General features: G+C 38.3%; 31 protein-coding genes and 2 long non-coding RNA genes across 57 annotated transcripts; 15 read left to right on the forward strand and 18 right to left on the reverse strand.

Annotated features, from left to right (window-relative positions):
* Positions 1–985: 985 nt before the first annotated feature.
* Positions 986–10,076, reverse strand: LOC112194985 (derlin-1.1). Its single transcript, XM_024335291.2, has 7 exons — positions 9,805–10,076; positions 9,312–9,447; positions 3,347–3,420; positions 3,052–3,145; positions 2,839–2,967; positions 2,540–2,700; positions 986–2,345 (listed from the first exon to the last, which is right to left on the reverse strand). Exons 1-7 carry the CDS (start codon positions 9,819–9,821, stop codon positions 2,123–2,125), a joined length of 834 nt encoding a protein of 277 aa, XP_024191059.1. The 5' UTR covers positions 9,822–10,076; the 3' UTR covers positions 986–2,122.
* A 124-nt stretch (positions 10,077–10,200) lies between these two features.
* LOC112194739 (ceramide kinase) lies at positions 10,201–14,751 on the reverse strand. 3 transcript variants are annotated; one of them, XM_024335065.2, is made up of 12 exons: positions 14,389–14,751; positions 13,777–13,938; positions 13,525–13,692; positions 13,302–13,394; positions 13,062–13,154; positions 12,738–12,963; positions 12,403–12,487; positions 12,076–12,225; positions 11,742–11,843; positions 11,093–11,473; positions 10,659–10,725; positions 10,201–10,576 (listed from the first exon to the last, which is right to left on the reverse strand). In XM_024335065.2, exons 1-12 carry the CDS (start codon positions 14,563–14,565, stop codon positions 10,439–10,441), a joined length of 1,842 nt encoding a protein of 613 aa, XP_024190833.1. In that variant the 5' UTR covers positions 14,566–14,751; the 3' UTR covers positions 10,201–10,438. The 3 variants fall into 3 exon arrangements, with proteins under 3 accessions (XP_024190833.1, XP_024190761.1, XP_024190901.1); XM_024334993.2 differs by having other exon boundaries at positions 12,403–12,490; XM_024335133.2 differs by having other exon boundaries at positions 12,403–12,490; positions 13,777–13,899; positions 14,389–14,750.
* A 724-nt stretch (positions 14,752–15,475) lies between these two features.
* Positions 15,476–18,662, reverse strand: LOC112195808 (probable isoaspartyl peptidase/L-asparaginase 3). 4 transcript variants are annotated; one of them, XM_024336037.2, is made up of 7 exons: positions 18,505–18,662; positions 18,173–18,344; positions 17,597–17,661; positions 17,097–17,486; positions 16,965–17,023; positions 16,530–16,634; positions 15,476–15,890 (listed from the first exon to the last, which is right to left on the reverse strand). In XM_024336037.2, the coding sequence occupies exons 1-7, from the start codon at positions 18,565–18,567 to the stop codon at positions 15,671–15,673; spliced, it is 1,074 nt and encodes a 357-aa protein (XP_024191805.1). In that variant the 5' UTR covers positions 18,568–18,662; the 3' UTR covers positions 15,476–15,670. The 4 variants fall into 4 exon arrangements, with proteins under 4 accessions (XP_024191805.1, XP_040367426.1, XP_024191942.1 ...); XM_040511492.1 differs by having other exon boundaries at positions 18,173–18,339; positions 18,500–18,652; XM_024336103.2 differs by having other exon boundaries at positions 15,829–15,965.
* Positions 18,663–19,934: 1,272 nt separating this feature from the next.
* On the reverse strand, positions 19,935–27,263 carry LOC112195040 (putative disease resistance RPP13-like protein 1). Of its 8 annotated transcripts, XM_024335730.2 has the most exons (11): positions 27,248–27,263; positions 26,981–27,141; positions 26,698–26,824; positions 22,322–26,556; positions 22,104–22,188; positions 21,921–21,982; positions 21,609–21,842; positions 21,324–21,391; positions 20,674–20,719; positions 20,400–20,529; positions 19,935–20,328 (listed from the first exon to the last, which is right to left on the reverse strand). In XM_024335730.2, the coding sequence occupies exon 4, from the start codon at positions 26,514–26,516 to the stop codon at positions 22,332–22,334; it is 4,185 nt and encodes a 1,394-aa protein (XP_024191498.2). In that variant the 5' UTR covers positions 26,517–26,556; positions 26,698–26,824; positions 26,981–27,141; positions 27,248–27,263; the 3' UTR covers positions 19,935–20,328; positions 20,400–20,529; positions 20,674–20,719; positions 21,324–21,391; positions 21,609–21,842; positions 21,921–21,982; positions 22,104–22,188; positions 22,322–22,331. The 8 variants fall into 8 exon arrangements, with proteins under 8 accessions (XP_024191498.2, XP_040367403.1, XP_040367406.1 ...); XM_040511469.1 differs by lacking the exon at positions 27,248–27,263 and having other exon boundaries at positions 21,609–21,719; positions 26,981–27,176; XM_040511472.1 differs by lacking the exon at positions 27,248–27,263 and having other exon boundaries at positions 21,609–21,719; positions 21,921–22,002; positions 26,981–27,176.
* A 658-nt stretch (positions 27,264–27,921) lies between these two features.
* On the reverse strand, positions 27,922–32,273 carry LOC112195425 (uncharacterized Rho GTPase-activating protein At5g61530). Of its 3 annotated transcripts, none has more exons than XM_040511483.1 (10): positions 32,119–32,273; positions 31,599–31,713; positions 31,250–31,512; positions 30,577–30,639; positions 30,466–30,484; positions 29,775–29,873; positions 29,530–29,607; positions 29,163–29,434; positions 28,917–29,079; positions 27,922–28,405 (listed from the first exon to the last, which is right to left on the reverse strand). In XM_040511483.1, the coding sequence occupies exons 2-10, from the start codon at positions 31,657–31,659 to the stop codon at positions 28,266–28,268; spliced, it is 1,158 nt and encodes a 385-aa protein (XP_040367417.1). In that variant the 5' UTR covers positions 31,660–31,713; positions 32,119–32,273; the 3' UTR covers positions 27,922–28,265. The 3 variants fall into 3 exon arrangements, with proteins under 3 accessions (XP_040367417.1, XP_024191661.1, XP_040367421.1); XM_024335893.2 differs by having other exon boundaries at positions 29,190–29,434; positions 32,119–32,272; XM_040511487.1 differs by having other exon boundaries at positions 31,599–31,708; positions 32,119–32,264.
* Positions 32,274–33,050: 777 nt separating this feature from the next.
* LOC112195988 (hexose carrier protein HEX6) lies at positions 33,051–35,308 on the reverse strand. Its single transcript, XM_024336275.2, has 3 exons — positions 35,021–35,308; positions 34,613–34,935; positions 33,051–34,329 (listed from the first exon to the last, which is right to left on the reverse strand). The coding sequence occupies exons 1-3, from the start codon at positions 35,148–35,150 to the stop codon at positions 33,259–33,261; spliced, it is 1,524 nt and encodes a 507-aa protein (XP_024192043.1). The 5' UTR covers positions 35,151–35,308; the 3' UTR covers positions 33,051–33,258.
* Positions 35,309–38,619: 3,311 nt separating this feature from the next.
* Positions 38,620–40,389, forward strand: LOC112186381 (expansin-B15). Its single transcript, XM_024324780.2, has 4 exons — positions 38,620–38,835; positions 38,950–39,062; positions 39,495–39,688; positions 39,819–40,389. Exons 1-4 carry the CDS (start codon positions 38,670–38,672, stop codon positions 40,162–40,164), a joined length of 819 nt encoding a protein of 272 aa, XP_024180548.1. The 5' UTR covers positions 38,620–38,669; the 3' UTR covers positions 40,165–40,389.
* Positions 40,390–40,494: 105 nt separating this feature from the next.
* LOC112186390 (2-haloacrylate reductase) lies at positions 40,495–43,266 on the reverse strand. Of its 3 annotated transcripts, none has more exons than XM_040512291.1 (5): positions 43,156–43,266; positions 42,533–42,677; positions 42,167–42,345; positions 41,323–41,580; positions 40,495–41,065 (listed from the first exon to the last, which is right to left on the reverse strand). In XM_040512291.1, exons 1-5 carry the CDS (start codon positions 43,195–43,197, stop codon positions 40,760–40,762), a joined length of 930 nt encoding a protein of 309 aa, XP_040368225.1. In that variant the 5' UTR covers positions 43,198–43,266; the 3' UTR covers positions 40,495–40,759. The 3 variants fall into 3 exon arrangements, with proteins under 3 accessions (XP_040368225.1, XP_024180558.1, XP_040368241.1); XM_024324790.2 differs by having other exon boundaries at positions 42,167–42,393; XM_040512307.1 differs by lacking the exon at positions 43,156–43,266 and having other exon boundaries at positions 42,167–42,434; positions 42,533–42,673.
* Positions 43,267–45,202: 1,936 nt separating this feature from the next.
* LOC112186751 (2-haloacrylate reductase) lies at positions 45,203–48,430 on the reverse strand. Its single transcript, XM_024325256.2, has 5 exons — positions 48,287–48,430; positions 47,553–47,694; positions 46,968–47,194; positions 45,941–46,198; positions 45,203–45,632 (listed from the first exon to the last, which is right to left on the reverse strand). Exons 1-5 carry the CDS (start codon positions 48,326–48,328, stop codon positions 45,327–45,329), a joined length of 975 nt encoding a protein of 324 aa, XP_024181024.1. The 5' UTR covers positions 48,329–48,430; the 3' UTR covers positions 45,203–45,326.
* A 28,041-nt stretch (positions 48,431–76,471) lies between these two features.
* On the forward strand, positions 76,472–77,087 carry LOC112187531. Its single transcript, XR_002931110.2, has 2 exons — positions 76,472–76,540; positions 76,623–77,087. It is a non-coding gene; the product is annotated as an uncharacterized LOC112187531 (long non-coding RNA).
* Positions 77,088–77,390: 303 nt separating this feature from the next.
* On the reverse strand, positions 77,391–78,852 carry LOC112189855. The gene is made up of 5 exons (XR_002932111.2): positions 78,718–78,852; positions 78,596–78,625; positions 78,339–78,497; positions 77,843–78,087; positions 77,391–77,746 (listed from the first exon to the last, which is right to left on the reverse strand). It is a non-coding gene; the product is annotated as an uncharacterized LOC112189855 (long non-coding RNA).
* A 7,175-nt stretch (positions 78,853–86,027) lies between these two features.
* LOC112171441 (F-box/kelch-repeat protein SKIP11) lies at positions 86,028–88,984 on the forward strand. The gene is made up of 2 exons (XM_024308625.2): positions 86,028–87,279; positions 88,969–88,984. Exon 1 carries the CDS (start codon positions 86,045–86,047, stop codon positions 87,239–87,241), a length of 1,197 nt encoding a protein of 398 aa, XP_024164393.2. The 5' UTR covers positions 86,028–86,044; the 3' UTR covers positions 87,242–87,279; positions 88,969–88,984.
* Positions 88,985–105,486: 16,502 nt separating this feature from the next.
* Positions 105,487–106,674, reverse strand: LOC121049836. The gene is made up of 5 exons (XM_040508057.1): positions 106,580–106,674; positions 106,330–106,455; positions 105,965–106,028; positions 105,726–105,766; positions 105,487–105,610 (listed from the first exon to the last, which is right to left on the reverse strand). Exons 1-5 carry the CDS (start codon positions 106,672–106,674, stop codon positions 105,580–105,582), a joined length of 357 nt encoding a protein of 118 aa, XP_040363991.1. The 3' UTR covers positions 105,487–105,579.
* Positions 106,675–111,587: 4,913 nt separating this feature from the next.
* LOC112187998 (F-box/kelch-repeat protein At1g74510) lies at positions 111,588–114,949 on the forward strand. 3 transcript variants are annotated; one of them, XM_040513080.1, is made up of 2 exons: positions 111,588–112,853; positions 112,953–114,949. In XM_040513080.1, exons 1-2 carry the CDS (start codon positions 112,233–112,235, stop codon positions 114,726–114,728), a joined length of 2,397 nt encoding a protein of 798 aa, XP_040369014.1. In that variant the 5' UTR covers positions 111,588–112,232; the 3' UTR covers positions 114,729–114,949. The 3 variants fall into 3 exon arrangements, with proteins under 3 accessions (XP_040369014.1, XP_040369013.1, XP_024182760.2); XM_040513079.1 differs by having other exon boundaries at positions 111,588–111,950; positions 112,214–114,949; XM_024326992.2 differs by having other exon boundaries at positions 111,588–111,950; positions 112,378–114,949.
* Positions 114,950–118,585: 3,636 nt separating this feature from the next.
* LOC112187976 (protein DYAD) lies at positions 118,586–121,959 on the forward strand. 3 transcript variants are annotated; one of them, XM_024326972.2, is made up of 8 exons: positions 118,586–118,758; positions 118,854–118,954; positions 119,061–119,614; positions 119,714–120,097; positions 120,251–120,359; positions 120,500–120,583; positions 120,836–121,423; positions 121,506–121,959. In XM_024326972.2, the coding sequence occupies exons 1-8, from the start codon at positions 118,677–118,679 to the stop codon at positions 121,644–121,646; spliced, it is 2,043 nt and encodes a 680-aa protein (XP_024182740.1). In that variant the 5' UTR covers positions 118,586–118,676; the 3' UTR covers positions 121,647–121,959. The 3 variants fall into 3 exon arrangements, with proteins under 3 accessions (XP_024182740.1, XP_024182747.1, XP_024182732.1); XM_024326964.2 differs by having other exon boundaries at positions 118,587–118,758; positions 120,491–120,583; XM_024326979.2 differs by lacking the exon at positions 120,500–120,583.
* A 402-nt stretch (positions 121,960–122,361) lies between these two features.
* On the reverse strand, positions 122,362–123,694 carry LOC112182002. Its single transcript, XM_024320428.2, has 4 exons — positions 123,574–123,694; positions 123,425–123,457; positions 123,011–123,174; positions 122,362–122,672 (listed from the first exon to the last, which is right to left on the reverse strand). Exons 1-4 carry the CDS (start codon positions 123,689–123,691, stop codon positions 122,568–122,570), a joined length of 420 nt encoding a protein of 139 aa, XP_024176196.2. The 5' UTR covers positions 123,692–123,694; the 3' UTR covers positions 122,362–122,567.
* A 1,585-nt stretch (positions 123,695–125,279) lies between these two features.
* On the forward strand, positions 125,280–129,180 carry LOC112196318 (splicing factor-like protein 1). 2 transcript variants are annotated; one of them, XM_024336664.2, is made up of 2 exons: positions 125,280–127,714; positions 128,790–129,180. In XM_024336664.2, exon 1 carries the CDS (start codon positions 125,373–125,375, stop codon positions 127,680–127,682), a length of 2,310 nt encoding a protein of 769 aa, XP_024192432.1. In that variant the 5' UTR covers positions 125,280–125,372; the 3' UTR covers positions 127,683–127,714; positions 128,790–129,180. The 2 variants fall into 2 exon arrangements, with proteins under 2 accessions (XP_024192432.1, XP_024192497.1); XM_024336729.2 differs by having other exon boundaries at positions 128,903–129,180.
* A 1,355-nt stretch (positions 129,181–130,535) lies between these two features.
* Positions 130,536–133,359, forward strand: LOC112178957 (DNA-directed RNA polymerase III subunit rpc4). Its single transcript, XM_024317241.2, has 9 exons — positions 130,536–130,665; positions 130,785–130,840; positions 130,950–131,010; positions 131,586–131,625; positions 131,811–132,052; positions 132,147–132,210; positions 132,367–132,455; positions 132,568–132,804; positions 132,922–133,359. The coding sequence occupies exons 1-9, from the start codon at positions 130,630–130,632 to the stop codon at positions 133,072–133,074; spliced, it is 978 nt and encodes a 325-aa protein (XP_024173009.1). The 5' UTR covers positions 130,536–130,629; the 3' UTR covers positions 133,075–133,359.
* Positions 133,360–139,434: 6,075 nt separating this feature from the next.
* Positions 139,435–141,036, forward strand: LOC121050951. Its single transcript, XM_040512547.1, has 2 exons — positions 139,435–139,565; positions 140,325–141,036. The coding sequence occupies exons 1-2, from the start codon at positions 139,471–139,473 to the stop codon at positions 140,788–140,790; spliced, it is 561 nt and encodes a 186-aa protein (XP_040368481.1). The 5' UTR covers positions 139,435–139,470; the 3' UTR covers positions 140,791–141,036.
* A 2,780-nt stretch (positions 141,037–143,816) lies between these two features.
* LOC112189078 lies at positions 143,817–145,054 on the forward strand. Its single transcript, XM_024328352.2, has 3 exons — positions 143,817–143,977; positions 144,274–144,443; positions 144,717–145,054. The coding sequence occupies exons 1-3, from the start codon at positions 143,953–143,955 to the stop codon at positions 144,852–144,854; spliced, it is 333 nt and encodes a 110-aa protein (XP_024184120.1). The 5' UTR covers positions 143,817–143,952; the 3' UTR covers positions 144,855–145,054.
* A 1,020-nt stretch (positions 145,055–146,074) lies between these two features.
* On the forward strand, positions 146,075–151,138 carry LOC112189416 (hornerin). Of its 2 annotated transcripts, XR_005806313.1 has the most exons (9): positions 146,075–146,277; positions 146,367–146,396; positions 146,492–146,670; positions 146,900–147,866; positions 147,997–148,071; positions 149,456–149,531; positions 149,620–149,685; positions 150,282–150,452; positions 150,743–151,138. XR_005806313.1 is itself a non-coding variant. In XM_024328755.2 (4 exons), the coding sequence occupies exons 1-4, from the start codon at positions 146,196–146,198 to the stop codon at positions 147,014–147,016; spliced, it is 408 nt and encodes a 135-aa protein (XP_024184523.1). In that variant the 5' UTR covers positions 146,105–146,195; the 3' UTR covers positions 147,017–147,198. The 2 variants fall into 2 exon arrangements, 1 of the variants encoding a protein (XP_024184523.1); XM_024328755.2 differs by lacking the exons at positions 147,997–148,071; positions 149,456–149,531; positions 149,620–149,685; positions 150,282–150,452; positions 150,743–151,138 and having other exon boundaries at positions 146,105–146,277; positions 146,900–147,198.
* Positions 151,139–158,147: 7,009 nt separating this feature from the next.
* Positions 158,148–160,625, reverse strand: LOC112196971. Its single transcript, XM_024337478.2, has 4 exons — positions 159,930–160,625; positions 159,399–159,636; positions 159,135–159,228; positions 158,148–158,676 (listed from the first exon to the last, which is right to left on the reverse strand). Exons 1-4 carry the CDS (start codon positions 160,343–160,345, stop codon positions 158,402–158,404), a joined length of 1,023 nt encoding a protein of 340 aa, XP_024193246.1. The 5' UTR covers positions 160,346–160,625; the 3' UTR covers positions 158,148–158,401.
* Positions 160,626–161,414: 789 nt separating this feature from the next.
* On the forward strand, positions 161,415–163,040 carry LOC112171449 (60S ribosomal protein L15). Its single transcript, XM_040512803.1, has 4 exons — positions 161,415–161,451; positions 161,544–161,710; positions 162,167–162,364; positions 162,692–163,040. The coding sequence occupies exons 1-4, from the start codon at positions 161,448–161,450 to the stop codon at positions 162,935–162,937; spliced, it is 615 nt and encodes a 204-aa protein (XP_040368737.1). The 5' UTR covers positions 161,415–161,447; the 3' UTR covers positions 162,938–163,040.
* A 7,344-nt stretch (positions 163,041–170,384) lies between these two features.
* Positions 170,385–174,724, forward strand: LOC112197249 (leucine-rich repeat receptor-like protein kinase TDR). 2 transcript variants are annotated; one of them, XM_040511555.1, is made up of 2 exons: positions 170,385–173,398; positions 173,551–174,067. In XM_040511555.1, the coding sequence occupies exons 1-2, from the start codon at positions 170,746–170,748 to the stop codon at positions 173,577–173,579; spliced, it is 2,682 nt and encodes an 893-aa protein (XP_040367489.1). In that variant the 5' UTR covers positions 170,385–170,745; the 3' UTR covers positions 173,580–174,067. The 2 variants fall into 2 exon arrangements, with proteins under 2 accessions (XP_040367489.1, XP_024193664.1); XM_024337896.2 differs by lacking the exon at positions 173,551–174,067 and adding an exon at positions 174,101–174,724 and having other exon boundaries at positions 170,412–173,398.
* Positions 174,725–180,823: 6,099 nt separating this feature from the next.
* Positions 180,824–185,641, reverse strand: LOC112171459 (QWRF motif-containing protein 7). Its single transcript, XM_024308643.2, has 5 exons — positions 184,979–185,641; positions 184,657–184,893; positions 184,455–184,544; positions 184,248–184,343; positions 180,824–181,000 (listed from the first exon to the last, which is right to left on the reverse strand). The coding sequence occupies exons 1-5, from the start codon at positions 185,639–185,641 to the stop codon at positions 180,824–180,826; spliced, it is 1,263 nt and encodes a 420-aa protein (XP_024164411.2).
* Positions 185,642–192,583: 6,942 nt separating this feature from the next.
* Positions 192,584–194,167, reverse strand: LOC112171468 (zinc finger protein ZAT1). Its single transcript, XM_040508381.1, has one exon. It carries the CDS (start codon positions 194,042–194,044, stop codon positions 192,716–192,718), a length of 1,329 nt encoding a protein of 442 aa, XP_040364315.1. The 5' UTR covers positions 194,045–194,167; the 3' UTR covers positions 192,584–192,715.
* Positions 194,168–196,698: 2,531 nt separating this feature from the next.
* Positions 196,699–208,686, forward strand: LOC112197340 (structural maintenance of chromosomes protein 6A). The gene is made up of 28 exons (XM_024337996.2): positions 196,699–197,051; positions 197,203–197,308; positions 197,428–197,561; positions 197,996–198,051; positions 198,315–198,401; positions 198,474–198,794; positions 199,441–199,560; positions 200,326–200,460; positions 201,279–201,355; positions 201,454–201,529; positions 202,381–202,455; positions 202,643–202,747; positions 203,121–203,290; positions 203,369–203,471; positions 203,569–203,681; positions 203,932–204,136; positions 204,714–204,839; positions 204,914–205,028; positions 205,118–205,203; positions 205,308–205,403; positions 205,927–206,063; positions 206,151–206,253; positions 206,853–206,932; positions 207,054–207,132; positions 207,310–207,367; positions 207,759–207,856; positions 207,983–208,077; positions 208,391–208,686. Exons 1-28 carry the CDS (start codon positions 196,910–196,912, stop codon positions 208,446–208,448), a joined length of 3,156 nt encoding a protein of 1,051 aa, XP_024193764.1. The 5' UTR covers positions 196,699–196,909; the 3' UTR covers positions 208,449–208,686.
* A 1,110-nt stretch (positions 208,687–209,796) lies between these two features.
* Positions 209,797–212,296, forward strand: LOC112196738 (F-box protein At5g51380). The gene is made up of 2 exons (XM_024337157.2): positions 209,797–211,287; positions 211,759–212,296. The coding sequence occupies exons 1-2, from the start codon at positions 209,996–209,998 to the stop codon at positions 212,054–212,056; spliced, it is 1,590 nt and encodes a 529-aa protein (XP_024192925.1). The 5' UTR covers positions 209,797–209,995; the 3' UTR covers positions 212,057–212,296.
* Positions 212,297–212,642: 346 nt separating this feature from the next.
* LOC112171475 lies at positions 212,643–215,632 on the forward strand. Its single transcript, XM_040513065.1, has 15 exons — positions 212,643–212,790; positions 212,888–212,971; positions 213,052–213,125; positions 213,222–213,255; positions 213,365–213,423; positions 213,530–213,644; positions 213,736–213,773; positions 213,925–214,022; positions 214,110–214,165; positions 214,239–214,362; positions 214,446–214,573; positions 214,692–214,757; positions 214,873–214,947; positions 215,202–215,316; positions 215,427–215,632. Exons 1-14 carry the CDS (start codon positions 212,743–212,745, stop codon positions 215,253–215,255), a joined length of 1,053 nt encoding a protein of 350 aa, XP_040368999.1. The 5' UTR covers positions 212,643–212,742; the 3' UTR covers positions 215,256–215,316; positions 215,427–215,632.
* A 75-nt stretch (positions 215,633–215,707) lies between these two features.
* Positions 215,708–217,883, reverse strand: LOC112187110 (non-functional NADPH-dependent codeinone reductase 2). The gene is made up of 5 exons (XM_024325765.2): positions 217,702–217,883; positions 217,170–217,345; positions 216,548–216,791; positions 216,169–216,348; positions 215,708–216,088 (listed from the first exon to the last, which is right to left on the reverse strand). The coding sequence occupies exons 1-5, from the start codon at positions 217,819–217,821 to the stop codon at positions 215,861–215,863; spliced, it is 948 nt and encodes a 315-aa protein (XP_024181533.1). The 5' UTR covers positions 217,822–217,883; the 3' UTR covers positions 215,708–215,860.
* A 10,087-nt stretch (positions 217,884–227,970) lies between these two features.
* LOC112197647 (structural maintenance of chromosomes protein 2-1) lies at positions 227,971–235,494 on the reverse strand. Its single transcript, XM_024338438.2, has 21 exons — positions 235,177–235,494; positions 234,120–234,800; positions 233,832–233,975; positions 233,417–233,707; positions 233,146–233,331; positions 232,901–233,065; positions 232,725–232,784; positions 232,580–232,642; positions 232,370–232,461; positions 232,088–232,184; positions 231,651–231,767; positions 231,321–231,539; positions 230,665–230,805; positions 230,425–230,592; positions 230,166–230,350; positions 229,923–230,016; positions 229,763–229,851; positions 229,428–229,653; positions 228,895–228,969; positions 228,393–228,514; positions 227,971–228,245 (listed from the first exon to the last, which is right to left on the reverse strand). Exons 1-20 carry the CDS (start codon positions 235,492–235,494, stop codon positions 228,398–228,400), a joined length of 3,528 nt encoding a protein of 1,175 aa, XP_024194206.1. The 3' UTR covers positions 227,971–228,245; positions 228,393–228,397.
* Positions 235,495–236,311: 817 nt separating this feature from the next.
* On the reverse strand, positions 236,312–240,292 carry LOC112194641 (NO-associated protein 1, chloroplastic/mitochondrial). 2 transcript variants are annotated; one of them, XM_040519160.1, is made up of 13 exons: positions 239,790–240,292; positions 239,482–239,667; positions 239,307–239,393; positions 239,150–239,229; positions 238,987–239,068; positions 238,732–238,779; positions 237,983–238,028; positions 237,712–237,830; positions 237,528–237,641; positions 237,341–237,448; positions 237,159–237,248; positions 236,830–236,939; positions 236,312–236,734 (listed from the first exon to the last, which is right to left on the reverse strand). In XM_040519160.1, exons 1-13 carry the CDS (start codon positions 240,177–240,179, stop codon positions 236,485–236,487), a joined length of 1,710 nt encoding a protein of 569 aa, XP_040375094.1. In that variant the 5' UTR covers positions 240,180–240,292; the 3' UTR covers positions 236,312–236,484. The 2 variants fall into 2 exon arrangements, with proteins under 2 accessions (XP_040375094.1, XP_024190627.1); XM_024334859.2 differs by having other exon boundaries at positions 238,759–238,779; positions 239,790–240,289.
* A 1,537-nt stretch (positions 240,293–241,829) lies between these two features.
* Positions 241,830–243,238, reverse strand: LOC112171482 (probable aquaporin TIP5-1). Its single transcript, XM_024308664.2, has 3 exons — positions 242,987–243,238; positions 242,492–242,742; positions 241,830–242,340 (listed from the first exon to the last, which is right to left on the reverse strand). Exons 1-3 carry the CDS (start codon positions 243,114–243,116, stop codon positions 241,963–241,965), a joined length of 759 nt encoding a protein of 252 aa, XP_024164432.1. The 5' UTR covers positions 243,117–243,238; the 3' UTR covers positions 241,830–241,962.
* Positions 243,239–243,793: the final 555 nt, after the last annotated feature.

A 243,793-nucleotide genomic window follows, 5' to 3' on the forward strand; every position in this document is an offset into this window, starting at 1 on the left:
GGCTCAAGTTGGGGAATGAAAGAATGTTGACTTCAAGGTTGTTGGAGGTGAAAAATTCCATAGAGGAGTTTGACCCAACAATTAATGCGGACTGGAGCGGGAGCTGACCGGGAACAATCGAGAAGCTTCCCTCGAGCGTTGACCCCGGAGTTTGACAGTCGGCTTGAGGAGAAGGGGGGGTACCTGCAGAAAACCCTCCGATGCCTAAGTCAGTACGTTTCTTAGTAGTGGAGTACAACAAGTTGGAATTCGATGGATTACCTGGACGTTGAGCCTCCTTTATATAGGCGATGACTTACTTCAGGAACAAGCCGCCATTATTTCTGTTTTGATGGCTGCATTTATTTACACACTTATAATGACAATTATTGCTGCACTAATAACAGTTAATCATTGCGTACTTACTATCGTCATTCATTGCGTATTATTTATGATAGTAATTCATTGCGCACTTATAATCATAATCATTGTGCGTAGTTATTGTCGTAATAATCGCCGCATCCATGACTGAAATTTAACGTCATACTAACTAAGGAGTTAATCGCCTTAATTGCAGGCCCAGCATAATTTGACCACTCCTACAAAGGTCTAGATCAGGTCTCATATATCAACTCAAACGCTTTCTTTGAACTTTCACACAATTTTCAATTCAACCCTTTCTTGGTAGCTCGAGCTGTTAAATGCGCATAATAGTCGAAACATATTTCTAATTCAACGTGTTCTATCACTTCTATGTTGTGATGTAATGCAAGTTAGGGAAAGAGACAAGCACCATGTCCAGACTCATGCTTTTTCTTTCCAATTTTCCCTATCAATCTTGTACTGGTTCGATTAAGAGAGACATTACATACTTTAATTGGGTTTGTGAAAGTTTATAGTATTCCAGAGTAATGATATTCAGAAGATAGGAACCGTTAGATTAGACACTATTATTGTAAAAGTTTTATAGTATTTTAGAGTATTGAAATTCCAAACCTGATAACTATTTGATTAATATACACTGTTATTGTGAAATTTTTATAATATTTTACAATATTAAAATTTCAAAACTGTGAACCGTTAGATTCTGCAGTACTATTTATAGTGTATCACACATAATAAATTAATCCCCCCACTTTCAGCTTAAGAGCAGAGCATTAAGCAGTCTTTAAGTTTGTTGGACTGCTCAAGTTAGTGAATGGAAGAATGGTGACTTCATGGTCTAAACAGTAGGGTGACCTGGTCTCATATACCAACTCAGACACTTTCTTTGAAGTTTCCACGCACCAACTTTCAATTCAACCCTTTCTCTCATTCGCATATAATTTTGATTCTGTGCTTTTGCTTGTTGTTTCTACTGCTCTTAGTTCTTGATCTTGACATCTTGCATCTTGCCACATGGGAAAGGCATTAACTAAACGACGACCTTCCTTCCTCTCTAGTTAGTCTTCTCCAATAGTCCATGCCTCCATGGACCTTAACTGCTTGAATTGGTTCTATGAAGCCTTACAGCTCCCAAACTCGACAAATGTATATAAAGATAGAAGAACCCATGAGTATTTCAAATGCTTTTTGACGAGTCATACCCGATTGGGATTGCTTCGCTTTTAAAAAAAAATCAGCTTTTGTTCAAAAGTTTAGATTTTAATGTGTTTGGTAAATAAATAAAAAGCAGCTTTAATTTAAAGTTGCAGGTCATTGGCAGTAGATTTTAGAAGCAGACCAGAGGTTGCTTTTAGAAGCTACTGTGGATAAAAACACGCTTAGTAGTTGTTTTTTGTACTGACAACACTTTTAAAAAATATTATTTACCAAACACAAAACTGTTTTAATTCACAGCTGATTATTCTCACGACACAGCAGCATCATTTTTATTTAAAAGTCACAGCAATCCCAAAATAAACCCTATGAGCTCACCTTTCAATAAAATTAGAATTTTGCTAGGGGTCGGAATATGATATGGCTTTGTGCGAAATTGCCCACATTTTTTTTGGTAATTTTAACTAATGCATGTGGTTATATAACATGCCTTTAACCACGGATGGTAATTCCACTAACGCATGTCTGTTAGTATGAAGGCCATCATTCAATAGACCTGATACGTAGTGATTAGGAATCGTACATAAGCTAGCTACAAGGCTAACTAACTACGATCGAGTCGGTGGCTTCTTCCCCGAAAAGCAACTCCATCACCCTGATTAGGCTGCTGGCCGGTGTTTGTTTGTGGCTGCTCCGGAGTGGGTGTTCTTCGAGTATTTCCGTTGAGACGGAAGCTTCTACCTTGGAATGCAACTCCGGCGTATGGACTGCTCTGCACTGGAGCATTCACTTGGGTTCCCTCACCCCAGTAGGCTACTACTCTGTGCCTGGAAGCATTCATCAATTAAGGAAAATGTCTCATAATATTCTTCAATACTAGCTCATGCATTGAGGTCCATTACTAATTAAATGTCACCAAATTTGCTTGTCAAAAGTGCTATTTAAGTTCGATCAATGTCATAGAGTCCAGTGAATGAAATTTGATAGATAAATAAAAATGACTTTATTAAGAAAAGGATACACCCATAGAGGAGTCTTGAGCGTGAATTTTCCACCAGCAAGAGGATGAAGCACTGTTAGAAAGTAGTAGAGATGTCCTGCAACTATCCCTAACATGTCTGGCTTCAAAGGGTTTCCCACCAACACATCAAAAGCCAACATTACGTACGGAAGATAGAACCCCTATGACATCCACAAGATCAAGACTCGCAAAATGAGAGCACAAAATGACTCTCCAAAAGTTGGATTAAGAAATATTGCTGCAATTCCGTAGCTCTTACATGGTAATGTAGGTAAAGAGATTAGATGACATAGGTGTACCTTCAAGGAAACAAGCCCATATACGCTAATACGTGCATTTGGGAACTCACGAGACCAAACATACACGATCATGAAAACCACAGAAGTCCCCATAAACGGAGACCACAAAACTGGAACAACAGACATCACCTAAAATCAGATAGAGTACCATATAATGTTAATATCCATATTGATATGAAATAGATATATATTTAGCTGAATTTCTGTAATTACCAAAAGCGACATTGCTCCAAAGATGAGCATCCACACATAGTCTGCAGTTCTCTTGTCAAAGGGTCCTCTCTCCAGTGACACACCATATTTTGCTCTATGGAAATTACGAAGACAAAAAGAAGATCAAATAGCTTAATGTGAAGCACTACCATCATTAAGTTGTCATTTAGCTTATTTATTATATCAAATTGTTAATTAACCAAGTAACTTTTGCCTTTTGGTTTACTAGATGAGGCACTGTTAGTGTTAATACAACTATAACTTTCTAATGTTTATAGAGGCATTTTTTTCTCACATTATGTAAATCTCCATAGCAAACGGGAGTGAAAACGGTCCGAGGAAGAAGAAATTGGTAAACAGCCTCCAAACCTTCAGTGAATCATGTTGGAAAGAAGAGCAAAATTAGCATTTTGTATAACTGGTAACATTTAACACATTTACTCTATATCATCACATTGATTCTATATTATTAGACATTAATAGGGCTAGAATAACTGTCTTGTTTTGTATCCTAGAATCAAGCTGTATTATTGTATATATGTGCTAGAAATCAATAGAGCAATCATCTCTCCAGCAAATCTGTCTTTGTTGTTTTTCATGGTATCAGAGCAGGACTCACAATCCTGACTCTTCTCTAGCCTTCCTAGCAACAAATTCACAAAAGCCATAATCACCATGGCTGGTGATAACGTCCCATTACCACCACCTAATTCCAGCAAGTCAAATAATCCAACATCTGATATCTCAAATCCATTCTTCACTCACCATTCGGATCATCCTGGATTGGTCTTAGTCTCCAAACCATTGAATGGAGACAATTTCACAGGTTGGAAGAGGGCTATGACAATGGCTCTCAATTCTAAAAACAAGCTCGGTTTTGTGAATGGTTTAGTCTGTTAACGTTAGTGACCGAGGGGCCTCTAGTTAGCTTTAGAGAGAGAGAGAGAGTGACACGAGATGTATAGTGGTTCGTTTCCCGCCTTAACAACTCCCCAACCAAGATTGCCCTCCTTGACTGGGGACTTGGGGGACTTGTACATACATGTACATTTGTAAGCATAATTAGCTATAATGGGCCACGCTCATTGTACCGCCAAAGGTACTAATTCCAACCAAAGGAATGACATGCAGGCACACCGCCAGACGGGCTACAGCCTCAGCGTCGGACCACCTCCAGATCGTCGCCGACGCGCCGCCACGCGCCTCGCCAAGATGGCATCAGAAGCTTCTGAAACTGGGAACTAAAGCATATCAGTCCCACATCGAAAACTAAGAAAAGATCAACCTCTTCCTCACCTATAAAAGGTTCTCTCCTCTCTCCTCATTAATGACGCATTCAATACTTACCTACTGTTACTTTGTCAACATAAATACATTGACTAACTTAGGCATCGGAGAGTTGAAGACCGCCCTGCGCGGTCTCCCTCTGACGCCCATTGTATTTTACTTGACAGGTAGCGGGAGCTTCGAGAACAACACAAGTACCGATCCGCCCACCGGATCAGCGTTAACTAAGGTCCAGCTACCACCGGACTTTTAGACATTAACACAGTCAAAGTTCCGTCACCCGAAGCCGACCCAGAAGGATATGCAACCTGGTCAAGATGCAATGACATGGTCCATTCATGGATCGTTAACACAGTCAGTTCTGAAATTGCTGACAGTATCATCTACTATCCTACAGCTCATGAGGTATGGGAAGATCTAAGTGAGCGTTTTTCACAAGGCAATGCACCTCGCATATTTGAAATTTAGCGAGACATCGCTTCACTCAGGCAAGAACAACAATCAGTTTCTGCATACTACACGAAACTGAAAAGTTTGTGGGATGAATTGGCATCCTATTCAGAAGCATCACAAGGAGCACAGGCAGATCAACAAAAGCTCATGCAATTCTTGATGGGATTAAATGAGACTTATAGTGCAACCCACGGTCAAATCCTCTTGATGAATCCCCTTCCAAGTGTCAGACAAGCATATGCTGCATTTGCACAAGAAGAAAAACAACGTTTCGTTGCAGCGGCGGAGTCCAGTTCAAGCACCGCCGCCATGGCTGTCCGGAGTGGTGGCCGGCCGAATCAGTTCGGCAGCAGAGGAGGTCGTGGTGACCGACCGAATCTTCAGACCAGTTGAGATGCCGAACGCGGCTTCACCGCGCGTTTTGGTTCAGGTCGAGGAAGGGGAAGGCCGCACTGTACCTATTGTGGTGATCCAGGACATTGGGTCCAAACATGTTTTCACCTAATTGGTTTTCCTCCAGGTCATCCCAAAGCAAAACAAGGATCGGAAAATTTCCCCAAGAAGCACACTGCCACACCAGTCGTGCCCTCTCCTTCTGCTAACCAGGTTCATGCGATAGGCATCGTAGAAGAGGAGAATGGATCAGCAGTTACTTTATCTGAGGCCCAATTCAAACAGTTTTTAGCTGCTCTCCAACAAGCCCAAAAGCCCAATCCAAATACTGGCTCGAGTTCTAAGGCAAATGCAGTAACGCAGCCAGGTTTGTCTAGAGTAGCTTCCTGCAATTGGATACTTGATAGCGGGGCGACAGATCATATTACTTCGTGCTCTAAATTATTGAATAAAAATAAAAATTGTGCATTACCACCTGTTTTGCTACCTAGTGGACAAAAAGTGCATATTGAAGCCACAGGTTCTTTGCCTTTGAGTACCGTATTTTATCTACATGGTGTGCTGTTTGTGCCGAAGTTCAAAGTTGATTTAATGTCGGTTAGCCGCTTGACAAGAGGTCTGAATTGTTCAGTAACATTCTATCCTTATTGGTGTGTTTTGCAGGATCTGGCTACGAAGAGGACGATTGGTTTGGGTAAAGAACGTAATGGGCTATACTATTTGGTGGCACTAGCGAGGGAACGAACCAAGCCTTCCATTACCACTCCTTCCAGATCATCTTGCAACCTTGTCCTTTCCTCCACCAATCTTTGGCATAATCGCTTGGGTCATGTCTCCTCTCCATGTTTAAGTCACATAGCAAAAAATTTCTTGCATTTTTCCATTCAGCCAAATAATAATTGCCCTGTGTGTCCTTTGGCTAAGCAGAGTCGATTACCATTCAGTTCTAGTTCTATTTCTTCTACAAGACCATTTGAAATAATTCATTGTGATATTTGGGGTCGTTATCGACACCCTTCTCTTTCTGGTGCTTTTTATTTCCTTACCATTGTGGATGATTTCACCCGATTTACTTGGGTTTTCTTAATGCGGCACAAAGATGAAACACAACCACTTTTGAAGCGTTTTTTTGCTCACATTCTCACTCAATTCGACTCTCGCATTAAAACTTCTCCGAAGTGACAATGGTAGTGAATTTATTTCACTTAGCTCTTTTTTTCAAGATAATGGCGTTATTTTCCAACATTCTTGTGTTTACACGCCTCAACAAAATGGGGTTGTGGAGCGCAAGCATCGCCATATTATCCAGGTGGCTCGTGCTTTGAAATTTCAGGCTCATCTTCCTCCACAATTTTGGGGGGAGTGTGTTCTCACAGCCGTCCACATAATCAATCGCTTGCCCTCTCCCATCCTTTCTTACAAAACTCCTTTCGAGCTTCTTTACTCCAAACCACCTTCTTTTTCTCATCTTCGGGTTTTTGGATGCTTAGCTTACGCCACAAATGTGCGCCCTACTCATAAATTTGATACCCGAGCAATTTCTTCAATTTTCATTGGTTACCCGATGGGCCAAAAAGCCTTCAAACTGTTTAACTTAACGACTAAAAAAGTTTTTACCAGTCGAGATGTTAGATTTCATGAAGATGTGTTTCCTTATGCCTCCACTCAGCCCACTCTTCCTTTTGCTCCGTTGGCCCATGACCCAGGCCCAATTCCACTTCTCCCTCATTCCTTAGACACCGATCTTGACTCCTAGGTCCCTCCCACGTGTCCTTCTTCTTCTCGTCCTTCCCGTCCTGCCATAGACGCCGATCTTGGCGCTTCCTCTTTACCGCCTCCGCCTCCCATCTGTCAGTATTCCCGGCGACCTAAGCCGCCTGCTCCACCGCCCCTTGTCCCACCTCCTTCGTCCTTCTCCACCCCTGTCGTCCCCGGTGCCAGGATGGTCCCCATTCCCACCATCTTCTCCGTCTCCTCCTCCCCCACCTCCACCCGCAGCTATTTCTGGCCCACCACCGCTCCTCTGCGCCACCTGCTCGGTTCGCCGATATCGACTTCTCCAAGCCTCAATCCAATGCTTGCTCTTTCCAATCGCTCTCCTTCCCGCCAGGTCCTTCCAAAGGTACGCGGTATCCATTGGCAAATTATGTCTCTTATCATCGTTACATTCCTGCCTACTCCTCTTTTGTGGCTCAGCTCAGTGCTGTCTGTGAACCGTCCTCTTATTCTGAGGCGGCTACTGTTTCGAAATGGAGGGATGTCATGCGTTCTGAATTGGAGGCCTTGCAGGCCAACGGTACCTGGACCCTTACCTCGTTGCCCCCTGGGAAGATCCCTATTGGTTGTAGGTGGGTTTACAAGGTCAAGCTCAAGTCTGATGGTTCGATTGAACGATACAAGGCCAGGTTGGTGGCCAAGGGCTTCACGTAATTAGCAGGTATTGACTATCAGGACACCTTCTCTCCTACTGCTAAAATTGTTACGGTCCGTTGTCTCCTTGCTTTCGCTGCGTCTCGTGGTTGGTCCCTTTATCAACTCGATGTCAACAATGCCTTTCTCCATGGCAACCTGGATGAAGAAATTTATATGTCTCCACCGCCTGGGCTCCGGAGACAGGGGGAGGAGCATTTGGTTTGTCGGTTGCATAAATCCTTGTACGGTCTGAAACAGGCTTCAAGGCAGTGGTTTTCTAGATTTTCAGAAGTTATTCGGTCTGCTGGCTTTGTGCAATCTAGAGCAGACTACTCTCTTTTTACCAGGAGGCAAGGCAAGTCTTTTACAGTCTTATTGATATATGTTGACGATATATTAATTACTGGCAATGATCCTGTGAGTATAGCTGATGTCAAGAAATTTTTGCATAAAACATTCCATTTGAAAGATCTTGGCAATTTAAAGTATTTTCTTGGCATTGAAGTGTCAGCATCTAAGAAAGGGATATTTATTTGTCTGCGCAAGTATGCGTTAGAAATTATAAAAGATGCAGGGTTATTGGGTGCTGCTCCTGTTGACACACCCATGGAACGTGGATTAAAGTTGTCAGATAAGACTGAGTTACTCAAAGATCCAGAGAAGTATAGGCGTTTGGTTGGAAGATTGATTTATCTCACAGTGTCAAGGCCGGATATTACATATCCTGTTCATATATTAAGCAGGTTTATGCATCAGCCTCGAAAAGCTCATTGGGAAACAGCTTTGCGAGTGGTACGCTATCTCAAGTCAGCTCCTGGTCAAGGCTTGTTCTTTTCCTCAAATAGTGATCTTCGGCTACGAGCCTTTTGTGACTCAGATTGGGCAGGATGTCCACTTACAAGAAGGTCTACTACATGGTATTGTGTGTTCCTAGGGCCTTCTTTAATTTCATGGAAGTCAAAATGTCAGAAAACAGTCTCTCTTTCTTCAGCTGAAGCAGAGTATCGTGCTATGACAGGAGCTTGTTGTGAATTAACTTGGCTACGTTATTTGCTTCAAGACTTGGAGATTTTACACCAGGAAACGACATTGCTCTATTGTGACAACAAGGCTGCTTTACATATAGCAGCAAATCCAGTGTTTCATGAACGTACAAGACATATAGAAATGGATTGTCACTATATCAGGGATAACATTCAAGATGGTTCAGTGGAGACACGATTTGTGAGTTCTGGAAATCAACTGGCTGATGTTCTAACTAAAGCTCTTGGCAAGGAGGATTTCGAACTTATGATTCGCAAGTTGGGTGTGCAGGATATCCACTCTCCAACTTGAGGGGGAGTGTTGGAAAGAAGAGCAAAATTAGCATCTTGTATAACTATTAACATTTAACACATTTACTCTATATCATCACATTGATTCTATATTATTAGACATTAATAGGGCTAGAATAACTGTCTTGTTTTGTATCCTAGAATCAAGCTGTATTATTGTATATATGTGCTACAGATCAATAGAGCAATCATCTCTCCAGCAAATCTGTCTTTGTTGTTTTTCAAATCATCATTAGTACAAGTTAAACATGATGAGGTGATCAACAATAACAAGTTCGATTTTCTCGGACCGTTTCTCATATTTTATTTGGCAAGAAAGGTGAGCAACACGAAATTTGAGCAGCCTTGGATTACTAGAGTTTATAGTAGATTTTGATTTACCTGGAATTGTTTAAAGACAAGGCCATAATCCAGATAAATGCTCTGAGCACTAACAAATTGCAGGGTAAAGGCAGTTGTAGTCATCAAACAGGCCACTCCAAAAGTCTTGCTCACCGGAGGTAGAGATCGGTAGTATCTGCACTCATAAGAAGAATGAGATTAATTCTGTCAATGGACAAATGAAAGATTACAGACTTCGATCCATTTGAAAATACTCAATTTCATAATTTTTACTAAATGGTGTAGTCCTTCTTCCCTAAGATACTACTCATACTAGTAGTCTAAAAGACTAAAACCCAACATGGTTATAACAAAGTACCAGTGCCCTATCCCATATGCTTTAGTACCCAATTCACATATAAAAAGGCTGGACCAAAACCTTCTCTAGTCAATCAAATGAAAAATTAAGCTACTCAAATCACATGATCATCCAAACGTGATTGATCGAAAGTTCGAAACCATCACACAGAGAAAAAAAAGAGAGGTTGCTTACTCCGCTGGTGTAGACATGGCAAAAGAAGCAGAGGATACCAGGGGGTTGAATTGGAGTGCTGCTACATGAAGCAGAGTGAATAAATAAGTAATGGAACATATACAACTGTGATATGAATGTATTTGTCATGTATTGAAAATTCCAAGGGAGTGACTTTGGAGTCGTCTCAATAACTTAACGGAAGGGTCAGGAAAAACTTTGGTTTGGCCAAGTCTTCCATTACTTGACCATTGACCACTGACCAACTTCATGGAAACACAATGCTGTCCTAACTTTGAAATTTTCTTCTTGTCTAGAGTAACTCAGACAACTGGAATGTTTCCTATGAGCGCCACGTGCCACCTTCTTACTAGATTAATGAAAACCATTTCCCACGGCAGAACTTTAAGACAATGGTTTATCTCAATCAGAAGCTCTTTATTTCATCATTTAGAGTTGTTATACAAAAATGTCTATGATACATGACACTAATCTGAGTTTAGGTTACAAAGCTTGAACAAGGAAAGCGCTGAGGAAGCCCCATATCTTCCTTCCAACGTTCCATGTAAAGAGCCAAAAAAATAAATTTAAAAACTCGACGTACATTATATGCATCAATGGAGATATTCTCGAATAACCAACCCTTGGTTCTCTATCAAACTTCAGGACCAGTGGCGAACAAGCTGACAAGACCCCGGAATACTTGTGCTGATAGTTGATGTGCTTGAAATGCTTCACCATCCAAATTCCAAACACTCTCATTGCCAGAAGAAGTAAATGTAAAAGCAGGGGTCTGCAACCAAGAAATTTAGTATTTACGAGTGAGACAATTTGGATAACAAAAGAGAAATGAAGTATGTTTTGAGAAATCGTACCTTGTGGTGTTCCACAAACTTAAAATCAAAAGGATTTCCACCTTTCCTTGCAAGCTGTGTAAGATGCCTGTATCATGCATAAAAGGCTTTAATACGAAGTCACATAGAAGTGAAAAAATTTCAGTACTCTGCATCAAAACCTCAATATATATTTCTCCAAAATGGTCATGACTCATTACCACGATTAGCAAGCATGACTAGCATGCTACTTGTCACAGTGCAAATTAACACACAACAAAGCCTCCCAAACTCATCATAAAAAGTTGTTTGGTAATCAAGATCTTGGATAGGCCATCAAAAGATTATGAACTGTAAAACCCCAACTTATTATTATTACTACTTTTAGTTTTAATGGGGACACTATATCAGCCATTCTCCAATTATTGGAGGAGAGGGCAGAAAAAAGGAGCATTGAGAGGGGAACTACATATTACCACAGATAGAGAGCATGAGGACAGTCTTTGATCAATATGAGATGGAGGAAACCATCTGAAAGATGCGCATCAGCCACCAAACCATCAGGTGCTTTTTCATTTCTACAAGAAATTACTGCAGCACCGACACTGAGAAACTTTCCCTTGGAACTGGACCATTTTGTCTCTCCTGCATGTGAGTTAGGGGTCGTATGGGAATCATCTGTGGACCCGTGAATAGGCTTGGTGCAACAAACGTTGCAGTTGGCACGGCATATCACCTTTTCAGATTTATTTGAGTTCCAAAATGGTCGCTTGCGACCACCAAGATTATTTTTCTCAGAAGTTGAATCTCGTTCTTCTGATTTGACATCTAAATATGCTATTTCTGCCTGATAGGACCTGAACAATAAAGGAATATCATAAAGTTAGACAAGCTGATGATGAGCAAAACTAAAAGTAACAAAAAAGAAAAATCTTATTGATCATAATATAAAGGTTGTCAATGAAAAGAATCTATGTGGTGTATGTATGCCAAAAAAAGAAACCAAGAGATGCATAGCTACCAAAATATTGATCCATACACAGAGACCATATTCATGACTTGAGCCCTAGCAGTCATGATTTTGGGACTCTCACAGTAAAATTTGATGACCAATTAGTGACTTACCTGTGCCTCATAAACACCCTTGTTCCTGCATAATCATATCGTTTAGGTCCCATCCAACGGTACTTTTCACTCTCTGTAATGACATCCCCATAAAATCCATACCTAAAAATATCAAGCATATAGCTTTTAGAGAACAGCTTTTCATGTGAATATACATGGAGAGAGATATTAGTTAATTTTGCATAATTAAGTCACTGCCCGTCATTTATTTAGAATTTTGGACGAATTAACACAAAGGAATAAGAGAAAGTACTGATTATTAGAGTCGGTAAATGGTAATCGCAGTTATTTGGGTGGATAATATGCAACGACACCAGTTAGAATGAGAAATTACCCAGCAAAAGAAGCTGCATAGCGCACATGAGGTTCAACCTCCGATGTAGATTCTGTTTTCCACCTCACAACTTGGGCTACATCAAGCCACACTCTTTTACCGAGGACAATGTGAAATGCAGATGTTATAGGATCTCGAGCCCCAGTTGTACTGAAAAAAAGAAAGGCAAACACCTTTTGTTAGACCAAATAAAAGAATATCAGCTGAAATATAGGGAAATAGTATCATATCAATATGCTCTGGAAATCAATAATCTCATATATGGCGTAATGGGAAAACAATAAGGCAGAAAAATCTTAATGCTGATCCAAAAATGCAAAGGAGTACCACATCACAATGGCATCAGTTGAGCCAGCAGGAATGAGTCCAAATCTTAAATGTTCATTGGGGAGGGAAATCCCAGGCTCTTGATCTACTGGGTTTTCAAAACAAGAAAAAGCGATAATCAGGTATTATGCACTTAGTAAATACATATAAAATATAATGAAATTAAATGTAAATTTTAATCATCATGGTTTTAAAATACACAATAAACTACCAACACTGCAAGAACCATAACCCAGTCCCTTTAACTCCAGTGATATGTCAGCTAACCACCTTTTACAGCTAGGAATCAAATTCAAAGTCTGACTTGTATGGAAACATCTGATTATTGTACTTACTGATATTTAAGACTCCTGAGCCATTAATACTTGAACTTGAGAGGAGGGGAGACTGCTCATTATTCTGAGAAGAAGCTTCAATAACGGTTTCACTTGGATCATTTACAATGAGACTCTCATTACAACTAGCAGAATCATGGAAATCTGAAGGAGTTGGTGGATACGGAGCTTTATGCCTTGAAGAAAGAAATCCATTAAGAATTTCGTTGAAAAAACCATCACCACCCTGGAAGCAAATCAATTGTCAACAATCACTAATTTGGAATAAGATGGATAATCATAAGCTACACTTAAGAATAGACGAAAAGATCATAAGTTACTTACAACAGCTATCACTCCATCATATGAAATAAGCTCCTTGTTCCCTATAGTTGCCATCACATCATATGCATGCCCTGCCCTTTCGGTCACAATCACCTGATGATGGAAGTGACATCTCTACTTGTTATAACAGTATGCGATTTAGCAGTATTACTTTCTTTAGTAGACTTCTTAAATGCAGGATTCGAGTAATCTTGGTTCCCACCAAAAAATCAAAAGCAAATAAAGAAGCTAAAAGTTTACCTTTGTTTTCACTTTAGCACGGGAGAATATAGGAGCCACACTGTCCCAAGTTTTGCAGCCATTTCCCTTCCCACTCCTTGGATGAACAAAAACCTAGCCAAGCAGAAAACGTTTCTGGAAAAGAATTATATTACCACTTTATGTCCATTTAGATCAACCAACTAACCAACTTATGATTGAAACAAGAAAAATAATGTAGTGTTTAGCCAAGTATGATACATACCAGAAGATTCTTTGGCCTCCCCTGCTCTAAGTCCAGAGAAGCCTTGATTTGATTGACCCAAATCTGACATATATGGAGATCCTTATGACCAAATGTATATGTAGCAAGGACCCGAACAGACGGAAGAGTCCTTGAGCTCTGGAAACCATGCACTGTAAAGCGGTACGTCTGCATCAATGTAAACACAAAACACATTACTACCGGATGAAGGACTTAAAGCACACATAACTAACGAAAAGGAATTGAACAAACCTCAGAGACACGCTGACCCTTAAGGCATTTTCGAGCATTTGAGACATTTGATCCATGAATCACGCCATAGTTGATCAGCTCAACAGCATACACATCCGCAAACTTGATCTCGGTTGTTGCAACCTTTGAAGCAAATTTGATGCACAAACAAGTTGAGTCATCCTGATATGTTAGACATTAAAGCAAGACATAAATGTTCAAAGTTAAACAAAAGCTACCTACCTATGATACATTACAACATCCCAAATACAAAGGGAAACATTAGTGTTCAACTAGAATAAAAGAACTGATCTTTTCCACAAAACTCAGATAAAAATGATGAAACCAGAAGAACACCACTTGCCTTTCAGGCCTAATAACCAGAACACAACCAAAACCAATACAAAACAACAATAATCAACTAGAGTTAAAGGACTGATCTTTTTCACAAAACTCATACAACCATGATGAAATACAACAACCCAATTGCCCTTCAGGCCTAATAAGCAGAGAATATACCAGAACCAACACAACCAATGCAAAAAGAGCATTACTTTCAATCCTGAAGGAGCAAAAGAACCATTTTTTTAACGCAAAACCATGAAAACAAAGAACGGGAGAGTAGAAGTTTACATTGTCCAATGGCTCGAGCAATCTCCAAGACAACCCATCAGAGTTGAAGGAGAGGCTAACTTGGCCAACGTGGTCCAATGAAAGCGTGCAGCTCAGAAGGGAGGCTTGGCCGTCAAACCGTGCATGTGGGGGAGATTGGTGTTGTTGAATAGAGCCATCTACATCGTCTCGTTCCATTCAAAAGGGCATTAGGGGCTTAAGGTGAAGAGGTTTCTGAGACAAATCGGAAAAAGAAGGTGCAAAAGTCAGAAAGCGGTGATGGGTTTTGGCAGATTCCGGGAGGGAAAGGCGTTGTTGGTATGGCGAGCTGGAAATTCTGCGTTGGTTCGGCTAAGAGATCTATATTCAATATTAAATTCTCTTCTTCTTTTTTTCTTCTTATTGGGTTGTATTTCACTATTTTGTTAGATATCTACTAATTTTCAACGAAAAATTTTCAGTGCAAATTGGACCTCATAATTTTCATAAAAAATACTTTTCTAAAAGGATGATTTCTATTTTCTACGTAGTAGCAAAAAATCAATGTTTAGTAAAAATCGTATATTACATTTTCTCATCAAAATTTTCCCATACTCAAATAATAATTTTTGAACACCTTCAATTGACAGTACTCAAAAATCACGATGTCATTTTTTTGTTACAATATGTTTGAAAACTATAAAATTTATTGAAAAAAAAAAATTAGTTTGAGGCTTTAGTGTTATGTAAAATAGAAGTTTAAAACACATCATAAAATTTCTACTCTACAAATGGTGAGCTTATGGTATAGGAAAATTCCAAGAAAATAGTGTCAACGAGGTTTAACATGTTTCGGCATTTCATTATATTCCACAGGTGGAGAATGACACCTCCGAACCAGCCAAACCATGCAAAAGCACATTTCTATTCAAATTGTCATTTTCTTTAATCTCACCGTTGATAAAACATGATTTTAAAATGTGTTCTTGTTGAGTATTGACGGCATATCAAAATTTGTAACGGATTATTTTACTCTTCTAATCCATCAAGGATGGTTCTTGCCATACATAACCAACTTCACTATCATGAAAAACACTGTGAGTTAAGAAGATGTAAAATCTGGCCAAAATAAATCAATAAGTTCATCCATTGAAAAATAAAGTTTTTAAAACTCATTCTTCAGGGAAGTAAATGCCTTTTGGATTCGTATAGTCGTGTCCATCAAAGTATTATTCTCTACAGAGCTGGAAAATTAAGAATATATTGCATGCAGTAAGGTTGATCTTCAGGAACAATAGAGACTTGATGTATACCCCCTAACTAGTTAGGGCAATACCGTGTAAACCTTCACATCATCCATGTCTGGGTTTCTCACCGAGTACTGAAATGTCCAGCCATGGCAAGCACCAGCATGCACGCCGTTCTTATTAATTGCAAAAACAGCTCCCACAAAATCAGGGAATTTTCGTGCAATGCGTGATATTGCATCCTTGGCAGCAAGCTTAGGCTCCATCCCTAATCTCATACTCTCCACAACTTGATAACTGTTTGGTAATCAAACAAAGTACATCCTCAGGTTCATAGAATGAAAGTGAATAAACTCAGTGCAGGAGGAGCAGCTGAAGTTTGCCAAGGGATATAGTTAATCATGACAGCAAAATCAAAAACACATTTAGGACTGAAGACACAAAGTGAAAGTACAAAACCAAGCATCATATAGACTAGCAAAAAATAGATAACATAACGATGTTATACTAGTTGATGAACCTACATAAGAAGCATTGAGAAGTAGCTTACACATTAAAGTAACCAGTGCTGCATGCAGGAAGGGTAAGATTGGTTTTGCTATTTGGAACACAAGGCTCGAGGCCAGCTGCTTATAAAACTTCTTTCTTTTTATAATTACTAGCTTCAAGCCACTATTTTGCAGAGTAAATAATGATTAAAGCTTTTGAAAATATGCACACAATGAGTCGTAACACCCAAGAGGAAATTTCATGGTGGATTTCATTTAGTAAGATTTAGTATTGTTGACCACATTGACATTCCACAGCAATATCCCAATGCTTCAGCCATCAAAGGAATATTTTCTTTAAATGAAGAACCCAACTAGGACCAGGAACATAAGTGACCAGTAACTCAGGTAAAAGAAAAAAAAAAAAAGGTTTTCTTTTTTTCATTACCATGGAAGGAAACGCATCATGATGTCACCATCTCCAGTTGCACCACAACCACCCACTTCATCATCAGCATATGAAGAAGATCCTGCAATAGGTCCATCACCCACCCTGCAGGAAATAAAGCAATTCCTTAGTACTTCAAACTGCGAGTGCGGAGATAAATTTGACAATTCATCATTATTGATTAGCTTTTATGACACCAATCCAGTTACATCTAATAGCAACAAACAGATAGGCAGATAGGAAGCCAACCAATTGTATCTTGTCTAAAAGCCTTGTGATATTTGTATAGCATTTTACAGAAGCAGAACCAAATTTCACAAAGTGATACTTATGATAACAACAATTGAAAAGTCAAAAGGACAAGCAAGTGTTGTAACATCTACAAATAAGACTATAGTATAATATGAACCAGTAAAATATCCAGGTATAACTTACCTCCCTGGGATCTTGAATGTCGCTCCATTAGTCGAGGTACCAACAGCAATGTGACCCATCTGGACAAGAAGAATATGGTAAATTAGTGAAATCAAAGTTTACAACGAAATCTAGCTAAGATTATTAACTTACTGTATCAATAACTGCCATTGATATGGTGTCATGGTTGTGAAGACCAATATGAGAACTGGATCTAATATTGCCTACTGGAGTGGTATTTGAACATGTCTCATCATAAAGGCCTACAAAGTCCTTTGCATGATAAGGGCCACATCCACCTTTAGGTACAACGTCTTTCCAAAAGTTAGGTTGGCAGTGATTTTCTTTCCATTTAATCCACTTCTCCATCGACTCTGATGAACTAAGGTTTGTTGGTCCTGGAAGACCCATGGAAATAGCAAACACTGAGGCTTGCTCTCCAACTAGCAGAGTGTGTTCGGTATGTTGCATAACTAACCTAGCAGCTTTGATTCCATCTTTGACATACCTCATGGCAGCAACAGCTCCAACCTCCATTGTCACCTATGGATGTCCTTAGCAAGACATATAACAGATAATCACTTTCAGAGCAATCAACATAAAAGGCAGTAATAACAAGAACAATAACAATGACAGAAGTGAATACTGCTTACCCCATCCATGACCAGAGCATCAATTGTTGTCTCTCCATTCTCATCCGGACTCCCACCAGGCCCAACTGTCCCAATAATATTATTAGTAAAAAAACTGCCGATCCTAGCTATGAATTCCATCAACATGCTTAGCAAAATTTCATTTGACAAATTCCAATATTAATATACACTTCATGTTCGAGCTAGGATTTCACCATTAGAAATTCACTTGTTAGTTATACAAATGTAATAGCATTTGAAGTTCCATTGCCTAGAAGAAGAAGCAACACTGAAATATTACTAACCCTAGTTTTCCAAGCACATTCAAGATACTAACAATTAAACTAATGTTGGTAGCTAATTGAATCATGAATCTCACTACCAATTAGAGAAGCAACACTTGCTCTTCTTCTATATCATCAAAAAACACTTGCTATTCTAAAGCACACAAAAACTGACTACCCAAATACCCAATTCAGCAGATAAAAAACTAAACTAAACATTTACCATTGAATACTAATCAAATCATGGGCATGAGTACAGAAAAACTAATGACATTTTTCTCAACTCAAGTGAATCAAAGATTGAAGCTTTCACCTGTACCATCACATCTGAGTTCCTCACAAGCCGAACAGCCCTCAACAACTGCATCAACTGCAGAAAGCCCATTATCAACAGCCCTCCAAGCAGCTCTGACAGCCTCTACGAAAGGCCAAGTGCTCACCACCACAGGGTATGGCGCAGAATTCAAAGCTTGGTGCCCTGTAACCTGATATCCCATGAAAAAGCAACCATCTTTAATCAAGCATACTTGTAATGAAGAAGCAGGATAGAACTGTTTGAAATCGAATTGGGTCTTTCTGAAAAAGCAAAAACAGTAAAGCAGATAGCTTTATCTGTGAAACTAAATTCTGTGATGTTGTATTTACCAGGAAGAGAAGTAAAAATGTAAGGGTCAAGAAACAGGTGGAGCTCAGAGTTTTGGTAGCCATGGAGTTTGGTGTCGATTGTTTTCATTTCAGAAGTTAAAAAGGTACTGCTATGTTATCCGGACTGGGCTTTTAGGACTGGGTTTGACTTGCTGGTGAAGAAACTTATGTATGAAAGTCAAAGCACCGACTCGTTTTAAAATGTGTACGAGTCTTAAACATGTAGCCACTAGTGTGGTAAGACATAAGTGACAATGTGACATGGAGCACCTATGTGCCCATAGGATCTAAGACTCAAATTAACATATTCTGAGTATAAATCGAGTAATTGTTCACAAACGGAGAAATTTAAATCTTTATAAGTTGTTAAGAAAAGTCTGAGAAAACAGTTTATATTTTCATAAGTCATACATTGGGGCATATGATCATATCGACAATGGCAGTTGATCACCGCACGTGTTTTGACGGACAACAATTTGGGATCATGGAATAATGAAAAGTTGGGTTAGAGAGAAATGGAGTTGATGTAGCACAGATGGACTCCTCTAATATTCTTTATTACTGAAAAGAAAATTAACAGGTATGATTGATTGGGGAAAAACAAAGGCAAATCGAAACATTCAAACAGTAGTTTCCATTCTCAATCTAAAAGACTAAAACCCTTCGTTCGTACTCACTACTCAGAATCGGGTGCTGCATCATTGCCATGACCTCCATCTATGAAGCTCATAGTGTGTATTTGGAAAACGTGTCATGACTGTTGATACTTATTCATGTAATGTTCTTGTTAATCTGTAATAAGGCAGCCTATAAACTCGCCCAAGTTGCATTGACTAAGTTGTGAAGGATCTTTGCACAATGTAATGTTCGGAACACCTGTTGTAACTTGAGCAGCAGTATGTTTTGAATGTAAAAACTTCTTCCTATCATCTTAGAGACCACAAAAAGGATTCGAAAATCTCAGCAGCATGAACAAGAACAAATTTGGCATACAAATTCAAAACTTTAGAATAACAGCTGTGCGCAGGGCAACAGGCACAACATTGGAATGCGACCACCATGGAACTTCTCGAAATAGTTTTGTATGTTCACTTTTACTTACATGATAGCCGGAGATCGTTTACACAATCAATCTAACACATGCAGACAAACAAGAAGTTTCTCATACATACTTCACAATCAATCTAACACATGCAGACAACACAAGAAGTTTCTCATACATACTTTGAAGATGAATAAGGTTCACTGGAAAGGATCATTCACCATGGTAAAGTAAAACATCTGAACCAAAAGAGGAACATTCCACGAATCAGAACAAGTTATACTCGACATGATGGCAAATAAACTGGACTTTGCAAATAAATGGAGGAATTCATTTCAATTTGTTCGTCTCTGATTTAATTCCAAACGTACACTATTGTTTAGAAATATAAAGGTAAAACAACGTAAATAGATAAATCAAAAAATCAAATACAGGATCGAGGATGTGAAACGCTCTGAAAGTCAAAACATTGCGATTGTAATGGCAACATACAAATCTAACAAATTGGATTGTATTTTGAGAGCTAAGTTTCTTTGACATGCCTCAATAGAGCTGATATTTTTTCCATAGATACAAAACTATGAATCAGTGTATCACAAACCTCCTGGAAAGGCTGGAATTGAGAATCCAAATATCATATTCTTGGTACTATATACGAAGCAAATGTATTGATAAGATTGAGCCCTAAGCCAACTTTGTGGAGCAAGGGAAGGTCGGTCTTCTGAATGAACCACTGCTGCTTGCCTATGGTGGAGATGAACTCCAGATGTGTCATATAATTTCTGCAAATAATAAAAGGTTACTCTACTAAATTCTGAAAGGCCATTGGTAAAATACAGATACTATGGCATACCCCTCCTCCTAAGAAAGCGTTGATTTGAATTGGACCCAAGGTAGTTCCAGGAACAGAAGATTGTATTGGCTTGTACTTTTGCGCTGATGCAGCAACTGGATCCTTTTCCGCCATCAGTTCTCGTGTCACACTATAACAAGAAGTCAGTTTAAAAAGAAGAATGACTCATTCAGCAAATTAAAACCTGGCATTTATATTTTTGAACAGAATTGCTATAAACTTCATGTAAACCAAAGGCAACAAAACATGAATGGATGTCAACTTATGAACTTACTCAGTAAAGCACTGATAAACGCTGATTTCCCAACATTTGCGGAGCCCTACAGAAAAAGGTAATATAAACTATCAGAGATGCAAAAGAGTTTTAATAGGTCAAACCAAGTAAGCACCAACTAGAGAATTAGCGATTCAGAAGTCAAAACAAGACAATGACAACTCTTTTGTTTCCCCCCTTTTCCAAGCATATCTCCATGGCTGAGCAAGACACCAGGGGTATCTCATCAGGAGTTGAGACAACTCCTTACATCTTGGCCATTGGCACACACAGATCTCTTAGACAAGTAGCAATCCATCATAGAGAATTTGAAGAACTGAATTTGGAAATGGCAATGAACAAAAAGAACTCTATGACTGAAATGATGATTATTATTCTTTTTCTGCTGAGATTTCAAATGAAAATCAGCAACATCACTTGACTGGGCGTGAAGCTTTTCATGCATAAAATACCCTTGGAGAAGTATGTGCTGATTCAAAAGCTTTTAACCATACAATCAACAGGTTAAATCTAAAATGTGAAGTCATATTTTGAGAATCAATAAAATTCATAGCATTTCACGAAAACCACACACTCCAAATGCAGGGGCATTAAGTAAAAAATTCCTCAGGTTCTGAAAAATGTTAAATTCACTTGACAAAACCACATACTCGGTACTAAGTAAGTAAACTTCCAGAATTCCCACCAAGAAGCTCAACATAACATACACTTCCCGCCCCTGCACCAAAAACCAGCCAAAGAACTCAGTTTGAAGTTCATGTAAATGATAGAAACACGACAGAAATTCATATTCCATTTCATTCAACAGAAAGTACAAAATGACAATGTGTAATCCTATTTATTCTGCTGGCTGTATTAACTAACTGATATCAATGGCTTTAGTCAGGTTAATGAATTTCACACATGCACACATGCATAAACTGAGTAGTAAATACCTTCTTCTCCTTTTGAATCTCTGAAGCAACTCCAGCTACTCCAACCAGAGACTTTGAGCCCGTCAGATTAACACTCATAACACTGCCAAGAAGCACCCAGGGAGATTGATACTGTATGCATAAGTAAAAGCATGGCCAAGGAAACAAACATTACTTAAGCTTCTTCTTTACGGTGGCCTCCACAACTCAATCACCAATACAATTAAAATCAGTCCCCTTGGCAAGTAAATCAACCTAACATGAGAAAGTCCAATTAGAAATTGGCATGCATCAATGCCACGTTGCATAAGTATTAATGAGCTGCATAAGTACCTTAGTAATGACTAATATTATGGGATTTGCACGAGCCAACCATTGAAGTCCACAATATCAACCTACATTCCACAATACAAAACTAACAAACTGAATTGCATTTTGAAAGCTAAGTTAGTTTGACAAACCTCGACAGAGGTGATATTGTTTCCATAGATACAAAACAAGGAATCACAAACTTACTGGAAAGGCTGGAATTGAGAATCCAAATATCATATTCTGTGGAGGAGGAAAAGGATGTGCTCTACAGTTTTGAGCATAAGCAGACCTGCAGATGGAACAAATATTAAGTTATAATAGAGAGGTAAGTTTGACAAGCTTCTTCAACATGTTCCCTCGCTTTTCTACGTTTCATAACATTATCATCAGTGCGGATGTTGTCTCAAATTACAAGTTCCTACCTGGAAACCACTAGATCACGTAGCCATCAATTTCGACGCAAGGGATGTGTGCTATCTTGGGCCGGTATCGTCCTTTGCATCTCTCTTCAAGTAGAGGTGAACACCCATCAATCCTAAGTGTCGTAAGTGAAAGAGGCAGGCCCTCCTCTGGAATGGTTGTAAGCTTCGGACAGTACCAGATTTGGAGACGCTCAAGAGAGGTGAGGAATTGAAAGCCCTTGCTCAGTTTCTTTAGATTTGGGAAGCTTGCAATTCTCAATTCAACAAGAGATCTGGGGAGCAGTATCTCCTTCTCCTTCGAATTCTCACCAGGTGGAAAGGACACCAGACCTCGATCATCTCCTTCGATCCGCAATTTTTTCAAAGAGGCAAGTCTGTGCAACCCTTGAGATTCCATCAGCGCCTTACAATTCTTGATGTTGTCAATTGAAAGTGATGTTAGGTTGGGGGGAAAGGAAGTAGTAGTCAAACCTTCACAGTAATCAATCGTCAATTCCTCAGTGTGCATCATATCTCTCAGCAAGTGTGCCACCTCCAATTTCTTACAATCTCCGATCTCAATGTCTCTTGGCCACACACTCATTCTCGGCAACGAAACCAGACTTTGACAACGCCAAATATCTAATGACTGAAGATTGGTGAGGTGGCACAGTCCCTCAGGTACGGATTTAAGGTTTGGGCACTTCCAGATGTCAATTCGTTCGAGTTGACAGGTGTCATCGAGGAACCTCTCAGTTATTAACTCCAGCTGTCTACAATTTTGTATCCGAAGCTGTTTAAGAGCCCTGGGTAATTGGGCTTTGCATAATAAAAACAACAGAGATGGACATTTACTTATCCCTAAATACTTGAGACAATAAGACGAACAAGAACCATCCACCACCACCTCCTCTTTCTCTATCAATGATTTCAATTTCACACATTCGCAAATCCCTATTCTTCTTAGGCTTGGAGCAATCTGGTATTTTGCAAAGTGCAACAGAGAATCGCACTTCTGAATCTTTAAAACTTTAAGACAAGGTGGCAGACCAACATCCGGAAAAGAAACTAGACTTGAACATCCATTTATGTGAAGCTCTTGAAGAGATGTAAGGTGATGCAATCCTTCTGGTACCTTCAGAAGGCTTCCACACTTGCTCAATTCCAGACGTTCAATCTTGCAATCCAGTACTTGCAATTGCACCAACTGCTCTGCTTCTTTCCCTAGCTTTTCAACAAGGGCAGAGTTGTCTTCAATACACAAACGACCAAGAGAAATCAAATGTTGCAGTAATCTATCCTCATTCTGAAAGGAACATGTCAGCTCCTCACAACCAGTAATCTTCAACTCTTTAACATTTTTCAAGCTTTTCATGAACGCCTGTCTTTCGAATCTCAGCTTTGAAACATTTGAAAATGTCAACCTCTCTAGTAAGTCCAAGAGAGCTGGACTTGTGTCGTAAACCACCATCTTGCAATTTTTGATGTATGATTCATGAAGCTGTTTATAATTGGATATTGAAACCACCAATTCCTCACATCCAGATATCTGAAGCTGTGCTAATGAATCAAGCTTCTCTGGTAAACTACCCTCCAATTTGGGGCAGTCGCTGATGGAAAGCTTTTTCAGGCAAGAGAAAACCACAACCCCCTCATTTTGTTGGCAAGCAGACCACTTCTTCCAATTTTTCAGTTTCTGAAACTCAAGGGTCTCTAAAGCTTGAAACGGCAAGTTACCTTCTCCACAAAACTCAATACCAACACTTTCCACTGCATCCATTCTTTCTATATAAAGTTCTTTGAGAGAAGCCAATTGTCCGAATGGCGGCAAGAGTTGACAATGATGACAACCTTCTAACCTTACACGCACCACATTAGAGAATGAAGGGTCTCCAATCCATGTTGAAAATTTCAATCCGGCATAACCTTGGATGGTGAGCTCTTTGAGTTTGGTATGAGGTTGTAACATGTCAAGCACATGGTTTGCAATTTCTGTTGAGTCACTTGAAGAAGACCACGAAAGAAACAGAGCTTCAAGCCCCTCCTTGCTCTTTAAGCTGGCACTTCTAGCATCCTCGACACAATCTACATTCTCTAGTCTTGATAGGTGCAATGTCCCTTGCAGATGCAACAATGACCCAATCTCTCTTACTCCTGATCCACTACCAGCTTTGCCAATAACAAAATTAGGCAATGTTTGGAGATTAGTCAATCGACCAAGCTGAGGAGCCATTTCTTCCAATGAAGATGTATTCGAATTCATTAGGTGACGCAAATTTACTAGATTCCTCATGCTTGTGGGTAGTGCCTTCAATCGAGAACATCCGTCCAATATCAATGTTTGTAAGTTGTAAAGAGTGGTTGTTGAGTCTGGCAAACTTCTTATTTCTCGATTGTGGGAAAGATCAAGATACCGTAGATGCTTCAATTTACCAATTGTATTTGGCAGCTCGGTCATTTGATATCCACTCAAAGAGAGCAGTCGCAAGTATTGGAGTTTGGGCAATAAATCAGAAGTAACCTTTTGAGCCAGATACAGATTAAAGTGGTAATCTGATAGTGATAGTGGTAAGAATGTCCGCAGACATATAGCTTCAGAATAAACCTCAAACTTTTTAACCCCGTCATACTGACCACGAATGTAAGACGAATGACGAACCTTGGGCAAACATCTATGTTGTGAGTCATAATTCTGCATATCCTCCAATCTAGAACATGAATCTCCTGCAGCCCAACGTGCCAAATCAGTAATGAGGTCATGCATTATGTATCGCGAGTTTCCTTTGCTTGATTTTTGAAATAATGACCTAGACACCAACTCTCGAAAATAGTGACGGCCCAAATCTTCCATTTGTTTATTTTGTTGCTTCAGAATCAAACCCTCTGCCATCCACAAAAGGATCAATTGCATCTCCCCAAATTCAAAATCATTTGGAAGTAATGCACAGTAGGAGAAACACTGTTTCAAATTCGAAGGGAGATAATGATAGCTCAATTTTAATGCTGGAAGGATGTCTGTCTGGCGGTCTGATAGAGTCCACATCTTGTGGTCTAATATTTCTTCCCATTCTTCTACTCTTTTACAACGTAAAAGACCACCAAGTGTCCTTGCAGCCAACGGCAATCCATTGCATTTTACTACAATTTTTTCCTGAAGTAACTCAACATCTTGGGGTCTGTTGTTTAAGAGTGCATGGTGCTCAAAGATTTTCCAACAATCATCTTTTGACATCGACTCCAAGTTATAAGGGCTAGTGTCTCCCATCATTTTTGCAACATTGGTATCGCGTGTTGTCACAATGATCTTACTTCCAGCTGCTCCAAGACGAAAGGAGGACTGCAGTGTTGTCCATTGACCATACTTACATGTGTCCCAGACATCATCTAGAACAATTAAAAACTTCTTGCCAGCCAATTCCTTACTTAACTTCTCCTGAATTGAATTAAGCTCCTTGAATTCCTGAACATGAGCTGACGTGACTGATTCAAGAATTGCTGCTGTCACCCTTACAATGTCAAAGTCATCGGACACAGACACCCATCCCTTTGGGTAAAACTGTTGCGTTACAGCATCGTTAAATACATGTTTAGCAAGTGTTGTCTTTCCTAGTCCAGCCGTACCAACAATGGAAACCACATGAAAATTCTGAAAATCGGTGGTACGATGCTTGTCTTTTGAGAGCAAATCCTTAAGAATCTGCTCTTTTGCTTCATCCCTTCCGATCACAGGTGCATCTAGTTGAGAAGTAGTGGGTGGCATTTTCCATGGCTTTTTAGACCCTCCAAGTTTCTTCAAACCAAACTGCTTTTCTCGAGTAGTTATCCCTTCTAGTCGATCAGTAATCTTCTTGATTTCTGAGTTCAGACTAAAATTGAATTTAAGTTTAGAAAGTGAGCTGATGCATAACTTGCTTTTGCTTCCTTCTTGTCTTTCTATCCTTCGCTTCAGCATTTTGGTATCAAATATGTCCAATATGTCTTGAACATCGTAAGCCAAATCTCTGAGATCATCTAGCCACAGTTTCACATTGGTTTGTGTTAGTTGCTTCTCCTCCGCATCACTCAGCACCGCTTCAATTGCAGTCAACATTCCAGTCCATTTCTCCAGCACCTTTTTGTCGACCCCCTTAAGGCGTCCGAAGTACTCAATGACCTCTCGATTCGCCAACTTCTCAAGCAGCACCGGAAGGAATGCCCCAAGAACAGCCTCTCCCATCGCTTTTTTCTTTCTTTTTTTTGTACGATAGTATTCAAAACTGCAGAAAGTGATCGAAACTAGTAGTTAATTAAGGTGCAAGTCTAATTGATGCATGTATGCAGAAATTAATTTAAAAGAATGAAATGGATGTTATTTTTTTATTTGTTTCTCTTAATCTGCAAGATCGGAAAACACTTACATGAAAGTTGATTCTTCTGTGAAATCACACCGAAAGCACTTGCAAAGTAAATTCTTCCACAAGGTGAGCCAAGTCTCTTAGATCATGATCGTGACAGACTTCCTTGTTGCAAATCTGATTCCAGCCGCTGCACAAATTAGTAAGTGGAAGCGATTTAGTTAGTTCATAATCGAATGCAAACTATTGTGCAAATCTGAATATATATTGGTGCATGCAAATATATATATATACATACAAAAAAATTCAAACAGAGAGAAAAATAATGGATTCGAGAAGAGCTTACATGGAAGTAAGTTCTAATGATCAAAGATTATCTGAATCCAAATTCAAGAGCGCTCTCTGTAGATGAATAATGCACACACAGCACTGTGTATAGATCAAGTATGAATGGACAGCAGCTCCTCTGGCGAAAAGTATAGAGATATGAAAACCACTTGCACTTTCCTAGAAGTCAGTGAAACAAAAGCTGAGCCACACAACACAAATGATGAGGAAATGTAATTAAAAACTGTTGCACACAAAGGTTTCACCCGGCCGACACCAAAGTTACCATTTTAACTGGCTTCATCTATGAAAAAGTGCAACAGTATGAGTTGACTGGTTCCAAGTATAGGCTACACAATATTTGGCTTCATTTTATTGACTGGTTCTTGACTTCCTTGTGGGTGCTTCAACAGTATGTGTAAGTTGAAGAAGTTTGTGAATTGTGAGTATCAATGCCCTTCTACGACTTTAGGCAATTGTTTCAATTCTTACTGTAACACCCTTCGTCCACTTGGGACGAGTGCTGCACCATTGCCAGACCTGTAGATTGGTCTCTGCAATCGATCATAATTGGAGGACAGTAAGATGGATTGTATCAGATCCTTGTAGTTAACTCGGAATCTTATCATTTCTATTACCAAATCCAGATGAAAGTTGCAATTCCCATAGCTTATTTCTGTTTTGTTGTGCCAACTCTATTTTTATTTCATGATTAAATCAACTGCGGATTTGGGACACTAAACAAAGGAATAGGTGTTTGATATTCAGGAATCAGTATGATCAGGTCCCTCGAACTTCGTTCTGTATAATCCTAATAACCTCGATCATGTGGCTAGCTTTACTTTACTAACAGTATACTTCCATATGGGTCACAAAATTTACTTCTTTGTACAATGTGTTGGTCCAATGTAGACCTAGTCTACTGCCAGCTGAATCCACCGAGCTCAATATGAACTGATGTCATTAAGAAATTTAAATACTGTAAAGATGCTGCAGTAAGTTAGAAACTAACTTCCCATAGTAAAATAATATAGACAAAACTCATCACACAACCAATTCTGTATTATTTGCAAGATTTTCAGTGCTGCAGACCAAGCACTCAAACAAAGAAGTGTAACGACACAGTCAATTTCCTTCCCCACGCAAGTAATTCACGCTTTGCCATACCCCAAAATCCAAATAGAGATGAAACTGAACCCTTTTTGGGATTGGCAAAGAACATAACCTCTACCGTCCAGCAGCCATCTCAACCAAAGCTTTCTGTCTCGATACATTTCAGTTGAATTAGATGCTGTCAGATGATGTCACCTCCAGACTGTTTCATTTGCATCAGTGAAAATCGCATTGTGATGTTCCATGAGACACTGAACAACCTCGATAGCTCCCAAGTCAATAGCCACTCCATCATCCAAGGGAATGGAATCATCTACAGTATCACCTTCATCTAATTCCACAACAGCAAAAAATTAAGTTAAGGGAAAAGGAAAGAAACATGAATGTCACACAAATCTAGTAGAATTTGTAATTATAAACATCAAATTCTCAATTATCATTTCTACATTTCTGATTTTCATCATAGAGTTGACCCAGTTTTTTACACTAACATTCATCTGATTACAAAGAAAGGGGAAATGTAATTGAACACTATAACTTTATAAATTAGTTGGAAGAAAAGGCAATCAACATCAACTAGTTACAACAGTAAAATACAGAAATGACAAGGCACTAATGGCCGAGTAATTTCATAATGAGTACATTTAGATTCATTTCATATCTATGTTGTTGTCTAATGGATCCTTGATGTACTACATACATATATTGCTCCCCTGAAGAATTTACATATATGGATTTTTCTATTATCCCTCTATTTCAAGGAAACCTAATTCATCCTTTGAATTTTTCTTTTAAAACAATGAAAGTATTTGTATATAAATTTTACGGAATGAACCGCTCACCAGAAAGCATGTCCCATGCACTATAAGTAGGCTCTGGATCTGAGTTTTTCTTGGAAAGACCTTTAGATGGTTGATTCCAATACTTTTTATATAGGTCTGGTGCCCGACCCTTCTGCCAAATTATAACCGGGGCCATCTCCATTGCAAGACTTTGGGTGTCCATCTGTACATAAATTTAAATAAACTGAGTACTTGAATCGAATATGTGCCTATAAATAGCAAGCCCATGTGTACGACAACACGCACAGAGAAAGAGAGGGGGGCATATCCTGCCTTGTTAAGAACTGACTTCTGGCTAACACGCAGCAGTAGTGCAGTAATAAATTCCAGTGTTGTATAGTTTACAGTAGGAAGCTTCTTCAGCGTGTTTCTCATTGCATTTATGCTAGAACGAGCACCTCTGATCTCGTTATGAAGCTCAAGTGTGGTTAGTGGCTCAGGAAGGGTAGCTAGGTAACATTTGACAAGAGCCGCTACATCAATTGAACTTACACCCTCTGGTATTGATGCATTTGAATCTGATATAGGTGATATTACAACATTAGACTCCCTCCAAATTGAACAACTCAGAGACTTTATCAAAAGAAAGAAAAAAGACGCACACTTTGCATACCTTGGTTATACATCGAAATCAATTGTTGGATAACTTTTTTATCTCCCTCACCTTTAAACAGGTATGGTGTGTTTAGCCCTAGTAAACAAAAACAATTACGAACAAATTAATCATCTAGAAATGGAAACTCAGTACATGTATATAAATTTTGCCAGCATGAATGCATGTGGTTAAATATCTGCAAAATATCCTTGCAGACACATATATGCATGCCTATACATCAGAGTAGTCCTATGGTGCAGCACCTGATAATATGAGATAATCTGCACAGTTCACCAAAATATGAGGAATAGGCCTGCTAGATTGTTGCCGTTGCACAGTAACTTCAATCGGAACTCCAAAAACTGCAAACAGAAAGTACAGTGACCATCAGCATCCATGCCAGCATTAAAAGGAACTAATGCTGTACTATACAATTTTAATCATAAGCACACAAACCTCCAGACCATCCTATAATTTCTTACACATTGCCAACTAATAAAACCCCGAGTCATTTTCAATAAAAACTCAGCGACAATATCAACCTTATAGCTAAGCATGCAAATAAAGTCAGGGCCATGTGCCAAAAGCTATGCTATCATATCCTTAGATGTCAAAGAAACAAATATACTTAATCTTCCTCAATCCCAAACTTCATGCACAAGTATTATCTTCTATCCAACATCCAGCTCCATTCAATCACATTGTATATTGCCTTGCTTGTTTAGAAAGTTGATCCAAGAGGAAGCCACAGAGAGGCCATTGGAAACTAGCGGACCACCTAAACCAGTCATAAAATCTTTCACAGTCCGCATCCACACCTAAACTAGTCAGTATTTCAGTTTCATCAAATTTAAGACTGGAAATCTCACAGCTAAAATACTCTCAGAATATTTAGTTAATTTTATTCCAACAAACAGGGTACTATGAAAGCAGTATAAAGTTATCGATACTTACCATCTGTGCTTGCAACACCCTGAAACGAAAGGAGGAGATATCATAATACTTCCAAAATGTGTATAATAAAGAGAAGAAAAGAACGGAAGAAATTTTCTCAAAATTCTATACCTTCTGCCATCTTTCAATGTCAGTCAGAATGGTTTTGCTTTTTTGGGCAGTCTTCTTTGCCACCTGAAATGTTACCACCTCAAATGTGTAAGCTATCATCCCCACTTCAAATATATGACTATTTCATGGATGATGCAAGCTTAAATATGTTATGGGAAAAACGGAAAGTCAGTATTTACCAAAGTGATGATTTATTGTAAATGCTGACCACTGTTAGGATGAAAGAAACAGCAAAGATATCATGATATTTTCGTTTTTTGACTCTTGTATACAATTTTGCACCCTAGTGTGTTTTTTAATAACCTTAATACACATAAAAATGAGTCACTCATTGGAAATAAAGCCAACAGTAATATTCCCAAGATACTGCATCAATGCTGTGTTGAAGTAGCTGATGGAGTAGAAACTCACCAACATTGCCAAATCCAGTTATGCTTTTGGGCCATAGGCTCTTAGCTACCTAAGATGAAGTTGGCTAGATAATATAGCTCAGAATTCTACTAGGTTAACACAATCCAGCAAGGCAAGATTTTATATTCTGAACTAAACACCTTTATGTTCCTTACACTTTAGACAAAAAACATGAGACCCCTTAATAAAGTAAATGAGCCTTGTAGCCATCTAGTATAATTATGTGAACTTTCACCACATAATAAAGTACTAGCAAATCTACCTCTTCAACTTTTATCTTCCCAACCGAAACCTTGTCCTTTGTCTCCGACAATCCCTTCCTGAACAATGTGCCAGTCGTAGCAGCAGCAGTTATAAGGCGCTCCTGCACAGCTTGTCTAGTCGATGGCTGCTGAAGAATCGCCCATCGACTCTTGAACATTGACCCAACTCGCCCTGCCATATCAGACACATTAACTTTAGCATCCTTCGTAACCTCCTCAACAAATGTCCCAGCCGTTTGTCCAGCTTCCTTAATCTTCACCCCTGCATTCAAACTCACCTATAACAATCAACAACTTCTCTTCACTAACCACAAGGACTAAAACGAAAACATTGTAATCAAAACTTACCTGAGGTAGAAAAGAAACCAGTAGCCTTCTCTTGCCACCGCGGCGAGACAGCCGAAGGCATTGAATCAGTAACAGTCTCAAGAATCAAACTTTAAATGGAAGAACCTGGTCTGAACTAAACCCCAAAAATCAGCTTTCTACTTCTCATATAGCATATCAATCATATCTAGTATTGAAAATTGAAAAAGAAAAAAAAATCAAGCTCTCTTCTTGAAAATTAAGATTCTAAACTCTTAACTAAGCCAATAAAGTACAGTTAATTCTATCTGTCGCCTTCAAAAAGCTCTCATCTTTATTGATCAACAGTATCAAATTCAAAACCTAAACAACAGTATCAGATTCCCAAAACCTTCATCGTTTTCAAAACAAATAATTCTGGAGCAAAAATAAACATCAATCGCAAGCTGATCAAACCCAGTACTACTAACACAGAGATAAAAATTCAATCTTTGGATAATTAAACACAAACCCAAACCCTAGTTTGCAAAGAAAAAAGGGATTCAAAGGAAAAAGAAGCTACCTTTGATCAGGAAAGAAGAAGATGATCGAAGCTGGAAAATTCAAATGAAATTTAGAAAAAAGAAAAAAAAAAATCGCTGCTTTTTAGAGAGAGAAAAAGTCATTCAAAGATTGGGGAATTTTCAAAAGGAGGCGCTTCTCTGCGATTGGTTTGTTTGTGACTTGAGTCGGCTCGCTAATGGAGTAGTGACACGTGGAATAGTGGCCGCGAGTGATTGGTTTGTTCTGGAGTGTTCTTTTAACTGAATGCTGATTATAACCGCCATGTGCGAGGAGTCGTAGACTGAGATTATCTACTTTTTATTTATTTATCAGTGGAGATTTTTAGTTTTATATTTTAATCCGACGGCAGTGACAGGGCCTACGTTGAAGGTCCCACGTTGTTACGTTTTCTGTTACATATGGTCGCCTATATTGAATATTGATTTATTTTGTGACGATTTATTTGGATTTTTTTGTAATGGATGTGACAGATATTTAACAAAAGCAACTTCCCAAAAGATAAACAAACAAATACAAATGGGTCTAGTTTGACCAAATAAATTTACATTGGTCAACTGTGTTTTGGATGAAATGGTTGTTTACATTGGTCAACTATGTGGTACTTTTTAAAATTATTTACTTGGAGACTATTCTACTTTTGACAAATTAGGGTGAAAATGTAGGGAAATTTCGTATGGAAGCAAGTGTATATGGAGAAAATTCTCCATTACATTTTTTCTTGATGGTTCTCTCAAATTTTCAACTTAGATCGTTTTCTTCTAACAAAAAAAATAAAGTAAAACTAGAAAGTTTACATTCAGTCACTATATATATGGTGGCATACTGAGTCTCTTCAGCAGTGATCTGAATTCAAGTTGTGCCATGGTTTTGGAAGTATCAAGTTAGCATGGCTTTGGAAGTTCATGTACTAATTCATTTATACCTTTCAAGTGTTGGATATGATCATAACTGGTTCAAGTTTTAACTAAAAAATATATCAAAATGAAAAGAACATTGAATTTTAGAATCAGGCCATGCCCACAAAAATGTATTGGCCCCATTCAAATTCTGAATTAGTGTAATGTGAATTTAGAATCATATTTTGGACCATTGATATATAGGCCCATTCAAATTCTGCATCCCTAGTGTTTCTTCATCGTCAAGCTTCATTCTTGGTGTCCTCGCCAAACTCCCCAACAATTCTCCTCCAAAACCAGTGCTCCACCCACACTGTCTCCATCTTCTCAATCGGCACATTCTTCGTCTCCGGCAAAAAGAAGTACACAAACAGTGTCATCACCATCACCCAACCTCCGAAAAAGAAGAAAATCCCAGCCTTGAAGTGGCAAAGCATAGCTAGAAACGTTTGAGCAACAATAAAAGTGAACAAAAAGTTCACCACCACATTGATACTTTGCCCAGCTGACCTAATCTCCAGTGGGAAAATTTCACTAGGAACCAACCATCCTAGAGGTCCCCAAGACCACCCAAACCCGGCTACGTATATGCCAATCAAAACCAGTACCAAATATGCATACCCTTTGCTCACTCCACCATGATCACCTAGTTGAGTCGCCATGACTCCCCCAATCATCATTTGTGACACCAACATTTGAAGGCCCCCAACTATGAACAAGACCCTTCTGCCAAACTTGTCCACTACAAGCATGGATATGAAGGTTGAGATTGTACCGACTACACCGGTCATGACAGCAGACAAAAGTGATGCACTTTCACCTAAGCCAATTGTTCTAAAGAGTATAGGGGCATAGAAAGCTATGACATTGATTCCAGTCACTTGCTGGAAAAATGGGATGGCTATTGCCATTACAAGTTGAGGCCTATACCTTCTCTCTAGGATCTTCCTAAAAGGGTGTTGGATGGTTTTGGAAATGTTGTTTGCTTTGATGAGATCTTCAAGTTCTAATTGGACATCTTCGACGCCTCTGATGCGCCGCAACATTAGCATAGCTGTTTGGTGGTCTACACTGCGCTGAATTAGACTGTTGGGTGTTTCCGGAAGGAAAATTGCGCCGAGTGTTAAGATTGAGGCTGGGACTGCAGCCAGGGCTAGGGAGATTCGCCACCCCCAACCTCCTTCGATCTTTTCAGTGCCGTAATTGATGAGGTTAGCTGATAATGCACCAATGCCAACACTAAATTGGAAGCCATTACTAATTGCCCCTCTATATTTTGATGGTGCCATCTCTGAAAGATATAAAGGAACAGACTGCGAAACACATTAACAGATTGACATTTTTTAAGGTTAGAATATCTCTGTCAAGGTAGATGTTACTCAATTTGGAGAACTCGTGAATCTTTTCTTAACATATGGAACATTTTTGCATTGTACTAACGTAACATGTCAAATATTTACGAGATTCAATTCTTTTGTCAGATTGAAATTAATTGGAGAAAAATGTGATGTGGGATTATATTCTAATTCTTATGATTAGACTTCACTTTCTAGTTATTTTGCCTCTTATGTCCACATAAGCAAAATCATGTGGTACCTGATTTGCAAAACCAACCCCAACACCAAGCAAGATGCGTCCTAGGATCAGCATGTAAATGTTCACAGCCGCACCGTTTAGAGCTGAACCGGCGAGGAATGCAGCACCGCCGGCAAGGATCGAAGGCTTGCGGCCATAAGCTCTAGTGACGGAACTGGCAAAAATAGAAGCTGCAAGACCAGCTATATATAGTGATGATGTGAAGGAGGTCAACAGCTCGCTATCAAATGTACAGTAGTTGCTGATTTTAGTGTCCGATTTCATCCGCCTGTATACCTCCGGGAAGAACTTTTCGAGAAATGGCTCCATTGATGTCACTCCACCTTAGTTCACATATCAATCCAGAGTTAAATTTCTTGCACAAGTCTAGTGACTAACAAAAATAATGCAAGTGAAAAGAATCCGGACCTGAAATTCCAATATCGTAGCCGAAAATAACACCTCCTGTGGCGGCCATCATACAAGAGAGGATGACAAATGGTGTCACCTTGCCATTGTATTGTCCACCTTCACCTGTTAGTGCTACTCCGACCGCCATAGCTAAGTTTCTTCCAAGCTCAGACAAGCACAAAGAGAGAAGAAGACTGGAAGGGAGTTTAAGTTGAAGTACGTGTTTAACTTGTACATGGAGAAAAGTAAGAGCAGTCTTTCCTTGACTGGTTGAGATCAGCACGTGAGAGCAAACTTGATCTTGTGGGATATTCAAAGCTAGAATATCAAATCGTTTTGGACACATAGGAACATGTACACTAGTTTCAATCAGTATCACTCTCAAGCTGGACCATTCAACACATGCTACAGTTGCCAGTTGTGTGTGCAGAGAGCTAACCAGAGAACTACTTGTTGGGATAAGGCTACAAATTCTCAAAGAAAGCTTAACCATGGTCATAGTTCTACAAATTCTTAAAGAATGAATGGACAAAAGAAACTTAACCATGGTCATAGTTCTACAAACCCCAATTATTGGAACAGAATCTGTATAAAATATCAGAGAAAGTATTATATATTCCCCTTTAAGAAATGATTATGCCTTAATCAAGGTCTTAGTTTCTATATTCTGTTGCATAAGTCTTGGTCATGTTTTGTCATGGCAGAAGTTTAGGTTTAGGTGTCCAGTAGCAACGTGACACCAAGTGCCGGCCGGATTAATGTGACACTTCGTGATCGGGCTGCTCTATATCTAGTCAACATGGTGATTTCTTTAGAAACATAAATCTTAAAACCGTTTCGCGTAAACTACTTCAAAGTTCATATCAAAAGAAAATGTTAGATATCCGGATTATAGATTAATGGGCCACTTAAAGAACATATCCTAGCTCATTATGTTCAAAAACTTCAGTTCTAACATGCTTAATAACTAATATGTTGTTCACGAAAAAAACCATGCCTCCGACGCCGGAGACTTGTTAAGAATTTGCAGAACAGGTGGAGATGGCGAGAGAGGGGCTAAAAGTAGAAGGAAAGCAACAGAAACAAAACCAGACCATTAAAGTAGAACTCCCAACAAGTATTGGGACCCGTTTGCTATATTTCCTCTTGGTTTGTGCCTTTGTGGAATGCCTTGAGTGTATCTTATTGGGCCTGAACTCTTTCTTGATTTGCAAGACTATGAGGAAACGTATTTAGCCTAACCGAAAACTTGTGGAAGTCTGTTAAACTTTCATCTATTATGTAAGGACATCAACTGGGTTGGGCTTCAACTCATCAACTGACCCAAAAACATAGGTTGATAATTGATCAAACCAACCATTTCTGGCCCACCTTACTCATTAACCAATCCACTAATCTGCTAGTTGGGTTGGTTGGTTTGAACGGTTGACCCGTCCATCCTTACAATAATTGACGGAAGTACCAAAAGGTTAACGGAGAGATAATACAGGTACCACTAGACTCTCTAAAAATTTGTAGGTACTAAAAAATGCATTTCATGTTAGTTCATGTACCATATAAAGACTTTACCCTATTTAAAGTCCATAACGTTCATGACTCTGTTTAACACTACCCTAAGTAGCATGTAGTACCTATGGAAATATTAAGCTTGATCATTCTCATTAATCATATGAAGGTATATAGGTGTACATACGTGCCGATAGTACCCAACCCAAGATTCAAGGATTGGTTATCCACTTTCAATATTTGTATAATTTTCAAGATCGAACTATATAAGTTTACGAATTACCGTCTTCTTTCTCATTTTTGTCTTAGTTACTTTTAATTTTTAATATTTATTTATGTTTAAGTAATTCAATTTAAATAACTGAATAGTAATATGCATGTCGCAAACAGTGTGCATGCAACGAACTATTCACAGGCTTGCGAAGGTTTTAAGAACTATATACAAGTAAAGGTTATAAGTATCAGTAATGTACTCTAATACACTTCTCGGTCTTGATGATCGACCTTTCTCAGTGATTAAACCCATCTTTATTCTTGGAAAATATTCCCTCCCTCGCCTGGCAAGGAATGTTATCTTCCATGCAGATTATCTAAAGCTCATATGCATGGAGTCTCCAAGAATCATTACAAAATCCCTAACTAACTTCTTAACGTACGTAACTGAAAACTTGATTCACCCAACTAACTAGTTGAACATTTTGTTTTAAAATTTCTCCCCACTTTCTCCTATTATATTTTGATCTTATTCTAAAAGTCTTTTTAGTCGGACTAAAATCCACACAACAATTTACATAGAAACAAATGGGATAGATCCGGTGGGTGAGATTTCTTTCTCAATGGGATTTTTAAACACTTCCGTGGATCATATATAAATCTATCGACGTATCTCCCTCATTAATTTCAGTTGAAAAATACTAATGCATGTCCAACCAAATCAAACGACGGCAATATATAATTATATATCTTCAATTAGTTTAAAAACCTAAAAATAATATATTTTTTTTTTTTGAGATTATAGTGGTCGTTGGATTTATATATGATTAAACATTTTGAAATGGCATGCATGGAAAAATGGATAATTAACGACCAGTAACCGCCATTAACGGCTGAATCCATGGAGAACCTTTTGTCAGAATCAAAGATCGTCATCCAGAACCTCACAACTCCACCGACAGTCCCTTCTTTTCGTTTAGAAAATGAATTCAGATTATTGCCCTAGCTAGCTGATATTATTGTTACCAATGCAAGCCATGCAAATTAGTCAAAAACCAACTGCTTGATTTGTATTGATAGTCCTCTAGGTTAATTATCATTCTTGGCCTCGAGCTTCTTTCACGTTTGAATTTGGCATTTGGACAAGAAGAAAAAGTGATTCGTTTGGCTTAGTCTGTGGTTAAGTCAATAAAGAATCCTTAATTATCTCTAGACTGGACCTGCATATTTTTCTTTATCAGAAAGACTTAACCCATACTGGCTTATATTTAATATTCTCTCTAGAAAGAAAAACCATTCTTGATGCTTCTTTTCTTCACTTTCAGCAGACCAAAAAATAGTGTATAATGTGGAGAATGCATTTTCTGACCTATTCGATTCAATATTAGTCACGAAAAGTCGAAAAGAGAAAAAATGTGTACCGTAATGTTATATTATATATATATATATATATATATATATATTATGTTAAGTAGAACAGTACACAACTAATGACATAATATATCAGAGATACAATAATGTGATGAAAACTGCAAAATGGATCATATACCATATGGATTCAAAACTTCACATAAAATTAAACCTAATTGACAAATGGGTAGCGATGTCACCCTACAATTTAACATGGCTGAAATCACAATGTTCTCAGTAAATTAATGCGATATACGTGTGGGTCGCAATCCTTGATTTAAGCTCCAATATGCTTCACCTCTTATATATAAGATACCCAAAAAGAAGAATGTCATGTAGCCTTGTGTCAAATATTAAGGCCAATTTAGAAGAAAATTAAGCCATGCATGTTACCTCAATCTATCACACCGGTCTTTAAAAATTAGAATGGACGTGGATAGATAGCAACAGCGCACATGCTTTTCCTCTATAAATACCACTTAAGCTTTTAACACTACACCAACACAGAATCTTAACTAGCTTAATTAAGAGTGCAGCCATGGCTAGTTTAAGAAGCATTTTGTACTTAGCAACTGTGTTTTGCTGCTTGTTTGAGCAGAGCTTTTCTTTTAATCCGAAGCAGTTGAACTTGTCACTCAGCGCCACCCAATGGGACACTGCCGGAGCTACTTGGTACGGCAGCCCTGATGGTTTTGGAAGTGACGGTATGCAATACCTATAATAAGTGTGTAGTTATCTAGGGAGAGTTCTGATAATATGTATAGTGCAAATCATATACACAAGCATATATACTTACATTTGCTAATCAATGCATGCAGGTGGATCTTGTGGGTATGGAGATGTAGTTTCACAAGCGCCATTCTCTTCCATGGTTACGGCAGTAGGTCCTTCTCTTTACAAATCCGGCAGGGAATGTGGAGCTTGCTATCAGGTATTACAATGGTTTTTCAGTGCTACTTAAATATGTCCTGAATTTGGTGATAGTGTACGTCGTGTAATTAAGTAAGTTTTCGATGTCCATCACTTTCACAACTTTTCAAACACGCATGCACATTTCATGCTTATATTAATCAATATTTTTTAATCCTAATGAGAACGAAATTGGAAGTTGAATGGAAATGATGATATTAATTTTATAAGTGAAAAATGCAACCATCGTTTTAACTTCAAAACATGAATTACAAAATTTGTTAAACAAATTGACAATTATAGTTTATCCATTTTTGTAAAGACTATATTCTATTTAAAATCAATTGATACAACTTCCAATTCGTTATGATAACCGACATTTGTGATGGAACTTTTGTGTCTGATGTTTGGACCAATATTCTTCTTGAGAACTAATACATTAAACTAACGTCAGATCAAATGTACCAAACATAAATCTTGTTCCGGCAAACCAGTAAGGGTGGTCATCACAGATTCTTGCCCTGGAGGGCCTTGTGCGTCCGATGCTGCACATTTTGACCTTAGTGGAACTTCATTTGGTGCCATGGCACTTCCTGGTCAAGGGGAGGAACTCCGCAATGCAGGAGTATTGGAAATCCAATTTGCACGGTAACTCAACTTTACAATTTCCAAAGCTTGAATAAACGAAACTCTGTCACCTTATTTGACGCACAAAATTTAGAGAATTAGTGGCATACATCGTGACCACCTAACAAGCCTAATTCGTGTTTCTCTACAGCGTGGCATGTGATTATTCAGGAAAAACTATTGCATTCCACGTGGACCAGGGATCGAACTCGAACTACTTTGCTGCTGTGATCGAGTACGAAGAGGGAGATGGTGATCTTGGTAGTGTTGAGTTGAAGGACGCTTCCTCAACTGACAGTGAAGGTGGCGAGGAGTGGCGTGCCATGCAACAATCTTGGGGTGCAGTGTGGAAACTTGATGCAGGGTCAGCACTACATCCTCCACTGTCAATAAAGTTGACTTCTGGGTACTCAGGCCAGACATTGTTGGCTAAAAATGTGATTCCAAATGGGTGGCAACCTGGTGCTACCTACAGATCCGTGGTCAATTATCTATGAGTCTAGCTATGACCACGTCTGAAGCAATAGGATCTGAATTACTAGTATATATAATGAGCTAAGAAATATATGTAGTAACCTAAAAGCAGGAAAATGGAAGGATTTAAGCAGTGCGATCCTCAATTTCTGCAAAGTCTATATATGAAGTAATGTAATCATAACTGCGTAGAAATCAGCAGTTTATGATATGATCTTAAGAACTATCTTTCTATCTTTTGGTTTAAATCATGTTGCTCCTTTAAACATATTTCACCGAAATCCATGGTCATGATCAGAAGGAAAAGTTTGGTACTTGAAAAATGAAAGTGGATTCCAATTTGCTACATAACCTTTCAAGAAAGGCTGCCACTCACAAGCTTATCGATCAGTCTTCATATATGTCAAAAAAAGAAAAGAATATCCAAGAGATTGAAAAAGTACAATTACTTCTGCTTTCATAACATGTCTCTCTAGTCTCTATGACTGCAGTTGGGGAGAACCAGACCACATTTCTTTCTATACATACCAAATGCATGGGGACTAAAGTGAGCATCGATATCCCAACTCATGTTATTTTTCAGAAAGAACGGTACTTGAAAGTGTTGAGACGAAAGATTTAAGGAATAAAAACAGCTGAACCAGATGTTTTCCTATTCTCCAAGTCTGCATGTGCTTGTGCTGCATGAGACAATGAGTACTTGTGATTTACTCGAACCCGCAACACACCTGATGCAACATTAGCAAATACCTCTCCTGCAACCTCTAGCAATTTGTCTCGAGTTGCAGTGTACTGGAAAAGGGCAGGCCTTGTCAAGAAGAGTGACTTTGCGGCAAGAGCTGACAATGGAACAGGGTCAGGTCTACCTGATGCCTGCCCGAAACTGACCATGTATCCTCGAGTCTTCAAGCAAGCCAATGATCCCTATATCATTGCTCCAATTAGATAACAAAATCAAACTCGATCTAACTATAATTAAAAAAAAAAAACTTTATACAACATAACTTTTCATCAGGCCTAACATTGAGAAGCTTCACTGCCAATCAGGAAAAAGCACATTGTAAAGAGCAGGCAACAAATTGGGTTGGTGACTTAGAAATTTACAATAAACTTTCTCACTAACTCTATGGTTGTGTTTATGTCATTTTGTAGAAAATGAAAAGAAAATATGTAGAGACTACCTTAAAGGTATCCTTGCCTACAGAGTCATAGACAACATCAACTCCATTATCAGATGTTATTTCAGTCACACGAGCAACAAAGTCCTCTTCCTTATAGACTATGACATGGTGACAGCCATCTTCCTTGGCTTGAGCTGCCTTCTCTTTAGTCGATACAGTTCCAATGACAGTGGCACCAAGGGCATTAGCCCACTGGCATAAAAGGGATCCGACTCCACCAGCTGCTGCATGAACAAGGACTGTGTGTCCAGGTTCAACCTGTATAAAGTTATAACAACAATTAATATTGGTACTGTAAAGCAACGAAAGTTTTGAATCAATCATCAAAAACCTTATAATTAGGAAAAATGATAGCCGGTCTCAGTGTGCAGTCACAACTCACAAAATGATGCCACATGTAAGGACCAGTCAGTTAGCAAGAGCAAGGCTTTTGGGTAATTAAGATCCATATGTTTCACCAAAAACTAAAAACAAGCAACACATACACATACCTCAGCATGCCTTGCAAAATTTACAAAATGGAAAAAGAATAATAGCTGAAATTACCCCAACCAAGTAGTATTATAATTACAGCAAGAAATTACAATATATGGAAAACTCTTTTCATTAAAGATTTTTTTTTTTTTTTTTTTTGGGGACTAGTCCAATTGGTAAGGAAAATTCTCCTTTACAGATGTATGCATCTAATACTTTTATAAGAATGATCTGCAATGCCACTTGCATATTGAAGGAAGATCGAAACCAGAGTTCCAAAATCTCAAGCATGCTGATAATTCAAACCATCTTCAGAGGTGACTGATGACTACTTTCTAAAATTGAAAATAATGCTGGATAGATAAACAACCTTGAAACATTGGCGTAGTAGAACCTGAGCTGTCATACCCTTAAGCATGACGGATGCTGCAACAATAGGATCAATGGAAGGAGGAACAGGCACAACTTTGTTTGCAGGAAGGATCTGCTCTTCTGCATATGAGCCCATCGGTGTACCAATATACGCGACAAGATCTCCAACTTGCCTCCCTGTTAGTCCAGGTCCAACAGCTGTCACAACTCCACAAGCCTCCATACCTTAAATAAGAACAGATTTGCAAATAAAGGGCTTTCCATTTCTTGTACCCAATGTATGCAGTAAAAACTTGGGGTATAAGTCAAGCATGGTTGAAATATAACTTCTTGGATTACAGAACTTCAAGAAATGAAGCAAAACCTGGGATGAAGGGCATTGTATCAGCCTTGTAATAAAGCCCCTTGCGGAAGTACACATCAATGAAATTAATCCCAATAGCCTTGTTCTTCACACGAATCTCACCCTCCTTCGGCTCTCCTATTTTGACATCTTCCCATTTCAATACCTAACAGCATTACATGACAGAGTAAATGATGGTGAAAAAATGGCCTAATGACTAGTGAGTAATGACAGGTAGCTGATAGTCTGATACAGAGGGAGATCAAAGAGAACTCTTTTAAACTAGATTTCAACTGATAGTGCCTTGTAGTGGAAGCAGTGACAATTAACGATATGGACTTTGAATGATTAGTATCAACGAAGCATATATAAATTATTTTCCCAATCGATTGCCTACATAAAATTGATATGGCTCTAGCTAGCTACACTATAAACACAGTAAAATTGACGTTTAATTACAATCTCCGATCATTTAGCCTTGGCTGGAATCAACGATCTTGATCACTATGAATCAATAACCAGATTACGCAGAAAACACATTGAAATTTTTGTAAGAAGAAATTTATATATAGGTGAAGAAAGTACAAGTTTCCGGATGAAATCAAGAGAGCTAACCACAACAGAAAACAAAGGAGAGAGGGTACCTCAGGTCCACCAAGTTCATGGATTTGAATAGCCTTGACCATCTTTACTGTACGTGATTTGATTTCAGCATCCTAGTACAGCAGTACCTGAAGATGGTAGATATATATCAGTATTGGTCCCCGGTACGACCAACCAGTCTTGCTTAGGACCGGTGGACTGCACCCACCGTTAAGGGGACCCGCAAGGGCTACAAGTTTTTGTGACTTAAAAAAAAAAAAAAAAAAGCTTTTCAATTGTTTACAAATAATATGATCAAAAGCTATTGTCAATGTTTTTAGAAGAATGCTAGCCACCTTCGATCTTCACCGCTCATATAGTAAAATGATTTCGTGATCCATCCCGGTCATTCTTTAGAGTTTTTTGTCATAAGTTTTGGAGAAAACATTACAAACAGTACCCGAACTAAGGCTCATTCTTAACTTCAGTACCCGACTATGCAAAACTATCACTTTGGTACCACCAAGTTTGAAGTCCGACCCAAGAATGGTACACGCCGTCCATCACGGCGTTAACTAGCTAACCACGTGGCATATTTTGAGGGCCCTCATGGTTTGTCACGTAGCAAAGACTTAACGCTGTGATGGACGGCATGTACCATTCTTGGGTCGGACTTCAAAGTTGGGGTACCAAAGTGATAGTTTTGCATAATCGGGTACTGAAGTTAGGAGTCGGCCTAAGTTCGGGTACTGTTTGAAATATTTTCTCTAAGTTTTGAGAGGAAGTGCAATGAGAGCTTCTATTCATACCTCCAAAATTAGCATTTTAACCTCCTTTCTTATTAGACCTCCAATTTGCTTTTTTGAATATATAATATGCTAACTACACCTCCTATGATTTTCCCAAAATGCTCTTGGGCTTATTATTTTCCCAAAATACTATAAACACCAAGCAACTACAATTGGTCTTCAAATAAAAACTTGGTGCAATTGATCTTCACTCTTCTTCTACAACTGTGAGATGGAGGTTCAGAACGGAGTTCATCAAATCTATTATCTTAAGCAACGACATAGTTGGGGTGTAACATCTCTCTCTCTCTCTCTCCCTCCCTCCCCCACCTGTTCCATTATCAAAAGCACTAAGATACAATCAATTATACCCAGATCGATGCAGAGCAACATGGGAATACCATAGTTCATAAAAAAAAAATTAAAAAAAAAAATTGGGAAGACCATAAAATTAGGATATGCGTTGACAATTTTTGTTTGTTTTTTTATTACTTGAAGTTGGGATAGATCTTAATGAATTAATCTTTGAGATCTTTGAAATAACTTATCTTGTTTAGTTATGTTCTATTGCATATAGAGTGCTTTGATATATAAAAAAAAAAAATTTGAACTGGAAGTATGAGGCCAGCACTAAAATGCATGCAAACTTCATTGTATACATTACTAAAGTTTATGAAATAATGGTGGTTCTGTTGGTAGAGTTTCTTCAACACCGGTGAATGATAACAAACAGAAAAAATAGGCATTGAGATATGTTCTTAAGAAATAAGCTGGGAATTTTGATGAAGAAGATAAACTTTTTTTTTCCCCTTTATTTGTACACGTCTGAATTAGTCATTTTATCTGTAGTTCTGTACTAACACAATTAATCATTACTTGAAAAAAGAGGGAGTTACAAATGCTAAATTTGGAGGTATAAATAGAAACACTAAAGTGCAAGAGACATAATTAGGAACATATGTTGTACTGATATTCGATTAAGATGTGTAAAATTAAACCACGTGGTGTGGTGTGTTGGTCGAATGGCCTAGTCTGGAACCCCCAGGTCTAGCGTTCGAATCCCAGCTCCATCCCGTGGCCAGCAGATTTGAGGGACCCTTTGGGTTCGTGCGTCTGCGGTGCAGTGGATTAGTCTGGCTTTGCCAGGCTTTCGCCGCAATGTCGGTGCAGGTGTCCTGGCGCTGGGATACCACTGCATGGGTGTGTGAGTTACTAACAACTAACCCGATCAAAAAAAAGAAAAAAAAAAAAGAAAAAAAAAGATGTGTAAAATTAATGCAAGATAACTAAGAAAAGAAGACCATATGGAAGAGGTCCAATTACTATAATTGCACAGTAAGTTTCTTGATGACTACAGGTTTAAAGTTAAACATCCGTTATTTGGCATAAGAAGTACATTTCCTCACTTATATCCTCGACATTGAACAAATAAATTGAGGTTCGCCTCAGGGGATAAGTACCACAGATCCAGATGTTTTCCTATTCTCGAGGTCTGAATGTGCAAGTGCTGCTTCAGACAATGGGTAGGTGTGATTTACTCGAACCCGCAATGTACCTTTATCAACATTAGCAAATACCTCTCCTGCATTCTCTAATAATTCATCTCGAGTAGCTGTGTAATGGAAGAGGGTAGGCCTGGTCAAGAACAGTGACTTCACTGAAAGAGCTGATAGAGGAACCGGATCTGGTGCACCTGATGACTGCCCAAAACTCACCATGTATCCACGAAACTTCAAGCATCTCAGTGATCCCTGAATATATACAATAATATCTCCAATCAGAAAGAGACTGGCTTAAATGAACTTCTTGTTAATTTATCAAGTTAAGTTGATATAGTCCACACCCTTAATTTCATTCTTGTCTACAAGTAACTAGCCTAAATCTTGATTAAGATCAGATGAAGATTATTCTGAAAACTTTCATTTAAAAGAAATGAAAAGAATACCAAAACCCTAAAACGTGCTCGGGTAGAATCTGAACATAGAATGATCTTTCTCAATAAATTCTCTCGGTTCTGTTTTTTTTTTTTTTTCCTGTGTAGAGAATGAAGACAGGTTACCTCAAACGTATCCTTCCCTACAGAATCATAGACAACTTCAACCCCATTGCCAGATGTTATTTCAGTCACACGAGCAACAAAGTCCTCAACCTTATAGATTATGACATGGTGACAGCCATCTTCCTTGGCTTGAGATGCCTTCTCTTGAGTTGATACAGTTCCGATGACAGTGGCACCAATGGCATTAGCCCACTGGCATAAAAGGGATCCGACTCCACCAGCAGCTGCATGTACGAGGATCGTGTGTCCAGGCTGGATCTGTATGACAAAAACAAAAGTTTCAAATCTGTATGTCCAGGATTGACTAAAGGGCCTCATCCATAGCTGAGTGCTCTCTAAACTTGGGGAGGGCTGTTAGTGATACACCCATAGCAGTACCACGTTATCAGAACCCTTGAGAGCCTTATGTTAGTCTAGGAGATAAGGTTGTTAAAGATAGTTAGGCCCAAGTCATAGATATGACCATATAGGGAGAAAAGTTTTTCTCTGCTTCTCCAGTCATTACAATAATAGCAGAAGTGCTCTCTCCTTTTCACTTGAAAGAAAAATGGAACATAACTCGTGATTATCAAATAAATCGAAATAGTTCACATGCATAACTGAGGACATTGCTTTGTTAAAACAAAGATAATAGCTAAAATTAGTCCGGAAAGTGTTTTATAATAAGAACAATGATGAAGGTCGTCGTACCTATATGTGATAGCATGCAGGTGAACACGTACACTATAGGTGTATGCAAACCCTAATGGCAAGAACCTGCAGTCTAATGGTAATGAAGATGATTTTCCTTGACAAGTGAACACACAGTATAAGTGTATGCAAACCCTAATAAAAATGTTTTGTAATGCCCCGTACATATTCAGGGAAGAATAAAACCAGCACCAGCATGGTCTAAGATGGCATGCATTTACCAGAACTTGTTTTTATTATTTTATGTATTATAAATCAAACAATCTTGATTTAACCGACTCTAATGTGGTATATGAGTCATAAAAGTCCAGATGGGTGTGGATGAATATTTAAGTACCCTGAAACAACGATGCAGTAGAAACTGCGCTGTCAATCCTTTAAGCAAGAGGGAGGCTGCAACAGTAGAATCAATGGAAGGAGGAACAGGAACAAGTTTGTTAGCAGGAAGGATCAGCTCTTCCACATAGGAGCCCATTGCACCACCAGCAAAGGCTACAACATCTCCAACTTGCCTGCCGATTACTCCAGGTCCAACAGCTGTCACAACTCCACAAGCCTCGACACCTGGAACCAAAAACTTGTTTGTATATAATAAATAGATTTTCTGTCAGCATTCAAATTAGGAACAAGGCGATAAATCCATTTCAAAGTCCTAACTAGATAATAAAGTTCTAGACCATCGTCTGATTTCCTCCCTTCATTTTTGTAGCAAGTTTAATAATAAAATCATTCATTTTTCACCCTGTAAGTAGTAAACTATGGTCTAATAGAAAGTATTTTTGCTCAAAAACTGTGAAGAACAAAAATTCCAAAACAAACCAGGTAGAAATTTGGACTACAAGTTAATCTTGGTTGAAAGGTATCTCCATAAAATTATAAATTACTTATATTCAGATAGCGAACTAAAGAAAAGTAGCAAAACCTGGGATGTAAGGAATTGATGAAGTCTTATAAACCCCTTTGCGGAAATATACATCAATGAAATTAATCCCAATGGCTTTGTTCTTCACACGAACCTGGCCCTCCTTAGGCTCTCCTACTTCCACATCCTCCCATTTCATGACCTAACCTCATTACATGACAAAACAAACTAAGTAAAATGTCAATAAAAGGCATTTGCACAATGAAATTCAGCTAGCATGTGAACAAGGATAACTTTTAACACTCGTGTACCAGTGGGTGATTTCATTAATTACAATACGAGATCATCTATTCTCAAGTAACATCAACAACCATAATAATGTTTATTCCCTCTCTTACCAAATTACCCAGAAATAAACTACTGATTTCACTAATTCAACATAAACGGCTTTGATTTTTTAAACAAGTGATCATTAATCCATAACGGGTTTTCTAGTACGTAAAAATAACGAGTGTCCAGTATATTTCTTAATTCATCTTTCATGATTTGAATTCAAAATTCTCCATGAACCCAATTCAAACATTAAAAAAGTAAACATTTTGGAAGTGAAGTTCACACTCTCGATTCATTTTACAATGCACACTCTATGTTTTCTTTTTTATTAACTTAAATTTTGTTTTTACTTTTTAGTAACTTAAGTTTTGTATTTTTATAAAAATTTCAACAAAAAAAAGTGTGGATTTCACTCCCCAATATTTTTCAATAGGAAAATGGCAAGAAAGAGAGAGAGATACCTCAGGTCCACCATGTTTATGGACTCTAATGCCTTTAACCATCTAACTTGATGATGATGATGATGATGCTTAGTTGCAATAGCTCTAGCTAGTGATTTCTGGGTTCTGAGTGAAGAGGAGGGCGAACAGTTAATTAACCGTAGTTTTGCTGAAAATTGAGAGAGCGTGAACTTGTGGAACTAAATGGAAACTTATTCAAAGTGAATCCATTTACTATTTTTAGTTTTCTACGTTACTAAATTACTGGATCAATTGTTGAATGGGAATGAGATACGGGCTAGATGAAGGTCATGGTACCCTTGGGAATGGTCTATATACAAAATTTTCAAATTTTTTTTTTCTGCTTCATTGCTTCACTGCTCTCATATTTGCAGAGCAATGAAAAAAAAATTTAATTTATTCATTGCAATCATATCAAACAAATAGATAGGTAATGAAGCACTTTGTTATAACAATTTCATTATCTTAAAAAGATATCAGTTATCTTTTCAAAGCCTAGCATCAACACAAATATCATGCCTTTTCAACAAGTAATGTGGCAAAAAAAATTTACCACTGAAGTCAAAATTAACATGATGCAAAAATAGTTCTCGTTCCATTATAACAAGCAAAATGTTGTAGCATATGAATATGTTTAGTGGCCAAATTATGTTAAGTTTATAAATATGGTGAATGTAGTGTGATAGGCAACGTTACATAATATAGCCTTGGACAGAAGTTGTGTCACACAACAACGACCTGAATTCGTAGGGGAGTAGGGGACCATTACCAAGTAGAAAATTGAGAGCTGTTTGGCTCCAAAATCAGTTGGTGTGCAAACTGTCTCTTTTAAACGTGTGATTGCGCAGGCGTGCCAGCACCGTGGGGTGCAGTCGTTGGGGTAGTCCCTTGACCTGACTTCTTCTTCAAGCGCTGTGGACGAGGAGAGCACCAACCTCGCCACAGGGTTCTTCTCTAGCCTTTCGGAAAAGGACTTTTGCCTTACGGATAAGGGCTTTGGGTGTGATCTCTTCGGTCATCAAATCGATACTCAACGTTGTAGGTTGAGCAGAGCAATCACTGGGAAGTTCTGAGAAAGCACGGGGTTTGCTAAAGCGTATCTTTAGCTTCGCTAGGTTGCGAGGGCGTTACCCTTGCTTCGCTGGTAGTATATGTGGCAGTAGCACTGACAGTCGGCTCGGGGAGACTAGGACTGAGAGTAAGGTCGCCGGGTTTCAACAGGGTTGAAGGTTTGCTCCGAGGAGGCTTTGTAATCGCTGGGATTGATTGATTCGAGAGAGGTCCTTAACTTTGCCGCTTAACCATGTATTTATACACCTAGGGTTTCGACTGCTCCTTACCTTAGAAGGATTATTAATTGAAGTTTCCTATTCAGTCTCTGCTACTCGATCCCTATAAGGTTTCGTTTTCCTTACGGACCACGGAATGGGCGAAGCTCTATTCCAAATCCAAGTAGGCTTATTTTTGGGCCACAGGTATTGGCCCGCTAGCTCGAACCCACCAAAGGATCTTGCCAAAAATACTTTTGGGCTCAAACAAGAGCTACATAAAGTCATGTGAGGAGCAATACGTCTAGCCACAAGGATCTTGACCAAAGCTAGTCTTAATACATTTGCAACAATTTTTTTTTTTGGTTAAACCCCGACAGTGCGAGGATAATTTATTAAAAAAGGAAAAGAAGAATAGTAAATTAGGAGAGGCCTAAATCATAGCCCACCTGAAACAAGAAACAAACCTATAACTTGCAACTAACGAATAAAACTAACAGAACTGAAAGTTGGGAAGCCCCAACCAATCACTATTACAAAAAGAGAGAACCGAATCAGGGGGCAAGTCCCACCACGTCAAACCTGATGAATTTATTCCTTCATTTGCCAAAGCATCTGCAACTCGGTTACCTTCACGAAACATATGAGAAGAGCGAAACTCCATCTGCAAAATCCGGTACAAGCAGTTCCTCCACTCTACTCTTAGTTGCCAAGGCACTAAGGTAGGAGAGCGAAGAAGTGAAGAACTAACTTTGAATCCACTTCCAACCAAATATGCTTCCACTCCCTTACCCAAGCTAGCTAATTCAATAGCTTGGATAACAACCATAACTTCAGCGGCAGCTGAACTAGCAATGTCCAAATTAGAACAAAAAGCACCTAGAACCTTGCCTCTATAATCCCGAAACACCCCGCCATAGCCAGCTTTATTCGAGCTAGTTTTCCATGCCCCATCAGTGTTCACCTTAATATGCCCATAAGGAGGAGGATGCCAGTTAACTTCAATTATTCGTGGAGCACGACGAGGTTTACATTGTACCCCAATTTCTTCAACACCACAAGCTCCTCACAGAAATTAAACATGCAGCTCGTAGCTATCTTTTGATGAAATAATATGGCTAGAAATTAGAGAACATGCACGAACAACATTCACTCTAAAGCCATCATATTTAATCTTATTCCTTGAACTCCAAATAAACCATAGAGAAGTAACAAAACATGCTAACCACAATTCCCTTAGTTGTGGACTACGAGAAGAGCTTAGACCAAGATTCAACATATTTAATAATGAATTGGGGAAGCCACTGATGCCAAAATTGGTAGTCATGTAATGCCAAATCGCAGAAGCAAAAGGACAAAAAAGAAAGATATGATCAATTGACTCACTTTGCTACCGACAGAGAACACAACATGAAGCTAGCGATATCCCCCGTTTTTGAAGAAAATCATCAGAAATGACCCGACCCTTTAGCACCTTCCAAGCCAGTAGCGACATACGGGGAGGTATGAACTTCGACCAAATTAATTTACTCCATGCCACGGGAGGAAGGTGAGAGCGCAGACAAGAATACGCATCCTTTGCAGTCAGCACCCCAGAAGCTGAAGGCATCCTGATTAGGTGATCGGAAGACAAAGGCTTAATTGCAATTGGGACATGTCTTATGATCTCACACTACAAGTTCGGAAAATGCAATTGCAATAACGGAGGCAAATTCCATTTACCATCCTGAATGAAATCTTAAACCTTGTTCTCCATATTCTTAGCAGCAGCATCAACAAAATCCACAAGGGGATGGCCAATAAAATTGTCTTTCCAAAATGAAACTTGTGAATTAGAACCAAGAAGCCAGCACCCATTTTCAAGATCTTGTTGCCAAAATCTCTTAATACTTGGCCAGATAGATAACGTTGCATAGGATCGACAGAATCGATCTCTCAAAAAACGACACCCTTCCGAGGGAGAAGAGTAAACCTCCCATGCCTTCTTAAGAAGAAGAGAACGATTAAGAACAACAAGTTGTTTCAGACCCAAGCCTCCCTCTTCCATTGGAGCACAACAAGTTTTCCAAGCAACCAAAGGCACTCCTCGCTTGAACCTGACCACAAGAAATTACGACACCAAACTTCTAGTCGACGAAGCAGGTTGACCGGCCATTCATAAATCTGAAAGCTGTACACCAACATGCTTGACATGCATAACCGATCTAATTAACTGTAGCCGAGTAAGTTTGGATTTGAAACTACATAGCTGCATTAATTCTGTTGTAATTATGGGGTCTGTGCTTCTAAACTTTGTTGGAAGAATCCCTTTTCAAGGGCTGCAAGATGTAGTTAGGGTGGCCATTCACAAGAGTAGCTTGAGAAACGCGTTAAGAAACAACGTCATATACTTTCTTAGTTTCCTATAGTTTTTAGGTTTATTTTCCTAATAATCATAGGCTTAGAATAAGTTTCTTGTATCAATAAGGATTTCTAATTCCTATAGGTTTATAATTATTTCCTAGTTCTAGACTAATTAGGATTTATACTCATGACTTCATGAGTTAGAGATTAGAGCCTATATAAGGCACCCACTGGATTGTATTAGACATTCAACAACTCAATAACAATTCAGAAAAATTTAAATCTCTCACTTATTATTAATTCTTATATTCGGTTCAACGCTTGTTTACCTCAAATACGGGCTACGCTATTTAAAATCACGGAGTCTCGAAAGGACGCTTGACTAAATCTCCTACCAATACATTAGAAGATATTCAAAGAAAAATGACTGTCGGTAAAGCGCTTGTGGAGATGTTATCCAAGCTTAGCATGCGGAATGTCCGCATTTGGGGCAATTGCATAGCGCCTGATTACGCAAAACAAATTAAAGATTTTACTAGGTCTGTTAGGAGCCTGGTAAAATCATTAGAATTGGAGCGAGAGAGGAATATGATTGAGCTTGTATCTCTGACAAGAAACGTCAAAAACAAACAAGATGATTTGCAGAAAAAACAAGATCAACTGTTGAGGAAGATGCAGGAATTCTGGAAAAGAATAGATGAATTATTGGCTAAAGCAGATGGTATATTGAGGGGGCAAGAGGAATCCTATGCTATATTGATGGAGCAGCGTGAAGCAATACAGAGACTTCTTTCTAATAACGTTGAGCAAGCTCCATCATCAAGCGAAGGAGGGGCTGCTTATCCTGCTCTAGGAGTAGCATTCCGACAGTTGGTTAATGCTGTCACACAAGTGAAAGTCAAGAACAAGTCTTTTAAAGACTTCTTCGACACATTCAGACACACGCTCTACTGCTTACAACCATTGATAGAAGAGGTAGCAGAACATGGCAGGGTAGTGCAGCTTCCAAAGCAAGAAGTGGAAAAGCTTATTATAGAAATAGTGAATGGGGTAGAGCTCGTTGACAAATGCTCCAAGGTTCGGAACCATACCAACTACAAAAACTATAAATTCACCAACAATATTATCAATTTGAGGGAATCTCTGTTCAGACTCTTCATTGAACTCATGGAACAAGTAGAAAGGACTTTGAAGGAGGCCATGGATTCTACAAACAAAATAGAGATGGTGAACAACAAAATTGAAGAATTATGGCACTTGTTTGTTGGCAGCTCTTCGAGTGTGTTATAATTTCTTCCACGGAAAAACCTACCGCTGGCGTCGATTTCAATGTGGACGGTGGAGGAGCGATCGCTGCAGCCGAATTCGAGCAGAGCTTGGTTTGCCTGGCGAAGATGAATCAGAAAGAAACCAACGAGAAACTTTATATTCAACGAAGTTCATTGCAATGACAATTTTTTTATCTTAAAATATTAACATCCTCACTTTGAAAGGTTATTATGATTAAATAAGTACTAATGTTAAGCTTCGTGAGCAAAGTATTGAATCAATCCTTTCTTCTTAAAAAGTGTTGGGAAGTTCTTTCTTCCTCTTCGTAAGGCTGTAAATTTCTTCGTGGACGATTTATTCGGCATGGTAGGCCTTGGAGTTCTTATGCCATCTCATCTATTTGGCCTGGCTTGAAAAATTTTGGCCTAAAGTTATATCACAGGGTAGGTGGCTCATTGGTTCTGGTTCCCAAATTTCTTTTTGGAATGACAATTTTATTGGTGTTCCTCTAAAGAATTTTTTTGGAGCTTATGAAGGGGTGGTGGAGCAGATGGATGGATTTGTTAATGATTATATTCATGATGGCCACTGGGATCTCCCTCATCTTCTCCAATTGCATTTTCCGGATCTTTGTGATATTATTACCAGTATTCCAATTGCATTTAATCCACAGGAAGAAGACAAATTAATTTGGCCAACCTCTTCTTCTGGCACACTCACGGCAAGAGAGGCTTTTCATTTTGTACGGCCTTCTTTACCTACGGTGGATTGGGGGCGATTGGTTTAGTGTAAATATGTGGCACCTCGTATGTTAATTTTAGTTTGGAAAGTATTGAGGGGAAGGGTGCTAACTGAGGATTTTTTACAACGACGTGGTGTCTCTTTGTGTTCAATGTGTCCACTATGTCGGCAACAGAAGGAGTCCAAAGAGCATGTATTTCTTCACTGCCCATATGCAAGGTCTATATGGTCTTTTATGTTGGAAAAATTTGAGTTGGGTTTCATTCCTAATTCATTACATGACCTATTTGCATTGGGTTTAATGGTTGGTCGCAGCCCCCAATTGAAAGAATTATGGGTTGCTTGTTTCTGTGCCTCTCTTTGGTTTATTTTGCAAATAAGGAATAAGGTGAGATATGAGGGCATTACTCCAGATGTGGCTATGGCTTGCAGGTTAATTAATGGCCATGTTTATGCTTCTAGTCACATAGCTACTGGACATATGTTTAACAACATACAGGAGCTTTGTGTCTTGAAGAGGTTTGGTGCTACTTGTAGGCCGCGTTGTGCCCCAAAAATTTACGAGGTGAATTGGCATCCACCCATTATTGCTTGGTTCAAAGTTAACACGGATGGTGCTTGGAAGCGAGGGGAGGATCATTCAGGTTATGGTGGTGTTTTTCGTGATTATCGTGGAGAGTTTGTCGGAGCCTTTTCATCATCCCTTGACATTCCTAGTTCCATTGCTGCGGAGGTTATGGCAGTGATCAAGGCAATCGAGCTTGCATGGGTTCGAGATTGGAAGCATATTTGGCTTGAAGTTGACTCGTCCCTCATTCTAAATTTTCTCCACTCTCCCCAGATGGTAACTTGGCAATTACAGGTGGCATGGAAGAATTGTGTGCATCACATTTCAATGATGCAATTTCGTTGCTCACATATATTTCGTGAAGGTAACCAGGTGGCTGATGCATTGGCCAATTTTGGCGCTTCTGGTACGGGCTTTACTTGGTTTGATTCATCTCCTTGTTTCGTTAATCAATTTTGTTTAAGAGATAAGTTGGGTCTCCCTAATTTTCGTTTTATATGATTTATTTTATTTTGGAAGGTAGGATAATGTCTGTCATTCCTCAACAGTAGTACTTTACTTCTGGAAGGTGCAGGATATGTCCTCTCCTCTTACTTGTATTTTCCTTTACTTTTAATAAATATTTTTCCTCAGAAAAAAAAAGATTTTAGTCTAAAAAAAAAAAATAGCTTCGTGAGCAAAGTAATGTGCTAAACAATCTACAATACTTGAAATGCTGTTTCGGCGGATAAATGGTTAACGTTTCATGCCAACACACTCTACCAACAAAAAAATAAAAAAATTGAATGTGTTAGCAAATTGTTGTAGTATATGAATGTAGGGCCTATATGAATGTGTGTATTTGTCAAAAGTCCAAAACAATATCACATTCATATATAGGGTGATGTAGACAAAAGTTGTATACAAAACGACCTGAATTCTGCCATAAACGGCAGTATGAAAATCAGTATCTTTTTTTTTTTTTTTGAGAAAGAAAAAGTTTTATTCAAACTAACCAAAATTACAAAATATGGGAATGAACGGTGGTGGACAAGAACTCCCCACTCTCCTCCCTATAAAAAGAACCAGTTACGGGTCCGTCATTACCAATGACATCCATGAACCAAGAAGGCCCAATCTCTAACCAACTACTCCGCCCATTACCCTGGGCTAAAAAAAAGTCAGTATCTTCAGTAAATGAAGTAGGCCGGGGGGGACCAAGAAGAAAATTGAGAGCATGTCACGTGACGAGCAACACATCCGGCGATCATTATTAACCCAAACATATCAAAACGACTTTGATTTTTACGTTTTGATGCCAGAGTCTTGCACTTTTTTTTTTTTGATCATATAGAAAACTTCATTAACGATGAATGAATTACAATGAGTTGTGGTGCAAAAGTCCGCAAAAGCACCAACATGGTGACTATTGCAAGACTATTGACCCAACTAGACTTCACACTGGAAATCCATACTGACAGACTAATGGAGCCAATAAGGCCCCGACTCCAAACAAAGTAAAAGTTGACTAACTTTTAAAGTATCTTTTGCTAAACGGTGAGCAACATTGTTCGCCTCCCGTTTCACAAAATGACAACTACAAAAAGGAAAAAACTGAATTAAAGACTTAACTTCATCGATTAAATGACCTTCAAAACTCAAATCCTCCGAACTATCATGTAGGCTATTGATAACTGAGAGTGCATCACCTTCAATTTCAATGTGAGAGAAACCAACATGAGCTGTGAATCTAAGGCCATGCAGTAACGCCAATGCTTCAACTGATCTTGGAGGGAGGTGGCCAATCTGTGGGACAGCAATTGCTCTTTTCATAATTCCTTTATTTGAAATTTAATTTTTCTGTCGCTGCTAAGCTCTCCTTTCACGCAAATGCATGCGCCAAAAACCCTTCCCTTGTGAAACATCATCCGACGGCCCCTGTTAGAGCTTTGTAGCATTGAATGCTCTGCTCCCTACACGCCCGCCAATCTGGCGCGTCTCCAGACACCACAGCCTTCATGCGAAACCAGCATCTCAGTGGCTCGGTCTGCTTTTTCGCGCCAACTAAAACCTAGCAAAAATTACCCTAGTTAATAATTTTATTTGAAAAAAAAAATGAAATTACTGTTGGTATATAGTTGGGGTCATAGTGTGAACAGTGTGTGAGTTTTGCTTGAACAGGAGTTTATGTGTTTCTTCTGAGTGCTTTTGCAATTATCAGAAGAAGAAGATGATGAAGTACTTGGAGAACAAGCTTCAAGAACAGAGAGCACAAAGCTCTTGTTTGGCAGCACATGCTTCTGATTCTCAAGGTAACAGACCTTTTCTGGTGTATCAGTCTCTTTTGTTCTTTAGTCCTCGTCACTGTTTAATCGATTTCTGTGCCTTTTTGGTGTTATTTCAGAGACTACTGAGCATATCCATGAGGGCTCGTTCTATGAACTAGACCATTCGAAGCTTCCTCCTACTGCCTCAGAAGAGATGAAGTCGGTTCAAGTCGTCATGGTACTCATTACTAAAACCCAGAACAGTTTACTCATTTTCTTCTTCTAGTTTGGGTTTTGGTTTTTGTTTGTAATGGGTTTTAGAACCTGGGTATCATAACTTTCAGGTAAATGAGAATTCTCTGTTCAAGGTTTCAGTGAGGTTTCCAAGCCTTCACTCTCTCCAAACCCATCTGAATGAGGAAAGTTACCAAAACCCATACGGCTTCCTTCCTGCTTTCGACGAAAACTACTATATGGCTCCACAAATCGCGTAGGAGGTGCTTTACCGGAGAATCCCACATCACGAAATAGCAGAGCAGAGCTGGATGTGGAGCTTTTGGGCAGGACGGCGTCGTTTGGCAACCCGGAAAAGCCCATCTCCGTGTTGCTTGTCGGAGATTAAGCTCCGCGGGATGGTCCAATGGGGAATGCGCAAACTAGTCCGGTGCATTACGAGGTATGAGATTCTGTCGAGCTCTGACCAAGAACAACAACAGAAGGTAGAAACAAAGATGGATGACGGTGTGAAAGAGCCTCGTTATGAGTTTAGGAAGGGAAAACTGGTTCAAAACAAGACCAAAGCAGTGAAGCGTCGGAAGCAGAACAATCAAATAGTGGTTCATAATCGGACCCAAAACCAATTGGTTAAAGCGAGATGGACTGCAAGGAGGTATGGAATCAAGCATTGTAAAATTGAGTTGCTTGTTTTGAATTTTGATGAGGTTGATTTTCATGTAAAGAGTTTTGTTGATGGAATTGATGGGAAAATTAATAGAATGGAAATAATAACTCCAACCACAAAAGGATAATATGCAAAGAAATAAAACGAGTAAAGGAAAGTGAACACCAGATATAACGTGGTTCAGCAAGATGCCTACGTCCACGGGGTAGCAACAACAAGAACTTCCACTATGATAATGTGGGTACAAGAGATACACAACTTCAAGAAAAACTACTTAAAGGAAACTCTCTCTCACACTTGTTTTGCTACCTAGCCACAACTGCACTCTCAACATGTAGTAAAACACTCTTCACTCTCTACTTGGATGAAGATGTTTTTCTCTCTATCTGCAGTTTGGACGAGCTCACTGCCTTTACTCTCTCTACACAAGCTGGCCGATAAGAGGATTTTGTGAACTTATGATGTTCCTTCTCTTTCTCTCCAGCTCTTTATAAAGAGAGTGTGAGAGAGGGCAGAGAGCCCAAACTCCAGATAAGGAGAGGCTCAGTAGCAACTCCAAGAGTCTTCAAGATGTAGAAGATAGGGCGAGTGTGTTCAAGGGCGTGTATAGCTCTTGGGGTAGAGCAATCTTCTAGGATTGAGAGAGGGTGTACAAGGGGTATCCGATTGGATACAAGGGCTCGGGTTGGGTATAAACTTGAGTGCTCAAGTTGTGTATAAATTTGAGCAGTGTAACCTTGTACTTGTGTAAATCTCTCATTAGTGAATGTGAAACTCTCGGAGGACGTAGGCAAGGATATTGGCCGAACCTCGTTAAAACTTGTTGTCTTCTTGGTTTGCTTATTTCTTCTTTCCATCTCTACTAATAGTACTTGCGTGACGGGGATTAATTTCCCAACAGTGGTATCAGAGCTCTTGGTTCGTAAGGTGTTAGAATGGAAAGTTCAAGGAGTACCATGATCTGACTCAACCACTCTAATTGGATTACATGGAAGCTGAGAATGGAGGATATTCTCTATTGCAAAGATTTGCATGAGCCAATCGTAGGAGAGGAGGCCAAGCCGGAAGGAACTTCAGTTCCGACTTGGACTAAGATGAACCGCAAAGCCATTAGTCATATCCGCGAATGGGTGGATGACAGTGTATTCCACCATGTGTCTAATGAAACCAATGCACGTGAATTATGGCTGAAGTTGACGTCCTTGTTCGAGAAGAAGACTGCTGCCAAGAAAGCATTTCTAATCAAGGAGCTCGTAAACATGAAGTACAAAGATGGTGTTAGAGTGACCGAGCACCTCAACAACTTCCAAAGTACAATCAATCAATTGGCCACGATGGACATGAAGATTGATGACGAGTTGCAAGCCTTGTTGCTATTGGGATCATTGCCGGACAATTGGGAGACCTTTGTTGTAACTGTAAGTAATTCTGCTCCAGATGGTGTATTGTTTATGGATAATGTTAAAAATAACATGTTGAATGAAGAAACTAGAAGAAAATCTTCAAGCTCGGACAATAGCCAAGTCTTTGTGACGGAGTATAGAGGAAGGAGCAAAAGCAGAGGACCCAAAGGCCATGGAAGGAGTGTAAGCAGATCCAGAACAAGATTCAATGGAAAATGCCATCATTGTGGTATTTTTGGCCACATGAAGAAGAATTGCAACAAGTTGAAGAAGGTTTCGAAGTCGAGGGAAAGGAGCACATGGTTTGCAAGTTGAAGAAAAGTCTATATGGGCTTAAGCAAGCGCCAAGGCAATGGTACAAGAAATTTGACTCATTCATGGTGGGTCATGGGTACAAGAGAACTGATGCAGATCCATGTGTGTATCTCCAGCGGTTTACTGGAGGTAACTTCATTATCTTGTTGCTCTATGTTGATGATATGTTAATAGTGGGCAAAGATGTTTCTATGATTCGCAAGTTGAAAGCAGATTTATCAAAGTCATTTGATATGAAAGACTTAGGGCCAGCTAAGCAGATTTTGGGCATGGAGATTACTCGTGACAGGCAGGCGAAGAAATTATGGCTGTCACAGGAGAGGTATGTTGAACGAGTGCTTGAAAGGTTCAACATGAAAGAAGCTAAGTCAGTAAGCTCACCTCTAGGTAATCATTTCAAGTTAAGCAGATTATTATGTCCAACTACACAAGTAGAGAAAGAGCTGGAGAGAGAGTGTGAGAGAGGGCAGAGAGCCCAAACTCCAGATAAGGAAAGGCTCAGTAGCAACTCCAAGAGTCTTCAAGATGTAGAAGATAGGGGGAGTGTGTTCAAGGGCTTGTATAGCTCTTGGGGTAGAGCAATCTTCTAGGATTGAGAGAGGGTGTACAAGGGGTATCCGATTGGATACAAGGGCTCGGGTTGGGTATAAACTTGAGTGCTCAAGTTGTGTATAAATTTGAGCAGTGTAACCTTGTACTTGTGTAAATCTCTCATTAGTGAAGGTGAAACTCTCGGAGGACGTAGGCAAGGATATTGGCCGAACCTCGTTAAAACTTGTTGTCTTCTTTGTTTGCTTATTTCTTCTTTCCATCTCTACTAATAGTACTTGCGTGACGGGGATTAATTTCCCAACAGGAATTTGGGGTACATTGCAGCAGAGGAGAACATATTGAAGGTGATGAAGGCGAAAGGTGTTTGTGCTGAGAATCCAATACGGAGAGGACCGACCACTGAGGTGTGAGGCCCGGAAGTTTATTGGGGACACTGGTTTGATAGAACATTTGTTGAAGCATATGGCTGGGAAGGTAGCTCCGTGTGGCATTGATTGGTTTTAGAGAAGGCATAATGCTGACGGAGCACTTGTATATTGGTTGGAGAGTGCTGATTTGATAAGTATAAGAGAGGAGGCTGGGGTTGAGGATCCTTATTGGACTCCGCCCTCAGGGTGGAAGATTGGGGATAACCCAACTCAGGACCCTACTTGTGTGAGGATGTTAAGAGAGATTTGGGAAGAGATAGCAAATGTGAAAAGGTAATGACATCAATTACCTTGTTGTTGAATCTGTTTGGATTGTAGAGTAGTGTAACTCATTTTTATAGCAAGCACTGTTTGATGTATGTGCCTTTTATGTGGATAATTTGAAAAAGGAATTAGGAGTTTCTTTGCTTTGGTATCATTGAGCTTAAGTGTTTTTGGTTTATATAGGGACATGGAATTTCAGCAGCAAGAGGATTTAGCTATGGTGACCACCTCAAACTCTTCGCTGACAACTCTGGATCAGGGCCAAGCTTGCAATTCAGTAACCAATCGAAAGGTAAATGATGAGAAGTGATGCAAATCAAATGTATGGAAATAGATAACTCTTGACTGTTGATCATGATGATTGGTCAGCTTGTTATGATTAGTTAAGTAGAGCTACTTGTTTGATGTATAATTGGCAGGAGTCGCAGGACAAGTACACAGAACTAGCTGTTAGGAAGTCTAAAATTGAAGAACAAGTGCTGCAACTTTCTCAATCTTTCTCTGGAATTGAGGTAAGCCGCAAGAATTTCCCTTAGACTTTGACAGTCTCCTTTTTTTTTGCATTTGCTATGATTACATATATATTAGCTACAATGCTAACGTTGAATTGTGCATTTGGTATTTATGTCCTTAGTAAATCATTTCCAGTCATAGATAGCATTTTGATTTAACTAGGTAGCATTCCACTGTCTGTAAACCATACATGTGTGACATTTAGCGATGTACAAATTATTGATGATGAAACTGGAGAGGTTATTATTGCAGAAGAAATGAACTCATTGCTGGAAGAAATAAGGGTGCTGAAACCAACCATGGAAGAATCAGGACTCGTCTACTCAGAAACAGCTGAAGTACCAATGCTGATATCGTACATTGAAGGAGGGACAAAAGATAAGATGGGATCAAGAGACAAGGCTAGAATAGAGGACAAGGTAGCATAGATAGAGAGGCTGCGGAGTAGCTTCAGGATTTGCAAGCCACAAGGAACATTTATGTGGCCAGACATGAGTGTGTCTCCAAAGGGTGTGGTTCAGTAAACCGACTCTTTTTTGGTCCCTACTCCACCCTCAGTTTCCTCTTCCAACAAGTCAGTAACCCGCCTATTCCTTCATACACCAAATGAGCAAAACCAGGGCTCCCCTCTGAAGCCATTGGCTGAGAGACGCGCAGTCAACATAAGCACTTTGAACAATGTGACCAAGCCACCTGAGAAGACAAACCCCCAAGTCCCAGATTGACTCTATCAGGATTGGCAAAACCCTCAAAATCAACCTCAATGAGTTCCCTGTGTTAGAGTGGACTGATAATAGTTACTTAAAGCATAACAACTGTTATTTAAAAGCAGGATAAATAACATGAGATAATTAATAAACTTAAACTTGGTGATATCTATCTAATATATTCTGTTTAGATAAATACAAGAGGCTTATGCATTTATCTGGTATAACAAGATAAATGAAGATATGTACATGCAGTAGAGTTGGATTGAAACTCTAACTCCTTGATGGGACTGAGCTTAGAGTGATCTACTTCTCTGTATAAATAGGAGTCCCTGTGTTCACTCAATACACGTTGAAAATACAGCAGTAATACCATCTAGCTTTTCACATATTGAGTGCTTCACAGAAGGCTTTTGTTGAGTTCCTCATTTCAGCTGATAGCTAAATTTATAAGCTATTGATTTTCCTTATTCACACTTAAGATTGTCAATTGTAGCAAGGGTAAACAAGGGTCTTTCCCGCAGAGGACTAAGGTTATAACTACTCAAAACAATGTCACAAAAGTGACCACTGTTCCTAGCCAACAGCAGTCGAAAAACAAACTAAAAACCTAATTTAAACTACTCAGAAAATTACAAAAATTTACAGGGATGTACTAGACACACAGGGAGTCCAGCACACAAAATTTAGTGATTTTTGGATATCGTTTACTATAAAAATAAAATACATAAAGACAGAGAACAGAAAGAAAAACGAAACTGAAACAGATTTGAGATTGGTTGATATCAAGAGAATAAAGCTAGCTAGGGAAGATGCATCCACCCCCGACAATCACACACAAGACAATTTGTTCAATACTAATTCAATTAATCTAGATGAAGATGCTCAGGTTGGCTCGGTACGCTTGAACACAACCTATTACCCTTTCTTACTTCGTACGCTAGGCAGGAAGTGCTCTACACCTAGACTATTCCCTAACAATGCAACCTAAAGGTACGCTTATTAGATTAAACATGCAGAGATCATTAAGGTCTAAAAGAGTTTGAGACATCACTAGGCATCGCAATAAACTTAGCGCCTTGCTAAACCTAGGACTTAGTTTACTTGATAGTGAAAACTAACAATTGCTTCTCTAGAAGGTTTGAGGAGTCCAACTATTGACACAGGCATCAAACAATCAAAGCATTAGAACCCTAACATGCATACTAAGCGTGCACTCAAAGCATACAAGCAAGAATTCATCAATGGAAAAGTAGTAAACAAAAGTCTCATCTTGGATTAACAGAAAATAACATCAAAAATCAAATCATCTTGTAGTTCATGTCTAGGGGCTTCAAGCAGCCCCCTAACTAATAAAAACTATCTAAACATAGAAGAAATAAAACTAACTAAAGAAGGGGAGCAAGAACGAGAGCCGGCTGCTGCAGATTGATCTCCTTTTATATGCTTAAAGGTTAGGAAATCCAAAACCTAAAAGAATTTAGGGTTCACGTGCTTAGGTGGAGTTTTCCTATTGGCGTTTGAGCTTGATGACTCATTCCAACCATTCACATCATGCCATTTGTCCATCATAAGTCGGAATATGAAGCAGAAACTCGTTCTCGGGCTTCTTGGTTTGATTTGGGCCTCGAAACCTAAATTCCCGTCCAACCTCAGATTCACGCGCAGCCTGACCTCTTTGTACTAAATCGGCCATAACTTCCTTTAGAAAAACGATATTGATGAGCCGTAAAAATATTTGGAAACTAGACATCCGAGGCTTTCCATCAATATAAACATCATTCTCTGGATCGTTCTGAGCTGGTCTCAGTGCTCTGTCGAAGTTAACTGATCTGTACAGGCAGATTTGCCGATTTTGCTTTTTAATCCCTCTTTTACTTCTTTTCTCCTTCTTTGCTCCAAGATACCTATAAAACAAATAAACAACTTAAATAACTAGAAAATACACTAAACTAACAAAGAAAGTATGGAGATTAACGTTATTAATATCGCATAATTATGCTCCCATCAAATACCCCCACACTTAAGCTTTGCTAGTCCCTAGCAAACAAAGAACAACTAGAACAAAGACACGGACCTAACGTCTTCCAAACATCTCAGAGAACCTATAATGCCCACAACTATGGTCAACAATATTCAAGCAATCACATGTCAGAATTCACAACCTCACTTAAAAGCTAATTTATTTTGATAACCATAGTGCTAAAGTTATAATACAAGGACAATCAAACTAATGCAACAAAGGAGAACCAACTTATTCATGGGTCAAACAAGCGTCAACTCAATTTCTCACAAAGATGCTCTCAATTTCTTTTCACTCATGATTTTCTGACTTGATGTATAAGCATAAGTTTCACTCAAGTTATATGTGAGAGGAATGATATTATAAGACAAACAAATAGCTCACATATGATAACAAGAAAGAAAGGCTTTTTTTTGAATTTTTTTTTACATATGATCCCATGATTGGAATGCCAAAACTCGGACGAAATGCCAGTGACACCATATGCTCACCCCTCCACATAAGTCTCCACAAATCGAATGCACAACTTCAAAGATAAAAAGATAAAAAAGGTCTTTATTCAGGGTTGTAATGAGGCCAAGGGTTAAGGTTATAAGAAAGAAAGGATAGGAAATTCAAAGATCCTAAAGAACCTAGTGGAGCACTAGAAAAACATAAGAGATAAAAGAATCTTGAAACTTCTCAAGGCAATCAATCTTCGAACACATGAAGCAAGCAATTTTTTTTTTCAAGGCCATATGTCATCTTCTTGGGCCTTTGCTTCATTCCAAACCTTCCTTTAACACTTGTGAAATAGGACAAAGACCAAATTTTCTTGAATAGGCCTCCAATTCAAAACAAACTCCTTATTCACAAAAGGGGGACTAAAATCCATACACACTTTTTTTTTCTTTTTTTTTTTCCTTTTGCCGTATATTTATTATTATTTTTTCTTTCTTTTCGGCATACATATATTTTTATGGACAAGTCTTACCCCCACACTTGCTTACACAAGTACCTTGAACATAAGTACATCTCTCTAAAAATATTTGCTCCACTAATTTCTTAGGATAGGGTAAGGATATATCTATACTAAGCTTTAAGGGTAAGAATTTGTGGGTGATGAAAGAAAAGGCTTAATATAGGCTCAATGGGGTTAACTAGGGGATTGCACATCTTGTGTGCATAAAAGGGACACAGGTTAATTTGGCTATGGTGGTAATCCTAGTGCCTTTATCCCTTCCCATCCATCATGCAATTCAACCATACGCTTCAAGAGGCTTTGGGGCAAGTTCTAGCATTTGTCCTTATAAAATATGCAAGTCGAATCCGAGTCTCAACCAAGATGAATAAAAGATGAGATCATGCAAAATCCTCGTCAAGAAAATAAGATGATTCTATACTAAGCACTCAGAAAAGAAATAGCACATATACAGGCTCAAAAGCTCACAAAGGTTTAAATCAAGTTTAACCTGTCATAGCATGCATCCATCAATTCTCAAGTGTTACATTAATCCAACCATCAATGTATATAAATCAAGCACAATAATCATCAAAATCTATTAACAATTATTTGAAATCAAGAATCTAACACATGCCTGCAATCCTTTTGTGACCAAAATATAAATCCGAAAGTTCATGCTCATCATAGAGTTGGAAGACTCCTAAGACTCATTGAAAAATAAAACCTAAAACTAGACTTTTTTTTTTTTTTTAAACAAAGAATGACTCAAAAACAAATTAACAAATTTGTATTTCCCTCCCCCACACTTAAACTTGACATTGTCCTCAATGTCTGGCAATATAACGCACAATGTACAAGGAAAGCATAGAGAAAGAAAATACAGAAGAGGCAAGTGAAAAGATAAGAAAGGTTATAGAAAAGCTCCCCCTTGTAGACCTCCCATTGCTCACGACCTTTGGAGAAGACCGAAATTAGACACCATCTTCAAGGCACAAGGCCTTGACTTCCAAAATGTAAGCTCTGTGCTATATGGACTCCAAAATAAGTGATGATGGGGTGAAAAGGAGAGAACGAAGGAAAATTGCACTTTCCAACTTCGCAATTTTGCGTCATGAGGCCAACTTCCAGCCCTTATAACTTCTTCAGGGACAGCTGGATGGATGAGCTGCTACTGGGAGCTAAAAATTGGTGTAACAAGCTGTCCGTGCATATGTGGCACGTCTCCTAACTCCAAATAGATTGAAAATGGCAGCCCTGCGAAGTTAGAAGAAAAACAGAATTTTGCACAGGAAAGCTGAGAAAAGGACCTTTACCCATGCCAACCTCAATTCGGAAGGGTTACGTGCTCCAATGGAGATGATTCTCTAGATAAATTTTGAAGTAGACATCTCGAGCTTTAAGTACATATAAGGTTTGTCCTCATTGGAGCCCCGAAAGTATTCCCTGTTTTGCCTTTTATATGACCCAACTGCGCAAGTTCCTGTTTTGCTGGACTGACCTTACTGTACTCAAAGTGGAGCTGGGAACGTATAAGAACTCCGAATCCAGTTCTGTAAAAACATACAAAAACTAGACTCAGAGATATTTCTATGCATATATGGTAAGTCTGCTGGTTCCATCTGAGATAAAAACGGTAGCCATCCAAAGTTGACTGACTGCACAGCCGGCACTCTGTTTTCGAGCAGGAAAGTGCAACTTCCGAGCCTTTCTTATTGGGTACACCTGCACACTCACAAAACACATTAAAACGAACTAACAGAATCAAATTAAAACAAAAAGTTTGGGTTGCCTCCCAACAAGCGCTTGGTTTAACGTCTTCAGCCTGACAAAGCAACTCTTCATCAAGAGTAATCTGGAGGTTTAGGTCTTGGTTCCATCAAATGCTTGACTCTCTTCAGTGAAGTTTCATGGTCTCTTGACAGCAACTTGGGTACCTTAGGAGCAATGGAAAGATATGATTTGATGCTCTTCTTTTTCTTTCTCTTCTTCCATTGTCTCCTGTGCTTCTTAAATCCACCAAGCATGGTTAGAAGAATCGCCTTATCGGAGTTTGGATATTCATTTATCACCATCTCCACATGTTCAAAGAAATCAAATGGTGCTTGGATGGAGGGAGCATGTGGAGCACTTGAATGTGGGAAGGAAGAATTAGGTGGTCTTCCATGTGCTGGAAGTAGAGGCCCAAACATAGGAGCTTTGATGGTCTCCTTCTCTCAGCAATCACCTATGTCATCCTTGTAATTTTCTTGAACCTCATGATGTATTGTGATTGCTTCCGGCATGTGGAATGCATTGTCATTAAACTCAATTTAAAGTTCCTCATTGAAAGAATCCTCATCATCACTATATGCACAAGCTTCAAGCTCGGTTGTGTATCGTACTGCATAATCCTCACAAGTCACGACCTTGAGTTTCTCTTCATGGGGCTCATCCAAATCCAAGCCTTCATCCTCATCAAATATTAATTCAAGTGGTGCATCATGAGGTTGAAGTAAGGTTGTAGCTGTAGGGGGCTCCCATAGAGTTGTCATAAGTGTAGGAGGGTGCTCTTGCGGTACCATGGTCTCTAAAATCTCATCAACTACTGGCCAATCATCATCCTCATTCGTGGAAGTTTCTTGACTTGGTTCTTGCTCCTTTGACTCTTGATTCAAGCATGCCAAAATTGTCTCCACATGTTTCCCAATGTTCTTAGCAGATTCATTAAAACTTTGGTCATAAATTTCCATGTTGTCCTCATAAGTTTTCATGTCTTGGATATAAGAATCCACAATCTGCGAAAAGGAAGAAACATTTTTAGTCATAGAAGCAACTAATTCTTCAAGAGATTCACCTTGAGGTGTTGGTGATTGATAATCATGGTATGATAACGAAGAAGCTTTAACATCATTAAAGGATCCTTGTTGGATATTTGAGTAGCCATTCCACTCAGAGTGTGGAGGATATTCCCATGCCGGATTGTATGCAGGGGCATAATGATCATTCCAATGCCCTTGGTTTGCTTGATATCCTCCAAACATGCTACTTTGATGAAAGTTACTTTGATATTGCACGTTTGGACATGTCTCCGCTGAATGCCCAACCATGGGGCATATGGAACATGCCTCATAAGCTTGATGCCACATCTGAAACAAAGAAAATAAAAAAATCAAGTTAGTAATACATACGCAAACAAACAAAATAGAAACCAAGAACACAAGTAATTAGAACACAATAGTCCCCGGCGACACGGCGCCAAAAATTGATAGCTAAATTTATAAGCTATTGATTTTCCTTATTCACACTTAAGATTGTCAATTGTAGCAAGGGTAAACAAGGGTCTTTCCCGCAGAGGACTAAGGTTATAACTACTCAAAACAATGTCACAAAAGTGACCACTGTTCCTAGCCAACAGCAGTCGAAAAACAAACTAAAAACCTAATTTAAACTACTCAGAAAATTACAAAAATTTACAGGGATGTACTAGACACACATGGTGTCCAGCACACAAAATTTAGTGATTTTTGGATATCGTTTACTATAAAAATAAAATACATAAAGACAGAGAACAGAAAGAAAAACGAAACTGAAACAGATTTGAGATTGGTTGATATCAAGAGAATAAAGCTAGCTAGGGAAGATGCATCCACCCCCGACAATCACACACAAGACAATTTGTTCAATCCTAATTCAATTAATCTAGATGAAGATGCTCAGGTTGGCTCGGTACGCTTGAACACAACCTATTACCCTTTCTTACTTCGTACGCTAGGCAGGAAGTGCTCTACACCTAGACTATTTCCTAACAATGCAACCTAAAGGTACGCTTATTAGATTAAACATGCAGAGATCATTAAGGTCTAAAAGAGTTTGAGACATCACTAGGCATCGCAATAAACTTAGCGCCTTGCTAAACCTAGGACTTAGTTTACTTGATAGTGAAAACTAACAATTGCTTCTCTAGAAGGTTTGAGGAGTCCAACTATTGACACAGGCATCAAACAATCAAAGCATTAGAACCCTAACATGCATACTAAGCGTGCACTCAAAGCATACAAGCAAGAATTCATCAATGGAAAAGTAGTAAACAAAAGTCTCATCTTGGATTAACAGAAAATAACATCAAAAATCAAATCATCTTGTAGTTCATGTCTAGGGGCTTCAAGCAGCCCCTAACTAATAAAAACTATCTAAACATAGAAGAAATAAAACTAACTAAAGAAGGGGAGCAAGAACGAGAGCCGGCTGCTGCAGATTGATCTCCTTTTATATGCTTAAAGGTTAGGAAATCCAAAACCTAAAAGAATTTAGGGTTCACGTGCTTAGGTGGAGTTTTCCTATTGGCGTTTGAGCTTGATGACTCATTCCAACCATTCACATCATGCCATTTGTCCATCATAAGTCGGAATATGAAGCAGAAACTCGTTCTCGGGCTTCTTGGTTTGATTTGGGCCTCGAAACCTAAATTCCCGTCCAACCTCAGATTCACGCGCAGCCTGACCTCTTTGTACTAAATCGGCCATAACTTCCTTTAGAAAAAAGATATTGATGAGCCGTAAAAATATTTGGAAACTAGACATCCGAGGCTTTCCATCAATATAAACATCATTCTCTGGATCGTTCTGAGCTGGTCTCAGTGATCTGTCGAAGTTAACTGATCTGCACAGGCAGATTTGCCGATTTTGCTTTTTAATCCCTCTTTTACTTCTTTTCTCCTTCTTTGCTCCAAGATACCTATAAAACAAATAAGCAACTTAAATAAATAGAAAATACACTAAACTAACAAAGAAAGTATGGAGATTAACGTTATTAATATCGCATAATTATGCTCCCATCATCAGCTCCTGCCATCATTTTCCAGCTGCACTCTTCTCATTTCAAGATGGCTCTCCAAGCAACTGAGAAAGGTTGGTTTTCCAAGTCACTTTATCATGCTTATATCAATGTGTATTCTGGTGTGTGCTCATTGATATGTATATGACATGTTTGTGTGTGTTTGTGTTATCAAATGATTGATTGTTTATTTTGTGGCAACAAGTGGTATCAGAGCCACAAATCATTTTGCACAAATCGTTGTTTACATGTTATGTTATTTTCAGAAATGTTCCTTTTTGATGAAAATGAAATGAAACAATTCATTTGGGCTTAGACCCGTTTCTGGACCTAAAGAGCATGACCCAACCCATTTTTAAAACAAGAACGTGTAATAAGACCCTTTTGGTCGACTATGCTTTGGTCGTTTTCTGAGAAAGAAGCACAGAATTAGGGCTAAGGGTTTTCTTACAAGGCGAAATTGATTTTGTTGAATTCGGATTGCTCAGCTCGAATTGATTGATGATACTTGCTCAGATTGGTTCGATAATATGTTGTATGTATAGAATTGCTTCCGCTAACACTTGTTTTGCAGCGCCGGAAAGCATCCGGGTATGTTTTCTGTGAAGATTGAAATTTCTGTTAATTTCTTTTTGAATTACATGTCAAGAACCCTAGAGCTCTCCTGGGGGGCATTTAAGCTACTAGGTTGGTGCCCAGATGAAATTTAAATTTCGAATTGTTTGATGATTGTTTTCATGTTGGTTGATTAGCTTTGCTTATATGTATTGAACGAAATATGGGTCAATGATTCTGTCAAAGTTGCTTTCAATGAAATTGTATGATTATATAATTGCTTAATGCTATAGATTGCAGATTGTAAAATTGCTTGATGACATGATTATGAAATCCACTTGTGAGAATTTTTGACCTTTAAATGATTGTGACTATCTCCCTGTTGCAAGTTTGATTGTCAATTCTTTATTGCAAGTAAAAGAGAGTTCCTAGTAAACAGTTGTTTATGGTCTGGAGCATATGGATACCAGTTTTCATTTGAATGTCAACTTAAGTCCTTTTAATTTTCATATTGCACACAGCAAAGAATTTTGGAAAATTTTTGTTGATTGTGAAGATATTAAAACTGGAACATTGCATAGATTGTGTTTAGATAATGATTGTATCATCCACAGATGGCTATTAACTCTACATCATTTAAACACAAACTGTGGTTTTTGTATATATTGTACTCAGACATATAAAGCATAATTAGACACTTTCTTTTTGCCAAACAGGTATTGATTTGTCTATTTATATCGTGTTTGTTTTCAATGTGGTACAATTAAAAGAAAATAAAGAATAGCATGTATTTTGCCACACAGGTACTCTTGTTATTGAAAAACGATTTCAGTATGCCTAAATTTATATATCAATGTTTTTGATATGCATATTGTAACTTAATGTGTTATGCTGCTGATGGTTGGTGGTATTGATATGGTATGAGACTCTGAATGTCTTGTGTACAGGTTATAATTTCATTGCTTATGATCTTGAGATTATTAAGTTTTCTGGTTATTTTCTTGTTTTGAATTTAACTAGAAATGAGACTTAGACCTCCCTGTTTTCTTTATTTTCAGTTTTGAGCATCAACACCATAGTTCAGCTGAATGGTAGTAACTACAGGAAGTGGAGGACTGACCTAGACCTTTATTTGCTTGACCAAAGTGTGGACTGGTGCTTAACTGTGGCTGAACCTGTAGTAACCAATGAGAGTACAGACCAAGAAAATGAACTTCATAAAGATTGGGCCAGGGCAAATAGAATCTGTAGATTGTCCATTATGAAAACTTTGTCTGACACAGTGAGGGGTGCCATTCCTGAGAAAGCCTTAGCTTCAGAGTACCTTCAAAGCATAGCTGAGAAGTTCACTACCAATGACAAAATAGAGGCTAGTATGCTGCTAGACAAACTGACCAGCATGAAGTTTAGCATGAATCAGAATATGAGAGAGCACCTTATGGAGATGATGAATATTCAAGGTCAGCTAGCCAACCTTGACATGAGAGTAGATGAGGGGTTCTTTATTCAGCTTGCTTTCAAATCCCTGCCTGTCCTACACTTTGAGAGTCTGAAAACCACCTACAACACTCAGAAGGATAAGTGGAACCTAAATGAATTAATTGCAGTTTGTGTGCAAGAACATGAGAGGCTTAAGAAAGGGAAAGAGGTGACTGTGAATTTGGTTGCTAAACCTCAGTGGAAAAAGGGAAAGTCTGGGAATCAGTCTAAGGCAAACCACCACCTGCATAAGAAACCAGAAAACCTGAAAAAGAAGAAAGGGGGCTTCAAATGTTTTTTTCTGCAAGAGAGAGGGTCACATGAAGAGAGACTGTGAGGCTTATAAGACCTGGAAGGCTAAGAAAGGAGGTAACGAACTAGCTTTTTCCATTGAAGTTAATTTAGTTGACACTAGTTCTAGTTGTTGGTGTTTTGATACAGCCTCACCAATCCATATCACAAATTCCTTGCAGGGGTTCCAAAGCTAGAGGCAGCCAAGGCCAAATGAAGTCAGTATCCATGTAGGAAATAGGATGAGGGTAGCTGTCAAAGCAGTTGGGACAGTGAAGCTAGAGTTTAGGCCTGGTGTTTTCTATTATTTAGAAGATGTTTATTATATCCCTTCGATGAGAAGGAATCTCATTTCAGTTAGTGTTTTGGTCAAGAAACAGTTCAGTTTTTTAGTAGATTTTTCTGGAATAAAAATTACCCTCGGATCCCAGTTTGTTGGACATGCTTCTTTTATTAATGATTATTGGGTGCTTCCTGCTTCATCTTCTATTGCATCTTCAGCTTCTAAACAAGTGCTTTTGCTTGAAAATGTGAATGGTGTGGTTAATGGTTGTATTGATTCTGCTACTGTGATTGGTTCTAAAAGAAAGTTTTCAGAAAATTCTGCTTATTTGTGGCACAGAAGGTTAGGTCATGTTTCTAAAGAGAGACTGCTTCTTCTAGTTAAACAGGGAATTCTTCCTAAACTTGATTTCTCAGACTTGACTGATTGCATTGAGTGTGTTAAGGGAAAGTATGCAAAACAGCAACTAGAAGCACAAGTGTGTTGCAACTGGTTCACACAGATATTTGTGGACCTTTTGCGACTAAGACTTTATGTGGTAATAAATACTTTATCACATTCATAGATGACTACACAAGATTCTGCCATGTTTATCTCATCTCAGAAAAAGCACAAGCCTTAGAGAAATTTAAAATTTATAAAGCTGAAGTAGAGAAAGAGTTAAACACCGTCATTAAAACAGTCAGATCAGATAGAGGGGGTGAGTTCTATGGGAGGTACACTGAGCTTGGCCAGCACAAAGGGCTTTTTGCCTTGTTTCTGCAAGAACAAGGCATCCAGGCGCATTACACTACACCTGGAACTCCCGAGCAAAATGGGGTTGCAGAGAGGAGAAACAGGACTTTTATGAATATGGTGAGGTGCATGATGTGCACTTCAGGCCTTCCTAGGATGTTGTGGGGAGAGGCACTCAAAACAGCCAATTATTTGACCAACAGGACACCTAGCAAAGCAGTGAGCAAAACACCTTTTGAGCTTTGGAAAAACAGAAAACCTAGTGTGCTGCATACTCATGTTTGGGGTTGCAAGGCAGAAGCTAGACCTTATAATCCTCAAGAGTCTAAACTTGATTCCAAGACTGTTTCTGCATTTTTTATTGGCTATCCAGATAATTCTAAAGGCTTTAAGTTTTATTGTCCTACACATACATCCAGAGTCATCGAAACCAATAAGGCAGTATTTATTGATGAGGTCAACTTTACAGATAAGTTTGAGGATTTTGAGTTTGATGAATTACCTGAGATTGAGACAGATGTTGTAGATGCTCCTATTTCAGAACCGGTAGTTGTGTTATCTGATTTTGGTACTCAACCTGCACCTGTAACTCAAAACCATGCTCAAACTGATGTTGTGGAGGCACCATTAGTTCAAGAACTAGCAAATGCACAGCCGCCACCACAACCTGTTCTTAGAAGATCACAAAGAGATAGAAGATCAGCCTTAGATGCTTTAGCTGCAGATTTTCAGATTTACTTACAGGAGGCAGATTTTGACATTGGTGAGATTAATGATCCCTTAACTTTCAAACAGGCCATTGAAAGTGAAAGATCTCACAAATGGGAGGAGGCAATGGTCTCTGAGCTAAAGTCTATGCATATTAACAAGGTGTGGACACTTGTTGAGATGCCAGAAAATCACAAAGTCATAGGTTGTAAATGGGTATTTAAAACCAAAACCAAATCTGATGGGAGTATAGAGAGGTTTAAAGCCAGGCTAGTGGCTAAAGGCTTCACACAGCAAGAAGGCATTGACTTTAACGAAACATTTTCTCCTGTTTCAACAAAGGATGCTTTTAGAGTTGTCATGGCCTTAGTTGCTCATTATGACATGGAGCTGCACCAAATGGATGTCAAGACAGCTTTCTTGAATGGTGAGCTTGAGGAAGAGATTTACATGAAGCAACCTGAGGGCTTCATTGAACCTGGAACTGAGAAGTTAGTGTGTAAGTTGAATAGATCCATCTATGGTTTGAAACAGGCTTCAAGACAGTGGTACTTGAAGTTTGATGCAGTGGTTAGTAATTTTGGCTTTAAAGAAAATCAGGTGGATGAATGTGTGTACATGAAGATAGAAGGGAAAAATTTTATTTTTCTAATACTGTACGTTGATGATATTCTGCTTGCTAGTACCAGCTTGAAGTTGTTGAAAGCTACTAAGGATTTCTTGTCAAAGAAATTTGACATGAAAGATTTAGGTGAGGCCAGCTATGTCTTGGGGATTGAGATCAAGACGGATAGAACAAAGTGTTTGTTGGGGCTATCACAACAAGGTTATATTAATAAGGTTCTGAAGAGATTTGACATGCAGAGTTGTGCAAATGGAGAGGTTCCCATGTCAAAGGGTGACAAATTGACTAAGGAACAATGCCCTCAGAATGATATAGAAAGAGAGAATATGAAGAGTAAGCCTTATGCACAGCTTGTAGGTAGTTTGATGTATGCGCAAGTGTGCACTAGACCTGACCTAGCCTATACAGTAGGCATTTTGTCAAGATTTCAGTCCAATCCGGGTCCTGAGCATTGGATAGCAGGCAAGAAGATTTTGAGGTACCTTCAGAGAACCAAAGACCATCTGTTAGTGTATAGAAGAGTCAAGGAACTTGAGGTTGTAGGCTACTGTGATTCAGATTTTGCTAGTCACTTTCCTTCCTCCAAAAAGTCTACCACAGGTTATGTTTTTACACTTGCAGGAGGAGCCATTGCTTGGAGAAGTGTCAAGCAAACCTTGATTGCCACTTCTACAATGCAGGCTGAGTTTATAGCTATTTATGAGGTTGTTTGTGAAGGACTTTGGTTGAAAAATTTTCTGGTTCAAACTAAGGCAGTTGACAGCATTGTTTCAAAACCTTTGAAATTTTATTGTGACAATTCAGCTGCAGTGTTCTTTACCAGGAACAATAAGAGGTCTACTAACTCCAAACACATAGACCTTAAGTATTACAGTGTGAGAGAAAGAGTCAAGCATAGGGAAATTGAAGTTTTGAAGAGTGGTACTGATTTTCAGTTGGCTGATCCCTTTACAAAGGCCATGACAGTGGCTGCTTTCAAGCAACACGCTATTGAAATTGGCATTTTGCCAAACTTGGATGCTTGGGATTAGTGGGAGTGCTTTGTTTTTGAATAAGATAGTTTGTTTTCTGGAATTTTCTCATTGTATTGAATTTTAAGTTTGATTGAGAATTTTGGAATTCAATGAAATTGAATTTTCAGTTTTGAGTTGCAGCTTTACAGTTTGTTTTACATATTGAGATTCATATTTTGATTGATTGAATATGATATGACTGCTGTAGCTTTTGCTTTGATATGTTGCTGCAATATATACCTGTTTTATAGTGCTTAGAGGTTGTTAAAGTGAGTACATGAAGGAAAAATTTTCAGACTGAAAATAATGTATTCTGGTTCATACATACAGAATCTTAAAGAGGACCGTCTTGCATTAATGTTGAGTTTACAGAATAATCAAGAACACTTTTGCAAGATTATATTAATGTCTTCAGTGATTCATGTGAAATGCAGGATTGATACTTGTAGTTTTGTAGCTACTGTGTTTAGATAAGCACAGTTTGTCTCTTAACTCTGTGTTATATCAGCATTTTGACAGTTCATGATTATAAGTCTTAAAAGCTTGTTATTTATCTCACTGCGCACTAAAGAATGTTATTATACCTGAGACATTATGACTTCTTGTTATAGTAACTATTCCCAGTCCAAGTGGGAGAATGTTAGAGTGAACTGATAATAGTTACTTAAAGCATAACAACTGTTATTTAAAAGCAGGATAAATAACATGAGATAATTAATAAACTTAAACTTGGTGATATCTATCTAATATATTCTGTTTAGATAAATACAAGAGGCTTATGCATTTACCTGGTATAACAAGATAAATGAAGATATGTACATGCAGTAGAGTTGGATTGAAACTCTAACTCCTTGATGGGACTGAGCTTAGAATGATCTACTTCTCTGTATAAATAGGAGTCCCTGTGTTCACTCAATACACGTTGAAAATACAGCAGTAATACCATCTAGCTTTTCACATATTGAGTGCTTCACAGAAGGCTTTTGTTGAGTTCCTCATTTCAGCTCCTGCCATCATTTTCCAGCTGCACTCTTCTCATTTCAAGATGGCTCTCCAAGCAACTGAGAAAGGTTGGTTTTCCAAGTCACTTTATCATGCTTATATCAATGTGTATTCTGGTGTGTGCTCATTGATATGTATATGACATGTTTGTGTGTGTTTGTGTTATCAAATGATTGATTGTTTATTTTGTGGCAACACCCTGGTGCCTACAGCGCTGACTCTACTGCAATTCCCGAGACTCTCACTTACCAGAGAAGGCATCAAAATGTGATTACTAATGCTGATGATCTCTTTCTATGTTCTATATGTTTAATGGAAATGCAGTTTAATTTATTTGACTGGATTGCAGATGGTGAAGGCCAAAAGGAACATGGAGCATGATACAGATCCTGGGAAGGATATTATGGGATTGTGAAGGTACAACTCTAAGCATCAGCAAAGGTGGTGTTCTTCTTCTTTCACTACTAGTACTTGAATCAATATCAAATGGTGGGTAACTAAGGAATCTCCTACCCCTTTTTTAGAAACCGGAGTTGATTTGGTTTAATAACTCAGGGAGCTATACTATTAGTCGGAATTAGGATATGATCGAGCAATAATTGTATTTATATTTGATCATTAGAAAGTACTTTATATTATACTCCTATATATGGAGCTCTATGCTGGCTGAATTTTCCCAAGTATGTGGGTATTTATACCCTGTTTTGATCCAAAACCGGAAACAGCTAATGAGAGACAATATCAGTGTGAGATGGTGGAGAGCTAATATGAGGCAATTGATGATATGATTGGGCTTTCTAAGCCCAGAATGATCTTCTTGGTGTTTCTTCTTGCTGCAAATCTCCAAAAATACTCATTATGCTATATTGGTTCTACAATTCAACAGATTGTTAATTTTGATTGTTATTAAATCAGTCATAATGTTCCGGATAATGTTATGTTTGTACAATATTAGTTTAATTTTGGGTCTCAGATGAAAATTGTTGAGAACTTGATCACTCTTAAGAAGCTATAACCAGGGACAATTGTAGATCTCTAGCTTTCCTTATCTTAAGAGGGGTTTTGGTTTACAACTTTAGCACGCTAGTAGTGTTTCCACAATGCTTATTGAATTTGAAATGCATTTTGAAGCTTATATTTAGTGAAAATCACCAAATTAGAACAAATTACAAACAGTATCTAGAGTTGCAAACTAAAAACAGCTTTCCTAAAACAGGGCATGAATTGATGAAGTCAAATCATTTCAACGTCGTCTTCAGAGTAGCACATGGGAAACAAAATGTGTTTCTCTAAATGATAATCCCAGGAGCAAGCCTCTGTTATGGATCTTCACATCAAACCCAAGAACTGGAAGTTAAGTCATTCTATAGCTAGTTCAAGTCGAGTCATTCAATAGCTTTTCAGGGTACACCTCAAGACCAAAGGTCTCAATCCTGACCATAAGGGACAATTTCTTCCGCACGAGCGTTGTAACTGCAAGAACAGAGGTTTACATTTGAAAAATCAGTTCGTGGCCATGCTAGCTGGTAAACGTCTGAGCATTACAAACATCCATCATCAATTCATCACCTGAAATGAAAGAGCCTACATCAGTACGTTCATAAGTGAAGTTATTTTATCTAATTGTCTGTCATTGATAGCCCAATGAGCATGCCATTGTCATGGATCTTGTTCAAGGATGATCTGCAGCTGCTGCATCAGTGGCCTTCCTTCTTCTCTAACTCATCAGGTAACACCTTAATACCACAAAAGTCCTCTACGAGACTGCAAGTTGCTACAGCACTGGTACAATCGCTCCCACACAAACGTGTTGCCTGTCCAACAGGAAATAGATTTTCATTGACAAATCTGACCATATTAGCTAATTACATTATGCAACAACAATAGGTAGGTTGATGAAGCCAGCAGCCAAGCTAAGGTGTTCAGGTCCCAACAACTGAACTGACTTGAAAGAAGATGATTACTTGGTTGCATCATATGTGTTGGGTGATTAATTGTATCTTAGAACATAGGATTAAAGTTTTTGCATACAATTTGAAGAGCAAAGTTGAGAGAAGTAAGGTACATCATAAAGGTAATCGAGATATCTTTGGCAGGCCTCATACGGATATTCATCACCATTCACCAAGAGACCCATGTGAATTTGGACGAGCAACGATAGCAGTAGCACCAGGATAACCGTGGACAAGATCCTCTTGTTGCTGGCAAGGACTCAATCTAGGACCTAATTATGGAATCAATCAAGGAAACCAGTTAGCTAGCTTGATATATGTAAGTATACAAATTACGAATTAAGACCAATTTTAAAGAAGCCATATATACCTGCTGCACTTGATTTTCTGGAATGCGATCCTGAAAAGATAATAACAACGTGGTCAAAACACTACAGCTCCAAAAACCCTACAGACCGATGACAGTGAGAGATTTAACTGCCGAATACTAACCTCCTCCTCCTTCTCCTCCTCGTGAACGTGAACGGCGACCAACCCATATGATTTCCGCCGCCCACAACCTCTGAGCAGAGGTTTTTTTTTTTTTTTTTTGGCAAAAGAGGGTTTTTGTATCTCCTTATTTTTCAAGTTTATATACGGATTTATGACGTGGGCTCTACGTTTGCTTTCTGGTCTCCACTTTTTTACTTTTTCCGGATTTCCGAGTGTGTGCTAATGCCATCGAACCTAGGACCTGCGATACTCGCAAAGTAAAGCAAAGCCACTAGATTGCAAATGAACCAGCCACTTTTTTACTTTTTCCACCAATAACAAACACTAAATATCAAACCTTCTTCAATAAAAAATAAATAAATCAAACCTAAAAATTGTCCATCCCTGGGTTTGGGCCGTCACCTCGATCAATATCGTTTTTCAACATACACTGAAATATGGCTCATGTCTCAATTCTTGACATGGCCAAGGGGAAGCAAAGCTTAGCCTGCATTGTTTGAGATTTTCAGTGATCGATATGGATGCAAACCTTGTGAGTCAAACGTATAATTCCATGATGAGTTCGTTTCTCAACAAGAGGGCGCTATTTCAGTGAAGCATAGGGTGTGCTCGATGAAGAATTGGAGAAAAGCATACAATGTGCTTGGGAAAGATCGGTAACACTAGTTATTCTGGAAAAGCTAATGAACCTGGGAGGTTTTCTTGAACTAGTTATGTGTAACACCTTGGTTAATGTGCTGGGGAAGGCTTTACTGGATTGACCAAGTCATGGTAAAGCAGCTCGACTAAAATGTTGTATATAATATGGTATTCAAACTGCATGATTCAGAAAAATACTTCAAAACAAAAATCAGCATATTCTGAATTGGAGGCGAAAAAGAGAGATCACGGTAAAATCCGCTATATATAGAGAGTTGCATGTATTACCATATCGGATAAAGAGTGATTCATTGCAGTGTGTATTGGGGACGGTCAAGGGAGGGGTGGATTAGGAACAATTTTCAGGCTTTTAAATTGATGCAAGAATTTACAGACTTGAGTTGAAAAAAGTTATGCACTTTCTTCAACTTCTAAAGACTGTAATTGAAAACTGGGGTTCCTACTCCGCTTGCAGTGAAGCACCGTGCTTATCAATCCCAACCGAATTCACAACTTATCAGTAACAGAATGTTAACCCGAGTATGTGGCGGTACCAAGAGTCTGCAGGTTACACAAACAACCCATTTCTTCAGCAATCTCCTTGATGAAGCTATATATATGTCCTTTGCCCCCAAAAGAGAAAGAAAAAGAAGCTGTCTGTCCCAAAGGGCTTTAAAACAAGTGGCCAGTTCCCATTATATTTAATCAAAAGTTCAAAACTCATACAGTGTGGACTAAAATTAGAATTGAAATCAGATTGGTCAACAATATGGATGGGATCTTGGCACATTACTTCCTGATACTGCAGGCTGCAGGGAAATGATATTTAACTGATATACAAATGGAATTTTTGAACAACATCTCAAATGCAATACAGGGTACACAAAAGGGATCTACAGAGTAGTCAATTTTGTTCAACCGAATTAGGGGAAGTACCAGAGCCATTCTCTATTGCGTTGTCAATGTCCCCGTCAATACCACAAAATCGCTGAATCTGATCGCTATAGAATCCTACCCGCCATTCCGGACCCAATAGCATTGCCTGCCCAGAAAAAAAAAAAAAAAAAAAAAAAAATTAGTTTGCGCATCTATTACACAGCAGTTCACGCATGTCTGCAACATGATAACGTAATAAGCCTCTGCAATTACTCTAATCATTAATCGCAAAGGTATTCAGACCCTGGCTTCCCTAAGAGTTAAGATCATACATAGATGATGTTGCATCCAATTTGAGAAACTTTGCAATACAGGTAGCACATGTACATCCATATATATATGAATGAGTTTTACAAAGAGTAACTGAATATATATACACACACACACACCTTGCAGAGGTCCTTGATATATCTGTCACAAATCAAACTAGGAAACTCATAATCTGTTCTGCAAACAATTTCAGACCCATCTGTATATGTTTTTGGACGACGAATAACCTTAGCACTGCCACCTGGACACATCTTCACAAGCTCATCTTGGCGCTGACTACGAGTTAATACTACCAACGTTCAAAACATTAATATGTAGAAATATTAATTTAAAGGTATGGATATATATTGATGCGATAAAAAATAATTTCTTCAAAAGGACGAAAACTAAAGCTAAACAATTGTCTTTATGAACAGCAAGCTGTGTCTCTAAATTCATTCTAAACTAACAAAACACAGTGGTGACAACCAAGAACGTAAATTTCAACTCTAATTCCTCCCAGAAAACATCATCCAACTTGAGAAACCTAGATATATGATATATCGATCGGCTAGAGAAATTAAACAAAATTTAAAGCTCGTCATAAACCTGGATGGGAGGGCGCAAGACCCATGTTCAAACTTCAAAATCTCGAGTTTCGACCGCCGCTAGCCCGCTAGCTATTTAGAACAGAATTCCAGTTCCCCTTTCAACAGATGGCCTCATATTTAATGCATGTAAAATAATATAGAATTCCAGGTTTGAACAAGGTTTCAATTTCCTCTCTAGTTGAAGCAAACCATTCCATAGCTTTTCATGTTTTGCTATTTTAATGCATGTAAAATAATATAGATTAGATTTATTATCCTCAATACTCGAAAGTAAACCGTTAAGTTTTAATATTCATAATTTCTATTATTATTAGAATAGACCAGCTTTCTATTTGCAAAGAAACTAGCCAAGAATTGTCAGAAGAAAGAAAAAGGTTAAAAACTCTAAGCCTCGTTTGGTTCACGGAATTGAGGGTTTGGGAAAGAAAAGTTAATCATTTCCTATGTATGGAGTGCACAAGAAAAGGAACAACTTTTCTTTAAGACTACAATTGGTTCGCTGAAAGTAAACATCAGGAAAGGAAACATGTTCATTTCTTGCATTTGGGGTACAAAAGGAAATGAAATACTTTCATATAGGAATGGAAAATAATGGGGAAAGTGGTTCTTTCCAAACTCCAAATAAATCACTTTCCCCCTTCTTTCCTTATATTTATTACTCACAACACATTATTTTATTACGTTAGTTACAAACATTTTAACAACTTTCCTTATGTTACCAAACATCAAAATGGAAATTTTTTGGGAAATTTTATTTTCCTTCCCATGGAAAAGAGTCGAAAGACAAAGAAAATATTTTTCTGTCTGTGAACCAAACAAAGCCTAAGAAGGAAAAATATGGGGGAAAGTGAATCATCTTCATTTTTCCTTCCACTTTCCCAGCATTAAATATGCATTAATTACATAATCAAAATACATTTATATCCTTATTGAAAATTGTTATTGACAATTTTATTTGGAAAGCTTATGGTTTGTGTAACTATATATTTTAACATTCATGGGGGTAGGAGTGAAACCCTTTGATTATTTTTAAAAAAAAAAAACTATATAGTTTAATATGTGAGGATATAAATGGAATATTAGTATGATTTAATTTATTTTCCTTACACAAACCAAACACTAAAATGAAAATAAACATATATTTTCTCGTTGCTTTCCCAATATTTCCAAACATCGGAAAAGAAAGCTAGTGGGAAGATTCTTTTTTTTTCTTTTCTTTTCTTTTCTTTCTTTTTTTAATTCTTAGTCTACCACACCCTTACATATGTCTGTGAAAATCAAACTCATAACATTTACAATGTTGAAAATAGTCATAGCTCACCAGCAAACTAGTGGGAAGTTTATTTTTCTTTTCCATGAGACTTCCTAAGGAATTGATTTCATTTCCGCGAATCAAATGAGCTGTAAAAGATTTTTAGATCAAGGCTTGATAGAAAAACTCCCGGCTATTGGGATATTATTTTCCGGATTCAAAAAAAAATCTACAAAGATGAAGAAAATATCAAAATTATTAAAGAAACTCTTAAAAAATGAACAAAAACCTCTTGATTATTTAGGGTGGCCATTCACAAGAGTATGAAGTTTAAAACTGATGTAGAATGACTTGTAGAAGAGTTCAAAGAGTAGCTTGGGAAACACGTCGAGAAGCAATGTAAACTTTCTTAGTTTCCTATAGTTTTTAGGTTTATTTTCCTAATAATCATAGGCTTAATTAGAATAAGTTTCTTGTATCAATAAGGATATCTAGTTTCTATAAGTTTATTATTTCCTAGTTGTAGACTAAATAAGATTTAGGATTCTCTCTATCATTTTCTTATCAGAGGAAAGCTTTCATTTTAGCCCAAACATAATAAAACGACTCTGATTTGTGCGTTTTGATGCCAAAGTCTCACACATCATTTGAAATAAGCCAAAATTTAAATTTTATAAAAGGAACCCAGTTTTTCTGTTATTGCTAAGCTCTCCTTTCACGCAAATGCATGCGCAAAAAATCCTTTCCATTGTGAAACCTCATCTGACGGCCCCTGTTAGAGCTTCATAGCATTGAATGCTCTGCTCGTTGGTGAGCTGTGACATGTTTGTAAGTTATAATTCCAACATTATAAATGTCATGAGTTCGACTCTCACTGACACATGTAAAGGTGTGGTGGACTAAGAATATTGAAAGCTCTGCTCGCTACATGCGGGCCAATCTGGCGTTTCTCCAGACACCACAGCCTTCATGTGAAACCACCTCAGTGGCTCGGCTTGCTTTTTCACGCCAGCTAAAACCCAACAAAAATTACCCCAAATAATAATTTTATTTGGAAAAAAAAAAATTTAAATTAGTGTTGTTATTTAGTTGGGGTCATGCCGTCATGGTGCGAAGTGTGAACAGTGTGTGTGAGTTTTACTTCAATAGAAGAGTGTGCGGGTGAACAATTGACCGTAGTTTTGCTGAAAATTGAGAGAATGTGAACTGGTTGGAACTAACTGGAAACTTATTCAAAATGAATCCATTCACTCTTTTTAGTTTTCTTGGGCTTTATTCACACATCTTCTGGCGTACACAAAATTTTTACAGAAAAAGGTACGTAGAAAATTGATTTGTAAACTAAAGTGAAAAAAAAATTTGAGGATTGCAGGGTTTTTATTTGATAAATTAAGTAATGTTTCCTCCGCATTAACACCAGTTACAAACGCAACATATGCTCTAGATTTTTTTTTTCTCACACAACAATGACTTGAATTCGGCAATATGAGAAATTGAGAATCAGTATATTCAAATAAATGAAGTAGAGGACCATTTGTCTATTAAAAAAAAAAATCGTCAGAGTCAATGGTCAACCTCCCCGACCAGCAAAGGTCTTGGTTTATTTGCAGAAAAGCTACCATAAAAGATAAAACCATTTGTTTATCTAACGTGGGAATGAAACCGAAAGTCCTTTAGTGGAAGAAAAAGAAAAACAACAATATTAATTGTTCATTACAAAAGCCAAGGGAAGATACACAGAAGCTGCAAGTGCAACGCTGTTCTAGGATTGTTCCTCCATTTATGTTTGCCAAATTTTCCAGAAAAAGAGCATTTCTCTATCATTTCGACTATGTGGGGGGCACTAAATGGTGGACAAATGCATTCTCCTGTTTTTTCATTTTCTTCCGAGTGGTCTGGACAATTTACTCACTGCTGCATTTAGAGTTGCTCATATCAATTTGTCCAGAAAAACTGAGGAGCTAGGCCAAGGAGCAGGGGTGGGCTCATGGTTCATATCATCCACAGCCACAAGGATCAAGCTGGTCTTTATCAATCTGCAATAATCTAGGTTTGTTTAAGCACTTTGGATTTGAAAATACATAGCTGCAATAATTTGCTGATTTTGTTGTAATTATATATGGGGTCTGTGGCTCTGAACTTTGTTGGAGGAATCCCTTTCCAAGGGCTGTATGATGTAGTTAAAGTGGCCGTTCACAAAAGTAGAAAGTTTAAAATCGACCTCATAAATCTCGAATTCACACTACGCTGTTTAGAATCACGGACTCTCGAACAGATAGGAGAAAATAACATTCGACTAAATCTCCCAACCGATACAGTGGCAGAGCTTGAGAAAAAAATGAATGAGGGTAAAACGCTTGTGAGTAAGTTATCCGAGCTTAGCATGTGGAACATTCGCATTTGGGGCAATTGCTACAACTGCATAGGGCCTGATTATGCAAAACAACTTGATGAATTGAATATTTTTCTTTGGAGTCTAGTAGAATCACTACGGCTGGAGCAAATGAGGAATGTAACCGAGCTCGTATGTTTGGCAAGACACTTCAAAGACAGACAAGATGATATGGAGAAAAGACAAGCTGAAATGGAGAAAAAAGTAGATGGTATATTGAGGGGGCAGCAGGAAGTCTATGATATATTGATAAAGCAGCAAGAGACAATACAGAGACTTGTTCCTAATAGCATGCAACAAGCTCCATCATCAAGCGGAGTAGGGGCTGCTGATCCTGCTCTAGGAGTAGTATTCCGACAGTTGGTTGATGCTGTCATACAAGTGAAAATCGAGAACATGATGTTTAAACGCATCCTCGACACATTCAAATCCACACTCTACTGCTTACAACCACTGATAGAAGAGGTAGCCGAACATGGCAGGGTAGTGCATCTTCCATAGCAAGAAGTGGAAAAGCTTATTATACAAATAATGAATGGTGTGGAGCTTGTTCAAAAATGCTCCAAGGTTCGCAAGCATGCCAACTACAAAAAATATAAATTCCCTAACAAAATTTTCAATTTGGAGGAATATCTTTTCAGGCTCTTCATTGAACTCAAAGGGCAGGTAGAAAGGAATATGAAGGAGGCCATTGGTTCTGCAAACAACATAGAGATGGCGATCAAGAAAATTGAAGATGAAGATTTATGTGACCTGCAGCTGCCTGAACTACTTCTTTCAACTGCAGTTGGATTTGATATGCTCAATATGCAGGTACTAAGAGATGTGACTGAGGAGGCTTTGTTGGACTCGGCAAGTGTTAAAGAGGAGGGAGTCAAGCAAACTGAAGGTTTATCTGACGTGCTGCCTGAACTTCTTTCACCTGCAGATGGATTAGATGTACTGAATATGCAGGGATCATTGGATCTTATTACCGCAAATATCCAAGTGGTGGTCACAGAATTGGAAGAAATAGAGGCCATTGATAATTCAACAAGGAATGTGCAGGAAGAAGAAAAAGTAGAGCTGGGGCACTCAATGCCTTCTTCTCACCATAATCCCCAATTCAACAGCATGTTGGAGGGTCCTTCCTATCTTGTTTCAAAGCAGCTTCCGAGCTCCTGTGAGCAAGAGAGTCAGTGGATGTACAACACTGAACGTGTTCTTGATTTCTTGAACAGTATGCGCCCACTTGAAGATGGGGAAGAGATGGCATTGATGAAGGTATGCAAGCACGCAGATGCTGTTGACAGAGTGGAAGCAGTGATGGATAATCTTGCTCTTTCCCATGCCAACTCTGACCAGCCAAATGACCAGAATCATGAGGGGAAAAAATATGATCCGGCTTCACTATTCCACCAACTAGGAAGGGACGTCTCAGTAGACTGTCTCGTTCGTTGTTCTAGGGCTGATTACGGCTCAGTTGCCATGCTGTGTAGGAGTTTCCATTCTCTAATTCGGAGTGGAGAGCTGTACACTCTGAGGCGGAAAATGGGTATTGTAGAACATTGGGCTTACTTCTCTTGTGCTCTCTCTGAATGGTGGGCATTTAATCCAGATCGTGGACGTTGGATGCCTTTGCCTAAAATAGAATCAAATGAAAGTTTCATGTATTCAGATAAGGAGTCTTTAGCCGTTGGCACCGAACTTCTTGTATTTGGAAAGGAAATAATGTCCCATGTGTGTTACAAATACAGCCTTTTGACACACAGGTGGTCATCCGGCCGTTTGATGAATACACCTAGGTTCTTGTTCGCTTCCGCTAGCAGTGGGGAAATTGCCATTGTAGCTGGCGGTTGCGATCTATGTGGCAATATCTTGAGCACTGCTGAGCTCTACAATTCAGAAACAGGAACTTGGTTGACTCTTCCGAGCATGCATGAACCTAGAAGAATGTGTTCTGGGGTATTTATGGATGGGAAGTTTTATGTCATTGGCGGGATTGGCGGCAGCTCAGCTGGGGAGGTTTATGATTTGGAGAGGGGGACTTGGACTGAGATACCTAACATGCACCCTAGAAAAAAGAAAGGGGCTGGAGCAACTGATGTGCCTGCTATAGCTGGGTCACCTCCTCTGGTTGCAGTTGTAAATAACATACTGTATGCTGCAGATTGGGGAAAACTGGAGGTAAGAAAATATGATAAGGAGAGGAACGTGTGGGTTACTATTGGGGGATTGCCTGAGCGGACATACTCAATTAATGGTTGGGGAGTAGCATTTCGGGCATGTGGTAATCGGTTAATTATAATCGGTGGACGTAGGGGTTCAAGCGTAGAGCAAATTGGAGTAGAGCAAATTGAAGTCAATTCTTGGGTCCCTGATGAAGGTCCGCCGCAGTGGAACCTGCTCGCTATAAGGGAAGATTTGCGAGGCTTTGTCTATAATTGTTCAGTGATGGGATGCTGAGGTGTCCGGTTTCCGTGACACCATATGCTGGTTAGAAGGTGTTTTTTTTTTTTTTTTTTTTTTTTTTTTTTTTTTATAAAGGGTTTGGAACCCAGCCGAGCTGGGAGGCTCAGCCCCACGCCCGGTTCAAATTAATAAAGGAAGAAAGCAACGGGGGGGACATAACAACCTGAACCCCGAGCTCGTTACATAGGAGATCAAGCAACTAAAAAGGAAAGTACAAGTTGGAACTCCAGAAAGGAGCCCATGAAGGCACTGGCTAAAGAACCAATTAAGATCACAGGAAAAGAGAAACTGAGATCAAACTGTCGAGAATTAGAGAAACCAAACTAGCGCACTGAACCCGTTAGCGAAACCGGTAGTCCGTCTGGCCTGAATAGTCATGACCAAAGGCGCTCATCAGGAAAGGCGGAATTGAATCCCACCAAGTTGGACTGTCGTTCATGGCTCCAAAATTAGCCAGCTTGTCGGCCACACGGTTCCCTTCTCTATAGATATGGGAGATGTGCATTTGCAAATGGCGAATCGAAGCAACGCAGTTTTTCCATCTAGTACGAAGACGCCAAGGCACCTTGGATGGATTGTTGAAATAGTGCATAACCAACATTGAATCGGTCTCTAACCATAGAGGAAACCAGTTACGATCACTTGCCACTTTAACAACCGCCATTACTGCTAATAACTCAGTGTCGATTGCCCATGGCACAAATGCTTTACAAGAGAAGGCGCCTAAGAAAGCTGCCGCACTGTTTCTAAAAATACCACCAAAGCCAGCATGATTGGGATCACGAAAAGAGCCATCTGAATTTGCTTTGAACCAATTCTCTGGCGGGGGAGTCCATGTGACTGGAATATATCGAGGTGCCATGGGGCGGAGGGGGAGATGCCCAGTAGGCCAAAAATGGGGGTTACAGAGGATGCCAGGGAGGATGAGGCAAATATTAACCCTGCCGATTCCCTTAGTGATAGGATGAAAAACTGCTTAAATCTTGATAGACAAAAAGCTCCCCCATCAAACTTTCTTTTGTTCCTTTCTTGCCAGATGCACCAAAGGAGGTTGCAGACAGCTATGTACCACAGTAACTTGGAGGAATGATCTAGGGGGGAAAGCAAATTATAAAGGAAAAAATCATGGAGCGACGCACCAGGGGGGAATCGCAATCTGAAGAGGCGGTGGAGCCAATGCCATAATGAACTGGCGATCTCACAAGTCTGAAAAAGATGCATATGTGATTCAGAATTTGTCCCACAAATGAGGCATCTAGAACACAGGCTTGTACCCCGTTTCTGAAGAAAATCATCTGTATGAATTTTTCCATGCAAGACTTTCCAAGTGGTGACACTCTTTCTTGGTTGTATTGCAGCATGCCAAATGTGCTTGCACCATGAAGGGCCAGGCATAGAAGGATCCAAGGCGTTGTAAGCATCGCTGGATGACAATGATCCAGACGCCGTTTCAGACCAAATAACCTGATCAGGGGAGGGCTCCTCTGGGAGCTCAATTGAGCGGATGGACTGGGCAAGAGCAGGCAACATGCGACAGAAGCTTGCTGGTAAGTTCCACCGGCCATTCGCAATGAAGCAAGACACTTTGTCATTCAATAACTTTTGAACCTCTTGAACATAGTTGAGGGAAGAAGCAAGGGTTTCCCCCAACCAATTGTCACGCCAGAATCTAATGGATTTTCCCCCAACCAATTGTCACGCCAGAATCTAATGGTTAGAAGGTGTGTTGCGTCTCGTCTTTATCCCTTTGTTACCTTGAGAGCTTTTCAAAGGTTGTGTCATGTAGAAGTAGCAAAGATGAATAAGCTGAAGCCCTGGTACATTTGTAGGTTGTGACGTCCATTTCACAAGTTTCATTGAAACATTGCAGAATTATGTTATGGTTCAAGTTTTCTTTTTCTTTATTTCTCAAGTTAATATAACTCCAGGTTCTATTAATTAAATTATGTTGTAAAACGATAGTAAAAGAATTTGAGAGAGGGAGAGTTTAGACACCAAGAATGAAGTATGAGAAATGGAGTGATTTTATTCATCTCACAATGAGGTTTATATAGGAGTACCTCAGGTTTACGAAAGGTAACTATTTAACGATTACATCAATCACTCGTCTGATTATAATCAATCAATCGCTAATTATATTTTGTTAATCACCAATCAATCTTAATTGGCGTATATCACGCAACACTAATTGCTATTACATGAATAGCCACATTAATATTTACAACACTCCCCCTTGGATATTCCATGTCAATAGTGTTGCCCCTGCTATGCGCTTCTAAGTTGCCTCGTCAAAAACCTTGCCAAGTAATAAAAACCCTGTGGGAAAAAACAACCTTGGTCGAAGGAGAAAAAGAGCACAACGCGCTTGAGTGTGGAGTAGCAGTATCACAGCTTCAGAGATAGGTGGAGTCTTCTTATCAGCACGATAAGTAGGTAGTATGTCTACGAGAGGGATGCATTAGATTTGCTACACCAAAACCTTGCCCGGTAAACCCAGTGGGAGAAACCCGTGGTCGAAGGAAAAAGATGAGCAAATGCATATATATGTCGAATCAAAGCATCTTCTGGATGCAGTAAGTGGGGTGACCATGCTAAAGATGTGCCTCGTCAAAACCTTGCCAGGTAACAAAACCCAGTGGGACAAAATAACCCTGGACGAAGGACAAAAAGAGTACACGATGGTCAAACGAGTATGCTTCAGGATACTCCCCCTGATTTCGACTCCCCCTGAAAATTACATGTTAGGTAATTCAGATAGTTTACGTAGACCAATACCTTGGACATGCTTCTGGAATGTAGACTTTGGTAGTGACTTGGTGAAGAGGTCTGCATGATTGTCTTCAAATCAAATCTGCTTAACTTCAATCTTCTGATGCTTCTGTTGTTGCTAATTGAAGGAGAACTTTTGTACAATATGTTTGGTGTTGTCTCCTTTGATGAAACTCGTCTTTATCTGCTCTATGTAAGCAGCATTATCCTCGTAGATAATGGTTGGTTCATCAGTGGTGGAATGCAGTCCACATGTGCTTCGAACATGCTTTGTAACGGCTTTTAGCCATGTACATTCACATACTTCTTCGTGAAGAGCTAGTATCTCAGCATGATTCGAAGAGGTAGCAACAAGTGTCTATTTCGTAGACCTCTAAGAAATTGCAGTATTCCCAATGGTAAAGACATAACCAGTTTGAGAATGTGCCTTGTGCGGGTCTGATAGATAGTCTATATCAGCATATCCAACAAGGCAAGCATCATTCTGAGGATCAAGGGGATTTGATCCAGTCCTTGATGCGTAGGGATAGAATAAGCCCATATCCGCCTTACCTCTAAGGTAGCGAAAAATGTCTTTTATGCCATTCCAGTGGCTGCGTGTTGGCGCAGAGCTATATCTAGCTAACAAGTTCACATCGAATGAGATGTCCTATCTAGGGCATTGAGCCAAGTACAATAATGCGCCTATTGTACTTAGATATGAGACTTCTGGCACCAATATCTCTTCGTTATCATTTGCAGAACGATACGGTTCTCTTTAGACTTCATACGACCATGGGTGTGCTTGCTTTTATCCTCATTAAAGCGTCTTAACATCTTCTGGATTGTAATTTGGTTGATGGACCAAATTTTTCATCTGCACTGTGCTCGAGCTCCAGGTCGAGACAATAATCTATTCTCCCAAGGCCTTTCATCTCAAATTCCGTCTTCAGGGGTTTTGCGGTTTCCTTGATTTCTTCAAGAATATCAATCAAATTCATGTCTTTGACATAGACTGCACAATTGCAAACCCGAAACTTGTTTCCTTAATAAACACGCATGGGCATAGTTTATTATTCATATATCTCATCCCGATCAAATATTCACTTAGACGGTTATACCATCTCCGTCTAGATCTTTTCAATCTATAAAGTGAACGCCTCAAAACTAATGGAGAGCATGTTCAGTGGTCTTGAACTATTTGCACCGGGTATCATAAGTCCTTAAGGAACTTTCTTGTATATCTCTGTATAGTGATCCCCATAGAGATAAGTTATGACCACATTCATAAGCTGCATATTCAGTTTTTCGGAAACTACCAAACTGATAAGGTAGCAGAACGTTATGACGTCCATTACGGGAGAATACGCCTCCTCGTAATCAATCACAGGGCGTTGAGAAAATTCTTGCGCCACAAGACGAGCCCTGTGTATCACAATCTCGTCTTTCTCATTACGCTTCCTTACAAATACCCATTTAAATTCTACGGGTTTAACATGGGGAGGTGTAGGAACAACAGGTCCAAACACCTTTCTCTTTGTCAAGGAATCTATTTTGACCAGGATTGCTTATTTCCTTATTAGCCAGTCGTCTTTTCATTGATATTGATCAACAAAGCAAGGTTCGAGGTCATCGCATATTATAGTTTCGGTGGCCACCGCAAATACTAATATATCATCGATGATAATCTCAACCCGATTCCAAATCTCACTAAATTTACCGAGTTTCTCTATTCTCGGGAGTGGGTTCAAATGTTGGAGCGTCCCCCAACATCGTCTCTTCTAGGACAGACCCATAATCCGGATTTATCTCATGAGATGGATCGGTTTTGAGATTGCGATGTCAAGAGGATTCGTTTGTGCCAAGTTTACCCTCTTCTAGGGAAAAGAATCATTCGAACCTAATAGTCTACCTCACTTCAGGGCAGAGACATATGACTGGTTAGCCGCCATGGTCGTACCTCGTCCATCTGGGACGACACATCCTACAGGGACATCTATCCTTGCAGGCACATTTGCAGCAGGTATATATGATCTCGTCACTTTAGCTAGATCAAAGAAAGCGTCTGGCATATTTTGGGCTACACTCTGTAGATCTAGAATTCTCCGCACTTCATTATCACATTGTGCGGTTCGGGGATCAAGATGAGACATAGTGGGGACATTCCACGTCAATTCACGTCGTTCATCAGGAACAGTAACGTTCTTATCTCCCCCTAACGGCGGGAAGACTGTCTCATCAAAGTGACAATCCGCAAATCTAGCGGTAAAGAGATCGCCTGTCAAGGGCTCGAAAGAGCACATAATAGATGGGATTCATAATCGACATGTATGCCCATCCTTTGTTGAGGACCCAAGTTTGTACGTTGTGACGGCACAATTGGCACGAGGACTGCATACCCAAATGCGTGTAAGTGCGAAACATCAGGTTCGTACCCAGTCACCAGCTGTAATGCAGAGTAAGGTTGGTAGCAGTGGGCCTCAACGGGACCAACGTAGCTGCATGCAAGATTGCATAGCTCCATGCAGAAATTAGAAGCTTGGTGCGCATTACCAAGATTATATCTGCGAGACCATCTTGGGTGTGAACATAGGGAACTAAATATTCAGCATCAATCCCAAAGGATATGCAATAATCATCGAAAGACTTCGATGTAAACTCTCCGGTATTATCAAGTCTTATGGACTTTATGGGATAATCCGAGTGGTGAACCCTCAATTTCATGATCTGGGCGAGAGTTTAGCAAAAGCAGCGTTTTCTTGTGGACAATAGTGTTACATGTGATCACTTTGTCGATACATCAACCAAAACCATTAATATTTAACTGGTCCACATGGTGGTTGGATATGTCCACAAATTTCCCTTGCATTCTGTGCAGAAAAATGGTGGTGTATGTACTAGTCTTTGCATATGATGGTCTAGTATGAAATCTTCTTAATGGGTATGGCATAGTGTGTCATTATATACAAGACCCTTATTCAGAAGGGGATGCACCTGCGATGAGTTGAGGATACGGTGCATCATACTGTGACCTGGATGTCCCAAACGGTCATGTCATAGCAAGTAGTTGCTTGAATTAGTTAGCTTCTAGCTAACAGATTTCAATTTCTCCAATGTACGCTTCTGGCCGCACACTCAGAGGTTATGCAAAGCTATTCCACTCATTTTTCTCAGTGGTTTCAACGTGGTAACTGTTGGTTCGAATATCCTTAACACTCAATAACGTTCTTCTAGAACGTGGAGATTATAAGGCCTCATTAATGGTAGGTTCAGTACCATTGGACAACATACTGTGGGTTTTGCCATAACCCTCTATCAGGTTGGATTGGCCTGATACGGTTGTCACAGAGGTATGAATAGACAATAAATTTGAAAAACATCTCCTATCTGGGAGTATGGTGTGTGTAATAGCACTTTTAACCAGACAACAAACTTCCCCACAGAATATGTCTATTCATTTATTTAATTCAATGGATCACATGTATAAATAAGTTTATTGAATTAAATACATTCGAACATAACCACATTTTCATAATCCAAAATGATTGAAAACATAAATCACCAAAAATAATCCGAAGATGTTTCATTCATTAAGATGAAAATATGGCACAAGGGACCAATTGTACCCATGTCTTCGAGTTTTAATCCTCGGTATGTTCAGTAACTGCCTGAAAATCCATGATCTCTAGTGTGGAATCAATAGAAAATTACCCATCAATAAAGTTGGTATTTCTAGTTCCGCGACTGGCGTAATACTCATCTACTGCTTCGGCTATCGCACAGCAGGTGCGAGACCAGCAGTTAATTCCTCCATATCGATAACAAAGATCATGCTAATTTTGGTGGCGGCGGGCCGAACCAGTGTTCCTTTCCACTTTGGCTTGTTAGGCAGGGGCACTATAACATGGGGCCATGTTTTGGGCCGGTTATATGGGTCATTTATGAGCCCACCTCTCTTTACTTGTCTAAAAAGATCAGACTCTTTGTCCCTTCCATGGTCACAATCTCTCCTTTCGAGATTAGGTTTGCGATGAGCAACATCAATTCCTTCAAGCAAAAGTGCTGCTCAGGTACCGATGGGCTTGGCTTGATCATTCCTCAACAGGAGGTTGTTGTTCATTTCAGTGAGCAACAAGATAGTGATCAATTCTGAGAATTAATAAAGTGACTCTCCTTGTATTCTTTTGGGCAGATGGGCTTGTTCAATATCTTGCTAATCATGTCTTGCTTCAAGTAAGAAATGGTCATCTGATGGTGAAAGTGCTCTTCCAGAGCGACCCAAAGAGTCTGTGGATCCTCTTCATCGGATACTCAATTTGGAGTGCTTTCTTCTTATGTTTCTTTATGAACATTATGGCACTTGCCTTAAAAGCATCAGTGACGACATTGTCATGAGTATCGATTGTTGATCTCATCTTCTTTGTAGTCAGATGAATTTTCACATTTTGAGTCCACTTTAGATAGTTTCTTCCGGAAACCTCCAAAGCAACAAAGTCAAATATGTTGAGATTTGACATTTCTTATATGAAAGGAACAAATAATATTAGTGCTTTGGGTAATATCGTCCATAAGCAAGTAATGAGAACTTCAGGTTCTATAACATGGTATGAAAAATCGGATTAGACATGTAAAATCTACTGGTTTTATCATGTGTGATGAATTTATGAAGGAAACTTCAAGTTTCTTAAATGGCATTATCGAAACTATAAATTCGATTTATGTATGAACTACTGGTTCATTTAGAACTTCTAGTTCATTAGGTACCTGCATTTTCTACACATATATTCTAGTGCGAAAATTTAGACAAGTAACATAATAATATTGAATTGAGAAAATTGAAATAATCTCACAAATTTGGATAAATAAAATCACAAATCAATTGAGATATTAATTGCATGCTACTAATTTAACAGATTAATTATCACACAATTATGTGAATAAATGCTTCTGGCAATTAATTACACATATTAAATATGGTGAATCTATTTACAATATGAAATCATTTTTCCTTTTATTTTTGATTCTGCTGGACCAAAGAAGGAGTGGGCTTGATAGTGAAGCCTATCGGGCTTAGGCTGCGAGCTTGTGACCCGGGCTTTCATGCTTAAGTCAAAGAGTATGTGAGGCCTGCTGGGCTGCTAGTTCCTGCAGAGGGAGAGTGGGCCTACTAGGCTCAAACTGGTCTGCCAAGGAATGAAAAGTTATTACTCAACTCTTTCGGTAACTCCAATTGAATACGACCAGGTAAGGAAGGATGAGGTTTAGGTGGAGCGAGGCTCACTTAAGTACACGGTCTCATCTGAACCTTGCCTAGACATCGCATCCAACTGGATGAGCCTAGTTTGAGAAGATTCATAACTTTTGTCATGGCAACATGTAGTGAGCTTCTATTCTGGCCTTGCAACTTGGGCCTGAGCTTCTGGCTCTGATTTGTTGTTGTGACTTTGGGCTTGATTTGAGCTTCTGACTCATAAATATTACATAATCATTATGGCAATAAACTTAATGTACAACATTAAGAAATTGTAATGAAGTAAATAAATATCATAAAGTCAATAATGAAATCATTATGGTGATGAGCGTAATATACGGCATTAACAGGAAATGATGCACATTATTATGGCAATTAATGATTTGAATAAACGCTTCTGGCATTATAGTAATATTAAATAGGAATCCTACATGTCAATGTGTCATGGTATATGTCAATCAAATCCAAAAACATGAACAAATATATATGACAGATATATATGTATCAACCAAATAAATTAATAAAGTAAATTTGGGGGTTCATGCATCATGGTGATTGTTCATATAATCAAGTTTGAAAACATGAATTAAAATTAGAATTTGGAAACATTACTTGATGAAGAGCGGATGAATCTTCAGTTTATATGTGCAGAACTGAGAAGGTTGTCTTCTCAGCCAATCCAAGAGCTATTCGCCTTTTCTGGACAGCTCCCACTTCGAATGGTGTACAGGTCTCAAAAAGACTCCAATAAGTCTGAAATTTGGAGGGTAGATAGAAGAGGCAGAGATGAACAACTTTCATGAAGGAAATATTTTGATCTGAGGTCCCGATCAAGAGGTTTCGGGGTGTGCAAATAGGCTGCAGCAGGGGGGGTTTTTTTCTCTGGCTATGGCTTGGGTTAGAGCTTCGTGCTGATAACGTGTTGTAAAACGATAGTAAAAGAATTTGAGAGAGGGAGAGTTTAGACACCAAGAATGAAGTATGAGAAATGGAGTGATTTTATTCATCTCACAATGAGGTTTATATAGGAGTACCTCAGGTTTACGAAAGGTAACTATTTAACGATTACATCAATCACTCGTCTGATTATAATCAATCAATCGCTAATTATATTTTGTTAATCACCAATCAATCTTAATTGGCGTATATCACGCAACACTAATTGCTATTACATGAATAGCCACATTAATATTTACAACAAATTACATATATAGTATTACTCACTTAAATGACAATTTTTGAGAACCTGTGAAGAAATAATAAATTTTACAGCTAAAGTTAAAAATTTATTAAAATTATAACAAATTGTCACACTATTCAATCTCTTTGTAATGCAATTCAATGATCAAAGGTTTTTTTTTTTTGGTTAAACCCCGACGAAGTGAGGATAATTTATTAAAAAAGGAAAAGAAGAATAGTAAAGTAGGAGGAGCCTAAATCATAGCCCACCTAAAACAAAAAACCAACCTATAACTTGCAACTAACGAAGAAAACTAACAGAATCGAAAGTTTGGAAGCCCCAACCAATCGCTATTACAAAAAGAGAGAACCGAATCAGGGGGCAAGTCCCACCACGTCAAACCTAATGAATTCATCCCTTCATTTGCCAATGCATCTGCAACTCGGTTATCTTCACGAAAAATATGAGAAGAGCAAAACTCCATCTGTGAAATCCGGTACAAGCTAGTAGTTCCTCCACTCTACTCTTAGTTGCCAAGGCACTAAGGTAGGAGAGCGAAGGAAGTGAAGAACTAACTTTGAATCCACTTCCAACCAAATATGCTTCCACTCCCTTACCCAAGCTAATTCAATAGCTTGGATAACAACCATAACTTCAGCGGCAACTGAACTAGCAATGTCCAAATTAGAACAAAAAGTAACTAGAACCTTGCCTCTATAATCCCGAAACACCCCGCCATAGCCAGCTTTATTCGAGCTAGTTTTCCATGCCCCATCAGTGTTCACCTTAATTTACCCATAAGAAGGAGGATGCCAGTTAACTTTAATTATTCGTGGAGCACGACGGGGTTTACATTGCACCCCAAATTTCTTCAACACCACAAGCTCCTCACAGGAATTAAACATGCAGCTCGTAACTATCTTACTTGATGAAATAATATGGCTAGAAATTAGAGAACATGCACGAACAACATTCACTGTAAAGCCATCATATTTAATCTTATTCCTTGAACTCCGAATAAACCATAGAGAAGTAACAAAACATGCTGACCACAATTCCCTTAATTGTGGACTACGAGAAGAGCTTAGACCAAGATTCAACATATTTAATAATGAACTGGGGAAGCCAATGATGCCAAAATTGGTAGTCATGTAATGCCAAATCGCAGAAGCAAAAGGACAAAAAAGAAAGATATGATCAATTGACTCACTTTGCTGCCGACAGAGAACACAACATGAAGCTAGCGATATCCCCCGTTTTTGAAGAAAATCATCAGAAAGGATCCGACCCTTTAGCACCTTCCAGGCCAGTAGCGACATACGGGGAGGTATGAACTTCGACCAAATTAATTTACTCCATGCCACGGGAGGAAGGTGAGAGCGCTGACAAGAATACGCATCCTTTGCAGTCAGCACCCCAGAAGCTGAAGGCATCCAGATTAGGTGATCGGAAGACAGAGGCTTAATTGCAATTGGGACATGTCTTATGATCTCACACAAGTTCGGAAAATGAAATTGCAATAACGGAGGCAAATTCCATTTACCATCCTGAATGAAATCTTAAACCTTGTTCTCCATATTCTTATAATTAATTAGCAGTAGCATCAAAAAAATCCACTAGGGGATGGCCAAAAAAATTGTCTTTCCAAAATGAAACTTGTGAATTAGAACCAAGAAGCCAGCACCCATTTTCAAGAACTTGTTGCCAAAATCTCTAAATACCTGGCCAAATAGATGACGTTGCATAGGATAGACAGAATCGATCTCTCAAAAAACGACACCCTTCCGAGGGAGAAGAGTAAACCTCCCATGCCTTCTTAAGAAGAAGAGAACGATTAAGAACAACAAGTTGTTTCAGACCCAAGCCTCCCTCTTCCATTGGAGCACAACAAGTTTTCCAAGCAACCAAAGGCACTCCTCGCTTGTCTGTTGAACCTGACCACAAGAAATTGCGACACCAAACTTCTAGTCGACGAAGCAGGTTGACCGGCCATTCATAAATCTGAAAGCTGTACACCAACATGCTTGACATAACCGATCTAATTAACTGTAGCCGAGTAAGTTTGGATTTGAAACTACATAGCTGCATTAATTCTGTTGTAATTATGGGGTCTGCACTTCTAAACTTTGTTGGAAGAATCCCTTTTCAAGGGCTGCAAGATGTAGTTAGGGTGGCCATTCACAAGAGTAGGAAGTTTAAAACAGAAGTTGTTCTTGTAGAAGAGTTCGAGAAGCAGCTTGAGAAACGTGTTAAGAAACAACGTCATATACTTTCTTAGTTTCCTATAGTTTTTAGGTTTATTTTTCTAATAATCATAGGCTTAGAATAAGTTTCTTGTATCAATAAGGATTTCTAATTCCTATAGGTTTATAATTATTTCCTAGTTCTAGACTAATTAGGATTTATACTCATGACTTCATGAGTTAGAGGTTAGAGCCTATATAAGGCACCCACTGAATTGTATTAGACATTCAACAACTCAATAACAATTCAGAAAATTTAAATCTCTCACTTATTATTAATTCTTATATTCGGTTCAACGCTTGTTTACCTCAAATACGGGCTACGCTATTTAAAATCACGGAGTCTCGAACAAAGGACGCTTGACTAAATCTCCCTACCAATACATTAGAAGATATTGAAAGAAAAATGACTGTGGGTAAAGCGCTTGTGGAGATGTTATCCAAGCTTAGCATGCGGAATGTCCGCATTTGGGGCAATTGCATAGGGCCTGATTACGCAAAACAAATTAAAGATTTTACTAGGTTTGTTAGGAGCCTGGTAAAATCATTAGAATTGGAGCGAGAGAGGTATATGACTGAGCTTGTATCTCTGACAAGAGACGTCAAAAACAAATAAGATGATTTGCAGAAAACAGTTTTGAGGAAGATGCAGGAATTCTGGAAAAGAATAGATGAATTATTGGCTAAAGCAGATGGTATATTGAGGGGGCAAGAGGAATCCTATGCTATATTGATGGAGCAGCGTGAAGCAATACAGAGACTTCTTTCTAATAACGTTGAGCAAGCTCCATCATCAAGCGAAGGAGGGGCTGCTTATCCTGCTCTAGGAGTAGCATTCCGACAGTTGGTTAATGCTGTCACACAAGTGAAAGTCGAGAACAAGTCTTTTAAAGACTTCTTCGACACATTCAAACACACGCTCTACTGCTTACAACCAATGATAGAAGAGGTAGCAGAACATGGCAGGGTAGTGCAGCTTCCAAAGCAAGAAGTGGAAAAGCTTATTATAGAAATAGTGAATGGGGTAGAGCTCGTTGACAAATGCCTTGGTTCGGAAGCATACCAACTACAAAAACTATATAAATTCACCAACAATATTATCAATTTGAAGGAATCTCTGTTCAGACTCTTCATTGAACTCATGGAACAAGTAGAAAGGACTTTGAAGGAGGCCATGGATTCTACAAACAAAATAGAGATGGTGAACAACAAAATTGAAGAATTATGGCTCTTGTTTGTTCGGCAGCTGTCCGAGTGTGTTATAATTTCTTCCACGGAAAAACCTACCGCTGGCGTCGATTTCAATGTGGACAGTGGAGGAGCGATCGCTGCAGCCGAATTCGAGCCGAGCTTGGTTTGCCTGGCGAGAAACTTTAGATTCAACGAAGTTCATTGCAATGACAATTTTGTTATCTTAAAATATTAACATCCTGACTTTGAAAGGTTATTATGATTAAATAAGTACTAATGTTAAGCTTCTTGAGCAAAGTAATGTGCTAAACAATTTACAATTTTTATGTTGAAATGCTGTTTCGGCGGATAAATGGTTAACGTTTCATGCCAACACACTCTACCAACAAAAAAATAAAATTATAAAAAATTGAAATAGTTGGCCCTCGTTCTAACATGAGACATGTGTTAACAAATTGTTGTAGTATATGAATGTGTGTATTAGCCAAAACAATATCACATTCATCTATAGGGTGATGTAGACAAAAGTTGTGTATACAAAACGACCTGAATTCTGCCATAAACGGCAGTACGAAAGTCAGTATCTTTTTTTCTTTTTTTTTGAGAATGAAAAAGTTTTATTCAAACTAACCAAAATTACAAAACATGGGAATGACTGGTGGTGGACAAGAAATCTCCACTCTCCTCCCTATAAAAAGATCCAGTTACGGGTCCGTCATTACCAATGACATCCATGAGCCAAGAAGGCTCAACCCCTAACCAACTACTCCGCCCATTACCCCGGGCTAATTAAAAAAAGTTAGTATCTTCAGTAAATGAAGTAGGGGACTAAGAAGAAAATTGAGAGCATGTCACGTGACGAGCAACACATCCGGCGATCATTTATTAACCCAAACATATCAAAACGACTTTGATTTTTACGTTTTGATGCTAGAGTCTTGCAATTTTTTTTTTATCAAATAGAAAACTTCATTAACGATGAATGAATTACAATGAGTTGTGGAGCAAAAGTCCGTAAAAGTACCAACATGGTGACTATTGCAAGACAATTGACCCAACTAGATTTCACACTGGAAATCCATACTGACAGACTGATGGAGCCAATAAGGCCCTGACTCCAAACAAAGTAAAGGTTGACTAACTTTTAAAGCATCTTTTGCTAAACGGTGAGCAACCTTGTTCCCCTCCCGTTTTTCACACAATGGCAACTATAAAAAGGAAAAGACTGAATTAAAGACTTAACTTCATCGATTAAATGACCTTCAAAACTCAAATCCTCCGAACTATCATGTAGGTTATTGATAACTGAGAGTGAATCACCTTCAATTTCAATGTGAGAGAAACCAACATGAGCTGCGAATCTAAGGCCATGCAGTAACGCCAATGCTTCAACTGATCTTGGAGGGAGGTGACCAATCTGTGGGACAGCAATTGCTTCTTTCATAATTCCTTTATTGAAATTTAAATTTTATAAGAGGAACCCAATTTTTCTGTCGCTGCTAAGCTCTCCTTTCACGCAAATGCATGCGCCAAAAACTCTTCCCTTGTGAAACATCATCCGACGGCCCCTGTTAGAGCTTTGTAGCTTTGAATGCTCTGCTCCCTACACGCTCGCCAATCTGGCGCGTTTCCAGACACCACAGAGGCCAAGCTCGCTCTAGTGCAGAGGCTGAGTATAGAGCTATGGCTGCCACTACTTGTGAGCTCATTTGGTTAAAAGATCTCCTATCCGATTTGGGGTTTCCTAGTAATCAACCAATGTCCATTTTTTGTGACAATCAAGCTGCAATGCATATTGCTTCTAATCCAGTTTTTTATGAAAGAACCAAGCACATAGAAGTTGATTGTCACTACATTCGAGCTCAAGTCCAATCCAAGATCATTGATACTTACTACACCCGAAGTCATGATCAGTTAGTTGATATTTTCACCAAATCCCTACCCACTGCTCAGTTTCACAGAATTTTGGGCAAGCTTGGATCAATGAATCTCCTTGATCCAGCTTGAGAGGGAGTATTGGAAGTATGGTTGCAGTATGGCTGCTCCTATTCACTGTCATTAGCCTTACTTTTCACTGTTGATAGCTTACCTTAGTTGTTAGAGTAGTTTAGATAAGTTATGGGTGGGTTGTCCCTTAAATTAAGGGTAAGCTTTTCTATTTCTTTTTCTCTTCTTTGTGTATATATAGGAAAAGCTTGTATTCAGTTTAATCAATGAAGTAAAATCAGAAAACCTTCCACAAAGTTTCTGTCTTGTTTTCTTCAAGCACAAAGCTCTCGTTTGGCAACACATGCTTCTGCTTCTCAAGGTAACAGACCTTTTCTGGTGTATCAGTCTCTTTTGTTCTTTAGTCCTCATCACTGTTTAATCGATTTCTGTGCCATTTTGGTGTTATTTCAGAGACTATTGAGCACATCCATGAGGGCTCGTTCTATGAACTAGACCATTCGAAGCTTCCTCCTACTACCTTAGAAGAGATGAAGTCGGTTCGGGTTGTCATGGTACTCATTACTAAAACCCAGAACAGTTTACTCATTTTCTTCTTCTAGTTTGGGTTTTGGTTTTTGTTTGTAATGGGTTTTAGAACTTGGGTATCATAACTTTCAGGTAAATGAGAATTCTCTGTTCAAGGTTTCAGTGAGGTTTCTAAACCTTCACTCTCTCCAAACCCATCTAAATGAGGAAAGTTACCAAAACCCATACGGCTTCCTTCCTACTTTCGACAAAAACTACCATATGGCTCCACAAATCGGGTCGGAGGTGCTTTACCGGAGAATCCCACATCACTAAATAGCATAGTAGAGCTGGATGTGGAGCTTTTGGGCAGGACGACGTAGTTTGGCAACCCAGAAAATCCCATCTCCGTGTTGCTTGTCAGAGATTAAGCTTGGCGGGATGGTCCAATGGGGAAAGTGCAAACTAGTCCGGTGCGTTACGAGGTATGAGAGTCTGTCGAGCTCTGACCAAGAACAACAAGAGAAGGTAGAAACAGAGATAGATGAAGGTGTGAAAGTGTTAGTGCAATGTTTAATTGATTGGCATTTCCTAAGCACAACAACCAAGAGTCATGTTTTCATGTAATAACTTTCTACTCTTGGATCCTTAGAAGAATGGAATGCTTCAAGCTTCATGCACAACTCTCATCAATCAGGTATGTCTTGCATACATGTGCATGCTTGTAAAGTGGTTAGGACAGAACTTGCCTTTGAATCCTATTATAGGATGCGATCCTCTTTTCAATCCTATTGTACTAATCTGCGATTTTTCAGATGGTGTTTGGACCCAAAATGAGCATTTTGACCTGACAAGGCGTGTCTTGGAGAAATTGAGCCAATGTCAGTGGCTCAAGCTATATATTGTTGAAAAGTTTGAAATATATATTTAGAGGCTAAATAAAGACTACTATGAAAGTATGGAAGCATGAAAAGTCAACTTTAGCACATTTTCCTACTTCGGCTAGGAGAAATCGAGCTAAACAAGGAAGGAGGGGCGGCAGACTAACCAAACGAAATCCAAATGAGCTGAAACTTTCTAGATTAAATCTAGAAAGCCCAAGGATCATTTCTTATGAAGAGTGCCAGAGCTATTTTTGAGTGGAAGGCCTTCAAACTAGGGCTGGACTCGGGTCGGTTTTGCAATGTCAAGGACTGAACCCGGAACCGAAACCGATAACTGATTTTCGGTTCGGGTTTGATGTTTTTTGTATCAAGAACCGATGTAGAACCGAACCGACCATACTCGGGTCGGTTCCTCGGTTTTTCGGTTCCATTCCAGATCGGTTCCATTCTCGGTTTTTCGGTTCCAAACTCGGATCGGTTCCAAGTTCGGTTCCTCGGTTTTTCCATATAGAAACACTGCTTTTCAGCTGTTTCTACTTTCTAGTTTTCACTTTTCCTGATTTCCATACATACATTCAAATGATTCAATATATATTCACTCATTCAAACTCAAAACAGTATCTACAATCAACAATCAACATCAACATATCAAATAAGCAATTTCCCAAACTGTGAAAGCATGAAAGATGAAACTCAAAATCTGCAGAACTCAAAATCTGCAGAACTGCACTAAACCCTAAATAAACAATGCAACAGAATAATACACATTCCCAGCAAACTGCAGCAAATAAAAATAAACAATAGACTGTCCAAATAAAAATAAACAATAGACTGTCCAATTTGGATAATTTTTTCTGCGTTTTCTTCTTGGTTGTAGGGACTGAAGCCGCAGCTTCAGGACTCTTGGTTGCTCTGCCACTTGGTGCAGATCCAGATGCAGCAGTAGTGTTCTTGGCCAGAATAATACACATTCCCAGATTTTAGTCCCATGAGTATAGTTAATAAAGCACACTGATATGGAAAGAATCAGGAATAGGATCATTAGTGAGAGCCAGTAAAGAATCAGCAAAGAAAGGAAACAACGACCCAAATGGTGGACCAGGTAATTAAAGAAGTGCAAAAAAAGAGTTAAGAATAGTACTGTGATCGGAACTGAATATAGTGTGCATTTGATTTAGTGGATTTATCCATCACATAGTCAAAATTATATAAGTGATTTGTCCAAGCATTAAGTTCAACTATGAATAGAATTGTAGTTAATGATTGCACGTTAAATGCAGTGGAGCATGGATAGGTACCAATAGTTTCCTAAATCTTCTTATGACTCAGTTATGTGGTTGCACAATACCAACTAAGTATCTCTAGATTAAGAATTAGCATCAAATACTTTTGACTTCAAGGTCCTGTTACTAGGTCAGTGTATGCTAATCGCTAGACTAACATAAATATCATGCAACCAGGATCATATCTATCTAGCCAGAGGTTCAAGATGTTGGACCACGGAAATTACCATCATTCTGGCATATGCAGACCCTATACGACCAGCTCCAATCACACCAACAGTCTGCCCTTTTAGCAAGTTTCCCACAAACCTGCAGTTGTAAAGGAAACAAATCAACAGCGGGAGACACATGAAATGTATAATGAAGATGAAAACTGCTCTTTGAAATTGACATACACATGCAAACTGCTCTTTGAAATTGACAAATGAATGCATAATGAAGATGAAATCAGACAGGAAACAGCCACAAAGACCTCTATTTAAGATAGTTGTATACAATGAAAGCATTCACTGAAGATATAATTGCAGAGCAGCAGCATCTTTTCATATATTACAGTCAATAACTGTATCCATTTTCCTAATTGTGCCCACTCAAATAGTTAAAACCCGGCATCAGCAGTAAGAGTTTAATACTAGTATAAGCAATGTAAATATGCAATCAACAGAATTAACCACCACAGTGGCTCAAACCACATTCAGTTATAAACTTATAATCATCACAATTCCAAGAAACTAAATTTTTCTCGAAAACTATACAAAGAACATATATTTATTGCTGGACTGCACTCACTCAGACAAATTGTCTTCAAATTGTCTTCAAACTGCAGATTAATCGATCAGGTGACAGAATTAGCTATAGATCAGGTAAAACATTAAGACTCTCTCCATATTTTCCATTACTAATATTACAAAATTGGTCTAAAATTTCAAATTTTAAGGTTATCACTTATCAGCAATTGCATAAAGAGAAAAGTAAAATGAGTACAATTTTTTAGTGCAAGCAATCTCCTGCAGACTTATCAACAAGAAAAGACTATAAACAAAGTTACTTTTGATGTATTGCATACCTCTCCAGGATGTATTATAGTTTTATACTTCTTTACAAAAGGAGAGCGTGCTTCTTCATTGAACTGCAAAGATCACACAAAATTGGCAGTCAACAAATGAGTAAAATTCACAGGGTATAAGTTCAGGTAAATAACCAAAAAGGCATCAGTCAACAAATGATTATCATAATGATATTACCTGTGATATGTGCTCTGCAGCTGCAACCCTAGGTTTGACAACTTCACAGTTTGCAATCACAAGGGTATTTGGAACACTTCCATCGGTCTGACAAAAGTACAGGGGGAAGCAAAGTAACTCAATAAGCAAGGTATAAACATGGCAATCATGAAACAAGATTCCAAAAAAATGTAAAAATTCCCCCTTCCGATCAAATAACAAAACAGAGTTTAGATGCTCAAAGAGGAAACCAACATTACCTGTTCGGAAAGATAAAGACGCTGACAGTTCTTGTAAGTAGCTTGGTCTAGCTGCGGTCCCCATCTATGAAAACAAAAACACTAAATGGATCAGCTTCCACATCAAAATATCAAATGGAAATCGTCAAATCGAACCCATTTCAACTATACCCATTCAAAATCCAACCCATTTCCCACAAGATTAAATGGAAATCAAGTTATGAAACCCATTTCTAACTACCCAATCAGCTTCATTAGTTCATTACCTTAATTAAAATCAACATCAAGATCAAAACTGAAATGGAAATCGTCAAATCGAACCCATTTCAACTATACCCATTCAAAATCGAACCCATTATAAGAGGGAGAGAGAGATAGTGAGATACCTGGAGCCTGAAGGCGGAGCTCGGAGACCGGAGAGGTGGACTGGCGGAGACAGGTTGCTGGTTGCAACTGTGTTCGCTGAACTACACTCAGCTGTGTTCGCATCGAAGGAGACTGAGAGAGTGAAACTTTGAGGGAGGATTTGCAATCGAGATGAGGACGAGCAACTGGGAGGCTGGAGACGCCCCGATCCTTATCTAGAGTTTACTGAATAAATCGGATTTTGGTTAGGGAAAAGAGGATAGTAGAGACTGAGAGAGTGTTTCTAGGATGGAGAGACTGAGACTCTGAGAGAGTGAGAGTTTGAGGGAAGAGTCGAAATGTCGAAGAGATAAGTCAGATAACATTTTAGGGTTTTGATCGAACGGATACGAGATTATGAGATAAGATGGAAGGCTCTGATCTCATTTGGAAGGGCCTGATCACATGAGAAATTGTCTATTTTACAGAAATAAGCTCACCACTATTGTCCACTTATACACTGACACCTGTATATCGGTTCCAAGGATGTTTTAAAAACAAGGACCGGAACCGAACCGAGAATATGTCTCTAGGAACCGAACCGAAAAATATGTGTATTTTTATGTCGTAGAACCGAACCGAACCGAGACTTTCGGTGCGGTTCGGTGCGGTTCCTTCGGTTTTACGGTTCCAAATCCCAGCCCTACTTCAAACAATCAGTTCAATTTTCTGCATAAGCAAAACTGGAAAACTGGACCTGTAAGAGGTCCAGCAGCGTTTTCGGCTCAACCACTATACCAAAAGCTCTGAAATTTTACCACAATGATCTACACTCATATAGGAACATTTGATATGAAGAAATAGGAGGCCCATTCTAAAGTCTTGGTAGAGAAATAATTGAAGGAATAAAGGGGCAGAAACTGACCTAAAACCAGCTCAACATTCATCATGTTCATGTTTCCTACCCACATGAAAAAAGCTAGATGCTTTTCTCTTTTTCCTTAGATATATTTTTCTACTACAATCTCTTTAATAGATCATCATCACTTCCATCATTCTGCACCTTCATGCTTTGCTTTCATTTCATCATTACTCTATCTTTTCCATATTTTACAAATCACTTCCATACTCCACTTTCATTATTTTTCTTCCACTCATCATTTCACTCTTCTTTTTCCTCCCTATATAAACACCATCTCCTTTCATTCTCAAACACACAATTTATTCATCAAAACATCTCTAAGATGATCTAAGTTCTCTCTAGAGCAACCTCTCTAAGAGCAACTCCTCTCCTTCTCTTTCTCTTATCGGTGATCACACTCTAAGTCCTAGTCTCCTCAAGAGCCGACTATCAGTGCCACCAAACCCTCTGTCAACGTACTTCGGTCCTAGTCTCCTCAGGAGCCGATTGTAGTACCGCGACCACAACAGTTACGGAACTAGCCAAGCAAGGGTAACACCCTCGCAACCCAGCGAAGCTAAAGTCACGCTTTAGCAAGTTCTCCCCACTTCCCGGTGATTTCGCTCTGCTCGACCTACAACGTTGAGTATCGACTTGGTGATACAAGAAAAAGTCCTCGCCACAAGGCATAAAAGAATCCCACAACGAGGTTGGTGCTCTCCTGGTCCACAGTCGCTCAAAAGAAGTCAGGTCAAGGGACACCCCCAACGACCGCACCCGAACGGTGCTGGCACGCCCGCGCAGAAAAGAGACTGTTGACCATCTGCAGCAAAACTGGAGCCAAACAGATGGTTTTATCAAAAGCATTCAAACTCTCTTAAATTGGTTTATGGGCTTTCTAAATGATGATTCTATTTTAATCCATGCTTTTTAAAAGACGTCATGAAGCCCATGTACATCAGAAACCCTAGCTCGTCCTCTCCTATATATATGTTTCTCTTAGGGTTGTTCAAGGGGTGGAATAGATCAGAATATTTGGCCGTTACCATCTTGAGAGTTTTCTACATTTATCTTCAGAAAGCATTGAGCTACAGTTTCATGTGAGAATTCTTCATGAGCTGTTCCTTGTTTAGCACTTAAAGGATTATCAAATCTCAAACTTTTTCTATCAAAAAGTTTTCTGGTTTTATGCTTCATGTGTGTTGGTAGTTCATGCATGATTTGTGCCTTGAGGTGATTGACAACCGATGTGAGAGTTGTGCCATCTCAAGATTGACAAAAAAGAACAAGGTCGCTGATTTGGAAGTAGCAAGGACAAGGAGATTCCGCTGCCCACTAGGTTGGTTCTAGTAGATGAGTTGTGTAAGATCTTTATGTTCTTGCATATTCATATAGTGGATTGTTTACCGGCATAGTGCCCGCAGTTGTTTACCTCTTTTGGAGGGTTTTACTGCATCAACAGATCTTGTGTCATGTGTGATGATTTTACTTTGGATGGTTTGGCAAATTGAATAAATCATAACGTCATTAAAGATCTGCAGTTTCAATTAGGATTCAAGTTCTACTGCAATCCTATATTAGGATGCGAACAGGCCTGCACTCCTAAGACTGATTTCTAAAGTTGTTAACATATTGATCAATTCCGTTAGTTGGGAAATACATACATCCATTCTGTAATTACAATTGGTATCAGAGCGGGTCACTAGACGGACTTAGTGAGATCCTTAAAGGAAACATAATGGAAGGTATAAGTGATCGTGCAGCTGGGTCAACAAGTCACCCTCCGTTTCTTTATGACAAAACAAACTATGCAGCATGGAAGGCTAAGATGAAAGTTTTTTTTGTGGGCAAAGGATGTAGCTGTATGGGCTGTTATTGAAAGTGGTTGGGAATATCCAAATAAGACTGAAAAGGTAGACACAAAAGAGACTGGAAAGGGTAGTTCTATTGTTGAAGCCAAAGTTAAGAAGCTATGAGTGAATGGACTGCAGATGAGAACACCACGAGTACATGCAAATAATTAGAAAACATTAAACTTTATCTTCACAGCGGTATTCTCTAATAAATTTCAGCTTATTTCTCATTGTAACTCCGCAAAGCAAGCATGGGATATTCTCCAAGTTACTCATGAAGGCACTACAGCTGTCCGAGAATCCAAGCTTCAACAACTTATCCAACAATTCGAAAATCCTCAAAAGGTTTCTGCTAGGTCCAAAAGCACTAGCCACAACTGATCAATCACAGGGTAAAAGATTGGCTAGCCCGTCTCAAACGGCAGACGGTAAAGGCTCATCAAGACCGTTGAAGGCTTCTGCTTTGCCAAAAAGCAGACCTACTCCGACTGGAGTAATAAATGTGTTTAATTACGAACTTCAAATGTTCGATACTCCTGTATTCAGAACTGGCAGGAGACTAGCTTACCACCAGAAGGCAATCCTTGACAACCTCTTATTTGCCTTTCAAGAAAGAAACAGTGGCCTGATGTTCCCAGCTTTCTTTGCATTAGCTGAAGAACTCTATGAAAATGCTAGACCACAATTTGAAGAACTTCATACACAGCAGAGTGCTGTCCAGAAAGAGAAGATCCAGAGAGTGCTAGAGTTTCTGTTTTAGCACTGAAAGAATCAGATTGGTTTGAGTTTCATAATCTGATTGGAAGTCATAATGCTGAGGACCGTATTCCTTCAACTCTTTTTATTGTAGCTGGACCTTATGTTGGAAGGTATGGAGTAAATGTTCAGAGTGAACGTCCTCAAGAACACAAGCTCTGGCTTGTTGAAAACGGTTTTGTCCATAATCTGTGGACCAAAACAAATGATGATCTCAAAGGCCTACCCCTTATCATTGTCAACACAGTCAAGAATATCAAGAAAAATGACTGCATCCTACGACTGAAGTTCAGATCCACACCTCCAGAATGGATCCAGAAAACCAATGGTGTGGTTGAATATATTTCTCCTTATCATTATATAAGAAGTATCCAAAGAAGGTATCTGCATCCTGCCTGCGTTGGGTACAATGGCAAGCCAAAGTCAAGCATCCCATGGATGAAAACCATGGCCCTGGAATACATCAAAAAGATCATCTATGAAGATACAAAGAATACCTTCCTGGAAGCAGGAGAAAAAATAATTATCACTGCCTACAATCATCCTGACGTAGTCAGCAGTGACGTATACCTATCTCTCACCAGAAAAGAGATAGATTCGACACTGGCTTGCTTACGGTGGGTTGAAAAGCTTGAAGCTGACAACCACTACAAAATGTATGTTGATACAGATGTCGAAGATAATGCAACAACTGTTTGAATGGCCCAGGCAGACAACGACTCCTTTGTCCTTGGCCACAACTCAGAAACTGATGACAATATGTAAAGCATCTGGTGAAGAAAAACACCAAGACAAAGAAGCAACTGTAGCCTTTTTCAAAAGATACTTTTGCTTTCCTGAAAAGAAGAAGGTGAAAAACATTTCACCTAAGGGAATATTCTTTTGCCATCCGACCTCCATTATCAGGAGCACTCACAGAAGTAGAATATCACAGAATCTTTCTGTACATTTTTATGTTTTGAATTTTGGTTTGAGTTCCGCTTCCTATATAAGGAACTTTAAGTTCATTTGTAAGGCATTCGAAAACTGAGAGAGAATCACATTCCCTCAAAGTAAGAAAGCCATAGTAGCAATGTGCTCTTTCCTTCCTGTTGTGAAGTAGTGTGCTTTCCTTACAAGTAAGTATCTGTAATCACTCTTATGGATAGCTAAAACAACCTTTTAGCTGTTTACTCAAGAGTGAGGCTTTGGATTCTGTATCTATAGTATGTTTAAATAAATAAATTCAGTTTGTGCCCAGTACACTGTCACAAAAATATTTTGTTGTTTCTGCATTTATTTTAATAGCAGTAGCAGTTGTTATGTTTTGCTATAAGAACTGATTCCGCCCTTTATCATACTAAGGTAGCAATGATTCCGCCCTGTTAGTAGCGACTTAGACAGGAAGTCGTTAGGTGAAGTTGTGGCATGTTGAAGGCTAGTCCTTAGGCTGATACTGTGTTTAGCTTAGAAGAGCAAAAATATGAGCTGATATTGTGTAAAATTGTAAAAGGGTAAAAAAGAATAGGGAGTGTCATTAATTGTATAAGGGAAAAGGTGGAAAAGGTTATGAACTTTTGTGTTAAATAAAGTATGGTCGGGTAGTCATTTATAGTTGTCTAGATATTAAAATACATGAAGTAGGGGAGCATTTGTCTATTAAAAAAAAAAATTCGTCAGAGTCAATGGTCAACCTCCCCGACCAGCAAAGGTCTTGGTTTATTTGCAGAAAAGCTATCATAAAAGATAAAACCATTTGTTTATCTAACGTGGGAATGAAACCGAAAGTCCTTTAGACTTTAGTGGAAGAAAAAGAAAAACAACAATATTAATTGTTATTACAAAAGCCAAGGGAAGATACACAGAAGCTGCAAGTGCAACGCTGTTCTAGGATTGTTCCTCCATTTATGTTTGCCAAATTTTCCAGAAAAAGAGCATTCTCTATCATTTCGACTATGTGGGGGCACTAAATGGTGGACAAATGCATTCTCCTTTTTTTCCATTTTCTTCCAAGTGGTCTGGACAATTTACTTACTGCTGCATTTAGAATTGCTCATATCGATTTGTCCAGAAAAACTGAGGAGCTAGGCCAAGGAGCAAGGGTGGGCTCATGGTTCATATCATCCACAGCCACAAGGATCAAGCTGGTCTTGATCAATCTGCAATAATCCAGGTTGGTTAAGTACTTTGGATTTGAAAATACATAGCTGCAATAATTTACTGATTTTGTTGTAATTATGGGGTCTGTGGCTCTGAACTTTGTTGGAGGAATCCCTTTCCAAGGGCTGTATGATGTAGTTAAGGTGGCCGTTCACAAAAGTAGAAAGTTTAAAATCAACCTCATAAATCTCGAATTCACACTACGCTGTTTAGAATCACGGACTCTCGAACAGATAGGAGAAAATAACATTCGACTAAATCTCCCAACCAATACAGTGGCAGAGCTTGAAAAAAAATGAATGAGGGTAAAGCGCTTGTGAGTAAGTTATCCGAGCTTAGCATGTGGAACATTCTCATTTGGGGCAATTGCTGCAACTGCATAGGGCCTGATTATGCAAAACAACTTGATGAATTGAATATTTTTCTTTGGAGTCTGGTAGAATCACTACGGCTGGAGCAAATGAGGAATGTAACCGAGCTCGTATGTTTGGCAAGACACTTCAAAGACAGACAAGATGATATGGAGAAAAGACAAGCTGAAATGGAGAAAAAAGTAGATGGTATATTGAGGGGGCAGCAGGAAGTCTATGATATATTGATAAAGCAGCAAGAGACAATACAGAGACTTGTTCCTAATAGCATGCAACAAGCTCCATCATCAAGCGGAGTAGGGGCTGCTGATCCTGCTCTAGGAGTAGTATTCCGACAGTTGGTTGATGCTGTCATACAAGTGAAAATCGAGAACATGATGTTTAAATGCCTCCTCGACACATTCAAATCCACACTCTACTGCTTACAACCACTGATAGAAGAGGTAGCCGAACATGGCAGGGTAGTGCATCTTCCAGAGCAAGAAGTGGAAAAGCTTATTATACAAATAGTGAATGGTGTGGAGCTTGTTCACAAATGCTCCAAGGTTCGTAAGCATGCCAACTACAAAAAGTATAAATTCCCTAACAAAATTTTCAATTTGGAGGAATATCTTTTCAGGCTCTTCATTGAACTCAAAGGGCAGGTAGAAAGGAATATGAAGGAGGCCATTGATTCTGCAAACAACATAGAGATGGCGATCAAGAAAATTGAAGATGAAGATTTATGTGACGTGCAGCTGCCTGAACTTCTTTCAACTGCAGTTGGATTTGATATGCTCAATATGCAGGGACTAAGAGATGTGACTGAGGAGGCTTTGTTGGACTCGGCAAGTGTCAAAGATGAGGGAGTCAAGCAAACTGAAGGTTTATCTGACGTGCTGCCTGAACTTCTTTCACCTGCAGATGGATTGGATGTACTGAATATGCAGGGATCATTGGATCTTATTACCGCAAATATCCAAGTGGTGGTCACAGAATCGGAAGAAATAGAGGCCATTGATAATTCAACAAGGAATGTGCAGGAAGAAGAAAAAGTAGAGCTGGGGCACTCAACGCCTTCTTCTCACCATAATCCCCAATTCAACAGCATGTTGGAGGGTCCTTCCTATCTTGTTTCAAAGCAGCTTCCGAGCTCCTGTGAGCAAGAGAGTCGGTGGATGTACAACACTGAACGTGTTCTTGATTTCTCGAACAGTAAGCGCCCACTTGAAGATGGGGAAGAGATGGCATTGATGAAGGTATGCAAGCACGCAGATGCTGTTGACAGAGTGGAAGCAGTGATGGATAATCTTGCTCTTTCCCATGCCAACTCTGACCAGCCAAATGACCAGAATCATGAGGGGAAAAAATATGATCCGGCTTCACTATTCCACCAACTAGGAAGGGACGTCTCAGTAGACTGTCTCGTTCGTTGTTCTAGGGCTGATTACGGCTCAGTTGCCATGCTGTGTAGGAGTTTCCATTCTCTAATTCGGAGTGGAGAGCTGTACACTCTGAGGCGGAAAATGGGTATTGTAGAACATTGGGCTTACTTCTCTTGTGCTCTCTCTGAATGGTGGGCATTTAATCCAGATCGTGGACGTTGGATGCCTTTGCCTAAAATAGAATCAAATGAAAGTTTCATGTATTCAGATAAGGAGTCTTTAGCCGTTGGCACCGAACTTCTTGTATTTGGAAAGGAAATAATGTCCCATGTGTGTTACAAATACAGCCTTTTGACACACAGGTGGTCATCCGGCCGTTTGATGAATACACCTAGGTTCTTGTTCGCTTCCGCTAGCAGTGGGGAAATTGCCATTGTAGCTGGCGGTTGCGATCTATGTGGCAATATCTTGAGCACTGCTGAGCTCTACAATTCAGAAACAGGAACTTGGTTGACTCTTCCGAGCATGCATGAACCTAGAAGAATGTGTTCTGGGGTATTTATGGATGGGAAGTTTTATGTCATTGGCGGGATTGGTGGCAGCTCAGCTGGGGAGGTTTATGATTTGGAGAGGGGGACTTGGACTGAGATACCTAACATGCACCCTAGAAAAAAGAAAGGGGCTGGAGCAACTGATGTGCCTGCTATAGCTGGGTCACCTCCTCTGGTTGCAGTTGTAAATAACATACTGTATGCTGCAGATTGGGGAAAACTGGAGGTAAGAAAATATGATAAGGAGAGGAACGTGTGGGTTACTATTGGGGGATTGCCTGAGCGGACATACTCAATTAATGGTTGGGGAGTAGCATTTCGGGCATGTGGTAATCGGTTAATTATAATCGGTGGACGTAGGGGTTCAAGCGTAGAGCAAATTGGAGTAGAGCAAATTGAAGTCAATTCTTGGGTCCCTGATGAAGGTCCGCCGCAGTGGAACCTGCTCGCTATAAGGGAAGATTTGCGAGGCTTTGTCTATAATTGTTCAGTGATGGGATGCTGAGGTGTCCGGTTTCCGTGACACCATTTGCTGGTTAGAAGGTGTGTTGCGTCTCGTCTTTATCCCTTTGTTACCTTGAGAGCTTTTCAAAGGTTGTGTCATGTAGAAGTAGCAAAGATGAATAAGCTGAAGCCCTGGTACATTTGTAGGTTGTGACGTCCATTTCAAAAGTTTCATTGAAACATTGCAGAATTATGTTATGGTTCAAGTTTTCTTTTTCTTTATTTCTCAAATTAATATATATAACTCCAAGTTCTAGTAATTAAATTACATATAGAGTATTACTCACTTAAATGACAATTTTTGAGAAACTGTGAAGAAATAATAAACTTTACAGCTAAAGTTAAAAATTTATTAAAATTATAACAAATTGTCACACAATTCAATCTCTTTGTAATGCAATTCAATGATCAAAGTTGTCATTCAAAAAAACTGAAATGATATAACTAAATAATCATCTTTATTCAACTAACTATTAATAAGGATGATAGTTCAGTGATGATCTAATAGAAGAACAAGTCTTACCAATGTTAAGCTTCTTGAACAAAATTTTTACGACTCGTGTCAAAATGCTATTTCTGATCAACCTAACGAATAAATAGTTAATGTTTTATACCAACACACTCTACCAACAAAACAAAAAAATTGAAATAGTTGGCCCTCGTTCTAACATTAGACATGTTAACAAATTGTTGTAGTACATGAATGTGTGTAGTAGCCAAACTATATTACATTTATAAGTAGGGTGATGTAACAAAATGACTTGAATTTGGCCATAAAATAAGGCAATATGAAAATCAGTATCTTCAATAAATGAAGTAGGGGACCAAGAAGAAAATTGAGAGCGTTACCTGAGGAGCGGCGTTTGTTTATTACCTCTTTTCATTTTATTTTCTCTCTCTTGGATTCTCTTCTTTCCGGTCATTAACAGGTTTCAAAGTTTTTTTTTTTTTTTTTTTACAGTTAATTATACAATACATGTTCCATTGCGGCACTAATTTCGCTATGTAATGAAGCGACTTGCCAGAAAATCTATGACAGGTCTGGTAAAACTTATGCCTATCTCTCTCTTTACTATAATTAATCTCCAATTCTTTCTTCTTCTTCTTCATACGACTTGGATCAAAACTATCGGATTCAAATTTGCTCACCATTTTTATTTTGTGGTGATATCACCACTCAATTAAAACTTGCTACGTCATGTATAATTAATTTAATACTTAAAATTTATTTGTTTAATAAAACATCATGATTAACTATAATTATGTTTTATAACACATGACAGTTTTATATTAAGTAGTGGTATCATCACCAAAATATTGGTGGTGAGCAAATTTGAATCCAAAACTATCAACGTTTTTCAGGTTTCCGAGACATAATTGATTAATTAGTGAAACTCAAGTGTTTGGAAATCTGATTTTGAAGGTCCGGTAATGATTCCATGCTCACTCCTCTCTTCATTCGGTTTCAGTTCTCCAATATTTTCACTCCCTCTCTACATGATCACATTTCTGCACTGGAAATAGTATTACTGCGAGTGAATTTTTTTTATATAAAAACTCATAATAGCTTTTTAGATCATATAATCACCCCAACGGTTTGATTGCTAAACTGATTTAGGTACTTCATCCAAAGACAAAGATTAATAACTCGTGTCTAATATTAAGAACATATTGATTTCAATCATAGTTCAACTCGCTTTGTGATGCAATTCAATATCAAAGTTCTTTATATATAGTTTACAAATAAATAATATGAGTCTATTGAGTGCAATTGTATATACCAAACAGACGGACAAATGATCATGACTCATAAAAATGTTAAAATAATGGGAAAATGATCATTTACCCAATTTTAGGCTAAAAATTGCCCACTTGCTGCACCAACTGTTTTTTAACCTCATTTACCCAAAACACTCTAAGGGATTATTTCCCCTTTACCCAATTAATTTTTTTTTTTTTTTTTGAGACTTTTTTGCCCTCTCCTTATTTCTCACTTAGAGAGAGAAGTCACCCTCCACCTTGCTGTGCTCCGGTGACCAGTGGCCGACGCGGTCTCCGGCGACCGGTGACCAGACTCCGGCGAACGGTGACCGGATTCCGGCGACCGATGACAGGAATTCGGCTATTATTGCCCCCCAGTAATCATATTACTGCCCCCCAATAATCATATTAATGCCTCCCAATAATCATATTATTGCCGTCCAGTGAATTGTATGAACCAAATGAATACACTACAGGCACAATTGATCAATTTATAATCATATTATTGGCTCCCAGTAATCATATTACTGCCTCCCAATACAAAGTCCAATGTCTCTACTGCCTCCCAATAGACCACCAAAAATGCACATTTTTGTAGGATTCACAGATAATTTGACTTTAATACACAGAAAACAACATGTAACTTATCAATACACCACACTATAGTGATCCCTGTCCCTCGTATCAAAGTCTACTGGGGGCCAATAATGTTTCTACTGCCCCCCAGTAGACCATCAAACAAACCCCACAGTTTTTTTTACTGGGGGGCACCCATGCTTCTCCTGTGGACACCCATGCTTCTCCAGCCTGATTCCGGCACGATTCCGACCGGACTCTTCTTCAGTCTCTCACCTGCAGCCCTTCTCCGACCGGTCCCAGCCCCGACGCAGCCCATCTCCAGTCGCTCACCTGCAGCGCATCTCCGACCTGTTCCATCTCCGCCTTCGTCTTCCCCAGGCCCTCTTATCCAGTCTCTCACCTGCAGCCCATCTCCGACCGGCCTCAGATCGGTGATCCGTGATTGAGGATGGTCGGCACCAGATCAGTGATCGGCACCAGAACAGTGTTCAGTGATTGGCAGAGGTCGACGAAGATGGGGCTTGGGATGTGCTAGCCGGCGCCGAGATCGAGGTCGACGAAGGTGTTGAAGGCGTGGTCGCCACTGCCGGCTAGAGAGAGAGAGAGAGAGAGAGAGAGGAGGTGGAGATCGGGGGGAGAGCGAGAGAGTTTGGGAAGGAGAGAGAGACTGAGAGGAGATGGATGGGTTTAAATTTAATTAATAGGGGCTAAAATGTCAATAGATGTTAGATTGGGTAAACGAGGTTAAAAAACTCTTGGTGGAGTAAGTGGGCAATTTTTTGCCCAAAATTGGGTAAGTGGTCACAGCCCCTAAAATAATAGTCAATGATGATATTCAATTGCGAGCTTGAATGGTAAAATAGCTTCCATTTAACAATTATCTTAAAAAAATTACGTTGTTTTATTTAAAGGTTATCATGATTCATGAGTATTAATATCAAACTTGTTCAATAAGTAATGCACCAAATTTGTCGTCACTTGTGTCAAAATGCTACCTCTGAATAACGCGATGAGTAAATAATTCTTGTTTCATCAAGAGATGAAAAATGCATGTTAACAAAATATTGCAGTATATGAATGTGTGTATTAGCCAAAACAATGTTACATTCATACATAGGGTGAAACGTCACATAATATGGCCATGGACAGAAGTTGTGTCACACAACCACCACCTTAATTCGGACACAAACGCATATGTAGCACATTAGCAATTAAAAACTTCTAAAGTTCTTCCAGTGTTGCAGAGCATAGCGGCAAAATTTTTTTAACGTTTTACTCTGTCATTTTTTACTCGGAGGAAGGCTTTTGTTTTTAATCCAAACGTCTCATAACGACTTCCATTTCTTACTTAGACCCATGTGCATTTTTTACTCGGAGGAAGGCACTGCTCGCTTCGTTTTGTATCATTGAATGCTCTGCACTCGACACGCGCGCCAACCTGGCGCGTCTCCAGACATCCAAAGCATTCATGCAAAACCCACCACACTCCTGTTGGTATATATAGTCGGGGTCATGGTGTGAACAGTGTGTGTGGGTTTTGCTTGAACAGGAGTGGGTGGGTTTAGGTGTTTCTTCTGAGTGCTTTTGAAATAAGCAGCAGAAGAAGAAGATGAAGAAGTACTTGGAGAACAAGCATCAAGAACAAAGAGCACAAAGCCTTTGTTTGTCAACACATGCTTCTGCTTCTCAAGGTAACAGAGCTTTTCTGGTTCAACGTATCAATCTCTTTTGTTCTTTTGTCCTCACTGTTTAATCGATATCTGTGCTTTTTTTGGTGTTATTCCAGAGACCATCGACCACATCCATGTGGGTTCATTCTATGAACTAGACCATTTAAAGCTTCCTGCTACTGCCTCAGAAGAGATGAAGTCGATTCGGGTCGTCATGGTACTCATTACTAGAACCCCGAACAATCTACTCATTTTCTTCTCCTAGTTTGGGTTTTGGTTTTTGTTTGTAATGGGTTTTGAATCTGGGTTTAATCGCTTTTCAGGTGAATGGAAAGTCTCTGTTCAAGGTTTCAGTGAGCTTTCCAAGCCTTCACTCTCTCCAAACCCATCTGAATGAGGAAAGCTACCAAAACCCAGACGGCTTCCTTCCTGCTTTCGACGAAAACTACTCTATGGCTCCACAAATCGCGTCGGAGGTGCTTTACCGGAGAATCCCACATCACGAAATAGCAGAGCAGAGCATGATGTGGAGTTTTTGGGCCGGACGGCGTCGTTTCGCTACCCGGAAAAGCCCATCTCCGTGTTGCTTGTCGGAGATTAAGCTCAGCGGCATGGTCCAATGGGGTAAGCGCAAACTAGTCCGGTGCGTTACGAGGCATGAGAGTCTGTCGAGCTCTGACCAAGAACAACCGGAGAAGGAAGAAACGGAGAAGGATGAAGATGTGAAAGAGCCTCGCTATGAGTTTAGGAAGAGAAAACTGGTTCAAAAGAAGACCAAAGCAGCGAAGCGTCGGAAGCAGAACAATCAAATAGTGGTTCATGACCGGACCCAGAATCAATTGGTTGAAGCCTCAATAGAGAGATGGACTGCAAGGAGGTATGGAATCAAGCATTTTAATATTAAGTTGGTTGTTTTGAATTTTGATGAGGTTGGTTTTCATGTAATGAGTTTTGTTGATGGAATTTGGGGTTTTAGGTATAAGGCAGCAGAGGAGAACATACTTAAGGTGATGAAGGCAAAAGGTGTTTGTGCTGAGAATCCAATACGGAGAGCACCACTGAGGTGTGAGGCCCGGAAGTTGATTGGGGACACTGGTTTGATAGACCATTTGTTGAAGCATATGGCTGGGAAGGTAGCTCCGGGTGGCGCTGATCGGTTTCGGAGAAGGCATAATGCTGATGGAGCACTTGTGTATTGGCTGGAAAGTGCTGATTTAATGAGTGTAAGGAAGGAGGCTGGGGTTGAGGATCCTTATTGGACTCCACCCCTGGGGTGGAAGATTGGGGATAACCCAACTCAGGACCCTACTTGTGTGAGGATGTTCAAGGAGATTTGGGAAGAGATAGCCAATGTGAAAAGGTAATGGGATCATTTACCTTATTGTTGTTGAATCTGTTTGGATTATAGAGTAGTGTAACTCATTTTTATATTAGGCATTGTTTGATATATGTGCCTTTTATGTAGATAATTTGCTTTGGTATGATTGAGCTTATGTGTTTTTGGTTTATACAGAGAGAGGGAATTTCAGCAGCAAGAGGATATAGCTATGGTGACCACCTCAAACTCTTCGCTGACAACTCTGGATCAGGGCCAAGCTTACAGTTCAGTAACCAATCGAAAGGTAAATGATGAGAAGTGATGCAAATCAAATGTATGGAATGGATAACTCTTGACTATTGATCATGATGATTGGTCAGCTTTTTATGGTTAGTTTAAGTAGGTAGTGCTACTTGTTTGATGTATAATTGGCAGGAGTCACAGGACAAATACACAGAACTAGCTGTTAGGAAGTTTAAAATTGAAGAACAAATGCTACAACTTTCTCAATCTTTCTCTGGAATTGAGGTATGGAGCATGAAATTCCCTGGAACTTTAATATTCTCCTTTTTTTTGCATTTGTTATGATTACATATATATTAGTTGCAATGCTAATGTTGACTTGAGCATCTAGTATTTATGTCCTTAGTAAATCACTTCCAGTCATAGATAGCATTTTGATTTAACTAGGTAGCATTCTACTGTCTGTAAACCATACTTGTGTGACATTTAGCAATGTACAAATTATTGATGATGAAACTGGGGAGGTTATTATTGTAGGAAGAATTGAACTCATTGCTAGAAGAAATGAGGGTGCTGAAACCAACCATGGAAGAATCAGCATTCGTCTACTCAGAAACAGCTGAAGTACCAATGCTGATATCGGACATAGAAGGAGGGACAAAAGATAAGATGGATTCAAGAGACAAGGATAGTATAGAGGACAAGGCAGCAAAGATAGAGAGGCTGCGGAGTAGCTTCAGGATTTGCAAGCCACAAGGAACATTTCTGTGGCCAGACACGAGTGCGTCTCCAAAGGGTGTGGTTCAGCAAACCGACTCTTTTTTGGTCCCCACTCCACCCTCAGTTTCCTCTTCCAACAAGTCAGCAACCCGCCTATTCCTTCATACACCAAATGAGCACAACCTGGGCTCCCCTCTGAAGCCATTGGCTGAGAGACGTGCAGTCAACACAAGCACTTTGAGCAATGTGACCATGCCACCTGAGAAGACAAACCCCCAGTCCCAGATTGACTCTATCAGCATTGGCAAAACCCTTAACATCAACCTCAATGAGTTCCCTGATGCCTACAACTCTGACTCTACTGCAATTCCTGAGGCTCTCACTTACCAGAGAAAGCATCAAAATGTGAGTACTAATGCTGATGATCTCTTTCTATGTTCTATATGTTGAATGGAAGTGCAGTTTAATTTATTTTACTGGATTGCAGATGGTGAAGGCCAAAAGGACCATGGAGCATGACACAGATCCAGGGATGGATATTATGGGATTGTTAAGGTACAACTCTAAGCATCAGCAAAGGTGGTGTTCTTCTTCTTTCACTAGTAGTTTTGAAGCAAATGGTGGGTAACTTAGGGATCTCCTACCCCTTCTTTGGATACCGGATGTTGATTTGGTTCGAACTCAGGGAGCTATATTATTAGTCGGAATTAGAATATGATCGAGCAATAATTGTATTTATATTTGATCATTGGAAAGTACTTTACATTGTACTCCAATGTATGGAGTTTTATGCTGGCTAAATTTTTCCAAGTAGGTGGGTATCTATTACCCTTTTTGGATCCAAAATCTGAAACAGTTATTGAGCTATAATATCAGTGTGACAGATATGTATGGTTTTGGTGGAGAGCTAGTATGAGGCAATTGATAGTATGATTAGCTTTCTAAGGCCAGAGATCATTTTTAGTTGCTTTTCTTGGTGTTTTTTTCTTTCTGCAAATCTCAACATACCCTCATTATGCTTGGTTCTACAATTGAACAGACCGTTACTTTAGATTGTTATTAAATTAGTGATAATGTTCCCGATAATGTTATGTTTATACATTATTAGTTTAAATTTGGGTCTCAGATGAAAATTGTTGAGAACTTGGTCACTCTTAAGAAGCTATAACCAGGGACAATTTCAATGGCACATGTAGTTCTCTAGCTTTCCTCATCTCAGAGGGTTTTTGGTTTACAACTTTTAGCACACTAGTAGCGTTTCCACAATGCTTCTTGAATTTGTGATGCATTTTGAAGATCATCTTTTGCGAAAGTCACTGAATTAAAACAAATTACAAACAGAATTTGTCTAGAGTTGCATACTCAAAAAGCTTTCCAACAGAGGGAATGAATTGAGGAAGTCAAATCATTTCAACGTCTTTATAGGAGCATACAGTAGCGCAAGCATCAGCAACAAAATCTGTTTCTCTAACTGATAATGCCTGGAGTAAGCCTCTGGATCTTCACATTCAAACCCAACAACTGCAAGTTAAGTCATTCTCTAGCTATTTCAACTCGAGTCATTCAATAGCTTTTCGGGGTACACCTCAAGACCACAGGTCTCAATCTGTATCTTGGACCATACGGGACAATTTCTTCCACACAAGCGTTGGTACTGCAAGAACAGAGGTTTACATTCGAAAAATCAGTTCGCTACTGATCCTATTGTGCAGAAGTAACTGAATCTATCACCGACACTAACTTAATAATTGATGTAACAATGGGGTTAAACTCTGAAGTCCCCGATAAGGTCGAGCAACATTCATGGTTAAGATGATTATCGTAACATTTCCATCTCCGAGCAAGAGATGAGATAACAAGACAGAAAACAATATCAAGTGCATAGTGCTTCTTGTGTTATTAACAGATACTGAACCTTTTCCATCCAATTTTGAACAGACATAGCAATGCAGCAAGCACATGAAGAATTTTAACAACAGAAAATTAAGATACCTCGTAGAACTTTTCAATCCATTCCTCACAAGTAGGATATCGGTATTTCGGCCTGTGATAGTCCCACCTGAAATCATCAGCTGATCTCGACGGAGTTCTAGTCAGAATAACCACAGCACCGGGAGGATATTTCTTGACAAGCTCATCTTGAACTTCACTAAGACCTAATCGAAAAGAATACATAAAGCCATTACTATGCAAACAAGAATTGATGTTGTTATACTGAAATGTTGAGGCTAGTAACATTCGTAATTGTTTGTGTTTTCAAAGAGAAAAGTAAAAAACAAAAAAAAACAAAAAACTGGTCCCTCGCAGGAGGAGGGCAATAACCAATAGCTACTAGCTAGTAAACTTGAATTTACCCAGTAAATTAAACTGGTCCCTTGAATTAGAAAATAGAATGAGAATTCTTACTCTTTGGTTTTGGGGGGGAACTGGATGATGATTCTGCAAATGGTAAAAGCAACCAAATAACTACGACACTTCTATAAAACCCGAACAATTAACGAATCATTAATTACCGTTAACGAATATTAAAACCCTGAACATGAGAGTATACTAACCCTTGGAACGGCGACGGAAAAGTGAACCGGAATCGGAGCAGGCCATGTAACTAGTCGAGGAGGGTTTGCCCGGAGTTTCTTCTGTATGCACTCGGGGGTTCATTGGGCTTCGGCTCATAATTCATTGATATATTCCAGACGCAGAGTTGCTGACGTGACGGAAGAACATGGACCGTTGGATGAGAAATTGCGGAAATTATGAAATTTCCTTTTAATTGAATATTAGGATGAAAGTGACGAAACATTGGAATTCTGTGTCACTCATCTATACCATAATAAAGCGAAGTGTTCATTTTTGAACTATTAAATTTAGTTATATTTCAACTGGCTCTGACAAACAAATATTAGGGTTAATATGATAAAAAAATAATAAAAAATTATATATCTTGGAGAGAGATTGACGAGAAATATCATGATATGAACACAACCATGGGAAGTTATCGGCGAACAATTGGGAGATGGATTCACCACGATTTACAGACTATAAAAGAGGGAAGGTGGATGATCAACCGAGAAAAGGAAAAGAAGAAAGTCAAATTCCCCTAATAACTGAAAATGTTGAAGAAAAATTTCTCATACATAAATAAATAGCTATTTTGGTCTCCGAGAAACAAATACAATGTGAACCTCTTTTTTTTTTTTTTTTTTGAAATTAAAGCATATATTGCCCATACTCAAAAAAAAAAAAAAAAACATATATTGCCAGGGGATAATTATCCTAGATGTTTACAGTCAAACTTGATCAAGTCCAGAATGAAATTTGGAGGGTGATCAAGCCAATTGGAGCTAATGCTAGCATCATATGCAGAATTTACTAAACAGTACGTGTGCTACTCTATTGCAACTTCTGGGAGTGTGCTGCAAAGTTACGTTGGGCAAGGAGAGTAACTCCCTTCGAATATTTTCAAGAAGTTCTTCAGTAGCAAAATGAGTGAAGTTCGTTTCTGCAATTTCCTGAATCACTTCGAAGCAGTTTGTCTCAATGATAGCAGTACCAATCTGCCACTGCTTCAACTGGTTAAGTCCTTCAGCGATAGCATAAAGCTCTACCTGTTTGGCCGAGGCAACTAAGTGTACAGGGACTACAAAAGCAGCTCGAAACCTTCCTGCTTTATCTCTCAATATTCCCCTAGTTCCTCCATGAGCTATTTGAGGCAAGAAACTCCCATCAACATTTAGCTTCCACCCACCCGTAGCGGCTGGTGTCCAATGCTGCTTTTATTTTGGTGAATCTCATCTCAATTCACTTCAAATGTATATATTTAAATGACTAAATGAGTTTTAAAAGTATCAAACAAGTAGACAAGATAAAAGTTATAACATATCTATTATCAAACTATTCATTTATCATTCACAAAAATGATAATAGCATAACAGTTTATATCACATTAAATAATTAAAACACTTCACATTATCGACATAACTCCCACATCAGTATTGCGAGTAACCTCCTTATTTTCTCAATCTTATGCTTGGTCTTGCAATCGAAAATTTCAATTTTTCAGCTAAATGGCCCTTCAACCTTTCGTCCATATTTGATATTTAAAACCGACCCGAAAAAAATTAAAATAAATAAATAAAAGTCCTTTTGTCAAGAAAGAACACGAAATGGGACTGTGAATCCAAAGCCAAATCCCTTTTTGGGCTGGGCCTGGAGTAGCTACAGTTCACACCTATATATAAAATACGCAATGTCGTTTTATTAACACCCTATATCCCGCTCTCGTTTACCGAACTCCTCGATAGTTAGTCTTCGTCTTCAACCACATCTCTCTCTCTCTTCTCCGATCTCAAAATCCATGGAGGCCATCCAACCAAACCCTATCGAAACCCTAGATCACCAACCTCCCTCCGAACCCCCCGCCTCCTACAACCACCACCCTCCTTCGGAATCTCTAGTCTCCGATTACAAGGACCCGTCTCCTCCCCCATCTCAAACCCTAGCCTCCCAGGCCGCCGCCGCCGCCGCCGCCGCCGCTGTCGAGAACGGAAATTCCGCCGACGCCGGCAAGGCGGTAGCTCTGCTGATATCGGAAAACGGACTGACCAACACCCAGAGCGGGACGACCGACCGGGAAGTCTCCGGCGGAGAGGAGGAGACCACGAGCAGGCGGATCCGTCGCAGCCGGTGGGACCCGCAGCCTGAGTCGGAGAACCAGGGGGATGAATCCGGTAGCGGGAAGAGGAAGAGGAAGTCGCGGTGGGCCGCCGAGGAGCCCAAGCCGGTGGTTCAGCTGCCGGATTTCATGGGAGGTATAGAATTCGATCCTGAAATTCAAGCTTTGAATAGTAGGCTTCTTGAGATTAGTCGGATGCTCTCTTCGGGGTTGCCTTTGGATGACAGACCCGAAGGAGCTAGGTCTCCGTCGCCGGAGCCGGTGTATGATAACATGGGGATTAGGATTAATACTAGAGAGTTTCGAGCGCGTGAGAGGTTGAATAGAGAGAGGCAGGAGATTATTGCTCAGATTCTTAAGAGGAACCCTAACTATAAGCCTCCGGCGGATTACAGGCCGCCTAAGCTTCACAAGAAGCTTTACATTCCCATGAAGGAGTACCCTGGTTACAATTTTATTGGGCTTATTATCGGCCCAAGGGGTAATACTCAGAAGAGGATGGAGAAAGAAACTGGTGCGAAGATTGTGATTAGGGGGAAAGGGTCTGTGAAGGAGGGTAGGTTGCAACAGAAGAGGGATTTGAAGCCTGATCCCTCGGAGAATGAGGACTTGCATGTTCTGGTTGAGGCTGATACGCAGGATGCTCTTGATGCTGCAGCTGGGATGGTGGAGAAGCTCTTGCAGCCTGTGGATGAGGTGTTGAATGAGCATAAGAGGCAACAGCTTAGGGAACTCGCGGCGTTGAATGGGACTATTAGGGATGAGGAGTATTGTAGGTTATGTGGTGAGCCTGGGCATCGTCAGTATGCATGTCCTTCACGAACCTCAACCTTTAAGAGTGATGTGCTCTGTAAGATATGTGGTGATGGTGGGCACCCTACTATCGATTGTCCAATGAAGGGTACATCTGGGAAGAAAATGGATGATGAGTATCAGAATTTTTTGGCTGAGTTAGGTGGGACAGTTCCCGAGTCAGCAACTAAGCAGACTGCTACTCTGGCTCTTGGCCCAGGGACTTCAGTAAGCAATCCTCCGTGGTCTAACAGTGGTGGGAGTGCTAGCAGTGCATCACATCCAGGGTTGGGTTTTTCTGGAATTAAGCCTACTACAAAGGAACATGACGACACAAATTTGTACATTGGATACTTGCCACCTACACTTGAGGATGATGGTTTGATCGGTATGTTTTCACAGTTCGGTGACATTGTGATGGCCAAAGTTATCAAGGACCGGGTTACTGGATTGAGTAAAGGTTATGGATTTGTGAAGTACGCAGATGTTCAGATGGCTAATAATGCTATTGCAAGCATGAATGGCTATCGGCTTGAGGGGCGATCAATTGCTGTCAGAGTTGCTGGCAAGCCTCCCCAGCCTGTTGTGCCTCCCGGACTACCAGCTTCAGCAATGCCGTCATACCCTGTTTCCAGTCAGCCTGTTGGTGCCTATCCCTCTCAGCAGTTTTCCCCAGGTGGTCCTCTTGGGAATGCACCACCTACTAGCTATGCGGGTACTCCGGTTCCATGGGGACCTCCCATTCCTCCTCCTTATGCTCCTTATGTCCCTCCCCCTCCTCCTGCTTCAGCAATGTTTTATCCTCCCATGAGTCAACCTATGGCTGGTTATGGTCCACGGTACCCTCCTCCCCCTGGTGCACCACCTCAGCTGCCCTCCAGTGAAGCACAGCAGAGTTACCCTCCTCCAGGAGTTCAATCTGAAAACCCTACCCAATCTTTACCAACTAGTATGTATGGGAGCTCTTTACCGGCAATGCCACCAAATGGCCAACACACTTATCCTCCATCTTCATATGGTTACTCATCTTACTACAATGCTGTTCCACCTCCCCCTCCCTCAACTACAGACCAATCTCAGAACATTGGTAATGTGCCATGGGCCACAAGTACTCCAGCTCCCCCTCCTGCTTCTTCTGCAGAGAAAGCAACATATGGTGCAGATGCAGAGTATGAGAAGTTCATGGCAGAGACAAAATGATGTGGTCCTTTGCTATTTCTCCACGTTGACAGGTATGCATTGCATGTCTTTTGTTTCCTTCTGTTAATACATGTTTGGTTTTCGTATCTTTTGGATGCCTACTTGTTTCTTTGCTCGTATATTTGATTCATATGAATAGGTTGGGACATTCATTAGTTGCATGTAAAATATGTTTAACCTGTCTTTAGAGCAGCATCAGTTATACTTGAGCAGAGCAATATATGGAGACGTCTCTGCTATCAAATGATTTTGAACATATCTTTTGAGTTTTACCTTATGTTTTACTGCCTAGTAATTGTGTTTTTATGAAAAATTTTGTCAAATTTTAAAGTTTTGGAAAAGTACTACTGTTTTTCTTTTTTAATTTATATTAGACTACTATTTTTCCAAATGAAAAGGTATAACTACAGAAGCCACAATAAACGTGTTACAGCAGTGTGCAATGGTATGAATTGTTGCTAATATAGCAATTTGCACCTTTAATAAGTATATACAGATCTACACAAATATTTGGCCGTGTCCATAAAATCTGTACAAAGTAAATTTCAAAAGATGGATTTTTATACGTTGTATCCTGGTTTTAACACCTTCGGCTCTCTCCCTCTTGCTTTGTTGAGGGGTGGGATCTGTTGAATGATGTGTATTTTCTAGAATCTGCTTTGCAGTAATTTTACCTTCTCCTTTTCTTTTCTTTTCTTTTTTGTTTAGTTTTATTTCATACCGGGGCTTTCACTTGGTCTTTTGTATATGTGAAGGTTCTTTACGGAAAAAGATGTTCATGCAACCATGGTAAGTATGTGGTCCCCAAGGAGTTTCTGGATATGGCACCAAAAAAGAAAGATGAAATGAAGAAAGACTTTCTAATGATTACTATTCTTTTGGTGCCAATTCTGTTGTATTTAATTAATTTATCTTAAAAATCGATGTTGTTTAAGAGATGATAGTAATGATGCATGGTTTATAGTTTTCCTTCTTATCCTCTGAAGGGGTACATCTTTAATTTGTCTCCATTCTCAGTGTTTGGATAAAGTCACTGCATAATTCATTATTATCATGTTATTTCTGTTCTTGACACTTCTCTGTTGCCATTATGTAAATCTTTTACAGGACTAACGTTTCTTGGAGCTCTTGTCAACGTGATTTCTTACCTCTTGCCATGACTTTGTTGGAAGTTTGGGACTCACATCTTTAACCTTGCTGTAATGTTATGACCTTTGCAGAGACTTGGCTGGAAGTTCAGTGATTGCTCTCATGTTGGAGAAGCCATCAAACCATATGATTCATGTTATTTTCGCTGCTTATGTTGGACTTATTTTTTTGTTATTTCTGTGATTGCTCCTAATATGTCTTGTTACTAATGTCTTTTTTAAGTTTTGTTCTGAATATTTGGTACTGATGTTTTATGATGTCATGTTGACCAAGTGGTTTTGCATCATGATCCGTAAACTCAGTGATTGCCTTTTCTGAAAATAAGAACCATGAGAAGTTTTGGAAGTCACTAGATTGGTAGTTTTTTCCTTGGGAACTTTTCTCATTTGAATGAAGAGGGCTAGGATTGCTTAGCTTCCTAGTTAGGTTGTGACTTGTGAGTACAAGGGAGTTTGAGCAAGTATGAATGAGTCAAGGAAAATTGTTTTCTTGGTAATTGGGTATATCCTAACACTATCCATTATGTTGTAGCTAACCACCATCTCCGTCAATGGTGAATTACTGACCCTGTTTGCAGAGGAGAATTTGCTTGACTTTCCCGTGACAGTTATGGTGTGCTCTGAGTTCAGTCATTTTAGGGATACCCTTCTCTTTGGGCTTTCAACGGTGGGACTTCTTAGAACACTTATCATCTCGGTGGCTTTAGGCTGCAATTATCCATGCCCATTCCAAATTTTGTATTCGTCTGTTATACAGTTGCAGCAATAACGAGTAGTTTCGTTGAGTTCTGTCTTCAAGCTATGTTTTGACTTGTACATTTTGGCCGCACTTCTCCTTGGAGCTGGGAAGTCCATACTCATATTCCTTTTTAAATGAAAATTAAGATTGGTCTTAAATAAAGGTTTTTGCTTTTTATGAGTATGTTTTACCTTTCCATGTTTTTCCAATAGCAACTGTTGAATATGAGCCTATACCGAATTGCACTAAATATTGATTCTCATCTTGCATGAAATGGGCATGTGCTGAAAAAGACGGACCCTAAGGATCACTTCTTTCCACTAGTCCTGGTTTCTGCAGGCATGGCCACGATCCAACTAATATTTCGGGGATGATTGATCAGATGGAATGTACTAAAATGTGAAAAAGACATTCATTCTCAAATATGTAGTTTGATTGCAATTACAAGTTCGTCTATGATATCTAAACATGAATTCGGTGATGTAGCATTCATTCACTAGAAGCATGGAAACAATGCTGTATTGATGAATCGATTGTAAAAAAGGAACTTGAAAGATGAGCGGTAGTAAACATGAATTCAGTAATGGCCCCTCATATTTGATACGACTCCGCACACTTGAGGTTACGTACTCCTATTATTTCATGGAGAGTTCACACTTAGATTTTGCGAGGATGTTCTTCACTTGCAAATTGCAATCCCCTAAAGATTTTGTTCCAAGTGTTGATGACATAAATATTGATCATCCATTAATTCAATCATATAATCATAGACTGCACACTAAAATAGATGATAATAGTAGAGCAAAAACAGAATCGAAATATAAGTGCACAAAATGAAACTCTCGAATTTTAACCCGTGTGGGTAAATACTAAACAGTGAATGCTCGTTCTAATAAAAAGAATACAAGTATTATCTGATTAGGGTTTTGTCGTATAAGTCCTGTTAGTCCAGTTGGTAAAGTCTTCCAAATCCTCTCTGAGAGGCGTCACTGGTTCGAACCTCTGCTCTGTTTTCCATCAATTTTTTTTTTCGTCTTCCTCTCCAACCAACCAAAACTCCATGGACAAAAACGAGTCCTCTGCTCCTCGCCGGAAGGTAAAAACCCCATCTCTCTGTTCAATTTCACACCAATTTCATCATTTTTCGTTCAAGGAATTGAAATTCCATCTCGAAGATCTGAAATTCCTTCCAATTCTTGCTCTGTTTTCTTGCAGGGAAGGTTCAAGCCCAAAGCTCAACCCAGAAAGCCCAAACCCACTGTGCTGACAACGTAATCGCAGAATTTCAAAACCCTAGTTTCATTTCATTTCTCCAAATTAATCCCCATTTATTTTTTCACACATTCAAATCTTTAACATTTCTGTTTCTGAATAATGCAGTGAGGTTGAAGATGCTGAGAAAGAAGAAAGAGAAGCCAAGGCTCTGCTGCGAAAGTTCCAGGTAATAATAATAATACATATTCTTTTGGGTAATGATTCCATTTATTATTTGTTTTTTTTTTCTAATAAGTTTTTATTGTTAAAGTTTTCTAATTCCATGTTTAATATCCAGAAATGATTTCTCTGTGTTTGGTACACATTGTTTTGGCTTTTATGAAAAAATAATTAAAGTAGGGTCCTGTTTGGTACACATTGTTTCTCTTTTCTTGTTTTGGTAAGTTGTATTTACCTTTACCTTCCTTGCTTGGTTACTTTTGGTGATGTGTAATGTAAAAAGATTGAAGGTAAAAAACTAAAAACAGATGGAGGATTTGTTTTTAGGCATGCAATTCACAGTCCCTTGGTTAGTGGAAATAAGAGTCTTTTTAGCTCATATGAGTTATACGCAGCACCTGAAGGGAAAAAGAACTGAACTGTAATGCCTTTCTCACTTAGTCAGTGAATAACAGCAGTATATCAACCCTATTCCTGATTAGCATAGGATTAGAAATGTGACCGATTAGATACTTCCATTTTGTTTGCTTTCGGATAGATTTATTCGATAGATCATTGATTTTCTGTCCCTTGCATTTACAGGAGAAACAGGCTAGACGTGCGCCTAAAGCTGAGAAAAAATGTAAATTCTCTCGTTTCTTATGCTTTTGCTGGTTAATTGGTTTATAGGTACTAGATTTAGTTTGATGCTATAGCCAATTGTTCTGTGCTTGCTGATCTGGTCACTGTAATGTAATTTAGTGAGCATTGTAGGCTTGAAGTCTTATCTAGTGTGCTTTCCATTCATGTTTTTTCCTCGATCTGCAGCTACTGTGCAAGTAGCATTTGGTCCAGGAGCTGCATCCTCAAGCTCCTTGAGGACATATGGGGTACCGAAGGTAGAAAATCTTGATCAAGGGAGCAGCTTGGGAGTGAAAGGCTCTGACAATGATCAAATTCTGTCACCTTCACCTTTGGCTACCAGTGGAGCTGGAACTGATGCACCTATGGATATTGATATTGCGGATGCATCAATTTCAAATGTCAAGAATCAATATATAGAGATTTGGGTAAGACATCTAATGTGACTAACCCCTTCTCCATTTCTGTTGCTCATCTCTAGTCTCTAACTCCTAACCGTTGGCTACTGTGCTGCTGCTGCAGGATTATGAGAACAGCAAATATCCTACTACTCTTCCGCTGAGGAAGCCATACTCTGGAGACCCAGGTATTCTCTTCAGATGCATTTTGAAAGTTACAGGACTTTTCTTTTCCATGCAATTGATGGCTTTTGATGAGTATAAATGTTGTTATACATAGTCTCTGATTTTCATTGTATGCAATGATGAGCTTATCAGTCGGTTCTACTCATTTTCTTTCTTAGACATTCTTAATGAGAAGGAATTTGTTGAGGATGCTGCAAAGGAGTATGATGAGAGTACTATAAATTGTGCTTCAGAACTCGGGCTGCTGGTGAGTGTTAGTTTAGTAATAAGAAATTATAAGAATCCCTTGTTTCTTAAACAATGTTGAGCAATTAATCGACTGGTAAAGGTGATGGTATGTTACTGATGATTGGTGACAGGAGCAAAATGCGAAAGAGAAGTTGCTCTTTGTTCAGCTGCCTCCTACTCTACCATTGGTCAAGCGACCTACTAGTGCAAAGGGGAAAGAGAGAGTCGGAAGCTCAGCACCATCAGAGAAGGTAGGGGCTGCAAATAAGGGCGGTAGTTTGGAAGAGTTATCTGAGGGGTATATGGGGAAGATGCTGGTTTACAAGAGTGGAGCAGTCAAGTTCAAGCTAGGAGATGCACTGTATGATGTAAGTCATACAGCCACTGACTTTCCTTAAACTAAAATGAAAGCACAACATTTGCATAGATGGACACCTAAAGTTCGGTTTTTCAAGTTTAAAAATCATGGTTTCATATATATGCAGGTTTCACCCGGTTCAGATTGTATATTTGCTCAAGATGTTGCTGCAATCAACACTGCAGCGAGAAAGTGTTGTGTTCTTGGAGAGCTTGGCCAGCGAGTTGTTATAACTCCAGATGTGGATTCCCTACTAGACGCAACGATTGAGTTGGACTAAACGCAGCGATATTACCTCATTCACAAAGTGAGGCTTAGCTAGTAGGAGATTGTGCACATGAGAAACCTGGTATTGGTAGATATGTAAAGACACTGTGCTACTGTGCTGAGTGGGATGTAAAGAGTCATAACCAGTAGTGTAGATTAAGAATTGGTAGGTAATATCTGATCTAATATGCTTTTTACCCAACTGTTCTGGGAACATAGAAGGCTATTATTGGTCTTTAGGGATGACAATATTTCTTGTTGTACTGTTATCATTAGAATGACTTCATTAGATGAGTAATCACCTATAGTCCCTGGAATTCATTAGATTTACTTGAAGCCTTGATGGTTAACATAATCGTGAGCTTACAGGAAGTATTAGATGAGTTTAATCACCTAGTCCCTGAAATTGATACCACCTGCATAGAATGCAAGGGTTCTTAGTCTATAATGCATATCATGTCTTGGTCGACAATGAGATCATCACCATTCTCTAGTCTCCACAAGCTGAAAGATGATATGAATAAAAATAATTTAATTCCCAAGCAGGATCAAAATATAAAAAAAATAAAAAAAAGAAGAAGAAAAGACAACAAATCAAATGAAGGGTGAAAGAGGCCAGCTATAAGATCAAATCATTTTTTAGCAGGAAATTCGAATCAAAATGGTGCAGGGCGGGGACTTCCTGCAGAGTCTCTGAACACAAAGGACCACGAATTTACTGGTATCTGAATTTGGCAGTTCACCCTTTGACCTACCTTTCTTTAGTTCCAAATTGAATTGGACAGAAGAACAGGTCGATGAGTTTTTAAAATACTATCTCTCTACTCCTCTTCCATCCGTCTCTTCTTTCTCTCATCCTTCCATCTCCTCTATATCTCTACAATGAGATCACCATTCCCTAGTTTACACAAGCTGAAAGTTGATATGGATAACAATAATTTAATTCGTAAGCATGATCAAAATAAATAAGATAGAAGAAATAGAACAATCAAATGAAGGGTGAAAACGGCCAGCAAAGAAAAAGTTTCGGTGTGCTTCTTCATGAAAATGAATAAAGATAGAGATTTGAGATGCAAACAAAACAAAAAATGGTGGGAGAAATGAAAATGGAGACTGGTAGACTCGACCTCGTGACCAGGAAGTTCACCCCGCATCTTGGTCACTGGTCAGCATACCCTCACAAGCTTTCATATACACTAGCAACAGTGCCCGCGCTTTGCTGCGGGATGTGAATCATAACCATGACATTTTTTATTACTCTCTAAACTTAAAAGGAGAGGATATAAATGATAGAACTGTTTTCATTACTGTAGATCATCTTAAACAAAAGATGATCTTAGTGTTTGAAAAATAGGCTATCTAAGTTTAAGGTTTACTTTGTTACAGTTGCTCTTGGAACATTTTTAAAAAATAGTTGGTCTAGTTATTCCAGGTGTATATTCACAAAAGGTGCTAGCCTATCCTAAAATTGCTAGCTCCAGTTCTATCCATACAGAAACTGGTGCAAGAGTTGCAATTATATGTTGCTTCAGTCAGTTTTTTGCTTATTGGGTTGTGCAGCGTCTGTTGATGACATTGCTGGTTCAATGTTAGCTTCCCTGTCATTGTGAAAAAAGAAAACGTAGTTACTGTTTTTTTTCATACACTTGAGCTGTCAAGAAAAATGAAGCTGAATGAAGAAATTTTTTGTAGATGTTTACCTGCAAGCTTTTTTGTCTGAGTCAGTGCTGAACAACTATCTTCTGCCTTTATTAGGGACTTTTTTTTTTGTCAGGAAGAGGTGGGCTAGTGTGTAAGTGGTTGGTTCATTTCCTGTTTGTGGCGTAAAGGTTTCCATGACTAGATAGATGCCTTTGACTATGAAGCCATTTGCTTCATTGATTTTGATCTGGAATATATGGATCTGGACTTTTGTCTGCTCTATCTCTTGTGGAACTGTCTCGTGTTAGATATGGGTTCTTGTTTATCAGGTCTTTGCATCTTGTTCCAGAGAGTTGGTCAGCTTGTTTTTCCAGCAGTTATAGTGTAGCTTCATTGTTTGGGACCTCAACTGCATAGATAAGTATGGTTGATATCAATTCATCTATGTGTAAAGATAAATCAGTGAATAAATGTCCAATTTGCTATGAAACTTTCAAGAATTCAAGAAGACTGCAAATAGCCAAACTAAAAATTCACAGGAAAACATTATAACAATCTTGATGAACTCAAGGAGAAAATTTTGAGGACTCAAAGTTAATCTCTATATGTCTGTGGTGTTTAGGAAGTCTGCAAATAGCCAAACTAAAACCTCACAGAAAGCTAAAGAACATGATTAAGCAAGTTCCAAACATGCTCAAAGGAATTGGATTTCTTTAACAGGATTATGTTAAAGTTTGTCAAAGTTTAGTATTTGATTTTTTGGTTCAGCAAGGTTTTTGTAAAAGTAATTTACATGATAGGATGTAAAATTTCAATACCATGATTGAGTGAAGTGATAAACATGTAAGAGGTACTTGCATGCCGTGTTCAAGGCAGATTCTTAGATCGCTGTTTTCTTACAGTTGTCGGTAACAATGTGGGCATGTTTCATACCACCAACCATCATGTGTTGCAAATCTGCAGATCAAAGCTTTGCAGTAGACCATTCGTTCCTGTGATATGTATGTATATAGGGAGAACATATTGGAGAAAAAGAAGTTAGCAAAGAGATGCAGAAATACAAATAGAGATTCTAGGCAAGATTAAAATTCATGATCATCAATCAAATTTCAAATCAATGTGTCTTTAAGAACAACCAAGTAGAAGTATGTAGATCTAATCCTTTTCAGTTTTCACTATATAACAGGAGGAAACACATGATAAGAAGAAATTATTTAAAAGAAAAAACATAATAAATATGAAAAAAGAGCAATGAGTGAATGTAAAAGATGCGAAATAAAGTTGCATCAGCACTAATTTAATAGTAAGAAGGATGCAGTTTAGAAATCTTAGAATGCATTGACAAATATTCAAACATACATTACCAAATACACTGTACCTAAATATTATAATCTATCACTTATAAATGGACTGTAGAAGCTTGTTGTTCTCAAAGACACATTCTGCATAGATTATTATGATCAATAAATTCGTATTGGTACTGCATTGGTTTCACAGCTGCAAGAAACTTGAGTGTATGTTATTGATCTTAGGACCAAAATCAGTAACGATAAAGAGAAATTTGTAGTAGGTTTCCAAAAGTTCAAATGTATAAGGGTACCAATAGTAAAAACCCCAAAACTCCTAACTCTTCTTATCTGTAGTATCTCAATCCAATGCCTGTTGCCATATTCTAAAGACTCCATAATGGATTAATTAAGATAATTTAATTAATTACAAATCAAAACAGAAAGAACACTGGAAACAATGTTTCAAAACAGGATAATACTTTTGAAAAGCAAATGAATATCTATATTATACATGAAATTATCAGACAAAAGAATTTTATCAAGAATATTAGCTAAGTTTACAAACATTGTAAACATTACAATGAGTTAACAATAACCTGTGATCTTCTTAACTCATTAATGAAAAAAAGGTATCAAACAAAACAAACCCAGATAAAGAAGCTTACATGTTAGAAGCTCTTGATAGTCTTCCCTAAACTCTTGCCCCCTTCAGGTAACTTCTTGAATCCAAAAACCACACCAGCAATAATACCAAGATTCGTCGTTTTCTCTGTTTCCAGTCCCAAACTCTCCCCCTTCAATATGTACAAAATCCAGATTAAACCCAAAATAACTATAAAAAAAAAAAAAAGGATTCAACCTATGAACAACTCGATCAAATAAGTTTCAAGTTAAAAAAAGCAAAATCACACCAAAACTTTCACCTGCACAAAGCGTGAAACCTGGGAAACTAATTACAGTATCTGAAGACATGCAAAATGACAACCAATTAAATTCCAATCGAAGAAAATAGAAAATACAAATCTTAAACCACCTCCAACTATTGACACACAGAGCTAATTGGATAAGCAATAATATCATCTCTTTTGAAAGCATAAATAATGTGATGAAACTGGAAGTGAGTAAACTAATGAAGCATTAAGGTGGCATAATAAATTTGGTTTAAATTCCAATGAACTGCCAATTAAGAGGCATTGAAAATAAAGAATGGTTTTTATTAACTGTTCTGTTCTGTTCAGTTCAGTGATTCAGTTTTTTCGGAAGAAATTCTTTTGGCTATAATTAATTTCCCAAAGTTTGTCATAATGCAAGAGTAGCATCTTTAAATGAATACTTTGCATAGAATAATTTCCAATAATACAGAACTTCATAATTCAGGATCTACTAGCTTCATTACATTCTAGTTTAAAACTATACAACTTGGAAAACTTTAATGCATAGAATAAATCGATATATTTATGAATGATATCAATGTTACTTACACATTACATCTATATACCCTAAAATATCCTAAAAAGGAATATATGGTTAGCGTGGATTTAAAATTTCTCTTTATGGAAATAAAACTTGGTCTCTAAAGTCTTGAGCTAACCTCTTTAACTCCCGAACCAATCCATGTGCACCACAATAAAACAATAAGATTCCCTATTCTAAGTCTATGAGCCATCAGACCAAGAAAAAGCAGGTTTTATTATGTCAATACAGATTGCTACAGTCTTATGACTGAAAAGGATACTAAATCAGTGAGGTTGATATATATACTACAATCATTGTTATTTAACAACAACCTGGAATCACAGTTAATAACACTACACCTTAAGATGGCTAGACCATATATGTGCAAAAGAAGATAAATCCATTCCATTCATAAGTATCTAGAGGTTTTCTTTCCTAACAACTTTCATAATAAGGTACTCAATCTTCCAGTTTCAACAAAAGAGAAAAGCATTAATGACTCTGTAAATCAGAATTTTACCTTGTGTATGTCAGGATCAAGAATATTTAAATCTGACACTGTTTTTCTCTCTACAGCTTCCAGCTCTTCGGGACTCATGAGTAGCTTGGGAGCACTGGCTAGGATATACACCATGTAGAAAGAACCAGCAAATCTGTGTTTTTACAAAGAAGCAGTCAGATATGTTTATGTTAAAAATAGATGGTCTTTTGTTTAGTTTTGTAATCCTTTTTTAGGTTTTTTAGTGTGAAAGATTGATGTGTCTTAGAGAAGGTGCCTACACTTTTTTTTTATAATTTATGATGGTATAAAAGGTCAGCAACCTAAGGATAATATTGTGGAAGCGGCTAATGAAGGAGAATATTTGGGAAGGATGTTATCGAGACATCTAGAAAGCTTAGGTGTGAAAAATCTTAGATTTAGTATGAAAAATCTAAATCACTGAGGTGAAGTTAGGTATCTTCCATTTAGCTGATAATCAGGGTAAGTATATACATACCTTTGCCAAGAAAATAAAAACTGTTTGCAAAAGATGCTTACAGAGCCTGGGACACTTAGCTAGCTAGAGGGTGATGAAGGTAAAAACATCCTCACTTGCTGCAAACCTGAGTTTTTGACCTCAAATATTGAGTCCTGGTTTGTGGTGAAGAAAATGGAACCACTCCAAAAATTTCGTCAAACAGGAATAACTTGAACATTACCAATCCGGTTGCTAACTACCAGCCACTGTTAGCCATGCCTAGTATTGATACTGTGAAACTATGTTATAGTAGGCTAGCATGTTTCAATGTTCTTCAAAATAATTTAAGGTGGGTCAGAAACTTTTTAGGACTAAAAGTGAAAGATGAGTATTGAAATTTACAGAAACTGATCTTGTAAAAAATTAAACCGTTAGTAAAGATGTTACTGTGGCATTACTTTAGACTAAAATGATTCTAATAACAGATAAAAATTAAAACAATTGAATATAGCTAGGCGCGAGACTCATTGTAAAAGTTCTTATGCTTGACTAAAATAAATTATTGTAGATAAGTATTACGATTGTAGCTGAGTCCTACGATAAGTATGCCTTAGTTAGAATCAGTAAGGAAGGCATGATGAACTGAGGCATAATTAAGCAACGTTAAATATTTGAAATACACCGAATCTATTTATTTATACTGGGTAAACCTTGTGGAAGGCTTCCACTACATTTGGGTTCAATATCAGATAGTTCCTGGCTGCCCATTTCAGAAATAGATTCCAACGTTTCAAACAGTGAATGTTGATCTTGATTCTAGAAAGCTTAAAAGTTCACCGTAGTTGATTTTGAGAATGGGTAACGGTGAATGTTGACGCTGATTATCTGCTGGACTTGATAGAAGTTAGTCTCCCGGAACAGACAACAACAATGGCAAAGCCGTAAATAAGTCAAGAAAAACTAAGGGCAAAACCGTCCTTTCACTCAAACAGTGCTTAGCTCCAGCGGCTTTAGTATATGTATACAGGCTCCGCCGCTTGTCACACGATCTCTATCTCCCCGCCCATGGCTGGCCGTTTGAAGCAGCTCATTGGCAATTTGCTGAAGCGAAGAAGCAAATCCGAGCCATTATCCGGGTTTTCCGACAAGCCGAAGAATCTGTAAGGACCCGTTTGGATACTGCATTTGAATTTGAATCTTTCTTTTGCCCTGTATGTATATTCGAGTTTGCGTTGGATTAGAGACTGGGGAGAGAGAGAGAGAGAGAGTTTTATTTGTTGTTTTCTTATAAGATATTAATATGTAAAGATCCTCCTTCCTTCCATATCTGTTTACTTAATCCTGTCCATCAGTAGTAGCTGTGTTCGGATGTGTTGATTAGTACATTGTTTGTTTGTGAGAAATTCGGAGATCAAATCTTCATGTGGGGTTTTAACAATGGGTTTCTTGCGGATCGAGTTCATTGGCATTCTGTCCACCTCCCATCAATCTGGATCGTGATTTCTGTGTTGATATGGAGATATATGGAGGTGGCCGGGCATACTGCCAACAAAACTCGATCTGCTAGCTGGAGTCTCTTTGTAAAAGCTTCGTGATATAAATTTACCAGCTTTGCACCACTATGAAGTTTTCTGTATGCATGGTGATCTCTTTTTTCTAGCTACTACCTTAGCTGCTATGAAAAAAAAATGAAGCTTAGTCTATCAGATCAGGTGTATGGAAGTTGTGGAACCACAAGCTTATATGTATCCTGCATTCCTGCATAACTCGGTTATTTTTTAGAGCATGCTGTCCATCATCTTATTTATTTACTTATTTAAATTTGGGAACCCTAGTTTTCATTTGTGATCTGGGTCTCCTTTGTTATCCTTTAATTTAACATAATCTTTACTTACCCTCATCCTCAATAAAAATTGCAGTTGGACCCATGAAAATATTGAAGAGTTGAGGAAGACTATGAATGAAGAACAGGTACAAAAGCTGTTAGATTTGAAGCTTCATGTTACGTTTGATCCTGACATGCCTTTGGAAAAGTATGAGCTGAGTTACAATCCAAAGGACTTTGAGCTAGGACACAAGGAGGGAAAGCCAAAGGGCAATGAGGAAGAGGTGGAGCGAAAGGCGAAGGAAGGGGTTGTGGAGCAAAAGGTGGTTAGGCAAAAGGCGAAGGAAGAGGTGTTGGTGATGGAGCAAAAGGTAGTCAAGCAAAAGGCGAAAGAAGAGGTGGTGGTGAAGGAGCAAAAGGTGAAGGAAGAGGCGGTGGTGGTGGTGGAGCAAAAGGTGAAGGATGAGGCGGTGGTGGTGGAGCAAAAGGGGAAGGATGAGGTGTTACCTGATGAGTTAGAGAAGAAGGCCACTGATGCAGCAGCTGCAGATCATCGTTGAACAAGATCCATGACAATGGCAAGCTCATTGGGCTATCAATGACAGACAATTAGATAAATGACTTAACCTATGAAGTTACTGATGTAGGCTCTTTCATTTTAGGTGATGAAGTGATGATGGATGTTTGTAATGCTCAGACGTTTACCTGCATTGTATTATATATCGTGTGTGAACTTTCAACTTCGAATATCTTTGTACTAGTTTATCTCTGTACTAGTTTTAAACGCCAGCTTCTTATCCAGGTCCCATATGATGTAGTTTGAGGTGAATTTAGTTATGCCATACTCCTGACATTGCCATATGTTAGGACTTTGAACAATTACTCCAGCACATTGTATGTTGGAAAAATGAAAATGAAAAACTTAATGCAGCACATTGGCATCCATATCAAATTTGCAGAAGCAAAGGCTACTTGCCACTTAAACTTGAAAGCCCAAATAAGGGACAAGCCCAGCTAGCCAGTTCCAACTTTCCTGATCTCAAGAATGATAAGAAAAATCTTTCCACATAGGCTTGTCAAGCTTCAGTAATTTATGGAATTTATATCATGGTATATGTTCACAATATACTTCTGGAATGTAGCGATTAATTTGGCTCTTCCATGGAAATGTAAAATTTCAAAAACATGGAACTCTATTATTCTAAATAAATGATGGGAGAGTAGCGATCTAGAACTTTACAAAAATATGTTTCATTAGGTACTCCTAGTCAACGTCAGGATGAATTAGTGCATTCTTGTTTCAAAGATTAATCGTCATCCAAATCTTACATTAATTAAGTTTCCAAAACATGAATGCGAGAATTATATGGAAAGATTTTATGAGGTAACTTTAGAACTAATTCTTTTTTTGGATAGACTTTAGAACTAATTCTGTTTTTTTTTTAATAAAAATTGATATCATTAAGATCAATAGCCGGCAGACTGCCAATCGCTAAAGTCTAATTGTACTTACAACAAGATAGCCGACAAGAAAATCCGGAAACCCTATTCTAAGCAAAACATACTCATTACAAGTCGAGGATTTTGTTTTTCTATTTGAGTTGAACAATTTGTGGGTTTTGAAGTAGTGGGAAGCTGAGATTTAAGAGCAATTAATTGAATTCAATCAAGCATGATTCGAGTTGTGTGATCCGCAGTCGAAAAACCCGATCAAAAAGAGATGATTAACGTCCATGAAACTTCAGTGCATACATTTAATTAAGTTTAAAGAGATGTACAAGTTCTTTGTCTAATCGAAAATACAACGTGGTGTGTTTAGATCAATTTGCATTTGGGTATTCAACAGATTATCATGTCGATTGGTTGACCTCTGTGTAATTTCTCGGAAACTGACTTCAAGTGAATCATATCATTCCCGAGGTATCAGGCAAGGTGTGTTACTGCATTCCTTTAATGGCCAGATTTCTTTGTAAGTACTAACGTTTACTCTATATCATTTTGGGTTTTCCTGAATGAATACTTTTCAATGTTTTGCATGAATTTTCATGATTGCTTGAGAAAATAAGAAGAAGAAGAAGAAGAGGAAAAGGGTTGGTGCCTGTTTGTTCATTTAAGCATGATATACTTCTTCATGATAGTGTCCTCTTTTAGTTTTCCATAATTTTTGCTTAACTGAAGTCCCCTGATACATGGAACTTGACAATTTTGTTCTTCCAAGTGCTTTTCATAACTGGACAATGGAGTGATTCAATTAACTTTGAGCAATACAAGTTCTGCTATTTCTATCAGGTTAAAACAACTATCTTTATGATCTTCACTAAGCCAAACTACTATTTTATACTATCACAAATATATGAAGAGTAATTCCAGGTTAAGATGAAGTGGTCATCGAGTTCCCTTCTGTAATTTCTGCAGATAAACTATGTAAATAAGTGTGGATATTTGGTGGTCAATTTTCAATGTCTGTCTGCCTCACTTTCTCTGAATAATGTGAACTGTCCTCCATTTCTACAAGTTTAGTAACATCAAGCTTTTATGGTCTTTACCTTAACTTTATAAATGGTTTTCCTTTAATATTAAATTCCTTCATGTTTGCTACTTTGCTTCAATTGAAATTTGTTCTGGTTGCTCTTCCTTGCAGGTTTTATAGCTATTATTCCTGACTGAACTGATTTTTTTCTTACAACATCTGCCTTCAATGTTTGTGTTTTTCTTTTTTTCCTTTTCTCTCCTCTTTTTGTTGGCTATTATTGATTTTACTATAGCCTTTTTTCCTCTTTTAATTGTGCCAGTGAATAATTTTGTTTTGTATCACAATTGCTATGAACTTTAGAGTTGGCAGCTACTCTTCTATGTAGTATATCATCCAAAAATAAATATTTGAAAACATTGACAGTGTAATTGCTTGGTGCAAGCCAAGTTATCCCTCCTGCGGCCCTGTGCAAAGTTAGGCTAAACTAAACTCACACCCAACTATTTTGCAAAGCTGTTTGAGGCTATATCAATACAGAGAGAAACTGAATGAATAATCCGGAGTGAATTACAGAATTGTTCATTTCTTATTTGTGTACTTTTGATGTTTATGAATCAGAATTAGAGCATATGAGTTTTGTATTAGTATTTCATATTCTGCATGCCTTTTTTTTTTTTTTTTAGCAAACAATGGTTTGCATACATTTGAACAATGTAAGTGGAGGACTACTGTCATGAAGATATTTTTTGTTCCCTACATGGCAATCTTTTGTATTGAGATCATATTAATGAAAATGGTGTGATAACTAGAACTAGGTTGAGACAATGAAACTTAACTTATAAAATAATTTCAAACGACTTCATTTCGTATATCTTTTATATCATTTAAGCATAAATTAGTTATTTTTGTTAATCAAATTACAAAACAAAATAAGTTTCTGCCCCGCAGCATTGCGCGGGATTCGTTTCTAGTTCTTGGTTAAAACTGAAACCTTTACTTTGTTTGGGTCGCAAATAAGCTCATGGTTAAACTTTGGCACGTGACCGAGATTTCACGGTAAAGATTGGGCTGCTGAAAGAAGAAGGTTTTCTGGACCAAACTGAAAACAACAGCCCAACTTTAGGAACTATAAATACGAGCCATCTCCTGAAAGGGGAATTCTGGAAAAATTCACAACCCTAATTATTGGCATCCACACTGGAATTCTGTTCTAAATAGCTAGCGGCTGTCGAAACTCGAAACTTTGAACATGGGTCTTTCGCCCTCCCTTCCAGGTTTGTGGCGACCTTTAACTTTTGTTTAATTTCTCGATCCGATCGATGTAATCTAGGTTTCTCAAGTTGGATGATGTTTTCTGGGGGGGAATTAGAGTTGAAATTTACGTTCTTTTTTGTCACCACTGTGTAATGTTGGTTTAGAATGAATTTAGATACACGGCTTGCTGTTCATAATGACAATCGTTTAGCTCTAGTTTTCATCCTTAATTTTGAAGAGGTTATCTTTTATCGCATCAATATATCCATAGCTTTAATTTAATATCTCTACATATTAATGTTTTGAACATTGATAGCATTAACTCGTAGTCAGCGACAAGATGAGCTTGTGAAGATGTGTCCAGGTGGCAATGCTAAGGTTACTCGTCGTCCAAAAACAAATCCAGATGGGTCTGAAATTGTTTGCAGAACAGATTATGAGTTTCCTGATTTGATTTGTGACAAATTTATCAAGGACCTCTACAAGGTATATATATGTATATTCAGTTACTCTTTGTAAAACTCAATATATGTGGATGTACATCTGCTACCTGTATTGCAAAGTTTCTCAAATTGGACTCTTATTATGTTTGATCTTAACTCTTAGGGAAGCCAGGGTCTGAATACCTTTGCGATCAGTCGTAAACAGATCAATGATTAGAGTAATTGCCGAGGCTTTACTACGTTATCATGTTGCACTCTTGCGTGAACTGCTGTGTAATAGATGCGCAAACTAATTTTTCCCTTTTTTCCTGGGCAGGCAATGCGATTGGGTCCTGAATGGCAGGTAGGGTTCTATCGCGATCAGATTCAGCAATTTTGTGGTATTGATGTGGACATTGACAACGCGATAGAGAATGGCTCTGCTACTTCCCCTAATTTGGTTGAACAAAATTGACTACGTACTCTGTGGATCCCTTTTGTGTACCCTGTATTGCATTTGAGATGTTGTTCAAAAACTCCATTTGTATATCAGTTAAATATCATTTCCCGCCGTATTATGAAGTAATGTGCCAAGATCTCATCCATATTGTTGACCAATCTTATTTCAATTCTAATTTTAGTCCACACTATATGAGTTCTGAACTTTTGATCAAATATGATGGGAACTGGCCATTTGTTTTAAAGCCCTTTGGGACAGACAGCTTCTTTTTCTCTCTCTTTTGGGGGCAAAGAACACATATATATAGCTTCATCAAGGAGATTCTTGAAGAAATGGGTTGTTTGTGTAACCTGCAGAGTGCAGACTCTGCGTACCGCCACATGCTCGGGTTAATATTCTGTTACTGATAATTTGTGAGTTCAGTTGGGATTGATAAGCACGGTGCTACACTGCAAGCGGAGTAGGAACCCCAGTTTTCAATTACTGTCTTTAGATGTTGAAGAAAGTGCGTGACTTTTTTCAACTCAAGTCTGTAAATTCTTGCATCAGTTTAAAAGCCTGAAAATTATTCCTAATCTACCCCTCCCTCACTCTCTATCCGATAATTATAATACATGCAACTCTCTATAGCGGATTTTACCATGATCTCTCCTTTTCGTCTCCAATTCAGAATATGCGGATTTTTGTTTTGAAGTATTTTTCTGAATCATGCAGTTTGAATACTATATTACATACGACATTTTAGTCGAGCTGCTTTACCATGACTTGGTCAATCCAGTCAAGCCTTCCCCCAGCACATTAACCAAGATGTTATACATAACTAGTAAGAGAAAACCTCACAGGTTCATTAGCTTTTCAAGAATAACTAGTGTTACTGATCTTTCCCAAGCACATTGTTTGGAGAAAAGCATTTCTTCATGGAGCACACCCTATGGTAAGTATGGTTCATTGATGTAGCGCCTTCTTGTTGAGAAACGAACTTATCATGGAATTATACGTTTGATTCACAAAGTTTGCACCCATATCGATCACTGTTTGAGATTTCAATGCTTTGCTTCCCCTTGGCCGTGTCAAGAATTGAGACATGAGCCATATTTCAATGTGTGTTATTGAGGTGACGGCCCAAACCCAAGGATGGACAATATTTAGGTTTGATTGTTTTTATGTTTTTATTTTTTTATTGAAGAAGGCTTGATATTAATTGTGTTCGTTATTGGTGGAAAAAGTAACAAAGTGGAGACCAGAAAGCAATGTCATAAATCCGTATATAAACTTGAAAAGGGCGACACAAAATTAGGAAATCAAAATAACCCTCTTTTGCCCAAAAAATACCCAGTGCGCAGAGCTTCCATCATTATGGGTCGCGGTCATGGTCATGGTCATGGTCATGGTCGTGGTCGCCGTTCACGTTCACGTTCACGTTCAGGTTCAGGAGGAGGTTAGTATTCGGCAGTTAAATCTCTCACTGTCATTGATCTGTAGGGTTTTTGGGTCTGTAGTGTTTTGACCACGTTGTTATCTTTTCAGGATCGCATTCCAGAAAATCAAGTGCAGCTGGTATCTTCAAAATTGGTCTTAATTCGTGATTTGTATAATAATAATTACATATATCAAGCTAGCTAACTGGTTTCCTTGATTGATTCCATAATTAGGTCCTCGATTGAGTCCTTGCGAGCAACAAGAGGATCTTGTCCAGGGTTATCCTGGCGCTACTGCTATCGTTGCTCGTCCAAATTCACATGGGTCACACGGATCTGGGTCTGGGCGCGGGTCTCTTGGTGATGAGTATCCGTATGAGGACTGCCAAAGATTTCTCGATTACCTTTATGATGTACGTTACTTCTCTCAACTTTGCTCCTCAAATTGTATGCTAAAACTTTAATCCTATGTTCTAAGATACAATTAATCACCCAACACATATGATGCAACCAAGTAATCATCTTCTTTCAAGTAATTAGCTTAGCTGCTGGCTTCATCAACCTACCTATTGTTGTTGCATAATGTAATTAATTAGCTAATATGGTCAGATTTGTCAATGAAACCTATTTCCTGTTGGACAGGCAACACGTTTGTGTGGGAGCGATTGTACCAGTGCTGTAGCAACTCGCAGTTACGTAGAGCTCTTTTGTGGTATTAAGGTGTTACCTGATGAGTTAGAGAAGAAGGAAGGCCACTGATGCAGCAGCTGCAGATCATCCTTGAACAAGATCCATGACAATGGCAGACAATTAGATAAATGACTTAACCTATGAACTTACTGGTGTAGGCTCTTTCATTTTAGGTGATGTTTGTAATGTTCAGACGTTTACCTGCAATGTATTATATATATATATATCGTGTGTGAACTTTCAACTCCGAATATCTCTGTACTAGTTTTAAAACGCCAGCTTCTTATCCAGGTCCATATGATGTAGTTTGAGGTGAATTTGGTTATGCCATACTCCTGAAAATTGCCATATGTTTGAACTTTGAACAATTACTCCAGCACATTGTTTGTTGAAAAATAAAAATTAAAAACTTAATACAGCACATTGGCATCCATATTCTCAAAAACTTGAAAGCGCAAACAAGGGACGAGCCCAGCAAGCCAGATCCAACTTTCCTCATCTCTATCTCTAGGGTCAAATTTTCAAACTTTTACCAAATTGGCTCCAGCTTTTCTCATCTCCATCACTATATATAAAGCGAGGAGAAGGGTCAAATTTTCGTACCTTTACCCAATTGTCCATAGTTAGAATGGGGTGGAAGGAGCGTAAAATGCAGAAAAGATGGAGAGAAAAAGAAAGGACGCTTCTGGATTGTGCCGTTGCGAGTGGTAGAGAGACGGAGAGAGTGAGGGTGTTGCTTCTTCTGGATTCTGCCCAGGTCATCAAGGACAAGAAAGGTATTGCTTCTTTTTCTCATCTGGGTATTGCTTGCTTTTCTGGGTTCGTGGTTATTTGTGGTTGCATGTTCGTTTTGCAGGTGAGACTTACCCTTGAGGAGCCTGAACCTGAAACCAAAGGCTTTGGAAATTCAATTTTGAAGGTCCGATAATGGTTTCATTCTCACTCCTTTGTTCACTCAGTTTCAGTCCCGACACATTTTTCCTCCAAACTACACGACCTCATTTATGTACCGAAATATTCTTACTTGGAAATCAGTATTTTTGATTCAGGTCCTACAGTTCTGCAGTTTTCTAAGGTTGAATTGCTCCCAAAAGGCTTGGAAATCCGGTTTCTTTTCACACAAGGTATGACCTTCTTCAACAATTTCAGTTGCTCTGTTTGTATTTTTCTCCAGTTCAATTTTGCATGTAAATTCTCCTCCGAACTCAACCATGCTCTACTTTTACCAGTTTCGGATCCTCGACTTTTTATGCTGTTTCCCTCAATCTTATAAATACTTCCCTTTCTTTATTTGTTTGCTGTTGCCTTCATTTGGACTTTGTTCTGTATTTATTTAACTCTTAAACTAAGGAGATATATCATTTGTGTTTATCTACTGGATGTGTTGTTGTAAACAGCATCATGGTCGCAGAGTTTACTGCATGATTACTTTTATTTGTTGTAAATAGGATCATGCTCTGTGAGTTACACATTTTGTTGCAAGAGGCTGTTCTGTGTTTGTACTGTTGTTGTGCCTTTTTGGTTAAGTTCAGTTGTCAAATAGGTCTGCATGTCTGGAAATGGATTGGTCATAAACAGGCATATAAAGGCAGCAATATCTCAGAGCAATCAATTTGGAACAGTTTTTATATATTTTGATCCTGTTTGCAAGATAGGCTGCCATCAATCACAATTATATATAATAACTGAGTTTTGTCTGTTGAAGGTCTTAATGTCAGATGTTATGTGTCTATTGTTTATATGTAAGCTTCATTTATATGCACTGTGATTGTGGAAGCCCTGAAGGTGGTTAGCTTGCAAGGAGTTGCCTCAATTTTGGTTGAGACTAGATGCTGTTATATGAATCTCTTTAATATGCTTATCAATTCAGTGAAGCATCATGCTTGTCAATTCAGTGAAGCATCATGTTGTTTTTTTTTTTTTTTTTTTTATCTATACAGTGTTCTAGGAGAGTGACATTATGCTAAAGCTTTTATTGGTTTTGTTATCCAAATACTCATGTCATTCATTCGTCAAAATTGTGTAATGGAATCACTTTAAAAGATTTTTTCCAGAATTATCTTCTGTAAGGGCTTCTATTTATTTTTATTTTTTTTCTTCTCTCTCTAAATAGAGAATATGGCATAGCAGCTTGGATTTGTAACTTTAAGTACCAATGTCAATTTAGAGACAAATCTTTAAGGGCTGAAGCAAGTCCGCAAACCTGTTGTGTTTCACTTTCTCTATTTGGACCTTTGGGGTGTAGTGGAACACAGGAGGTCGTAAACTTTTTGAGTTTAGTTATGGTCTAAGCTCAGTGTTCAGATTGGTTTAGATGGATTTAATTGCTTTGTACGACAGAGGTGGTAAGTGTGTGTTTGGGAATTGTCTGTGAAATGAAAGTGCTTTTGGGTTTAAATGTTTAATGTGAAATGAATTTGGAGTATGTTATCTGCATTGTTTTGCTGGCTTTGAACATTATGATGATAGTGGTTTATTTTTACTGTAACTAAAAGTATGATATTATAGGTCAGTTCAATCCATTACACAAAACCCAGAAGCGAAAAGTATGATATTCTGTTGCCTGATTCCAAATTCTAACAAGGTACTCTGCTTTGAAATTTTCTACAGTTTTTTTTGTTTTGTGTGGTTTATCTTTCAAATGAGTGATCTGAGGTTTTGTTTTTGTTAAGACTGATAAGGCTTCAATGCTGGATGAAGCAATTGAGTATTTGAAGCAGCTCCAGCTTCAAGTACAGGTCAGATGGTTTTCACTTTTTGGGATTATATAATTCTGTTAGCATTACAAGCAATTGCTTTTAATATGTTTACAACGATAAGTCATGTTGAGTACTATGAACTTTTTAGCTATGCTGTTGATTTTCTGTTTTGTAAGTTCAAATTTTGAGGGATTATATTGGTGCTATTATTGTTACGTTAAAAAAGTGAAGTTTGCTCTGAAGCATAGTTGAGTAGCGATTATTTTGTTTGTAATTGAGCAGACTTGAAATTAACAGAGCTTTGGATGTTAGTTTTTTCCTTACTCTTGGCTAACCACTTAAACGTTAATCTCATTATTGCTTACATAATAATCCTGTCTAAAGTAAGGTGCATTAGTTTTGGGAAACAGCAAATAGCTCAAAGAAGCTGAGGATAGCTCAGAATCGATGAGTAAAATAGAGGCAGATGGATTATTTGGTTTTCTGCCAGTTTCTGGACCAGTCAAGTTCTTAAGTATGCATCTGACTATTTTGCTGGCTAACATTTCGAGCTTATTTCTTTTACTCCTTTTGTGATGACTTAGGTTTCCATGAAGCAATTTCATTCTGTTTTATTTGTTGCTTATTTGTTGCAGGTTTTGTTCGGAATCTAATTGAGAGGAAACAACTAATTGATATTGTTAGATGCATTTGCATCTTCAAGTTAATCAACAAGTTCCCTGCTGTACAACTTTTAAAAGATCATGTGCATGATGCAAGAAACTGCCAGTGAAATTTGCAGGACTAAGTTATCATTTGGTGAAAGGGTACAAGCTCTTCCTTGGATATTTTTCATAACTGCTTCTTGAATGGATGAATATAGGACCAGCAGCTTATAACCTCCTTTTAGAACTACATATGCAGAAACAAAACTTTTACATTATGTGTTACTATTGTGCCACATATACCTAATCCAGTTTCTTAGTAGTTAAGAGAGACTGATATGCATTTTTTTTTTAATATTTGATGCACTTTGAATCATGATGTGCTTACACAGTTAGCAAATAGATTGATTATGCAATTTTTGATATTGGGATGTAATGGATTTTGCTTGCAGGTTTGCGCTTATTACTACTCTTCCTGTCATGGATTGGTTGCCAAGACCATTTGCTCTTTTTTGTAATGTTAATGACTCCCAAAAGGCAATCAAGTAGTGCTGCATTTGAGTGTTGCAGATGCATATCCACTGTTTTTGTAACCAAAATGGATCAACACCCACGGTTGCCAGGGCAGCCTTTTTTTTTTTTTTTTTGTAATAAATTTAGATATTTTTGCAACTTTTTTCATCAAAACCAACCTAATTATGATATATTATGTTGGTTAGTTTGTAATAGGTAATAAGGGGAGAGGAGATTCATTAGCGCCTTAGCGGGTAGTTTTAGCTATTTCCTTTATCAATGATATTAGAGTGTAATTTTATTAGCTTCATGATGACTTCAAGATGACAGCAAAGTTTTTCTACTGGAAAATGTATGAATCTTTGGTTATGTAACTTATATATACCCATGACTCGAGTGTAATGTAGATTATGCTTTTTCACATACTTCACTTGCTGAGTTTGGTTATGATGTGTAATGCATAATGATAAATAAAACAAGAATGAATTGCACACGCGAGCACCGTGCTTCTGCAGTATTCTCAAAAATGATAAGAAGTATCTTTCCCCATAGGCTTGTGAAGCTTCAGTGATTTCTAATTCCCTAAAGAGCTGCATTGCTGACTCTACCCGAGTACAATCCATTAGCATCTCACCTGCATCAGTGTTTGAAATCTGGAAGGCAAGAAATTTCGAAGCTCGCCGAATGGTCTGAAATGGAATGAGACGGCGACCTTCATGCACAACCGGCTTTTCAAATCCAAATCTCCCAGAAAGTCGATCGAATAATAATTATTAGAATCTCAACTCTTTCATCTGCTAGCGTAGGTGCTTCATTGAATAAGAGTGTTGTTTCTGCATTCTATTGCCAGTCACGCAACTACCCATGGGCATGGAATGTTCGATTGCTACAGCATGAATACCACAATTAGGGAAAATAGGAGGAGACCATATGCTTTTCCAGTTTTACTCTTATATAAGCTATCCATTGTTGTTACCGAATTTTATGCTACAACTCTCCAAAGCAAGTCTAGAACCATTGCAATAAAATCTAGACTCGTTGCACATCACCAAAATAACACTAACAAACCTGACAAACCTAGAGGCATGCATGATTATGGGATTGATTTAGATGTATGTATGAGGTACCACTACCTGTCATGTTCTCACAATCTGGGCCTTTAGATCACACTGGATGGACGGCTTGAGTAATCCAAACACATGCTAAATAGTGTCTACAGGTCCATTCGTACGTCCACAGTTCCACACCACCACTATCATCTCTCCTCTCTCTCACCACAGTCTCCCTTCACTCTCTCTCTCTCCCAACGCCCCAACAATGGCACCCTTCCATTTCTTCAAAATCTCTGGTTCCCTCGTCTCCGGTCTCCTAGCCCGGCGGACGATGACGGAGCCAGATCTCAAACCAACCCCCTTTTTACCCTCGAAAGTCATCCATGCCAAAATGAACCCCATATTTGGTTCTGCCCAAGTCTCCATGGTCAGACGCCATGTGAGAGAGCTCGCTGCAGCTCGGCCACCAGCTTCCCAACCGGCTCTACTGAGCACACCCTGGGTACATCAGCTGGCCCTCCTGCTTGCATTTGCGGAGGTAGCCACGTACACCGGGTCTATGTTGAAATATCTGGCGCAGGAGACAGCGCAAGAGGTGGAGAAGATCGGCGACCAACGGGGAGAGAAGAAGGGTGTTGCTGCTGTGGTAGAGGCATTTCCGAAGGCCATCCGCAGAACGTATGAAGCAGCCAAGGCAAAGGAGGATTTTGGAAACGAGCTGGAGTACAATGAAGAGCTCGAGCAAATCCGGGAAGATCTTGCAGCCCTCAAGAAATCAGTACTGGCCATCTCAAAATATTTTGAAGCAATTGAAAAGCAGCTTGGGTGAGTAATTTTTAGGTTTTTTTCAAATTTGTTCTTTTTGTTTTTTCTTGGTTTGGGCTAGCTAACGTCTTTTTTCATTGCAGGATAATCGATGAAAAAGTGAATGAGTTGATGAAGGTGGTTAAGGAGACAAGGTGAATGATATGGATATCATTTCCAGAAAGAAAGCACAGATTAGAGATTTTTGAGTTTTTAACATATGATTTGCATCTTTGTAATGAATGGGATGATTATGATTTGCCTATATTTGTTTTGTTATTGTTGATTTCCTGTTGTTTTCTTATTCTATAATCTAGCTACTTTAGAAATAATAAAATATATGGGCAAAAGTCCTTCATTGACCCAAATTGAATTATAGTAAATAAGTCAAATGAAATCCCCTTCCATTAGAACTAGTTAGGAAAAAATAGACAAACTTGCAAAAGCATCCTCACTTCTTCAGGTCCAAAAAAATTGAGGACACTTACAAGCAATAAGCACACCCCTTGTATAGTTTGTTAAAAATGCTGGCTTTTAGGCAACTGAGCAATGTAAAGAAATGCAAAAGATAATAAATGCAATGGGACTTTGGGGTGGTACAATTGTTGGCGGGTCACTGGCTCTATGTAGGGCTGTCACTCTATCAGTTCGAATCGGTTATAGGTATTATCAACTTTAAAACCAAATTTTTCTGTTTTAAAATTGAGCTACCAATTACCAACCAAAATTTTTGGTTTTTGATCATATCTACCAAATTCGGTATTTCGGTATTACTAATTTTAGAACAACTAATTTTTTGTAATATAAATTAGAATGAACAAAATTAGGTTTTTCAATTTTATAACCGTAAACTTTATATTTATCTACTAATCATAGCTTTCTTTTGTATACATGACATCAAATTTTATCTTTTTGCAATCAAACTAGGTTATTTAACCATCTTGGACTAGGTTACTCAAAATACATGTACTATTAATTATGCAGTATATTGAGTAATGTTCATACTATTATGAAAATTTTTATGTTTATTTCTTAATATACATGTATGTGTATTGAAAACAATAATATATAAAGCTAATATTTAGATAATCGGTAGATTCGGTATTTACCAAAACCAAACTAACTTTTTTAGTAATTTTCGATTTCGGTTTTATCAATCTCAGTTACCAAAAAGTCGGTTTACCAAACCTAAAGTATCGGTTGGTATTCGATCGGTTTGGTAATTACCAAATTAAGTGGCAGCCCTAACTCTATCTATATCTCCATGGTGCTTAGCCTTAGTTGTCACCCTCTCCTCTCTTTTTTGACGCTTCTGTTCTCTCTTTGTTCTTAGTCCTTTTTGTTTTGTAGTAGAAAATGGAACAATCTGATTGGCCAATTTTGGACCAATAGAGCAACTCCATTTCCCCCTTAATCCAATAATGGGTTTGTTTGGTAGTGGGACCTCGGAGGGTTTTGGACTTTAGGGTGTAATTTATTCTGTCCCTGTGTGTCCCCTTTGACCTAAAAAAAAAAGGAAAAGAAAATCTCAGAAAATCAATTTGTTTTGTCTTAGAGTAGAGTAGGGCAGCAGGTATAAGAGGACATGGCAGATGTTGTTGATAGTGACCACACCATTTCATTTCCAATGCATATAGGGTGAATTACTTTCTGTTGTTACCCCCAGTTTAAAGTTGATCTTTTACCAGCCATAAAAAAAAAAGTTGATCTTTTACCCGGGTATAATTATCATGTATCGACTTATGATTGAGTTGACATTAGTCGACCTCATTTAATTAAAACTTAAAACCAACCGCCGTAGTTGGTGTCTCAAATATTCATCAGTCATCAAAGATAGCCATTGTAAAACACGAGCATAGATTATTAGATATAGAGTTAGATTGAGTCCGTAAATAAGGAAATAGAGGCATTCAAATCTTAATGATATTAGGGTAGATATCAAGTTATGAAGCAATATAGGAATCATGAAATGACTGATTAATCGAGGAACAACGGAAAAGAGTAAAAAACTTGATGAAAATCATGAAGTTTTTAAGTTCAGAGCAATATAACTTTTATTTATTAAATCAAAATTATAAATAAATAAAAAAGCAAAAGAAATAATATAGAATTAATTCGAGGGGATGAATCTTGAAACAAGACATGTACCATAACAACCAAATGAAACTGGGCGGTTTGATCAAAATAAATTGTTGTTTTGACTAAACAGTTATGGCTAATTTGACTGTTTGTTATGACTAATTTGACATTTTAATTTTATTTTGAATCGACTAATTCGGTATATTTTCCACATTATACATACTTCTATTGTGCTTCTACTTTAGGAATATGATTTTTTTCACGACAGTTATGATAATCTCAAGTGTTACTCCTAATTTGGCATTTTTAAAATTCTAGAGTTTTAGGCTCGATTAGCAAAGGGCCCGAAAAACTTTCGATGCCATAAGAATACAAACCAAAATGATAGTTGCTATCTATTTCATGCCATATAAGTGGGATAGAGCAAATTAAGCTTCTTGATAGACAAATTACACTAAAGCTTGTAGATGGGGGCATGTTTTGGCGGGAAAATAGCCCGCTCTGCTTGACTGCTTCGGTGCTTCCTAGTCTAGTCTCTACTCTCTAGTGGGGGAAGGGGATCAGGTGCAGCGAGCCTACAATATGGTTTCAATGCATCTGATAAACGACCCAATGGGACCGTCAGGCCGTGTCAGTAAGGTTGATAGGAACCTAGGCTGGCTGAGCAGACCCTCGAAGTGGAGTTGAACACAGAAAAGGAAAAAGCTTTTCCTGACTCCAGAGGTAGACCTCCAAGTTTTTAGCTGAAATAGTCAGCTTCAAAATTCAAATTTTAAATCAAATCCCTAATGCCAGTATGAACTATGTTCATATCTACCTGATAGGGACTGGGCTTTAAGCCTGTATTGAGCCTACGAGGATATCTCCTATAACAGTATCATTCTGACACTAAAGCTAAATAGTCTAAAACTAAATAGAACGTAAAATTTAACCACTTTTAACATATTTGTGAATAAAAAGCCTCAACATGTATATTCTTGCTTATATAGTAACAGGGTTATATATACAGTTATATACCCTCTTTTCTATTATGTCTTAGTGAAGTAGGAGATGAGATTTGTGGTTAGGTTAAACTGACTATAACTTTGTTGAGTATTTCGGGCAAAAATATCTTACTAGCGACGAATGATTCAAATATATTGAAACTAATTTTTTGAATGAAAACATCTGATTCTGCAGTTACAACGCCTATGTGGGAGCAATTGTCCGCCATGATCCAAAACAAGAATTGAGACCTATGGTCTTGAGGTGTGGCCGGAAAAGTTGTTGAATAACTCGATTTTCGTTAGCTAGAGAATGACTCAAATTATACTGCTCGGTACGAATGTGAAGAGAGGCTTGGTCCGATGCTGATATGTAGTTGCCTAAACCACGAACGTATTTGCAGTTGATCAGTTATGAAGATTGACATTTAACATGCTATTCTAACTTTTAAGATTGATACATGCTACATTGAATTATGATCCCAAAGTTTTATGCTCCATTTTACATTAGTAACATTACCGTGACCCCTTAGTGTTGTTGTAAAATCACTCAATAGTATAGCAAAAAATTTGGCATGAAGTATAAGGGAAGTATAATTCATAGATCGAAAGAACGAAAAGGTGTAAAGGATGGGACTTGGCTTATAATTGTAGTGGGAAAGTTGAATATCACGTGTCTTATGATAGGTGCAATCAATCCCCCCAGCCCCTCCCCCCCCATCAAATTTTCATGGCCCCATTCCTTCTCTTTGTGTCTTGAATCCAGGATTCCAAGTCCTTAGTTGCCTTGACTGATTTGAGGGTATGGTTAATGAAGGGTTCTTCGTGATCCTGTGGTCCAAAAAAAATATTGAGAAAAAAAAAAAAAGATGTATTACTTCTGGGAGAAGCTATTTACCTGAAATGGAAAAACAGCAAACCTGCAACCAAGTTTGCAGCAGCAAAGCTAATGATGCAACCAAGTAAGTACTGTTGCTAGTTGACGACAATGGGTGAAACTAAATTTGAATCACAAAACATCAAAATGCAACGGGACTGAGGCACTGAGCGAGCAATGGTTTAGTACAATTGCTGACGGCGGGTAACCGGCGACTTATCCGCCGGTCTTGTCTCTCTCTCTCTCTCTCTCTCTCTCTCTCTCGCTCTGTGATATGATGCTGTCACCCTCTCCTATCATTTTTGACGCTTCTGTCCTTCTGCTCTTTCATTGCTCGTTAGCCATTCGGTTCGTTAGGGTTTCCCTCAGACCCACGTGTGCCCTGCTCCTTTATCATTAGCGTACAACGTAGCTCCTCTTTTTTGTGGTTAGGTTTTGACGGGGGCCCGATTTGAGGGGTGTCAACTGAGGTGGTTGTCTCAATCTCAAGTCACCACCTTTTGGAAGAGAAAAAAGGAGCAACTGTTTTACCGGGGGTGAGGTATTATTAGTTTGGTTAAGTTAGAGTATGAATGATAAGATTTGCAATTTCAATTTTCAGTACAGTAATTTAAGATTACGAAAATTTCATTAAATATTGATCGATATTTACCAACGGACAATCTCCAAAACCGATTTACCATCTCTTCTCTAAGATTTTGATCAAATTGGGAACCGACCACTTATTTTGAGTTCCAAGGACTGTAGGTGATACAGCAAGAAATATTGTCATCCTTAAAGAGTTCTTGCTGTACTGTTATTTTCAGAATGCGTTTATTAGATGAGTTTTTATTTTTATTTTTGGCAAGCAACTCGAGAAACTATTACAAGAAGAACCCAACAAGGCCTTTCAAGAAAAACAAAACATCAAGGCCTAAATGAGCCAGACAAAACAAAAGAAGAAGAATAACACAGCGGGCCCAAACTAGCCTAATGCATAAAATGAAAGATCCCATGATATATGCAAAGAATGAGGGAGGCTAGTCAGGCTAAACATGGAGATATAACTGAGCAAACTCCCCGAATTCCGAGCTGCTTAACAACTTTATCTAACGTTTGCTCAGTTATATCTCCATATTTTGCTGAAATCTCAATACATTAAATCAGTAATCTAAATTCAGTAATGGGAGGATTTGGTAAGAATAACCTAATCTGATTAAGCTGAATCAAATTAGGCAGACCACAGAATTAACAAATTTCTTTGCTCCAATGTCATCGAAAAAAAAAAAATTTTATTTGCTCCAAGTTTTGTTTGAGTTTTGGTCCCTGCCTTTCTGGACGGTCTTTAATTATATATAACAAATATACCTGGCTCTTGTTTTCTTTCTACTCTTTTTTAGATTGAAGAATGAACAACTTTCATTATGTGTGTAATGAAATACAAAAATTTCTACTCTTTTTTAAATTGAAGAATGAGCAACTTTCAACGTGTAATGAAATTGAAAAAAAGAATTATCAGTAGTCCTGAATTACACAATCAAGGATGAAAATCCAATTCAAACCGAGAAAATTTACCAAGCAACAAATTGAATCACTATATCTGGCAATCAAATGAAATATTCAATCATCCATGCACTAGTTTAAAACACAGCAAATATTCCATAAAGCCCCATATCAGAAATCTGCTGACTAATGTGCCAGACTTGGACATTCATAACAAAGCATCATTTGAAACAGAAGATGTGTCAAAATACAGTGCAGCAAAACACTTTAACAGAAAGCAACCCATGTGGAACTACCACCTGTGATGTCGACGGATTATGGTCAAGCACTGTGGGTTCGAGTAACCACCACAACCAAGAGGACCATGACAGAGAGCATGACCGATGTTCTCAGCCTCTCCTCAAACAGATTACCAGCTTCAGCCTTCGTCTTGCCACTGCCTTGAGGTTGAAGCAAGTGATCAAAAAGCTTGGTAATGTTCTCTATTACCTCCATTACCTTTCCATAGGTATTTTGAAAGATCCACCTCAAAAAGTTTGTTGCTGTACTGTTATCATCAGAATCCTCAGATGAACTCTGGGAACTATTGTCTTCAGCTGCATGTGCAAAGAAAGTTTAATCATGTATTTCAATGAGCCTGTAAGTAGCGACTAGTGACAAGGAATTTCATTTCCCAACCATTACATGGTTTTCAGCTAGTTTTATTGGAATTAAATTAATTAATGACTGCATAATCTTCGCCTATTGAACCCACTCAAGTATTTGCAATGGAAAAATCAGCACGGAAACTATTAAGACCTGATTTCTGGTTCTTGTTCTAAGCTGCAAAGTTCATATTATTTTCAGCAGTACTTACATGTGAACATTCATAATGAAGCAGGCGACTAAATCCAGGAAGAAGACATCAAATCCAGGAAAAAGACATCAAAAATAGGCATTATACGTAACATAGAGTATGAAACTTATAAAATCGTGTTGCAGCACCTCTTTTGTAACACAGAGTACAATACTTAGGTAAGTCTTATCAACTACAGTCATTGAAATTCATACCAACCTGTATAGAAGGATTCCCTCAGCTCCCTCACCACCTCATTATTCATCACAGCATCCCAAACTGCTCTATCAGATGACAATGAAACCACCATTCTCTACACACAAAAAATACCCTTTATGACATAATCATACGAAAATGCAAGTGAGATTCGACAACCACGCATAGATACTAGTATTTTGAATCATTTGTGCGATTAAAATTCAAAAACACAAAAACCAATATGTCAAGTGTGTTGCAAAATAAGGGTCAACAAGAGATAGGGACCTGAACAGATGACTCATTCTGCAATAAACTGAAAGCCTCATAAACTCTTTGACATCCCTGAGGCTGGGAATTACAAAGGTAAGCAGAAGGCTCCATCCAATCTGATTCTGTCCCAAATGAAGATACTCGCTGCACCGAACCAGAAGCACTCAAAATCTGATCAGCTACATCCTTGTCCAAGTACTCGGAACCAAATTTATCCCGGACGAACTGGGGATGATGAGTAGGAGTGAACACCCTATTAATGTAAAAGCATATCAATTTAACACCATCTCATGAAAGATGACAGTTATAGCGTGAAATGCAATGTCAATATACAGCAAATTGTGCATAATTCAAAAACCAAAGATCATAACCAAGTCACAAATAGTACATATGACCAACTTAGTATTTATATAGGGTATGTAGCAAATCATATATATGTTACAAAAGTACTACTCAATTAGCCAAATTTTGTGATCATAGTATCATACATACAACATTTTGGTTCATATAAATGAATATAAAGAAAGAGAGAAAGAGTGGTAATACTGTTGAAGAGCAGAAACAGCATTGTGAACTTCATCTCCAGAAGGAACAGGTCCAAGAACAAAGTCATCAAGAAACCCATGAGCTTTCTCAACATCTTCACTCCCGTCCACAGAAACCCAATCGAAATCATCAAACTGAGGCGAAGTGGGCCAGTTGGGCCCGCCGGAACTCGCAGAAACGTGCCCACAATTCGGAGAGGTAGGAGAAGAGAGACAGAGGTTACTAACCGAACCGGGTTTCTGGGTATTCCTAGAAGCCGAAGGACTAGTAGCAGTCGTGGTGGTTGTGCTGGTGTTAGAACTCGAAGAAGTGATGGGTTCTTGGATTGCAACACCGGTAGTTCTAGTCAGCGCCGCCCTGCTGACTGAACGGAACATACTTCCTCCGCCGCCCATGCTTCTGCCGCCGAACATCATTTTGACTCAAGAAACTAGAAACTCTGTGGGTGTTTCGGTGTTGCTATGTAATCTGAAACCTTGGGAGGCCTAGATTAGATTGCTTGGATCCCTTTACGTTGTTGGGTTCCGTGTCTCTGTCAGTTATTAATATTCTCGTGCTTTATGGAATTGATGCTACCGAAGAAATTTGTGGATAAGATTATTATAGAAACGGAGGGGGAGATGTGTTTGATTGGCGTTACACTTCTGCTGAGTGTAAAACAAGTTATGGTTCGTAGTAGTGGAGTGGTGGCATTCTGTGGTGTGTAATTCATCTTTTTGTTTTCCCGTTAATAAAGTAACATCCAAGGTCTCTATCTAGAAATGAAAACGAAAGAAAATTTGAGCTGCTCACGCTATTAGTCGCATTCCTCACGGAAGACTATACTGTGTAAGTGGAAGTTCGTTAATTTACGAAGTATTAGTTATTGAAATAAAAATTAGTAGCGGTTTGAAAAGAGGAATTAGTCTTTTGATGTAAGGGCATTGTGGAAGGAAAACATGGCTAGACAATTCGTCATACATTGCTAATGAAACAGAGAATTCGAATTTACGCTTTATGCTAGGGTTAAAGGAAGTTTTGTGCTTAGATTTGGTTGTTATGAGATGTGTGTTTCCTTTAACTTTCTGTTTTGTTTTTGGTATACTACATTAATTCACAATGTGCCGAAAAAGAAGAAAACTAGAATTCATAGACTCTTAAGATTGAGAAGTTTAGTCTTATATGCTTGTCATTTTTGATCTTAAACCGAATGATTCACATGTGTGAGAGATGTAACATACTCTGGCTCATTAACCTTAAAATATCATTAATGTGAAGGAATGTGATATAAAATATATTAAATCTTTTCAATAATTCATAGAATGTGACAAATCAGCATTTATTATATTTCCATTATGAATTTAAAATGGCTATAATGAGGTTAAAACTCCTACTCAGCTTGGGCTGACAATCACATCCAGACAGGCCCAACTTGACGGCCTGTAACCCGAACCCACCACTAAAACCCTTGCTTAAAAACCCTACAAGCTCAGAGCTCACGGCGGGCAAGAGACTCAGAGACACTGCGACAAGCCGACAATGGGTATGAGGTTTCCTCCAACCTCTGAAAATTTAGAATTTCTATTTCATCTTGTTCAACATGTTATCCTTGGTTCTGATTGGTTGTGGTTTTAGGGGCTTACAAGTACGTATCGGAGATATGGAGGAAGAAGCAGTCGGACGTTATGAACTTCGTTTCCAGAATCCGAGTTTGGCAGTACCGCCAGGAACCCTCCATTGTGCGTGTCACTCGTCCCACTCGCCCTGAAAAGGCTCGTCGCTTGGGATACAAGGCCAAGCAGGTTTGTCATCACCACCTTGATGCTCTGCTTTTGTATTCCTTACTGTGATGATTTGTTGTATGAAAAGTTTGAGAGTAATTTTGAGGGAGGTGAAAAGTAAATGGATATTTGTTTTTATCCCTCACCTGCAAAACATAGACATCACAAAATCTTTAGGTAGACTACGTCTTTGAATGAAATTGGAAACAATGGGAGGTGATTGGGTTTAGCTTCTGGTTTCCGTGTTCTGATTATAATCTCCTATAGTCATGCTTTTGATTTTGTTGAACTTTTCTATACTGTAGTATTTTATCTTATGGTTATGTCAGAGGTCTCTAGATATTGTATTATGATACTTAAAAAGATGTTTTACCATATGCAATCATTTGAGATTTCCGGTGATGACGTCATTCTTGCTCCGATTACCCATTAGAAGTTTTCTTGCTGATTATATTGTTCCTTATAAACTCCTTACAGGGTTATGTTATCTACCGGGTGCGTGTGAGGCGTGGTGGACGCAAGAGACCAGTTGCGAAGGGCATTGTGTATGGCAAGCCCACAAACCAGGGTGTTACTCAATTGAAGTTCCAACGCAGCAAGCGCTCAGTTGCAGAGGAGCGTGCAGGTCGCAAACTAGGTGGCCTTAAGGTTCTCAATTCTTACTGGGTTAATGAGGTATGTTAAGCTACTTAACTTATGTGTGTTAAATGCTAACGTACATAATAGTTGTAGAAGATAGAAATTTTGAATAAGCTACTAAGTCCACATATAAAACCCTGGAATTCTGGAAGATGTGAAACTGTTATGCATGACACCAGTTAGTATAATCTTATGAAATGTTAGCATCTGCTAATTTAATCCATCTGATCCCTAGAGTAATGGAAGTCTTTAGGAAAACTTTCCCTAGGACTGTTGAGGTATGTTCTATTTATATATTGTTATCTTTCTGGTTTGCAATGTATGCTTCAGTTGTAACTTCTTACGTACTATTATCGATTTCAGGACTCTACATACAAATATTTTGAGGTGATCTTGGTTGATGCTGCCCATATGACCATCCAAAATGACCGAAGGATTAATTGGATCTGCAATCCTGTTCACAAGCACAGAGAGCTTCGTGGACTCACTTCTGCTGGAAAGAAATATAGGGGTCTGCAAGGAAAGGGTCACTTGCACCACAAGGCACGACCTTCAAGGAGGGCCAACTGGAAGAGGAACAACACCCTTTCTCTTCGGCGTTACCGTTGATTGTCTTGACCCTATTGGTGACCTTAACTATATGCTAGTCAATATCCTCCGCTTTAGGTGTTGGAAGAGAGAAATTTTGGAACAGAGAGAAGTATCTTTCTTACTTTATACTCTTGAACATGGTTGCCTGTGTTTGCGCTATGACTTCTATGCTTGTTGAACCATTTTTCAACCCATGAATACTTATCAAGTTGGTCTTAAAACCCTCTAGAGAGTTTGTTTGATAGTCTATACGATCTGAATTTAGCAAATTGAGATTAGCATAGAGCTCTGCAAGCGAATAAAAACCAGTCGAAAATTCGAAGTGGTGTAAAATCTCAAGTGATGTATCCACCATCAGCAAAGGTAATCATTTTCTCAACGGAGCAAAGAGCCAAAGAGTAGAGTAGGTGAACTAAAAAATTGAGCATATTTTTTTTTTTTAAGACTGATGAAATTTCACAATTGAACCGGGAAAAGTAAATGGCTAGGTAGTAGGTACTGAGGTACAGCCTTTAAGGGCCAAGGTGATGATTCATAGGACAGCCACGGGTAATTTGGTTGTCCTCCAATGTCTCTAGAAATGACCAACAATGGTAATTATAAGCTTTGAAAGCTCTGGCCATGAAAAAAGTAGAAAGAAAAGAGAAAGATGAAACTTATGATGAAGATGTAGACTAGAGTTTAGACAAGTATCCAACAAACATGAATTTAAAGTGAACTACATCTTCTAAAAGAGAATGATTGTGGTTTTTGGAGTTTTTCCTAGGGAGGTTGAATTTTTCCTCCAAACTGTTCCGGTAGCATTAGTCTTTGTTTTGCTTAAAAAGGCAGGGAATCACAAGTGATTGACACCGGCGTGATAAGGCCGGGGAAAACAAATATGAAAATTGGATCAACAAATCCGAATTAGGTTCATATTTTTTGATGAATCTTACCGCTCTCTTTTAGAATTCATACAAATAATACTCAAGTCGATATTTCCTCCACGATAGTCATTCAAGTCTCTTAAGTGGGTATGAGATTTTATCAAAAGCTGGACATATGTATGGTCTAATTATTTATGTGCCAATTGATGACCAGTGAGTAGCAAATAACAGTGCAACTCGCAAATGTGATTGAACAACCCGATTTATTTGTGGAATAACATGTTCTCAATGGCCATATGGTTTCTGATTTTAAAGCTCAATTTCTTTGTGGTAGGAAACATATGGGTGTGTTTATCTTTATTTGGCTACAGCCTAAACTCGCTTGCTTGTGAAAAGGAAAACATTATTTTGCAAAAAAATATGCTAAGGAGAAGATCATGAAGAGTGGTTTATATATCATCTGATTCATCTCCATCTCTTTACTTAAAACATGTAATTTGGGCTGTTTCCCAAACCATCGATCCCCAACCCTTTTATTTCTTAGCCAAGTTTTGCTTTAGAAGGTCTGAATCATTTGCTTGTCTATCTCATTTCCCACACATACTCTCAATATAAGTGGAGGTGCTCTCAATGTATCTTAATTTCAAAGCATCTTTTTCTTTCTTCCTTTCTTTTTTAATCCAAAATAAACACCAATCAAGTTAACATGGCATGTTATGCAGTATAATGATGATATTATGGGGCCCTTTTTGTAATGTTGTTCAAATTCACTTAGACCACAAAGATTCACTACATAAAAAGGTTTCAAATGGGTGATTATTAATGAGCTATTGGCTTGGCTCAACGATCACATGCCATGGATCCCTTTCAATTATCTTGGTTAACTTTCTAAATCACAAAATAGAAAGACTTATTTCGAGCTAACCGACAAATTTAGCTCCATCTTACAACTAATTAACCTTTTTAATCCCTTTTGGTATTTGTTTATAACTTGCATTGTGATCAAAGTCACCAATTGACCTAGGCTCTTTTCAACTTCTTATATCATAAAGGTGAACATGGAACGTAAACATGGAAGTGAGAATTAGTAACTTACTTATCACTAGTAAATGCTTTCATGATCATAATCAAACAAGCTACTTCGTGAAAGAATCAAAGTGGTAAAGTTTCTTGGCATCATACCACATAGATGAAATGATTCGAATCCCACAGTAAATATATCATTAGGAAAATTTTTACGATTTAGTAATCAGAAACTATTTAGCACATGATGTCACAAAATCTTAAAGCTAAATAGTGTACGTTATGGGTTAATTTTGGAGTAAATAAATCAAATCAAAGATGTAATTTGCACTCGGTTTCTTTATCTCTTATGCACTCTTCTTTATTTTTCACATTTCAATGTATATTTATTTTGAAAAGAAAAAATGGATTCACATAGGATAAAATTGATTTGTAATTGTATAATTGGTGCGTGTTGCTCACTCGATCCATAAATGAGAGGTGCGACGATGCAGTAGTAGAATACACTACTGCTGAGATATATTAAGATAGCCCTAAATCTTGACTTGGAGAGTTGGAGGATAGTCTATCTCACATGCTCGCATCACTCACCTTCAAAACCTAATCATTCTGTTCTCCACTAATTCTAAATTATGTGAAGAAAAACACGCTCACTGGCCAAAAGGGAAAATAGAAGAATATGAAAAAAGATTATTATTCATAAGATTAGAAAGGGAAAATTCGAAGAGCTGGAAGTGGTGTGGATCAACTTGAACAGTACTGCAAGGTCGATACAGTGTTCTTCTGCAGAAAGAATGAAGCAGTGGGTCCTTGTGATCTACGCAACTCTTCCATCACTCAAATCTTAATTCGAGTATGTTCAACTTCTCAATCATAGTGTCATGGGATTAATTGGACCCCATATACTTGCAGTCTTGCACCTACTTTGATTTAAAACTCCTAGCAGTAATGCAGTATATTACAGATTTACATTTATCATTCACGTACCTCTCTAGTACTGCTGCTTTGGGCCATTCTGGTTTGTTATAACCATGTATGTAAAACTCTGATTTGATCGCTATTTATACGTACAATCTAAAGTGCTGATGATCATGCAGATGGACATATCTGGGCCCTTTGGCATGTGCATAGAGCTCTCTGCACGATTAGTGCCTCAACTTTTCACTGATTTGACCCTAATCACTGTTTCAAGCATAGTCATAGTTAACAACTTGAGATGATGCATCATTTCCAGACAGAGGTACGTACGTACACGTACACCACTGAATATCTCACGGTATGTGTACGCAATGTCAATCATGTTTCGAACTTAATTATTGTTTTCAATGAGTTTCCTTCAAGTTATGGCTTTAATATATTACCTTAGACAACAATTAGACTCCGAAAAAGTTTACGATACATAACGAAGATGAAATGAACTCATTCCTCTTGTTAATTATGAGTTTGGTTTAACTTTCATTTGGGATTATTGCTCTCCTTTCCCAACCAGGAACCAAACCAGTCTTTATGAAACCCTAGATAAGGAACACCTACACCTGTACCAAACCATGAAAACCAATTATCCAAAAGACCAAAACTATAGGATACTGTCTCTGAGAGATGGAAGGAAAAGGGGACAGAAGCTTCAGTAAAAGAAGAAAGTGGGGAAGCCAGAGGGCACCGTTTAGGCGTCGGCCGGCGTGGTCACAAAAAGGAGGAGAGGCCGGTTGGTCGTTGGTGGTAGGGGCACCCACCCCGTCACGCCTCACAGCCCGCATATGCCTTGGGGCCTTGGGCACGTGCCCATTTCCTTCCATACATCCATGTTTTTTAATAATATTATTTTCAATTTTATCCATTAACAAATAAAAATTGTAAAGAAAAAAGAAAAAGGCTGTGGCATACTGGCATACGAGACAAGACGACAAGCGAAGGGTATGTAGGGGACAAAGTGATACTGGGCCCCATGATCACTCATGGGCCCACCCACCGTTCTCATGGGGCCTTCATCTACGGGTATGGTAGGCGGGTAGGATATAAACTTTTCTGAAAGGGTGGAATGGTAAATTTAAAGAAGAGAATATACCGGAGAATTATGAAACTATAGTGCACGCGCCGTTTAATGGTTGGCTGGTTGCATAGAAAGAATAATGAGATTGTAAGGTTGTCCCTCTTCAAGGGTCTGCACAGAAGATGTCCCTCTCGAACGTTCTTTTCTCTTTCTTTCATGTTCATCTGGTGTATGATTTTCCATATGCTGCTACTAACAATAAGAGGCACATCAAACATTTCTCACGAACATAATAATATTGGATTTCACTTAGCTTTATTCTTAGTTATTTTCGACTACATGAAGTTAGCTTATCTATGTAAATAATCAATTTATAACATCCTAATCTCTCTTAAACTAATCATTAACATACATAATTAGATAGCTAATTTTATCAGAGTTCGCTTAGCTTCATTATTAATTATTTTTGGTAGCTATAGAGATCTTTGTCTCCTCTTAATGAGTTAGTTTACAACTACATGAACTTAGTTTATTATGTAATGAATCAGTTTACAAAGATCAAAAAATTATTCTATAATGCATTTATGCATTACTTTTCTTATTTATCTTAGACTAATCGTTAACATACATAATTAGATGACTAAAAGCAACTCTAACAGCTTCTTTATATTTTGATTTTTCTCTATTTTAGATATAAATGAGCATGTTTTGCTCTAACAGATTCTCTATAACTATTCATATTTTAGAGTTAGTGAGGAAAAAGAAAACCAAATTCCCTAAATTTGTAGCAATCTCTAAAATTTTAAGGAAGAATTATGGAGATTTTAGAGATTGCTGTAAAATAGAGAATCTGTTGGAGCTGGAGAAAAAAAATTGCTTAAAGTTTTGAATTTTGCTTCCCAATAATACAAAAATTATAGAGAACCTGTGAGTTGCTCCAATATTACTCTAACATTACATGAACTTCATTGATAAAGAATCCGAACATAAAAAACAACCAATTATCTCTTTAATCTACATAATGATACAAAATGTGGCATATTTATGAATTAGATTAGACTAATTTATCAAGTCTAGAGTGTTTATCATGCTCACCCGACCAAACAACAAATGTATAAAAAAATTATAGGGATCAAAAGAGCAATTAATGGTCCATTTCGGTTAAGCTAATTAAGCTTTTATACTCAAATACTTTGAAAAACTAACATGACTGTAGCTGAGATTGGCCGGAATTACCGTAGATATTTATTGTTATAAATATAATCAAATTATTTTCGTTGCCATCTCTCCTATCTTCTAAATAATTTGCAATGTACGTATATGCACAAGAATAATCATTCTATTAGAACAGATCAAACTTTGGTGAGAAAGAGATATCGTATGTTGGGTTTCTAAGGCATCCCCTTCATCTTCTTCATTGACAAAAATGGTAAAGAGCTCAAAGTAGTAGTGGTACTGCGTTTTAGCACGCGCTATAAGAGAACCACTCCGCATGCATAAAGCAAAGTCTTGCTTCGAATTTGAAAATTCCCACTAAACTCCCTCCCAGAATGCGACTACTCATACGTACATTCTCTTCCTTCTACAGCTGAGCAACAAAACAAACTTTAATTTCTGGGTTTCCTTTTACTTTATTTCTCTTCTTTAATCTTATTTGGGTAACCAACTCTGAGATTGTCTATTTGTTTCCTCTGTTGTATTATTTAACATTCTCTTGGAAAAAGAGAGCAGCTGACGAAAAAGCTTTGCCTAACTAGAACAAGTACTTCTTGGAGCACGTCTCCCTCTCACTAAAATATAGGTTTTCTCGATCAAATTATCTTGTGGTACATACCTGAGTGTTGTTAAATGATTTGCATGATATGGACATTATTGTTTTCTTTCATGAGCTATTGGATCATGATCCTATGTTCATATTATATGTTTGTATTTTCTCCATAAGACAAAGGTATACTTTAAAATTCATTGTTTTTGTTTTCTTGTTTAGTTCTTTGTGTATGATCCATATAGTACTATTAACAAATCATTAACATTCGGCAATATATGAAAAATGAATGTAAGCCTTTCAATGCAATTGGAGAAATGAATGTACTAGTAGTTACAAGATCGTTATCTAAAATATGTGATGTTGTATGATAGGAGTTAGAGTTAGATTTTTCAGTAGATATTTAACCAAAAGAGCCTCACATCATACTGTTAGTTTAAATTCGTCTCAATTAACTATTAGTCGTCCTCAAATGTCGATAAAAATGAACAACTAATAACAATATAAACGACAACTAATGACAATATATAGCAAGGAAATAACTAAATCCAACCCAAATTGATAATTTTTCAATTTTGAAAATAAAGAAACCACAATGACTGACTTGATGGTCGGTTCGGCCTAAAACACCGAATCACTAGCGCCGAGTCCAGCCTTAGTTAATAACTATAGTAAGTTTATTTGCTCATTCCCAAAAATTTGGTAGTATCATCGATAATCGCATAAACAATTAACCAAAAAAAAAGTTGTTCGGTGGAAGTATTTGCAAAACCCTAATTAAGATGAATAATCAAATGAGGTAGGATGATTGTGTTTGAAGCTTTATTCTTATCGTAAGATATACTTTAACAAGGTTAATGATACAAAGTAAATAGGCATCATGCCAGAGCTTTTTCCAAGTCAAAATGAGTGGAAAAGCAGAATATTAATCAACCCACTAATGGTATATCCCGGTATAATATTGACATTGATGGACAATAATCACAAAGATCTTCCTTGATTAATTAGTTTTTAGGGTCCTATAATCTAATTCCTAGAATCCCAGTGCTTCTGGTGGCCAAGAACAGTGATTTTTAATTTTCTTTTTTTTTTGGAATTTCTGTTCAGTTTCAAACGTCCGCGCCAAATTGTAGCAGACTTGTTTCTTTATTTCTAAGAAGCACAATCATAGATTCAACTGTGCATGTCACAAAAATTATAGCCACACTTATGATGCGCCATGTCCTGCATAGAATTCCTTCGTTCTTTATTTTACTGGTGAATAGTGAGCTACCAAACGGGTTTTGTAGTCGTAGCTAGAGCGGCTTTTATTTTGAATTAAGGATAACAAACACCATAATTCATGTCATCATAATTTTTAAAATGAAACTATAATTATACATCGTATTTCATGAAATCATCTTAATTTATTCTATTTCATGATTTCTGAATACAACAGGTAACATCCGCAGTGGAAAAGTGGTCCATTCACTCATTGTTACATAAAAATGGAGCTCTGATTGAATTTAAATGGAAACTTCATCTTCAATCTAAGCCAAGAAAAATGAGAATGTTTTTTTGAAAAGAAGAAAAATGAGAATGTTGGAAGGGAAAAGAACAAGAAAAGATATGAGAAGTTGTTTAAATAGGGGTTGGGGAATATGGTGGGAAATTGAGATGACTTTCTTGGATCCTGTGAGAGACATTTGTCACAAACTATATACACAGATATACATGTTGGTTCATCAATCAATTTGTTATACAAAACAAAGATAAAGCTAACAAGGAATGATGAAAAGTAGCAGCAAAAGAAAAGGGGAAAAGAAACAAATCCAACAAAACCAAAAGTATAGGTGGATAGATATAATCAGACAAAGGTAGAATTCTACTGAGAACTTGAAAGAAATTAACAAGAGGGAGATTTGGATTTTATGTTCATATAGAAGGAGCTGAGCTTTGCTCTCTCTCTCTCTCTCTCTCTCTCTCTCTCTCTCTCTCTCCATTTTTCCCAAGCTTATTATAGACATAGCCCACCAAGAAATCCCACTGAAGCAATCATCATGATGAAACACCCTCTGCACCCAGCACTCCCTAAAAGCGTTTCAACTTCACTCAGTAGTCATCAAAACCTTCATTCCCTTAAATTTACCACTCTCATCTTCAACACTGTCTCAGCCAAGACCCTCCTCCTATCCCCAAAACCATGAAACCTCCCTTTCTTCGCTTTCTCTTCTTCTTCTCTCTCTTCTTTCTTCAAGCATCCATAGTCCTCTGTGCTTCAAATTCTGCACCTTCCCAACTCAGTGCCTTGCTCTCCCTCAAATCCTCACTCAAGGATCCTCTCTTTACATTCAATGGCTGGGAGAGCAAGGCTAATACTGAAGGTCCAGTTTGGTGTTCATGGTCTGGAATCAAATGCCACCCCAACACATCCCTAGTAGTCTCTCTAGACCTCTCTCACCGCAATCTTTCCGGTACAATACCAGCTGAAATTCGCTACTTGTCGAGCTTGATTCACCTAAACTTGAGCGGAAACAGCTTTGCTGGACTTCTGCAACCAGCCATTTTCCAACTCACCCAGCTCAGAATCCTTGACATAAGCCACAACGACTTCAACTTAACTTTCCCGCCTGGGATTTCCAAGCTCAAGTTCTTGAGGGTCTTCAATGCTTACAGCAACAGCTTCACTGGTCCTTTACCTCAAGAAATCATCCGACTCAGGTTCCTCGAGAAGCTCAACCTTAGTGGAAGCTACTTCGAAGGTAATATTCCACCAGGGTATGGAAATATTCCCCAACTCCGGGAGCTTGGCCTCGCTGGAAATGTTCTTAAAGGCGCAATACCACCTCAACTGGGGTTGTTATCAGAGCTCACTCGCATGGAGATCGGCTACAACGGCTTCACAGGTGGGCTTCCGGTACAATTGACATTACTATCAAACCTCACCTACTTAGACATCTCCAATAACTTGCTCTCCGGGTCACTCCCACCTGAGCTTGGCAATTTAACCATGCTCAACACATTGTTCCTCTTCAAAAACCAATTTTCGGGCACTATCCCACCCACCCTCGGAAACTTACAAGCTCTCCAATTCCTCGACTTATCAGATAATCAGCTTTCGGGTTCCATCCCAGCCGCCATTGCTACGCTGAAACAGCTCAACAGGCTGAGCTTAATGAACAATTTTTTAGTTGGCGAAATCCCATCCCAAATCGGAGAGCTTCCCTACTTGGATACCCTCCTTCTCTGGAACAACTCCCTCACAGGGTCCCTCCCCCAAAACCTCGGCTCCAATGCGAAGCTCGTCCTCGTCGACCTCTCTTCCAACTCCCTCACAGGTCCAATTCCCCCGACTCTGTGCAAAGGCAACACACTCGTCAAGCTGATCCTCTTCTCAAACAAATTCACCAGCCATCTCCCACCAAATTTAGCCAGTTGTACATCCTTGTTCCGATTCCGCATCCAAAACAACCAACTTAACGGCTCAATCCCTCAGGGCTTCGGCTCCCTCCCCAACCTAACCTTCTTCGACCTCAGCAACAACAGCTTCTCCGGCCCCATCCCCTCCGATCTCGGCAATGCCGCGAAGCTTCAGTACCTAAACATCTCCCAGAACCCTCTCCACACACTCCTCCCATCAAACATCTGGGGCGCTGTTAATCTGCAGATATTCTCCGCCATTTCCAGCCACCTCACCGGAAAAATCCCCGACTTCATCGGCTGCAAGAGCGTCTACAAGATCGAATTACAACGCAACAACTTCACCGGCAGCATTCCCTGGGATATTGGCCACTGCGAGAAGCTTCTGAGCTTAAGCCTGAGCCGGAACTCACTCACCGGAATTATACCATGGGAAATTTCAGCTCTGCCTTCCATAACCGACCTGGACCTCTCCTACAACTTCCTCTCCGGGACCATCCCCTCGAATTTCGAGAATTGCAGAACGCTGGAGACCTTTAACGTCTCGTTTAATCTGTTAACCGGTCCTATTCCGTCTTCCGGTGCGATCTTCCCGAACCTTCATCCGACGTCGTTTTCCGGGAATGAGGGGCTATGCGGCGCCGTTTTGGCCAAGCCGTGCGCGGCGGATACTCTAACGGCTGGAGCTGTTGAGGTTGATGGTCACGAGCAGCCGAAGAAGACGGCCGGCGCGATTGTGTGGATCATGGCGGCGGCGTTCGGGATCGGTCTCTTCGTCCTCGTCGCCGGGACGAGGTGCTTCCACGCGAGCTACAGCCGTCGGATGGAGGATAGCCCCCAGATCGGACCGTGGAAATTGACCGCCTTCCAGCGTTTGAATTTCACGGCGGAGGATGTGCTGGAGTGTTTGCAGATGAGCGATAAGGTGATAGGGATGGGTGGGACCGGGACGGTGTATAAGGCGGAGATGCCAGGTGGGGAGATCATAGCGGTGAAGAAGCTGTGGGGGAAGCAGAAGGAGAGCATAATCCGACGGCGGAGAGGGGTGCTGGCCGAGGTGGAGGTGTTGGGGAACGTGAGGCATAGGAATATAGTGAGATTGTTAGGGTGCTGCTGCAACAGGGACTGCACCATGCTGCTCTACGAGTACATGCCCAATGGCAACTTGGACGACTTGTTGCATGGCAAGAACAAGGCCCAGAATTTGGGCGCGGATTGGGTCACGAGGTACAAGATTGCCCTCGGTGTGGCTCAAGGGATTTGCTACTTACATCACGACTGTGATCCGGTGATCGTCCACCGCGATCTCAAGCCGAGTAACATCCTCTTGGACGGTGACATGGAGGCGAGAGTGGCGGACTTTGGGGTGGCTAAGCTGATCCAGAGCGATGAGTCCATGTCGGTGATCGCCGGTTCCTACGGCTACATTGCACCAGGTGCGTTCATATTTTACGTTATTGTTTTTAATTTTTTTTATTGTGTACTATTACTATTATGTGCCGGAGGAAGAGTTGACATTCCTCCGGCGTAGCTTAGTGAGGTAATGCTTGCATGATTGGTGATGTCTGGTTTTGGCGTCTTCTATCAGAGTTCATTTTGTTGGGTGACGAAATCTAGTGGAGGCAGGTTAGGGAGTAGGATAGTGTTTGCTTTTAAGCAATGGTACACTTGCTAGTTACGTTAAGCTTAATCTTAGGTAAAGTACATGTTCACAATGGTTATGGTTAAACTTAATCTGAGGTAAAGTACGTGTTTACAATGGTTATGGTCGGTCCATTTAGTCAAAAAGTCTAACACTATCTTTACCTTTGCATTGTACTGTTATCTGTAATTAGGCAACTCTTTAACTTTTTACAGTGGTCCGTCCTTGTTGTCTTGTCCTATTGAATTTACTAATTTACTATGAGTCATATTTCATAAAGTTCATAAAGAAGTATAGGTTAAAAAGAAGGGTTGACATTGACATGTTTGTCCACCATGTACCAATGTTTACAGTTCCCCATGTGAGTGCGCACAATGTAGCCACTATTGCAGAGGGTCACTTTCTCTTTTTCATAAGTCGTATTTGGGTAAGATTGAGTTACCAAATGATTGAGGCAATGTACTAATTAGTGTTCTTATTTGTTATGGTATTGCAGAGTATGCTTATACCCTCCAAGTTGATGAGAAGAGTGACATATACAGCTTCGGGGTTGTGCTATTGGAGATTTTAAGCGGAAAGAGATCGGTGGAGGCGATTTTCGGGGATGGGAATAGCATTGTGGATTGGGTTCGGACGAAAATCAAGAGTAAAGACGGGATCAACGATGTTTTGGACAAGAATGCCGGGGCAGGTTGTACGCCGGTGAGGGAGGAGATGATGCAAATGCTTCGGATTGCGTTGCTTTGCACGAGTAGGAATCCGGCGGACCGGCCGTCCATGAGGGATGTGGTGTTGATGCTCATTGAAGCCAAACCTAAGAGGAAGTTGCTTGCTAGTCATGTTGTTGGTCGTGATCGAAGTGTGAGTTGTGGTGATATTCCTTTGCCACAAAAGCCAACAATGGAATGTTAATAGGGATTAATCACTGGAGGGTTTTCTTCTTTTTTCTTTGGCTTTTTTTTTTCTTCTTATTTTTAAAAATGGTGGGGATTGGTATAGGAGAAGCGATTTCTTATTTTACCTTATTTCAAATGGAATTTTCAAGTTCTATTGTACCTCTGATTATGATTCTGGTTTGTTAACGTACGTATATAAACTAAAGGGTGTTAATCTGTTAGAATTTTAGTTTATCATGAATTGGTGCTCAATAGTACCTTCAGTCTTCGAAGATTTGAAGAATTAAGCATAGAAAGGGGAAGGGTCAAGTCTTTTAGACTTATGAGTAAATGGGTTGAGTTCACATTTCACACCAAAGGCTAGGTAGATTGCTATCAAGAGCTTGGAACCCTGCAAAGTTTGCGTTGGCAGTAACTATGAACATTGACAAGATGGCCGGCTTTGTGGTTTATCTCAAGTCGATCGAATTTATACAAACGTGAATGTTTATTTCAGGATGACTCAATGCTAAGTTGCTAGCTTCAACATCAAGGCAAAAACAACTAGTGCACCTAGATAAAACTGAAGATAGACAAAAATTAGACTAATATACTAACCCCATGTTACCAAAATTAGACGAACTCTAGAAAATGTAACATCCTTCTTGCTTTTGCTGAGGTGACCACCTACACGGGCTCGATGTTGAAGTTTCTTGCCGAACAGACCTCGAAGGAGGTGGAGAAGACGCCAGTTGCTGCCGTGGTAGAAGCACTTCCAAAAGCCATCCGGAGAACCTATGAAGCTGCAAAGGCGAAGAAAGATTTCGGCAACGAGCTAGAGTTTAATGAAGACCTAGAGATCATATGTAAAGATCTTTCAGAGCTCAATGAAAATGTAGAATCCATCTCAGATGGTCTTGATACACCTAAAATAGGCGTATAAATATATCCCTGCAATCTCAATGGTTATCAATAGTAGTATAGGAAAGAGGGTGTCTCCCGCAGAGGATTGTGGCTCAACAATTACAAAACAAACTCTGAATACTCGAAATAGACACTAAACAAAGACGAAAATGAAAACTATACCTAGACTCAACAAAAAATTATAAAATTAAATACATACTAACTAGACACACAAATGAAGACGCACAAAAAATTTGGGAGTAATCTAAATTGAATTACTATACTAAATAAAATGAAGAAAATGAAGGACAGAAGACCAACGAAAACATAAAACGATTTGGGGATTTTGGTTTTGATCAAATATGAGAAAACTAACTAGGAACTACTTCTCACCACTAGACAATGATTACACCTATGATGTATTTACTAACACGTTCAATTCATTCGGATATCCCTACTCAAGCTAAGCCAATGATGTGTTGTACTTAACCTATCAATCTTTCTTACTTGGTATGTTAAGAGAATGATGTTTTCAACTTAACTTAGCTTCTAGAATGGAACCTAGAGTGATGTTCTCGCACAGCTCTCACCTAGAAGTCATTAAGGTCTAAAAGATTATGAATAACACTAGGCAATTTCGGTACTGATGTTGTCCTAATCTACCTAGACGTTGGTTTATATGAATGGGGCTCAAGTCATTCACTCACTACTCTAGAATGCAAGTAGACATGATGATCATACAAAACACTCATAGCTTTACAACCTAGCATGCATACTAATGTTGCGCACCATCAATAGACATACAAAGTTGATCAATGAACAAACAATAAACCAATGAATATCCGAAATCCAAAGAACTTATTAAATAAACACCAACATCATAGTTACACCATGTCTAGGGCTGAAAGCAGCCCCTAACTACAAGAAAATTAGCAACTCATCATCTTGGAAAAAACACAAAAGAAATACATGAGTTTTAGAAAGAATAAAGAATCAAAAAGTTGGAAAACAGGGCAAACAATCAATCGTCAGATACTAGCGATCGATCGTTTCTGGGATCCGAACTTTTCTTCTTCTCCTTGACTTGCTTCAATGCTTACTTGCTTCGCTCATGTGTTCTCCCCTTGATTGTGTCTTCTAAAAGCCTTTTATTCAGTCTTAAAACTCTTCCACTTTGTTTCCTTGTGGATCTCTAACTCTTTGCTTCAAAGAAAAGTCATAATCCATCGAAAATCCTTGTTGGATCAAAATTCCACGCGCTTTCCTTCTTTAAGCCTTATTTTCCTAATTTTCTTCGGAAAACCTAATAAACACAAAAACAAATAAATCAGCTAAAAATAATATAAACTAATAAAGAAAAGCATAGAGTTTAATAATAATAACGTAGCATAAATATGCTCCTATCAGGTCTTGAAGCAACTGAAAAACAGTTTGAGTAAGTAAAGTTCCAAACTTTCTATGTTATTTTCAAATTCCGTTTGCTTATTTGTTTGGGCTAACGTCTAATGTCGTTGCAGATTAATTCATAGAAAACTTGATGAGTTGTTGAACGCTGTGGGGAGTAAGAATGAAAAACTTGATGAATTGTTGAAGGCTACAGGGAGCAAGGAGAAACAAGGTAGAGGTGGGGACAAGAGGTGAAAGGAGGTAGTAGCTAGAGGTTAGGGAAAGAGGTGAAAGATGGATTTCCAGAAGGATAAGAAAGCATATTAGAGATTAGAGTATTTAGGATATGATTTGTCTTGGATCTTAATTTGTAATGGATCGGATGAATAGACTCATATGTTTTGTTATTGTTGTTACTCTAAAATGTTTTGGTAGTAACATGGCCACATGGGTACTGTTGATCCACATAAAAAATAGGAAAAATCTCACATTTGCGTTCTGCATCAGTTTATGTTAACATACTACTTCTACTTTCTTATCTTGCTTCGATATGGTGGTTATTAGGTATAAGAAAAAGGAGGGATGTATAACTCCATATCCTGACGAAGTTGGTGGAGAACTGAAGTCATTTGATGAAACCCTAGCCTGCATTAGGACTAGTTAGGAAAAAATAGACCAGCTTCCATATGCAATTTCAATAATGTATATAAAATATACAATCATAGTACCTTATTTAGTGAGTTGAGGATATTAGGGAAAATTGAAAACTAATTATAGAGCAGACTTAGCTATTAACACTATCTCAACATGTATCAGGTAAAAAAAAATGAGGGCTCTTACATTCAATAGCCACACCTACATCCTGGTTTGTTAACGTACGTATATAAATTAAAGGGTGTGAATATGTTAGAATTTTAGTTTATCATGGCAATGTGAGCAATAGTATCTCAAAGTCTTTGAAGATTTGAAGAATTAAGCATAGAAAGAGGAAGGGTCAAGACTTTTAGACTTTTGAGTAAATGGGTTGAGTTCACATTTCACACCAAAGGGTAGGTAGATTGCCGTCAAGAGCTTCAAACGCTGCAAAGTTTGCGTTGGGAGTAACTATGAACATTGACAAGATGGCCGAGCTTGTGGTTTATCTCAAGTCCACTTTATACAACGTGAATGTTTATTTCAGGATGACTGAATGCTAAATTGCTAGCTTCAACATCAATGCAAAGACAACTAGTGCACCTAGGTAAAACTGAAGATGGACAAAAATCAGACTAACATACTAACCCCACGTTACCAAAATTAGACGAACTCTAGAAAATGTAAAACATCCAAACTCTAAAAAAAAAAAAAAACTTAATGAGAATCACCACGAACTAAAACAACAACGTTACAAACTCTATATGTATCTAACCAATAAGTGATTGTAGCTCACGAGCATGGTCTAAGAATGATTCTATCTCAAATGATCCAATCGTGCATGATAGCAAATTGCTCAACAAAATCCACTTAAAACCACAATAATCTATATTTGATGATGATGGCCAAAAGCACAAAGACGTTGAAGAACGTAATTCTTCAACTCGAGGAGATATCTAAATGTAAAGAAAATACGTGTTAGAATGTGATCAAGGTTAAGGGAAAGAGATGATGCGGTACTTAGATCTAAGCATGACTATGGTCGATCGTGTCGACTCAGCACACCGTGGGTACACCAGCTGGCCCTCCTTCTTGTTTTCGCTGAGGTGACCACCTACAGGGGCTCGATGTTGAAGTTTCTTGCCGAAGAGACCGCGAAGGAGGCAAAAAAGGTGGAGCAGACGCCAGTTGCTGCTGTGGTAGAAGCACTTCCAAACGTCATCCGAAGAACCTATGAAGCTGCAAAGGCGAAGGAAGATTTCGGCAACGAGCTAGAGTTTAATGAAGACCTAGGGATCATATGTAAAGATCTTTCAAAGCTCAATGAAAATGTAGAGTCCATCTTAGATGGTCTTGAATCAACTGAAAAACAGTTTGAGTAAGTAAAGTTCCAAACTTTCTATGTTATTTTCAAATTCCGTTTGCTTATTTGTTTGGGCTAACGTCTAATGTCGTTGCAGATTAATTCATGGAAAACTTAATGAGTTGTTGAACGCTGTGGGGAGTAAGAATGAAAAACTTGATGAATTGTTGAAGGCTATGGGGAGCAAGGAGAAAGAAGGTAGAGCTGGGGGACAAGAGGTGAAAGGAGGTAGTAGCTAGAGGTTAGGGAAAGAGGTGAAAGATGGATTTCCAGAAGGATAAGAAAGCAGATTAGAGATTAGAGTATTTAGGATATGATTTGTCTTGGATCTTAATTTGTAATGGATCGGATGAATAGACTCATATGTTTTGTTATTGTTGTTACTTTAAAATGTTTTGGTCGTAACATGGCCACATGGGTATTGTTGATCCACATAAAAAATAGGAAAAATCTCACATTTGTGTTCTGCATCAGTTTATGTTAACATACTACTTCTACTTTCTTATCTTGCTTCGATATGGTGGTTATTAGGTATAAGAAAAAGGAGGGATGTATAACTCCATATCCTGACGAAGTTGGTGGAGAACTGAAGTCATTTGATGAAACCCTAGCCTGCATTAGGACTAGTTAGGAAAAAATAGACCAGCTTCCATATGCAATTTCAATAATGTATATAAAATATACAATCACAGTACCTTATTTAGTGAGTTGAGGATATTAGGGAAAATTGAAAACTAATTATAGAACAAACTTAGCTATTAACACTATCTCAACATGTATCAGGTAAAAAAAAATGAGGGCTCTTACATTCAATAGCCACACCTACATCCTGGTTTGTTAACGTACGTATATAAATTAAAGGGTGTGAATATGTTAGAATTTTAGTTTATCATGGCAATGTGAGCAATAGTATCTCAAAGTCTTTGAAGATTTGAAGAATTAAGCATAGAAAGAGGAAGGGTCAAGACTTTTAGACTTTTAAGTAAATGGGTTGAGTTCACATTTCACACCAAAAGGTAGGAAGATTGCCGTCAAGAGCTTCAAACGCTGCAAAGTTTGCGTTGGGAGTAACTATGAACATTGACAAGATGGCCGAGCTTGTGGTTTATCTCAAGTCCACTTTATACAACGTGAATGTTTATTTCAGGATGACTGAATGCTAAATTGCTAGCTTCAACATCAATGCAAAGACAACTAGTGCACCTAGGTAAAACTGAAGATGGACAAAAATCAGACTAACATACTAACCCCACGTTACCAAAATTAGACGAACTCTAGAAAATGTAAAACATCCAAACTCTAAAAAAAAAACTTAATGAGAATCACCACGAACTAAAACAACAACGTTACAAACTCTATATGTATCTAACCAATAAGTGATTGTAGCTCACGAGCATGGTCTAAGAATGATTTTATCTCAAATTATCCAATCATGCATGATAGCAAATTACTCAACAAAATCCACTTAAAACCACAATAATCTATATTTGATGATATTGAGGAAAGGAGTCCCATATGATTTGGAGTTTTCGTTATTGGGATCTTCTGTATCATCACAAGCTAATTAAGAGATTTGTATTAGTATAGTTAGTCCTATAATCATGGATAGAATTAGCATCCTTGTTCTATAAAAAGTTGTAAACCATTCCGAATGAATTGAAGATATTACATATTATTCACACTATCAAATCTCTTTATTATTGAGGAAAGGACTCCCATATGATTTGGAGTCTTTGTTACTTGGATCTTCTATATCATCACAAGTTAATTAAGGGATTTGTATTAATATAGTTAGTCCTATAATTATGGATAGAATTAGCATCCTTGTTATATAAAACGTTTTAATCCATTCTGAATGAATTGAAGATATTACATATTATTCATACTATCAAATCTCTTTAGATGATGCTGGCCAAAAACACATGGACGTTGAACAACGTAATTCTTCAACTCGAGGAGATATCTAAATGTAAGGAAAATTCGTGTTAGAATGTGATCAAGGTTAAGGGAAAGAGAAGATGCAGTACTTAGATCTAAGCATGACTATGGTCGATCGTCTCTACTCGGCACACCGTGGGTACACCAGCTGGCTCTCCTTCTTGCTTTCACTGAGGTGACCACCAATACGGGCTCGATGTTCAAGTTTCTTGCCAAAGAGACCGCGAAGAGGTGGAGAAGACGCCAATTGCTGCCGTGGTAGAAGCACTTCCAAACACCATCCGGAGAACCTATGAAGCTACAAAGGCAAAGGAAGATTTCAGCAATGAGCTAGAGTTTAATGAAGACCTAGAGATCATATGTAAAGATCTTTCAGAGCTCAATGAAAATGTAGAGTCCATCTCAGATGGTCTTGAATCAACTGAAAAACAGTTTGAGTAAGTAAAGTTCCAAACTTTCTATGTTAATTTCAAATTCCGTTTGCTTATTTGTTTGGGCTAACGTCTAATGTCGTTGCAGATTAATTCATAGAAACTTGATGAGTTGTTGAACGCTGTGGGGAGTAAGAATGAAAAACTTGATGAATTATTGAAGGTTACGGGGAGCAAGGAGAAAGAAGGTAGAGCTGGGGGACAAGAGGTGAAAGGAGGTAGTAGCTAGAGGTTAGGGAAAGAGGTGAAAGATGGATTTCCAGATGGATAAGAAAGCAGATTAGAGTATTTAGGATATGATTTGTCTTGGATCTTAATTTGTAATGGATTGGATGAATAGGCTCATATGTTTTGGTATTGTTGTTACTTTAAAATGTTTTGGTAGTAACATGGTATTGTTGATCCACATAAAAAATAGGAAAAATCTAACATTTGTGTTCTGCATCAGTTTATGTTAACATACTACTTCTACTTTCTTATCTTGCTTCGTTATGGTGGTTATTAGGTATAAGAAAATGGAGGGATGCATAACTCCATATCCTGGGTGGAGAACTGAAGCCATTTGATGAAACCCTAGCCTGCATTAGGACTAGTTAGGAAATAATAGACCAGCTTCCATATGCAATTTCAATAATGTATATAAAATATACAATCACAGTACTTTATTGAGTGAGTTGAGGATATTAGGGAAAATTGAAAACTGATTATATGACAAACTTAGCTATTTACACTATCTCAACATGTATCAGGTTTAAACAAATGAGGGCTCTTACATTCAATATCCACACTTACATCCTGGTTTGTTAACGTACGTATATAAATTAAAGGGTCAGAATTTGTCAGAATTTTAGTTTATCGATCATGACAATGTGAGCAATAGTATCTCAAAGTCTTTGAAGATTTGAAGAATTAAGCATAGAAAGAGGATGAGTCAAACTTTTAGACTTATGAGTAAATGGGTTGAGTTCACATTTCACACCAAAGGGTAGGTAGATTTCTGTCAAGAGCTTGAAACGCTGCAAAGTTTACGTTGGGAGTAACTATGAACATTGACAAGATGGTCGGCCTTGTGGTTTATCTCAAGTCCACTTTATACAACGTGAATGTTTATTTCAGGATGACTCAATGCTAAGTTGCTAGCTTCAACATCAAGGCAAAGACAACTAGTGCACCTAGATAAAACTGAAGATGGACAAAAATCAGACTAATATACTAACCCCACGTTACCAAAATTAGATGAACTCTAGAAAATGTAAAACATCCAAACTCTTAAAAAAAAAAAACTTAATGAGAATCACCATGAACTAAAACATCATCGTTACAAACTGTATCTGTATCTAACCAATAAGTGATTGTAGCTCACGAGCAGGGTCTAAGAATGATTCTATCTCAAATGATCCAATCATGCATGATAGCAAATTGCTCAACAAATTCCACTTAAAACCACAATAATCTATATTTGATGAAGATGACCAAAAGCACAACGTAATTCTTCAACCCGAGGAGATGTCTAAATGTAAGGAAAATACGTGTCAGAATGTGATCGAGGTTAAGGGAAAGAGATGATGCAGTACTCAAATCTAAGCATGACTATGGTCGATCAAATCATGACAAGAGACTTATTATTCATCGCAATGGACCAAAAGTAATTAAATAAGGGAAGAAAAAAAACAGAGAGAGAGAGACAGAGAGAGAGGAGGGGAAAAAATCTACTTTTTCTACCTCCTCCTCCCCCTTCCCCTCCGGTGAGAGAATTGAGGGAGCAACTCTTGTATATCATCTTTTTGGGTATCATATTGTAGATATGGTGGTTCTAGTTGGACCTCCAAATTTGCTATTTGGCCCTCCCATATTTAGTATACCTCTAATTTACTTTTTAGAATACTTAAAAGGCTAAATAGACCTCCTTTTTTTTACCAAAACACTCTTGAACATAAGATACAACAATATGTTACTCCACTTTTTATCTCTATCTTCAACATGAGAAGAAGAATAAATCAAAATCACATGATATTGCTCTCTTATGAGTAGGTCTCTCATCCACCAAAATTAATAAGAGGTTCTCGATCTTGATATGTTGCTGGAATCATTTTGAATTTGCCAAAAGAAGTAATTTTAAGGGTTTTGGGTTGGAAGATCGAGTAATAACTATATCATAATACTCAATGAATTTAGTTTAAGAAAATTCAAAATCAGATTTTTTGAATTTATTTTTGTATTAAATGATAGGCCATGTATAGAAATTATTGTTTTTACTTAATTATTTTAGGTAAATTTTAAAACTATATGTCAATATAAGGAAATTCCGGAAAAATAAAAAATAAAAAATAAATTTAATTGAATGTTATATTTAGGGAGGTAATTTTGTTTTTTTTTTTTTTTTTCCAGTTTTATCTCTTTGTCTTTTCATATGACTTAACAAAGTATATTAATAATTGAAAAAAATTGAAGGTCTAAATATCAAATTTGGAGATCAAACTAGAATCACGAAAGAGAACACTAAAATAAATTCAAGGTGCGGGGCAAGTATTACAAAATGATTATTTTAACATATAAACCCGGGCCTCTCCTTGACTTGACTTTTATTTGCTACTTGGATGAGATGTACCCTTACGCTTGTCTCCTCTTTCTGTTAAAACATATGAAATACTTCAGAAGTTTTGTCGGCAAATTGTGACTTCATGTGTGGCTACGTACGTTGCAGAGTTAAGTATGTGGTCTAGGTTGCACAGTTAAGTAATGCCTACTACTACTCTCGGTAGTGGATGTAAGATAACAAATGAAATAACACACTGGCTAATATATCAACCTACAGTTCATTAGACAACCGGATAACATCGTCACAATCGAAAACAAGCTTAAAGTGTAGGTCATTTAATCTCTTTCAAACATGAACTAATGGGCCTATTATTCTTTTATCTTTTCACAACTCACAAGCTCCGTTTGGGTTGGTTGCACCTAATATCTTATGTCTATGACGAAGCTCCTCCATTTTTATTTTTACTTGAACGATAGTTACTTCCTGGTGAAAAAGCTTTAGGCACAGATTCTACCAAAATGATATGAATGTACAATACATTTAGGAGCTTGACAGCAACGGCAAATATCACTTACCATAAGACCAACGACCGATGTAATATATTTCTCTAATTCTCTTTGTTGCTTCTGCATGATCAAAAGCTCCGTAACCATGTAGAGCAGCTTTTCGAGCTGGGATGAAATTACCACATTCATATTAACAAAACAGATGCAACATGATGCTTTAAATTGTTTAGAATAAAAATTAACTAATCGATCTGCGCATAAAGACTAATTAGTTACCTGCGGGAGCAATTTAGTGACCGTTGCTTGAATACCAGCCATGACATCCATGGCCGTGATCATCGCTTCGTATATAGACGCCACATCTCCCTATTCGAGATGAAAAATGGGATTAATTTTTAGTTTAGATATATCTGAGTTGTTACTGAATCACCGAAATTTTATTGAAATTAGCAACTAAAAATGCAATGTATATTTTTACCTTAGCATCATTTACCAAAGGAATTATATTTGAAATTCCGGATAACTTCCTCACCATCCTGCTCACAGATTCTTGATTTTTTCTCTCCAATTTCCCCCATTCGTTCAGTAGAGAAATTTGAGGGTACACAATTTGATACACCTTCACTTGATGCTTGAGCTTTTGCAGTTGTAGTTGCTTATCTAGGATGTAGTTCCTCATTTTGAAAATTCTAAGCCACACACTGAACATTCTGTCCTGAAATATACAAAATACATGTAAATAATTGGTCTAAGTTTAGTGAATAAAGTCAATAAACTTATAATAAATCATTAGTACTTACCTTTGCAACTTTGTGTGAAGCAACCATGGCAGCTTGAGCTCGAGCATTGTCAAATCTCCATTGGAGCAACCTATTATGCAAAATCCGAAACTGATGAAACTCCTCCTCTTGTATAGTCATCCCTTTCTTCGGAAGCCTAAAATACTTCAAAACCCCACCAACTCCACCCCCACTAGACTTCACCCTCGGTCTCGGCGAAGCCACTGCCGCCGCAGTCAGCTCCGGTCCCACCGTGCATGGCAAAGACCGTCCCGGAGACAACGCCCAAGCCGAAGGAGAGACCGGCGACTTCCTCCCCTTCGTCGAGCCAAAGCTAGGGCGTGGACTCGGACTAGGGCTAGTATTCCCGCGCTGCAGCAAAAACCTAGGGATAGCAAAAGTAGCATTCTGACTATTATTTTTACCTTCTCTATTTTCTTGCCCCTTCTTTTGCATGCTGGAAGTTACCGTTTTCTCTTCATCTCTGTAACCGGTTCTGGATTTGGCGGTGGACTTCGACCGGGGAGTGGTGAATCTGTGGCTGGGGCTCGGAGAGTATAACGAGTTGTTTATCGCCGGAGAAGTACTACTTCCGCTTCTGCTGCGTAGAAGACGAGGCCCAGAAGAGTGCTGTTGTGACGTGGCTGTATGTGATTGGAGCCTCCGCGGGTATGTGTTTTCCATGATGCCCTAATTTCTTCGTCTATTATCGGAGTAGCTGGGAAATGAAATGAGTTTAGATATATATAGTTGACGAGGGACGTTGATGGCAGCACGTATTGAGCACCAGAGGATTGAAGATTAACAGTACATGAGAGTCAGTAAGTTCACCAAACCAATTAAAATTATTTTCTTAATTTTTGTCAACCCCTGCACGTAGATTATAAAATGTAATAATGTATAGGAAGTATGGACGGGTTGCAATCGTGGATTAATCAGAACTCGGTGCTAGCTAGTGGACTTTATTGCCAATTATTGCATAATATACGACCGTATGATACATGCTCAGAGATTTGGTTTCCAATAAGGTGTTAGATAGTTAGACACCATTTAAGGGTTCGTTGAGATTTTTTTTTTTTTTTTTGTTGAGAAAAGTACATTTTTATTCATCCAAACCAACGATTACATATCTCGGGATTGACTAGTTGTAGCCTCAGTATCTCCCAAAAAGTATCTCCCAAAAACTTGGGAATACATCCTCTACTCAAATCCCTCCTATCTACTTTGGTTAAAGGCCTCTCATAGAGATTTAATGATTTATAGCTCTAGCGGTTAAATTATTTTTCCTCTGTGATAAACTCAAATATAAACTATAGTGTTTGGGAGAATAATGGAGTTAGGTTTCAAATTTCTTAGTTTTGTTTTTTCCTTCTTCTTTTTTTGGTTGAGATTCGTTAAGTTGAGCATTCCAAGAAGAGCGGTTCTAGTTAGACCTCCCCCATTTGCTATTTAGACCTCTTATAATTTTTGTAAAATTTTATTTCCTATTTTACCCACTAAAGAAATAAGAAGAAGAGAAATAATTTCCTATTTATCACAAACCCATCTATTTGATCTTCCTCGCAATGAGACCTTAAAAAACAACAAGAATTGGTCTTTGCATTGGGCATGGATCTGGGAAGCCAAACCTCCTTTTTGAGCAGCAAAATGAGCAAAGAATTCATCAATTCATGCTTTCATATTCCATATTTTTTTCTTGCGCGTAACAAATTCTCTATTTCATTCCAATTTAGAAAAGATTATCACATGATCATCAAAACTGCACCTCCCCCCAAAAAGGTTCAATCTTTGCCTCATTAAACATTATTGATGCATCAAAAAATCAAAATAAAGACCAATTTTTTGTGCGAAGCAATCCAATTTTGGTACCTCTCGCTTTCTCATACCCAGAAAGTACAGAGCTCACTAAACCTAATTCAATATCATGTTTTTCTCCAATTATCGTTTTAACTTATATAAAATTATAAATATGAATTTGGCAAGCCTTCAATTTGAATCTTAACCCAACCACATACTTAGCTGATAAGGCCCAATTCAATCGCAAAATCAAGAACAAGTAGTCAATGATTATGGAAGACATTATTGTTTATATAGAGCTTGGGTGGAAAAATAATGAAAAATAATACTTGTTGATCAATCTCCATGGCCTTATATTAAAAGAATAGAGAACCTAAGGTTGAACAAATGAAAGAAAGAGGATTTGACTCTGTTGAGGAGAACACATGATTAAAAAAGGCATTTTTTATTAATTTTTTATTTATTTATAGAAGGGGTAAAATAAGAAATAAAAATTTACAAAAATTAGAAGAAGTCCAAATAGCAAATTGAGATATCTGAATAGAACCTCCCTTTTAAGAAGAACAAAAAAAATGTTCATTTATTAAGGACTACTACGTATTGATCTTTAGCTTTTTCATTTAAAAAAAATAAACATAAAAAGAATATATAAAAAAAACACCAACTATGAGAACTAAGAGAGCGAAGAAGTAATTTTGACCTTAATGACACATTCAACTGTACCAATGTATAGAACGACAGTGGTATCCTTAATGTAGTCATTGTAGTAGATACACATACCAAAACACATATATTACATAGCTTACTACCCTATACTTTCAACGGTTCATCAGCTCAGCCATTGCACTTCTAATTTAATCAGAAAAGTCCCTGCACTCTCCAATTTCATCAAATCGATCCAATCTGTCACCACTCCGTCCATTTTTGGGGAAAATTTTCAAACTACCCATCTGCGTTCACAACACTGACGCATCCGCAGGCTGCCTAGCAATGGGTAGTTTGGAAATTTTTCCTGTGAGAAGGTCCCACGTTAGCATTTTAACAGCGAAAATTGACGTAATAGTGACGGATTGGATCGAAGTCTTTTTATTTTCCAAGAGATGTAGGCAATTGCCATATTACTTTTGTAGTAGATGCCAATGATATTAGTCTTTCTTCAAAGTAGGCGTACTCAATGTAAGTGTGATGTCTAGAAAAGTTTTGAGATAAGTGGTACTTAAGCGAGCTTTGCTCCACCGACATCTTTCTACTCACCTGGTCATATTTACATTGGAATTACTGAAAGATGTTAGATGACTACCATTGTTTTGCATTCACTAGTTCATTGGATTAGATTTTCTTTGGTTAAAGAAATGATGATATAATTCCGTTTGACTTATTAATAAAAGTCGAGTTCTTTTCCTTATGACTCCTTTTAATTACGAGCTTTTCTTTTTAAGAAATTGATGAACTATAATGTCTTGCGGATAGTGCAACTGCGCACACCATTCTACGACATAGGCAATTATTCTTAGAGATGTTGCCAACATATTCCTCTGTGACTACGATGGCTGGGCCATCAAGCTTAGTTCAAGGACATGGAATACCCAATTCCTTTTGCCTAATGGCAGCTTGATTAAAGTCACTGAAGCTCTCTACGCTCCTAAGGCAAATCGAACCTTATTAAGCTTTAAAGATATAAGAGCCAACAGATTCCATGCGGAAACGCATAGTGAGAACGGCATAGAATTCCTTTGCATTACCTCTAATGATTGCGGACGGAAGCGCATCTTAGAGAAGCTTATGTGTCAATGTAGTGGACTTTATGTCACAACAATTCGACCAATTGAATCTAATAATGTCATAAGAGAAGATCTCTTGGATTCAGACACATATTGGCTTTGGCATGACCGACTAGGACATCCTGGTCATGATATGATGCTCCGTATACTTAAGACTTCACACGGGCATCCTTTCTTTAGAGTGAGAAGAAGTAAGAATCAAAAATTGATTCCAGGACTTAGAAAGACAGCAAAAATTGCAGCTTCTGGCGCTGCTACTGTCTTGGGCAGCCCCTTCTCTTCCTCATCTTTGATCTCTTCTCCTCTCTAATTCGGTTTCATCCCTCTCTAATTCAACCTCCGGTTTCTCTAATTCGACTTTCTCTTCCTCCAATTTGACCTCCTCATCTCTGTCTAGTTGCACCTCTCTACCACACGTCTGACCTTGAACAGAGCATAGTTTCCTTCCGACGACATGATCTGATCGAAGCTCTAGTTTCCTGCCAAGCTGGACGCCGGACTGGTCGAGTTCTCTTCCTCTCAGCAGCTTGAAGTGGAGCCCAGTCCTCCTTTCTCCAAGATAGCAACGGAGGCGCGTGGCAGGACGAAGCCTTTAAGATTCTCGGGTTCGCGGAAATTCTCCGATTTTGGCTGATTCGTGGTGTCAGACCTATATCAGAAGCTTTCTCTCGACGTCAGCATTGTTTCTATGGTGTTGGTTTGCTAATATGATGAGCCAAGATAGAGAATGGAAGAGGATAAGATGTTTGAGTTTTCTAGTGAGTTTCCATGTTTTCCGGTGACTTTGGTTTCAACTAAGGTATCAGAGTTTGTATACTTGTCGAGCTCTATCTCTATCTCTCGATATAATTGAATTTGAATTTGGTTGAGATTTGGAGATTTTGATATTTTGGGTTGTGTCGGCCTGCTTGTGTGGCTATTGTGCACGACGGTGATTTGGTCTTTTTGGCCATTTCTGATGGTTTTGATCATCACTTAGTTCCCTGGTAGCCTTATTAACTGTAATTGAAGATTTGAATGGAATTGTAGATCGATCAAAGTATTATTGGTGTTCTGCTCTTGTACTGTTGTTCTGGTAGTATTAGAACTGTGTTGCTTTCGATTTGTTTGGTCTTCCTTTGTTGATTTCCAACCTTGATGCAGTCCAAAGAACAAATTGAAGTGGTTATTTGAGGAAGAAAGGGAGGTCGATCAGATGAGGAGAATGATTGATGAGGCAGATGTTGAAGCTGGCAGTGAAGACGTGGATGGAGACGAAAGAGAGAGGGGAAGAACAAATATAAACAAAAAAAATATTAAATAAATAAATAATAAAAAAAAGTAATTGAGGGTAAAATAGTCATTTTAGCATGTAAAGAATGCCACGTTAGCAAGATGATGAAGATTTTAGGCGGAAAGTTGACGACAATGACCAATTAGGTGAAATTAGAGAGTTTAGGGAGTTTTTAGGTGAAATTGAAACGTCAGAGACTGAAATGTCTATACCCTTTAAGTATATGGAGTAAACAATAACTATTGTGCTAGGGGTATGCTAATTTGTGTGCTCTAACTATTGGCTTTTTTTCACGACTCTCATGGGTAAGCCATTATTGTATTGCTTGCTGAATGTTAATGGTGGACCTTTATCAATTAAAAAAAAATGGAAATAACCGAACTTATCTAGTTTTTCCTCACTATGTGAGGGTCATAACTTGTGATACCTATCTTTTCCGTTATAGATAACAACCATTTTTTTTTTTTACTGATATGCACATTTGATACGAATAGATAAACATATCGAGAATATAATTAAGGTAAAACATCATTAATCTGGCCAAAATAATTACAAATTGACAATTATGTTTTTTTTTTTTGAAAGGATTGACAATTATGTTTTAGTTACACCAATTACCACCATGTACCTGCATGACATAGTATAAATTAATTTTTTTTTTTTTTAAATAAAGGGTTGATGTAGCTGTTGTCAAGCCTTTATTTAAATTAAAGTTTTTAAGGTATCAAATTTTACGAGAAAGTTAACTGGCCAAGATGGTTTACAAATGTTTTTATTTTCTATAATTGTAAATCGTGTTAGGTAGAAAATGCTAATGTTCATTGGATCTAGCAAGTATCTTGTAAGTATAATGGTTGGCGTACGTGCGTACATATTGCCTAAGATTAATTGTATATACACCCAATTGAGCAAAGCTTATGTGTCAAGTATCTACTAAGTACTAACCTCGGCAGAGACACTTCCTAGTAGGATTGGGTTGCCTACCTTTGTCATTTGCAGCTTCCAACCCATTACCCAAAATTCACGGTTACTAATTAAGCAAAGGAACATGAAGTACAAATTACTGAGGTTTGGCTCATTCTCATTCTTGACCCCTGCTTGCTTCCTTGAATGGAAATGCTAATGACCTAACATTTCGCACCCGTGAACGTCCATCCCATAATTAATACAAGTTATTAATAAGTGAATGTGATTACATGACAGTTTCAACATTGGTTGTCTTTGAGTTTAACAAATAAAGCATTGGCTATTTTTTGCATGACTACGCTGAGGACAACTTGTTCATACTCATCGATCTAGCTAGATGATAATCAAGGAATCAATCAAACTTTATATGTTGTCAATTAAATAACTTAGCAAGTCATTTCCCTGTAGTATGATTTGTTTCACAATCTGACATAAACCATCCATATCTGACATGATAATATTACTATATAATGTATATATGATATTGGCGTAGAACATCGCAACGCGTAAAAGGGGGCCAAAATCTCATTTTGAGAGATAAAATGTATCATATTTATTTAGAAAAATCTCAAACTTATTTTTCTTGATCAGTTTGACTTGGACTACCCAGAATGCAGAGAAAATGGAGGAGATAATTTGAGCTAGGTTTTCTTCAATTTCTGGGAGGTATATACGACATGGGAATCACTAATCAAGTTATCACCAACAAAAAGAAAAATGGTATGAAAGCGTCTAAATTTCTAATAGATTGATGCATGCATTCCGGGTTTTAATGTTGGGCATTCAATATTGGCAAACATTAATGACTGGGTTTAAAATGTAGGCCAAAATTATCTCCTTAAACTGAAAATCAAACAACCAAATCTGACTTTATCACGAGAGTTTAATTTGAAAGATTTTTTTCTTTTCTTGGTAATTAAAGGAAGGGTTTGAAAAGGATTTGGATGTGAGAAAGCAAAGAGTCCATTTTGGAACAAAATAAGTTATTACAATATTTAAAAAAAACGCATGGTTTCAATGTGCTGAAAATTTAAATAACTTAATACCATATTAATTGGATCTAAAAAAAAAAAAACCCATTAATTCCCAAAAATGGCTCTATTTGACTGGTTACAACTATGCTTGACTCTGTGCATGGCTAAGTGTAAGTGTGTAACACTAGCCTAGGAAAACCCAGAAGCTAGAGACGATAAGAAGGAGGAGGAATAGAGTTGTAGGCTCTTGACTACTTCATCACCAACTGTGCACAACTATAAAGCTGCAGGTTGTGACAGGTAGAACCAAAACTAAGCTCACCCCCCAAAACAAAAACCCAAATTTTCTTTAATGAGAAAAATGTGGAGAACAGTTAATAAATCTCAGCTGAAACAAACCCAACTAGGCCATCATCCTTCTGCACAAAGAACCAAAAACAAAAGGGCTGCTTGTCCTTTCATGTAACCCCCAACTCTGTTCCAATCCCCAGTACTATGCAACAAGAAAACTATACATTGCAAAGATAAAATTCATCACTGTATGTATAGCATTATCAAATGGAGGGGTCCTCAGTACACCATGAAACAAGAACACCATACCGCATTGCAAAGAACACTAAATATAATTCATCACTGTATAACTTATCAAATCCCCAGTACTATGCAACAAGAAAACCATACCACATTGCAAAGATAAAATTCATCACTGTATATATAACATTATCAAATGGAGGGGTCCTCAGTACTATGAAACAAGAACACCATACCACATTGCAAAGAACACTAAATATAATTCATCACTGTATAACATTATCAAATGGAGGGAGGGGGGAGAGAGAATTTTCATGACTCTGTATTACAACAAGCAAACTAAAGCGAAACCATTTTTGAAAGGTAGATGTTTGCTGTTGCTGCTGATGAAATTATGAGAAAACTAATTGGTACCTCTATAAATTGAGATGTTAAACTAATCTGAAATTGTCGAAAAGTCGAACTCTTCTTCTGGTGCTGGGAGATTGAGATCAATCACCAGATTGTTGCCTCCATAGTTTGCAGAAGATACGTTTGCTGAGGAGGAAGAGGCCCTAGCATTGTTGGTGTTGGTGTTGGTATTGGTGTTGGTGGTACTACTAGCAGCTGGGACATTGCTGCTGCTGCTGTTGTTGTTGGTATTATTATAACTAGTATTGTTATTAGTATTATTATTATAATAGTGCACCTTCTTATGCCCACCAAGTGCTTGACCAGAATCAAACAGCTTGAAACAAAATGGGCATTCAAATACCCTGGGAGGAGGATGCTCCACAACAGCAGACTTCCCATTATACCCCTGGACACCACCACCACCACCATTACCACTGCCACGGCCATTGCCACCTCCTCTTCCTCCTACTGCCAACACCTCATCCTCCTCGGAATCATCATCGCCGACTTCCACGTCATCGTCGTCTTCCTCTAAGACTTGGTGCCGGACTCTCTTGTGGCTGGCTCGGTGGCCGCCGAGTGCTTGGTAGGATTGGAACTCTTTCTTGCAAGTATCACACTTGTACTTCCCCCCTTGATTATTAGAAGAAGTACTCTTGGGAGTAGTCCTGGGGATGAAAACGACGTCGTCGTCTTCCTCCTCTTCTTCTTCCACCACTTCCTCCTCTTGTTCTTCCTCAAGAGATTCTTCATCACCATAAGCTAGTTCATTTGTGACTTTCATTTTCCATGTGTCCCTTGAGAGCATCATAAGAGAGAGAGCACAATCTTCCGGTGAGAAAGTATCGGAAACGGAACTTACCTGCTGCTCCTCGGCGGCCTCCAGGGGCGGCGGCGCCGCACTCACAATCACCTTACGACGACGTTTGGATCTTCTCCGGGTCAGGTTCTTCTGCTGCGACTCGGTGCTGTCGCTCTCCACCGCCGAGTCCATAGACGACGGCGGAGCCACAGCAGTAGCAGCAACAACAACTTCCCGGTACTTCAGAATAGTCGCCGGAGCCGGGGCCGGGGCCGTAGACGGCGGAGGAGATTGCATCATCATCATCTGCATGAGGCTCACGCTGCTGTTTAAGTTCCGGATTCGGAAGATGTTGTTGTTGCTAAGGTTATGATGAGTCGAGGAGGATGAAAACTCCGGCGAGTGAGCGAGCCGCTGCGGCGGAGAAGGAGTCGCTGGCGGCGGCGGGGGAGGTGGAGGGTGTTTGGGAGGGAGCGGAAGCTTGGCGAGATGAGATCTCATGTGTCCGCCCATGGCCTTGCCACCTTTGAAGCGCTTGTTGCAGATCTTGCAGGTGTAAGGCTTATCCATGGCGACTAGATCTGATCGAAGACAGAAGAAAGATCTGGGTTTTGATGAAGAAGAGAAGAGAGAAGAGTGTGAGAGTTAATAGGGGACTCTCTCCGACTCTCTCTTCTTTAGGAGTAGGTGACAAGCAAATCCTTACGCAAAAGGACCAAAAGAAGAACATAGAGGATGGTAGTGTCCTTCGGAGGGTGAGGCCAAATGGGTGTGCATGGAGTGGCTTTATATATAGTGTCAAATATGAAGCCATTTAAAAACCATATCCACCCTAATAAAGTAGGCCATGGAATTTTTTATTTAATATTGGACTTTTCATGTGACTTTTTTTTTCTTCTGAATCAAAAGGATAAATCTACCACAAAATCCACCTAATTCAATTCAATCCTAGAATTATCCAGATGTGAATCCAGAGGGGGCGAGGAAGGTCATAATGAAAATTCATATGGGGGAAAGCTGCATTCCTAAAGTGTGAGATTTATTTTGAATGATGGTTTATGTATTTCTAATTGTGTTCCGCGAACAACGCTGACCGCATTCAGGGTATCGGATTCGTTTGTTCATCGGTCGTAATGCATCGTGTTAGGTGTGATGTTTGAGTTGACTGCATCTGACACGTTATTTGTCTCATTTAATTCGATGTGCAAGTAACATAAGCATGTATCTTGCATCAAGGATAAGACCAAAGTTTTGATATTGCACATTGTATTGTAACATAAAAAATATATTGATTACAATACAATTATTTTAGAAGATCACATGAGTGACCGATAATGATGAAATTCTTAGTTTTCATTTGAATTGCCATAATGTGCGTATAACTTCATATGACTACTCAAATTCTCGTAAAAAAAAAAAAAACATTGATATCCGATAGTTGAAGTGATTGTTGGACGTGCACAATTAGACCGAATGTGTAGAACATAAGTTCTTGCAACTAGCTAGGGTTTATGAACAATGTGTAAAACATATGAATTCATCCATCTACTGGTAATCATGAAGCGAGATTACAATCAGAGTGGTCTTGCAAACACTACTATTAGGGTTTCTATTTCTGGGTTTGGTATCGACCTCCATGCTAGTGATCGAGAGGACCAATACGCAAGTAAATAGGTTACAACCACAGTGGTCATGCAAAACCATACTATTAGGGTTTCCACATCTAGGTTAATTTGGTATCGACCTCCATGCAAGTGATTGAGAGAGCCCAGCACAAGTAAGTTGTCATTGTTCTCACGCGTTCATGAAGGTCTCATATCTCAACAAGTTATTGTGTAAGAGTTTTCATTTGAATGAATTCTAAAAATAAATTAAAGATATACATTAAATTTCTATAATATAGTTGTACTGTTGTAGACAAAGCCTATATAATCGGAATCATCTTTAATTTGTAGCAATTGTAGTTGTAGGGATTGACGGCATCACGATGCCCATTTGGCATAATTGTTTCACGCAGCTTTTATTGATGACGTGGCGTTATATGGGGAGTGCCAACGGTTTGGTACTTCATGCACAACGTTACTCCGTCGTTGCTTCACTACAATTCCTTGCTTATATACCATATTCACTGAGTGCCAAATTATGTCGTCATTTCTCAGCAAAATAAAAATAAAAATTATGTCGTCATTTTGTCCCATTAGAAAGAAATAATTGAAATTTAAAAACTTAATGAAATGACAAAAATTAAGAATAATTCGATTGTTTTTCTATCTCTGTATTCTTCGAATATGAAGAATGTGTTCCTACCAACACAAATTTATGTTATGATTTAATTTGATATGTTTTTAAATTTTGTAGTCCAACAAGTGTGGTTTTGTTAGTGGCTACATCTGTGGTGAGTTTATCTATATGTGCATAGAAACACGTATTTATTAAAAATAAAAAACACGTATTAGAGATAATGTTCTGAACAAAATGTACTTACTAGCTAGCTAGTATGTTGTATATTATGTAACTTTAGTTGATTTGCCGGATGAATGTGGTTTGATTCAAATAAAAGGAGAAAATAGTATAAACGAGTCGATGAGCGTCAATGTCACTTGTCTATCTTTCCATGCATCATCATGTCACTTGTTTATGTTTTCAAGATTTTCATTTACTAAACACGATAAATGAATATGTTCTCACTGAAACCAAATTAAGGTATATAGATACTTAAATCACATTTTGAGAAGACATGCTAAAAGGCTAAAACACAACCTTCTTTTTTTTGGAAGGATTTAAAAAAAAAAAAACATTTTACATAAGGCAAAGATTATAACGTAGTTTTTTGTTAGAGGTCATTTTATTAAAGTAGTTTAAAGCAAAGATTACAACCTTATTTTCAAAAAGCTACAACCTTAACATAATGCAAAGATTACAACGTAGCTTTTCGTTAGAGGCCATTTTATGATCCGTACTCCATATTTCATTAGTATCTTAAGTTTTATCATTTCGTAGTGTAGATTGTAAAAATGTGATATTGACATATTATAGTATAAGAAATTTTCCTATCAAATCCTAGCCTAAATCCGGATTCTCTAACCACTTAGACCAATCGCAAAGATATTTCGAGAGCGCTTTTTATTTATTAATTTATTTTTAAAATTAATATTTATTTTTTCTAAACCCTCTCCTTAATTGCCAATTAAAAAGCAAAAAGGGTTTATCTAAAGAGAGAAGCACTAGCAAACAAAAGGCGTCTAGTCCCCAACTTCCCACGATAAATATTTCCTCTTCTTCTTCCCGCCAAACGTCCCCTCCTTCAGTCCCACTCCTCCTCTTTCCCCAATTTCACTTGCAATTTCGCTACCTAGGGTTTTCTCTCAACAAAACTAAACCCAAAACTCGCCGTTTCATTACTCCAAAACCGAACCCAAGTCCTCAGACCCGTCCATGGCCGAGCCAATCGCCGGCAGTCGCCACCGTTCCAAAGCCGGAATCGTCCAGAAAATCCGGTTGGAGAACTTCATGTGCCACAGTAGCTTGCAGATCGAGCTCGGCGATTGGGTCAATTTCATCACCGGTCAAAATGGGAGTAAGCCCTCCTTTCTCTATTGAATTGGGTTTCTCCATTTTATCCATAAAGCTTCGAAATTTTGATCGTAAATAGTGTTTGTTGAACTGGGTTTTTGAAATTAGGGTTATTATCAGATTGATTATTGGGTTACTGGGTCTGTTTTGTGTAGGTGGTAAAAGTGCAATACTGACGGCTCTGTGTGTCGCATTTGGGTCCCGAGCTAAGGAGACTCAAAGAGGGTCTACATTAAAAGATTTCATAAAAACTGGTTGCAGGTAGAACCCTCATTTGATGCTCTTAGATATTTATTTGATATGGTGTTTGCTTCTCCGGTTCTGGAAACTGGTATTGAACTTTACAACTTGTTAGTTTTATGTTTGGTGCTTCATTGCAGTTACGCTGTTGTCCATGTTGAATTGAAGAATCAAGGGGAGGATGCTTTCAAGCCTGATATTTATGGGGATGTGATAATCATAGAGCGCAAGATTTCTGGAGCTTCAAACGCCACTGTTTTGAAGGATCATCAAGGTTTACATTCCTTGCTTATGTTATGTGTTTTTACTCTCTTAATAATATATTTACAATTTTGGAAACCTCTCCACCAATTAAAGGTCAAATTGGTTTTCTCTATCTTGATTTGGGGTTGTGTTATATTGAGAAGCTGCTGTTTCTAAGTTTTTGAATGTAGAGCAGATAGTTGTCGTTTCTGGTTTTGCATGGGTGATACTTGATTCGTGGGTTTAGTTTTATGTCCTGTTTTTTCAGGCTGGGGGTAGTATTTTTATGGATCTTTGATTGACTTTGACAATACTATATACTGTTATTTTTGCTATAGAAAAGAAAAATAAAAGACACACACACACACACAACAGTAACTGGATGTGGTTTATTGCACTGTACTGCTACCTTGCTAAGGCTGCGGTATTCATTTGATTTTCTTCCCCATCTGAGGACTTTGACAGGAAGAAAGGTTGCTAGTCGGAAGGAGGACCTCCGGGAGCTAATTGAACATTTTAGTGTATGTTTTTTCTTTCTTTTTCTTTTTCTATTACTCGCTTACCCTGCTTTGCACTAGCTGTTTGTTCATGTATATGGTGCCTATTAGTTTCTTAATTCAACACAGTCTTATTAAGTTTTAAGGGACAATGGTTTCCTTTAACTAGCAGGACAGATTAAAAAGGTTGTTCTAGGTTATCGTTGGTTTAATAAATCAATAGGTCATACTCTAGGTATGTCAGTCCTTTCAATGGATGTTCATGGTTCTGTGTTTGATCTGTGCAGATTGATGTTGAGAATCCATGTGTAATAATGGGCCAAGACAGAAGCAGAGAGTTTTTGCATTCTGGGAATGACAAAGATAAATTTAAGGTGATGTTATGTATTACATGTTTCTCTAAGCTCAGTTCAATAGGTATGCTGTACTGACGCTTGATTGCTCAGTTCTTTTACAAGGCAACACTTCTGCAGCAAGTTGAAGAGCTTTTGCAAGACATTGAGAAACAGTTGGAGAAGGCAAATGTTGTTGTTGATCAATTAGAGGGCTCCATAAGACCCATAGAAAGGGAACTTAATGAGTTACATGAAAAGATCAAAAACATGGAGCACATTGAAGAAATATCTCAACAAGCGAAGCAGCTAAAAAAGAAGCTTGCTTGGTCATGGGTATATGATGTAGACAGGCAACTCCAGCAAAAGAATGCAAAAATTGGAAAGCTGAAAAATCGTGTACCTCTTTGTCAAGCTAAAATTGATCAGTTTAGAGTAAGTATTAGTTCTTGGCTTTCTAAATTTCGGCATGAATTTGGCTTGCCAGGTTATAGATATCTTTCTGAATATTCTAAAGCAGTTATTCATGCAAAGTGCGTTTAGGTGGATGAGTAGCTAGAAATTTGTATTAGGCGATAGGTTATTTTTGTATCTCATGTTAAGAATGACCTTTGATATTATGCATTTGGACAAATTATTCATCTGTCTAAATCCCATACTATGAGTTGCCAAGTTCCTGCAATCATATCAATAGTTCTTTCACATTCTGCCAAGTATTATCTCATGACTTAGAATATTAAATATATGATTACCCAAAATTATCATCTGTCTCTCTTCTACATGGTTGACAAAATTGATTAGGTTTTGTACTTTTCTATTTGATTCCCAATTAGAAATGGACTCTTGTTTGTGTGTTTTGCAGACATGAATTTCCTGGTACCGTAACTTATTTGACTTGGTAATGAAAATAAAATCTTTGGGCAATTCCAATGGACATTTTATCTTCTCTGGATTCTTATATAAATATTAGCTCATGATTTAGGGAATCAAGTCATTTTTGAAAGGAGTTGAGGAAATACCCAACAAGAGAATTTCCAGAAGAGACTTTTTTGCTAATTATATTGTTTCATCTATTGTACAGGGTGAAGTGGAGAAACTTAGCCAATGCTATACCTTGAAGAAATCTGAGATTGCAAGCATGGTGGAAAAGACCGCTGAAGTTAGGAGAATGAAGGACGAATTGCGACAGTCGCTAGCATCGGTATGTTGAAAGTTCCTTATAAAGTCGACAGATTATTGTTTGTCAAACTAGTTCTGCTCAATGGCCTTATAGGCTCCATATGTGTTGTCTTAAGCAGCTTTTAGGAATAGAGAACTTACCCTTCCCCCCTCTCCCTATTTTTGTACAATTTTAGAAAATTTGTTGAGCTCTATTCAGTGGAGAACTAATTGTAAAATGACTTGCGAGAAGTGTAACACTTTTACCCAGAATAAAGTCAAGCCTTGCATCATGGTGCTACTATCAGCTTCTTCATTGAACCACTAATTGTCTCCACTGGCCAGTGTTTGACTTGGTCTTCAGAGACTATTAATCAATTGCTGGCCAGTTTCTGATAACCCTTGATGGAATATTACTGTCTCCAGTCAATTATACGTCACATTTGTATAATAGCTTTGGTTAGACAAAACTACTAACGGATGTTGTCTTCAACCGTGATATTACTTCAAAATCGATTAATATTTGTTAAAACATGTTCAGCTGAAAATGCTTGTCACTAGTAATTCATCTAAATAGACACTGCTGTACTGATATATAACTGCTTTTTGGTTGATAATGAAACACTGACAAACTTTATTATCTGTTACCTTGCTATATTTGCTTGTCTTTTTGAGTAATGTTTATCTGTCTAATTCCTGTTTCTTTTCTATTGTGTTTGATCTATTTTTCTTCTTGTTGCTAATGCCTGTATTATTATATTCTTTCAAGTTTCTTGATGTACTTTTGGATGGTATATTGTCCACTCAGGCTACAAAAGAGAAGCTTAAGCTAGAAGAAGAATATGGCCGCAAAACTAACTACATCCAGAAATTGACAAACTCTGTTAGGTCTCTTCAGCAACAGATTCAGGATGCTGAGGAGCAGCATGCCAGAAATACACAGGTTTGTTCTGTTTGCTATATTCACGAGCAGCAACAGTGGGGACCGTATCACAGGCAGTATAATTTTCAATACCATATTAGCCAATATACTGCAAGCAAATTTGACATTAATTACAAAGTTATGTGTTTGATTCGGGCTAAAGTTAGAGTAGCATGGTGTGTAATTGTTTTGATCATGGGAAAATGGCCTGGGGTTCAAAGGTATGGTGCTTAAAGATGGGAGATATCATTATCGTATGAAGATTTTAGAAATTTGGTAATGACATTTGCAGGAAATTCTGGCTGATAGTTTTTTGAAGCTGCAGTTTGCTTCATACTCTAAAAAGTCATTATTCCATCATCAATTCCATGCAGTGAAAACGTAAAATAACTATGAACTCTTGAATTGAGTGTTCAAAATTAGAAACTTCCTAGTCATACAGTACAAGCAACTGATAAAACTCTACAACCTTTGTAGTCTTCTAGAAATAAGGATTTTTTTGACAGATCGCATTAAATTACTTGTACATGTATTTTGTGGTGATTGAACCCCAGGACTCACCCTCATAATAACTCAATTCTAATATAGGGTGATTCTATTCACCCCCAAAGCTTAATGTCCATATTTTAATGACATTAATGGCAAGTTTGTCCATTCATAACTATGGCAACATCCTTCTTTAATTGCTTTTTAACATTGTAACCAATTTAATAGATAATGTAAACTGCCATGCAGGTTTCATATTTTTTTTTAAAAAAAACAGAACCAAAATAAGAGTGGCACAGAATGCAAAGGCTAATGTTTTATAGCTTTTACCCACTAATTTTGTACTCTTCCAGGCAGAAGAATCTGCAATGGAGGAAAAGCTGAAAGAACTGCATAATGAGGTCGCTACTATTGAATCAATGCTTGCAAGGTTGAAATCATTAATTTCATCAGGTTATGTTTTGCTTTCCTGTAAATCAATGCTTGCAAGATTTAACCTAATGGCATTTGCATTTTATTATATTTCAGGTTGCAGGAAGAAGACAGTGCCTTATCAATAAGTGTACACAAGACAATTACTGAAATTGGAAAATTAACTGAAATGGTGGGGAATGTTTTACTTGACTTAGTAACTTGAAATTGTTCACTGCAAGTTGTTTCCCTTAAATCAACCAAATAAATTATCTTGAAATACTGAAGAGCAGCTTGTTGTTACCGGAAACCCCCCCCTCTCCTGCTCCCACACGTGCACACACATTTGCTCAATTTAAGTGGATAATGGGCTTTGATAAATATATTATTATGTCATAGCTATGTACTGTGTCGTATGCATATCTCCTGTTCTGAAAATGTTCCAAAATTCCAATATCCTGTAGATCCTGAATCATCTTAATAGTTACTTAAATATTTCTCTTATAACTGAAGCGTTTCAACCACTAGCTCTCCTGGAGACGCAGGAGTAATTTTAGATATTAATCATAAGCTCTTCTATTTTGAAAACAGATATGTTATGCTTGGAGATATTTAAAAGAATTCTACATAATTGTTTAAATAATCTTAAATATGGTCCTTATCAAAATTGAGTGACATACATATGCACACATGGGGATAGATGCTTTTATTATAGCCTAAGTTCTTACTTTAGATGACATAACTGTAAAAATTTATATTTTACTTCCTTTTGAGGGACATGATCTTCTGATTTTGTCATGGGAGATAGATGCCAATTGTTTTCTGAGAAAGTTGGGAATAAGCTAGGGTTTTGGGTTTAAAAAAATAATTGTCTAAATAATTCTGTGGTTTTAGGGGACTTCAAGAAAATAATTGTCTAATAAAATGTAAGAATTGTATAAGCACAAAATGTGTTGTGAACTTGTGATTATTCATAGTTTGTTTTCTCGGATTTAGTGCTGCCTTACTCTTGAAATTGTTTATAATTGCATACTCATCTTGTAGATTCAAAGCAGAGAGAAGGAATGTCAAAAATGCTCCAATAAAGTCCGCGAGGTTTTGAGAAATCAAAGCAACAAGGTGAGCTCTGTATATTGTTGTCTTTGACACATGGGAAAACTGCAGAGCCTTTTCTTTGTGGGCATATGCATATGCAAATGCAATGAACTTCTACTCATCTATTCTACACTGCATATGCAATTGATCTTGGCTAATGTCTTGCTAGAAACATCTATAATGCTCTGAGGAAACTGTTTTGTTTAAATAGGTCACAGCTTTTGGTGGAGATAGAGTGATGGACCTTCTACGTATAATTGAGAGGAATCATCAGAGATTCAAAAGCCCTCCAATTGGTCCAATTGGTGCCCATTTGGTAAGTGTGGGATATCTACAACATCTGCAAGTTTACTGAACTTCTATTCGTAATGTCATTTGGCTGTCTATGTTAAACTGTTACAAAACTAATAATTTTGAATCAGAACTATTTGTTCTGTCATAAAGGAGAACAAACATGTCCATGAACTTCCTGACTCCCTAGTGATACCGGGATATGTTCTGTTCCTTAAAGCAGGCATCTTACTTCATGTTTTTGACTCTGTTTAATATGATGTTCCATGTAAAGTTTTATTTTAATCTTTTATGGACATAGTTCTTTCCACTTGACTATTGATTATGTGGATGAGAACCTAATGCCGCTTGGACCTCATGCTATGTGCTGACCTTTATGTAATAAATATTTTCTGCAGACTTTGAATAATGGAGATGAATGGGCTAGAACTGTTGAAAATGCTGTAGGAAGGCTGCTCAATGCTTTCATTGTAACAAATCATAAAGACTCTCAACTTCTCAGAACATGTGCAAGGGAAGCAAGCTATAATCACCTTCAGATTATCATATATGACTTTTCATTACCAAGGTAGAGATTTAGTTCTCTGTCATTCACTGCATGTTGATTCTTTCTATGATTATGATTCCCTCTTACTGTCTGGTGTAGGTTGAATATTCCACCTCACATGCTTCCACAAACAAGACACCCAACTACTCTTTCTCTTCTCCATTCTGAAAATCATACTGTGGTAAATGTCCTGGTAGATATGGTAAGCTCACTGGTTACTTATGCTCATTTGCATGATTTATCGATATTGTTGAGCTTCCGAACTTCACATGATTGCTCAATCATTCATACTTTTTCAGGGAAGTGTTGAAAGGCAAGTTCTTGTTAAAACATATGAGGAGGGGAAGGAAGTTGCTTTTGACCAGAGGATCCCCAATCTGAAGGAGGTCTACACTTATGATGGGCGAAAGATGTAAGCGACAGATGTATATCCTGTTCGTTTATGCATTCAATTTTCAGATTTACAACTGGCTGAGTTTGATAAACTTTTCTAAATATCATAACCTACGCACTACAGTTTCTTACCTTGTAATCTAATTTTCTAAGGCTTGTTAAAACGTAATTGACTTGGAGCGAGGATTTATTACTCTCATATAATGTGTTACCATTTTCATCGGGTTCTCACAGTCTCACAATGAGTGTTCACTTTTATCTTGTTTTAGGTTTTCGCGTGGTTCTGTCCAGACAGTTCTTCCTCCCATTAGGCATGATAGACCTGCTCGTCTCTGTGCTAATTATGATGATCAAATCAGTGAGCTTAAAACATCAGCATCAGCTGTACAAAAAGAAGCTGAGGAGTGCAGGACGAGAAAAAGGGAAGAAGAAGACAAACTTTGGAATCTCAAAGAAAAACACCAAAGTGTGAAGGTAATAATTATTTGCTTTACATTTTCTTCATTATGGGTTCATGCTTTTAAAATGCATGCTTGTCCACTTATCTCTGCAGGGATAGTGCCTCTTGTTCTTATTTGGCACCATACCAACACTGCCATCTAGAATTTAAGTATTGCACAATTTTTCGTTAAAAGTTGGCCGCACATTGGCCTGGGCGTGGAGTGGGTAATGGGCATTTAAGGCTGCGCTAGGTGGCTGGGGTGGGCTATTGGTTGTTGGGGCCTATTTTAACTTGTAAATCTTGTTAGCCGAGGATTCAGGCTGGACATATTAAGTTCTGTCGTAGTGCATCTTTGATGATACCATTATAGATGAAGCATAGTAGGTGCCAAACAGTGAGTCAATGCATAGAGGTTGGGCCAAATGAAATCATCTTCCCCATCTTGTTGTTTTCTGTTACTGACAGGCTAATCTAGGTAACTTCTCAGCCAAGCAACCTAGTTTAATTGGATTTGGCTGCATGGAGTTTCTTTTGATATTGTCCTGGTCAGTATTTCATTGGTGCTGTCATGTTCATCATCTGTTGCTTTTTCCTTTTCTTTTTTTGTAGAGGAGGCGTATGAATGCTGACCGTGATTTGGCGTCTAAGAGACTAGCTATTCAAGACAGTGCATATGATGCGGAAGCCAGTACATCACCTGCATCAACTGTTGATGACCTTCATCAAGACATTTTGGTCTGTTTCTTAATATTTTTTGGTATGTTTGACTTCATTTCTTATGATGACATCCCATTTTGGTTGATCATCAGAAAGTCCAAGAGGAGATTCAAGAGAGGGAAATGTCGCTGAAAACCTTTGAAGTCAGAATTAGTGAAGCTGTGGCGAAGACCAATGATCTTAAAGTAACATTTGAGAATCTATGTGGTATGATAACTGTGTTCAGCTTTTAAGTATTTGGTTCCCTAGTACTTTCTTCCCATCTTAGTTGCCCTTTGTGTCCGAAAAACAAATAGAGTCAGCAAAAGGAGACATTGATGCCTTTGAGAAAGCAGAGAGAGATTTGATGGAGATAGAAACAAAACTAGGTTCTGCGCAAACGGTCTGGCCCTCTTTCCCGAAACTTATACATACAAACATGTTCTTAGTGCTTTCCTGTATCTTATGTTCTTGTATTTAGCAACTAAAATTGGATGTTTATCTCAGGAGAAGCTTCATTATGAAGGTCTAATGAAGACCAAGGTCCTTCATGAAATCAATGACGCTGAAAAACAATATAAAGAGCTTGAGCATCACCGCGAGGTATAATTTGCATCATATTGTTGACACATGCATAATTGCACCGAGTTCATCAAGAAGGTTTTATGGAGACTGAAAGTTTGATGTGGAATATGTATTTCAAACTTTTTCTCTCTAAAATGTTGGCCCATTAGAAAGCTTCATGATAACAGATTTCTATGTAAAAATTCTACCTCTTGTGTTAAAAACAAGTTCTTAGATAAGTTATCAAGTTTTCTTGTTTGCTTGCATTGAAAACATTCAAAATTAGTAAGCATATAAATTTTACCTGTGCCATGCTGCTTGAATTCCGGACTTTCTGTCTCTGGATATTGACTATTTGCTCCTGCATTTTTCTTTACATTTATAAATTTTAAGGCACCTTATTTTGCAAGATAATATGCTTTATTGCCTAAATGCTGATTTTACTGCCGTTTCTTTTATGATGGATGTTTGAGCTGTGTCCCTGACTTCTTGAGAACTTGGTATACTTTTATATGAAAGATTTAGTATCAACTAGTTGCTCAAGCCATATATTTGACTGCAGGACAACTGTAGAAAGGCTTCAATCCTCTGTCCTGAAAGTGAAATTACAGCTTTGGGTGATTGGGATGGTAGCACTCCAGAACAACTCAGTGCCCAATTAACCAGGCTGAATCAGAGACTTCAGCGAGAGAGTGAGAGGTATTTATATGTTTCCCCTTGTCATTGCATCTGTTGGAAACTACCAATCTCCATTATATATAAGATTTTATGTTGTATGTGTTGCAGATGCACTGAATCCATTGATGAGCTCCGAATGTCATATGAGAGAAAAGAACGTAAGATTTTAAGAAAACAGAAAACATACAGAGCTTTTCGAGAAAAGTTGAATGTAAGTCCCAGAATATGTAATGCTTTGTTAAACGGTGGCAGAGCAAACTTGTTGTGCAATCGACTTTTATATTATTTGAACAAATTATTGCTTCATAGTAGGAAGCTTTTTTTTTTTAAACCTTGTACTTGCCAACCATTGTGAACACTGTTCCCATTCTTCAAATCTGTGAACAAATGAGGCCTTAAGGTGTGCTTCTGGTTTCTTTCTCTCTGTTTTACATAAATTGTATCTACTTTTCAAAATTCTAACCAGAGACTAATTCCTTGACTTGAGATGTTGTACTTAATTAAAACGTTTTCAATATGTGAAGTTAGTAGGATAGACTGTTAAAAGGAATATTTCATGGTTTAACCCTTGCTTGAAAGAGCCTTATTGCTTGGACATTGCCATAAAAATGTTATTACAAGGCAGTGATTTTGGACAGATATTTTCTGTTGGTAGCTTATATGTCTGGGCTGTGCAAAGTGTTTCCTTGTATTAGATATGTTCACTAATACTGAATCCCCAATTTTAGTTTCTTTCTTCTTCTTCTTCTTCTTGTTTTTTTTTGCAGCCCTTCTCGTGTATGATTTCTTTATTTCATTGTTAATTTACAGGCTTGCCAGAAAGCCCTAAAGTTGCGAAGTACAAAGTTCCAGAGAAATAAAGATTTACTAAAGCGCCAGATGACGTGGCGGTATGTGCTTTATTCACAATAACACTTGTCTCTCGCTACTTACACTTTTATCCATGTTTCTTGTTTCAGTTCAGAGTACCTTTCTATTTTTAATCTGTTCATGATCAATCATTGCCATTAGATTTAATTCTCATCTGGGAAGGAAAGGGTTCAGTGGGAAGATTAAGGTCAGTTATGAGGAGAGAACCCTTTCAATTGAGGTAAGCAACTTGACTCATTCTGTAATAATACTCATTCGTGCCCACTCGATCTTTTCTTAGTATCTTGGGTCACAAATTTTGTATACCTTTGCTCTTTGATTCCTGGACAGCTAGGTGTTTCTTCTGTTTATCCTCTTGTTCTTTTCATGACATAATTCTGTGCACTTCTTTTTTTAGGTAAAGATGCCCCAGGATTCATCAAGCAGCACTGTTCGCGACACTAGAGGGCTTTCAGGTTTTGTTCTTGAAATTTTTTTGACCATTTTTTAATTTATTTGAGCAATTTTGCTCAATGATTTCATTGTTTGCATTTGGTAATAATTATTTAGTTAATTAAATATGCTTTCACTTGGGAGCAATATGATATTTCTGTGTCTTAATCAGGATTTTTTTCTCTCTTTATTTGTTTATTTTCATATTTGTACTTTATGTACAAAAATCTTAACTGTATTTGTTCAAAATGTCGTCGTCGTCATCATCATCATCATCTTTATTACTATTACTATTAGTAAACCCTATTACTGTTACTATTACTACTGTTACCTTTATTTATTTATTATTATTATTTTCTAAACTAGGATAAATGAACTCTATGAACTCTTATTTTTATTATAACTTTTGATCAGGTGGAGAACGCTCCTTCTCAACATTGTGCTTTGCGCTGGCTCTTCATGATATGACTGAAGCCCCATTTAGAGCTATGGATGAGTTTGATGTATTTATGGTATGGTCTTAAGCGCATTCTTTATGCCAAGATTGTATTCATACTAATCTATGTTGTATTATTTAAGATGCAAAATAGTAGTTCATATTGACAACTTTTACAAATTGTATTGTATTGGATCTTCAGGATGCTGTAAGTCGGAAAATCAGCCTTGATACTCTTGTTGAGTTTGCATTGGCGCAAGGATCCCAATGGGTACTTATCACCCCTCATGATATCAGGTGAATGGAAATTATTTGCTGTCTAATATTTGGTGTCACATTGAATGATTTTGCCTTTGCCACCAGACTGCTTCAAGTATCTGTGAAATATTTGGAGCTGAATTCAGCAGTCCCATATAGACTGCTTGGTGTATTTTTTATATTGTTGTCTTGGTTTCGAAAGATATTGAGTGCATTCTCCCCTTATAATATGCCTGGTTCTGTCTGATTATTTGGTTTCTGTGTGCGGCAATAAAAAAGCCGAACACAATAGTAAAAAGCTATGTAATTGATCATTGTGTGAACCAACTCGAATTTTGTGCTTTTGATACAGCATGGTGAAAAATGGGGATCGGATAAAGAAGCAGCAAATGGCGGCTCCTCGTTCTTGATTTGCCATCCATGATCCATCGTACTGTTTAGTCAATGCAAATACCTGGTAATGCTTTTGATTAGGATGTAAATCTATCCTTCTTTAGTCGGGCTCAGTTTGTAAGGAAAATCCATGGCTTCTTTTTGGAATTAATGAGCCTTGGTTGCATATATCATAGTAAGCACACGATGTTAATGTGTGTTACACTTCTGTTTTCATAAAAGTTTTGATAAACAATTATGAAGATATTACGAAGTGATTATGGGTTTCACAATTAATGAGTACTCTTTGCTTCCCAAAGGCCAGCTAAGAAGAGTGGTGGACCAGTCCGAGTATTGTTCGTTGTTTCACGAATAACATGCATGAATTAACAATGACTTGTCTTGAATAAATTCATTTTTCTAGTGTCAAATCCTTTAAATAAATTGGTTATATTATTGCCATGAGGAATAACCAAAAAAAAAAAAACAATTTGGTTTTGAAATGAATCTGAACCTTTAACCGCCGAAGCGTTCCGTTAATATTCGTTGGAAAAGGTGGTATCTCTGGTTTCCTTTTCCGTAGGGTTCTGTCCCACCTTAACAATTTTGAATTATAAACGGCTATCTAACGGTCATCTGGATGGGACACCCGTTGTGGTAAATGTCTAATTACCTAATGTGAAAATTATGTATCCAATACATTGAACTTCTTCAACGCCCCGAAGTTCTTTAGTAGAGTTGTTGTACCACTAAGATGGTTGAATCCTTTAATTATGTGTATTAATCTGTATTTGATTAAAGGAATTGAGAGGTACTTTTGTTATTATAGATAACATTTATTTGAGTAATTAATATACATTTCAAGTGTATCCAATCAATGGGAACAATATATATGGGTGGAGGTGAATACATGGGGAAAAAAAGGAACTTTTATTTTGAGTAAACTAACTCCTAAATTTTTGTTATGTGAACCAATTACATTAGTCTGCACCACATTACATGTAGTGATTTTGGGTCATGACAATTTCACTATTTATGGTATAAGGTTTTAATTGATGTTCTATGTGGCAATCTTATTCAACTGTTTAGACCGCCACAACACTATTAAAGACTGCTGAAAAGCTAACGATTCAGTATCAATCAAGTAACTATTCGTTAAACATGAGTGATTTATACATCTGTCGACTTGTGCTTTTTTTCGCGGGTTTATTTTTACATCAATTCTTAAACAACTTTTATACATCCTCACTCTTTTTACCGTATAGAAGAGGAGAAAACTGAAACTCAATACTTGCTGGTGGATAATGTTTTTGGCTTATCGTAAAAAGTTAAAGCGGATAAGTTGGAAAGGAAAAAACACAATGCAATGTATAAGTACGCTAATTTCCTTTTATTTTTGACGCCCAACGTTCAAATGAGTTGCAACTAAAAACAAAAAAAAAGCGCCCAGAATGTGGAAACAGAGTTCAAACCCCTCATCATAGACCCATTCAACTTCTTCACCCCAGAGATGGAAACCCTTCATCAATTCATAGACCCAAAATCTCGCAATTGATTTCAAGATCGAAACTTTAGAAAATGTGATATGCAGAAAGAAAACGACCCAAGAAGAACAAGAATGTTGAAGATGAGATTCAAAAGATCAGTATCAGCAAAAGAAGAAGAGGAGGAGGAGGCTCGCAAAACGACGGCGTTTGCGGCGGAGAGACCCGACCCGAGAAGCCCATTACGGCCGTTGAAGCTGAACAGAAGGTCGGCGAGTTGGTCAGAGTCGTGGCTCAAGAACACTACTTCACTCAAGAATGTGATCATGGCTATGCAACTGGGCTCGCCCAAAGAGTCCAGATTGAAGCCGGCCCAGAAAACCCTAAACCCTAATTCTGAAATTTCTGACCGGACGGCCCAATTGTCCGATCAAATCCTCCTCGAAATTCTGGCCAAACTGCCGGAGCCTGATCGGAAGCCGAGCGCGCTGGTCTGCAAGCGGTGGCTGAGCCTCCAGGGCCGCCTTGTGAGGTCGGTGAAGGTGGAAGACTGGAGCTTTGTCGAATCGGGTCGGGTTATTTCAAGGTTTCCGAGCTTGACCCAGGTTGATCTGGTACCCGGTTCACTGATCTCGGACCGGAATTCCGGGATTTTGCTGAATCATGGTGGGTTTTCGGTGCCGGTTGCCTGTTCCGGTCACCGGGTTTTCGAAGCTGACTGTGATTTGGTTCCTGGTGAGGTTGTGGATAGAGGGCTTAGTGAGTTAGGGAGTGGGTGCCCTAATTTGAAGAAGCTAGTTGTGATTGGGGCTAGTGAGTTAGGGTTGCTAAGTATAGCAGAAGAGTGCCCAACTCTTCAAGAGTTGGAGTTGCACAAGTGCAATGACAATTTGCTGAGAGGGATTGCAGCTTGTGAGAATTTGCAAGTGTTGAAGTTGGTGGCCAATGTGGAGGGGCTATATGGTTCTGTGGTTTCGGATATCGGGTTGACGATTTTGGCTCAGGGGTGTACAAGGCTGGTGAAGCTTGAGCTTACTGGGTGTGAGGGAAGCTTTGATGGGATCAAGGCAATTGGGCAGTGTTGCCAGATGTTGGAGGAGTTGAGTTTCTGTGATCATAGGATGGATGGTGGGTGGTTGGCGGCGCTTTCGTATTGTGAGAATTTGAAGACTCTGAGGTTTCAATCTTGTAAGAGGATTGAGTGTGTTCCCGGGCCGGATGAGTATTTGGGTGCTTGTCCTGCTTTGGAGAACTTGCATTTGCAGAAGTGTCAGCTGAGGGATAAGAAGAGTGTGAGAGCTTTGTTTATGGTGTGTGCAGCTGCTAGAGAGATTGTGTTTCAGGACTGTTGGGGATTGGACAATGATATGTTCAGGCTGGCAAGTATTTGCAGGTAGATGGTTGTTTTTGATATGTTTGTCTTTGGTTGCTTGAGTTTGATATTGGCATGTTAAAGTTCTAAAGAAGATAAATCAGATAATGTGAATGAAAGTTTGGCATAGAGCTATGGTATATCCGAATCCATACTTGGATTAGTTATCTTGTATAAATGTTCTTAAATCTCAAACTTTGTGAGTAGATCTGCCGAAATATAAGGTAAATCTTTTCTTGTTAGTGTGATTATAAGCAACTGTATCAAGTTAGGTAGTTCAATTGATTTTTCAGTAACTGATATGATTCTGTTGGTAATGTTGTAAAGCAAGTCAATAAGGCAAAACACCTTTTGTTTAGATTTTGTTCTTTGAATCAGCATTTTGCTTTACCTTGTTGACGAGTAACAAATTAATCATGTTGACTTTAGGAACTCCAATTAGTTTTTCGATCTCTTACTTTGGTATGTTAATGGTTTCCAACGTTTTTGTAGGAGGGTGACTTTCCTATCTCTAGAAGGATGCTCACTTCTAACAACGGAAGGTCTGGAGTCTGTGATTCTCTCCTGGAAGGAGCTTGAACGCCTTAGAGTTGTATCATGCAAGAATATAAAGGACAAGGATATATCTCCTACACTCTCAAGCATATTCTCTACTCTCATAGATATGAAATGGAGACCTGACACCAAATCTCTTCTACCATCAAGCATTGTTGGAACCAGTTTGGGAAAGAAAGGCAGTAGATTTTTCAGGAAAAGTAGAGACTTGAAGTTTCTGTTTGATGCTCCTTGATCTTATGCACAAATGTTTCATGTCAAACACAGCTGCTATTAATCTTCCTTTGAAGACTATCAGTAGCATACTACAGCTGCTGTATCGATTCTGTTGTCCGTTTGGATTAAACACAGTTGTTCGCAGAGGAAGATTGTTCTTAGTTTCTTCTTTCCCATTAAGGAAATTGTTTTTCTGGCAACTCTTCTTGCCATGATTTTAGTTCTGGTGCAAGTGATCTTATCCTTATTTTGATCTTGATCTTAATATGGTGCTATGAAAGAATGCTGCACTTAAATGTTGTGCATGAAGAACCAACAGATTGGCAGTCATAAATACCAAAACGCTCTTCCAAATAACCCCATTCAAAGACCAGAATAACCCCGATTTTGATTAAGGAGTTCTAAATCCACCCAAAAATTTGATCAATGGTTAATATTGAAAATGGTGACTCTTAGGGTTCATAAAATTTTGTTTCGCACCGGTCTAATAAACTCGTAATATTAAATACTGTGAGCTATAGTAAGAAACTTCTATACATGCAAAATATATACAATCTAGTGCATTGAATTAGGTCCCCCAAATTAAATGTGAGGTCATGTACGCATACGCCATGAAAGCCGAGATGACGATGATGATGATAAATTCACTCCGTACATGCAGTTTGAGCTAGAGGGAATTGCAGGACATGGTATGATCTTATTATTATGGGTCGTGAAATAAAGCATGGTTCCTCCAAATACGACTATGTCAAGGTTTGGTGGTTTCTTCAACATTCTCTTCCTCTGTTTTGTTGTTTGATTCAACCTGAATAGTCATATTCCAAATCCTTAATTCTGTTTTCTTCTGTAGGTTAAGGTGTGGCTGGGTGATCATGCCGAGCACTACTACGTGTTTTCCAGGTTTTTACTCAGCCAAAATTTAACTGTCACCAAGGTAATAATCATTTTTCCTATTCTTTTTAAATATATACAATGTCAATTCAATTATTTGGCTTAGGCAATGCCATTGTTCAGATTCCAAATCATATATCTATCAAAATCGCTCTTGATCTCAAGAAGCTACTCGTAGACAACAGCCTTCTAGATGTGTATGTGCCCTCTCCATAATCGATCATGTTCCTTTTTTGCTCTTTGGTTAGATTTTATTACGTGAAACCATCTTAGTTGGTTGTGTTTTGTTGCAGCTCGCAGTCTGATTTGGAAGAGAATCTGTTTAAGGTAATGTCATGATGCAATTGTACAATGTCAAATTTCCAAATTCAAAATGGTGCACTTGGTTCACTTCTGGATGTATTGGGTTACATATGATCATCTCTGTATGTGTTAGATTATGGAGCAAAGGGGTTTTGGGGAAGATTACGTAAAGCGTTACCGGATGATGACCAGGTTAATAACTCTAGATATTACTTTTAGGAAATGCCTAGAAGCTGAATGAATGATGGTAACTTTCTTAGCATGACATGGTTTTTAATTAGTATGTCTTTTCTATCAGATTTCACCATCAACGAGTGCCATTAGTTATTATTGTGTGTGGAACTTCCTGTGTTGGAAAGTCCACTATTGCTGCCCAAATTTCACAAAGGTTCAATTTGCCTAATGTCATGCAGGTTCTTCTTTTCTATCTGATATAATATGTACCTATTTTGTTTGAGCTACACAGATGGCTTTGTGTTTTATTTATGTTACTGATTGTTGCAGACAGATGTGGTGTACGAATTGCTGCGCACATCGACAGAGTATGTGCCAATCTTGTTTATGTCCTTGATTCTACATTTGAACAAGTTTCCATGTTAAACTAGTTACTTATTTTTTCTCCATTAAGTTAAGTTTCCTTTTTCGTTTTGGGAAGCAATACAAGAGTTTTTACTCTCCTCTTCTCCGATTCAGTGCACCACTGGCCTCCACTCCGATATGGGCACGAGACTTCAGCTCCTCTGAAGAGTTGATTACTGAATTTTGTAGAGAATGCCGGGTTGTTCGAAAAGGTAATCACTTCATTAGTCCCCTGCATTATTTTGCTAATCCATTGATTTATATAATCTCTATTGTGCAACACATGTTTTTAATTCCAGGTTTGGCTGGTGATTTGAAGAAAGCACTGAAAGATGGAAAGCCAATAATAATAGAGGTACTTAAACACTTCATATTAAATGTCTAGAGTCAAAAATTACATTATAACTTATGTATTTGGATAATTTCAGGGGATACATTTGGATCCAAACATTTTTTTAATGTATGAAGAAAAGAGCCACTCACCGGATCTGAACTCTAGTACCGATCAGCATGTCAGCTCAGAAAAAGGGAAGGGTGTTTCTGAGAATAAAGGTAAAGTTGCTCAGTAAGTTTATTATGTTTTTCCCTTCTGATAAACCTACTTTCATTTTGTTCATAAATGTTTGGTTGTGTAGGTGAAAATGTTAAGGGTCCTGACCCAATAATTATACCTCTGATTTTGAATATGGCTCAATTTGAGCACCAGGCATTGCTAGAGGAGTGGTTCTCTTCTTGCACATGTAGTGATAAATGGCAAGTCCAGGTAAGTTATGAAAGTAGTTACTAATGGATATTAGTAGTTCAACCTCAAATTTTCTTAATCCTCTTCATTTAAACTCTTCAGTTCATTCTACTTCTTTGGTTTTTCCTTCTCTGTCTAGGATAGAGATAAGCTGACAAGCAATGTGAAGATGATTCAGGACTATCTTCACTCATTTGATTCAAAGGTAAGTATCGTGTCTGAACTCTCCAGGTACTTTTTGATTCGCTTCTTCTTTGAAATCAATGAAATGGCTGGTGTTTATCCATGGTTATCTTATTATGTCATTCCTATACTATCAGGGACTGACAGTTCTCAACCTATCAGCAGCCACATTTGCTCAAACACTAGATTGGCTGCACGGATATATTCTTGAGGTACTTCTTAATTAAACATCGAAAATGTGACTGTTAATGTTAACAATTGATTGGCAAGTCCGAAGCAATGCCTACATAAGCAAAAATATCCTGGAAATTGAATAGCCAGTTTGACAGGAAAATGAGACAGCCTACATACCAGCTCAGTTTAGCATGATCTGATCCTACCTCGTGTTCTTAGTTGCTTGTCTTAATGAAGCACATGTGTTATGTTGTATCTCTTCCCTGATAACTAAAGCAATTTAATTTTCCAGCGTATTGAGCAGGGCATGCGATCAGCGTCCAACGAAAATGGCTGGTTTCTCTAAAATTAGACTTTGCATTCGGGTGTTAGCTACATCAAGGCAGGTCTGAAATGCTGCGAACAAGGTAAGGCCAGTCTATTCATCACAAACTTCACATTTGACTTGCCAGTGCTTGTTTCATTCTTTTTAGATATTTTCCTTTTATGTCTTCCTGTTATGGTTTGCGACATATAGAACTCGAGATACATCCGGTAAGGTTTCTGAAAGCTGTGAACAAGATCAATGAAGATCATTGCAAGTTCAGAAAACAAATGGAGAGTATAATACTAGCAAGAACCTTGTGCATGCTAGCCTCTTGTAATGCCAGTATGCAACGAGCCCTTTTTGAAACTTCATCTCTTCGTTTCGATTGGAGAAATTGAAATGCAAATTAAGATGAATGATCTGTCCTTTGTTCTAAATTTCTATACTAGTAGTTACTTGGTAAAATGTTCATCTTCAAGAACAATAGGCAGGTCCTGTCTTCAAAGCATTGAGGTGGTGAAATCAAAACCAAAAATGGAAAGAAAATCAGATGGCTTTTGGTGGTGAAATTATAATTCATTGCAGATGAGAGGTAGTACAATACATACAAACACAACAACATCAATGTTCAATGTTTCAGTGAATCAAATTTCATCATCCCATAAATCTTCAAGTGTCTTGTATGGACTTGTAGTTTGATTCACTAGAGACTCTCCCCTCATGATCTTCCTCTCCCCCAACTTCTCTATCTCCATCAAATCCTCATCGTCCAATTTCAAATCAACGGCTCCGATGTTCTCCTTCATCCTTTCTTGATTAAAGCTCTTCACAATCACACTAGACCCCTTTGATAATCCCCATCGTAGTGCAACCTATATGAAGCAAAAAGCCAACAACAATTACATTTTGGATTTCTCAAAAACTGGTGTTGGGCTTGGATTTGATGGGTTACCTGGGCTGGAGTTGCTCTGTGCTTGAGAGCAATGGACTGGATGATCGGGCTGTCCACCACAAGTGTTGAGCCCCATGCATTCCCTGGCCCACCAAGTGGTGAGTAAGCACTGACATGGATTTTGTGGTCCCCACACACCTTTCTCAGTCTTGCTTGCCTCCACATTGGGTGCATCTCCACCTGTGCAATGTAAAGAGTAGGTGCTGATGATTGATTGATGCTGCTTCATACTTGAAGAAATGCATGAACTATGGTTTTTTTTTTTTTTTTTGAGAATTCATAAACTAAGCATTGACCAAATAAAATTTTGAAAAAAAAAAAAAAAATCATTGGCTTCTCTCTACATTAGATTTACTGTTATGATTAGCTTAAAACATACCTGATTAACAGCTGGAGGCACAGAGGCAAATTCCAAAAGCTGTTCAATTTTTTTGCTTGAGAAATTGCTTACACCAATAGACCTACACAATCCCAAGTCCAGGCACTTCTCCATACCAGCCCAGGTTGTCTCTATGTCTAGTTCCTCAAAGTGACCCTCTTTCGGAATGGCATCAGAAGCCCATGGCTTCAATTTCACTGGCCAGTGAACCAAGTACATGTCCAAATGGTCCATCCGCATAGTCCTGAAGCAATTCCATTTCAGATTATTAATATGAACAACTTGAACAAATGGGTTTTCTTTTATATGAAAAACAACTTCAACTTGCATAGTGATGGATCCTCAAAAATCCGAAAACTCATGAATTTTTGTGCCATGATTTTCAGGCTTGGATATGGTCATCAGAATCTTTGACCAACAAAAGAGGATGGGATTTCAAGAGATTCTGCTTTAATAATATTATTATAACACTCTTGAATCAATGAATCCTACTTGATTCATGAAATCACATGCACCCTCATATGAGGACAACTAGTTTCTGCTTGTTCCTTCCTAATTTAGTCAGTAGATTGAGAAATGAATTTGGTGTTAGTAGGTATAGTAATCTAGTATCTGTGCTTACTTTAGAGTTTGTCTCAGAGCTGAAACAGGGTCATGGTGATGACTACCCCATAACTTAGAGGTAACAAAAATGTCTTCTCTTTCTACAGTCCCATCCTGAATTGCCTCTGTTAAAGCGTTTCCCAGGGCAGCCTCAGAACCATATATCCTGGCTGTGTCAAAGTGCCTGTAGCCCATCTGCATTGTACAAATCAATTATTTCAGAAAATTGCAGGGATTAGGAACTACTCCGGAATGTGCTTGTCGATGAAAGTTCAATGTATCGTAGATATATATAAAATGGATGTATATGAGAGAAATATTGTATATATCTGTTATAAAACTTATTTACTACACTACATCTAAAATGAGTCTCACGGTGTCGTAAAACATGTCATACTGCTAAATATGTTAGGTTTTCAAGTTTGAGCGTTGTCTTTTTATGACAAATAACATCAAAATGATCCATACCATTTCCTCAAAACGCTGTCGGTATATCAGATTACAAAGAAAGAAGAAGAAGAAGAAAAAGAAGAAGAATGTATGGTTTGTACCTTGAGGGCCATATGAACTGCTAGTTCAGTAGTGTTCCTATCATTTTCAAAGGAGTAAGTGCCTAACCCAATGAGAGGCATTGTTACACCACAATTCAAGCGAACTTGGTTGCTCCTCATCTTTCTCTGCAACTCTCTATATTTGGTATGTGTTTTTACTACTCACAATGCAAATAAGGGTCTTCTGCTGCACCTATTTATAGATAGACCTCCCCCAATGTCAACATTAGGTTAACCGTTTTCCTAATTCAACCTCATAGAATAGTTTTATAACTTGGATAAGTTGCTAGCTGCCTAGCTCATTACTCAATGAGTGAAGAATACATTGAAGTAGAATTATTGAATCAAAACAAATCAAAGCTAAGGATCTTCCATGTCTTTAGGGATTTCATGAAATGGCCCAAAAACCCAAAGGGCAAGTATCTTGGGGCATCTTTTAGTTTTAGGGAGAGATTTTTCTAGCTAAACAAACCTAATAGTATTCTTTGGTATATTTAAGGTCAACTTGAATGTGCCTCTGTGGCACTCTGAAAGCAACCCTTGCGTAGGTGTTGCCTCCTCCTCTCTTCTATTTCCTTCTCTCTTTAGCTTGACATGGAAAATGCTTAGGCGTGCAAATTAATTATCTTGGGGTTTATTGACTCTAACAATAATTAATTAATTTAAATAATTGGTAGGTTGACATCCAATATTGTCAATGCATTATTTAACTTTTTAAAGTCAATAGAGATATTTTTTTTATTGCAAATAAGTCAATGAACATGTTAACCATAACTTAATTATCAAATTAGGTAGCATTACTCGTTGACAAAAAAATGTAGCATTTCCCTTCTTCTTCTTCTTTTTTTTTTCTTGAAATTTTCTTGTTCAGTAACAGTTTGTTTTTAGAAAGTGTTTCAATTCACGGAACACCAAAATTTCGAATGAATTTTCTTGTTTTCAAACTTTGAAAAATTGTAAAAATAAAAATAAAATAAAAATTGGATCAAAATTTTTGAGTTCCATTAGTTTGAGAAGTTCTTAAAATTCATGATTTGAAGGTGTAATAATTTAGATGAGAAAATAAGAACATGCGATTTTGGCCCAAAAATCGTGATAGTTCATAGTTTTGGGTGAAAAATCATGATTTTGGACAATTTTTTTTTAAAAGACTATAAGTACAATAATTTTTAGAAGGTGTACCAATTGACAAAATACTAAAATCTAGAAAGAATTTTTTATATTTTTATGAATTTTCTTGTTTTCCAACTTTGAAAAATCAAAATTGGGCAAGACTTTTGAGTTCCATTAGTTCGAGAAGTCCTAAAAAATCATGATTTGAAGGTTGTATCATTTTGGTGACAAAATAAGAACATGTGATTTTGGCCTAAAAACCATGTGCTATCCTCAGTTTTTTTGTGAAAAATCATGGTTTTGGATGCATAAAAAATTTAGACTACAAGCACACAATTAGTAAAAAATGATTTTTAGAAGGTGATCCAATTGACAGAACACCAAAATCTTGAATAATATTTGTTTTTTTAATAGATTTTCTTGTTTTCCGACTTTGAATAATTGCAAAAAAAAAAAAAAAGTCACGTGGAAACTTTCGATTCCATCAGTCAAAAAAGTGGTTAAAAATCATGGTTCTAAATAATTTTGTTTTTTAAGAAGGGTAAATCGTAAATCTCTGCAAATTGGTACAACTTTTGACGATGACACTGCATGGTTGGACCTTCATAGCCTTGTTCACTCTCTTTGTTGACATGGCTCAAAAGTCAAATAAGCATTAATTGTTTTATTTTAGCGTCGTCCTTGCTTAATCTTGAAATTTAGTCGAATTTGCAGCTTTTAGGCACACGAATATCTTCTTTGCACTTAAGAGACATCTTCCCTATTCTTATGGCAAGTTGGGTCCAAATCGCATAGAACTTGAACCGTACTACTTAGTACCACGACCTAGTTGGCTTATTATATACAAGGTTGGATCGTATATCAAATCCTTCTCTGGGAAAACCAAAATCCGATGGGGTGAATACATTAGGCATTTTTAATCCCTAAGGAAGATACACATTGCTGGTTATATAATAGCATAGATTTTAAGCACATCTCACTACAAGACATGATGCATATATTTTGAGCACCGCCACAGAGGCGTCAGGATTCCAACCCAAAAATCATGTCATGTGAAGCAGGGATTTTCTCATGTTCTTCCTATCATCTTAGAGACCACAAAAAGGATTTGAAAATCTGAGGCATGGACAATTTGGCATACAATTTCAAAGCTTTAGAATACAAGTTGAGCACAGGGCTCAAAACGAGAACAACATTGGAATGCCACCACCATGGAACTACTCGAAACAGTTTATTATGTACAATTCTGCCTAAATGAAAGCTGGAGATTGTTTACATAATCAACTATTGCAGATTGAAGCAGAAACGGATGTTGTGCTTTTCTTTGACGGTCCTGAACAAGAGATGGTGAAGCGAGTGCTAAATCGTGGTAGGGGCTTGTATGGATTATACATATCTGTTAGGTTGAATTAAGTGCGAATATTTACCTTGAATGTGGTAATTTATTGCAGGGACGATTTGATGATAATATTGAAACGCACACGAGTTGATAAATTGACAATCTTCTTCACTCCATGTCATGTGTGACACACACAGAGAGATGGAGTTTGAGTGTTTGAAAGCGTGACAAAAGCAATGGCAGCTTGTTTTTATTAGTTGCTAAATTAAGATGTCATAAACACTAACAATGAATAGTATGAGTTATATAATTTTTCCGAATGCGTGATTAGTGTTTAAGGACAAGCATAAATTAACAGAGAGAGAGGAGAGAGTAATGTTGCAGAGAGAATGGAGATTCATTTTTATGTTTATTCATCTCATACAAGAGGGTATTTATAGGAATACATTGTAGTGTGAATGCTCAAAGAGAAAACCAAATTGATAACAATCTTCATCATGGCTGCAGCTCTACATGCTTGTCTTTCAATGATGAAATCTGCCATGCTTGTTGCCTCTTGGTATAAAGCATGTCACACAAGTCTTCATACACTCAAGTACCTATGTTTATACACTCAAGTACCTATCTATACACTCAAGTATTTATTGCATGATATAGACATTTATACTATGACTCATACTATGACTCATACAACATGATTCATACAATATGACTCATATATACTACAACACTCCCCCTTGGATATTTCATGTCAATAGTATTGTCTAGGCCTTGCGCTTCTAAGTTGCCTCGTTAAAAACCTTACCAAGTAATAAAACCCTGTGGGACAAAACAACCTTGGTCGAAGGAGAAAAAGAGCACAACGCGCATGAGTGTGGAGTAGTAATATCATAGCTTCGGAGATAAGTGGAGTCTTCTTATCAGCCTCATAAGTAGATAATATGTCTACGAGAGGGATGCAAATAGAGTTGCTACAACAAAACCTTGCCCGGAAAACCCAGTGGGAAAAACCAGTGGTCGAAGGGAAAATATGAGCAAAAGCATATCTGTTGAATCAAAACATCTTCAGGATGTAGTATAAGTGGGGCGACCATGCTAAAGATGTGCCTCGTTAAAACCTTGTCAGGTAACAAAACCCAATGGGACAAAATAATCCTGGACGAAGGACAAAAAGAGTACACGATGGTCAAGTGGGTATACTTCTGGATACTCCCCCTGATTTCAACATCTCCTTTGTGTCTCCCAAACGTGGTGCTTCTCTCGTTGCCTCATTTAAAAACCTTGCCGAGTAAATAATCTCGGTCGAAAGGGAAAAAGAGCACAACACACTATTCACGTTTCGAGACCATATATGTAGACATCTCCCCCTCTTATTGATTTTTGAGGAGAGTCTGTTATTGCTGATTTTATGCTTGATGTTGTCGCTTTCCATGCAGCCTTGCTTCATTTGTTTCAAAATAAGCAGCATTATCTTAAATGCTTATAGGCTCATCTGTGGTAGACTTCAAACCACAATTGTTCGAACATGCGTAACTATGGATCCAGTCCATATACATTCACGAACTACTTCGTGAAGAGCAATAATCTCTGCAATGTTCGAAGATATAGCGACTAAGGTCTATTCTGTAGACTTTCAAGATATCGCGGTCTTTACCCATGGTGAACACTTCACCATTCTGGGGAGGCCTTTGTATGGGTCAACAGATACCCAATATCAGCAAAACCTTCCAAAAACACTTATGTCATTTTGGGGTAGAGATAGAAAACGCAGGCCAGCATTTGGCGGCGTTTCTAGTGTGTGATGGGTCTGATTCCATCATCTCTTTGTAGGGATAGAATAAGCCCATATCGATCGTACATTTCAAGTACCGAAAGATATCTTTTACACCAATCCAATGGTGTCGTGTTGGCGCAGAGCTATACCTTTAGCTAACAAGTTTATGTTTAAAATGAGATCTCCAGTCTTGTGCATTGAGCTAAGTACAATAATGCGCTTATTCGCACTTCTGCCTCTAGCACATCTTCGTCTGATCATCCTTCAGACGGAAAGGATCCTTTTTAGGATCAAGACTACGAATGATTATGGGGTGCTTGAAGGTTTGACCTTTGTCAAAATGCCTAAGCATTTATCAACACGATGCTCAAGTTCCAAACTGAGGCATAATCGTGTTCCCCCAAAATCCTTTATCTCAAACTCGGATTTCAAGTGTTCAGCGGTTTCCCTTAACTCTTTAAGGGCTTCTAATGAAGATCATGTCCAGCATGACAACCGTGATAAAATCTGAAACTTGTTATGGAAACGCGCGGGCATATCCCTTCCCAATCAAGTAGTCACATTTAGTGAGCGTTTCAACTCTATTGCAAACGCGCTCCGTGGTCTAGAGCCACTTGATTTGGGTAACCAAAGTTTCACTATGAACTTTCATGTATATTCTGTATCTAGATCCCCACATAGATACATAGTGACCACTTTTTATAAGCTGCATGTTCAGTTATTTGGAAACTACCAAACTGACAGGGTAGTGGAGTGTAATGACATCCATTACGAGAGAATATGTCTCTTCGTAGTCAATACCAGGGTGTTTTTGTGAGAAGCCTTGCGCCATAAGGCGAGATTACTATCTCTTTTTCTCAACACACTTTCTAACGAAGACCCATTATTCAATAGGTTTTATGTAAGGAGGTGTTGGCATCACTGGCTCAAAGACCTTCCTCTTCGTTAGATAATCTTACTTAACCTGGATCGCATTTTTCCATTTAGGCCAAATTTCTCTACGTTGGTATTCATGCTTCAACGGAGCGTGGTTCGAAATCATCGATCTCAACAAACTCATGTGCATCAAAATGCGCAAATACATCATCAATTATGATGGAGTTTTTATTCCACGTCTTATGTACACTAGTGTAATTTTCATAGAGCTCTATATTCTCAGAAATAGGTTTTGACGTTGAGGCGTCCCCCAACGATAACCATAATCCGGAAGATACTCGTAAGACGGATGTTTGAGTGTCGATGATTCAAGGATTGTGCCAAAGTATCCTTCGAATCCACAGGCTTCCCACGCATCTTAGCTGGGGCCATGGCCTATAAAACCAGAGTGCCACTTTCTATGGCGTTGGCGCCTTGCCTACCTCTGTGTAGGGTAGCGCTACGTCCTCTTATAGGGACGTCCTTCCTTGCAGGCATTTTTGCAGCAAATGTGTGTGATCTCGTCACTTTTAATAGGGATCGAGATGAGACATAGTGGGGACAGACCACGACAATTCCTGTCGTTCCTGCTGAACATTCGAGTTCTTATCTCCCCCTAACGATGGGAAGACTGTCTCATCAAAGTGACATCCGTAAATCAAACGGGAAAGAGATCGCCTTGCAAGGGCATTAAGTGGCGGACGATTGTTGGAGTCTCAAATCCAACTAAGTTGCTCACTTATTTGTAAGGACCTACCATAGGCGCTGTGGCAGCGCAATTGGCACATAAATGGCTCACTCGAATGTGCGTAAGTACAAAATATTTGTACCCAGTCACTAGCTGTAACGCAGATATACATTGAGTGGCGGTAGGTCGTAGAGAAATTAGCGTAGTTTGTATGCGATATTGCATCACCCCAAGCGGATATAAGAAGATTGGTGTGCATCACCAATGTCTGAACTACCATCGTAGTTATGTCCGCGGGACCTTTTGGGCGTGTATATGGGAATGTGATGTCTAACATCAGTCCCTTTGCAATAACCATCGAAAGTCTTCGATGTAAACTCTCTAGCATAGTCAAATCTATATGACTGAAGGATGAATCTAGGGGGTGAGCCCATTGTCATATAATTTGTGCTAGGAGTATAGCATACTTAGCTTTTACAGGTGGATAATGGCACAACACGTGATCAGTGTGTTTGCATGTCAACCAACATCATGAGTTATTTAAACGTCCGCAAGTTGGTTGAATAAGTCCACAAATATCACCTTGGATTCTTTGCAAGGATTCTTTGCAAGAATGGTATTTTATTTAGTGTCCTTTGCATAGGATGATCTCGATCCTATCTTTTGCTAAAAAGCAAGCTTTGCAAAACGAAGTAACTCTTTGGACCAATCTTTGGTTCGTACTTCTTTCATTTTGAGGAATTGATGTCCGTGAAGTCTTTAATATATGGAACATCATATCATGACCTGGATATCCCAAACGGTCTTGCCAAAGCCTATATGTGTCAGAATCCCATAAGTCATCTCTTATGACATGCATGGTTTGATTCAATGACTCGAATAGTGGTTGTATGCAACCCACTAGAGCGACACATAAGTTTCTCTAATACTCGTTTATGTCCGTAGTCATTAGAGGTAATGCAAAAGAACTCTTGTCCATTCTTACAATGTGTTTTCACATGAAAACCATTGGCTTTTATATCTTTCAAGTAATAAAGTTCGGAAATTAACACATGTCCATGACATTGAATAATAATGCGACACTTTATTAATACGGAAAATAGTCAATGATTACATCAAAGTTTCCAAAGTCTATTCCAAAATACAATCAAACTTATACAAATTGTAATTGCTCAATCCGTTTGGTAATTCCAATGAAATATGACCAGGGAAGTAGAGAGATGTTGGTGGAGCGAGGCTCGCTTAAATACCCTGATCTCAATTACTTTCCTAGACATCATACTTCATTTGGGTACACCACATGAGAAAGAGTCAATACAATTGTCATTTATTGACTAAGGCACATTTGCCGTTTATTGGAAAATAGAAAAGGACTATTCTAATCAAAGTCTGCGGCATCCTCGTGCTCTTTATTTGCAGCTTTGAAGTCCTTAGTGGTGAGAGTGTTATCTTCACCATCTTTATTTTCAGCAAGATTGATATCTTCATCTTCAGCAAGATTGGTTTCTTGCTTTCTCAATTGCCTATACTCCTTGTAGCTTTCAGCTAGTTGGGTACTTGCATGGCATTGCTTGAGTCAATGCTCAATTGATCCACATCGATAACACATGTCATTGTGGTTACCTCCCTTCATTTGAGGTGCAGGTTGTCCACGTTGTGGATATTCCCTAGGAGGGTTGCTGCTACTACCACGTCTCATGGTGCGACCTCCACGGCACATATTGTTCCACTGAATCTTCAAGTCAGGGAGGAAGGAATTTGGATATTGCCAAAGCGCTCTTCTAGCGCTACCCATAAGTCTCTTGCATCCTTGATCGACATGTACTCTAATCTGAGAGCTTTATCCATGTGGCGTCATATCAAGATAAGTGCTTGAGCATGCTTTGTGGGTGTTCATTGGAACACAAGGCCCTGGTTAGGTGCCTGAATTATGGGCAATATCCCTTTTGCAGTGAGATGGTTCTCAACGTCGGTTACCCAGCCATGGTATTCCGAGCCTGTTGAGTCAAGCATTGGAAAATCGAGTCTAGGTTCATTCGACATCCTGAAAAATAAGAAGAGAGAATATATTAGTTTCGGAGTTTAAACTCCCACGAAAGCTAAAATAATAAGATTTCCGAGCTATGCTACCAAGAAATTTATTTCCAATAATATTTGGATTAGACCAAAACAATGATGTTTGCGGACGCTCTTAGTCCGAACATTATGAACACTTTTAGTTCATAGATTACGAACGCTCTTAGTTCGTTTAGCGTGAATCCCCACGATTCCGCTTTTAATTCATAAATAGATGCTTGCGGACGCTCTTAGTCCGAACATTATGAACACTCTTAGTTCATAGATTACGAACGCTCTTAGTTCGTTTAGCGTGAATTTCTATAATTCCGCCTTTTTACCACAAGTTCCCGAGAAAAAGAAAAGAGGAGAAAAGGAGTAAAAACTCAAAAACGGGAACTTTAATCTTTAAAACTTACTTGTTGAAATTCAGAGCAAATTCGCTTCTGAATAGATCCCCACTTCAAATGGTGTACAGGTCTCAAAACGACTCCAACAGGGCTGAAATTTGGAGATCAGATATAAGAGACAGAGATGAACAACTTTGATGAATAAAGGATTTTGATTAGATGTCCCGAAAAGGACGTTGCTCTCGTGCAAGCAGGCTGATCTGCACAGGAATGAGAGTGCTGAACAGCTCCCACTTCGGATGATGTACAGGTCTCAAAACGACTTCAACAAGGCTGAAATTTGGAGGTCAGATAGAAGAGACAGAGATGAACAACTTTGATGAAGAAAGTATTTTGATCAGAGGTCCTGAACAAGATGTTTCGGGGCGTGCAAGCTGGCTGATCTGCACAGGAATGAGCGTAGGGGCAGCGCACGGTATGGCTAGCAATGGCTAGGAGCTCGTGCTGATAACGTGTTTAAGGACAAGCATAAATTAACAGAGAGAGAGGAGAGAGTAATGTTGCAGAGAGAATGGAGATTCATTTTTATGTTTATTCATCTCATACAAGAGGGTATTTATAGGAATACATTGTAGTGTGAATGCTCAAAGAGAAAACCAAATTGATAACAATCTTCATCATAGCTGCAGCTCTACATGCTTGTCTTTCAATGATGAAATCTGCCATGCTTGTTGCCTCTTGGTATAAAGCATGTCACACAAGTCTTCATACACTCAAGTACCTATGTTTATACACTCAAGTACCTATCTATACACTCAAGTATTTATTGCATGATATAGACATTTATACTATGACTCATACTATGACTCATACAACATGATTCATACAATATGACTCATATATACTACAACAATTAGCAAATTAACAAAACCCCAACATAAAATACCAAATGAAATGACTAGATGCAATTAATACAAATTGAATGCATTCAATTGTCCGGCACGATACATAACTGACAGATTGAATTGCATTTTGAAAGCTAAGGTTCTGTTCGGCAATTATTGGCTAGTCTTCGTAGAGATGAGACATTTTTCTAGGATTACACTGTCTCGTTCACCCTTAGTTGCACTCTCTTAGTTGACATGGCTCAAAATCAAATAGACATTATAACACTTATATAGTAATCTTCCTTGCTTAATCTTGAAATTTAGTCAAATTTACAAATCTAGGCTCTTGAATATTCTTTACACTTGAGAGACAACATCCCTATTCACGACGATTTGGGTCTGAATCCCGTAAAACTTAAATTGTAACAACTCAGTACAACTAGGGCTTATTATATACGAGTTTGGATCATATATCAAATCCTTTAGAGCCATTCTAATGAGAAACACTAAAATAAAGACTAGTTGAAGACTTTTTTGTTAGACTCATTTTTCGATCACATTTCCACATTAGATGCTTAGATATTTATGTGTAAATATGCAATTTTTCAGCCAAATTAAAAATTGTTAAGACATTCATAATTATAATTTAAAAGTTATGAACATAAACAGTTCATGTTTGACATATTTGATTCGTCCATTAATTTAATCTAATTCGGTACCTAAATGATTAACAATTTGGAAAAAAAAAATTCAAAAATGATCTACTCATACATACATAAACATCTAACAGTACAGTAATGTAATCAAAAAATAAATTTCTCAAACCGTTGATTAGAAAGTTTTCAACTAGTTCTCATTTTAGTAGTCCTCATTAGAAGAGCTCCCTTCAAATCCTTTTCCAGGAAAACCAAAATCCAATAGGGTGAAGCATTCAAATCCTTTACGAAGATACAATGCTGGTCATATAATAACACAGACTTCCCTTTCAAAAAAAAATTGTCAGATTTTGAGGACATTTCACTACAAGACATGATGCATATATTTTGAGCAGTCACAAAGACGCATCAGGATGCCAACCCAAAAATCATGTCATGTGAAGCAGAGATTTTCTCATGTTCTTCCTATCATCTTAGAGACCACAAAAAGGATTCGAAAATTTAAAGCATGAACAGATTTGGGATACAAATTCAAGGCTTTAGTATACAGGTTGAGCACAGGGCTCAATATAGGCACAACATTGGAATGCCACCTCCATGGAACTACTCAAAACGGTTTTACATATACACTTGTACCTAAATGAGAGCTGGAGATTGTTTGCATAATCAATCTAACACATGCAGACAAACAAGAAGTTTCTCATACATAGGCTGGAGATGAATAAGCTTCACCGGAAAAAATCATTCACCATGGTAAAGTAAAACATCTGAAACAAAAGATAAGTTCGACCAATCAGAACAAGTTATACTAGACATGGCAAAGGAGCAACTTTTGTTTAACACAAAGCTACAAATGAATTGAACTTTGAAAGAAAACAGTACAGGCCATTTAGTAAAGGAGATTGGAGAAGTACCAGCATCACTTGTTTTGCTTAGCAACGGTCCTGTGAACAGTAGAAACTCCATCCACAAATTTTGTCCGGAAAAGGACATTAGCATTATTGAACATGCCTTCTTTCAGTGAAACCACTATGAACTGAAAACATGTGACAAACAAGAAAAAGGGTAAGATAACTTAATTGTCGTGCATAGACTGTACAATCTACGCCACAATCTGCTCATTTGTGAGAATGAGGTTTGCAATACAAACTCCAGAATACCAGACTCTACAAACACCCAAGGGATGATGTCAAGTCAAAAATCAGTGGTTATGCTAGATCACAACTATGCCTAAAACGTTTTCTGAACTTTTTAAGATTTGTAAAATTCAGATAATATTACTTATATACTGACGGAAAATAAGTTATATCTTAGCTAAATCTAACTTTATGGGTTACAGGAGGAAAAGAAGTTACATTTCAGAAGCAGATTCCAACTAGGTAAAAAGTAAATAACCAAATGACAGAATCCACCAACCTGGGAGTGTGGGAAATGACTTTTGATCATTCTTCCAATATTCTGGGTGTGACTTAGATCAAGAGCTGCATCAACCTGTAAGTGAATAATACGATGCTAGTAACTGTTTCATCTAAACAACAAGAGACCAATACAGCATAATGAACCTACATTAAAGATTTGCAGATACCACTCCGGATGCTATAAGCATCCCACTAGGGTACTCCAAAAAAGAAAAAGAAAAAAGTAAAACCTCTGAATGACAACTTCCACATATTGAGTAGCTTTTTCAACAAAGAAAAGACAAGAAAAAAGCTAAAACCCAGGTAGACAAGGGACGAGCAGTCCATTAAACACATAGAACAACAGAGCACCAAAGGTAATAGCCTTCAATATATGCCACCCGTTAAGAACATTACGAGGTAATAGAATGGTTGTAGAAATGTTTTGGTAGAGAGTCCATAGGAGAAGCATGCAGTCATATTCTAACCCAAATTGGACACACTTCTGGTAATTGGAAAGTGAACAAACCCTAAAAGAAAAGTTAAGCATACCTCATCCAGTATATACAGAGGAGCTGGCTTGAATAGAAGCAATGCCAAGATCAGAGAAAGTGCTAGCAGGGATCGCTGACCTCCACTCAGTTCTGACAAGGACTGTTTCCAAACACCCCCAAATGCAACACGCACCTCAAGGCCATCTAGGAAGCTGCACCCTTCAGGAGGTTCAAGCTTTCCCATCGTGCCGGGTAAAAGGGTAGAAAAGATAGACCCAAAGTCTCTGAAGGAAATTTTTTTTTAGAATAGTGTCAGTTTGGAGTTAAAAACAAATAGCATTGGAAATATAGAGAAGTTGTTAAAAATTATAAAGTCAACCGAGAATGACTCACTTGTTAACTTTGACCCAAGTAACGTTCAATGTTTCCTTCTTTTTCTCATCCAGCTCTTCAATCACCATCTTGATCTTAGACTTGTCATTCTAAGAAGGCAAACCTAGAAGTAAGTATAAGGAAAGTAAAAGAGCACTCAGAAAGATCAAGGTTCACCAACCTCAATGATGTTCTTCTTAGACATTAGGTCATTGTACTCGTCTTCTGCTTTCTCAAACATTGCCATAACTTTCTTATTCACCCTTTTCTCAAGGCTACAAAAGAAAGGAAAAAGTTATCTCTCAGCCTCATGGAAGGTACTAATAGCATAACTTTTAGAGCAAATCAAAAATGAAAATACTTCAGTCCCTGAGCAGAAAAGTATAACCAACAATTATGAAGAAGAAAAATCCAAGTCACTAACCCAGATTGTTGAGCCTGCAGTTTCTCTAGTTCTTCCCTTGCATTGCAAGGATCCCGCATGGCAAAATCATAATCAGTCCCAGTTTTTCCAAATAGCTGTTTCTCAGATGTTATCCAGGCATGCCTCTCTATCAACTTGTCTACTTTCGTAGAGCAGTCTTTCTGTTCCATTTCCATTCTTTTAACCTAATTTAGAATTTCAAAAAGATTAGAATGAGTTATATGTATGGGGAACATGTAGAGGACAATCAGCAAAGTACCTCATTTTCCATCCTTTTCCGTTCAAGATTTGTCTCACGAAGTTTGTCTTGAAGTCTTTGCTGATCAGATTCAATGCCATTAATTTGGGAATCACACTCCTTCATCTTCATACGAATTGAATCAAGCTGGGATTTTGCATCATCATGCTTATTTCTTGTAGAATTTACCTGCAAAAGAGATGTTTGTAGCATGAAAAATCGTACACAAGTTATGAGTCAAAACCAGTATCAGTGTTTTACCTTTTCTTTCTGTTCTTCTACTTCTGAAGTGAGACCATCAATTTGTGCTCTCAACGAAGACAACTGAGTCTCCAAAGATGCAAGCTCTTTTAAAACAACATCCTTTTCCATAATAAGCTTCTCCTTTTCATTTTCATGTCCCTAGCAGTCAGTAAAATCATATCCCACAAAAATTAAAGAGCTGATGTGGAATCAGACAATAATTATCAAGCCAGAAACTGGAGCAGTTTCCCAACACAATTAGCCACATGAAGACTTCTGAGTAACATTGGCAAACATCTTCCAGAATACTAATCTTTTTTTTCTTTTCTTTTTTCCTGGTTGTTTCAATTAGGGAGGAAGCATCTTAGTTAACCAACTCCTGTCCAGTGTATTTTTCCATAACAAAAGTTCTGTAACTTGGATTCAAAAGCATAGTTCACGATATTCATAACTAAGTTTATTTATTTTTGTATACATAGAACTTCTTTTATAGGAATGACAATTATAGTATGAGATGCAAAATACAATAGGTGGCTTCAGCAGGCCAGCCAAATGATCACAAGAACCACTATCTAAGAACAAGCATCATCAATCAAGTTGTTTCAAATAAAGTAAGCTCAAATAAGATCCCATGGACAATATTTATATTAAACCTCAGCAATATTAAAACCTACCTTGAGATCCTTTGAAGCTGACTGGAGTTGAGCTTTTGTCTCTTTGATCTTCTTTTCCAAATCTTTCAGCCTTCCCTCCCGACTGTTGTCATGCTCTTTGATTGATTTCTCAAGAAACAACACTTTATTCACACAATCTTCATGCAGAAGTTTCTTCTCTTTGGCTGCAGAATTTGCTTCTTGTAGCTCTTGCTCAATCCTCTTTACTAATTCACCAAGCTAGGTAGCAGAATAAAAAATTAGGATTCATGTCATAAACGAACCAGTAAACGCAGTTCACAGCATAGTTCTACGAATGAATATGCTAAAAGAGAAAAGAAACGGGACAACCTTATGATGCTCATTTTGTTCAGCCCTGCCCTGAAATAATTTAAGGTCATATGATTTGAGTTCTAACTGTGCTTTAAGCTCCATGAACTTCTTGTGAAGAGGCTGAATCTCTCTAATCTGCAATTAAGTTAACAAAAGATTATGTGAAATCCATAAGCATTTTCATCCTGCTCTAAAACTCCAATACCAAAGGCAAAAGATAGATATACTATACATAAACATACAAAGTCTTGGATAATTTTTTTAATTAAAAGAAAAGAGGTGGAGTGAGAGAGAGAGAGAGAGAGAGCATCTCAGTAATACATTAAAGAAATTACTATGGAAATAAAGTTCCCAAGGACATCTAAAACAGCCACAACATGATTTTTCAATTGCATAGAATAATATGAAATTTCACAGCATATCTTATTAAGAGAAAATAAGATTTCATAGTCAACCTTAGCTTCAATTTCAGTCAACTTTTTCTGGTGCTCGGATAGTTTTAGCTCAGCTTCAGCCAGCTCATGAAGCTGCCTTAACAGATCACCCCCACCCCTGTGACAGTAAATTATTGCTTTAGAAGGAAGACTAGCTAGAAGTATCTGTACTTTGAATTGATAAATGATAAGGATAATAATAACAAGTTTGGAAATTTAGTCAGAGAAAGCTAACAGATACACTCTAAAAGAAGGGGAACAAAGCATCAATTTTGAACTGGAGGAGAAAGAACAGCGGCTTACTTGCGGCTTCCACCAGTCAAAAGACCACTGGGCTGAAAGATATCACCTTCAAGAGTGACACTTGGGGTGCGAATGTCCCTGTTAAACGCAACCTAGGTAACATCCATAGAGAACCAGATTGGGTCATGCAGCTTTCCAATTTAGATTATAAGTGTTTTAAAGGACAATACTATGCAATCAGCCTACAGCACAATCAAATCAACCTCTCACCTCCTTTGCAGCATCAATAGTTTTGCACACAAAGGTTGAACCGAAGACATATTCCATAGCACTCTGCAGTAAACATTGAATATTAGGTAAAATGAGCAATTATCATATTTGAAATGTCTGTGTTTTGTTTATGCTCAAAGCCTACCCTCAGTTGCTCATCATAGCCAACCAAAGAAAGTGCCAGTTCTGCGTTTCCCTTGCCAACCTGATCATAAGAAATCAAGGTTTTCAGCAAATAACTACCCAATTGAGAGGAAAGAAAAGTCTACAACAAGGGGGAGGGGGTGGGGTGCAGGAGGAACTATTGGTAAAGAAACTAACCAATTTAGCAGCAGCATGTTGAACCCTAGGAGGAACTGTGTAAGCTTGAATTTTGTTCAAGGGTATGATTGTTACTCTCCTTCGAAGATTACCATTCTGAAGAAGTTGTTTTCCGGTACTTTCTGTGTCTACAACAACGTTAAACAACTTTCCACCAGCAGTGACCTAGAAATTAAAGATATGCAAGTTAGTATATTATCTATCAGTCATGAGATGAAATGATCTGTAATAAAAGCATTCCTAACCTCTAAGGCAGTCATTGTGGAGCTATCCTTCACTTTGATAAGTTTTGCAACTACACCCTTGACCTTAGACCTATCAAAATTATTCACAGGATCTCTATAAGAAAAGTCAACATTTCCCAAGTGTCCTGAAAGATTACGCATTTCATCCTTCAACTTCTGCACACACTCCAACTCAGATGACCGGTCCTGAAGAAAATATTAATTTAGAGAGAGATGAACCAAATAAACTGTTTAGGTGCAGAGAGAATGATCAAACAGAAAGCATGTTAACCTTTTGCAATGCTTCTATCTGGCCCTCCTTGTATGGAAGAGACTCCAGTGCCACTTTAACATTTTCCACATCTGTTTTCCTAGCTTTCAGCTCACTCTCTACAGCAACAGCTTCTTCACGCTTTGACATTAGTTGAGAATTTTTCTCTTTCAACTCCTTTTCACAGTGACGAATTTTTGTTTTCAACTGTTCCAATTCTGTTTCAGCACTCCCTACAGCTCTTTTGGCATCACCCAATTGATCTTCAAGACATTTCTCCTCATTTCCGCTACTCTTGCCAGCGATTACACCCTGGAAACATTGATGAATCAGAAATCACAGTGATTCCAAAAGTAACTTGCTGCACACCATGCAAAGCATAACATGTGACTTTGATGATACAAGGTATAGACCAACACATAGATACACTGTTTACCTGGTACTGCATCTCATACTCATTCAGACTATGAGAAAGTTCCTCCGCTCTCCTTTTCAAATCAGCAGCTCCTTCTTCAGCATTTCTGATAGCACAGTCCCTATCTTTTAGAGACTGTTTCATGTCTTCAATGTTGCAAGCAATCTTACAACATAGAGAGGCAATACACAAATTCTATATTAACATAACCATTTAAAACAAAGCATGTAGTAAATGATTACATAACAGACTTAAAAGAGCCAGATGTCATACAGAAGAATGTGGTAGGCAATAGGATAAACCAGTTACCTTTTTAGCATTTTCATTTTCAGTATCAAGATTGTCCTTCATATTATCCAGTATAGACACTTCCCTTACTACATCTTGAGAAAGCTTATCTACTTGGGTGGACAAAACTTTTACTTCTCCACCCATACTAGCTTCCTTTTCAGCAGTCAACTTTGACACTTGTGTCTCCATTTCCTGTATTGCTGCCTGCATCTTTCTTGTATCATCATCAACCTCAGAAATTTTGGCCTTCACTTGTTCCACCTCACAAACGGCAGTGTCTCTAATCCTCTCTGCTTGAACATATTCATAAGCAATGCAGAACCTTTTAAGCCGATCCAAGTCAGCATTGCCATTAGCCCATTGCATATATTGTGTCCTTTCTCTCCTCAACTTGTCCAATGCAGGCAGTATCTCGTGGTCAAGAAGCTTATTTATCTCATCAACTTTACTCTGCTTCTTCTCTAGAGTTTTTAGAGCAGCTTCCTTTTTGGTTTCATACATTCTCGTCCCAGCAGCCTCTTCAAGCATAGACAAAATCTCGGGAGGTTTCATATTCAAAACCTTGGTAATCCGGCCTTGCATAATGAGAAAATGAGGATTATTCACATTGAGCTGCACCGAATGAAAAAGATTCTGGACCTGACTTGGCTGCGCAAGTTTCCCATTAATCAAGTACTTGTTCCTTCCACCAACCACAATCTGGTAGAGCAATACCAATGGATTCTTATCACATACTTAATAACGAGATTCATTAATAAAATTTCAGGTTGCAATTATATAACTACTGGGAGTATTACAACCACTCCACTACTACAGCAACTTACAACTAAAATCAACCTAAGAATAATGAGAAATTAAGCAAGAAACCCTAAATTTCAAGTACTTATCACATACTCAATAATCGGCTTAACTAACAAATTCCGGTAGCGATTATCTAACTTCTCATAACATTACCACCACTCCAGCAACTCATTTCTAAAATTCAACCCAACAATACTAAGAAACCAAGCAATTAAGCAACAAACCCCCAAAATTCAACATCAAAAACGACATCCAAATCCCGGAAACGACATACCTGCCGGGTGACGGTGAGTTCGGAATGGGCCTCGTACCCGAGAGGACTGCGAGCCCGGTCCGAATTGTCGAAGACGATGGAGACGGTGGCCTTAGTAATTCCGGCCTGGCCTTGCTTGTACACTAGCTCTTGCAGATTGGCCGCCCGGACTTGCTGTAAGTTGGTGATGCCGAGAACGAAGCAAATCGAATCGAGAATGTTGGACTTACCCGACCCGTTTAGCCCGGTTATGGCGTTGAAAAACGGGTCGAATCCCGGCACCACCGTCCGCGTCGCGTACGACTTGAACCCTTCTAAGGTCACCTCCTTGATGTACATAGCCGGAGAGCTACGGACTCTAATCGCTGTCCAATTTTGTAGGGATTGACGGTCGGTGATTAGATCGGAACCCTAGAAAATGAGCTTCTGGTTTTGCTTAGAACTCTAAAAGTCTGAAATGGTTCCAATTTTTGTTATATTTCCGCTTTTTTGGTGGGTTCAAATTTTTAACCCTAAACAAGGCGGGAAACTACTTACTTTGGGCCTCTATTTTATATCTTGGGCTTCATACTATGTTCAATGGGCTTTCATTGGGTGTTTTTGGGTGAGAGACCTATATTGGGCTTTACACTCTTCAACGAGGTCGTTTTGGGAAGCAGGGTATTACAGACCAAAAATCACTTTTTCTAACGATTTTTCCAGTTTTCCGACTATGACAAATCATTAAAAAAAAATCAGATCAAGATTGTTGAAAAAAAATCAGATCAAGATTGTTGAAGTTCTTCGGTTTTAAAATTGCTGAAAAATCATGACTTACAAATGTGAAAATTTTTGTGAAAAAATAAGAACATGAAAGTTCGACCAAAATCCGTGTGTGCTATAATCCACAATTTTGAATGAAAATCATGATTTTGAACAAACATCTATTTTTTTGTTGTTTGAGAAAACTCTGCAATCAGTTCCTCTTGTAAAACTGGTATTTAGAGGTGTTTTGCGAAATAATTACTATCATATAAAAGAGTCAAAATTTCAATCCACAATTTTGAATGAAAATCATGAACTTGAACAAATATCTGTTTTTTGGTTGTTTGAGAAAACTCTGCAATCAGTTCCTCTTGTAAAACTGGTATTTAGAGGTGTTTTGCGAAATAATTACTATCATATAAAAGAGTCAAAATTTCTTTTTCTCATACAGAGTTACAGACTGGTTCATGTTAGCAGGACTGGCATTGTTCATGTCTCTATAGTCTTTTTGTATGAAGATTTGTTCAATTCCTTTTTTACAACACTAATTGACTGCATATCTCTATGTCCATACATACACAAGAATCAATAATACCATTTTGGTCTTTCTTCCTCTTCCTTTTCGGTCAACTCCCGATACTGATACCACTCTGCTCCAGACTTGCCCACTGGGATTGGAGACCTAACAAATATTTCGACTGGCTTGGGGACATGCACAGCTAAATGCAGTTCCCCTGCAGTTTTTTCTGAATTTGAATCAGAACTTCTCAATAATCTGCAAATAGGTTCGATGCTAATCCATCCTAAGCCTGATATAGCCACATCACATGCAGGCCTGCATACAAAAACGAAGAGAAGAATTTTTCATATTGATTAACCGACTAATTTTATGGAAATATCACAACTGCAGTACTCATATGAATGATTCACCTTTGCACATCTTCAACTTTTATCTGCAATTGACGCTGAGAGTCGAGTCCTCTCCATTCATCTGCCCTTTCTTTCCCAGTTGGAGGTGTCAATAAAACTCCAACTTGTTTCTGCAACATGTTAAAAAAATGCACATTACAATCACACCAATCAATTTAAAGAGAAAAATATCATGCACAGCCCTAAAAGGCAGGAAGTGTGTCACATTTTGATGGTGTCTGTAATGTAGAGGAGTTCACTTTAAATGTTTTCAAAATATTTCAAATGCTTCATAAGTCTGCTCTACTTGAAAATCAGAAACTATGAATCTCAAGTGAGACCTTGATTACCTGGTAAAATTCATCCGCCTCATCAGTGGGTACCATATGAATCTGAAGACTCTTTGGCCCATAAAATGTTAAACGTGTTTCAGGGAGAACCTGAAATTAACAATATTTGATTATTCAGGAAACATCATATATGCATTAGCCGGATAAAGCAATGTATCCGAGGCTACAAGACCAAACCAAACCTTCAAGACATCAACTCTGACAAGACCTCCCCAGAATATTGAATAGCCATTCAAATCATTAGAATTGCCTTTCCATGTTGTTATATTTCCAGAGGAAACCTGAGAATTCTGGAGAAGGATAACAAACAGTCAACAACTCAAATATACCAAAGGAAAAATTAAGAGAAAAAAAATAATAATAACTTACAGGCAAAGATTGACCCCTAAGCCTACTTTGAGGAGCAAGGGAAGGTAGGTCTTCTGAATGAACCACTGCTGCTTGCCTATGGTGGAGGTGAACTCCAGGTGTATCATATAATTTCTGCATGTAATAGAAGGTTACTTTACTAAATTCTTAAAGGCCATTGATAAAATACAGATATTATGCATACCCCTCCTCCTAGGAAAGCATTTATTTGAATTGGACCCAAGGTAGTTCCAGGAACAGCAGATTGTATTGGTTTGTACTTCTGCGCTGATGCAGCAACTGGATCCTTTTCCGCCATCAGTTCTTGTGTCACATATTAACAACAAGTCAGTTTAAAAGAAGACTGACTCATTCAGTAATTAATACCTGGCATTGATCTTTCTAAAACAGAAATTCTATAAACTGTATGTCAACCAAAGGCAACAAAACACGAATGTGTCAACTTGTGAACTTACTCAGTAAAGCACTGATGAAAGCTGATTTCCCAACATTTGCCGATCCCTACAGAAATGGTAATATAAACGATCAGAAATGCAAAAGAGACGTACACTACATACATATCAATCTTGACTAATGAAAAATTGAACATCAAAAGTTGATAAACTAGAGCGAAATAAATGACTCCAACTAGAGAATAGCAACTAAAAAAGCAAAAAAAAAACAATGACAACTCTTTTGTTTTCCCTCTTTTTACAAGCATATCTGAACTCCCCCTTTTTGCCCCAGTGGCTGAACAAGACACCAGGAGTAGCTCACCAGGACTTGAGACAGCTCCTTACATCTTGGCCATTGGCACACACAGGTCTCTTTGACAAGGAACAAAAAGAACTCTAAGACAAGTAGCAATCCATCATAGAAAAATTGAAAAGAACTGAATTTGAAAATGGCAAGGAACAAAAAGAACTGTATGACTGAAATGATGATTATATTCTTTTTCTTCCTGAGATTTCAAATGAAAATCAAAACGTGACTTGACTGTGCATGAAGCTTTTCATGGATAACATACCCTTGCAGAAGTATGTACTGATTCAAAAGCTTATTGAGAGTCAACAGGTCAAAATCTAAATGTGAAGCAATATTTTGAGAATCAATAAAATTGCCATACACTCTAAACGCAGGGGCATTAAGTGAAAAATTCTTAAGGTTCTGAAAAAGTGTTAAATTCACTTGACAAAACCACATACTCAGTACAAAGTAAGTAAACCTCCAGAATTCCCATCAAGAAGCTCACCATAACATACACGTCCCGCCCCTGCACCAAAAAACATCCAAAGAACTCAGTTTGAAGTTCATGTAAATGACAGAAATTCATATTCCACTTTATTCAATAGAAAGTACAAAATGACAATGTGTAATCCTATTTCTTTCGCTGGCCATAATTAGCTAACTGCTATCAATGGCTTTAGTCAGGATAATGAATTTCACACATGCAGATACGAATAAACTAAGAAGTAAATACCTTCTTTTCCTTTTGAATCTCTGATGCAACTCCAGCTACTCCAACCAAAGACTTTGAACTCGTTAGATGAACACTCATAACACTGCCAAGAAGCACCCAGGGACACTTTTTAGATTGATACTGTATGCATAAATAAAAGCATGGCCAAGGAAACAAAACTTACTTAAGCTTCTTCTTTACAGTGGCCTCCACAACCCAATCACCAATACAATTAAAATCAGTCCCCTTGGGAAGTAAATCAACCTGTCATTAGAAAGTCCAATTAGAAAGCCGCGTGCATCACCGTCACATTACATAAGTACCAATGAGCAGCTTAATACCTTAGTAATCACTAATATTATCGGATTCGCACCGGCCAAATCACGCACACGAGCCAAAAAGCTACCATTGAAGTCCACTATATCAACCTACATTCCACTAACCATCTCAAACAACCGACATTTCTCAATGCAACTCAGTCAATTTGTTCGAAATCAAATGCTAGCAAGTAGTTACCAATTTAACTATCAACGCTCTCTCGTAGCGCAAATGCGAGAGCTTCTCCCGAAGCTGTTCGGCCATGATGAACTGCTTCCCGCCAGAATAACCACCATTCCCACCCACGGCAGTTATCATGTGGCCATGAGACAGGAGCTTGCACCTTCCACATATAACAGTTCTAAGCTGGTGGTGCTTCTTCTTCTGCACATCAAACACAACCAAAATATATGAACATCTCATCCCAAATTTCATTCATTCATTCATCCAAAGCCAAAATTGGAGCAAATTACGAAACTCTAGATTAAATTGAACGAAATTTATACCAATGCATAGGTCTCCGGGTCGGAATAACCCGGGGCGTCGGGCTCGGAAGTCTGTAACGGAGCTCCGCAACCGTAACAGCAAGCGACGGCGGTGGAAAGCTTCAAGGGCTTCTCTTTGAGCCGCTTCTTCTTCTTTTCCTTGAGCAAGATCTTAGCCGCGTCGAAGGAGCGGCGGCTTTCGAGGAAGCGGTCGCCGGGGGTGGGTGCAGCGGCTCCGGTGCCTTCGGGTTGGGGTAACTGGGGCTCCGAGAGAGGTGGTTTCTGGTGGGGCTGAGAGAATCGGCAGAGGATGAGAGTGGGGTTGGGGTGGAGGTTGAGGTTGAGGAGCTTGGGGTTGGGGAGTGTGAAGGTGAAGGGAGAGAGGAAGGAGGAGAGGGTTTTAGGCGCCATGGCCGTTAATGGGTTTGGAGGATTGGTGATGATGTGGATTTCAACCAGGACCGGGATAGAAGGGAAGAGCAACTAAAAAATAAAAAATAAAAAAGTTAGTTCCGCTGCTGGGAGTCGAACCCAGTTTAGTCAAAGCTTTACCAATCTGTGTTGTGCTACAGCGGATTTATTGTTGTTAATACTGAATATAAAAATATTATAGAGTATTAGATATTTTATAAGTCAATAAAAAAATTTGTTCCGCTGCCGGGAGTAGAATCCAGTTTAGTCAAAGCTTTCACCAATTTGTGTTGTGCTACAACGGATTTGTTGTTATTAATATTGGATATAAAAATATTATAGAATATTAGATATTTTCTAAGTCAATAAAAAAAACTATTCCGCTGCCGGGAGTCGAACCCGGTTTAGTTAAAGCTTTACCAATTTGTGTTGTGCTACAGCGGATTTGTTGTTATTAATATTGGATATAAAAATATTATAGAGTATTAGATATTTTCTAAGTCAATAAAAAAAGCTATTCCGCTGCCGGGAGTCGAACCCGGTTTAATCATCATAAGCTTTACCAATTTGTGTTGTGCTACAGCGGATTTGTTGTTATTAATATTGAATATAAAAATATTATAGAGTATTAGATATTTTCTAAGTAAATAAAAAAAGCTGGCTTTACCAATTTGTGTTGTGCTACAGCAGATTTGTTGTTATTAATATTGGATATAAAAATATTATAGAGTATTAGATATTTTCTAAGTAAATAAAAAAAGTTGTTCCGCTGCCGGGAGTCGAACCCGATTTAATCATAAGCTTTACCAATTTGTGTTGTGCTACAGCGGATTTGTTGCTATTAGTATTGGATATAAAAATATTATAGAGTATTAGATATTTTCTAAGTAAATAAAAAAAGTTGTTCCGCTGCGAGGAGTCGAACCCGGTTTAATCATAAGTTTTACCAATTTGTGTTGTGCTACAACGGATTTGTTGTCATTAGTATTGTATATATAAATTTTATAAAGATTTGATTTTTTCTAACTTTTGAGTTAATAAGAATATATATATGCCACTATTGAGAGTGGAACTTGATTTGATAACCAATTTATACGAATTTGTTGTTAGTATTTTCTAAGTAAATAAAAAATATTTGTTCCATTGTTGGGAGTCAAACCCAGTTTGATTATAAGCTTTACTAATTTGTATTGTGCTACAGTGAATTTGTTGTTTAATATTGATTATTAACGTTTTATAAAGTTTTAGATATTTTAATTTTTGTATTGTGCTACGGTGAATTTGTTTACTAATAAGTTTTATAAAGTATTTTTATTTTCTAACTTATATTCTAAAAAAAAAAATTAATTAAAGTATATATGTTGTTGAGAGTCGAGCTTGATTTGATAACCAATTTGTATTATACTACACTGGATTTGTTGTTAGTATTGGATTAAAAATTTCATAAAGAATCCGATTTAATCTTAAGCTAATAAAAAATATTTGTTCCACTATCGGGAGTCAAATTCGATTTGATCTTAAGCTTTACCAATTTGAACTGTGCTACAACAAATTTGTTGCCCAAGTCTTGAGTTTAAAAAGAGAGTCAGACCCAGTTAGATCATACACGGGTGATGGTGATACAGCACTCTTCTTGTTGGTTAATGAACCTAAAGTTGAAAGAGTTCATTAGTACTAGCTAGTTAATTACACAAAGTCAAAAGGAGAGTTTAAGTGAACTACAAATGCTACAAAACAAACAAGAACTAATGCCTGAGCAATAGTCTATACTCTATACTCAGCATTACACTACAATTCCATCTGCATTCCCAGTACTCGAATCTTGAATAGGGAAGACCACATTGTCATACAAAAGACCAGCAACTGCAGCACCAATCAACGGTCCGACCCAGTAAACCGCTTGGTTCTTGAAGCTACCAGCAATGACTGCAGACCCGAATGCACAAGCCGGGTTCATGGATCCGCCGGAGAACGGCCCGGTTGCCAATACATTGGCCCCTGCCATGAGCCCGATGGCTAAGGGCCCCATAGCACCCAATGCACCATGTCTTGGATCACCAGCAGCATAAACAGTGTAAACCAGTGCAAATGTTAGCACACCCTCCAAAACTGAGGCTCCAAATCCTGTCATCTCTTCTGTAATTGCATATGTTGGAACATGCTGCATAGTAAATATAACAAACAAGTAACTGAGTAAAATCGAAAACCAACTATAAGAACATAATGCAATGGTATTATAACCCAAATTAAATTACCCTTAAGGTTTAGGGTTAGGGTTAGATTTAAATTCCGATATAAGCAAAATAAAGTACCTGTCCAACAACAGTGACTTTTAAGAGAAGGCAAGCCATGACAGCAGCCACCATTTGGCAAATCCAGTAGATGAGGGCAATGGGGATACTAATGTGGCCTCCAACGGCCATGGCAAAGGTGACGGCAGGATTTACATGACCGCCGGAGGTGGAGGCCGAGATGTAAACGGCCGAGGCCAGTGCAAAGGCATTGGTTATGGCAACCAACACCAGACTAGCTGGGTCTGATGCAGCATCTGGCATCAGCTTTCCTGCCACATCAACAAAACAAACAAAGTGTAAGAAGTAAATGAATGCATACAACTAATTAATATCGTAACAATCTAAACTATTTCATACTTCCATTAATGGTTGTAATGTAACAAAGTAACAGACCCAGCAATCTTTATAGAAGTTAATGACAGAGTAATTTGGTCAAAGAACGCACGCAAGAGATTAAGGGATCCATTCCAAATAAACCCTAAAACTAAAGGAAAAACAGAGTTAATTACTTACTGGAGGACATCATCGAACCGACAACAGCGAAGACGAAGAAGAAGGTTGAGATGAACTCTGCAAGATAAGATCGGAGAGCATTGGGAGTAATTACTTGTTGGAATCGAGCAGCCAGGGCAATCCTAGCCATTTTTGGGCAATTAAGAAGAAAGACCAAATACGATGGTAAGAAAGAAATTCGATCGAGGTATAATAACAGATGAGGGAAAGACTGAGATCGACGAGCAGGGAAGGCAGGGAGTTAATGATCGAAATGTAGTTTGGTCTCTGGTAGAGGGAGTTATATATTGATCCAAGCGGTGCAACGCATTTGGCGAAGGGATATGAAGGTTATACAATTCGAAATGAAAAATGTTAACCGCCAAAGCCAACGTGGTCATGATCATGTAACTATGTAACTATGTAAGATTGGCAGGACATGGGTGGTTGCGGTTGACAAATTATATGGTTGTATCCTTGTATATTTTGTGAACCAACTTCTAAAGAGTAAGTTCAATAGTAAGAATCCCAAAGGAATAGATGGTAGTACTGTAACAAATTGTTTTAAATTCTGCCCTTGTTAACTCCATGAAGTTATTAGTGGTTTGATTCATAGTGTGGCCGGTTTTGTTTGTTGCAACTTTCGCATTTTATGTGGAATAAGTGGACGTATTATAGGGAAATGACCTCAAATTGAATTAAAAAACTAAAATACACATGCAACCAATTGTGACATTGTCACGACAGAATGAAAAAGTTGATGGAATGATGGTGTTAGTTCAATGAGAGAAGTACATAAATTTACCATAACTTATAAGTTATTCTTAA

Source organism: Rosa chinensis, chromosome 1 (genome assembly GCF_002994745.2).
Source record: "Rosa chinensis cultivar Old Blush chromosome 1, RchiOBHm-V2, whole genome shotgun sequence".
Classification (NCBI taxonomy): domain Eukaryota; kingdom Viridiplantae; phylum Streptophyta; class Magnoliopsida; order Rosales; family Rosaceae; genus Rosa; species Rosa chinensis.

Excerpts from the sequence above, each read along its gene's own strand:
- LOC112194985 (XM_024335291.2), bottom strand. Across the intron at positions 3,421-9,311 it reads TTGTCTTTAAACAATTCCAG|GTTTGGAGGCTGTTTACCAA; the intron begins GTAAATCAAAAT and ends GATTCACTGAAG. Across the intron at positions 2,701-2,838 it reads ATGGGCTTGTTTCCTTGAAG|GGGTTCTATCTTCCGTACGT; the intron begins GTACACCTATGT and ends TGGATGTCATAG.
- LOC112194739 (XM_024334993.2), bottom strand. The coding sequence starts at position 14,565 with ATGGAACGAGACGATGTAGATGGCTCTATTCAACAACACCAATCTCCC. Across the intron at positions 13,395-13,524 it reads GGAGGCCAAAGAATCTTCTG|GTTTTTGTTCATCCAAGGAG; the intron begins GTATGTATCATA and ends CTGCTTGGCTAG. Across the intron at positions 10,577-10,658 it reads AGTTTGTGGAACACCACAAG|ACCCCTGCTTTTACATTTAC; the intron begins GTACGATTTCTC and ends TCTTGGTTGCAG.
- LOC112195808 (XM_024336037.2), bottom strand. The coding sequence starts at position 18,567 with ATGGCTACCAAAACTCTGAGCTCCACCTGTTTCTTGACCCTTACATTT. Across the intron at positions 16,635-16,964 it reads ACATTCAAGATCCCAGGGAG|GGTGGGTGATGGACCTATTG; the intron begins GTAAGTTATACC and ends TATTTCCTGCAG. Across the intron at positions 15,891-16,529 it reads ATGATGCGTTTCCTTCCATG|TTATCAAGTTGTGGAGAGTA; the intron begins GTAATGAAAAAA and ends ATTACCAAACAG.
- LOC112195040 (XM_024335730.2), bottom strand. The coding sequence starts at position 26,516 with ATGGGAGAGGCTGTTCTTGGGGCATTCCTTCCGGTGCTGCTTGAGAAG.
- LOC112195425 (XM_040511483.1), bottom strand. The coding sequence starts at position 31,659 with ATGCCTTCGGCTGTCTCGCCGCGGTGGCAAGAGAAGGCTACTGGTTTC. Across the intron at positions 29,608-29,774 it reads AGATTATCTCATATTATCAG|GGCTAAACACACCATACCTG; the intron begins GTGCTGCACCAT and ends TTTGTTTACTAG. Across the intron at positions 29,080-29,162 it reads ATGCCCCCCTCTCTTTCTCT|ATGGACACCCAAAGTCTTGC; the intron begins GTGCGTGTTGTC and ends ATTTATGTACAG.
- LOC112195988 (XM_024336275.2), bottom strand. The coding sequence starts at position 35,150 with ATGGCGGTCGGAGTAGCACTAACAGGTGAAGGTGGACAATACAATGGC. Across the intron at positions 34,936-35,020 it reads CTACGATATTGGAATTTCAG|GTGGAGTGACATCAATGGAG; the intron begins GTCCGGATTCTT and ends ATGTGAACTAAG. Across the intron at positions 34,330-34,612 it reads GGGTTGGTTTTGCAAATCAG|TCTGTTCCTTTATATCTTTC; the intron begins GTACCACATGAT and ends TGTGTTTCGCAG.
- LOC112186381 (XM_024324780.2), top strand. The coding sequence starts at position 38,670 with ATGGCTAGTTTAAGAAGCATTTTGTACTTAGCAACTGTGTTTTGCTGC. Across the intron at positions 38,836-38,949 it reads TGATGGTTTTGGAAGTGACG|GTGGATCTTGTGGGTATGGA; the intron begins GTATGCAATACC and ends CAATGCATGCAG. Across the intron at positions 39,063-39,494 it reads AATGTGGAGCTTGCTATCAG|ATCAAATGTACCAAACATAA; the intron begins GTATTACAATGG and ends AACTAACGTCAG.
- LOC112186390 (XM_024324790.2), bottom strand. The coding sequence starts at position 43,197 with ATGGTCAAGGCTATTCAAATCCATGAACTTGGTGGACCTGAG. Across the intron at positions 42,678-43,155 it reads ATGAACTTGGTGGACCTGAG|GTATTGAAATGGGAAGATGT; the intron begins GTACCCTCTCTC and ends TAATGCTGTTAG. Across the intron at positions 42,394-42,532 it reads TACAATGCCCTTCATCCCAG|GTATGGAGGCTTGTGGAGTT; the intron begins GTTTTGCTTCAT and ends TTCTTATTTAAG.
- LOC112186751 (XM_024325256.2), bottom strand. The coding sequence starts at position 48,328 with ATGGTTAAAGGCATTAGAGTCCATAAACATGGTGGACCTGAG. Across the intron at positions 47,195-47,552 it reads ATCAATTCCTTACATCCCAG|GTGTCGAGGCTTGTGGAGTT; the intron begins GTTTTGCTACTT and ends TTTTGGTTCCAG. Across the intron at positions 46,199-46,967 it reads TACTGCATCGTTGTTTCAGG|ATCCAGCCTGGACACACGAT; the intron begins GTACTTAAATAT and ends TTTGTCATACAG.
- LOC112171441 (XM_024308625.2), top strand. The coding sequence starts at position 86,045 with ATGGCATTGATGAAGGTATGCAAGCACGCAGATGCTGTTGACAGAGTG.
- LOC121049836 (XM_040508057.1), bottom strand. The coding sequence starts at position 106,674 with ATGTTATCTGACTTATCTCTTCGACATTTCGACTCTTCCCTCAAACTC. Across the intron at positions 106,029-106,329 it reads GCTCCGCCTTCAGGCTCCAG|ATGGGGACCGCAGCTAGACC; the intron begins GTATCTCACTAT and ends TTGTTTTCATAG. Across the intron at positions 105,611-105,725 it reads CTGCAGAGCACATATCACAG|TTCAATGAAGAAGCACGCTC; the intron begins GTAATATCATTA and ends TGATCTTTGCAG.
- LOC112187998 (XM_040513079.1), top strand. The coding sequence starts at position 112,233 with ATGAATGAGGGTAAAGCGCTTGTGAGTAAGTTATCCGAGCTTAGCATG.
- LOC112187976 (XM_024326964.2), top strand. The coding sequence starts at position 118,677 with ATGAAGAAGTACTTGGAGAACAAGCATCAAGAACAAAGAGCACAAAGC. Across the intron at positions 118,955-119,060 it reads AGTCGATTCGGGTCGTCATG|GTGAATGGAAAGTCTCTGTT; the intron begins GTACTCATTACT and ends ATCGCTTTTCAG. Across the intron at positions 119,615-119,713 it reads GAGAGATGGACTGCAAGGAG|GTATAAGGCAGCAGAGGAGA; the intron begins GTATGGAATCAA and ends TTGGGGTTTTAG.
- LOC112182002 (XM_024320428.2), bottom strand. The coding sequence starts at position 123,691 with ATGAGCCGAAGCCCAATGAACCCCCGAGTGCATACAGAAGAAACTCCG. Across the intron at positions 123,175-123,424 it reads TTCCCCCCCAAAACCAAAGA|GTCTTAGTGAAGTTCAAGAT; the intron begins GTAAGAATTCTC and ends CTTTTCGATTAG. Across the intron at positions 122,673-123,010 it reads GGATTGAAAAGTTCTACGAG|TACCAACGCTTGTGTGGAAG; the intron begins GTATCTTAATTT and ends CTGTTCTTGCAG.
- LOC112196318 (XM_024336664.2), top strand. The coding sequence starts at position 125,373 with ATGGAGGCCATCCAACCAAACCCTATCGAAACCCTAGATCACCAACCT.
- LOC112178957 (XM_024317241.2), top strand. The coding sequence starts at position 130,630 with ATGGACAAAAACGAGTCCTCTGCTCCTCGCCGGAAG. Across the intron at positions 131,626-131,810 it reads GCCTAAAGCTGAGAAAAAAT|CTACTGTGCAAGTAGCATTT; the intron begins GTAAATTCTCTC and ends CTCGATCTGCAG. Across the intron at positions 132,456-132,567 it reads CTTCAGAACTCGGGCTGCTG|GAGCAAAATGCGAAAGAGAA; the intron begins GTGAGTGTTAGT and ends GATTGGTGACAG.
- LOC121050951 (XM_040512547.1), top strand. The coding sequence starts at position 139,471 with ATGGCTGGCCGTTTGAAGCAGCTCATTGGCAATTTGCTGAAGCGAAGA. Across the intron at positions 139,566-140,324 it reads TCCGACAAGCCGAAGAATCT|TTGGACCCATGAAAATATTG; the intron begins GTAAGGACCCGT and ends TAAAAATTGCAG.
- LOC112189078 (XM_024328352.2), top strand. The coding sequence starts at position 143,953 with ATGGGTCTTTCGCCCTCCCTTCCAG. Across the intron at positions 143,978-144,273 it reads TCTTTCGCCCTCCCTTCCAG|CATTAACTCGTAGTCAGCGA; the intron begins GTTTGTGGCGAC and ends GAACATTGATAG. Across the intron at positions 144,444-144,716 it reads TTATCAAGGACCTCTACAAG|GCAATGCGATTGGGTCCTGA; the intron begins GTATATATATGT and ends TTTCCTGGGCAG.
- LOC112189416 (XM_024328755.2), top strand. The coding sequence starts at position 146,196 with ATGGGTCGCGGTCATGGTCATGGTCATGGTCATGGTCGTGGTCGCCGT. Across the intron at positions 146,278-146,366 it reads ACGTTCAGGTTCAGGAGGAG|GATCGCATTCCAGAAAATCA; the intron begins GTTAGTATTCGG and ends TTATCTTTTCAG. Across the intron at positions 146,397-146,491 it reads CAGAAAATCAAGTGCAGCTG|GTCCTCGATTGAGTCCTTGC; the intron begins GTATCTTCAAAA and ends TTCCATAATTAG.
- LOC112196971 (XM_024337478.2), bottom strand. The coding sequence starts at position 160,345 with ATGATGTTCGGCGGCAGAAGCATGGGCGGCGGAGGAAGTATGTTCCGT. Across the intron at positions 159,229-159,398 it reads AGAATGAGTCATCTGTTCAG|AGAATGGTGGTTTCATTGTC; the intron begins GTCCCTATCTCT and ends TTTTGTGTGTAG. Across the intron at positions 158,677-159,134 it reads GAGGGAATCCTTCTATACAG|CTGAAGACAATAGTTCCCAG; the intron begins GTTGGTATGAAT and ends TTGCACATGCAG.
- LOC112171449 (XM_040512803.1), top strand. Across the intron at positions 161,711-162,166 it reads TGGGATACAAGGCCAAGCAG|GGTTATGTTATCTACCGGGT; the intron begins GTTTGTCATCAC and ends AACTCCTTACAG. Across the intron at positions 162,365-162,691 it reads ATTCTTACTGGGTTAATGAG|GACTCTACATACAAATATTT; the intron begins GTATGTTAAGCT and ends TATCGATTTCAG.
- LOC112197249 (XM_024337896.2), top strand. The coding sequence starts at position 170,746 with ATGAAACCTCCCTTTCTTCGCTTTCTCTTCTTCTTCTCTCTCTTCTTT. Across the intron at positions 173,399-174,100 it reads CTACGGCTACATTGCACCAG|AGTATGCTTATACCCTCCAA; the intron begins GTGCGTTCATAT and ends ATGGTATTGCAG.
- LOC112171459 (XM_024308643.2), bottom strand. The coding sequence starts at position 185,641 with ATGGAAAACACATACCCGCGGAGGCTCCAATCACATACAGCCACGTCA. Across the intron at positions 184,545-184,656 it reads CTTTGGTAAATGATGCTAAG|GGAGATGTGGCGTCTATATA; the intron begins GTAAAAATATAC and ends CATCTCGAATAG. Across the intron at positions 184,344-184,454 it reads TCACTAAATTGCTCCCGCAG|CTCGAAAAGCTGCTCTACAT; the intron begins GTAACTAATTAG and ends ATTTCATCCCAG.
- LOC112171468 (XM_040508381.1), bottom strand. The coding sequence starts at position 194,044 with ATGGATAAGCCTTACACCTGCAAGATCTGCAACAAGCGCTTCAAAGGT.
- LOC112197340 (XM_024337996.2), top strand. The coding sequence starts at position 196,910 with ATGGCCGAGCCAATCGCCGGCAGTCGCCACCGTTCCAAAGCCGGAATC. Across the intron at positions 202,456-202,642 it reads TGAGAAATCAAAGCAACAAG|GTCACAGCTTTTGGTGGAGA; the intron begins GTGAGCTCTGTA and ends TTGTTTAAATAG. Across the intron at positions 206,064-206,150 it reads CTTCAGCGAGAGAGTGAGAG|ATGCACTGAATCCATTGATG; the intron begins GTATTTATATGT and ends TATGTGTTGCAG.
- LOC112196738 (XM_024337157.2), top strand. The coding sequence starts at position 209,996 with ATGCAGAAAGAAAACGACCCAAGAAGAACAAGAATGTTGAAGATGAGA. Across the intron at positions 211,288-211,758 it reads AGGCTGGCAAGTATTTGCAG|GAGGGTGACTTTCCTATCTC; the intron begins GTAGATGGTTGT and ends ACGTTTTTGTAG.
- LOC112171475 (XM_040513065.1), top strand. The coding sequence starts at position 212,743 with ATGGGTCGTGAAATAAAGCATGGTTCCTCCAAATACGACTATGTCAAG. Across the intron at positions 213,424-213,529 it reads CGTTACCGGATGATGACCAG|ATTTCACCATCAACGAGTGC; the intron begins GTTAATAACTCT and ends CTTTTCTATCAG. Across the intron at positions 214,023-214,109 it reads ATGCCGGGTTGTTCGAAAAG|GTTTGGCTGGTGATTTGAAG; the intron begins GTAATCACTTCA and ends TTTTAATTCCAG.
- LOC112187110 (XM_024325765.2), bottom strand. The coding sequence starts at position 217,821 with ATGAGGAGCAACCAAGTTCGCTTGAATTGTGGTGTAACAATGCCTCTC. Across the intron at positions 217,346-217,701 it reads CAGTTCATATGGCCCTCAAG|ATGGGCTACAGGCACTTTGA; the intron begins GTACAAACCATA and ends TGTACAATGCAG. Across the intron at positions 216,349-216,547 it reads TGCCTCCAGCTGTTAATCAG|GTGGAGATGCACCCAATGTG; the intron begins GTATGTTTTAAG and ends TACATTGCACAG.
- LOC112197647 (XM_024338438.2), bottom strand. The coding sequence starts at position 235,494 with ATGTACATCAAGGAGGTGACCTTAGAAGGGTTCAAGTCGTACGCGACG. Across the intron at positions 233,708-233,831 it reads AGTATGAGATGCAGTACCAG|GGTGTAATCGCTGGCAAGAG; the intron begins GTAAACAGTGTA and ends CAATGTTTCCAG. Across the intron at positions 229,852-229,922 it reads CTAAGAAGAACATCATTGAG|AATGACAAGTCTAAGATCAA; the intron begins GTTGGTGAACCT and ends TTGCCTTCTTAG.
- LOC112194641 (XM_040519160.1), bottom strand. The coding sequence starts at position 240,179 with ATGGCGCCTAAAACCCTCTCCTCCTTCCTCTCTCCCTTCACCTTCACA. Across the intron at positions 239,668-239,789 it reads ACCCGGAGACCTATGCATTG|AAGAAGAAGCACCACCAGCT; the intron begins GTATAAATTTCG and ends TTTGATGTGCAG. Across the intron at positions 238,780-238,986 it reads AGATTCAAAAGGAAAAGAAG|GGGCGGGACGTGTATGTTAT; the intron begins GTATTTACTTCT and ends TTTTTGGTGCAG.
- LOC112171482 (XM_024308664.2), bottom strand. The coding sequence starts at position 243,116 with ATGGCTAGGATTGCCCTGGCTGCTCGATTCCAACAAGTAATTACTCCC. Across the intron at positions 242,743-242,986 it reads CGGTTCGATGATGTCCTCCA|GAAAGCTGATGCCAGATGCT; the intron begins GTAAGTAATTAA and ends TTGATGTGGCAG. Across the intron at positions 242,341-242,491 it reads AAGTCACTGTTGTTGGACAG|CATGTTCCAACATATGCAAT; the intron begins GTACTTTATTTT and ends TTTACTATGCAG.